This window comes from Carassius gibelio, chromosome B11, assembly GCF_023724105.1.
Source record: "Carassius gibelio isolate Cgi1373 ecotype wild population from Czech Republic chromosome B11, carGib1.2-hapl.c, whole genome shotgun sequence".
Classification (NCBI taxonomy): Eukaryota; Metazoa; Chordata; class Actinopteri; order Cypriniformes; family Cyprinidae; genus Carassius; species Carassius gibelio.
This window is the reverse complement of record NC_068406.1, coordinates 15,191,592-15,479,949: the sequence shown is the minus strand read 5'-3', so window position 1 is coordinate 15,479,949 and position 288,358 is coordinate 15,191,592. Positions and strand designations below refer to the sequence as shown.

At 36.9% G+C, this 288,358-nt stretch overlaps 9 protein-coding genes and 3 long non-coding RNA genes across 22 annotated transcripts; 3 read left to right on the top strand and 9 right to left on the bottom strand.

Moving 5' to 3' along the window:
- Positions 1–38,999: 38,999 nt before the first annotated feature.
- On the bottom strand, positions 39,000–49,230 carry wnt7aa (wingless-type MMTV integration site family, member 7Aa). Its single transcript, XM_052568424.1, has 4 exons — positions 48,111–49,230; positions 47,181–47,407; positions 43,525–43,796; positions 39,000–41,343 (listed from the first exon to the last, which is right to left on the bottom strand). The coding sequence occupies exons 1-4, from the start codon at positions 48,179–48,181 to the stop codon at positions 40,864–40,866; spliced, it is 1,050 nt and encodes a 349-aa protein (XP_052424384.1). The 5' UTR covers positions 48,182–49,230; the 3' UTR covers positions 39,000–40,863.
- A 5,934-nt stretch (positions 49,231–55,164) lies between these two features.
- Positions 55,165–66,513, bottom strand: ptpdc1a (protein tyrosine phosphatase domain containing 1a). Of its 3 annotated transcripts, XM_052569990.1 has the most exons (10): positions 66,360–66,513; positions 63,024–63,122; positions 61,685–61,856; positions 60,933–61,013; positions 60,725–60,843; positions 59,088–59,225; positions 57,837–58,966; positions 57,540–57,725; positions 56,559–56,669; positions 55,165–56,413 (listed from the first exon to the last, which is right to left on the bottom strand). In XM_052569990.1, the coding sequence occupies exons 2-10, from the start codon at positions 63,112–63,114 to the stop codon at positions 56,279–56,281; spliced, it is 2,163 nt and encodes a 720-aa protein (XP_052425950.1). In that variant the 5' UTR covers positions 63,115–63,122; positions 66,360–66,513; the 3' UTR covers positions 55,165–56,278. The 3 variants fall into 3 exon arrangements, with proteins under 3 accessions (XP_052425950.1, XP_052425949.1, XP_052425951.1); XM_052569989.1 differs by lacking the exons at positions 63,024–63,122; positions 66,360–66,513 and adding an exon at positions 61,939–62,993; XM_052569991.1 differs by lacking the exons at positions 60,933–61,013; positions 61,685–61,856; positions 63,024–63,122; positions 66,360–66,513 and adding an exon at positions 60,359–60,539 and having other exon boundaries at positions 60,725–60,835.
- A 3,268-nt stretch (positions 66,514–69,781) lies between these two features.
- barx1 (BARX homeobox 1) lies at positions 69,782–72,472 on the top strand. Its single transcript, XM_052569782.1, has 4 exons — positions 69,782–70,344; positions 71,341–71,632; positions 71,788–71,872; positions 71,970–72,472. The coding sequence occupies exons 1-4, from the start codon at positions 70,143–70,145 to the stop codon at positions 72,135–72,137; spliced, it is 747 nt and encodes a 248-aa protein (XP_052425742.1). The 5' UTR covers positions 69,782–70,142; the 3' UTR covers positions 72,138–72,472.
- Positions 72,473–84,716: 12,244 nt separating this feature from the next.
- Positions 84,717–102,583, bottom strand: LOC127968531 (uncharacterized). 3 transcript variants are annotated; one of them, XR_008155995.1, is made up of 4 exons: positions 101,775–102,583; positions 99,055–99,268; positions 91,308–91,414; positions 84,717–85,262 (listed from the first exon to the last, which is right to left on the bottom strand). It is a non-coding gene; the product is annotated as an uncharacterized LOC127968531 (long non-coding RNA). The 3 variants fall into 3 exon arrangements; XR_008155993.1 differs by lacking the exon at positions 84,717–85,262 and adding an exon at positions 90,713–90,975; XR_008155994.1 differs by lacking the exon at positions 91,308–91,414.
- Positions 102,584–116,207: 13,624 nt separating this feature from the next.
- On the top strand, positions 116,208–132,994 carry LOC127967733 (uncharacterized). The gene is made up of 3 exons (XR_008155807.1): positions 116,208–116,446; positions 124,008–124,159; positions 132,923–132,994. It is a non-coding gene; the product is annotated as an uncharacterized LOC127967733 (long non-coding RNA).
- Positions 126,068–149,489, bottom strand: phf2 (PHD finger protein 2). 2 transcript variants are annotated; one of them, XM_052568374.1, is made up of 22 exons: positions 148,969–149,489; positions 143,149–143,234; positions 141,865–141,979; positions 141,465–141,625; positions 141,210–141,351; positions 140,683–140,869; positions 140,326–140,488; positions 140,143–140,230; positions 139,590–139,696; positions 138,300–138,391; positions 138,123–138,212; positions 137,648–137,977; positions 137,393–137,512; positions 136,529–136,644; positions 136,166–136,344; positions 135,400–135,467; positions 134,681–134,850; positions 131,625–131,923; positions 130,113–130,208; positions 129,920–130,029; positions 128,508–128,802; positions 126,068–128,305 (listed from the first exon to the last, which is right to left on the bottom strand). In XM_052568374.1, the coding sequence occupies exons 1-22, from the start codon at positions 149,064–149,066 to the stop codon at positions 128,217–128,219; spliced, it is 3,201 nt and encodes a 1,066-aa protein (XP_052424334.1). In that variant the 5' UTR covers positions 149,067–149,489; the 3' UTR covers positions 126,068–128,216. The 2 variants fall into 2 exon arrangements, with proteins under 2 accessions (XP_052424334.1, XP_052424336.1); XM_052568376.1 differs by having other exon boundaries at positions 131,625–131,902.
- A 1,616-nt stretch (positions 149,490–151,105) lies between these two features.
- LOC127967730 (constitutive coactivator of PPAR-gamma-like protein 1) lies at positions 151,106–168,642 on the bottom strand. Of its 2 annotated transcripts, XM_052568372.1 has the most exons (17): positions 167,818–168,638; positions 165,877–166,123; positions 165,012–165,094; positions 164,273–164,401; positions 163,354–163,444; positions 162,511–162,575; positions 162,182–162,420; positions 161,949–162,036; positions 161,608–161,829; positions 161,341–161,512; positions 159,785–160,034; positions 159,514–159,628; positions 158,194–158,403; positions 155,392–155,581; positions 153,714–153,852; positions 153,450–153,546; positions 151,106–153,039 (listed from the first exon to the last, which is right to left on the bottom strand). In XM_052568372.1, the coding sequence occupies exons 1-17, from the start codon at positions 168,289–168,291 to the stop codon at positions 152,734–152,736; spliced, it is 3,117 nt and encodes a 1,038-aa protein (XP_052424332.1). In that variant the 5' UTR covers positions 168,292–168,638; the 3' UTR covers positions 151,106–152,733. The 2 variants fall into 2 exon arrangements, with proteins under 2 accessions (XP_052424332.1, XP_052424331.1); XM_052568371.1 differs by having other exon boundaries at positions 161,949–162,033; positions 162,182–162,575; positions 167,818–168,642.
- Positions 168,643–169,240: 598 nt separating this feature from the next.
- LOC127967731 (cas scaffolding protein family member 4) lies at positions 169,241–181,401 on the bottom strand. The gene is made up of 7 exons (XM_052568373.1): positions 181,247–181,401; positions 174,508–174,897; positions 173,334–173,381; positions 172,536–172,622; positions 171,109–172,386; positions 170,664–170,747; positions 169,241–170,565 (listed from the first exon to the last, which is right to left on the bottom strand). Exons 1-7 carry the CDS (start codon positions 181,250–181,252, stop codon positions 170,164–170,166), a joined length of 2,295 nt encoding a protein of 764 aa, XP_052424333.1. The 5' UTR covers positions 181,253–181,401; the 3' UTR covers positions 169,241–170,163.
- Positions 181,402–183,796: 2,395 nt separating this feature from the next.
- cstf1 (cleavage stimulation factor, 3' pre-RNA, subunit 1) lies at positions 183,797–187,816 on the bottom strand. Its single transcript, XM_052569928.1, has 6 exons — positions 187,743–187,816; positions 187,235–187,412; positions 186,248–186,525; positions 185,913–186,110; positions 185,393–185,783; positions 183,797–184,440 (listed from the first exon to the last, which is right to left on the bottom strand). The coding sequence occupies exons 2-6, from the start codon at positions 187,401–187,403 to the stop codon at positions 184,181–184,183; spliced, it is 1,296 nt and encodes a 431-aa protein (XP_052425888.1). The 5' UTR covers positions 187,404–187,412; positions 187,743–187,816; the 3' UTR covers positions 183,797–184,180.
- Positions 187,817–188,890: 1,074 nt separating this feature from the next.
- LOC127968162 (eukaryotic translation initiation factor 4 gamma 3) lies at positions 188,891–259,839 on the bottom strand. 4 transcript variants are annotated; one of them, XM_052569114.1, is made up of 34 exons: positions 259,027–259,839; positions 246,891–246,963; positions 246,014–246,175; positions 245,267–245,359; positions 244,655–244,687; positions 237,964–238,140; positions 237,213–237,324; positions 236,892–236,998; positions 235,803–235,985; positions 234,052–234,148; positions 233,236–233,949; positions 233,078–233,148; positions 232,237–232,468; positions 230,394–230,518; positions 229,056–229,181; positions 228,372–228,521; positions 227,916–228,113; positions 227,636–227,782; positions 227,146–227,382; positions 224,668–224,772; positions 195,607–195,745; positions 195,314–195,417; positions 195,012–195,099; positions 194,808–194,928; positions 194,516–194,718; positions 194,296–194,414; positions 193,372–193,544; positions 193,146–193,271; positions 191,181–191,262; positions 190,881–190,979; positions 190,352–190,498; positions 190,166–190,247; positions 189,929–190,075; positions 188,891–189,847 (listed from the first exon to the last, which is right to left on the bottom strand). In XM_052569114.1, the coding sequence occupies exons 1-34, from the start codon at positions 259,188–259,190 to the stop codon at positions 189,666–189,668; spliced, it is 5,118 nt and encodes a 1,705-aa protein (XP_052425074.1). In that variant the 5' UTR covers positions 259,191–259,839; the 3' UTR covers positions 188,891–189,665. The 4 variants fall into 4 exon arrangements, with proteins under 4 accessions (XP_052425074.1, XP_052425071.1, XP_052425072.1 ...); XM_052569111.1 differs by having other exon boundaries at positions 233,078–233,151; positions 235,803–235,994; positions 259,027–259,663; XM_052569112.1 differs by having other exon boundaries at positions 235,803–235,994; positions 259,027–259,662.
- An 845-nt stretch (positions 259,840–260,684) lies between these two features.
- LOC127968246 (endothelin-converting enzyme 1) lies at positions 260,685–281,267 on the bottom strand. Of its 2 annotated transcripts, none has more exons than XM_052569308.1 (19): positions 281,102–281,267; positions 276,098–276,184; positions 273,583–273,721; positions 272,173–272,385; positions 271,891–272,015; positions 271,602–271,748; positions 271,318–271,383; positions 271,055–271,243; positions 270,046–270,188; positions 269,830–269,944; positions 266,182–266,292; positions 265,998–266,096; positions 265,664–265,741; positions 265,453–265,556; positions 265,054–265,164; positions 264,902–264,969; positions 264,411–264,601; positions 263,807–263,902; positions 260,685–262,765 (listed from the first exon to the last, which is right to left on the bottom strand). In XM_052569308.1, the coding sequence occupies exons 1-19, from the start codon at positions 281,102–281,104 to the stop codon at positions 262,589–262,591; spliced, it is 2,262 nt and encodes a 753-aa protein (XP_052425268.1). In that variant the 5' UTR covers positions 281,105–281,267; the 3' UTR covers positions 260,685–262,588. The 2 variants fall into 2 exon arrangements, with proteins under 2 accessions (XP_052425268.1, XP_052425267.1); XM_052569307.1 differs by having other exon boundaries at positions 276,098–276,616; positions 281,102–281,219.
- A 5,355-nt stretch (positions 281,268–286,622) lies between these two features.
- On the top strand, positions 286,623–288,293 carry LOC127967830 (uncharacterized). Its single transcript, XR_008155836.1, has 4 exons — positions 286,623–286,728; positions 286,879–286,999; positions 287,109–287,171; positions 287,435–288,293. It is a non-coding gene; the product is annotated as an uncharacterized LOC127967830 (long non-coding RNA).
- The last annotated feature ends 65 nt before the right edge of the window (positions 288,294–288,358 follow it).

Sequence of the window (288,358 nt, the reverse complement as noted above, 5' to 3'; positions counted from 1 at the left end):
ATCATTTTTGCATAAGCAGGCACCAAGAGAGGGAAAAAATAACAATAACAGAGAAACATTACTGCTTTCATAATATTTGATAAATGATAAGAGCTTTATGGAATGCATCTCAAAAAGTTTTCCGACAGCAAATCATCTCAACAATTTTCCTTTCATATCTAATGTTTTTCTATGCACAAAACAATTGTGAATAATGATGATCTTTTTCCATGTTTCATAGATCTTCATTATACCCACATTCCATTCCCGTTCTCTCAACTATTCCATCTTTAATTAAGTGAGAAAAATAGATTTTCACTCACATCTTAAAGCTGAAATCATCTATGAGTAAATGCATCACCGCTTATAATTATAGCGAACAGAAATGTAATTTATTTAGTCTGTATTGTTGGTGTGAAATTATAGTAAATTGCAGTGAGATACTGAGAAACTGCTCCATATTACACCATACCTTAAAAAAAAAAAAAAAAAAAAACACACAAAGCTTTTAAGACATTAGTGTCTTATACAACTATTAGTGTCACAATGCAACCGAATAATAATAATAGTGAGGGCTTCATTTTCAAAGATCTCTTTTTAATTCAAGGCCTAATGTAGTTGTACCACTTTAGGAAATGAGTATCATTTAACTTATATAACAGTAGATACTTCATTAGACAAATAAAAATACAGTTTGTTGGGTTCAGTAATTGCAACTTACTTATGCATTATTCATACTACAAGGCACTGTGCTACTGGCTCAACTTAAAAATAATGCTCAGGTATTGGAACTGATTTCTTTATTTGAAGTAGACAGTATGGAAGAGACAAACAAAAGCCCTTCAGCTTTTACTTTTAAAATGTTTGGCCTTAATGCATTTCCTGTGCACTTAAGGTAGTTTTATTAATGAGCTTGTGCTAAGCAGAATGCCCAAGAGTAACTAAGAAGGGCTTTTATATTGCAGAAATGATGCAAACAGCTTCAGCATGGCTCCTTCGAATCCCTATTCAGTGAAATAATTGAAAGTCTGAAGCATGAACTATAAAGGTTGTTTTGGACATTATCCAAGCTAAATAAATTCAAGGGCTTATTTATATAATCACAGACTCATCAGTTTGAATCTGTCACACAAATATTAAGGTAAACAATGTGTCAGCACTCTTCATTTCATAAGTGATGGTTTATGCTTTCAACTAGTGGCATGAAACAAAAAGAATGATACTGCAGTTTACAATTTTTATATTTGTAATGTCAAGAAGTGAGGAGAAGTGTCTTATCGACTTTGTTTTGCGATCTTTATTTGCACTCGGACAGCTGTGAAATTGATTTGCTTTGTCTATGAGCATCCCTCACAGTCAAATACTTGAATAACAATCCCTAGTGTTCTATAAAACATGTGACCCCTGGTCCCTACATATGTATCTGTAAGCAGTGCATCCATGTGTCAGCATATCTGTATGTAAATCAGGCACTGATTTATGAACAAACACAGCCGTGGGAGAAGAACGAGTAGACAAACAGTATTTTGTTTTGTGTTCCCCATGCTATAATGAAATTTTTTCAACCATAAAGTGTCAGATTGATTGATGGGTGGGTGTACATATGTCTCTCTTTGCTTTGGTTCTCTAAAATAAAATTAAATAAATAAAAAGGATAATTAATATGGATAATTAAAAAATACCTATAGTAAACTGATTAAAATGGTAAGGATGAAAAAGCTGTCTATAGTGAAACAGTACATTCAAGGATAATAAAGGGATTCATTGTGTCTCCTGCAATATTATATGCATAGGCCTTTATACGACAGAGCTACTGTACTCTGCCACTAGAGGGAGCTCCAGCAATACCAAGAGCACTAAGAGATGAGGCCAAAGCCAAAAACAGCCCTGATTCCCTGTGTGAACTTCAAGTTCGAGAGATGCAAGATCACTGTATCACTTCAAATAAAAGAAGGTGTGGCCACTCAAATTACGAGTCCATTATGATCAGCATATTATACCAGTTCACTGTAATCTTATTGCAGTCAGATAAGCAGACCAACCTAACTATCAAACAAACTAATTTATCGTCCCGGAGATGACACTTGGTTGACTATTGTTTTTATTACAACTTCTAATTTTTTATTTTTTTATTTTTTATTTTTGTCTTACAATAATAGTTCATTCAAAGGATATCTTATAGCATGCCAGTGTGAATGTGTCCTCCAGCCTTTTGTAGCACAATTAAACGAGGGAAAAGCATTTTAGCGCAAGCGTTTAATAAAAGCGCGCCAATATTTTGTGCCTGCCTTTAAATATGGGCAGTTTTGACATTGTGTTTTTGAAAATAAAACACACATTAACTTACCCCTCACTAGTTTATGTTTTGTCAAATTTTCACCACATCTCAAATTAAGTGTTTACTAATATTCTATGGTAAAAACATATATTTCATAATTTAACCTTTTAAAAATAATAATAATTTAAATTAAGTTTAGTTCAAACACTTTGAGGCAAAATTGTTTATGAAAATTAAATGATTTACATCTGTTTCACATTGTGCTGAACAATGAAAAGGAAATACGATATTTGTTTTCATCAATAAAAAAATAATAATAATAAAATAAAAAAAACAGGGACATAAATGTGTCAAAAGTAGAAGAAACACTGACTCCTTTTCTTGTAAATCCATGAGCAAAGTTGTGTGTGATGCTTGGACTCATCTGTTCAGATCTCTGGGAAAGGTCGGAAGTTGGAGGACGTCCCCAGAGAGCAGTGGTTTTGTTATTTTCCGTAAATTGGGTTGTTCCCAGGAAGTGGTGTTCCAAAGCAGGCCATGGAAAATACACCACCTGTTAGGAGTGGTACCGCTGAAAGCACACAGGACGATGTCCAGGCATTGACCTGCCAATGGGCTATTTTTGGATTCCATATATATTTTGGATATATATATATATATATATATACACAGAGCTGGGTAGATTACTTATGAATTATTACAGATAACATGACAAAATTTGTATTCAGTAATATAATCTCTTAGACTACACATTTTTGGTAACGTAATCTGATTACTTTTGCAATACATTTAGATTACATTTGTGCTAACCCTTATTTGATAGCACATATATTGAATTATCCTAACCTTATACTATTTTGACTTTATAAAGAAAAAATATATTCCACAAAATATATTTAATTCACCAACAAGAGCCACAATTGCTTGGACAATTAATACTTGCAAAATACTAACAATATGCCTTGCTGTTAGTGTTTGCTAGTAACACTGAATAAAACTTATAATTAATTACTTATAATTAAGTAAATTTAGAAAACAGCTACACTACAAAAAACAATATTGAAAAACGTGAAATTCACAGCAATATAACTGCCAGGTTAAATAATATTTAATCTAATAAAACACTAGAAGTGCATATGAATGTATCAATGAAAAAAAAAAAGCTACATTGCAAACATGAATTTTGAAAAATAATGAATTGTGAACAACTTATTACCATTGCGTAAATAAAATGTAATCATGTAATCCATAAAAAAGTAACTGTATTCTGATTACGAGTACAGTATTATAAAAAGTAGTTTACTCTAATTACAAGTACTTGAGTTTTGGAATCTGATTACGTAATCCAGATTACATGTAATCCGTTACTGCCCAGCTCTTCATATATATACATATACATATATATATATATATATATATATATATATATATATATATATATATACACACACACACACACACACACACACACACACACACACAGCAAATTCAAGATCACCCCTGTGATGGTTATGTAATTTTTCTGTCTTCATACTCTGAGGAAATCTGGTAATTATACATAAATTTATTAAGCATAACTGAATCAAACCATCTACAGTAAATAACTGGAGTTGCATTGTTTCAGCTGCGCCGCTGTCTCACCTCAGAAAACACAGGGAATGTGGCTACATGAGACTGTGCTTCTTGCATTTGTTCCTTGCAACTGCCCTTATGTCTTGTGCAATCTCTGGCATTGTGGAGCTGTGCACCCTCCCTATCGCCCTGATCTGTTCGCTTTGAGGGCTCTGATAAGGGGAAGGGTGATTCTCATCTCGCTCAGTCAATGGCCTGCACTGCAGGAGTACAAACACTTTCATTCATACTCTCTTATCTCCACTTAAAGGCCTGAGATGTTGTGAGACACAGGGACTGTGTTCTTTGTTGGATGTGTGGGACAGTTTGGTTTTGCGTCTTTGAGTTATCATTGTACTTGGTTGTATAGAACTGATGTAATGTGTTGATGTCATTTGTCAGCACACACTAAATTATGAGGCAAATGTCAGGACTGAAAATGTCACTGCACATGAAAGGCAAGACATGGCCTGCATTAGAACTGGCATTTTAGTTTAGTTGAGAAATTTCCTTGTTGAAATGTACTGAATTGTATTAATTAGCAATGAGCTCTTGATTAACCCCGGTTGTCTTTGTTGTTCCCCGGAGGCTGGAGAAGAATTGCTGTTCCGTGATGTTTAGAGAAGAGGCAACCTGTGGATTAAGATGCGAGCCGACAGAATTCTGGCTTACACAGTCTGCAAGCTCATTCATCCACCACACCTTAAGAGTTGCTTTTGTCAGGTAAGCAATACCAAAACAAGAAATTCTCTCCTGGGCATATTTTCAAAAAGATGGCAAAACTTCACTGATGCATTACAGTAGCGAGGCACACGTTCATGTTGTGACGTGTACATGAGATGTGGAGACTGCAAACAATTGAGAAGGCAAGTGGGATTCAAAAACATAAAATAGAATGCATCAAATTTTGTACTTTTTTACTAGTTTTAAAGGGGTCATATGATGCGATTTACATTTTTCCTTTCTCTTTGGAGTCTTACAAGCTCTTGGTGCATAAAGAAGATGCAAAGACTAAAGTCTCAAATCCAAGGAAATATTCATTATCCCTTAAACGGCTCTTTTAAACACGCCCCCACATGTCTGTGTCACTATGTGGGAACATTTGCGTAATGCTGTCCAAATGTTCACGCACAGAAGGCATGGTTTCAATAATGGAAAAACACTTTATTTGGCCTTCCGAAAGTAGATGCATTTAGGAATCTTTAAGATTACTTAAGAACAGAACAGCAACGCATTTTATGGACGAATGTTTCATGAACCTAGGAGAGGAGGTAATTCTGACATTGCTATAACAATCTGGGGCTTCTGAATCAGCTACTGTAAGTATTTTTTGTTATAAGTTTAAGTATTTGCTATTGAATGTTCAAATTCAGAGTTTTACGTGGTGCGTGTGGAGTCAGTGGAGTCTAAACCATGACTTGTGTACTGCAAACACATACTAGCTTCATCACTGTGTCTGTCACGTGACTCTGTTCCCCTTTCAAACTTGAACTGATGGTAAAACTACAAACTTTTACATTTATTTTGAAAGATGAAACTCACAATTATGGAAAGCAACATTATATTTCCAACGAGGGCTTGCGGTGTTCAGCCAATCACAATGCACTGGATCATTGGCCAATCAGAGCAGACGGCGCTTGTGGAAAGAGAGACTTTGTAGAAAACTACGCGTTTGAGAGAGGCAGGGCATTGAGGACCTACAATAATGTACAGTATTTGAAAAGAATGTGTTTTTTGAACATCAAAGCATGTCAACATATTCTGTTACACCAAATACACAAAATGATGATCTTTAAAAAAGCATCATATGACCCCTTTAAAGATGAACTCTAGGTTTGCTACCAAACTGCGCTCTGTGTTTTGACATGCAATGTCAAAAGCATTCCTAACATGCATAGTCGCATCAAAGCATAACATGCATAACATTCTATAGGGCTTTATCTTATGTGTGTACGTGTTTAATTTATGTATATAGCAATTAACTGGAGCTCATCCAGAAAGTGGATCATAAATTTTGCAAGTCACAGAAGAACATGTTTCATCCTGATACTAATTATCTAAAAACTTCAAACAGACATCATGTTGATATAAACGCATGTTTTATCTTCTGCAGAATATAAAAGAAAATATTATAAAAGATTACTCCCACACATAATTGACAGAAACACACTGAGTCAGTTTTCTAAATATCATCCTTTTTGTTCCAAAAGAACAGGTTTGGAACAGCATGAGGGTACATGATGACTCTTTTTATTTTTAGGAATAAAAACTAACCCTATTAATCCTTGATTTTGTTTTCAGGCCAAGGATTGTAAGGTGTAACATCTTGAATTTTATTTAATGATGATGACTGATGAAAGTGGTTTGGTGCAATGTCTTTGTCCATCTTTGTTTTGTTTTTTAATACCCTGATTAGTGTGTCTTCATTTGCAGGTGATATGTTAACGAGAGTTCACCAAACCACTAAGGGAATTTCCATCAGCAAAACCTCACAGATACACTCATCTGAGGTTCACATTTTCAACTCTGTCTGATCCAGCGTCTTGTTTATTGTTCCGCAAAGGTTTTTGCGAAATGCTTGCCCAAGGCATGTTATGTGCTCTGAAGACAAAATTCACCTTTTGTGTTAAAAAAAACTCTGCACATCCTCCGTTAGACAGCGCATAATGGTTACTCAACCAATTGAGATCGTAACACACAATTATTTGCGAAGAGGATATGGAAAAACATGTTGTATAATTAGGAAAATGAGTACGACCATGAAAGATTTAAAAGACTTCAAGTTAAAGTTTCATGGCCTTGTCAGTCTTAAAACATCATAGTTCATTTCCCTGCTTACATAAACTAATTCACCAAGAAAGTTTGTGACTACAGACCAGACAAATGTTCTTTGTTAAGTGAACCTGCCAGACATACATAAAACTGATCGTTGCGATAAATGTCGAATGGAAGATAATGGTTGTGTTACACAATCCCTGTTTTCTCCGAGATTGTTGTTTGGCTAATTTCATATATCTCTTGTTGTGCATGGCTTACTCCGCTCAGCTCTGTATCTCTTCTAAGACAGTATGGTTATTCAATTATTCATTCAGTCAAATCCTTACATGAGTTTATTCAACATCACATTCAGACGCATTTACACCCTGCACACAAACCATTGAGGTTGATCATTCAGCTTGTGTGAGCTCAAGTAACACAGCCAATTGCATGCAGATTGTTTAATGAAACCTCAAAGATGTGAATGTATCGCAGAGTTACGCACTCATTGTGCATGGATCGGAATGTATTTTGAAAGGCTTTCACTCAGGCTAATGGTTCAGATTGGGTTTCTCTCTCTCCCCAATACAAGCCTGGCCCAGCAACCACTAATGGTAGCAGTTTAAACCTTAGACTACTCAGTTGCTGCCCACCTCGAAATGACTAAATTGGCTGTGCCTGAAAGACAGCATTGTGTGTTTAAAAGCTACCATGGTGACAGATCGCAGGCCTTCAGTGGACTTGTTTGAAGTAGTTTTGACATAGATTTTGCGCAGTAGTGTTAATTGTTTATGCAATGTTTACCATTATTATCATTTTTTTTTTTCGTTAAATTGTCAGATCATAGCCATTTAATTTAATTTCATGCACTATTAAAACAATAAGCAATAATAATATTATTTAAAATGTCATTTATTTCTGTGATTCTGATTTCATCTTTAGTGCCACTTGATTTTTCAGAAATCATTTTAATATACTGATTTGGTGCTCGAGAATAATTTTGTTATCATTAATATTGAAAATAGTGCCACTGCTTAAAAAAAAAGTGCAAGTGAAGTGACATACAGCCAACTATGGTGACCCATACTCAGAATTCGTGCTCTGCATTTAATCCATCCAAAGTGCACACACACACCGTGAACACACACCTGGAGCAGTGGGCAGTCATTTATGCTGTGGTGCCCAGGGAGCAGTTGGGGTTTCGCTGCCTTGCTCAAGGGCACTTCAGTCATGGTATTGCCGGCCTGAGACTCAAACCCACAACCCCAGGGATGGGAGTCATACTCTTTAACCACTAGGCCACAACTTCGCCAAAGAGTTACTAACCCCAAGCTTTTAACTGGTAGTGCCTATTAATATATTCTATATCTTATATTGTATATTATAAGTGTATATTATTATTATAAAAAATATATGCTTGGTTGTTTTGCTGTTAAAAGATATGTATATGTGTATGTAATATGTAATATATAAACACACTGTAATATATATATATATATATGAACACACTATGACAATACTTTATTATGACAATATATTACTAGCCTGTTATTTATACACATAATCTGAAGTATTCTTTCAGTATTCGTTTGAGAAATGCTGAATGTTTTTCTTGGGGTCCATCTTGCCTCCCAGGATGTCCTGAAAGTCCTCAGTCTGTTTACTATGCGTGAAGCACTGTACCAACCACGTACTGCACAGCCGGTGTGTTCGAAACCAACATGCGGATCATTGAGCCAGCAGTTTCCATGGTTATTTGTGCTTTTGAACCCCAGCCAAATGTGGGAGATGATTTTCAGCTGGGATCATCAATCCTCCAGTTTCTCCTCTCCAAAAACAGTGCTTTGTGCAGAGGAAAGTGCTTTCTCTCAGTGCATGCTTCACACTTTGACAAGGAATTCCACCAGTGTTTCAATCGTAGTTGCAGAGTTATCCAACATTTCTGGGAATCTGTCTTATTTATTAGAATTTATTTTAAATCTACAATATAAAAAGCTACAGCTTTGTGCAATTTTTCAGATTATAAGTGGCCCAATAGTGTATCTTGACATTTAAGCCACATTTAAAATGTATGAATGTCACTGCATTAGTTAACAACATAGATAGCATAAGCATGCTCTAAAAGCACAAAAAAAGAAGTTTATTAGATTTTAGATGATAAAGTAATAGATCTACTTTTCAAATTTTGATATACTGTAGATATACTATTCAACCAGAACTTTGTGGCTGTCGGACATTAGGCCTTTCACACTTAGTTAATGTGATGAACTGCACTTGTGATTACTCTGCTAAGACATCTCTGTGAACTTGACTTAATATTTCAACTAAAATAACCTAGTTTGTTTATAAAACATAAAAATGTTAGTTCTGAGAAAAGCTCATATATTGACTGATGCCTCTTTATTTTCTTTTAATCTAATGCAATAACATTCATACAGTTTAAACACCAAAATAGTTTTTGAAGCCATTGCATATAGTGACTCTCGTGCATCGAAACCAGACTAAAAAACCTAGGAGTCCAAGTCTAAGTCAAGGTTATTGCGTTAGGGGTCATTGCAGAGTGGAATGATGGGTTGCCACCCGACCAGACAACAAAGCCTGCCAATGCTTCCGTTCCATCAGATGTCTTTCGACACGGCCCTAAGACACTCCGCCTCTGCTCCCCTTGAAAAGAAGCTTGAGGATTTTTCCCTCTTTTAACCTGAGTGGCAGGCATCTGCGCTCTTCTGTTTACTAAATAAGCCACGGGAGCTCAAGAATCCATTTCATGTAATAGTCATCATCACATCAGGGGAAGATACTGTTTGTCTGGTGCGAGATGACTCATCTTTCACAGGGGAAAACTGAGAGCTAGTCAGAGCAGGTATAATTAGGGAGGTTTGAATGATAAAGGGATTTTAGGTAGAACTAATAAAGCTTCAGTTTTTTTGATGTGACCTTTGATAATGAAATTACAAGTGCTAAATCAAAACATTCCTGGGAGCTGAACCTAACAGATCATAAAACTCTCAGTGAATGAAAGGTCACGGACCTCCCTCAGCTTGCTGGACAGGTAACAAATCTATCTTCAGCATGATTTAAAGACCAAAAAAGTTAGGATGCAATCTTAACGGTGCCCCTATAAATATTATCATCGTCCTTCTGGAATGTGGATGGAAAATATAGTTCTGTGCATTCACAGCTTCAGTTTTTTTCACCCCCAAATGACAACATACTTGACTTTACCATTATTAGTTACAAGCAGAATATCAGAGACACAATGTTGACCAGCTGCTTTGCGCACACTTGCACTATTTACTCTCGAGTTCTTGGGCAGGTGGAAAAGTGAGTTCGTATTTACTTTGGCTCTGAGCTTATCAGCAAAGATGGGAACTGTGTTATGAAAGAAATATTTGTGGGTGGCCTTTTGCATGTTTGTGGTTTATGTGCTTGCAGACAACTTAAGCCTTTATGTTCAGCAAACTGTGGCCATGTACAAAGAATAAATGAATTTCAAATGTTTTTCGACGATGGGCGATAACATTTTGTGATTGTAATCATTGTGAATATTCTGCACCAGTGTTGGGAAGTCTGATTCATTTAAGTGAATAGTTCATTAAGATGGTTCTTTCAAATGGCTTCAGTTTTTTTTCCTCGCAATTTTCCTCGTAAACAAAATCTTTAGTTCCTTTAGTTGAAAGATCTGCATGTGCAATTCTGATTAAAATTTTCAGTTTGTTAACAAGTCGGACATCACTTTTCTTTACAAGTAGTGTTCAAAGGTTGGGTAATTAGCTATATTTTAATCCACCTATTTCTATGGGCATTTTGGAATATTGCATGTAAAACGCTAGATGGAGACACCCAAGATGCATACATTCTAAAAATGTGCATAAAAACTGAGTAGGATAAACTTTTTATCTGATCATGTTTAACATAAACTACGATGGAAACACATTTACCGAATCAATTCCACCTTGCGCACCAAAACATGTCATGTGACTTTGCACGATGGGACAGGATAACTTGACTAACCCATGGACCAATCTTGATGCACATCACCTGAAACGTTGTTTTTGTCATTCTGAAAGTCTGTCATCAAAGTAGGCCTATTTCTGTATAATTGTCTTACACGACTGCATTCCCAAACAGCAGCGTCCACCTCTGAAAGTGTTGACAGTGTTTATTGTGTTTCGTCTGCTCACTCACTCACTCAAGCGCAAGTAATTTGCCATATATGAAGATTATTATATTAAGTGGTCTCTTTGACTTGTTGGATGGAAATGGTGTTTTATTCACAAATGTTTTATGCGATATTCCAGTTTTGCGTATAAAATTTAAATTGAATTAAAATCTTTGGATCGAAACATAGCTATTGATATTTTTAAAGAAAATAATAATTTGGTAATACTATAGTAATATTGATAAAAAGGTAAGTTGTCCACAGATAGCTGTGACTATATAGAGTATCTGCCATTTGATAGCAAAACTGCTGGCTGCCACATTTTACCATTAAAAAGTATAAGCCATCATACTGTCCAATGATAATCTGTTGTTGATTCTTAAACCCCTGTAGAAGCTTAGCATGTTTAGGAGTGTTTAGAATGTTTCAGAATTAAGAAAATCACATTGAATCTTTCAGGAAATCAATTTCCCTGCAGACTGGCTTTGTCTAAAAGTTGCTCCCATCTCGAGGTTAGTGCTCTTAGATTGTTTAAGTAAAACCGACTGCTTTGTAATTGATACAAAAATATCCTTCACTTTACAGAGCCTCTATAAAAGGGAATTAATTTGGGGATTAAGGAAATCGGAGAAGGGAAGAGAACTACCTCTTGGTGAATGCTCTTTAACCCAGACTTTCAGCACCTGACTGGCTACAACAAAGGGTAATGGTGGTGGTGACGGATGCTGCTCTCTCTCTCTGTGTGGTGCACAGTCTGCGCTCCGCCTGTTTTAGTGTCACGGTTCTCAGAGGCTCAGACTGGCTGCTACATTACCCCCAAATCTCAGTCAAAGCCCACTGTCAGACCCCGGGCAAACATAGCAGTGTTTCATGTGTTTGTAGTGGTCTGAAAAATGAGTCGGTCATTCCAGTGGATACATAGGGTTATGATTACAGGTGTCAGACTCATGTTTTTCTGTAACACTTTAAAGTGCAAATTATATTTCAAATTAAGTTTCACACATAAAATCATAAGTAAAATGCCAAATATCATAATGCGAGAATCCATTAAAATGATTTGATGGGCACATATTATCAATGTTAAAATAGTAAAGAATGTGATTAAAAAAGTTCCACACAACCTTCGTAATTGTTTACTAAATTTGAGTTTACTGAAATCTATTTTTTTTTTATTTCATTTAAATATATATTTAATAAAGTAGAAATATAAAAATGTGGAAATAAACATATTTAATTTATAAAATCTGAAGTATAAAAATGTATACTATTATATATTTTACATATTTATACTGTATATTTCATGTTTTTTATTATATTACCATTAATAATAATAATAACAATTAATTTATTTGATATTTTAGATTTATACTTTATATACTATATTTTCAAAAGTTAAAGGCTTTAGTAAAAAGGCTTCATTTCTTTGTTGAAAAATACAATATTTTAAAATATTATGATTTGTATATAATTATATTTTTATTTATTTATTGTCACTTGAATTGTAATGTAAATTCTAAAAAGTTAAAAAATATATATTTAAAGATTGGAACAATTAAATAAGAGACAATGGTATGAATTAAAACAGTGACAAAAAAGATAGCATGAACTTAAAATATTTCTAAGTTATTTTGTGATTACAAGTATAAATTGCCAAACTATATATATTCTTATATACTGAGCGAATTTCAATAATTTGTTATTGTAAAAAGCTGTTTTCTCCTTTACGATGGAATCTTCCTTGGGTTACAGCCTGTGCTGCAACACGTCCCGTCAGATAGGCACAACTTGCGGCCAGTTACAGGAGGAAGCTTTTAATCTTAGTTTCTTCTGCTAGGTGATTTACGCCATGTGCCCCAAACAGGAAAAATGTAGAATATTGCTCTGTTAAATCAACACTGCAGAGTATTGCAGCCCAGGTGATGAATGTTAAAGCAATTTATTGAGCATTAAGACCAGTTCTTATGCCTACAGCATGCAATTGATACATCCGATGATGGTAATGATGAGACTGCGGTATGCGTTTGCAGGTGTAAACAAAGAGTTTTCCATGCAGAGAGTAACTGTAAGAATCAGGCCTGTCTGTGTGGCTGCAGGGCGGAACACAAAGCGCAGTGGTGGTAGCCATCATCGACTGAGCAACACTCTAAGCAGCTGGTGACAGATCTGTCGGGATGCATGACCACTTTACACCATGCACTGTGTGTGTATGCATGTGTGGGTCACACGCACACACACAGTGTTTTTACTGGAGACTATTGCACAATGCACCTGAGGCATTCCACCAGTGTCCAGTGGTACAAAGCAGCCTTCAAATGTTCGCTCTAAATAACATGCCCAGCTTCATCCATTAACATGAGCTGCGGCACATTCTCTTCGCCCATGTTTGCGATTCATACACCATTAATAAGCACAATGTGTTATTTGATCATATAGAGGTGGCTTGGTATTCCTTTGGATCAGGATGGTCTTCAGGAGTGAGGTATCATATAGGAATGCCCATATTTAGAGTTAAGGGTTAGGAATTGCTTCGAGGTGAAATAATTTGTTTTCACATTAGCTCATCTCCAGGCTTCATTCCGATCCTCTGACCAATAAAGTGTGCTCAGGTGCATTCTTTCATCTTGTGCAGAGGCAGAGAATGTAAAGGTGTTCAGATATCAAAAACGATTAGCCTTTTCATGCTTCACATCAGGTTGGCTCCCAGGTAATGACGCTTTGTGTGATCATTATTTGGAGATGTCTGACTGGAGACTAATTTGATTTGGCTGATGTGTGTTCACAATGATTGCAAATATCCTTTGATGCGCCTTGCTTTGGCAGAGTGAATAAAAGAAATATGACTTCTCTAGTCTGATGTAAGGTATGGAACCAGTTTGTGGTACATACTGACCTGTTTACCCAATTGCTTACCGAGTTTCACCTGCCTGCTTAAATAAGAATGGCTGCTGTTGCTGTTTTGTTAAAGAGGTAGTTCACCAACAATGAAAATTCTGTTATCATTTACTCACGCTCATGTTACTCATGTTATGTTACAGTATGTTACCTGTATGACTTTTTTTCTTGTGTGGAAGGTAAAAGAAGATATTTTTGAAGAATGCTGGTAGCCAAACAGTTTTGGTTGCCATTGACTTACCTTAAATAGACAAGTGATTCAGTGAAAAAGTAAATAGGAAGAGAAACAGTTTGGTTACCACCCTAATTCAAAATATTTGTGTGTGTTCCACAGAAAGAAGAAGAGGCTACAATTTACTTAAAGCCTTTATATATAATGCATAATAAAATATTTTTAATGCAGTAATTATGTCTCGTAATGCACCTCATAAAGCGTTGTACGATCTCATTAATAATTTTAACCCACAGTTAACACATTATAACACTTATCAATGAATTGTTACACACTATGCATTTTAAATTTGGTTATAATTATTTATGATAACATATAATGTATGACAAGGCAAATTGTGAATAATTATAATGCATTATACCCTTTAATAACTATTTACAATGCAGTATACATAAAGTCTTTGAGTAAAGCATTAGCAAAGAAATCTATGCATTTGTAATGACTGTGTGAGACTATTTTTCTGTTCAGTTATTTATTTAATTATGCATTTAATTTTTTTTTTTAAAGGTGCTCTGTACTAGCAGTTTAACACACTTTAATCTAGCACAATTTGGACTGTAGAATCAACATAGAAAAAAAAATTCATATCAATCATTTTAAAATTACAGGTTTAAACAGGTGTGCACATAAAAATGTAAAATGTAATGTAAAAATGTGTAATTTTGCACATCCATATTTCATAGGCTATATGAAGTCCCCGTATGTTAGTTTTATGTATTATTTATCTGGGTTTTATTAATAATATGATATTATGTTTAAATTCTACAAACATAATAAAATAGCAATAGAAAAGGTGATAAAGAAAAAAAGAGGTCAAAATATTTGAATAATAATTCGTTGTCCTTGTTCACAGGGGTTTTTCCATTGATTAATCCACATCAAAGCTGACTGAGTGAGGCAGAAGTCACGGTTCATCACCCCAAGGCACATTCAAAGCCTGAGTCAGAGCATGTCTGAGAAATGGCAGCCAACAAGTGAAATACTTTCATAGCGATAAACGTGATTGGTTGAAGTTTTTATCATACTACCAAAACTGCATGGACATATTTCTGGTCTAAAGATTAAGGGGACGTTTTTTTTCCCCAAATTCCAATCTACTGGCATGAAACCGATGAATCCATTCCTGATCGTGATTTACCCATTCAATACCACCGCTGCTCTAGAGATAAGTCTCTTTATATAGCACGTGGGCAGAACAATCTCCCACCTTGATTAAAAGCTTCATGTAAAAACATATTAGGCAGTGGAAGTATGACCGCCTGGGGGTGGAGAGGTAGAATTCACTGTTTGCTTTGTGAAGACAGGAAGAAAAAGAGAAGGAGAGGGAGAGGTAATGGAAAGTTCACTAGCAGGTGAGACTCACCTGAGAAAGCGAGTGACCTGTAGGCCTGTCTGACTGCAGTTGGGGCTGGGGAAGGGAATCTGTTGACAGACACTCAGATATCCCAGGCACTATGGAAAAGATAAAGGCAACATTGTTGTACGGAAGGGGCTGGTCTTAATCTGGGCGAGCTGAAGATCAGTATCATAGCTAGTGGGAGTATTGGGGTTGGCTGTACAGCGCTAGAGAAAGGAAAATCCCTTTGGTGTGTGAGAGATGGAAACATTTGGCTGTTTTTTTCCCCAGGAACGTTGTTGTAATCATGTGCAATGATGAGGACACTGCTCTTTTATACGTCTTTGTTCACACATCCGGTTTGGTTTCCATATTTGTACTTTAAGAATGACTTTCTTTGTTAATTTGCAAGCGATGAAAACTGATCCTTTTATAGTCGATAGCAGGTGTATCATCACCGGTTGCTCTAGTGATGATGTAAGTGAAAGTATGATGCCTAGAGAAAACAGATCTAGAAATTTTGTTCACTTATTGAATGTACACTACATAGTTAATATAACATATTTTGTAATATAATGAAAGCGTATTTAAAAAAACTATGTGTAAAGTATGTGAGAGAGTGTATCTGGACAATATTGTGTGGTAAGTAAATTTGTCACTTCTGAAATGAAATTGATACTGATATTTATACTTTAAAGGTATACAAAAAAAGTTTGATTATGTTTTTTACCATATTATGGAACTGGTTTTTCCTTGTGTTTCTAAATGAGTTTTCAGGTGTTTTTATGCTGTTTAGACTACAAACGAAAAGAAAAAAAACAACTGCCTGTCTGAACAAGGCACTGAGACTGAGAATGACAAGCATTCAATTAATCAGTTAGTTCAGTTTAAGATATGATGCTGACTAAGCCAACATGCCTGTCTAAAAATGCCTTACAATTATTGTTTATGCTGCTTTTCCCCAGCATATAATTATATACCTGTAGATGCACACTGATTTTGAATTTTTAAGAGTAATTACTAAATCCAGGATGTAAATGAGTTGATGACCATCTGATAAGAGTGAATGAATGAACGTGGTCTAGCAGTGCATCCCTAAGGCCAGGGCATATAGACATTATCCATCTGTCAGGTGATAGTGATCTCGGTTCAAAGAGATGCAGACTGCTCTGTCATTAGCTACGAGGTTATGATCTATAATTAAGGAAATTAAATCAATTAGAATCTCTCTTGAAAGATAGAAAGTTGATGGTGTAATGGCATGTCGATGTGAGATTCGTCACAAGAAGCTGTGAGATGAAGACATGGTAATTGCACACATAATAATAATATGCACACACAAACACAGAGCCAGTGTGGACAGCGTGCTGAAAATGAATGACATAAACCAGGTGTTGAACTTCCTGAATATAGATATTAAGCAGGGGCCTGTCAAACACTGTCATTCCCCCCTCTCATTAAACTCAAAAACCTGCCACCCTCACACATTCAAAAACATTTACTATCTCAGTCTTGTTAGACAACATTAAACTACAGCAGCAATGCATTTTAAAGTCCACATGTGATGTAGTTCGGATATTCAATGGGAAATCATGCACTGTTGGAAGGACCTTGATAGCTTTCAATTTTAAATAAACTCATTAAACTCCTAATTTGCTGCTTATAAATAGTTAGTGAGGTAGTTGTTATGTTTATGTATTTGGGTAGGATTAGGAATGTAGATTATGGACATTGCAGAATATGTGCTTTATAAATAGTAATTAGTTGTTATGTTTATGTATAGGGTAGGATTAGGGATGTAGATTATGGTCATGCAGAATATGTGCTTTATAAATAATAATAAACAGCCAATATGTTAATAATAGGCATGCTAATCAGCAACTAGCTAATAGAGAGAATTAGTCTCTATACTAAAGTGTCAACGCTTTAACTGATACATATAAATTATGCCTGCTAGGTCATTAGTGAATTTTCATTTAAGTTTTATACATGTCCATAGACCTCTGCCTGAAACCGGTCACGTTTTTGGTCCTGTCTTTTTTTTTGCATTATTTCACCTGTTTCTTTCATACTGCTTTTATCCTCCATGATCAGAGGCATCAGAAAGTGACAGTTCTTTCATCACTACCTGCATGAAATGAGTGCCGTCCAGCTCCTAACGGCTGTGTGATGAGCTACTGAGCCAGTGTAGCGCTCACCCATGATGGGTTTAGACTGCTCAGTAATTTTCCTGTTGTCTGGCCCCATCGTGCTTGTGAAGGGATAATTAGCCTCACACTGAGATTACCTGCTGTTTCCACTGAGAAAACCACAACCCCTCGGCTCAGTATTTGTGGCTGAGGTACCTGCTTGCTGGACTCACTTGTCTTTTCAGATCCCCTTTGAATTCCCCTAAATTCCAATGAGAAATTCCATGAGAAAACAGAGCATGATGTAACCTGGGCAGATATAGAAATCAGTGCAAAGCCTTTACGTGCAAAGACCAGATATACTGTCAAGAGTGATCTTTGATCACACCTTTGATATTGGAGGACTGCGTGCAATACGGGCATGTATTTTCTAATATTCATGGGTGGTGCTTCACCGTTTACAGCTCTTTTAAATCTGATTAATGGCCTGAAATGTGTGACTTGTGTCAGTGCAAACGCTTGACTTATCTATGATGAGGGTGGAAAATAAAATTACACGACTATTTATATACAGCCAACAAAATCCTGGTGGAAAATGAAGAGGCTAAATATTTTGCTTCAAGGTGTGTTAAGCTAACATCACAACAACACCTAACCTCCCATTTTCCCCCATGCCTTTCTTTCGAAGGGCGCATCTGGAGATAATTGTTCATTCCATGACTTCACACGTCTTTTTTTGGTAGTGTGTAAATATGTTTTGATTGAGACCTTTGATATTTAAAGAGATCACACGTCTACGGAGAAATTTAGTGTGGTGATTAATCAGCCTTAATATAATGACAAAAAACGTTTGATATATGATATAATGACATATTAAAACTCCATGTTCCAGCAGGTTTGCAACAGCCTTAGGTAACTTGTAAAAAAATACAGCCAGACTGAAAGTGTGAATCATCTAATCAGATGGATTATGCACACTTGATGCAGAAACCGAACTTTGTCACTGCTATTATCCCCACTGAACCAGATCTTTAAAAGGGGGGGGGGGGGTGAAATGCTAGTTTTCACTCAATATCCTGTTAATCGTGAGTACCTATAGAGTAGTACTGCATCCTTCATAACTCCAAAAAGTCTTGAGTTTTATTATATTCATAAGAGAAAGATAGTCTGTACCGATTTTTCCCGGAAAAACACGACCGGCTGGAGGCGTGACATGTGGGCGGAGCTAAAGAATCATGAGCGCGAGTAGGCTTTTGCGTTGAGAGCGTTTGGAAGCTGTGACATTATCGTGAGGACAAAACCATCATCCAAAACAAACCATGGATTACAGTCAGATTCAGCCGTTTATTTATGATCCAGAATCATATCCCGGGGCTGAAACTGAACGAGAGCAGCAGCAGCAACGACTCGCTCCAAGCGGGGCTCGAACCCGGGTCTCCGGCATAGGAGGCGGACGCACTAACAAGGAGGCAGAGATATTTTAAGCAGTTTTACTCACCGCCTGCTGTTCCAACACACAATCGTGACCCTTTTTCGGTGGGATTGCATCATCCTTAAGAAATAAACGATACGCAAATCCGTCGTCAAACTGGGCTTTGTTTGTAAAACAAGCATCTTCGAAATGCAGGGAACAAACACTTGCACAACTCCGTTGATGCTCTGTAAAAATAAACTCCGTCCACTGGTCCCTTAATGCTGTTTTTTCTTTGGTAATCTGTGCAGGGTTGTCTTGCCCTGGCAACCAAAAACACACTCCTTTTGTGACATTTCGCGACGCTCTCGCTCTGATCAGTGAAGTCTGTTGTGCTCTCATTGCTCTGCTATACGGTAGCGCGCGCTCTTCTGGCAGACGTGCCCTCAGGACCCATATAAGGAAATTCCGCTTCATCTAACGTCACACAGAGCCATACTCGAAAAAAACTTTCCGAAACTTGTGACAAACCGGAAGGGGTATTTTTGGAACAGAAATACTCCTTCAAACGTACAACTTAATTTTTGAAACTTTGTCCATGTTTAGCATGGGAATCCAACTCTTTAACATTGTACAAAACTCAGTATGCATGAAATAGCATTTCACCCCCCCTTTAATGTCTTGCTACAGTAGTAGATTGAGTGTAGCTCTCAGGTATCCAGTTTTCAGGCTTTTACCTCTGCTGTTGATGGACAAACCGTACCTGCTGGGTAGTTCAAACTAGTGCCATTAGTCTTTCAACATTTAGGACTATTGCTTCGATGCAGCCTATAGCTGAACGCTGCTCCTGTAGTGCTTCATGTTGACTGCCATGCTTAATTAAGATATCCTTGTCTGTTAGCAAACATTCCATTGTCTGAGGAATCTTCCTCTCACTCTTTACAACACTATCACCATCCATGCACCTCCTTGATGTTATCTTCGGCCATAGATCTGGGTGACTAATTACTGCACAGGATGTAAAGAATAGATTTTATTGATGTCTAGTTTCAGGCCTGTAATTCATACTTCTTGGGATTCCCACTTTCCACATTTAGTTATAACACAAAATGTCAAAACTAACTGAAGAGCAAGCTCAAGTCACATACATGTCCACAAGGCAGAAATATTTTCACTGTCAGCGCAAACATATGTCAGCCATCAGAGCAATATAACTGTAGTCTGCTCACAAATGTCTGCTGTACCTGATAAAGAATTGCCCTTAGGTGAGAGTGCTTTTCCTTGTAAACTTCAGAAGCATTTTGAAATCTTCAATCCGAAGAATTGTCCTAGAGATTTTCAGATGTAAAAGTGCTTTTTTATTCATTGGAATTAACAAAATTGATAAGGAAAAGAAAATATTTTATCTAGATTATAGATAAACTATAAAATATCCCAGGTCCTTTATTAGGTAATGTAAAAAATGAAACGATTTAAAAGACATTTAAAAACTTGGAAATGGTCTTTTACACTGCTGTTGAACTGTACCCTTAATGCTCATAATGTAAGCGCTGAATAACCATTCATGCACTCCAAAGGGATATAATTGCTCCTCTGAGGAGCATAGTCATGTTACAGCATTTGGCAGTGTGTGTGTGTGTGTGTGTGTGTGTACAGAGCAGCCAGGTGACAGTGGAGTGATGACAGGTGTATACACAGCTGTGACAGGTGAGCGTTGGACACTGTACCAGGCGGAAAGCTTTGATTTGGATTGTAAACAACAACCAAAGACCACCAAGTTTAACACATCAAAGACTTCAAAGTAAACTCGAACTGTGATGATATGACAAGCTGCTTTTTGAAAATGTGTGTCAGGTGGTTACATGGACTATTTTAGTTTAGCTTTTTCTAAGCAGATTAACTCAATGTGACCAATGGCAAATTCAAACAAGCCGTCACATTTATTCTGTAGTAAGTGGCTGGGAAGCGGTACAATAGAAACCAGAGAAAACATAACAAATTTGGAAGTACGTCTGGGTGTCTGCCAAAACCTTAATTATATCAGCAGAGTCATGAGATTAATGCACACTTCTGAGTTACCGATGTGAAAGTCCAGTAGTTGAATCAGTCGCTCATGTTCCACGTGTATTCTCTGTGGAAAGGAAACACAATGCAGATTTACAGACTTGTTCATTATGGAAGGGATGCAGTGTAACATGTTGCATGTGCTTTTAGGTGTTTCATTTTAGCAGATTATTCTGTGATTTATGCATTTGTATATGCTAGTGCATTTTATATAAATTGTACAAAAATGAAATTAGTTGCTATATGCTGCAAAAAGACCACAAAAATCACAAAAAAAAAAAAAAAAAAAGGAAGACATTTACGAGTGTCTTAATTCAGGAATAGTGCGAACACCAACTTTACATGACCTTTTATTTTGTTCTGTCAGGTGCGTGCCAAATAATAATTAAGAGCGCATACCCTCTGAAGGACGCTATATCTGTCAGCACCACTGAAGGAGGCATGTCATGTACATTAATTATCATGTTTACGCCTCCAAAGATCTTCCTGTATGGTGCGTTTTAAACTTTAGCTGATATCTTTTGATGTCCCAGCATGTCTTTCAGTTCCTGTCTTGATTACCTGTCTGACACCATGCCTCCACCTGTTGAAAACAGCAGCAGGATAAAATTCAGTCTTTAACACATCAAAAGTTAATTCATAATTAATTTACAACCGTTCCGATCATTTGAGATTCACACATCAAAAAGTCAGTTCATAGTTTTATGACTATTCAGATTGAATGAATTTGACAGATTCTTATGGATGCTCATTAAGTTTCAGAAAACCCCTTATGGTGTCTGGGGAGACACAGCCTGCAGATGGCACTCTTGTTCCTGGACCTTGGATGTTGGGGACACGGGAAAGCAGATCATTAGAACATTAAGACATTTAGAAGCAACAGCCTAATTTTCTAGTCGATGCAGAAAGCTGGGTGCACTAATATTGATCTGTTACACTTGAAATGTTCCTCCGCTCTCTACATCACATATCATGCCTGACTGAATTCCCCACAATCAAATCATTGGCAGAACTAGCAAATCATTTTCAAAGCAAGTACAGTGGTTTAAGTTTAAACTGATATTGATTCAAAATAATTATTTTCTCCCATTTCTACATGTATCTGCCTTAAGATTCGCTCTGGCTTGCTTTCTTTTATCTAAGTTAGATTAGACCAATGGAAGGTTTGGGAAAAGGTTCACCAAGTACACAGCAAGAGCTAAACTTCAAGAACATATAGTAGTTTATGAAAACACATCCTTTTTTGTCTTATAAAAACCCCATGAATGGTGGAACATGCCGTCAGCCAATTACTTTCAAGTGCCTTGTTTAAACCAAGATCTGGTTATTTTCCCAAAAACAAGCCTGGAGATAGTTTTAGAACCAGTCCACACAATTAGTTTATTCACAAAGTGCAATTTATATTTAAAACATTTAAGCCATTATGTGAACTGTGAAAAGAAACGAGGGTAAGTGAGTAGGATTGGATCAATAGGCTCAACTTCATTATAGATTCTAGACTGACGACGAGCCTTTAGAAAGCAGGTCACCATCATTGGCCTCCTGCCATTGGAAACGATGGGAGTCTGACAAATGCAGCAAGCCTTTGCTGTTTGGCTGCAAGCATATTTCTTCTCTCTCTCTCTCTTTCTTTTTGTCTCTCTGACTCTCTCTCTCCCACAGTCACATAGACCGACGGACACACACTCTCACTCTCACCCTTCTCAGGATTCAGGGGGAACTCTGTCGCTCTGACCTAATCCGCTTTACTGCCCAGCTGTGAGGGAAAGTCACCTTTTGATTTGATCACATTTAAATGCAGAGAAGGCCGGAAAGAGGTGACTGTGTGGCACTCTCTGAGATGCTTGACGCAGGCCTGAATGGGAGCTGTTGTAGTTAGGGACAAAAATGTGACAGGCAGCTTTATCACGCTTAGCAAGACTGAGCGTCTAAAAAATTATTGCCTCCTTTACATGCATTAAAAGGGGCTTAACCCAACAGAAGCACACAGGTAGAGATTGAACAGACACTGCTTTTTTGTTCAGCATCTTGACGTTTTTGGGGCTTGGTTGGACTTCTATGATGTTGATTTTGGGAAGATGATGAGCACAAAGTGGCCAGTGAAAAAATTTAAGCAAGGCTTATTTATTATTAAATTAAATTTATTATGCCAGTGTTTTGGATTGGATCAGTCATCCCATAGAGCTATAGACCAATTACTTTGCAATTATTGAATAATTCAGGAAATTTGTTCATAAACGTGAAATTTTAAATTGCATCCAAAAACATAGTCATAAATTGTTCCATAGACATACATACAAACAATAAAGGTTAGCTGTATAATAGTTACCAAGGAAAGCATTGCTTAATTTGGAAATATGCTGATGCGACTGCCAAAAGGCGTAATTGTATCAGCAGAGTGATGAGATCATGAGTTCATTTACACTTTGTTTGAGTTGCAGATGTGAATGTTCAGTAGCTGAATTGGTCAGACAAATAACACCATGTCCCTTTTGGAACACACATTGTGGTCTTGGAGACAGTATCTTCTCTGTTATGAAAGGGGTGCAGTGTGCTATATTACATGTTCTTTCTTTATTTCCTTCTTCATTCTGGTACTTTCCAGTTAAAGCTGGCAGTAACATTTACTTTTTGTTGTGTTTGTACAGCTCTATTGTGAATATTAAGGTGTCTGGATTCAGTTGACCCATCGCACCCATCAGGATTGTAATCCAGAAAGGTCCAAATGACAATCAAAGGTCCAAATGACAACTGAAGATTCACCCATAGTCTAAAGCTAATAACACTAAGTACATTAACATTAACAATTTGAGAACAATGTATAGTAATAATAATTATGTGCACACTTTGATGTGATATGAGCTTAGTGATCGTTAGATTTAAACACTATTCATAGCGTGATTTATTGTAATGCTTTTTTTTCTCAGTTGGTCAGAACAAAAGTGGCAGACCTGTTACTTAAGCCCCTTTCACACTGCACGTCGGACCCGCAATATTCCCGTAACATTGCCTGGTCGCCTTCTGTGTGAAAGCAACCACGTCCCGGAATTGATTACCGAATCGAACCCGGGTCGGGGACATAGTAACATTGCGGTAATCGATCCGGAACGAGCGCTGTGTGAACAAAAGCCAGATCTAATTCCGTATCGAAGTGATGACGCGCGTTATCGTGCGACTCTTTTACCGGCTGTTTTGAAGGAAGATCAACATTCGCGACGAAAACATATGTGCAAACTGTAATGAAGCAGAGATCAGTTAGTTCCTCACTTTCCGCGCTGACTCAGAGATCGTTTGCTTGCTTCAGTTAAACTATAACGTGCCAAGCATTGTCGACTCGTACATTACACGTCACACGCTGATGTCACGTGTCATTACGGGATCTTCAAGGGTTGTGTGTGAAAGCACGCACATATACCGGGTCATCACTGGCAGTGTGAAAGTGCCAAATCTAGCGACCAGGGAACAATTGCAGGAACACTTTACCCCTGTATTTGCCGGAATGGCAGTGTGAAAGGGGCTTTACATGTTCAGATGACATTTTCTTCGGAAAATAATTATTTGGGTCATACTTCCAAGAATTAGAATCTGTGATTCTGAAGTACAGTGAATATCCAGTGACTGACAGCCACGCATACTCTTCAAACCATTCATCTGTCGATGCACAAGCCACATAAAGATGATAAATCCACAAATAACTGCAATTGCATGTTTCAAACAGAGATGGCGACAAAGATGCAAACCAGCTTGAAAGCACAAAATAAACATCAATTAACATCATAAGGTATTTTATTTCAACATCTTTCAAGTTTAAGTCCACCGAAGTTAATCTACTCTCCTGACTTATTTGTTTATTGACAAAATGGTGGAATTATGATTGTTCAGATCACCTATCAGTCAAGCTCCCTGTGGGAGAGTCAATATTTTTTACCAGAAACAGCTAGTCAATGTCAGTCTAGCCATGTAATCCCTTCAACATTTAGACATTTTTTTTTAATATCTTTGTAAAGTGCAGGTTCGTAAGGTTTTAACTGAAACCAGTTTTAACCATTTATATTGACTCGCCAAGATGTTTGTTATAAGAACAAACGTATACCATAACCGGTTGTCACAGCAAAACATAATTAATTCTACAATAATCACAACAAAAGTCAGTGCTGGTCCCTTGCAGAATAAAAATGATGTTCAAAACCACATCATATTTTAGGGTAATCCTAAAGCCATCACCACCCTCACCATCTCTGGCTGGTTGGGATGATAAATGGCTTTAATATGTCTGTAGCTTCAGGATACACTACAGGGAAGTGAAAGTAAAACAGCTTATGTGTGTCCATGTTTTGGAAATTTACAAATAGTGTTTTTTTTTTAATCATGTGTAGACTAGCCCCAAAATCTTAGTGACAGACATACAATGGAAATGATTTCTTCTCATAAATATTTGTGTCACTGAAGTCATGTTCATACGATAACAGAAGGTGCAATGGGATTTATAAATCCCATCCATGTCATATCTGATATTTATTCTATTAATTGCTTCAATCTGAATCTGTCTTCAGGGCATATTCTGTACTCCGTTTTTTTTTTTCTCCTTACACTTCTTCCTCTTTTCCACTTAAAGTATGTGACCATTTTCTACCCTCTTTCTGACCCTCAAATTAAATACGGTGTTTGGTTACTATATTTTTTTATAAACAATCTCTTTATGGATATACTTTTGCAAATAATTTTGATTTTTATTATCTAACCTTGTAGCAGAGGTATTATTATTATTTTTATTATTATGTTTCTTTTTTATTCTCAAAGTTGTTCTTGATAAAATTACAAAACATAATATATAAAATAAACATAATATACAAATTAAAAATAAAATTCAGGTGACATTAAATGCAGTTTGATTCGTTATGAAAAGTTGCTAAATGACATTGATTTAATTGCATAGTGAAGTCATTAAATAACCACAATGCCAAATCGAATCATTGTGTAGAATACACAGTCAAAAATACCTCAAATCACTGGTCATTTCTTAATTAAAATAAAAATTATTGGACATCTCACGAAAAAATTATTTGAAATATGTTCATTTGTTTGTAAAAGTAATGGAAACACAAAACATGTTCAGATATTTTATAATCAGATTTATTTATGTTTTTAATACAACAAAACTATTAAAACTATACACATTCTGAACAATTGTAGTTTTAAGCAGTGTATTGTGGTTAGTTTATATACTTATCAGTTACTGGTACAAGCTAATACTACAATGTGTAGTATTAATAATTATTGTTGAACAACTGCAGCTAGCAACTTAATTCACATATGATGAGTTGGCACTTCTCTTCAACTCTGTCCAAGCTGATGTGTTTCTTGGCTATCTAGCTGTTCAATTGTTTCCTCTTTTTGTGTAATTTACAAGGAAAACATATGCCTTTTTATTGTTTGAGTCACTTTATGCCAAGTTGCCAAATACATTTGTGCTTTAAAAAATAAATAAAAAATGCTAAATCTAGCAGCAAAATTGCTAAGTTGGGAACACTGTACAGACAGGACAGGGCGACTGTGAATAGCTAACAGTAATGTAGCCGTTCCTCCAGTAACTGGAGATCAATGTTCCTGAGGAGCTGCAAATTATTATGGGTTTTGATCGCACAAGTATCGGCTGACAGTGCCATGCCACATTTTATTTCAAAGAGCTCGCTGTGACAATGGCTTCTGGTAATAATAGTATATGTTTCCCCTCCTGGAGAGGCCGTGAATGCTATCTCCCCACACCATCTCATTCCATCTAAGCCTCACACAAACCACTGACATATCACACAAATACCTCCTTTATTAGCTGCCAGTGATTGTTTGCTGAATGGAAGAGTGGCCCCCAGGACCCCAGTAGACATTCCAGCACAGTGTTACACTTACATTGACATAAGATGAAGGTATATTTCTGTGGAACAGGTCTGTACTGGCTGCTCCTGATTTCTCTTGCCACGATGAGATCTGAACAGAGATGCTAACTGAGAGGCAAACTGGTGAATACCATTTTCCTCACTCAATATGTTCGTCTGCAGTGCTGGGTATATTATTTACAAATTGTAGTCCATTACTGATTAAAAACTGATGATGGAAATTATAGTTTGTAAGGTAATCCAGATGACATGTACTCAGTTTCTATCTAGCACTGTTTATCGGATTCTACTCTTCCTTATATTAAGATTAACCAACGCTATCTCACGACCAGTTCGTACGTATTTTACGAGGTGGCTTATTCGTACGAATTTGTACGACCTCACTCGTACGATTTTATACAATTTGTCTAACGGTTAGATTTAGGGGAGGGTTAGGTGTAGGTCATTCGTACAAATTCATACGATTTGTGCAACTCGTAAAATACGTACAATTTGGCAAAAATCGTATGAAATTATACGAATGTGGTCGTACGAATTCGTATGAATAAGCCACCTTGTAAAATATGTACGAATTGCCGTGAGATCGGGTTGGATTAACACGAAAGTCAATGTAACATGACAAACTAACATATTTTAAACTCAAGATATTTTTTTAAACGACCGCATTAGGTTCAACTTGATGCTCTTCACTAGAAACGGTGAGTAGAATGTCATCTTCTCTCACCACTTAATTCCACATTAGTCATCCAGTGCAGGAAGAGTTGTTTAATTAACATCTATCTCCTTGTGTCTCCATCTGACATCAGTACAGGCTGCCCAGCTGTGTTTTTCTGAAGAGAAAAGGACAGTCTCCTCTGACCCAGCGCTGAACTGTGGAGGCAGCCAGTGGAGCTTCATGAAGCTCTGTTACTCAACTAACCTAAACGTGCAGAACTGAAAAGGAAAATCGTATAGCATTATGGGCCAATCATATGGAACACATTCTTGTATTTATAAATAGTGGAATGGAGCAGAATGCAGGAATCTCAGGATACATTTTTAAATGCTTCAAATTTGATGTTGCACCAAAAATGCAGTACTCATGGTGCGAGAGGCTGAAAAATAGTATGAGGTGACGCTGCAACCAAAGGCACCATCACATGCATTTCATTTATTAAAAGTAAGACAATGCACAAACGATCCTGGTGGTAACAGTTAAATGCAGAATCTACAAAAACAATTTATATATTTATTTTATTTTAAAGTTATATTCTAAACACTTTATTTTGTTGATGTTTAATATTTGAAGGCCTCCTCCAAGTGGAGCTCTAACTGTTCCAGCAAATGGTGAATCAAAGGTTTCAATCTAAATATCAACTTTCCATTCTTGAAGAAGCTGACCAAGCTGTCCAAACAATGATAGTGGGGGACAGTAACAAGCAACATGCGGCAACCCTGGGAAAGGGGAATGCGCCACTTGGAATAGGGGTAGAGGGAAACAGTTTTATTTTCCTTTGCCTCAGAAATATGAACTTGCTTCCCACATCTGTTTGCTTAAACTTGCTCCATTGCCAGGTGCACAGATATACCAGGCCAGGACCATCATGATGACTTCACAAAATATCTTTAGAAGAAATCCATGTAGAGGTTAGTTAATTTTTTTTTTTTATTATTTAGCAACAAAATTGTATTTACATTGAGTTAATGCTCACAAATATAAGATAAATATAATGCACAACTAAAATGGTTAAGATCAGCGACTTGATTTTGGGCTAAAATCTGCCCATTCATTGTGTCATAGTATCTCTAGTCTACACAATTACTTTGCCTGTGCAACCTGAGCAATTGTATTATAGGACTTCAAAACTGGGTCTGATCCCTTACACTCTCTTTCTTGATGTGCCAAAGTTGTCAGAACATCAAACAGACAAGTTGAAAGATCATCACCAAGTGTGTCACCTATGCCAAAAATTCAGCTTGTCAGTATTGTTGTTTCCACTCATTTACCTGATATCCACCAAACAATGTTGGAGACCTTGTGATATACATTACTTACATGTCATCTGTCTGTATTCTTGTCTATGGCTGCAATAGTATGAACGCAAAAGCTTGCCACTCCTTGAAATCATGCAGTTGAGCCAAACTCTTTTCCCTGAAGAATCTGCATCTTGTTGCTTGTTCAGACTTGTTTTCTGGAAGGAGCTTGACAGATCTGTGAGTTCATTGAAACAGTACTCAGCTGGTGTTGCCAGTTGAAATTACTAAGCCACGTAGTCAGAGTCATTATGTTATTCACCTCACTTTTCAGTGTCATAAAGGTGACCTCGTATTGAACTGGAAGATGCAAGGCAGTGGTTTTTATCACTGATCCAGAATCCATATTTGACAATCAATAAATGATCCAAGTGTCCTACATAATATGGCAGCTTACTTGGAAAAAATGGGGAAAAGAAATCTTCTGCTAATGGAAAGAACATCCAAACAGTTTGAAGAGTCACAGAAGTATTATGCAACGATGGAATTTGTCATGTGTACTTGTTCTTGTTTCTCGGTAGACATGCATGATGAGACACATTTCAAGCCATAGTTGATGATGCGTTAAGTTCTCAATAAGCCTCGCTCCGAGGTTTTCTTTGTCTTAGTGAGCAAACACTGCAGTCATAAGCATCTTAAGGGATTAAAGGTAGAGACGTTCTTTTGGAAAGCATCATTATTGAATTGTCATCCAAAAATTGTATAACTTAGGTTATGCCGTTGTGGAACGCACAGTATTGAGACCCTTTAGTCACCAAAGTCTAGTATAACCAGAGTCATTACTGTACTATGAAATATGACTTGTCGGAGTTCAGACATATCGAACAAGTAAGCCCCAGAGCCAGGTAGGTCACATAACTCAAAGAGTAAAACATTGTTCAAGTTTCCTGAACGCTCTTAAATCTCTGGGGTGTGGTGGAGGTGGTGCGGTGGGGTGGGGTGGGGTGGGGGGGTGTACCAAAAAGAGGGCAGCAAGTCCCTTGAAGCCCTCTGGGCCCAGAAAGTCTTGGCTTGCCGTACTTATCATGCAGGACTCGGGTGAGACTGGTGCCTTTGGCATTGAAATCAAACACTTGGCCTTGAACTAGGGTGAATTGTAGGTGATTCTTAAATAGCAATTATTGCTTGAATACTTTAAGAGGAATAATTAAGCTTTTTGCTTTGGGGCTTCAAAGTATGCTATAAAGTGATCATCTTTAGCTGAATAATGCTTTTATTGGAGATGCACTAAATCTGAATACTCATTTGAAAAATCTAAATCTTGGAATAAGCCAAGAAATGTTACTTTGGAATTAGTATTATTTTTAAAGCAATGTACAGTAACCTTACAAGCATAAAAAACTTGAAGTACCGTTGTATAGCTATTGGTGTGAATAATTAAGTGATTGCTCTTGCATTTGTCATTGAATACCTTTTACGGCTGACTCAATTGTTATAAGTGATGCAGAGTTCATCTGTCATCAAACGGTTCAAAATACAGGCTTGCAATGCTTTGCGCTGTCTCTACAGTCCTAATGTTTTTATTTCTTCTTTCAAGGAGACCATCAGAGATGATCGACTACATTCCTTTCACTAACTGTGCTCTTGTAGAGGTGATGAAAAAGAGTGAATTAATAATTCTAATTTGACCAGTAACACAAAGCTGAACAATTTTTTATGCTTCACCCTTGGTTTTTCTATCTTACACTTATGTATTCTTATTCTGACACTATCAATATTATTGTAATGCTTATTTAGACTTATAAAGGTTTATGGCAATACTATTGTATGACTCTGATAATGATCTACTATCTCAATTCCAAATATTAAGAAACGAAACAATTGCAACCACCCGTTTATCTATTCATTTCATATACCACAGGCAGCAATCAAACACCTTTAGATCATACAAACATGTAGATGAAAGTGTTTCACACAAACCCCAATAAAAGCAACCAACATCCTCCTCTGTTTAGAACTTGAGGCACGGAAAGAGCAAATGTTCACTTATCCCTGTGCTTTAGGCCACGGACATGGCTGCTTTACCACCATAATCCTGCTATTATTTCTGTTCCTTTCTCTGAAAATTACAGTTTTCACCGCATTAAGTTGGAACTGCTCCTGTGCTGATGTATTCACAGCCTTCTTAGTCGTTTGGCCTCCAGTGCTCAGGTCGTCTTTGACTGGAGTCATTAACACATTCTTTACACATCTAAAGAGATGAAGCAAAGAAGCACACTTCAGCCTTTTAATGTACAAACACCTACCATACCTCCACCTAGGCTGTGCACTTTAAATATCCCACCAATATTTTTGCTCTATATTCCACAAATTGGGTTGAGTTACAAGCTGGAACAGGTCTGGGAAGACATTATACATATAGTGTAATTTTAGACACATGCCACACATGATGAGGAGAGGCCAGCAGGGAGGGAGATCTGTAATTAAGAGCAGTTTGATGGTATTTCCTATAGCAACATGAGCGATCAGCTTCTTTGAAAAGCCTCGCGGGACCTCCTGTGTCGTACGCCTCATTCAAAACTCAACACAACTCTCAACCGTTGGAATGTGTCTTAAGTGAAAGTCCAAATCCCCTCCACCACCCAAACCTCCAAATAAACATACACCAACACACACACTCACACACAAAATAAACAGATTATTTTTTTTATCAAGGATTAGTAATTTCAATGCTGGAATCTTGTTAACCATATTTACAGGTTTGGGTAAGGCAATTCCTTGACACAATTTCTCTTAAATTTTAGCGCACTTCTCATTCACTAAATGAAATGTTTCCTATGTTAAATGGAACAGTTAGCAATAAAAAAAAATGTGATACACAGCTGTGTTTCCCAAATACACGGCTTGTCGCAATTTTAGACATCTGTCAGCCAACACAGTTCAAAGATTTTATTTGGCCGGGTTATCGTTGTTCTAAACACTGCTTTCAACCCCAGATAAAGAAACTTTTCACACCTATAATTTGAAAGCGTTGTTAGCACCGCTTTTTAGCTGGGGTCATGAACCCCTGCTCCGGGGCAGGGTTAGCACAATATTTGTGGTGTTAACCCCGTATTGCGGTGCTAAGGTCGTTCAGTGTGAAAAGGAGCAGTGTTTGCTTGGTGCTGCTGGTCACTTGGCAACAGAAAGCCAATCAGAAATTGAGCTGCAAGGCTCATGTCACATCAGTAACAAGAAACGCATGTCGTGTAAACAGTGGCCAGTAAGAGAAAAGTAAGAAATACGAAAAGTGACAAGTGACTGGAGTGATGAGGAGACAATATCATTCTTACAGTTATTGCAAATATGCAAATAAGAACTTTTACCCGGGGTTTAGGAATGTACAGTGTGAACCGTCTTAATGAACACCCAGGATTAACAGTTAACCCCCCAGACAGCAAGAAGTATCGGCAGAGATCCGGCCTGATTGGATTTCACGCGGGCAAGATGTGGGCCGGATCTGGGCCAACACTATATTGCTGTCTGGGCCCAGGTATATAGTATGAACAACATGATTACGGATAACACAGGATTCTCTTTATCCGGGGTTTAGGATGATCCAGGGTTAACAATTTCAAGTGTGAAAAGCCCTTATTTTTCACAGAACAATCATTTACAAACAAAGTTGGAACTACAGCTCTCAACCTGTGGTTAGAAGCATACTGTAGTTTCTTGTTAGTATGACTTGGATCAGACAACTGGAAAATAAGCAAAACAACAGAAGAAAAAACTGCAAAAGTAGTTCTCAGATACCATGTCCGTTAGTGATGCGCGGGTCGTCTCATAACTCGCGGGTAACCCGCACCCATATGTGCACCAATAACTGTGCTTTGTATCTGCTGATTGCTGATCGTGATTTGCATGCTTGGCTGACTGACCCTGTATACTCTCATTCATTTCATTCACGAAGGAGCTATGTATCAGTTCATTCAACTCGTTCCCGAACGAGAAAATCTTATTCGTTCACTACATTCAACAAGTCACATGCTTGAGTAACTCTTTGACAGGATGAAACAGTCCACAGAGCTGTTCACCGAGCTGCGCATGCGCTGCTAATAGCGCAGAGCTCGCGCGCTGCTGTGGAGGGAGGAACTTCAGTGAACGAGAAATATGAGTCAGTGGATTACGTAAACGAGAGTGATTCGTTCATCTAAAGGATTTGTTCACGAATGAACCATCATAGTGCAATTACCTATAGCCTATATTAAATATCTGGAATATATATTTTCATATTAATTATTAGGTTCTTTGATAAGGTTACAATACGAAGGTCTAAGTTGCAACGTAACTTCCGCGAATTGATGCATTGTATTATTATACATAAACAGCAAGTTATGTTGTTGTACAGGAAATGCACGTTAGGTTTGGAACAACATGAGGGTGATCAAATTATATATAAAAAATTATTAAAGCTGCAAACAGTGTTGAAAGGGCCTTCACACCTGGGCTCACCACCACCTGGTGGCATTAGGATGACAGCGAATAGTAAGCAATATGCATTTAAAGTTGTGAATGTAGATGTCTTCAGGCCAGGACTTATATCAAACATGTGAAGTTTGTTGCAGATTGAACATGCTATGTTTGAGTTAGTGTAAAGTAGTGTTGTCACTTGAGTGGGGTGTTTTGTTAGATTGATGCGTTTCCTCTTCTTGACGTCGACACTGCTTTTATGAAGAGGTTTCCAGGTTTTCACAACAAAACCCAATCACATTTCGTATTGCGTTTCAAAGGGGGTCCCCCGTTAAAAATCGCATTTCAGAGATAAAATACACGTGTTTTGGCAGCGTTCCCCTGGTAAAATTTGCATTCCAGGAGCTAAATATCACATTATTGGGGTTGTTTTTCAATCCGCGGACATGATAAACAACCTGTGGCAACAGTGTTAAAGTAGACCAATTCTGCAGGAAAACCACAGACTTGGCAACACTGGAAGAGGATGGCTTTTGGGATAGAGCGCATCAAGAACCAATTTGACTGGGTACTCAGTACCACTGGTACTTAAAGGTCCCGTTTTACGCGCTTTTTTGAAGCTTTGATTGTGTTTACAGTGTGCAATATAACATGTGTTCATGTTTCGCGTATAAGAAAACACAGTATTTTCCTGTGTTATGATTCGACAGCAGCTGAGCGTGCGCTGCCCTCCTGGAAACGCGATTGTTGGCTAGTTTTGAGAAGCAAGTGGGCAGGAGCATGTGCAGGAGCGTTTTTACTGACGAGATGCGAATGAAAATCGCATTCGTTTTTTTTTGCACAGCCCTAACATCTAGTTAACAAAGCTAAACAGCATTGCCCTTTGTGTAATAAGTTACAGAAACTGTTAAACGCACCAACTTCAACAATAAAATACACTTACCGGTTGTGGTCCATAAACAACGCCTTCTCCAGACAAAGTGGGAACTGCTCCATCTTTCAAGAATAATCTTTGTGCGAATCCGGCAATAAACTGATTGAGAGGAAGTTGTCCTCAGCAAGCTGTCCTCAGCAAAATGTGCTGCACATAGTTTTACATGTGGACTATAATTTTCGAGAACCGAGTTAAACATAAATTGTAACCATTAATCTCCAAGTACAGCGTCCCTGTGAAACCCAAACAAAGATGATTGGACTCCGAGATGAAAATAACAGCGTTTCAACGACATGGCGACAAACACAAATGCAGCTCTTCCTCTTCTCCGTTGGATCGCAACAAGGCCACGCCCCCCTGTGTATTCCTGTGGGCGGAGGTTAGTCAAAAAACTGTTTTAGTGATGTCATTACTGCAGGAACTAGAGGGATGTAGTCCAAACGGGTGGTTTTTTTGTAGGCGAAGTCTGTTAAATAAAATATCTCGCTTGTCATTGAACTTTAAGCTTTAGAATTTTACAGATATTATTTATACTCTAACAACAACATTACACACTAACTAAAGTTTAAAACATGGGATCACGAAGAAGGGGACCTTTAAGCAAACCTGGTACCGTAACGTTTTAATTCCTTTTTTGTACCGACTTGGTACCGAAATACCGGGTCTTTTGACAACATATGACAAAGCATGACATATCCTGTTGCCAACAGGTGACGCTATGATTGTAACTGAATATTGGCCTTTAGATATCTTCGGGCCAGGACTCTTACCAAACATGTGAGGTTTGGTGCAGATTAGACATTGTTTGTTTAAGTTAGTGCAAAACAAGCCATTTCCTGTTACCAGCAGGTGGTGCTATGATTATAACGGAATATTGGGCTTTAGATGTGTTCAGGTCAGGACTCTTATCAAATGTGTGAAGTTTTGAGCAGATCGGACATTGTATGAGTTACAACATCATCTTTTTCCATTGCAAAACAAACGTTAAAAAACACTAAAGAATAGTTTTTTACACTAAATAAACAATTTCTTAATGACAGATCCTGCTCTAATTTGCATATACAAGCGAGTCCTGTTGCATAATACTTTTTTCTCTTTTATCCATGATCACAGGCTCAGCTTTAATCTTCTGTTATTATACCAAACATCTAATGTTGTGGTTCCATAGAGGTGAGATACATAGATTGTAACCATCTTTGTCTCATGTGACATGTAGAAAGAAGTCATACAAAGGACTCTGATACACAGGCACACATAGAGTATGTAAAATAAAGGTCATATTATGTTTGAGGAGCAATCTCGATTCTACACATATATGTTTGCAGTTCTCTTCACAAAGGAAGTCAACAGTAAGACCACTAATCCTTTGTAAAATAATACAACGAGTAGCCTTTGTCCCTCAGGCTCCGATACGAGACATAATTTGAGTAGACTTTTCTATATGTCCTTTTGTCAAGCTCTTCTTGAAATGAAAGGCTATATGGCACCCTAATACTGTTTCCCCCCCTAATTACTATAGAAATGTATGGATGTGCAGCTGTTGAGCAACCATAGATTGTTTCCTATTCTAAATTTTGTGCTGTGCACAAAGAAAAGAATAAAGAATCCTAATGCACAGTGTCAGATCTGTAATAACCACATCAACAGGATTACAGTCACTGAAGGATTAGTTTTATGGTCAAGCACTATATACCAGAAGGCTATCTGTAAGACATTAATTATAGCTGATCAAGAAGTAACTAGAAATTAACTTCTGAGAATTCAAATTCTGACAAGCATCACGCAATAATTTAAAGCATTTTTACTATCACATTTGTAAGTGATTATGGGCCACCTTTATGATACTTTAATGGCGCTTTTGTATATTTTGCTTTGCAGAGCTTTAGTCTTCATTCATTGTAACCACCTCGAATAGAAATACTAGCAGAGTTTTCAAATGTTTATTTTTTGGATGAACTATTCTATCAGTAATTTCATGCAAGTTTTTGTGCTGCGCTATATACATGGTTGCTCCACTGGCACTCACACAAACATAAATGAATGGATGCCACTGGCAAATTATATGTGTGCCAGTGGAAGATTTCGAGTGTTGCTCTTGTGCTGCGTGTATGATTGTGTTGTAAAATATTTTAAAGAAAAGTTATGCACTATGCACTATGCATGACTAATATATTGGGTAAGGGGAGTTTTCAGACTTGTTCCATCTTGTGAAGAGTGGGCAGGCATTTATTTAGGCCCAATAAAAGAATGACACACAGCTATTTAGTAACCTGCACTGAATTAGCAGCTCATCTTAACCAAAAGAGTCATCTCTCATCTCAAGATAATCTCACCTCAATGAAGTCACCAGTGTTTCTCACTGATCCTAAAGTGATTTAACCCCTTAAAACATAATATATAATTAATGGAAATGGAACAGTTTATTAAACCTATAGACAAAAAAAGTTTTCAAATGTGTTTTTTTGAGTATCATACTTGATACATCAGGCTTTGATAGCTTAACACAGGAAAATATGCTAAACTGAAGGAGAAAGAAAACAACTCTCTTATTTAGAAGCCCAAATGGAGCAAAAATATGCAATTTGGAGCAATTGCTTATATTTATGGTCAGAACGTAAGATGATATTCTAATATTTTGAATTGTAAATCTTTGAGATTTTTTTATAATGGTATTGCAGAATGCTTAGATAAATACGCATAAATATCAGTTGTTACACCAAATTATCAGTTGTACCTCCCAATAATATTTCTCAGTAAGATGATATTTAAATGCTAAGTTTTCTGATTAAAGCTCTCTAGTATTTATTGTGGGGCAAAACATATAATGCAATGGAATAGAATGAATAAGATATAAGTAAATATTCTTGAACAGCCTGATGTGTCATATTTTATATATTTTTAACATGATTTTTCTAAAACATGATGCATGGATAATCAAGTAAACCTTAGTTGCTTCGGTCCAGTAAATGTTCATCTTGAAACATTGCTAACAATATAAAATGCATTCTTATATACTTTTTAAGAAATCAGTAGAGATTTCACAGCAAAAAGAAACATGTATAGAATTTGAAATTATTTTCATTGTTAATACTACAAGGCTTTTTAACTGCTAAAAACTATAAACAGATGCAAAAGGCATGTAGCGGATTGTATACAACAGGTTTTTCAGCAAAGTTTTGATGATGTTGATAATTAAGAGGCTTTATCAATTTTCATATTAAATACAGGAAGCTTTAAAGATGAGATGGCACAACGGCCATCATGACATCTGAAGATGAAGTACGTAGTTGCTAAGCCAGGACATTTATTGTCGACATTACCAGTCTTCTGTGGCCCATTCCCTGCATTGCTCCAGCAGTAGGTTCAAGAAGATGAGCAGGCAGCTATAAATCAAAGGCTTCTGTTGAATTCCAGGTGTGCACAGGTGCGCCTAAAGTGGCCAATAAAAGTGCATGTTAGCTGGGGAAGTCTCAGTTCACAACCATCACCCTGCTAGACAGGCGTTTGGCAGGGAAACAGCACAGTTTATAGGAAAACATTGCGGGAATCTTAATTAGCCTTTCAATGATAGCCTCTTGGCATTAACAGTTGCTGGCAGACAGCATGATATTAAACCCAAGTGCAGTCAGATTGAGGGTAGGGTATATAGTCAACCTTCTGCCATCATGCCGAACACCTGGCTTACAGTTTCTCGCAATGCACCCTTAACAGGTGGCTAACATGCTCAGCTGCAGCATGTACGCATTGCGTAAAAGTTGATATTTTGATCCCTGCACATCTGAAATGAAGCAGGCATGATAACATAATGGGGGGCGACACATTGGCGTAACGACAAGAAAACTCACCTCTGAGACAAAAGTTTTCGCAGAGAGTTTCTTTTAATTAAATGGCTTCATTGTGAAGGGAAAGCGAAGGCGTAACGAACGGAGGCAACTAGATGTGGAATTTGTCTCCCTTTAATTGTTCTTCTAACATTTCTTGTCTCCTCCATCTACAAGTGTTAAGCTCTCCGACGTCATGCCATTCAGAATGTGGAAAAGAAGCAGGAGTCTGAGCCAAAGAGAGTAACATCCAAAAGGTTTTTTCAAAACCACACAATATTGTGATTCAGCTCATGGTGACTGGGTGTCGATGTTACTTTAACCAAGGCTGTTTGGCCAGCTGCCTTTTCACACTGCTGCCTATTGATGAGTTTTCAACCGATTCTCAAAGGAGCGTTTTGTGGCGATTATTCAAGGGTGATACTAAGATCTTTTCTAACTTTTGGATTGAAATTCCTCTTGACATCATCCTTCACAATGGCAAAGCCTCTCTTTTTGCCATCCCTATCGCCTTTAGGGGGGACAAAATAAATAGCATCCAAAAGTTAGCTGGATTTTGCATAGTTAACATTTCACTAATGGGCAGGCCTGCTTCTCAGGGAGACTGGGCAGCATTTTTTGGGGCCACAGAGGCGTTGTTGTGGTGACGGCGCTGGGAAGTGAATGAAGCAGATGTCAGTAATCCATCACCCCTCATACCCCCCTTCTATCTGCCCATTGCTCTGACACCCTCCTCACTGCTACTCATCAATTAAAGCTACACCAGCCCTACCATTAACATGCAAGTACTTTCGTTAGCTTCCTCCCTGCCCTGCGGTCATGCATGTAGTAAAAAAAATGTCAGACCATAAGTGCAGTGTATGTTTTGCCAATTGCTATACTGCTTTTTTCTAATTTGAGGGACTGTCAAGCTAGTGATGACTCTGTTTGGTTGTAAGATGTTAGGCTGAGAGATAGTATGGGAAATGTGATGATTTTGACTTACAAGTCATTTAGTTTAGGTCAGTTTTGATTTGACTAACTAGAATTAACCCTGTAAAATAAATAAAAAGTTTGCCTTGGAAACTGTTGCGTCCCCCTTAAAAAAAAAAAAATGGTAGAAGCCAAGAAAATATTTATTAACACTGTTGGAAACATAATGCATAACATCTTTTTTTGATGACACAATAATGAAGTACAATCAATTTGGCAAAACATCTGTTAAAATGACAGATTCTTGAAAAATAATTATTACATCAAGGCCATCTTGCTCTTAAGCTCTTGACAAAGAGCCGAACTCTAATTCAGATGTTCTTTGGTAAAAACCCTCAGTCATGATTTTTTTTCTCAGTACCAGAGAGTTTTGTCCCAGGATTATTTAACTACATTTTCCCTTACTGATCCCACATCCAGGACCTTTGTCATGAAAATGCTATCATGTTCGAATGAAAAGTTTTCATGTTCGAATGCCAGTATGATCGTACTGTAATATGCTATCTTTTTTTTCATTATTACGAACTTGGCAACTACATCGCCATGAGTAATACTTCACTGAGATGTAGATTACAATAACCTGCACAAGCTGGTACCGTGACACAATCGCACTGTTTCTAGCTTATCTCTCTAATTTCTGTCCATCTAAAAGACATCGGTAGTGGGTTTTTCCTTTACACAAAATAAATAAAATATAAAAATAATCTCTTACAAAATATATGTCAACACAGGGACAATCTGTCTGGACAACCACATTTGGTCACAACACACAAAATACTACTAGTACTAACTACAGTTGCAGAACAGAACAAAACTAGCAGCAAAAAGTGTTATATTACCTATTACCTAACATTAATAAAACTGGTTATCTGATCTCAACATTCCACATCAGTAGCAGGTGGGGCATCTGTATTGAGGCTATTCCATTAGAAAAGTGAATTAATTACTGATTCTCTTTCACTGCCAACAGAGCAAATATTAGCCAAAAGAGAGGGAAGCTTGTGGCCAGCCTCATTAGCATAAAGCTTTGTGCAAAACGAGGTCTCAAAGTTTAAGTGGGTAGAATTTAGATAAAATTTAAATTCGCTTATTTAATTGGACTATTCCAATTTGAAGACAAATGTTCTTGTGGACCAATGTTAAAAACAGAGTTATTCACTTTGTAAGGAATGAGCCTTCAAACACAATGCCCAATTCCAGTGTGTAATTGTACATAGGAATATATGTGCAAGGGTTGACACTTAAGGAGACAGGAAAATGGAAGCAAAAAGCCTTGCAATGATACATTAAAGACAGTAGAGTCTCCTCTTTCAGAGACTTGTAATTACACATTGAGTACTGTGCACTTGTTTTTGTATTGTGCATTGTTGTTGGTTCATCCCTAAGCTAAAGCACATGATGTACAGTGTTAAAGTTGGTCAGTTTATTTCTATCCAAAACACACGATATTTAACAAAAGACAAGCTAAATCTAAGCTAGTAAACACAATGAGAAAAATCAGTAGTTTCCTTATTAAATAAATTAACATTAGCCATTGTCTCTAAATAAAACGTTAAATATCACTGTTGTGTCCATTTACAGTTTTTTATGTTGTAAGATTTGTTATATCAATCACTTAGGCCAACAAAGTTCCTCAGAAATACCTTCTGTGCTGTCTACAGAGCAGAACACCCTCAATAATCACACATCACATCTTTCTCACGGTCTACAGATCAAGCCTTTGCAGGCTACTTCTCTGTTGCTCAGTACTGGAACAGAAAGGTGTCTACTAGTACCAACACCAAAGCCCTCAGCAGAACTCTGGAGCAAAGCTGCATGCATTGCACACAATTACTCCGTCTAGACTCCACCAGATCCACTATTTCCAGTGCAAATGGCTCTTTCCTCTCAATACCTGGAACCCATAGCAGTGGCCATCTGGTTGCGTCACTTGTAGACCCTCTACCGCATTAGTCACAGGTGTGTATCAATTCCCCAGCAATAAATATTTCACTTGCACGTGTACACTTCTGTCCGTTCACTACAGGTGTTGCACTTGACATAGCAACACCAAAGAAACTTGCAGTTGCACTGCCACACGCGTGAGTACTGGTGCGTGTTATATCCTCGGCCGCAGCACATGAGGTCACAGCCATTGGCCTGCTGTGCAGTCTTGTTGCAGATCCTGCCCTGGGTTCCCATGCTACCCGTCGTAGGATCTGCCTCGCAATAGTTTGGTGACTTCTCGATGTACACCAAATCCGTGTCCATGGGCTTCCGGTATGAGTAAGGCTTTTTGACCTTCAGAAAGGTAGGTCTCTTGTTCCGACTGGCTCGGACCGGTTCCACATGTACGGCGTGGTTATACTTCTCTTTGAGGATGTAACCCAACTGCCGGAACTTTGGGAGAGTGGTCCAACAAGTCTTGGTGGTGCAGGATCCAGATACACCGTGACATTTACACTCTAAACGCACATTCTTCTCCAAGACCTGAAGTGGGAGGAAAAATCAACAAGTCAATACTTCTGTGATTGTTTAGGCACCTTGGTTGGTTTTAGGAATCTTAGCCTAAGGTAAGTATGAAAGTAGACTTTTTGATGACTCATTGTTGATTTAGTTAGTCCAACTGGTGACAAATTTGAAGTGTGCAATCATCCGTTACAAAAGATAGAATTACTGATGCTAAGCGGGGAATGTATGAGGAAGGAAAAGATGTTGTTTACGAGAAGGTATGTGGTAGTTTTGGTCAAAAAGCATGTTTAAACTTTTTGCACATATTCACGTCATCTACAAGGCATATTCCAGCCAATCAAAATCTGGATAGACTAACAATACAGTGGGGATTAGTGAAATCACCCGCAGTGACATACAGTTTGGTATTTTAAGACACATTTCTGGGAATGGTTTAACAGGTTGAGACAAATGTTTTTTTAACATTCCAATTTGAAGAATGCAAGGATTGTTAAACTTGCAGTGCTAGACTACATTATTCCCCTCGCTGTGTAGAGAGTGGGCTTGCAAAACACAGCTTGTGTTCAAAGGCTCTCTCACTACTTGTAGGAAACCATTTCATTTGTGTACACAACACACGTCACAAATTGTTGCAAGGGGCAAACTATCAGAGGTTGTCTGTAGGAGTCTCTTGTCTTGTATAAGCAATAAAGTGAAATCTGCACAGGATATTATATAAACACTGACTGAACGATGATCGCTGAGTTCCTATAACAATCAGCCTGTGTGTAGTGTACACAGATAAAGCTCAGGAGTCAGGTTTCAGGTGCCTGTGTGACTCCCCTTGTTATACCTACGCACGTAAAACCTCACAGGTAAAAACAAAACATTTTGAGCTGCAGTGTAACTGAGCGATGCTGTTTCATTTCTTGTCCTGTAGTTCAATTCGCATGCAAACTAATATTAAACATTAATGCATTTCACATACCTTAGCTCTAGGCTTATAAATGCACCATAAATGCACAGAAAAAGCATAGGTTAGCTCAGAATAGATGAATGAATGGGCAAATGTAAGCAGAACTCAGTGAAGCAGAGTGCCTGTTTAGATATGGAAGATATCCGAGGGGTCTGATTGGCATCAGTGGATTGCCTGTTCAGGGCGGCGTAATCTTTGGTGTGGTTGGTTAATGTGTCTTTTCTCTTCCTCTCTTTCTCTTCCTTTCACCCTTTTCACTTTTGCTATGGATGGGAGAGGCTTTACCTCACATTTAAAAAAAAACCTCTCAGACTTTCAGGAGTCTTTTTGCAATTGTCTGCAATCTAGGATGCATATCGGGCTTAGTATGTTCATGCTGCTGATTCTTGATAAACAGTAAGTCTCAGGAAAAGTTTACAAAGGAAAGATCCATGTGTCTTATGTGAGGCCACACCCCTTTCATTTTCCCATTAACCAATCACAGTCATGTGTTTGGCATGTTGATGCCATGACCTTAGTTTCATTGAGAACCACTTGTGAATTGTCAATTCACAGGACTGATTATACTTGCTATAAAGAGAGGGCTGGTGCATGTGAGGCACCATACACCAGAAGAGTTTTATGATTTTTTTTTTATAAAAGGTTACTGGTCAGGATTATGGTTTTAAAACCCCCAAAAAATCTCTGTCCAGAGTGCTGAAACATCACACTCTCCAGATTGACACTGAATGACGAATAGCTTAAGAAGGTCAGTCAAACTGCCAAGGAATTCTGGGTATACATTTTAATGTTATTTTTACAAATACACAAGAAATCCCAACCTTGGCCCTTGAGGTCCTCTTTCCTGCAAAAGTGTAGTCCCTACTTTGATCAAACCTGCCTGTCTGTAACTAGTGTTTCTGAAGACCTCGATTAGCTTGTAGCTAAAATCTTCATGAAAATGGACCTCAAGTGCCAGATTTGATAACCCCTGCTGTAGGACTTACAAGAAACACCTGGCAATCCTGCTCCTGGAGGGCAATGTTCCAGCAGAGTTTAGCTCTAGCCCTGATCAAACAACCTGGACCAGCTAACCAATGTCTTGAGGATCAGTAAAAACCTTCCAGGCAGGAGAGTTGGAGCTAAACCCTGCAGAAAAGTTGCCCTCCATGAGCAGTATGGGACAACCCTGGCCAAATGATGTTTTTATGCATGACATGGTACTTCTTAAAAAAAAAAAAAAACATGCAAACTGTGCTACATACCTTGCGTCCCACTTCATTGTTATGGAGGTTCATAAGTGTCCTGGCATTCTGCCTGATCTCCCGTGCATCTATAAACACCTTTGAGAAGCTCAGACCATAGCGAATATCAGCTGAACATCCTCCCCACTTCCAGCCCTCCTCTTGGTTGTAGAAGCCCTGCTTCTCCTTGTCACAACCACAGCCGCTCAGTGTACCCTGAGTGCAGGCCGCTGTGATGGCATGGGCGACCCCGGCAGCGATAATGGCGTAGGTGAAGGCTGCTTCCTTACTTCCTGGATTCAAAGGAACATACTCCATCAGTTCTGCTGACAACAAGATCCAGCAGAGGCAGTTTTAAACCACCCTCCATACCTGACATATCTTGACACTCATAGCAATAATGAAATGTGTTAGTTGAGTCAAGTGTAGTTCATTTATCATGAACACTTCACAATGATTAACAGTATGCAGTCTCTGGTCGATGGTGTGGTTGGTTACTGAGAAAAACATGATAAAGAAATGATCTAGGACCCAACATAGGCAAAACAAACTCAGATCAAATACCTGTGATTACTCAAAACACAAATAATTGTCCTTCAGTTGTCATAGAGAGGAAATAACTGTTTGCACATAGATGAACAAAAGAAGGAACGGTCCATCTCTTTAATAAGCACAAAGGACACGGGTTTATTTCAGAGACAATAGAATGGTAGAGATAGAGGGTATGTGTTTAGACTCTACCCTGGCCACTGTCCCAGCTTCCGTCAGAACGAGGGATCCACCCTGTGGAGATGAACTCCTCAGGCATGCAATGCCTCCCTGGCCAGAGAACTCCTCTAATTGATTGCCACTGTTAAACAGGGCACTTCCAGGTTAATGGTGTACTTCATTTATAAGGACAAAGATAGGTCTGAAGACCTGCGAAGAGTTATTTCAGGGACTTTCTTGTAAGGTGACATCAAGCAACAAATAACTTTTCCAAGAGTTCCAAGTTTCCAATTGTCACACTATGTAAGCTGCCTTGGATAAAAGCATTTGCCAAATATAAAAGCATAAAAAAAAAAAGAGACCAGGCACTGCATGGAAAATCCCTTAATAATATGATGCATTCATTGTTGCTCAGATATGTTCACATTCCCGGAAATGTACATATCCTTTTCTGGATTAATGAGTCATCATCTATTGACTGTCCTAAGAATCATTTACACACCTGAACCGAAGAAACAATTTAAAAAGTTAACCTTTATAGGCCTCATAAAGATTGATGTCATGAGTTATTACAATTAATATATTTTCTATCTTTTGATCATTTTACGGCAAGAAGTGAAAAACACACAGATGTATGTCAGAGTGTTAACAGACCGGCTAAGCAATTCAGGAATTTTCACCTTCAAGCGATTGAGAGCGGCAGCAACGATCTTCAGTGGTTTCCTGAAACTAACATTGGTATGTGTTGACCTGCTGATGATAAACATCTTGGAACTCTGCCCATGCAATTTAACAAAGACCAGTTTGGGGCATCAATTATCTGGAGATTTTTATGAGTTGTTTGGGCTTGTCACCAAAGGAGTAGGGATGTATCCTGAAGAAAGGAAAATGAAGACCGTATTGACGCAAAATCGTAAAAATTCTCGTCAATACTAGAGTAGAATGCTCCTTGTCTTTGTATATCACTCGAGCTGTGTTTACTTAATTCAAGATATTCTGAACACAAACACAGCAGATAAGACTTCCATAAAACATGTGTGTTTTGACATAGGTGTCTTTTTTTTTCAAGAGAAATCTGAATCAGTGGCATTGCATGATTCTGTACAAGGTGTCTCTTGCCAAAACTGTAAATGCAAGAGGTTAATTTATAAACCTCATACAATGTACTTGTCTGGACTTGAGGCATTAATACTGTTGAAGGAAAACTATTTTCGAGCATACCAGAGGGTGGTTAAGTCAGAGAAGATTTAGGAGGGTTGCGCTCAAGCAACATAAAGTAACACAAGCACATAGATGGTACGCCTTTCGCATATCTGTCCAACTGCTGATTTCCAGCAAGCTATATTTCAATCGGAACTTCATTCACATAAAAAGGTGAACGGGTCCATCTGTAGTGGAGATGACAAAATGTGCAAAAGTGCACCTATAAGTGAAATCCATTGCCGTGTGTGCCAAAAGCCGACCTTGGTACCAGGCCCTGAAAATTACTGCACATTACTCAACAACTTGTACGCAAGCCCCTCCCCACAGGATTAACTACCTCTTTTCATCTTCTAACTTCTGCTACTATGAGCATGACTGGTCATACACCCACTGAAACCAATCCCGTTTGAACGGTTGTCCACTTTATTTAATCCCCCTATACCAACCATAGACAAAAAGAGTTGGGGTAAATAAAGCAGTTGGGCTGCTTCAGAAATAGAGACCACGGTCTGTCACTCTAGGTCAGCGTCAGCTCTGAGGTGCTTAGATGAGAGCACACACAACACGAGACCCATTGCAGCTGTCCAAGCAGACAGTATTAAATAATATAATCAGAACCCACAACTCATCCAGGCTGCCATTCACGTGTAAACGGCTAAGTATGTGCAGCTCCAGAATGAGATGGAAAGAGACAAAAACCTGTGCTTTTTTTTAAGGTGGCGCTTGTCTTTGATGCGGAGGGATAAAATACAGCTTCACCTTCAGCGATAGATACAAGTCTATACAGATCTAAGCTTCTCCCCTGGGCCTCAACCACACCATCGCAACACTGACTGGATCCTAAAAGTGTGGGGCTAAAGGAAAGACAAGACATTTCAGATAATATTATCTTGGAGTTTATTTCCAGCAGAGTTTGGATATTTGAGCATTGAAATTCCCTGCAGCCACAGGAAAAACCACACAGTAATGCCACCTCCTATTTGCTATTAGGGTCTGAAACTAAAGCAAAGTCCTTCACACCACCATTCATCAATGTGTCGCAGGCTCAATAGCACTGAAGGACTCCTTAAGTTTGCCTTAGGAAAATGGATAACATTACCCCGAGTGAAAAACTCACTTAATTACTTATGCTTTGTCTCTCTAAGGTGACATATTGTTACATTTCTTCACAATACTGTACTTTCTTTTGGTCTACTATTCAACCACTGTAACTTATACCCGTGGTAAAGTGAAAACCCTGACTGCCAAATCATTCAAATCTACAGATAAGACAGGACGACTAGAAAAAAAGAATTCTTTTAAGAGGGTGGACTGTTGAGAGAGCTATAAATCCAGCCGCATTGGCACTTGCTCAATGAATGCATGCAGCTGAAACCTACATAACATTGTTACTGTGGTGTGTGAGACTCTAAACATTCGCTTGACATCAAATGGCAAATAATTTCAAATGAGATGTCAGGAACAGGACACAATATAGTGTCAATACAAAAAAAAAAATTGTATATTTGCATGAAAGAAACAGTAAAGAGTGTTCTAAGAGGTGTTTAAGAGTGACCTCTGATTTCAGTGTTAAATAGCAAAAAGATTGTCAGTCCCTTAGCAATAAAAAAAAAAAAAGGAAATCTAAATGTCTCCTTGTTCACAAGTTTAATCTAAAAAAGCTTTATTTGGCCTTTGACACTCTCCAGGGCTCGAAAGAAAGTAACTTAGTCGATAGTCATTTCTGAATACTGTAACAGTATAAATGTAATAATTTGGTAACATACCCACTTTCAACTCTTTTCCAAAGACAGTTCTTTCCCCGAGGGCTGAGCAGTTCCACCTTCCATTTTTGAATTGAAACTGACACTCATTGATTCCCATTTGCGCTCCTTCTCCAATGACAATGATAGCGTCAGGCCGGCTTTGACAGATAGTCCTTTGACGAGGGGCCAAACCAGGAATTTTGTTACAGATAACACTTGCTCCCAACGCAACCACGGAGGAAAAGCCCCTGTAAAGTTTCAAACTAAATTGAATATTTATGCAAGAAAATACTGAATGTTTAAAATACAGTTTTAGTGGAATGCGCCATGACTAAAATATAATTCACAGTATACATGAATGTAACAAAACTGAGCACTAAAGCACTGGGAGACAAACCAATATATGAATGTCTTATGTATTATAACTCATAGCATATTTTAACATTGTTCTTAGGGACCTGTCATTAATAAACATCTGAAAAAGAAGAAAAAATAGATAATCTTGTGCCGCAAAGATAGTCCATGAAGAATATACAAGATGATATAAAGGAGTAATCTTTTTTTTAATCTTGTGCAAAGTTTTTATAATTTTGTTTTGTGTGTGTTTACAAAAATATATTTTAACCATCAATTAAAAATGAATACAAATTACTTTATTTAAACTTTGAAAACAAGTCCACACAACTATTGTTTTCTTTAAAATAAAATAAAGAAGAAAATTTTAGACACAAAAAAACAACCACTGGTCATGTAGATCAGAACTGTGTTTTCAATTATTGTTTGATATATATTCACAGCATTTTACTAAATTTGATCAAAATGTCAGAATGGCGGTAAAACTGTTTCCGCAATAATTAAATGCTAATTAATATAATAATCTGTTTACAACTAGGTAACCATAAATGCAGTAGTAAATGAGCAGATAAACAAATCCCATTGTACCCTACTCACCCAATCTTCAGATATATCATCCCCAAACAGAGGAAAATGTGAAAGATCCAGCGGCGTGTTTTCCTGCTCATGTTCAGTCTGTACTTTGTTAATAGACTGTGAAATGATAGTAGTCTCCTGATGGGTAGACTAACCGGTGGACTCGAGGTTTTATCACAAACAAAGCAAGTCCTTGGAGGGATGCAAAACTCCGTGAAAACTTGACGTGAACACCTGAGCTGATATCCTTCGGGACGTGTGGAGATGAATGTTATTCTGCATATGTACAACTTCTGTATCACTTTAACGCGTCTCGTTTTACTGGAACAGACTACAACTACCCGCTTTTACATTCACAGCACACTTTCCAGCAGATCGTCTATCTGTTAAATCTATCAAGGCGTGTTCTGGAGGAAATTAAACTCTCCGATATTCCTTTACACGTCAGTGCGCTCCTGAAGCCGAGTAGCAGGTTGATTACGCGACTAATGACTTCAAAACCCACCGCGAGCACGCGCTCAACCTAACAACACACATGCATAGAAGTAGCCTACGATATGTAGGGAGGTAAAAATCTGATTTGAGATACGACAGCCGAGTAATAAGCAACAGATATGTATCTATACTCTACAACTATAATATCATGATAAATCTAAGAAAGGTATTTTCTCTGTGCGCTCCTTGGCGAAGATCATATCGCAGTAACTCCAGGGTCCAGCTTCTTAAACAGAGCTTTTATCTATTTTCCTGCACCCGTTTGCTCCTCCCATGAGAAAAGTAAGAAGTTGTTCGACTTTAGATTCCCCCCTCACCCACCTCAAGTCTTTAATTGCGAGGCGAGAGATGTGTTCATCTGTCCACCTTCCAAAACACAGATGTCAAAGAACCACGTGTAGTCCGGGACAGCAAATATTAAACCAGGATAAATACAAACTTTTGAACTCTGTAAGGATTATTAATATGAAGAGATGAAATAGAAAGTTAGATGAAATGCTCATAACTAAAAGGTAATTCCAAGAAAAGTGTCTCTTGTTAGAATATTTGTAAGCAATGAATTTAACAGTAACTCGTATTATCTTTACACATCAACAAATCATGCTACCTTAATAATATATCTTTAAAATAACGAACTATTCTTTAGATAACATTTAAATACTTCATGAATTCTTCAGTGCGTCTTTTTTATTATTATAAAATTTTCTTTTTTTTTGACAGACACAATATGAAAATGTAAACTAATTTACCGTGATTTTTGATAATCATAAAAAATGAATATATGTGGGTTAGAAGTCAAATGAGGCATCTCTACTACTAAAGGCATATAGTTATATATATATGCCTTTAGTAAATACTTATACATATATATATATATATATATATATATATATATATATTTAAGTTTAGCTCGAAAAGGACCAACACAATTTATTAATATGAAGACTAAATATTTATACTAATTTGTCTAACAGAAATGAAAATGGTTATTGTTTAGTACAATGACTCTGAAAACTGAAATCATCGTTCCTGGTTATTTTTGTACAGTTTTTGTCTATAATACTGCAATTTAACTTTTGACATACCAGTTCATAATTTTTTTTTTCATTCGATTTATAAAATCAATGGAGCACTGACAGTCTTAGGTTTCAAGACTGATCAAAATCAATCAGTAAGTATATTTGAATTGTGTAACCTTTTAAATATGAAACATTAGACCCACTTAGACCTTTCACCTAAATGGTCAACTCAGATGTAATGCAAGTATATCTCAAACAAGATGAGTTTGACGATTTAAATATTGCAAATTTTACTTCTAGTTGCTAAGCAACAATCCATCCCAAAAAGACCCACACAGCAATTACCTACGGATCCTTCATGCATGCAAAATTTGGTAAGTTGACAGTATAGGGATATTAAAGTATAATGGAATAATAAGCAACCGAAATATGAGAAATCAAGCATATGCTTAATACAAAATTAAAGACACTCTCATAAGTGTCTAACTTGGTGGCCGATCAATCATACAGTGATCCTGTCAACTTCAGCCATGTGTTCAATATATAGACAATACAAGAGCGCCATCTCCAGGATGTATGCATGATGCTGCGGTGATAAGAACAACCTCTTTTTACTTGAGCACCATACAATGTTTCTATTAATCAAAAGGCATTTAACCAGGAAGCCCTTAATACTAATCATAAATATTATTAAAATAAAAGAAAACACAGATAAATTTGCAAATACTTTTATTATACTTGTGAAAGTTACTTTAGACACAAATAAAAATAAAAGCTTGATTTAAATCAAAGAAAAAACGAGAAATCACATTATCTAAGAGAAATAGGATTTCATTTGGTGTGTATTTCTGCCTCTCAGGGAAGGCAATAGATTGTATAGTTATCTTCTACACAGGATAAAATCACTACCCTACAACTATACAATCTACTACCTCACACTGCCAAGCATTGCCATCTCTTTTAACAATCAAAAACATTTCAGCTTTCCAGCACATCCTGTGACAACACGATCACTGATATTAAACATCAGGAAATGTAGGGTGATACTCCGTAGCTCCGTTTTCACTTTGAGAAAGACAGTAGGCTGTATAGTTATCTCCCAGTGTGGGTGTGACCCTAAAACTATACAACCTACTACCTCATCCCACGGTGCACATGTGGCCTTCTTTCCACCTGGAAATGAAGTAATGTAACTGGATAGTAACAGAAGTGACCAAACTGATGTTTTCCGAAGTCCTTTCTGTCCACCATGTTAGGATTCTCGCCTCGGGATCTACAATATTTCCAAATGAACAGTCAGTCTGTGGACAAGAAAAAGGTTATTGAATTAAGTATAGAAATAAAAAACAAACCAGCTGTTCAAAATGCTAAAATTTGCTGCCCTCGTTGCTCATCATCATTAGAAGTTACTGTGAAAGAACGGATTACGATAAAGAGACTCTAACCAGACAGCTATGGGACTACAAAATGCTCCCTCGAACGGAATCAGACAGCAGGGGTAATGCAGCAAAGTGCAGGGGCTGGCCAAATTACTGGCACCCTCTCAGGCACCAGGAAGCCATGTTGACATTGTGTGTGACTTGGCTACATACTAACATCTCAGTAGGGACATTCGGACATGGGCCCAGTTTGGCTCGGGGATAGATGTCGTCAGTAACAGCAGGCAGGCAGGACAAAACCAAAGCACTAAATCCTTGTTTTCAGTCATCTTGTTGGTAGCTTGTAGATGCATGTCATTCTAAATGTAATTTTGTGTTTCGTAACTTAAAGGAAAAGTTCACCAAAACATTTTAATTTGCCTGAAATGTACTTACCCTCACAGGCTATCCAAGATGTAGAGGGGTTTCTTCATTAGAACAGATTTGAAGAAATTTTGCATTAAATCACTTGCTCACCAATGGATCCTCTGCAGTGAATGGGTGCCAATAGATTGAGAGTCCAAACAGCTCATTAAATCATCACAATAATCCTCAACTAATGCAAGTAATCCAAAAACTGCATGTCTGAAATACATCCATCAAGACAGCTTTAACTTCAAACTATAAAATATGAAAAGGTTGAAAATATACATATACCTTAGCATATGTGATCACTGTTAATAAGTGAAGACGGTCCAAAACAGATATGTTTGTGCATTTGATGTGAGAGGACAACAGGGGGTGGGGACCTTTTCACTGGAGGAAGTTTTATTATGCATTATGACCTGATACGTTTACCCAGAAGCGACAGTGTAAAGTTAAAATGCCTTGATAGATTTGTTTCTTACAAACCTGCATCTTTCCGCTTCACAAAGACATTAATTGATGGACTGGAGTTGTGTGGATAACTGATTAACTGTTTGAACTCTCATTCTGACGGCACCCATTCACTACAGAGGATCCATTGGTAATCAAGTAATGTAATGCTACCTTTATCCAAATGTGTTCTGATAATGAAACAAACTCAACTTCCTCTCCTATGAATTGGGTGAAATATTCCTTTCTTTTTTTAATGTTATGTTTATACAAAATGCATTCTGATATACATGCATTAAAAATGCAAACTTAAGTGTTGGAACACAGTACATATGTGCAGTAATAAATATAGTTAAAAATAATAATAATAAAGTGTTCCTTTCCTTTCCTGACCACCAATCTTTTAATAAAAGGTTTGTTACCCAGTTGAGTGATTTGTTCACAAACTGGACAGCATATTGCACTGTACAAATATTTTCAGATGCTGTCAGCAACGATAGCACAATAAGAAGTTTGAATATTATTGTCAATATAATATTGTGCAATGGGCTGCAGATTCAGCTGCGGTGCAGTACATCCCTTAAGTGCAAAAAACACTGACAACAGAGCTGGTTATTGTAATGACAGAAAATCAATTGTGGTTAAAGATCCTTTTCAAAGATCTGGTAGTGAAACCATTAAATTTGCCCACTTGGCATTTTGCAACACACCCATTCTGGCAGTTCTGCAAGTTCTCCAATCATGCTGCATATTCATCTTTGACACACATTTCTGAGGACACCACTGAATGTGATACTAGTTCCTCAATCTGCAGCGGACTCTCAATTAATTGCTCTAAATAATTATAATAAAAATCGGTGATGTATTAGTTGAGCTTTCTATCAACTTTTCAATATGGGAACCTTACTTTGCATTCCTTCTCTAAAAGCTCATCACACGATACAGAAAAGCAGCAGACATACATCTCTATATCTGTAACTGAATGCAGTTTGCATTTGCAGCTGAAACATCACTGCAGTGTCAAATTGACTTTCTTAAGAAATCACATCTCAGACATGGACCAAAGTCTGTAACGTTAAATAACTTACACATCCTGGCTGGTGCAGTACTAAGCAACTCCAGATATCCTGAAATAATCTACACAGATTTCTGTCATCTATCTCCCAGATAGCAGTAAGATTCCTCATCCACATATATTAAGATTCAAAACGTTATTTCAGACAGAGAAAAAGTAAAGACAGTCCGTCATATCAACAGTTTTTCATTATAATGGTGGACTCTTTAGTCTCTTAGTGTGTCCTCTCAAACTCTTTGTATGTTGCTCAAATTTCCCTCGCTTGATTCATAAAAAATGGCGGTCTCCAGTGGCTAGCCTTTGAAAAAAAAACAATATCGCCCAAATATAACGTTCCTCGGAACATGTAGAAACTGCACAACATTTTTTTGACATACACGACACTGTTAAAATCTTCAGAGGACAGCATGTGATATATCTCGGCTCTATTCAGATAGCATGATAGGATAAGTGTCCCTCACAGACTAGCCAGCAAGCTAGTTTACATATCGCTCTTAAATAACGCAGTAAGCGACGGAAACTTCTTGTAAAGTTTATCGGACGTAAGGAAATATACAAAAATGCGCTATAAACCCGAATCGGTATCCTTTGCAATAAGAATGGACTGTTTTGAAACACAAACGTTCCATCATACCTTCACTGTATCCTCAATGGAAGCTGAAGGCTAGACGGCTAATAGCTAATAGCGATGAACACCCGCGGTCAGCGTCTGTGCGGAGACTCCAGGACCCGGATGAGGAGGACCTCCCTCTCTCAGCTTCGGTATGTGAGGGAGTTGGTAATTTAAATTACATTACATTAGCCTTCATAACTAACTAAATTCATGCATAAATAAATATGTATTCTGAAAAAAATATGTAATTATTTGAAGAAATCATTATTTAAATTATCATTTAATTTTACTTTAATCGCCAAAACAATTAGTGCTTTCTTTGTACAGTGTAGAATAACCTTTATGTATATTTATGCAATATTTCATATTAACTGATTGTGTATTTAGGCAACAAAAGTAGCCTATGAAAATTGTTAGAAAATGTAGCACAAACAGGTCCACATGATCCAGGTAGCTATTTACGTTTTCTGTAATTTATTTAATAATTTACTAATTAAAATGTATGTGTGATATACTATATTAAAATATCATTGGTTGTGGTCGATAGTTATTAGAAATATGATTATAAAAGTGAAGTTGCTGTGTATTCACCAACCACCAGATGGGGCTCTTGAATTGGCTATAAAAAGTCTTGTTCGAAGTTAAAAGCTGCTTATGATGGAAGTATAGATTTAAGATTAAAGGTTTCTTTTTTTTTCAAACACTAATATCTAGACCTAGGCTACTCATCTGGATTAAGAACATTCACTGATTCAACCAAATCACCAAACACTGAATTTCGCTGAGCAGAGTCATGAACAAAACTGGAATCAAATAGTATATAAGTGCAATATTAGTGCAAACAGCATGGAAAGCTGAGCTAAGATCTGGTGTAAGAAGGGTGTACAGTCTGCCATGTGTCAATGTAGCTATATAACCATTAAAATAAATGTGAAAAAAGGAGATGCATTAAAATAAAATCATCCGTTCACCTATTTTCCACCTGACATGTCTTGAAAAAATATATAAATACTTCACCCCACAGATAGGCCACTACATGTAGTTGTAAAAATATTTTTCTTTTCTGTAAAAGCATAAAGAGAGTTCTTAAACAAAATAAACCAGAGATGAACTTTTTCATAGACACAGCAGCACTCTAAAAATAAAGTGTTCTGAAATAATCCAAAATTGCACATACCTAAATTCAATTTAATTTCTGGCATACTTTCATTACTTTCATTTAGAATATAAAACACCATTTATCACACTCTTTTGGATTTATGCATGTAAAAAACTCTTTCTGACCTAGTAGGACATGAGGCAGGGAAAAGAGCACCCTTTTAACGCAACTTCAGTTTGTTTGATGCACTTCTGGTAATAATATGGCTGCAAGGCAGCTCCAGAACAGGCCAAATGAAAAGATCCAGACACAAAGGAGAAGACAGGGTCTTATACAGATCGTTCTGCTTTTCAAACATGATACGCACTTTTAAAACCTTGTGTTATCTTGGCTCATTAAAAAACTGCTGGTTGCAGGGCAACACTTGGGTTACTTAAACTACAGCAGGAAACAGAATGATCAGAATTATTATTTGCTGAATCAGATGGCCTCCATCGAATAGATGTTTTCTTTCATGAAATTATGATCCACACACACAAGTAGATTTATTAGTTTAATAAAGAAACTTGCTTAGTGAAGGCAAAGTTGAATTAGGATGTTAATGAGAAAGTGTGCCAAAGGTAACATTCAGAATGTTATTTTTATAGACATTAATAAAATTGTAATAAATACAAATATATGCAGTGCTTTGGAAAATCCACAATGATCTGTCTTAATGAACATTTTAACATTTTACTGTTCTTCTTTAAACATGAATGAATAAACATATTCTGCTGGCTACATGATACTTGCTCAAAAAGACAATGATAACATTTTAGAAGACAAACGAGGTCAGTTTCAACAGTGTTATCTAGTACTAAAACACCACATGACAAACATATTTACACATATTCCTTCATATTTGTTATTTTTAAGTTAAAGAAGCAGCTTAGTTATAAATAATGCCAATAAAAGTCAAAAAGCATCCTGCAAAAGCCTGACTACAGAGCATTATTTTGATTCATTTTAGCAGGAATTGTATTGATACATTCTCAGAGTATGCTGAGGCTATGCTTATAGCTATTCCTAATGTAAACTGCATTGCGTTATGAATGAAAGCATTTAGTTGTCCTCTACTGTACCTTAAATACAAACCTTTTTCAAACCTTAAATGCAAATTGCAAAGGCAAGAATCAGCAAATCTGTCAATTTGCTTCATTTAGTAAAAAAATGAAAGCTGAGATGTTGCACAGTGATATTATTTGGTTTAGTAAATAATAATCTACCATTATACTATTCAAACAGTATAATATGACAAAACATATTTTCATGAGAATCCTCAGTTCGTTAGAGCCAAACAAAAGCATACAAATAAATACATGACTTACTTATTAATAAATAGTTTCCTCAGTTAGCTAATAAATATTGTGTATCAAAAATAAACTATTAAGAAAAGCAAATTAGAAAAATAGCCTAACAAAACCTTGTGGCACATACATGTATGGCAGTAATTATTGTTCCCTCAAAAGACAATAAAATACATTTTGAATGATTAATCAAGCAGAAAAAAAAACTGTAAATCTGTTAGTTTGTGTCTTTGTATTTGTTTTTTGTTTCTTTTTCAACTACAAAATGACAGTAGACTCCAGATCTCGGTTTCCCCTCATCTTCTTGATCAGGGTACATGGGAACAGTGGCAGGTCAGCTCGAGCTCCTCCATTGCTTTCGCTCTCAAATCATGGATGACAGGGATCATGACGTCTTTCAGAGTCTTACAGATGAACTCTCCATTCTCGGAATCTAAGGAAATCTGGATTAGACAAAAGATTAGAATCACATAATTAGGATAAATAATCTAAAAATTACCACAAAACCTTACTAGGAGAAGGAAAAAATAATAATCTTGACTTTTTACTAGTAGTTTGTTGTGAAAATGCTTTATGGCCATGACTTACCCGAGTGAATGCTTTGATTGTGCGTTCAAAAAAGGCATTCTCAACCTCCTCTGGTATTTTAAGCAAATGAGCAACACAGTCAAGAATACACAGAAGGGTTTGTTTTTGTCCCTAAACAACATAAAAAGACACACAGATGTTTAGCGTACACATTATCTATTTCCACGGTGAAAAAAGTCACATTTGCAATAAAATATACTCCAAAGCAGTGGTTCTCAACCAGGGGTCAGGGGCCCACTAGGGGGCATCTGCAAACTTCCAGAGGAGGCCCGATTAGTCTTGTTATTAATAACAGTTATTTATATTAACATTCTTAAAGTCATGATATGGATGATATGGTGGAAGTCTCCAGAAAGAAGTCTGACACTTTCATCAGAAGGTCCAGTTATGCAATTTTGGATATATAAAAATAACATATACACAAATTATATTGTTCACAATAAGATTTATAACATGCTTTTAGAATACAGTGAATTTAGATTTTTTTTCACTATACACATGGTTTTAAAGTAGCTTTATAGAAAATCAGGATGTTTATGTTAATATCTTTATGCCTATATAGTTGCATTTAGCAGATGAGAACTTGGTGATAATACACTTTACATTTTGCAATGATACAAGCAATCAAATAGTTGGGATATGCTAAAGAGTATATATAGCTAGTATATACTATGTATGGAGAAAAAGTTACATATAAAGTCTGGCATACCAACTTTAAATAAAGAGGTGTACGATAACGGTTACATTTTGCAACAACAAGCAGTTGAGGTTTGCTTTATGTGCATGTACTCTATGGAAGCAATAAAAAAGCTGGATATAATATGTATATTCAACTTCATATAATGAGCTGTGTGGTAACACAGTTTACATTTCATTCCAATTTGAATTAAAATGCAAATAGAATGAACAAAGAGGGAGGTCTTTGATTCAAAAAGGTGCAGAACCACTGCTATGAAGATATTTGCTCATGTGGTTTGATACCTTGTCCAGTGAATTCAGAGCATGTTGGGGATTGAATCTGTTTCCAGCCAAAGTCTCCACATCCTCTTTTGTGATGACTGGCTCCTTGAGTTGTTCTAGCCACGACCACATGAGCGTGGAGAGCACCACGGGATCTCTCTCGGTGCACAGCCTCTCCCATGCACCTTCACGGGAGTTCAGCTCTGTCTGAGAGGCAGAAACAACTGAAAGTGAATATCTGAGGTTGTGGTATAGAAGAACAGGATATGGAAGTTTTGAGACCATATTCATCCAAAAATCTTGCTGTATTGCTCCTACCTGCCACATTGAGACTGTGCTCCTGAAGTCATCTCCATCGATGTCCATCGTCAGAACTTTGGCCACAAACAGTCGACGAGTCTCAGGTGGGAGTTCACTCTGAAGAGTCAGTGTAGGAACATCTGTCAGTTGTTGTGTGACTTCAGAGCTTGTGTTTTCATTAGGGCTGGGATGACTTTTGCCACCTTGATGCGTTGAAAACATCCCATCACTGGTCCTCCCTAAAAACCCATAGGACATGCTGCGCTTCGCCTCCTTCAGAGGTACCCGTTTTATGGAGACAGGAGAGCAGGATGCTTGGCCTTCCACTTTTTTGGATTGCACCAAGGAACTACAGGATCCAGTTAAAGAGCCATGTTTGGGACTGTTGCTGATTTCGGATGCCAACGGGGACGGCAGAAGGTCAGGGGTTTGTGTAGCTAATCTGCTCTGCGACACATAAACCTCTGTAAAGTTTAACCCAGATTTGCTGCCAAGAGCATTCTGGGGACTTTGCAGTACCTGCACCCTGGAATCCAGTCTGTGCAAGGCGGAGTCGCTATAGCTAAAACATTTCTTCAAGATGAGCTGAGACTTATAGGTATTGTCTACCGTCGGCCATCTCCAAAGCACATCAAATTCCTGTTCGCTACAGAGCGGCCGGTCATGAGGTGGATCACACTGGCTGGGTTGGTCAGGAGAGCGAGGTAAGGATATGGGAATCCCTTTCCCCCTCATCTCCTTTCCTAATAGCTGAAGCGCTTGCAGCGAGACTGTCTTCTCCACTTCCTCGGTGAGGTCCGGGATGTCCAGCACCTCCTCTTCCACCGTTTGCCGGTTCTCTGCTATGTCCAGTAGAAGCCTGCAGACCAGGTGTACGATCTTCGGCACGTTCTTCATGAGACGTGCTTCATAGCCATGCAGCAGGTGCCGCTGACGAGTCAGGTACTGCGACAATGTGACTGTGTGAGCTTTGGGCTCGGCACACGAGAACACACTCCGCAGTGGCACAAGGAACTGAGCGAACTCTCGCACACACAACAGTTGGCCACGAGTCTGGATGGAATTTGGACGTTTAGCTCTAACAAACAGAATGGCCTGATCTGCACTCATCCGGGATGTGAATACTAAGAAGCATGCAATTAAGACACCTAAGAGAAGACCAATGTGCATTAAGGGTAGGTAATAATCAGATAAATGTATAAGGATTGAAGCAAATCTATTGCAGTCAAATTATCACAACAAACATTACAAGAGAATCAAGATACTGACCTGTTCTGCCGAGTCCCGCATGGCAGTGGACAGCCATTTTTCCCTCTTGCATGGCAAATGACATCACCTTCACCATGTCAAGGATAGTAGTCAAGGATGCCACGCCATAGTCCTTCCAGCCGAAGTTATAAAAATAAACTGGAAAAAAATCAAATGTATGCCTCTTAAGATGAAACACAGAAGCCACTAAAAAGTGCAATTCAAAAAATTCAGTTCAGACAACATACATTTTTTGTGTTAGCTATTTGCTTTTAGCACATTTATGTCCCAAAGGTTGTTAACAGATTTTAAGATACATTTTTTTCTTCAGTGTGCTTTGGCCACAAATTGCTTTATTTAGAGAGTTATTGTCTTACCCTTGTCCAAAACTCAGATTTTCAATCTTAAACTATTAATATTAATCCTAAACATCATGTCTTATTACATGTTTACAAAAATGATAATCAAAGGATGAAATTAACCATTTCAAAATTTGTGTGACAATTATATAAATTATATTTTATTACTACACTGGACAATTAAAAAAAAAAAAAAAAAAAAATATATATATATATATATATATATATATATATATATATATATATATATATATATATATATATATATATATTCAGAATGCACTAGCATTTTTTTTTTTAAAACAACTAAGTTATCTCTTGCAAACTAAATTTTTATTTTGTAAAACTTCCAATCAGACTTTGTTTCCATCCAAAGTTATGAAATAAACTTATGCTCAAAACTGGAATTTCGCATAAAGTACCGTTTCCATCAAGTAGGTTTAATATCATGAAGAAAAACTAAACATGCTGCAGGAGAGGAGAAGATCAGTTATCCTGAGATTGGTACATTACTTTTTTTTTTTTGTATACAACTGTAATGATTGTAATATTAACAATATTATTAATATTACAAGCTATAGAGTGCAGACGAAATGCTTTCATGGTATCTTTCTTTTGGAGCCTGCTCTTTAGGAATGCAGTTCTGGGATTTCATTATAATTTCGGCGAGACTTTGCTAAAGCATTTTAGAATTAGCATTAGAACTAGCATTTCAGATGCTGTGAAACATGATTGGTATGTTGGTTGGTCCAGCTTTATGCTTTCCCATCATTAAGTCTTTTTTGATGCACATTAAGGAATAACTGACTTACTGAAGAAACACCTCTACACTTATGTTTATAGAAACCATACTAAGTAAAACCATACTCTGTCCTTTCTGGATAACTGGGAATATGAATTATATAACACAGAGGATCTCTCATCAGTGCTTACTCTTCCTTAATTTGAGAGACGTTTCATGCATGTTTCAACATGCTTCGCTCTTCAGAAATTGTGCCTTGCATAGTTTCTCAGAAGGGGCTGTCTATATAAGCACGGCACCACTCTCAGGAGATCTTGTTAAGAGCTGCCAATCCCCCTAAGCCTCAAAACCGGAATGGAAGCTGAACAACACCTGCAAGCACAACCACTTCATGTATAGAAAGCAAATAATGTATTAAAGGTTCTTTAGCTTGTCCAACACACAGACAATTGAATATGATAACTGTAAGGATTTATTAAGGATTTATCCCAGCCTGATTCCCCTGACTATTGAGAGAGGAAGAGGTGTATGTTTGTGTGCATGTGTGATCTACTCACTCCCCGCCTCCATGAAAACCTCTGGGCGATAGGTGAAACCGCTCTCTGACTCCAGAGTGCTGCCACAGCTGGCGTGTTCCCCTGGACGCTGCAGGTTGATTATTGTCTTTAAGCCACACCTAGAAGAAATATATAACGCATCAGCAAAGCCTTTCATGGTGCATCTTGGAAATCGGTTATTGGTAGCTTTCCACTGAGTACCACATACGCATGAAACTGTTCGATGACGTTGAATTTTTCAATGATTTCAGTTGAAGGTCTTGCCATGGCTAACAAATTATCAGTTATCCTGTGAACAGAGTATGGATTAGATCTCATCAAAATATCTCACTTCAATAACAGTAATACAAATATAACAAAATAAGACAAAAAGGAAAACAAATGGCTAATGTGCAAATGAGCAGTTTTATTTATTTATTAGCGTATCGGTATTAGGCAATATTCATGAAAATAAAATAATACATAAATAGATATAATTAATTAATTAATTAAATGTTATGGACTGGACATGGATGGACAAGCAGTTTGAAGAATGGATAATATATATATATATATATATATATATATATATATATATATATATATATATATATATATATATATATATAATTTTTATTTTTTTATCAGTATCAAAGGCAATATTTATGGAAAATATGTCCATCTATCCAGGATGGACAAGCGGTTTGGAAGCAGATTAAAAATCATTTCTGTTTGTTTGCCATATTAGTATCATAGGCTATTTTCATGAAACATAAAGTTCAAATAAAAAGTGTTGGACAGACTAGCATTTATTTGAGAATTCCTTTTTTTTTTCTTTTTTTGCTCTTAACTAACAAAATATTTGAGTTTTGAATATTTAGGACTAATACGATGCATCAATGTTGACTCTGCTTAATATTTGACATGTTCTTTTATCAAACAATGCACACTGTTTGAGAAGAGATCAAGAAGACAGCTTACCAGGAGGAGTACAGTCCTTTGATGGCTTGTTCTTTGTCGCTCCAGCGAGAAGGGTTTTCGTATTTGCACGCTCGACCGCCACATGCCATGGAGCACTGCATATGTCCTGGGATGACATGCCTCAACGTCTCGCCCACCTTGGTGTACTTTGCAGTGGGTACTCTGACATTCACTACAGAGACAGATGAAGAAGAATAAGAATTCAGAATTCAGTCCTCAGACTAAATAGCTCCAACTTAAACATGACACATTACATCCACATCCTGTGATGCCAGTCTGTGCCTCGGACATGCTAAGTGCCATAATGATCCTTTCTGAAGAAGAAGTCAAGACTTCCACAGCTGAGCTGCGCCTCCTCCTCAGGATCTTCAGCAAGGTCTCTGAAGCCGAGTGCCGGTGCGTCTTTCGAAAACCCATGAAGATCTCTTCTACAGGGAAGAGCAAGCCTGTCTCCCGTCTAATGTACAGATGACACTACATTTAGCACAGCCTGAACAAACCAAGCGCTGACCCCAGAGCAGTGAATCATCGCTACACAATCACCGCGCTGCACAAAAGAGGCATGAGAGACCGATACAATCCAACTGGTTCATCAGTTGCACTTGAAGGGGATCTCCATGGTGACCAAGTCCGAAATCAGTGGGAGGCTGTGCAGACGCTTGTGTGTGTTCTCACAGGTGGAAGAGAAACAGGATGATGTGTCTTATGGAAATGATAAAGACAGCTCTGGTTGCGTAACCCTGCATGCATTTCAACATAATAAGACTTGAAAAACACCTTTTCAACTAATGTACTCCATCTGCTATGCTGAATACAAAGATTTGATTTAACTCAGAGCACAAAAAGCTGAATGCCATATAGAAGAAAAGTGGTTTCCTCAACATCTGAAGAGGCTTAGAAAAGTTTTTGTTACCGTGGCTATTAGTGTGTCCTTTCTCACCTAACCTAGTTGAATTCAGAGGAAATTAAAAGGAGATACATTATCTCTGTACTCAGAGGGGCTCATTGAAATGGAATGAGTCATTTCAAATAGATTTTGAAAAAAGATTACAAAAGATTTGGAAATGTTTGCACAAGTCTAGATAAGTTAATGTAGTTATATTATTACCCTTAAATGGAAAGTTGATAGTATGTAAATAATAATAATAATAACATATTATTATATTATTTAACTTGTATAACTAATAACTAGGGCATCAGTAATTGTACATAATAAACACACCTGTTGTAAACTATTTCTGTATGTCAAAATCTCAACTTGATTATTTTCAATTATAGACTGTGCATTAACTATTTCAAATATTCCCCAGCCATAATTACTGAAATATCAGTTTATCACCTGGCTCCATGTCAGTGCTGGACTCTCTGCTGTTAGCTGAGCTGCCGGTGGAGTAGGGCAGGTCACTCAACAAACTGACGCCTGCTGCCATGGCCAACACTGAAAGAAGGGAGCAAACATGGTGTCAAAGACAATGGCAGGGTAAACATAAATGAGGAAGTTGTAGGGCTGGTTGCCAGGGAGTTTTCCCTTCTGGGAGAAATATGTACAAAGTGTGGTGCAGTGACACACGGCGAATCTAGTGTCGCTTTACACATTTAAAAGAGATCTTGACTATAGAGGATACCAACAAACAAATAACAGATAAATCCTTATGATTTGGTCTTCGCTGCAGAAAAAACTCACATCATCAGGATTTTTACAGGGGTTAACCTTAAAAATGAGTGAGAAAACTACAGATTTGAAGTCTTAGGAAAAGAGGGATTTTTAAGTGATGGATTCTTTTGTAACCTACTCTATACCAGTATGTACAGAGAAGCAATGGAAACTTCAGTGTGTCGGTTAACCCTACACTCCACTGCATATCAAGTGTAAACAGTTGACTACTCACATTACTATTGTGACTGTAATAGCCATTACTTTAATCACAGGTCAGAGTGACTATGATTGTAACCGTCCTTCTCTAAAACAGAGCTATTACTTCTGGATTCTAAATGTATTATGAAGGCAATAAGAGAAGTTACAGTAAATCCAATGAACTCAGCACAGCCCTACAGCCTGTTCTGACATATTCATATAATTATTAAGATATTTTCAAATAGTATTTATTAATATTTTGTATTCGTTTTTACTTTTAGATTTTCTTTGTCATTTTATAGTAATTTTGCATGTTTTGTCTTTTACGCATCATATGTCTACACAGTTTTCATTGATGTTTATTTAAGTTTTCTTTTTTTAGTATCAAGATAAACTAAATGAAGATGAGACATGTTGCCCTGGCAGCTAGCTGAAATGAAATAGGTTTAGGTATTTTATAATTGATTTTATTTTAGTTAAAGGCAAGTGTGTCAAAATTTTAACAAAAAAACTTTAGCTAACTACAATAAATCTGGTGTAGAAACAATTTTCACTTGGTGGTATCTTCACTAGTAAATTTCACAAATGATTACAGAGAAACAGCAAGTAACACACTGAAGTAAAGATGCAATTTGGATATAAAAATTATACATACTGCAATAATCTTTGCTTTATTTACAAAGACATTTATTTATCTTTACCAATAATGGAAAGTGGATCAGAACAGTGCTGCTTTAAGTAATGACTATTTGCGTTGGGTTTCTGTAGCGATCTTTGGCTCATTCAGGATGATGTTAGCAGTCATTTGATACACCATTATTAATTCATACTGTAAAGTGAGAAGACGCATGACAGCAGAGTGGCATTATGAGACTCATTTGCATTGTAACGTACACTTCTCTTTACACACTGATCCAACAGAGACAAAGTGAATCCCCCCTCGAGCCATCCAAAAACTCAACCTGACACTAGTCAATCAGTGTGTGCTATTCATCTGATTAGGAATGGATTTTTCCTAATCCTGATCAACCCTTCAATATAAAGAGACCACTTATCTAAGATGCTTTAGTCTTGTATTTTAAAGTCATTTTTGTCCCTCTGGCCTTAGGTCCCTGCACGTGACATGAAGAGAGGATCAAGTTGAGTTAAGTTTGTTCTTTAATCCATTCCTATTTTAGTCCTGCAGTTCAGGTGTTTAAAATCGTTGCAATGTATTTGAATAAATTAGCATTATGAACATGCTTACAAACAATATTCCAGCTGTCATCCTCACAAAGGCCGTCAGAGTCCGAGCTTGGGTGAATCCTTGAATGCTGCCCACTGGATTTAATCAAAGGGCGGCGATCACTTTCATCTAAACTTTGAACTGATTTTTCAAAGCCTTTTCAAAACCAACAGAGTTATAAAAAGGACTGTATACTTTATATCAGATTAGTGCTAATGCTAAATTTGCACGTTGATTATTATGCATTCATTTTTAACCAGACTACTGACTGGTTTCCATTACCACTAGCTACTATTCTGATGACGGTGTTTATAAAATGACAACTGTTTATGTAATAAAGCATGAAATTATAATTTAGGGTTAAAGGCTTTAGTTTATTCAGCTTGACTCTTGTTAAGCCACAACCTCTCAGCATACTGTAAATGACAGCTTAAATGTCTTAATGAATGTGTTTGGTTAGGCTTAAATGGCCTTTCAGATACACTGTTACCTCAGCCAATCATAGCACTCGCTGAAGCGTTTAGACAAATCTTGCTGTTGTTGCTGGCTCAGTGTCTGACCCTTCACATGCCCTCTTCCTTAGAAACCACCAAGTACAAATGATATTTCTGTAGCTACTGATCTATGCTGATATCTATCATGGGAAACATTTGGCTTGGAGTTTATTTACGTCAATATAAGACAGCCAGACTAAACTGCATCATGAATTCCAGCCCAAGGTCAAAGGAGAAATTTGGTTTTGTAATGTATGCTTCCCTGATTACGGAGTGAAGTAAATTTTATATGCAACATGCAAAAATTAATTCAGACATTATTATCACTATTATTATTATCATCATCACAATTGTTGTTATGTTGTTTGATGTGTATGACAATGCAATTTTTCTTTCTTTTTTTCTTTTTTTTTAAGTAAATACCTTTTTTTACTAACTAAAGAAAACAAATATATCAATGTTACTTGCTTGACCAGGATGTAAAAATTTGTCCACTTCTTTCTCGTCCATTCTTTTATTGCATTTCTAATATAGTGTAGCTTAAAGATGTCATTGTAGTTATTATATGAATAAATTATATAACATTACTTCTTTTTTTTCTTCACTTTAACACCAAGTGAGCTTGGACAGACACAATAAGAAAATGTATACACACACACACACACACACAGTATAATATTCTGCACACAGATATAACATTGTTATTTAGAGTCTGTGACAGCATGCTTTCAAAGGACTTACCATAAGATAATGTTACATATATTTTCAGTATTTCATCTTTGTTTACTTTTTGCTTTGATCCCAGAAATGAATGTCTATCATTCATTAATTTGCAGTAAGATCCATTACAGCTCACGAGAAGGACAATGCAGCTTTTCTCCTTTTGCTCTGTAGATCAAGCCTTTGCTCTTATGCGCATCGTTTGAAAACAAAAACTAGACGCAAAAACGCCATAAAGGGGTTTAAAGAGCAGATCGCTAGATTAACTAATAGACTGTATGGTTAATCTCTTGCGGTGCATCTCTCAGCTAGCTTACCATTCATGCTATGTGCTAAAAGCAAAGGCTAACATTAGGGTTCATGTGTCCGGTTGTTACATACCTTGGTCCCTGTATCCGGGTTTTGTTAGCTAAAGACCATTGTTTTCATTGGGGTCATGGTGAAATGCAAAATCGTGGATCAACAACAGACAGTTGTCGCGTGCATTTGTATCAATTTCGCTGCTTAACGGGATGTTACATTGTAACAGGTTGGGGGAAACAGAAAAGGCTTGTCATTGGCCGCTCCGTGGTCATGTGATCAAATGAGGGAAATAAAGGACGGATGAAGCGCGGTCACGAATCACGATGAGCGCATGAGAAAATGGGGCTCAGCACTTGAGGAGCAGCACATTTGGACTCTGGCTGAGTTTCATGCTAAGTGTTATTGACACATCTTAATAGTGTACTTGATCTAAGTAAACGAATGAACAGGATTAGCTACTTACAAATACATATCACTGCCATTATAAATGATGAAATCGGTAACACTTTATTTTAAGGTGTCCTAGTTACACTTTACATGTTGTTGCTATTATAATAACAACAATAAGTTATGCATAATTACATGGAAACGTATATACCATATATACATCTTACCACATAGTAAGTGTGCCTACATGTAGCTAGTTAAGAAATATTACTCAGTACTTAAATGTATAATTACACTGTAACAAGGACACCTTAAAATAAAGGGTAACCATGAAATCATATTTCATAAGGTAGTCACGAATCACCATTAATTTATGTATAATAAAGACTGCTATAATACATAATAAAATAATGCCCGTATGTGAAAATGCTTCTATTTTTTCTAATTGTATATTTTTATTATAAATTGCGATAATAACAATTTGAGGAAAACGTTGAAATGGAAGACTGCACTAGTTTTAAAATGTTTTAGTATTTGTTATCATATGCTTTGATGCCAGAGCTGTGTCTCGAGCTGTGGAAACTCCACATCTGTGTAAAGCTTAATGAGCATATTATTATTCCACATGATTTGTCAATAATCCAAATAGCATTTTATGCTTCAATGGAAGCAAAAACAACTGACCTTTAGTAAAAGGAGTTCACGTATACAACAGTCAGGGCATCAAATAAAACGAGGAATAAAAACAAGGCTTTGAGAGATAAAAGTAGCTCCAGTGAATTCAATGGACTGTATTGTTTCTTAACAGATGTCAAAGCGTCCTCCCGAATTAAAACTTTTCATTGACAAAATTTCAGTAGAAAAATAATAATAATAATAAAAAGAAATAAATAAAAACATAAAAATGCTTATACAGTGCAAGCCTTTGTAAAGACCGCGTTACATTCAATATGGCGTCTAATCTAATTAAATTAAGGATTATGCCACCAATTTGCTTTGCTTTTTAAAATACAAGACTAATTGTCTTGTATTTAAATTAAGTTAAATTACATTTGGAATCCCAGATTTTCAGTGTTGTGAACTTAACTGTAAGCATATAATAAGGCATGTCTGATCAGATTAGATGGATGTTGATGATGCTCTGGACTGAGCAGGGGTGTCTTGTAGGAGGCTTGGTGGTGCACATGGTTAAGCACATTGTAGATTAACACACTAAGCCTTTTGCTGAAGTGGTCCCACTTCCAGTACTGCACGGTTAATGGCTATAGCCCTGCTGTTTAATTATGCATTAAAAAAAACACTTCTGAACAGTGACTGCAGTGCACACATTCACCTAGGAAAAGACTACATATAAAAAAAATCGATAATTACATCTGCTTATTGATATACACTGATGCTTTGCAATGCAGCATTCACATGATGTCGCCTAGTGGTTGAAATACAGAAGCGCTTTAGAGGCCACCTTGCCTGCTATAGGTGAACAAGCAGAAGGGCTTGGATGTATAATGACTTCTTTCTTTCTTTCTTTCTTTCTATTTAGGAATTTCAATATCTTTGTTTTCTGTGATTGCAAATATGTAAATTCAGTATTTAAGATATAATAATACACAACTGAATGTAACAATAGTAATTAGCCTATAATAGTGAAAATACAGATATAGATACGCGCTTTATGAAAGTAAAACAACATTATTTCGCATGAAGAGACTAAGAAAAATCGAGTGAGATCAAGAAGAAAAGACTGGAGAGAAAAAGAAAACATGCTGCTGCGTAATTCTGGCGTTAATGTTAAAATTGACGGCGATCGTATTACTAAACAGTTTAAAACAAAGAAAGAAATATAATTTCTGTCAAAAGACTGTAACGTGACACAACTGAGTGGTCTATGTCTAAAGGAGAGACTTTACCACTGACCAGAAGTGTCTCACTTTTCAACATATATTTTGCATTAGCCTATTTGTGAAATTTTTTTATATGAATTGGAATGCTATGCATAAAATAAACAAAACTGAAATATGTAAGCATTTTGATCTAATGCCCTTGCGTAAAAGTATCACCTTACATTGATTTATTTTTTATTTTTTATTATAACACTTGAATTACCATGTTAAAAAAATGAACTAAAATTCAAAACAATTTCCTGACGATGGTGAATAACCTCTAAATGATTCACCACTGTTTTGTCATCGAATCAACATGGCAAAATAACACCTTAAGAAACGTTTCCTATTTTTCAATTTCAACATCACAAGTAAAATTGGAAACGGTGTGCTATGCAATTAAAATGTCAGTTAAAAGTTGTTGAACTACATACTTTCTATGTAGCCACATATATTGTATCAGCAATATTTATGATATTTTTACGTTCCTCCAATTTTTGCAGGACATTTTAGCGGACGTTTTTTTAAGGGCCCCAGCCTCTAAAGATTACATTTTAAATAAAACTGAATATGGACATCTATATATAACCATGATTCATAAACTAACTGATGAAGGAGATGTGCCATTCTGTGATAAGCTCCTATATTTATTTCGGACGTATTCAGATTTATTTTGACAAGACTTTCGTTTATTTTTTATAAGTTTGAATTTAATAAAGTCCCTCTAATGTAATTTAATAATGGGCCTAGAACCTATTTATTTGTTAAGCTGATATAGCCTAGTGTAGACAAGACAGTCGTTGAAACGTAGGCTATGCGATTAATGGGTCAGTAACAAATTAAGTTCGAGACCTTAAAAAAAAAATCTTGTAGAAAAAAAAAAAAACATGTAGACCTATATGGACAAGACCTACAAAACATTTTAGTTCAGAAATGGAAACATCATTAGCATATAGAATACGTGTATCTATTCAAATCACTTTAGTATGAATGGCTTTTTCAAATGTAGCCTATTTTAGAATAATAATTTATCCGTCCAAACAACATCTCTGACCCGTTTTAAAATGAAACTTATTCAAATGACCGAAGACGTTTGAAAACTAGTCGCACCACAAGTGAAATGTTTTGACTATTTGTTTTCCCTTTATTTACAAAGGGTGCCCAAGCATGCTGAGGAGGAGGTGTGGCGTTGTGCTAGACCTCCTTAAACTCAGATGTCTATGTTCCTGATTCAGAGCTCAGTTGGTGCCGTAAGAACAGAAACAGGCTGCCCTTACTGGGCGGATCAGACTTCTCACTCCAGCTGCGTGGACGGGACCACACATTTCGGAACTCGCCAACAGAAAAGCAAATTCACTCATGTTTTGAACGTTTTAAGATCGAGCGTCAATTAGAGACTTCTTTACGTATTTCAAAGGTTCTCCACAACCGTAAGGATGTTTTTTTCTTTTTCTTTTTTTTAAATGATCGCATCTAAAAATCTGAATGGACGACTCGGTGCTTTACAAGGACATCTGAATCCTCAATGTGACCTCAAGGTTTCTACAGGCTTCCAGGAGGTTCGGAGAACATCTGCAACATTTAAACTATAATAATGCAACATCCTTTGGAGATTGGGGCGCACTACTACCCCCCGGATGCCCATCCAGACCAAAGGTCTCACAGGTACAGGAGTTTCATGATTGAAGAGATTCTTACAGACCATCCGGACCACAAGGTATCAAATCCCACTGGAGACCTTCTTAAATTTGGAGTACATGCCCTTTTGTCCGCCAGACCATACCACAACCACTTAGGTAAGTACCATGACCTTTCAGTCAGACGATACTTTGAGATCCGGCATGGGCAATCCTTTAACCTTCTCTTAATACAGGGACATTCAAATTGCACAACCTCTCGATTTGCCTACTCACAGGGAAAATATTCCACATTGTCTCTGCGGACCAATACAAAACAAATCAGATATCTCCGATAGAAATATATTCAATGCATTGGACCGAGCAAGCTTTTAAAAATTGCAAATGCACGCCATTTCAGGCCCTACTGCATGCATTTCATGCTATTTTATTTATACTCTGGGAAAGAGAGTCATTACCAGCCCGTGCATGAAAAAAATAAGTACAATTAAGAAATTCATTAAAATAAAAAAAGTGTTTCATTTGCCGCCTTAACAGCAAAATTAAATAATAGTGGTGCAAAAGTAACAAACTGCATTGATACATTTACTGCACTTTTTCAACAGCTTTGAATTTAAGATGAAGAAAATTCAGATGAAAATGCAAAAATCGAGCCAAAAAAACTGTTAATGTGTTAAAAGTTACTGTGACAAACTGAACGTTTGGAAATAAAGATGTTGTAATGAAAACATTTTTACCCCGAGGAAAGATTATGCAGCTTTCAGTTAACGCTGAATTATTCCAGTATGAAAAATAAGATTTTGGATTTTTTTTCCCATTTTTAAACGACACCACCCGTTATGGATGGAAAGATGTATGCCAGAAATAATCCAAGACATGTACTTTAAATAATCATTAGTCTATTTTGTTGTTCAAGACTTTTTGTATCTTTCGTAAAACTCCTTATAGATTCCAAATTCAGTTATAGCTAATATACTGATCATTGTTATATTATTTTATAAGCCTATAGAAATTTGCACATAAAAAAATCAGTTTTCACTATGATGATCCATTCGAACTTTTTTTTTTTAACTGACATGAAGATGCCACTATAAGTTGCAGTTCCGACTACATTGTAATGACTAATGCACACACATACAATTGTTTTACTTCTAGTCCTGAAAGCAGACCAGACCAGTATCCTGAAGTTTCCAGTGTCTCCTCTGGCCTGCTCGCTCGGGGCGCCGTTGGGCTCTGCGCTTCTGTCCGGCGCCGCGGGTCTGCAGGTGGGCTCCTCATCCCATCATCTCCCGCTGGACCTCCATCTTCGGGGAAAGCTCGACCCTGGAGCTGATGCAGTGAGCAAGACTAAGAAGGGAAGAAGGAGTAGAACTGTGTTTACCGAGCTACAGCTGATGGGCTTGGAAAAGCGATTTGAGAAACAGAAGTATCTCTCAACTCCTGACAGGTAAACACGCTTTTTAATTTCAGTTAGGCTAGTAGCCTTTTTAAAACTAATTGTATTATTTTGTTATGAGCGTAATTATGGAACCACAGCTTATGCAAAGAACAGATTGATGTTGTATAAGAAATGGTTTAGTCGACATCTTTCTCTTTTTACAGAATAGACCTAGCAGAGTCTCTAGGCCTGAGTCAGCTTCAAGTCAAAACATGGTATCAAAACAGAAGAATGAAATGGAAAAAAATCGTAAGTTATAGACCTCATTGGCATAAAAATGACGATTCAACTGTCATAGGCCTACCTGTGAAAATCTAAACTGATGTTTATCGTTGTTGTTTCGAAGGTGTTGCAAGGAGGAGGACTAGAGTCACCGACCAAACCAAAGGGCCGTCCGAAAAAGAACTCCATCCCCAGCAGCGAGCAGCTGTCGGAGCAGGAGAGGACACGAGACGCGGACCGCTTATCCGACGGCGGGGCTTCTTCACTTTCTGATGCAAACCAAGAGGAATAAACGAGAACATCCGTGCGAACATGTTTATCTCCAGGACGCGAACGGGCCTAAAGTTGGCCTCTTTGGATCATGCCTTTATGTTGGCACTTACAGACCTAACCACTCGACCTGATTTTATACTACCTATGTTTTGTCTGTTTGATTAGCCCAACTTTCGCGGGACTTGAAAAGTCATAGTGAACTTTTTCCAGGGACCAGAGCGGTGGTTATAGGCTAGTGACTGGTCTTTTTCTCAGCAATGAAAGCTGTGGTATCATGAACTTTTTATCGGCATATATTGTGCTTTTTTACGCTTATCATTCATTGGTATTTCAAAAATATGAAAAAAAAAAAATTAAAATGTCAATTTTTCGAAGACAGTTTTACGTTGTGGCAATGTGACCTTTTTATTCTTGTAAAATGTGACACCACAAGACACAAATGACAACAGGAAAGTCATCCACAATAGGTTAATAATAATAATAATAATAATAATAATAATAATAAAAGGCTTATAATAACAATAATAACCATAAATAATGTGAAATCCCTTGTTGCTGGTTTTCGTTTTATATTGTGTCCGATTCATGCTCATTATCTCTGAGGCTCATCGATTGCGGGCTGCATGTGTCATTTTACGCGGAACTGGGCGCCATCACACCGCGCATTAGACTTATTTTGGCGTGTTTACGCAGTAAAGGTAAATATGTGGTAACACAATATTTTCGAAGTTGAGGTTATTTATTTTCACAGAAAGATCCTTTTAATCAATGACACTGGTTATGATGCCAAGAAGAAGTGTCTGAAGTAAGCGATTTGCAGTTTGATGATTATGTAGGCCTGTTCAATTTTCCCCACAGTATTTGCAAAATGCTGAAATGACCTTTTTTCTGCTGATCACTTTGGAATTGGGCTATTTAGAAAATACGTCTCTTTTCTCGATTTTCTTTAAGAAGCCTAACATATTTAACACCCAGGACCCTTGCCCCGTGATGCAAGAAAATACTAGATTTTGAAATAAACGGTAGGCTAACATTTTATAAATAGCCTAATTGTATGAAGAAAAATGACGAATAGTAGACTTACAGTATATAAGGCTGTTAATGCATATAATTCAGTTGTAGAACTACATTCAAATCGTTCTATTAGCCAAACCTTTCATATATCTTCATACGGACTACATTTTTAAACACCGGTGAGGCAGCCGCTACTTTGCTTTGCATTTACAAGATGTCAAGTTTTTTGATGATGTGGCCTTGTAAAAGTTACTGTAGCTAAAAAGTAAAAATGCACTTCAGTGAAACAAATTCGCGTATTTTGCCATTTCTGGACAAAATATTGATATCTCCCATCAGCATCATACTCCAGTAGCCTATAATAACATAATCCGGTTACATTAAATTTCATATAATAATATATATAATATCAAATATGTAAACCCTTACGGACTTAGACTCGCGTGCTATAACTTAGGTCGCTCTTCCAGCGGACACACAGGCCTATTTTAATATAATTTTATTGTAACGGAATCACGAACAAGTCATATCTTTTAAAATTTTTATTATTTTTATTTTGTTTAATATAAATCCAGTTCATCAGATCCATTCTATATTTGGCTATACATACATCAAAATATTGAGCTGGGATATTTGTAGCATTTCCATCAAGTCAGTGTTCAGTTTAATACAAAAATAAGAACACAAATATCGTATAGCTGTCAAAGAGCTCATCGGACAACCATCGAACAGTGAAGGAACTAATTATGGGACATTTTTAATACCAAGTCTCTTTAATGTATAGGACTGATATAGTTAAGTCTGGGTGGACGAAATGATACTCTGCCTGGAATACAGACAATATAGTGATTTGGTACAATTAATTTCACATGTTCTTGGTTTCGTTTTACCAATGTGAACTCCAGACAAGGCTATTAATCAAAATCATACATTAATGAAGGAATAACGATGCACTGCAGTGCTCAATTATCTTGGTAAATTAGTTTCTAATATAGGTTCTCTTGGTCCTGTATAAATTCTGGAGGCTGGAGTTATAATGCCCGGACAGGATCATCATTCAAGAACACACATGAAACACCGGCACTCATCAATAGCCCATATGTGGTTACGTACAATAACAGTAAAAGCATTAATTAGGCTGTATTTAGCCGCGTGGCAAAGCACCATTCTTCTTCTTCTTCTTTTTTTCTAATTCTGAAAATAAGCAGCCGCAAGCCAGACCAAAGTCTCCATCCTATATATATATTTTAGGGATATTTGAGCTTGTCTATTTGTGACATTATCAAGCTCACACACATTTGCACTTCTTGTTGCGCCTGGAATTTCACCAGTAAATTAAATACATGTTTTAAAATATTTAAGTGCAAAGTGAATGAACTCCTTTATGTGAAGGCCATATGGAAACAAGTGACAAAGTATATTACAGGCCTATATACATTTACAGATAACGTGTCACGTTCTGTTTTACGACAGATATGAGTAGATAGCTTACTATTGAGAATCGAGTTTTATATAATTTAGGGTTTTATAAGTATACTTTCAAATTAAATAAAAGAGGCCATTATAGAGAGTGTGCGTGTGTGTGTTATAGCAGGTTTAACTGTATTCTTACGTGACGTGAGTTCGTCAAAACAGCACGTTCGTGACTGTAGCTGTCAGATCCAAATGTGTTGAATTAAGGCCAAAGATTTTGCCTCAAGCGCGTGAAACATGAAAATAATTTACGTTACTTTGTCGAGAAATTTTAAGTTACTGAACCTTATTGAGTAGCTATAGTATTGAGTATAGTTAAAAAAGACACGGTTTCAAGATTTTAGTTTTAATATTTTTTTATATAATAAAATAATCTCTTTTTTTATATAATAAAAAAATAATAATCTCAAAATCTATTAATAAAAAAAAAACGTAGTTGCAGTTTTAAAACCTCTTTTTAAAAATCTAAATTTTGCATGCAGTAAGCTTACCTGACATTAATAACTCTACTGATATTCTGAAGAAACACAACATTTATGAAGCTAACATGTAAACACACAATTCTTTGAAATAAAATCCTTGCTATAATATTAGTTTAATAATGGCAGTCACCAAGATATATATAGGGCTACATACAAGACCTGCCTTTGGAGAAAGAAGAGGATGGTGATGAGGAAGAGTGGAAGGCTCTCATTTGAAATCTTCTTTGTAAAGGAAACATGTTTATTTCTGAACTGTGATAGTTATTGCCATTTAGAATTATTGCCATACATATCTTAAGAGAAAATTCTGTTTACGTTACAAATAATGGATTACAATTTAGAAAAAAAAAAAAAAAAAAAAAAAAAAAAAAAAACCTGAGTAACTAATACACTGGACACTTAAAGTAACTTTTTCTTCCTTACATAAAGACCAAATACAAAATGACATATATATCACGAAACTCTTCGAATATCATCACATGACAAAGTAGCTTTATAACAAACAAGCTGCCCTAAACTCAACAGTCTATCCCCTGAATATCCTCTTTGCTGTATTCTTACTTGCCAATATACAGGTCTTTCCACACCATATAATAATCAACTATTATTTCCTTTTGGTGTTTTTGACACTAGTTTAACTGGATTACAAGCAAACAAATGCTGGTGACAGAATCATTAGAGTGAGATGATTCAGAGGATGCTATGGTCTACTGTTACAGACAGATGTTTACTGCTTTATTTACACATTTGTAGCAGTTAAAGAAACTAAAATGTCATGAAAACACGATTACCGTCACTCTGGTGGTGCGGAGACTTTAGGAGACTTAACCACAGGATGGTCATTTTAGTTTAAGTTTTTGTTCCACACGACCCTTATGTGCACAAAGACAACAGTACAAGTTTTAGGAAATAAACCCTGCACAATCCCATAGCACAATCCCATAGAACTCTTCCTTCCTAATGGGACGTTTAATGTTATTTGCAGTCTTTCCAGTGTCATTAGTGTGGATTTCATCTGAACAGAAGAGATGAGTTTACAATGCAGGTGCTGAAATTTCACTCAGAAGTATTTAGCTCAAGAGCTTGTGGAAAATAAATGCACGCATTGTCGTCTGGATTGAAGGGAATCCATTGCGGATGAAGTCATGGGCAGGAATGCCTAATGCACTCAAGTGAACAAAACCTCATCCCAGAAACAGACTCTTAGCCTGGACTTGATAAACTCCAGGTCTATTCAATCAAGATCAAGATTTTAAAATGATTGTGCAAAGCTGAAAATATATTTAGCTCCGTTGTGTGATCCACTTAAAAATGCTTAAAAACACAAAATTCCAAACTCTCCATCAGTGTGCATTATCTTCACTAGTGTTTTTGCTTTAAACGAGTGACTGTGCATGCATATCGCCAGGCCCCACAACTCCTTATGTCGTGGTTAAACGGTTTATCCATTTGTCAGTATTCACCCATGTCATAATTAGGTCTTGCTGCAATCATTATGCAGATTAAGAACAGGTGCACATGCACTTCTAGCAACAGCATGAAAGGCCAGCAGTGATGACCATGGCAACTTTCATTACCTGTAATCATGAGTTGTGAAAGGTTGTGTGTTTACAGACTGCGTGATGCCAACTCCAGACGTTCAGCATACGGCTAAATGCTCCACATGTCTTCTCTTTCCTGTCTGGACCTTGTGAAGGTCGAGCGTTGGACGGCAATGACTTCCGACATAAATTGCAATCAGCAGGAAGAGTCAGCTACGAGGAATCTGGTGATTTGGGACTTCCACGTGAGATGCAATTTAATCATTAAGTGGACCCCGTTGTGGTGGCATGTTCGTGCGCTGATGCAAGAAGCAAGCAAGGGTTGGAGGGTGTGTGGGGTGGAAGACCCCCAGTCTCTGAGATGGGTATTTGTGGAGTCAAAAGGTGCGCACTTAAACAGAACTCAACTTAGGGGCCCACATGTTGAGCGTCTGCCCAGCCACACACAGGAGAATTCTTCACGATTAAAGCTCCTCTGATTAATCTAACTTATGTGCCAAAACTGCACATGCTGCGTATGATCCCAATTACACTGAAACTCGATTCAGCATGGAGCACCTCTACGGTCGCCCTGCCTCCCGTCTGTTTTCCCTGGACTATGTTTGACGGCATGCTTTAATGTGACACTGTTCAAATTTTAAGTGATAACATCAAATGTGTGTTTTCACACTTTGAACTACCTTTTCATTTATTTAAACCAAAAATTGTTTAACCAAACTGGGCACCAAACTGATATGACTTTGTTTCTTTAAAACACACACAAATTATGAATTGTCCAAATCATGAAAGTCAATGGGTCCAAAAAAAATCCAAGCTACAAAAAGACATTCAAATAGCACTTTCTGACTACATTTAATCAGACTGAGTAAACAGTATATAGCCTGAACCTAGATAACATTCCTTTCCCCAAGCTGGATTAAGAATAGATAAGAGTAAGTAGTTGGGGTGGAGGAGGGATGCCATAAAAACTGCCATGGGACAGAGGTAAACTGGCTCTTTATATTTACTGTCATGCTAATTAAAGGGATAGTTTACCCAAAAATGAAAATTCTGCCATTAATTACTCACCCTTATGGCGTTACAAACCCGTAAGTCCTTTATTCATTTCAGAACACAAATTAAGATATTTTTTGATGAAATCCGAGAGCTTTCTGACCCTCCGTAGACAGCAACTCAAATGAAATGTTCCCAGGTCCAGAAACAAAGCAAGGACATTAGTCAAATTGTCCATGTGACATCATTCAACCATCATTTATGACAATATGCTTTTGCGCAGAAAGAAAACAAAAATAACTATATTATTCAACATTTTTTGCATTGTTTCATTTAGAGAAAGCACGTGCATCATGATACTGTCCACAGAAGTGGCACACCAATGCAGACGGGATGAGGAGCAGAATTGTTAAACAAAGTCTTTCTTTTTGTTTCCTTTGTGCAAAAATACTATTCTTGTAACTTTGTAAAATTACGATTGAACCGCTGATGTCACATGGACTTTTTTACCAATGTGCTTGCTAGTATTCTGGACCTGGGAACATTTCAGTTGTGCTGCGATTTATGCAGGGTCAGAAAGCTCTAGGATTTCATGAAAAATATCTATAATACTTGTGGTCCGATAATGAACAAAGGTCTTACACATTTCCAATAAGGCGCCATGAACCTCAAATGCAAATTAACATCAAACCTCACAGGTTCTCACACAAGGTTTGTATCTGCATGCTAAAGGCGATCATGTCACACTTTTTGTTCCTTTGTCTTACAGTCATGCGAATGCCAATTCCAGAAACAAGAAACACAAGCTAATATGAATTTCAATGGAGTCCAAAATTCAAGCTCGGTAAACTCTAACCTGCCAAATTTGCCAATAGATGAAAGATATGTCATTTAGATTATATATATATATATATATATATATATATATATATATATATATATATATATATATATATATATATATATATATATATATTGCTTTTGGTTGTTTCCATGGCAAAATGCACTATGCCCACTGGCAGCATGCTAAATTATAAAAGTCCTATTCACAGAAAATACATTGTGAAACATTAGCAAAATGTGTAAATAACTGCCTATTGCTATGGCACATTTATCAAAGCACATACTAAAACACCATTTCAGAAGAATGGCGAGGTGATGACATTTTTACGAGAGAGGAAAATTCAAATATAGAGTGTATACGGTTTAACGGTCTCTATGCCTCATTACTATACATGCACATTATGACCTATTCATTGGGTTGAATGCTCTGAGCTCCTGGGCGGTGCTGTTCAGATCTCAACTTACCGAGCTCAGTGAGCGAGGTGTGAATAAGGTCTCCACTGTTTCTGTTCTTACATGACCAAACCAGCAAGAGAGCACTCTCTCAGAGCCCAGCTTTAAAATAAACACAATTTGTATGTGTCTCAAAGCTTAACAGCCATAGTTTATAATTCCTAATGACCGAAATGTGCACGCTACTCACAGTAATGCTCAAAAGCAGGCTTTATTCCGTCATTGTACAAACAGTACCAAAACACATGTTGTCTTCGCCTCGTCCACTTTCGACTGGTCATTTTATGCAGTCCTGACCTATACCGTTCACCGCAGCAGTTTCCATGCTGCAAGTCAACAGAAAATATGTTCTGACATAGCATGAGTGAGGAGGAATCATTCAGGAAAATGAAAAAAGAGGGAAAGTACTTTATTTCCCAGTCTTAATGAAACTCTATCAAAAGTAATATTTCTCCATGTAAGTGCTGAGACTTTCCTAAAGTGCAGCAAATGACTTCTCAAAGACATCGGACTAATGGGAGAAGGCATTAGTGCACATAAACAAGGCCATCATTCCAGCTGTTCGGCTGCCAATTTGATGTTCCTTTTTTAGCCGTGACCCCCTTCCTCCCATCCCCAACCCGTCCATTTATCCTATGAGCACAGTTTGCAGGAAATGTCAGCCCCCTGTGATTGATCTGAGATGGGCGATTCCCTGATTTCATGGTAGTATAAAGCAAGACAGCTGTTGGAAGAAATCAAATTCCAGCAGGAGCTGGAAAGACTTATTTTTTTTCATCTTTTTAACGGAGCTATTGGCTCTGACCAGACGAGTAAATAAAAATAAAAAAAACACGGCCACAATGTGGCAGGAGGTGAGCGAAGCGCTCATTATATAGCAATTATTGTACAAAAAAAACTTTCCTCTCAAAATCTAACTTGAAAGTCAATCCTACATTTTAAAGACTTTTGAGAAGACATGACAAGCAGTGAGGATATGTTTTCTCTGGACCCACTCGTCTAGATTTTCTGTAACAAGTTCAAGACGTGCACACAGTACGTATATAGCAGAAGGATCTGACCCAGGGTTCTTTGGCCGGGATCCTTTAATGCTGTTGTTTTACAGTCTGGCTTCAGAAGCATCTTGTACTATGGGGATTTTTCAAATAATGTGTCGTATTCAAAATCAATATACAAATACAGAAAGATAATGACTTTGTAAATACTACAAAAGTGCTAACCAAATTGGGGAAAAAAAAAGAGTGTTTCACAACTTGTCACTTTCAAAAACATACAACAGGAAAAACGGTTTATTTGACTGATTTTAATTGAAATTTGATTATGTCAGCTGAAATGACTTCCATTGTTGATTGAAGACTAATTAGAATATAAATACAAAGTATTTTTTCAGAACATTTAAATCTAGATTTTCTCATTTCTTATTTGGAAACTGATCTGTGATGACTGTAACAATGGATGTTGCCATTGCAATTGCAAGCTGGGCATTACAGAGCTGGGCAATCACACCACTGCTCTATTATATACAACTATTTATCATATTAAATCATTTTTGGACATCATTTTGAGCAGACATGGATAATGGATAATACCTGTGGTTAGTAGTCAACTGTAAAGGTCAGTCAAGTGTATTCACACAAAGTCTGGTCCACACTGTATCTTATATTTTGTAAGTATTAGCTATATAGGTTTAAATGTAGCTTTTAATTTTGAAAAAAAGAAGAAAAAAGATTCTTAATTTGGCCTGATATTAGATAGCTATCATTCAAATCTACAATCGTGTAAAGTAGAAAACAGCTAAAATGGCAGAAAACTAAATTTCTTAGCCTTAATTAATTTAACAATTGTAGGCTCTCTATATAATATCAAAAATAGATCTTAATATAAATTGTATGTCTATGACTAACTCTCTTTTTTATTAAACTGCCAAAAGAACTTTTACAACTATAGAAAGTATGAAGAAACTAAATACCTGTGTGCCATGAGTAAAAAAAAAAGAGCAATCAAAAGTTTTTCCCCAATTATCAGCTTTTTAATATGTCTGGGGGGAAAAGACACAAAGCTAATGGTTTGATTCAACCATTTTGATTCCACTCAGGCATATTAAAAACCCAAGGTGCCCTTCTTTCCGGAAGTTGAATAAACCCAGCTAAACAGAAAGGAACTGTTAAGTTCACTCAACCCTTTTCGAATGCAGTATGCATTATATGGTCAGTGGACGGACTGGACATCCATGGGAATGTGGTCTGAAGCTGAGACTAAGTGGAGTGTAACTGCTACAGGCTATATTAAGGGCTTTCAAATCAATCAATCACAGCCATATAATGACAGACGGACTCCGTACAAACACTCGAAACAATAGAGTTCCACAGAAGAGCCTCCAAACCAGGCTGCTCAGCACGCACACCACACTTCTTTTCACTTTCATCAATTTATAGCCTGAGTATTAGCTATGATTTATGTCTTTTCCTGCCTTTAAAGGTCTGGATCTCATAATATATTACTTAGCTTGCTCTGCTCCTGGTTCATCAAACCACATAAACATTTTGCAGTAAGAAATGGTCATTGAGCGAAGTGTTATTTTAGTTTTTAGCATTCTAAATAAAGTAGTCAGGGACGCCGGGCAGCTGGATGAGAGCATGCTGTGGGGCAGTATGTAACTCTGTGGTTGCGGTCGACAGAACGCCAGTCATTAGGAGGCTGAAATAATGCAATATTGTTTCTCCCTATTCTGCAGTTTCTTGTCAGAGATGCTATCGCACGTCTTTGAATGACTTCAGGACTTCCGGTCATTTTCATTTAGTGAATGCTACGTAATCGTAATGGTCTGGAAAATAGTAGCGAGCCGGTCACACTCGGTTGTTCTTTGTCACTGTTTATGCGGTAAGATGACGGATAGTTTAAGTTGGGAATAGAAAGCCTTTAACACTGTAATCACTTCTTTCTTTCTCTGCAATATGTGTACACAACAATCAGTGGATAAAAATGTGGGTTACAAGTCCATTGTTGTAGACATAAGAAAGAAAATATATATATATTTTTTTTAGCATCCACATGGGCTGCATTTGTACAGAATACAATGGGGACATTGCGACATTGACAACTGAAGTGTACATTGGAGTGTAGTCTTTTAATGTAATTGACATACTAAAAAAATTATACTACATAATGTGAGATCAAATAGTCTAAGTAAAGTCGTGAGAGGAGATAGTGTTGCAAAAGCCCAATGATACATTTATATTTTATTTATTGTTATTTATTTATTTATGCTAAAAATATTCATATTGTGAAATATTACAATTTAAAATAACTGCTTTTATAGATTTTCAGAAGCCATTCTAATGTCCGCTAATTTGCTCCTCAAGAAACATTCTCTGTTGTCAATATTAAAAACAGCTGTGCTGCTTAATATTTTTTTTGTGTGTGTGTGTGTGGAAACTATGATACATTTTTCATAGAATATTTGATTAATAGAGATGCATTTGAAATACAATAATATATGTTCATACTGTCACTTTTTATCAATTTAATGTATTTTTGCTCAATTAAAGTATTAAATTTTTTGCTGGTCATACTGTTTTTTTTTTTTTTCTTTTTTAGATGATGGATGGTTCAAAATTGAAAGACTTTTACATTGTAATCAGTCTTTCTTTTTTTCCCCATAATGTGTACACAGTGATCAGTGGATAAAATAGGTTTTTTCATTGTGGTAGATGTGGAAAGAAATAGTCTATTATAAATAATATAATAATAGGCCTATATAGAAATACAATATACAGAGCACATTGACAGAATAGACTGACCAAACTGGATTTTACTAGCATCAGAAAGAATGTTAGTCTTAAATATGATTTAAATAATAAAAAATATTTTTTTATTATTATTATTATTACAGCCTGATTAACAAGAAGTAATAGTTGATGCTAAGCATAATGTGGTCAATCTTTCTTATTGAGTCACATTCAGACAGCTGTGAGATCCTGCTAATGTGAGCCAAGCCAACAGCTGACTAATTCTGTGAAATTAAATAACATTCAAATTCATTTATGTAATTTGCAAAGGCGTATTAATGTTTATGGAATTATCAATGCAGCCAAATATTCCAGATTGAAAATGCTAATGGATATTGAAACCCTTCTCTCTCTCTCACACACACACACACACCCACACACACATTCAGTTGTGACTGATGAATATTACTCCTTCAAGCAGTGTGTAACAACGCCAAGAGGCTCGGCCAATCGATCTGTCGGTTAGAATGATCAAGGCTGTTTATATGACGAGGCAATGGACAAAAACAGCCAGTTAGACACAGTTTACACCCATAAACAGCTGTTTTGCATCAGGTACGTGGTTTAGTCGGCCGTTAAGGGCGGCTTAAATGACCCCAATCAGGGAATGACAGAATATTTGCCAAAAAAAAACAACGCTTTCAGTTATTGAAACCTCAATTTTAAACTCCTACGTTTTCCGTGAAACTTTACAGTGCACGGCGTGTTTTGCAGGAAGGATGAATGAGAACGATTCCAACGAAAATACCAAACAAGCTTTCAAGTGTGAGTCAAAAATGGAAAAAAGTTGGCAATTTTTTAAAGCCCACCCAGTCCATACTCTTACATTCATCCTTTTAAGACTCATTCAGTGATGGCTAATTGGGTATTAATGTGCCAAAAAAATCTAAACGAAATAACACGGCATTTGCCAAGAAAATCTAAGAGGAACACGTCTCACGATTCAGCACGGAGTGCCGCACTGGAGCTGGCAAGAGATTTATGACATGTTAACGTGGTCGACGACAGGGCAGTTCGCGCCAAGGCATCCCACTGCACGTGCATTAAGGAGCCGGGTCCCTTAAACATGCTGATCAAAATATTAACACTAAGAGTAAACATGGGCCCTTTATCTGACACTGATTTACATTACAAAGAAGTTGAATCCAAGAGTGAGCCAGTGGTTCCCTCATTAGCCGCAACCTTTACCTCACACTTCTCTGCGATGCACACAGGTGGATGCACAACTCTGGGCGACTCTTGTGTTTATGTTATCTTTTCATAAGCTCTACTTGAAATTTGTCAAACTGCATCATTGTTTAAGTATGTGCCAGTCAAACGCAGGCGTGCCAGATGGTTGCCTCTCCCCTAACCTTGCCCTTGGCAGTTTCAGTCATACCGAATTTCAAGAGTGAAGTCAGGTCCATTGACTTGCTTTTTCACACCCTTTTTTCATTTGCTTCAGCCAGAGTCTGCCAGTGGAAAGGGGTAACGCCATTCGCCGAATCTGACAGGACGACTAATATAAAATGGACAGATGGAAAAAAAGCCCTCTCAAGTAGATGCACATAAGTTATGACTGTTAAAAAAGTATAATTGCTGAATTGTTTAACATAGTATTTTCTCATAGGGGTCGAAGTTATGGAAACTGTTAATGACATACTGCACTGAAACCAAGACGATGGAAAGTCAGAGAAATTTGTCACCATTTCATTAAGAGGCATAGAGGACCTACCGCAGATGTACGTGCTTTCAGAAGGGTTGTGATATGTTCCACAAAACGGGGTTAACATAATGCAGCTATATGTTCTAAAAGTTCTTCATTGGCTTTTACACAAAGAGCATTTAACATCCATGGAACATTTCCATTTTACACTAAGAAAAATTGTTCTTTGTACGAAGTGTTCGCTGAAAGATTTTTCAAAATGGTTCTTCTGTGGCATCACTATGACAAGCCTTAATTTTTTAGAGTCTAGGAACAAATTTAGAGCATAAAAGTAGGAATGAAATGCAATTGATAAAAAAAAAAAACTAAAAAAAACCTTTTACTGAAGGCGTTTTACCACATGAGAGTAGGAGTCAAGAATGTGTTAATGTTTTTTAGACAGTCAACTGAAGATTAAGCCTGATAGCAATTGCCTTTTCTTTTTCTTCTTTTTTGAGTGGATCTTTCACCTTGTGCTAGTCAAAAAGTAACAAATGAGGTCTTGGCTGATCCATTTTCTGAGTGGGCTAGCCGTGAACACGGACTGTGGCTGGATGTCATGAGTGAAGGTCCAGATGGTCCTATCAGTGTCTCTGCTTTGAATCTAAACAGGTTGACATTTTGCAGGTGCTGGAAAACACTTGGATCAAGCGCAACTTCCTTTTGAAAGGTCAAGGCCTCCCAACACTATGTCTGATCAGTCCCATCATTCTCTGTAAGTTCTCAGAGCGTGGCATGATACTGAGGACCTGGTGCTTGATAATGTGCAGTTGCAGCTAGAGAGTCTGATTGATCACTGACTTAAAAGAACTTTTGTGTATAATTCAACTCCCACTTCCACATGGCTGGGTATCCCCCCCAAGAAGGTGGTTCCTACAAAAAACAAAGCATAATCATCAGTACCAAAATAAACCAATAAAAGAAACACTCCACTACATTACATATACAAAAATATATAAATGTGTTTAAATATAAAAAACTAGAATACATCTATATATTTAAATATATATATATATTTAAATATATATATATATTTAAATATACATATATATATATATATATATATATATATATAGAGAGAGAGAGAGAGAGAGAGAGAGAGAGATGAAGATAAAGAGATAATAATAGTATGTTGCCTGTTGATAAGTCTTTTAACCATAAATCATCTTCACATCAAATGGAATCAGAGCATGAATCTTAATGAAACCCAAACACAGAGAGAGGACTCCTCTGTGTCCTCTTCAACCTGTCCCACACCAACGCAGCCCCTCCTTTCAGAGGTACAGAGGTGAAGTAACAGCAATTGCATGCGCTGGAGTGCTGAAAGGCTCAACCTCTGCGCCCTTCTTCTGTCACGCTGAAATTAATAACCGTTGATTTGTATTTAATGCTCAATTTCCTCTCTATTATTACAGTCAGTGTAGCGATGGGCTTGCTTTGAGACAGAGTTCACATGACAGCCTTTCTCTTTTCCTCTCTCTTTTCTTTCACCCGCTCTGGCTCTTTTTCTGCAGCATGCCAAATGGCTTGCACAAATGTTGCATGCATGTCAAACAACATCTCATTATAGAGTCGCTTTTGGGGCTGTTAGTGCGTGCATGGAAAAATGGGCGAGTGTGTTTTGGGTTTAGTGTTCAGATTTTAAAACAGGAATGAAATATGCCTCCCTACACTGCTCAAAATGATGTTCAGTTGAGAGAAGTGTGAACATTTGGGATGATATCTTGGGCTTTGTGCCCACGGCGGAAGGGAAGTCATAGGCATTGTGTCTCAGGCCAACAAAACAAAGATAATCACTACAAGAGTCATTTCAAAAGCTGTCTGAAATACAAAGCGATGTTGTTTTATGGACATATTTTTCTTTGTATGTTCACAGAGTTAATGTTTATTCAAATTGGGTGAAACATCACACCTCAGACTATTAAAGGGCCATTCAAGTTTCGTTCTGCATCATGTACTTTAGTTGGATTTTCATGGTGTCATTTGTCAAACTTCGTACCTTTCAGTAACACATTTGTCAAAATTGATCAAAGTCAAAATAAAAACAAGATTTCAAACACATGCAGTCGTATTACCCGCGCTAAAGAAAACAGGGGAAAATGACACACTGTTTAATCAGGCATAACGTATTAAAGTGATGTTGACTGTGATACAGCATTACAAAAATCACAGAGAATTTGGAAAACCCTGTTAGTCATCTTTTAGCCATTATGTAAATTCAAAAGTGTTTATTTTTATTTAGATACATTTAAATAGCCAAGTAGGTAGCCACACTTGAATATCAGAGATCATCTTTGATAATTGCCTTGTCTTACTAATGGTTTCACAGATAGCATTCAGAAGACTATTCACAAGTTCATTCTATTCTCATTGACCTCTGAGTAATCAGTGACTCAGGCCTTTTAAAAACAAGCAGAGCATGAGAAACCAGTCATGACTTATTTGTATTCACAATTTTAAACCACAAAAGGGTTAAGTCATGAGCTACCATCATTTGCCTTTGTGTAAGGCACGTAACCTGAGGTTGCTTCTACAGCAGTGCAAGGCTTCTTTCTACAGAAGTTGTACATCAAGGGTAATCTTGAAAACGTACAAAATATTTTTAGCGCTTTTGAGAATGTTGTTCATATAGACCTTTAGTACTTTAAGTTTGTAGTTTAACACATATACAGTATTTTTGCATGTTCTCATTGCAAAAACATGTCAAATATTTATTTTCTAGTGTAAATTAGCTGACATCATATTTACCATATGGACACCTCTAATAACAAATTAATCTGTAAACTTCAAATTTCTTTACAGCCGCTTTGAAAAGTGCTCAACAAATAAATATGAAGTGAATTACACCGGTTTTACTGGATATTTAAAATAAATGAGCCACATCATGTAAAAAAACTGACTACTTGCTCTTCAAACAACATATTTTCACACTTACTGTAAATCATGCATTTTAAGCAATTGTAAATAATCTACAAGTGTGAAAAGACATACTTTACGCCTCAGTCATCTTTTTGTAGCACACTGCAAGCACTGGTAAACATTATGAATAGCATGAACTGATGTGGTAAATGATATTAGAGTTGCCATTCAAAAGCCTCTGAAAGCTATATGCCCTCTTCCTCAACTCCTGCCCTGACTTTAACAGCCTAATTAAATCCTCTCAAGTGCATTCCTATTCTTTATTCCCTGTACCTGTTAACACCTGACACATTACGGCAATTCCCAACTGTCACTATTATACTCTCATCTTGTAGCCTGGCTGTTTTAATTTACGCCGCAAACAAATGCTTTGTTTGTCTTTCATTAACATCAGATCAGTCATCCGGCCACGATTCGCCCGTAAACCGAAGCACTAAAGCATGTTCCATCTTATCCTTTCCTGTTTGAGAAAATTTCTCTGTGGCATTCCAGAGTGACAGGCCCTGGGATGCAGATGGGGACTTTTCATTATTCCTCTTGTCAGGTTCCCCACCTGTGGCAGTCACAACACAGTCTCTATCCTCCCTCCATCTCCCTGACGAAACGCTCCCTTTTGTTTTGACAGATGATCCTCAAAACAGCTGCTGCGAGCGAATGAGTTAACATCAGTGAGGAAGAAAAACAGACAAGCGAAAGCCATCTCATAAAGACTGTTGAAAAACTGACTGGCACAGTTATAGCATAATCCATTAAGAGCTCCAAAATAAAAGGTGATGCAAGCCAGTTTGTCAACGAGTGTCTAAATGGCTTGTGGTGAACAGTGATGTAATTGTGTAAGCTGCAGAGTATGTGTGAGTGATAGACCTGTGCCTTGACTTGTAGTTCTGGAAAAGTGGTTTGCATTGAGAAATAACTAAATCATTGCATACAAAAAAAAAAAAAAAAAATGAAGATATACAGAAAATACGACCACATTTAACGTAAAAATACACACATATTCTTATGAGATCACGTTGGAAAATACTGTGGTAATGGTACCAACTTTTCTATAAATTTCAGTGCTTTTTGAGGTGGTGGTGGTGTTGGGGGAACTATTTTAAAACTGTAGTTTGTTAAACTACAAGCTAATGAAATAATGTCATTTACAGTCAAACAGCATTATTATTGGTAACTAAAATATTTTTGGTAAATAAAGCAAAAAAAATGCAACTTAAATAATTTTAAGATGTGAACTACTAAAACTACTACTAAAATTACTAAAATAAAAAGAATATACATTTATGAAAATAAAATGACAACAGCAAAAACAAAATTTACATTAAAACTGAAAATAGAAAAAAGCTAGTTCAGAATCTTAATACCACTATTGTATATTAATAATATTAGACACTTAAAGGGATAGTTCACCCACAAATGAAAATTTGATGTTTATCTGCTTACCCCCAGGGCATCCCAGATGTAGGTGACTTTGTTTCTTCAGTAGAACACAAACTGAGATTTTTAACTCAAACCGTTGCAGTCTGTCAGTCTTATAATGGAACTGGATGGGTATCATGGCTAAACATATAATAAAACTAAATAAAACCATATAAAAACAAAACTAAATTAAACCCTGCAGCTCATGAGGATACATTGATGTGTAAAGACACAAAATGATCAGTCTGTGCAAGAAACTGAACAGCATTTATATTTATATATATATATATATATATATATATATATATATATATATATATATATATATATATATACACATACATATATATATATACACACATTTTTTTTTACCTCTGACAGACTGCAACGGTTTGTGTTAAAAATCTTGGTTTGTGTTCTACTGAAGAAACAAAGTCACCTACATCTTGGATGTATTTGGGGTAAGCAGAAAAAAAAAAACCCATCAAACTTAAATTTTTGGGTGAACTATTCCTTTAAGCTAGCTGACTGAATATATATATATATATATATATATATATATATATATATATATATATATATATATATATATATATATTTTTTTTTTTTTTTTTTTTTTTTTAAAGGGGAAGGCTATTTAAAAAAAAACTCAAATGATTATGTATTGTTTTTGCAATTAAAATCAAATCAAAGCAATAACTACTGGCACAAAACAATTTGGGAAATGATGGTTGCACCATTAGTCAGCAATAAAAAAAAAAAAAAAGAAAACCAAAAGAAACTAAAAAACACTGTGATAAACAGTAATTTAACAAAAAAAAAGGGGGGGTGGAGGGGGGACTTGATGAATAACTTGTTTGTTTAAATCTTTCCAATCTAGACTTAAATAACTCTCTGAACGAACCAATAAATTTAACTTCCCAAAGCTATATATGATAGAGAGTAAGTACACATTTTGGGATAGCGTCTTTGATTATTACCTCAGTTTGCTCTGGTTGCAAATCAGTGCATGCAATACAATAACAAATACAGCAATGTAGCATTTATGATACACCACCAGTCATTGGAAAGAGCAGCTTGTTACTAGAAAAGCTATGCTATTTTTAAAAGAACTGAGCTACTCTCAAACTACTGAAAAAAAGAAGCTAGCAGCATTGCTTTTAGTTAGTTACTCGCCGAAGCTGGCGATGTGTGCATTGTGAACTGTATGATGACTTTAATTGCAGGGATGTTGCAATATTACAAGACATCTGGAAAGGGCATTATGCAACAATCTGCTTCCTGCCCAAGAGGACAGGAGCTTTTTTAAATTGAAGCATATACTTGACAGGATATCATGCGGCAAATGACAGTACTTTCCTAAATGATGTGTTCCATTACACAGTGATGGGGCTAAATGCCTCTTGGCAAATGAGAGTGTCGTGTGAGAGTAATTTTAGAAACTGCACTAATAGCTGTTCTTGCCTTTGATAGCTGTTAGGCAAATGCCAATGTCATTCCAAATCCCTCGAGTTTCTAAAATTTGATGATTAGTTTCCTTTTACACAACCCAAGTCATAACCTGCTTGTGTCAGATTAAGGTTAACCAGTAAATGGAATAAATATTACAGAGTGCTTACTGTTAGAGGTGCTCTCTTATAATATCTGAGTTGGTACATCTTTTATAGAAGTATTTACTTACTGATCATTAAAAATATATGTTCTATGTAGTATGAATGTAAAACAGTGTTAGATGCACACAACTTTGCCTGAAATAATAAGTCAACTGGGGACATTTTGCCTACTGTTTTATGAATACTTTGAATTTAGACATAGTAGTTTGTTCACATATATAGTGGAGAAGAATGCCATTTCGGATGTGGTCTAAATGTCCTTTAATACATTTATAAAATAATTGCATGGGTAACTAAAAACGGTAGCTTTAGCACAATGCTGCATTCATGTCGCTATGCATCAGCCTAAAATGATTACCACATTGACTACTGCAACATAAATCATTAATGAGTGCACCCTTAAAACTAATAATAATAAAAAAGTTAAACGTAATGTAGTCCAAAAACATTTCAATCTATTCTCACTCCGTCTGTCAAATCTAAGAATCTCTTAAGTCCTTAAAGCTCTGAAGAGCCACTTCATGTTTGTTTAGTCGCACAGTCACAATGTAGAGTTTCGTCGGGGCTCACAGAGAGGGTGGACTGCAGGGCCACGGAGAGCAGCAACTGAAGGCCATCAGTCACATGCAAAAGTCCATCTAAGAGGAAGTTACCAAGTGCAAAAAACATGAAAGTAGTACGCCAAACCAAAAGGGACTCTCAAGTCAAACCATGTCTGCAATCGCAGTCTTAATTCATGCAATATTCAAACCATGGGCATGTTTTAGGAGGGTTCTCAGTTGAGATGAGCCAAGCTATCAAAACACGTGTAACCACTCCTTTATTAGGTGAGGTCTCTGGCATAGTGTTGTTTGAGTGGTTACGAGGGTACATTGAGCTTTGTTGCTGGAGTGACATGACCTTTTGTTGGCCCTCTCTCACAGAGGATACCGTGATTAAGTAATCACCTGTGTACACAACCTTCCCTCACCTTTCCTTCCAGGAACTCTGTCAGAGCTGAAGGGATGACACACAGCCTGCTTTCACACACCCCCTCGGCCTTCTCCATAGGAAGCGGATTACCACTGCCGACGAATGCTGATGGCAAAAATGTCTTTAGTGCTTTCAGGCAGAGTGCAAGACTAATAATTTCACAACCGTGCGTGCAGGAAATGGTGAAGAGTTAAGCTTTTAATGCACCACGGTACATCATTCCGATTAAAATGAGTGCCTTATTGTACGTCAGCGCTCCTCTGTTTGCCTTGCACACTATTGGTAAGGAAATACCCACATTTAACTGCATGACAACTATTTAGCTGGTTTGTGTGTGTTTAGAAGGCTAGACAGTAGGAAATATTTACTGTCGGTGCCAAAATTCTGTATGTATTCTGTAAGTTATTACACTTTACACTTTCAGTCAGAATTAAACACAGATAGTTCTTTAAAGGTTCTTTACATGTAGTAAGAGTTCTATTTAGAACCATGGCATCCTGAAGAAACCTTTTATGCTGAACTGGTTCTTTGTGTAAGAGTTTAGGTTTTTCATTCCCGCCCCTTTTGTTTTTTTAAATCTGTAACAAAGCTCCTTATTAGAGTTTCTGGAGCTCAGTGATCCAACTACACAGACTGTCAACACACTCTCAACAGGTAAAGATTTCTTTCTTTAATTTAAATACAAATTTAACTTTCAAATTGTAACTGGTTTCCGAACAAACATGTTTGCTTCTCTTTTTAATTTTTTGGTCATGTAAGTGTGAGCAGCTCTGTTCAGCAGATACTTCTCTCCTCTTCTACACAAAGTAACAGAAACATTCAATTTATAATATATATTGTTAGAATTGTTTTTATTTATTTAACACTAGCTCTAATAATAAATATAATTATTCATTTATTTATTATAAAAAATTAATTAATAAAAAAACCTTGCTACTGCGTCAGACTAACCAAGACTTGTCACAACACGTATATATTGTTGCTCTTTTTTATTTTGATTGCTTCTCTTACCCTCATTTGTAAGTCGCTTTGGATAAAAGTGTCTGCTAAATGATTTAATGTAATGTAATTGTTACGTGGGTTAACGCAAAAAAATATTAAAGCTATCCCGTGACTTTATATCTATTTTTTCTTTTAACAGTGTGAAGGGCTGAAGGATTGTGAATATATTTCACTGGAATTTAGTCTTCAAACCTATTTTATGTTTTTATTTTTTATTATGTATTTATTCATGTTCAATGTCAACTGTCAGCTGTTGTAAAGAGCACTGACATTTTTTCTTAGGTTTATAGGTTTACTAATTTTAGCCTTCATAAACATAATTGTTTTTACATAAACCATTGGAAGGAGGCACATTGTAACTCTAAACTCAATTGTGTATTTCAGATGCTGTCACATCCTGCAACCTCATCATCTGCAGAGAGAAACTGCCGAGTTCAGAAATACACATAATGATGGACTTGAAAATACTGTATTTCACTGGAACTTGGTCTTCATTTGTCTCATTTTCTGTTTCTATCTTTGTTTTACTTCTTTAAATATTTATTTACAGTCAGTGTCAGTTGTATTCTGCTAATAACAGTTGTTAGATCACTGTCATATTTCCAACAATTTCACATGTCATTGAATAAAATAAAAATGCTTAACTGACATTGTTGTTTTATGGAAACCTAAGTATACGCTATAAGATATTATAAGACCAGGCAGATAAAGGGGTTAAAAAAAAAAACAATAGTAATAAATCATTTATTTAAATAGTATTAATATACTAATATTAATGAAAATAAACTTTCTTTAAAAAGGTTATTTATAGCACCTTTAAGGTCCTATATAGCACTTTCAAAGCATGGTTCTTTATGAAACCCTAAAAAGGAATCTATTTAGCACCAGAAAGGGTTCTACTATTGTTACAAGCTGAAGAACCCTTTTCTGGTACGGTTTAGAACCATTTTTCTTAACACATACACTTTTTATCATTACTATTTTCCACAGTTTAGAATAAAGTCAACAAAACTATTAAATATCACAAACTAATTTATGGGAAATATGAACTAAACCGAACCAAGCAAAAAAAAAAAGAAAAAAACCTTAAATTTTAGCAACTTTGAAGCCGCCAAACTGAACAACCTTAATGTTTATTTCTAAACACTTGTTGGATGTTTATTCTTCACTTTCTAGGTCAGTTTATTTACCTGTATCTCTATATTTGAATGTGTTTGAAAGTCTCTTGTGAAAATATTACTACAATTCAAAATACCCCTTTTTTCATTTGAATATATTTGAAAATGTAAGTTATTCCTGTAATGGCAATGGTGAATTTTTAGCAGTCATTACTTTACTCTGTCACATGATCCTTCAGTAATCTAATATCCTGATTTGCTGCTCAAAAAATAAACTTATTTTTATTACTTAAAAACAGCTGTGCTGTTCAATATTTTTTGTGAAAGCATTTAGGCTATACATTTATTTAGCGATTCTTTTATTATTATTAAAAGTTCAAAAGTAAATTTATTTGAGGAAAAAAATAACAAAATTATTTGAGATTTTAAAATTATACTGCTGGTTTTGATCAATTTAATGCACCTTTGCTAAAGAGAGAGAGAGAAAGAAAGTATGAATAAAAATAACTCTTCACAACCCTGAACTTTTGAATAGCAGAGTGCATATTCAGTATATACAGAAGTCATTTAAAGCATTTAAGCCTGAAACATAATTTCTGTCAAGTGTGTCCAATTGTTTGACTGATAATGTACATATAGGTATATCATTTAATTATTATTGGTTTGTTTTTTGGTGACTACAAAAATATTTGTGAACAAAATTCGCAAAACATACTGTACATTGCATTAGAAAAAGGCATACTTTCCTTTGGGAAAAATGGTACTGAGGACATATTTTCCACTTATTAGGTAATTTACTGTGCCCAGCTTATTTTTTCACTCCGTGTCCGTTTGGCAGTAAAAACAGTCATAAGGCCAACAGCAAATGACGTGTCCTTGTCGAGGTTACTAACATTATTTGAACTGCGGTGTCTAGGGAGGTCATTACAGTCATGCTCATTTAATTGTGGGCTTTGTATGTCAGTTTTTGCACACTGTAAATCCAACATTACCAGCTTTCTCAAACTCGCTCTGTTACATCAAATTTAAAACCATTTAAGTCCGTTTTTCAATATGCCACGTGCAATTAGGATATTCGACAGATCCAACTGTGTGATTGGCTTCGTCTACCGTTCGTTTTTACAAACTTTTTTTTACCAAAATTTAGGCCTAATAAAAGTCCAGCTGTAACTCCCGTGTGTTGGACCGTGACTCTTTTCATTTCAACAAGCGTTGTGATGGATGCTAGTTTAAATTTCTTTAACGCTGGAAATGAGCTTTCGTTCTTGTTGCGTCAGTCGCAAAGTCACTATTGTGTCGTCTCTGGCCCAAAAGAAAACATTATCACAACGCGCTTGCTGGTTCACCTTTACTGCACCTCTACCTCGCCACCTCCCAACTAGCTGCCAAACTAATACAAAGAGTGCAGCGGTTTGACAGGTCTGCCTCTGTAGCCTGATACGGCACAGGCTTGTCCGAGCTCTCCCAATTGATTCAGTGGCACGCTCCTTGTTTAAAAAGGAGCATGATGCTAGGGGGGTAAGAAGACTTTTAGTTCCTTCATTAATCACAGAAGTAAACAGCCCATCCAGTGACACCTGGTGAGGTTAATGCTCGGGACCCTGGAGTAATCACCACCTCCCCCACGCACCGACTCACAGAGCCACTCACATGAAAGCTTGTGATTATAAAGGAAATGGGAATTAGCAGAAACATTTCGGAAAGGCGGTCTCCAGTCAGTTTGGTAGCAAGGGATGGATCGGCGGGAAAAACGGAGAGGCTGTGGGCTGATTGGAGAGTTCCCTTGAGAGGAGAGGCAGGGGGCCAAAGGTCGAGCCTACACCAAATTAGTAGTGTCTGTTATTCGAAACCAAAATAAAGCAGGAGCAGAAGTAAGCGATTTCCCCCCTCCAATGCTGGAGTGCTTTCTGGGCTCTTTCTTGAAAATTACCAAGAGGCCACATCGCAATTAGTGGTTTGTTTCTTTTAGACTGAAATATGGCCATAATTCATAGCTTTCAAATCATTTCATTGGAAAGATGTATTGGCTTGCTGGGCTGAAGAAGTAATTGAAACACATGATATGGCAATTTGTTACCCAGGCAGCAAGTACACAAGGTATTTGCATAGCGTCGCATAAAATGTGGGAGAGCATATAATTTGTTTCCAGTATGGTGTGTAACAAAAAACGGCCTGCGAAAGTTATTACACCTCTTTCATTAAAGAAGTATGAGGCACTAAACTTTGCTATACAGCTCGGCTTGTAATGGCTCCAGTTAGTGTCTCAAGTGTCAAAATATGCTTGGACTTACAGTACATTTCCAGGTTTTTCCTGTACCTAACCAAACGTGACCACCGGCCAACTGAAAGCCAAGGTCGCCCGATATTTTGCTAGAATATACAAACACGATCTGCTGTTTAGAGCCTGTTTGGGACATCGAGCGTGAAAAATTAGGCTCACGTGTGAGTGATTAATGTTGAAATACACAGCGTGCCAGGGCTTTGTTTAACTGAGATTTTAAGGGCTAATCCTTTTGACAAGAAACATTAAGTTCTCGATGCAATAATTATAGTGTCTACGTAACATTCAAAAAGTGTGTTTCGATTCACAACAGCCTTGCCTTTTGCCAATGAGAATCAAGAGCATCCACTTTTCCAAAGGTTGAATAAGGATTCCTACTCCAATGCTACCTGTTCTTCATTATGGGTTGTAGTGTAACATAGGAATAAAATATAGAGCATGTTTCCATCTCTATTACTTATTAATCTTTACTTTGAGAGCAATCAATCCATTAATTAACAATTTCAAATTTTATTGCAAATGCAGAGGTGTAACCAAACCCTTGTTTCAGGGCAGCACATATGATGCCATTATACTTTACAGCAACAGTCACTAATGTTTTAGTTCACTAAAGCCTAAAACCCAGACTTGGAGTGGAGAAAACTCACCCAATAAATTAATATGTCAACATTAAATACTGATTTAAGTTGAATTTTTACCTGTATAATCTTCACTAAGAAAAACAATCCTTCTATTAATGAGACGAACATTACAACATTACAGTCATTTTTATGCTGAAACCCTCTGATGTGATCTTCACTTCAATTAAAAGCTGCGTCTGTATCAAAGATGTTTTTTTTGATGATGATGATTTTTTTGATGATAGCTTTTAAAAAAGACCTACTGTGAGCTCCAAGGTGGTTAATCGATGGTATATGGTTTTGTTGGAACTAGCATGAGTCTATTTTTTTTTAATGAATGTATTTAATTCAGCAGAATTTCTGGTGAAAAACTACATTACCCATGATTCTGCAAAAAAAAAAAAAAAAAAAAAATCCAGCAATCAAAGAATCAAAACAAGCACATTAAAACGAAATGTCACCTTAATTAACCACCACCTTCTCGTTTGCTAGTCTTCCAACTACAAATAAATGTATATTGCAATAAACAAACTATATTGGTCATATAAATAAAGTCAGTAGATTTATATTATAATGCTTCATGGGAATGCAGTACTTCCCTCAATAAAGCTGCATAAAGTATACAATCTTGTACTTTTGCGTTTTTGCCCAGTTTCACTTTTTGTTTTGCAGTAAATCAAAATTTATAATGTTGTAATTCACTTTGTAGCGGATTGGTATGGTTTACGGCTTATAACTCATTAAAGAAAATGCTTTGGGGAAAAAGGAACATGATAAATATACTTCCGGGACTAAAAATAAAAAGTAAAAAAAAATGGGTAGGAACTGTTGCACTCCGTTAGGACATGTTAGGCCGCTGGATGGCATTAATCAAACAGAATCCAAAGAGCCCTGTAAGCAATGAAATCATCTCTTTGAAAGATTTGGCAGCGTTGCCTAAACTGCACATCTGCCTGGCTGCATCCTGAGCAGTGATAAATAGGAAACTACACTTAACGTACACAACAGAAATTCACTGAGAGTTTTTATGTGAAAGTTTACAAGTGCTCGGCAATAAATGAAGCCGCAGGAGCACTTTAAATGACAGAAGAAGTGGATTTAAACATCTGCTCAGCAATACAGCGGCGGAACGAGGGCTGCTCACTCATCTAACACAGTCCTTTTGGTATGGCTGGATCTGGCCTAGTCAATGAAGACTACACATTCATAAGAGTTACATTACAGGAATTACATTAGCGGCATGTCATCGAAACCAATTTACACTTTAAACCTGCGCTGTGTCTGGCAGCTGTAAGATGTTTGAAGGAAGAATGTTTTGCCAAGAGCTCCTGGCAAAAATGACTGTACTCCGGAATCATTTTAAAATATTTAACAGTTCAGAAAACCCATGCCGTAAATAAACCTGAGGGTTGGTGTGAATGAATACAGCTCAATTAAGACAAAAAGAAAACATTTAAAGTGGTAACACATAACACATTACGTATCATGACAACGGGCAGTGATTTTTTACAGCATTTATTAATCTAGGTTAATATATGAAAATGTTGTTGATTCGTGTTTCTTCATAATACGTCAAAATAATACATATATTATTAGTGTACGCATAAATGAACATTCTGCTAAATAGTTTTCTGTCTAAATAAGTAATTTCAAACCTAAAAAACTGAAATTACGACAAACACTAGGGCTAGGCTTAAATAATTCTTCAGGAATAATCTAATGATTAAAAAAAGCTGAAACCAAATTAAATATCATGCTTAAGATTTGCTGATATGTGTAGATTTGAGTCGTATGACCTGTGGGAAATATTTCATACTAGCCCCGATGCTAATTAAATTCCACAACACCAAGACTGCAAATGACTCTTGTTAAACGTCCCATCTGGATTTAATTTATAGATAAATTTGCCATTGGGTCTCTCTCAGAGAATGTTTCTCAAAGACTGTCCTCTGAACTGTCAAAACTTGTAATTAGAGAAGCTCATATGTCTTTAAAAGACAGATGAAGCTACTCGGTGAGCCTGTTTATCGCCCACGGTTTTAACAGTTTTAATCAAAAGTGAATCACTGTAATAATTATGCCTTAAATAAAATGAATTATAGTGCTTAGTGATACTATGGGAATGGAAATTATCTCTTATGGGTGTTGAAAGGAAATAATAGGAAAAATCTTGTGAAGCATTGCTGTAGAGGAACTGAACTTACTGACAGAACCACAACAGCAAGTACAATGTCACTCACACTTGCTTTATCCACCCTCAAGAACAAGAAACAGCTCTAAAAAGGTGTTGAGATGACGAATCGCAGGTACCACAATAAGTTATGCGCTAAAAAACAAAGCCAAATATATTGCAGGCCAATCATTTTCTACAGCACTGTTAATCCAAATTCATTGTCATTGTTTATTCCATTCCTTAACATGGACCAGATTTCATAACAGGTGATTTATTTCATCTAAAAAGTATGCTAAAGCTGTTTTTCACTTTCTCGATGGGAATGCTGTTAAGGTTTATTTGCTATATTCACATAGGGAAAATATCTGAATCGATGAGAATGTAATTTTGCTTGACTCTTTGTCCTTTTGTGACTCTGAAGGCCGTAACCTTTCCTTGTCCTCCAGTATTTCTCTCTATTCGAGAAAATCACTGATGGCATCGCTACTCACAGATGAGGTTAAAACATTTAGCCAGCTATCTGCCTGGCTCATTGAAGAAAGCATACTAACCTTGTACGCTGAATTAGCAAAGGGTTTCTGCATCGATAATCATCAATCTTCCATGGCAGCGGGTGCCTTCGGTACAGGTCAGAGGCTGCCATGTGCAATCAAGAATGAGCTGGAAGTCTTTGGGGTGCTTGGAGAGACTCTTACCAATCCCAGATGAGAGCTTTACTTTGCCTCGAATTAGCTTGTGAGTGTGTTTCCAGCGCACGGCACGCACCTGCAGGGACAAAGGATAGACCGCAAGTGCGTTTCAAAGCTTTATTAGGAAACAGAGCAGAACTCGTTGATCAGAAAGCAACTATTTTACACAAAGCCTTTTTCAAACACATTTTCTCAACACCATGAAGGTGACACGATGCTTAATCAGCAGCACCACTGACACGTTCTTGTCTAAACTGAGTTAAAGATAAAGTACAAGCCATTGAGCTTCGAAAAGCGGTACAGTGAGGTAATTATTTAGAAAATATATAATGTAACTAATGAGGCAGTTAAAAAGGCAAAGAAAAAAAAAAAACACATTGCACCTCACCTTTTGAAAATCGAAGCTGCTTTTCGCACCATACCTTAAATGGTCTAAAAATGCCATGGAAAGGTTGTAGAAACTTCAGTCATGGTAAATTAAGCATTCTGACAATCACAAAAGACTTCATGTCTGACTTTAAACATCTGCATGCTCCTCAGCTCAAGTTTTCTCACGTGTTTGAAAGGATAAATAAGTTAGAACATGTTAGATGTTAAGGAAAAGTGAACCAAGAAAATAAACTAATTATGTTGTTGTCACAGCAGATAATATGTCGTTGTCTAGGCCTAATTGGTTATTTTTTTATGTTATTAGTGTAGTGTGTCAGTAAGCCCTGATATGATTTTGTTTTGTCAGTTAAATATGTTCCAGACCACAGTGTGTTAATCTGATATAGTAGTTGCATTTTCCGCTTAACTTTTAATTTCTTTTTTTTATATAAAAATAATAATAAAATAAATATATATATATATATATATATATATAATAATGGCAATATAATTTTTACATTTTAATAATACTATCGTAAATTATGTTTAATCACGTTACTACTATTTCACCTAGCTCATACTTTTTAAGGAAATTTAAAGAAATAAAAAAAAAGTAAAAAACACTTTTGAAAGTTCTGTTTCTACAAGTCAAGAGCAACAGAAATAGATCTGTGACCCCCTAACCTCAATAACATTGTACAATAAAGTCATTTTGGTAGGAAATATGTAGCTGAAATGCAATTAGATCCTTATACATCATCTCCAGAGTAGGTTTATCTAAGGGGAGGACAGGGCTTTTGAAACTGCGCTCTTGCTGTGGAAATGTCTTCCAAGGGCTGACACCGTGCAGTCAAATAAAGAAAGATGGTGCTTGTGTGGAGCAAATGGCCCATGACCAAGCTTAAACACCAACTGTGGCATAAAACGAGCTGATAAATGTATCATAAATCTCTCCGACAGAAGACCCAGTGATTTTTCATTCATATTTCACACTTTTCTTCAACCTCGAACACCAAATAGCTGGTTGTTAGCCGACCTGCGCGCCAATTAAAGCAGTTATTGGACATGTTTACTAAAGCCTTTGTGTGCAGCGGCTCCTTCAGAAAGAGTAATTACTCCAGTTCAAGTGTGATCTGGAAAGCATTTGATTAACAAGCTCGATCCCATCCGCTGGAATGAGAGTTACCTTCTGATGCCATGTTCTCCTCGTCGTTCAAAAGCTTTTCTATGGGCTAACCCAAAGGGAATGAAATGCAAACATGCAATTAGAGGGGCAGCGAAGGAATGAGCAACGCAGAATAAAACAACCCACATTAAAAAAAGAAAAAAGAAATGATTGTTGTACGCAGCAATGCCAGAGGTTATGGTTTTCCCAGGCAATACATCATGCTATTTTGATAAACAGTTGACACTGATTTTCAGGGGAAGGGTTTTTGTTGTGGTTTCATACAAGGTTTTATCAGGACTACTATGGACTGTGCTGAATTAATCAACTAGATCAGAGCGCTGGCGATGCCAACAAAAAGGAAAACGCTTCATTATCAAGCGAGGTTGCGCTTCTCATAAAAGTCCAATCACATTCACTGAAACTTCAACTGAGTCACAGCATACAGACTTGCCAAGTCGGCCTTTCTCAGTGGGTGGTCCTTCCTTTGCTTGATGTGGAAACTGAATTAGCACAAAGCCAGCTTCGTCCTCTATCTGGAAACATTTTCTACCTTCCAGAACGCGCTTAATATAGAGACGTAATAAAACACCTTCGGCCTCTGGCGTGTTGTTTTACCAAATAACATCTAACTGGCCATTACTCCCCATTAAGGCTAATGGTTAGACTAATTATGATAATTCCATAAAAGGTGCTGTGTTTAGCCCAAACTGTGGACGAACATTAACTTAATGACTACGGCTGACCCCTCTCGAATGCTGCCGGAGTGCATGTCTCTGATAGGCTATTAGTCACTAGCATTTTGCATTATCCTGTTTATGTAAAACCCCCCAAAGAGCTATACAGTCATAATCGTCTAGAGGGTTATCAGATTGTTGCCAATATCTGTTTCAAAACACAAATGAGGTGGATTTGCCCTCTGAGCTGCAGATCTAGCGATTTCGAGTGATGCTTGAAGAAAGAAAGAAAGGAATATTTACCATGTGTCAACTTGTGTCGTTGTAAATGGACAGACTAAATAGGTGTTAGATAAGACGTTCCAACCTACCTCTTTCACTGGAGATTACGGCGGAAATCCCCTCCACACCCTCAGAGTGGAATCAATACTGGAATGTCAAACACTAAGACGGCCTAGTCATGGATACCTTCATGTGAAAATGACTTGTCTTCCCAAAGAGACAACCGTCAGATTCTGTAGGGTATGTTTTGTCTTATTGCCCAGGCAATGGACACACCACAGCTCATGAAAGAATGCATTAGGGCTGCTTAAATATTTTTCTTTGCCACTTTCCCTGCAAATTCTTTGAGATCCTTTCAGCAATCAGGAAGATTTCTGTAAAAATTTTGTCATACTGCTTCGGCTAAACGCTGGAGTCGTGGCACTCTGCGGTATTCTGTTTTCATAAGAGCCGCAATATCGGCTGTTAAAAGTCAGGGCACAATATTAATTGTATATACGAGCCGCTGGCAGGCATGCATTGCTGCTGATTAACACTGGGTCTGGAACCAAAGCTGTTGTCCCAGGTGCGCTGTGTTTAGAAAGGGACTGTGTCCAAAATGAAATACTTTGCAGAGGAAGTCCATCACAGCCCGTGCACTGGCAAGCCAGACCACATTTAACCACTTTTGGTGTGCCTCCGCTTCCTCAATTGCATTGTTAAAAGAAGATTTTTGGGAGAACGATCAAGGCCAAAAGAAGAATAAGCCAGATATTCAACGAGGGGTTTTCCTGCCCTGATATAATCGTATTGTACAGCCCAAAACACTCAGAATGGCTTTATGCATATATAAGAATTTTAAACGAGTTAGTTTCAGTCTTCTAATCTGATATCTTCAGTTAGTACAACAACCCCAAGATGCTTTACTGTTTGTATCACTTCGATTGCATCTAGACCAGACTATATGAGCAGTGCAGTGTGATTGGGTTGTTATCTATCATTGCTTTCAGCTGCATGTAAAGAATAGGAAATTTAAGGGGGAAAAAACGATCACACTGTTTTTTTTTTTTTTTGCCAGATTTGTTCTTGTTTTAAGCATTAACAAGTTAAAATACAGTGGAAAAAAAATTACGTTCAGTAAGATCGAATATACAGTAGTTCTTTTAAAACAAATCTTAATATCTTTTATTTAGATTTCTAACCAGACAAAGGGCCTGCAATGCTTCATGCTTTGGTTTCCTTTGGAACCATTTTCATTTTAAGAAAAAAATGAAATGTCTAAAATGCAAGGTAATCAATGTTAGCTCATTTAAATGTTGTTTAAAGTCAATATTTCATGCCTAATCACGGTGTTGTTCTGAATATTCAGTACCTCAGCACACTTGTGTGAAATTGCTTCTTTAATATACATCTCAGCTTGGCTCTTTGGTTAATTCAAGGATACATAAAACTTTTAACATAGCTGGCGACCAACCAGGAACTCTAACATAATAAGCATTATTGCTAATGACTGTCTAAGACTTGAGGGCCGCGCCACTGCTCGGTTGCACCATGTGCTGCCTCTGCCTTCAGCAGAGCTGCCAAGATCATGGTAAATGGTGTTGATTAGAACAAGGCTGGTACTCTGAGCCAAAGCAGCTGCTTTGATTCTGACTGATTGCTGGACGTAGGGAATTAAATGAAGTATTCACTTGTCAGGGATTGTTTGTCTGACTACATATGTACTAAATTATTACTTTTTTTTAAAGCTTCACATCATATCCTTACGGATGTCTAAAGTAATTCTGGCTGTCCAAGTCCAACGTGTGGGACTCCCGATGTTGCTCACTTTCTTGATAAGCACTATACTTCGCTGACAACCATAAAGCTAGACCATTCAACAGCTGTCTGGTTGGTTTGGGAAATATATATATATATATATATATATATATATATATATATATATATATATATATATATATATATATATATATATATATATATATATATATATATATATATATATATATATATATGTATGTATGTATATTTATTTATAAATAATTATTTATTTATAAATAAATACATAATTTTAAATGATTTCTTATTATGATATTAAATCTGTATTCAACCTCAGAATGATCTAAAAGTAAAAGGCAGTGCTAATGTCTTGTGGTGCCTGTGCTTTAAAATGAAATCGTTTTAATCTTAATTCAAGTAATGAAGGGTTTTGAAAGTCTGACAATAATCAGTGTTGAGTACTTTTGTTCTCCCTGTCTGGTTTAAATGTTTCAAAATGATTAACAGTTGAAAACATTCATTAGAAATTAAGAAAAGTAATCAAAAAGTAATCAAATGTAATCAGTTACATTACTTTAATAAAGTCATTGAGATAGTTATACTACGTAATCTGTAATCTATTACATATCCAAAGTAACCTTGCCAACACTATATATATTTACACACACACACACAGTATTAACCAAATTACCTTTCTCTCGGATGGAAAAGGAGTACAATATTTGGACATGTGGCGCTGAAAAGTCCAACTTGGATTCCAACTGTTTTTTTTTTTTTTTTGTGTCAATTTTTATATTCTTGTTCATTTTCTCACATTGGTGGCATCTCATATTTAACCTCTCCTCACAGTCCTAGGTTTAAACTAACGTTTGAACTGGTTTGAGGGCACAGGACCGTGACAACCACAACTTGTGGTTAATGAATCTACATGCTTATATCTGACTTCATTAGTCCTTTAAGAGGGCATCTGCAGCTCTTTCCAATCAAATGGGCTGTATATTTAGTGTCAGGTTGCTTGATGAAGTGCCATGGAGCTCTGGCTGTCAGTCTAGGAACTGTAACACATTATTACTTCAGCAGTACCGCACATAGAGTAATTAATGTCCATACATGCTCCCGTTTCCTCCTGTCTCCTGGCCCCACGCTCCACTGCTGACACATGAATGGCTCTCTAAGGGGTCACAGAGCGTGTTTTTACAAACTACCCTTCCTCTCTTGGTACAGTTTCATTTACATATCATCTGCAGAGATGGACACCACCAACACTAAGAATGTCCATTTATATAAGAGGTCTTGATGAGCCAGTAACAATTACATTTGAACATAAAGCTTATACAAGAGAAAACTGAGCAAAGTGTAATTGCATGTGTATGCACACACAAGAGTACAATAATCAGGTTATTTAACAGGAATATAAAGTCTACTTTTGATTTACACGGCCAGACAATTTTGAAATTTTGCCAAAACTCTTTAAAATAATTGCAGTCGCTAATGTGTCATAAAAACGTATAACTTAATAACAAATTATGCTAATTACACAGAGGCCAATGCTACACTCAAAATGCCTAGGCAGAAACAGAAAAATGCTAAAATAAAACTGGAAACAGCTGAAAATGTATAATATGAATTAACATTTTATGTACATAATCAATACAAAACATCCTCAAACGCTAGGCATGTGATATCAGATCATTAAAGGTGAGCCTAGTGTCATCCGACAATGTGAATCTTTCAGTATTTAAAAAAATATATATATTTAAAGTAAAATGCAATTAATTGATTAAAATCTACCCTCATCCAAACTTTAATATTCACAGTTCTGGCAAATAGACTCTGGATTGCTCTAAGTGCCTTTTGAATAGATTAAGTAATTGATTACAATAAAAACTTAAAAATGACAGAAGACCAATTCTACTGCTCGCAACACACACACACACACACACACACACACACATATATATATATATATATATACATATATATATATATATATGCACATTTACATTTCCATGTATCGTCACTGAAACTGTAATTTTGGGAGGAGGTAAAGGATTGAATTTAGTTAAATATACTTTTAATAGATTTTACTTATTCACGTATACATGATGTGCTACAGTATGTTGTATAGAAAGTCTGTAGGCTACAGTAAAAAAGTTATTGTATCCTATTATGTTATGACTTAAAATTACAAGAAACTATGTTCAGTACATGTTCTAGTAAAAACATTTCCTTAAGTAACATAAAGGATGAGTTCCATGTATCATTGTCAACAAATGTGATCAATTTCCCTGCAAAGAGCAAAGTGAAGCTTTTCCTGAAGGGTCAGAGTAGGCTGAGGTTTTAAGAAACAGGGTGCCGTGTGTAGTAACCTGAGCATAGATGTGTATTGCATGCGTGTGTGGGTGTACGCTGAGGGGGAAGGAGCACATCTGAGAGCAATCCTCCCATGTGACAAAATGCAGACATAACAGTCTGCATCGACACTTGTTACCAGCACATAAACACTTGCCTTAGAGAGATTGGGTCGAGAGAGGGCCTGCAGCAGCTGAATGGGGCTAGAGCAGATCTGCTATTTATCAACCCCTAATTAACTGTTAATTTGCCAACCTTTAGGTTCAAGCATGTGACCAATTTATCACACCCAACAAACAGACTCTCCTACTCTCCCAAGGGGTGGTCGACAAGACCCTAGATCCAAGTCTATTAGGTCTTCCTATATATAACGAAAGATGAAAAATGCAGAGTTGCTGAATTGCTGAAAACCACCACTACTGCCAATAAATAAGTAACCTAAAATAAAAAATAATAGATTTGATACAAACTTAAGCACAGAGTATTGTGCATATTAAATGTGCACTGTCCAAAAATAAATAAATAAATAAAAAATATACTTTATACACCTATATATACTATATACCAAGTCTTCTAATAAAGATAAATTTAAGCTGTTATTTATGATAATCAATGACATTTAATATAATATTTCTTTCAAACAAAACCTGCCTCTACAATGAAAAAAAAAAATTTTTTTGATTTAACAAGAGGTTAAATAGTTTTGCCACTTTTACAAAAAAAAAGGTGCTTCACGAAGCCATCGAAGAACCTTTTTGTCTAAATGGCTTCATAAATAACCTTTAACATCTGAAAAACCTTTCTTTTTCATAAACGTTTATTTGTGGCGACAGAAGGTTCTTCAGATTATAAAAATGCAAGAAAGAGATGGTTCTTTAAAGAACCTTTGACTGAAAGGTGCTTTGTGGAACCAAAAAATGGTTCTTCTATGGCATCGCTTAACCTTTTGAAGCACCTTTATTTTTAAGAGTGTAGCAACAACGAGATTTTAGAGACACAAACAAAACAAACCCATTCTCTAGATGTGAATGCGGGTTAAGCACAAGGGTGAGTAAATAATAACAGCATTATATTTGTGGCTGAACATTAAAATGTCATCTGATTGTTTACAAGCGAGATGACTGACAGCAAAATATTTACGCTATTATTGGGCTATAGAACACATTCACCACTGTGCCTATTAAAATATTACTATATACATTAACACAGTACGGTTAGTGTAATTATCATAAAAATGCTAATCTGAAGATACAAAGGATCTTCATCTATTCCATTTGCAGAAGTACATGCTGCCAACTTATAGATTCAATTTGTCACACCCAACAAATGCACTCTCCGCCTTCCCCTGGGGACATTGGAGGTGACTAAAGAAGTGTTAAAGAAGACATCACAGACAGTACACAAGCATATGGAGTTCTTTATAACACACTGGTGACAGCAGCTGTCAATGGAAAGCTGGAAGTGCACACAAAAAACATCTTTGTTGAGAGATGTGTTATTCTATCCTTGAGTTTAGTGGGTCGTGTCTATTAAGGCGAGATCACTAACACCTAACAGACAAATCACGCTATTAGCGTGTTGCATCGAGTGGAATTACTGTTGAAAAACACTGATGGGAATTAATCTGGGACGAGCCATGAATGAAATGAAACTGAGTTTTCATCAAGCAGTGTTTGTGCACATAAACCATTCTGGCAAGGCTAATGAAGGAGAACACGTTCTGGGACGGCTCAAATGTGATGTGAAGACAAAAGAAAGTTTGTTTAGACTGTATGTTCCAGCACATGTTACAGATCTAATCAAATAACTGTAAGACATCTCCACAATTCCACTTGACATTACTGTTTTTTTTTAAAGCACTTTAAATTACCATTGTGTATGAAATGTGATATATAAATAAACTTGGCTTGCCTTTATCTATCTACACACACACACACACACACACACACACACACACATTCACATTAATAAACGTATATTTCAAATATCTTTCTTATTCATGATAATTCAACATAATTTTGTAATCTGAATTATAGTCATTGTTACTTTATCCTGATATAACTTCCCTGTTTAAACAAATGTAACAGATGTATTTCACTTTTAATCAAAGTTTTGGACAGGATATTTGATTTGAGAGACTTCAATAATTATTATCGTATTAAATAATAATGTAATGCGTTTGAAGTGTGCATATTTTTTTGCACTATTACATTTGGATTATTTTGCATTTATTTATTTTTTAGAAACACACCCAAACAGCATCTTGCAAAAATGGTTCAACCTGTACATGTCTACAGGTTAGTCATGTCAACAACAACAAAAAAACAACAACCATAAAATGTGATTTAGTGTTTGCCTGCAGTTGTTGGCAGTACTGGGGGAGGGTGTGACTACAGATAAAGAAATAATAAATGCACAGTCCCACAGCAATTAGGATCACTCAAGCATCCAGCTAGAAGCTCAATGCCAAATTGGGTAGTTCTGCTGCAATTGCACTTCCTAGAGCAATTATCATAGCCACTTTTGAGAAAGGACAGACTGTTTACAAACAGTCAAGGCTTAGTTTGTGGGGTACATCAGTATTCCGCATACACACACACAGTCTTACCAGAGGATGTCAGATTGTTGGGTTTGGCTATTTAAGTCAAGTAATGACATGTTAGAAGCCGATGCGTGCTTCCAGTATAAAAATGGGACTCATGTTATTAAGCCAGTGACAACTGTCCTCTGTGTAAGTGTATTTGACTGCAGTCGTCCTAAACAGCAATTAACAGAAAACATGTAAATGCAAATATACTACTGGCCACTCGTTCTCGGTATGGCTCGCATACGGTGGGATTAAAGGCGAATATTTAAGGTTGATCAGAATCAGAATCAGAATGAGCTTTATTGCCAGGTATGTTTACACATACGAGGAATTTGTTTTCGTGACAGAAGCTCCGCAGTACAACAGAATGACAGCGACAAAACATAAAACACATAATAAAAGAATAAAAAATACAAATATGTAGACAGTGAATGACAATATACAAATGACAATTGTAGGCAGGTATATTACAAAGTGAAGTTATGTATGTACATATATATTGTGTGCAAAATTTAAGTGTATACTAAGTATGTGTGTTAGATAAATAAAGTGTGTGTGTATATAAATATAAAGTGTAGTGTGTTCGCCATTATTGTCAGCTGTTCATAAGATGAATTGCCTGAGGGAAGAAACTGGTCCTGTGTCTGGTTGTTCTAGTGCTCAGTGCTCTGTAGCGTCGACCAGATGGCAACAGTTCAAAGAGGGAGTGTGCTGGATGTGAGGGGTCCAGAGTGATTTTGACAGCCCTTTTTCTCACTCTGGATAAGTACAGTTCTTGAATAGATGGGAGAGTTGAACCGATGATTCGCTCAGCAGTCCGGACTACTCTCTGTAGTCTTCTGAGGTCAGATTTAGAAGCTGAGCTGAACCAGACAGTTACTGAAGTGCAGAGGATGGATTCAATGATGGTGGAGTAGAACTGTTTCAGCAGCTCCTGTGGCAGGTTAAACTTCCTCAGCTGGCGAAGGAAGTACAACCTCTGCTGGGCCTTTTTCACAATGGAGTCAATGTGAATGTCCCACTTCAGGTCCTGAGAGATAGTGGTGCCCAGGAACCTGAATGACTCCACTGCAGTCACAGTGCTGTTCATGATGGTGAGTGGGGGGAGTGCAGGGGGGTTTCTCCTGAAGTCCACGATCATCTCCACTGTTTTGAGCGTGTTAAGCTCCAGGTTGTTGAGAGTGCACCAGACAGCCAGCTCTTTTACCTCCTGTCTGTAAGCAGACTCGTCACCGTCCTGAATGAGGCCGATGAGTGTGGTGTCATCTGCAAACTTCAGGAGCTTGACAGAGGGGTCCTTAGACGTGCAATCGTTGGTGTACAGGGAGAAGAGCAGTGGGGAGAGAACGCAGCCCTGGGGAGCTCCGGTGCTGATTGTACGGGTGCTGGATGTGTATTTTCCCAGCCTCACTAGCTGCTGCCTGTCTGTCAGGAAGCTGTTGATCCACTGACAGACGGAGGTGGGCACGGAGAGCTGAGTTAGTTTGGGCAGGAGGAGGTTTGGGATGATCGTGTTGAAGGCCGAGCTGAAGTCCACAAACAGGATCCTCACATAAGTCCCCGGTCTGTCTAGGTGTTGCAGAACATAATGCAGTCCAATGTTTACTGCATCGTCCACAGACCTGTTTGCTCTGTAGGCAAACTGAAGAGGATCCAGCAAGGGCCCAGTGATGTCCTTCAGGTGGGCCAGCACCAGTTTTTCAAATGACTTCATGACTACAGACGTTAGAGCCACAGGCCTGTAGTCATTTAGTCCTGTAATTTTGGGTTTCTTAGGGATGGGGATGATGGTGGAACGTTTGAGGCATGAAGGGACTTCGCACAGCTCCAGCGATCTGTTGAAGATCTGTGTGAAGATGGGGGCCAGCTGGTCAGCACAGGATTTCAGACAGGCTGGTGTAACACAATCTGGGCCTGGTGCTTTTTTCCTTTTCTGCTTCTGGAAGACCTGGCGCACCGCATCCTCGCTGATCTGAATTGCAGGTGTGGGGGAGAGGGGGGATGCAGGAGGTGAGAATGGTGAGAGTGCTTGATTGGAGAGGTGTTCAGGATGGGTTGCAGGAGCTGTTAATGGTGTGAACAGTTGTTTGGAGAGGCATTCAGGGCTGGTTGCAGGAGTTGTGAAGGGTGTGAATGGTTTTGTGGGGAGGCGTTCAGGGCAGGTGATGGGTGTTCTTTCAAACCTGCAGTAAAACTCGTTCAGGTCGTCTGCCAGTCGTTGATTCTCTACGGTGCTGGGGGGTGGTGTCTTGTAATTGGTGATGTTCTTTAGACTTTTCCACACTGATGCGGAGTCGTTGGAAGTGAACTGAGTCCTTATTTTTTCAGAATAATTCCTCTTTGCCACTTTGATCTCCTTTTCCAATGTGTATTTAGCCTGTTTATACAAGACATTGTCCCCCTTCACGTAAGCATCTTCTTTGGCCTGACGGAGCTGTCTGAGTTTTGCAGTGAACCACGGTTTGTCATTATTGTAAATTAGTTGAGTCTTTGTAGGAATACACATATCCTCACAGAAACTGATATATGATGTTACGGTCTCTGTGAGTTCATCCAGATCAGTGGCAGCAGCTTCAAAAACACTCCAATCAGTGAGGTCAAAACAAGATTGTAAATCCTGCTCTGCTTCATTAGTCCATCTTTTTACAGTCCTTGATACAGGTTTAGCTGATTTTAGTTTCTGCCTGTAGGACGGTATTAGATGAACCAGAAGGTGATCAGAACGTCCCAAAGCTGCTCGTGGAACAGAATGAAATGCATCCTTTATTGTGGTGTAACAGTGATCCAATATATTACTGTCTCTTGTGGGACAAGTAACATGCTGTCTGTATTTTGGTAGTTCACGGGACAGATTGGCTTTATTAAAGTCCCCGAGAATGATTAAAACAGAGTCCGGGTGATGTTGTTCTGTCTCTGTGATCTGATCAGCGAGTTTCTGTAAAGCTGAGCTCACATGCGCTTGAGGATGGATATAAACACTGACCAGAATGAACGAGTGAAACTCCCGCGGCGAATAGAACGGCTTGCAGTTAATGAAGAGTGTTTCGAGATTTGAGCAGCACGTCTTCTTTAACACAGTTACATCTGTACACCACCGTTCATTGATGTAAAAGCATGTCCCGCCACCACGCGATTTCCCCGTTGATTCTGTGTCACGATCCGCTCTAAACAGCTGAAAGCAGAAAATATGCTGATGAAATACTGCTGCAGTGTGTTCTCCGGGCAGCTGCGTTTTCCCCAGGCTGCTCTCGGTCAGTCTAATGCGCTCTGATGGTCCCACCAGAGTATTTCCTTACACACTCGCCTGGCCGGCCAGCTCTTGATCAGAAGCAGAGCTTGGGGTGGTCAGTCATCCACCCCCAGCCCGGCACACGTGCGTCCGTGTGTGGGGCTCCGCGCGTGAGAGCTTTAGTGTAATGACATCCCGCTGAGAAGAAACCTGCGGCTGAAGCGGATCACCGCGTGCAATCAAGCGCTCGAGACCGTGTCATTGCTCTGCTCAGACTGCATGGAAATGACATTTTTTACAGTTCTTCCCAACTTAGGCTGAGCCTGAGTTGTCGTTCGCTCACAACAGAGCGCAGTTTCGCTTGGTGCCACTAGTGGCGCTGTAATATAATGCAGTTTACGTTACAACTAGTTGCTGTAGCTATTTTGATGCGGAATTCTTTACTGTTGATTATCAAATGCTATTGGCGTTTTTATGTGGCCTATGTGTTGAATGCAAGGCACCACAAAGTAGTGAACATCTTTCTTTTCTGTGAACCCCAGTTGAGGCCATGTCAGTTGAAAATATGGCGGATGCAACATCATAATTCATTTAATTTAACTAGCTAAGTGAAATGTAGAAAAAACATTGCACAACTATGATTGAACCAAGGGCGATCCGTGGTAAATTTTAGTAAATTTTATGGCTTCCGGTGTTGTTTGCTTCCTGCTATTTTTAGCATATCAACTGTTGTGCCACTTGATAATGCAAACTGGTGTGTCATACCATATTTTTTTAATGTAGAATTATGAACACACAGGATTGTAGTGCAAAGTTCACTTTAATATTCTTGTTATTTCCCTACAACATCTAAGGAACTGTAAGTCTCACACATTCAAAGAAAACAGTTTATCTCCGTGTTGAAAAATAAGGTGGAGAATTATGACAAAAGCAAGAACACACCCATTCAAAAAATTTATTTAAAAAAAAGTTTTGTCAACTTATATTAAGCTGCACTAAGTAACAACTTAAATATTTAAGTTGACTAAACCTAAAAATTAAAGTCAACATAAACACTTTATAGACTCACTTAACACTTACTGAAACACCAGGTTTTTTTTCACAGGACTATTCAGCCTCACGTTGAACGTATTCTAACTTTATCAACCTCTCCAATAATTAAGTTTTGTATTACTGATATATTTAATAATAAAATGTATCTGTTTCATTCTATAACCATAAATTGACAAAAGATAGACAGTAGGCAAATAGTACTGTTTCCGGCAATCCTGAAATTGTTAATTTTCTTAAATGGAGGACATCTGCGATAGGTTAACTTCATAGGTCACATGACAATACTAATATGGCAGTCATACCATATACTGTACCTGCATATTTTTTAAAACATAGCTACTTTGTTAACAGCTGAGAAGCTTTTCATTAAAACAGTATGTATAATATTCACATTCAGACAAAGTTTATGATTTGCTGGTAAAAGGAAAATCACATTCTAGAGTATTTTATTTTCAATTCAATTGAAAACACAAAGCAACTTTACAGAAAATTACGTTTGTACAATATTTAGCTTATAATTGGTGACTGTCAGTTTGTGCACGTATGACAGGATTTTTCAGAAAAATTAATACAAGACGTAGTCTTGATCCAGTCACACTAGCAATATTTGTTAGTTCTGTTTGCTGATTCAGGGTTAGCATCATCTGGGGTCCTCTGAGGGTCAGCGTTATCTCTTCTCAGGTGTTTATTTTATAAGGATTATAAATATATATATATATATATATATATATATATATATATATATATATATATATATATATATATATATATATATATATATATATATATATATATATATTCTAACTTTGACCCTGTATTGTTAAAGCATACAAAAATGCCACAAAAACATGAAACCTGAACCTGTATGATGATTTCTCATATGAATGAGTTGAAACATAAGCTAGACCTTATCAGAGATATCTACACTATCTAACTTAAACTCAAATAGTTTGACACATCATTGGGCTTTCAAAAAGACCAACAGGCCTACTGTCACGAAGAAAGCTAGAACTCAAATGGTTTGTGCCAGATGCAGGAAAAACACGATTCAATCAAAGCACTTTAAATTGAATGATTCTGGTTTCCTCCGCAGTCTGGAACACACACTTTGAAACCAAAGAAAAACAGAACATAAACATGCTTCCCAGGTAGAAAAATAGCAGTAAGTTTTCCCTCTTTGTCTTCCTGACACCCCACTCGCACACACAAACATGTACACACGCACACTAAAGCTTGTGTGCTCTGCGAGGTGTTGTGTTATGAGCCAGAACACTGGGCTGTGTGAGCGTAACATGGTTCTGGGTACTAGTCTGGACAATGTGCAGGCTCTAGACTGGTCGCTATTATCACAGCTGCAAGTTGCCAGGGAAATTTGTATGCAATTCACCTGAATTAGAATCACTCAGGCGGCTTGCAGCACTAGTTCCCCTCAGAACACAGCCTAATGGTTTGTTTATTTTAAAGGTTTTGCTTCTAGCAAATCATTCCTTATCTGTCATTGCCTTATTGTCCCACTGGGTCACCCAAAGGAAGAGAGCAAAAGAGGTCGGGTGTGAGATGGAGAGATAGGCAGATACCTGTTGCTTCATTTTAAGTAAGCTTCACTTTGATAAATAGTTTCTTGGTTCCAAAAATATATAAACTCATAAAGGCGTTTCAAAAGAATATATTGAGATTTTCCTTATTTTTTGCCATATAAAAGCATTTTTGAATCAAGATGGATTTACTTGAGAAGCCAAAGGAAGATATATATATATATATATATATATATATATATATATATATATATATATATATATATATATATATATATATATATATATATATATATATATATATATTTCAAAAATAAATAAATAAAATAAATAAATAAAAATATGAAAATTAAATTAGTTTATGCTCAAAACAAAAACAAATATCTAATGGTTTAAGAAAAATGAATTTGAAATTAAATATATTTTATTAATAACCAATTATAAAGATGTTTTTTTATTTCTTGTTTTAAGCATATACTCACATAATTTGACACATTTTTTTTTAGGAAACAAGACTTCATATCATATGTCATTTTGATCTAGTAAAGTAAATTTAGGAATATTTAGATGTTTGTACTGGAAAAAAATACTATCTATCTATATATCTACATCTACATCTACATCTATATCTATATCTATATCTATATCTATCTAATTTTTTTTTTTTTTTTTTTTTGTAGTGAACTCAAACAGGCTTTATGACAAACAGAATACAATAAAGGTAAATGTCCATTAACAAAACTATGATCCCAGCCTAAGATTTTTCATTTTGAAACGATTTACATTTCCCTCATAATGAGACATTTGATATTTCCAGTGTCATGGCATTTCCATAAACAATGCAATACAGTTAAACAATGTGGGTATTTACATAAGACACAATGATTTAGTGATTACAGTGGGCTACATAATAGTATATTTTGAAAGTGACTAGTCTATATAACAGCATAGCAAATGGTCCCTGACATCATAATTGTCGGGCGTAATGGCCTCTGCAGATGTCTGTCAACTCACTCTCTGGTGTAAAATGGTAAGGAATTTGAGTGGAGTGGCTGTTTTGTTCTCTGCCGATGTTTCTAAGAGGCATGACCACGCTAAAAGAGCAGAAAGTCCACTCTGAATCTGCCTGTCACGGCCGACTGCTTCTGTGTCCTATCTGCTACCACTTACTCAAACATGTAACAAATTTGCTTTTAATTGCAGGGATTCTGCTCCGCTTGTAAATACTTTTGCTTTGACAGTTCATTTATTTTGTGTGATTGCTGCCATCTATTTATAGTTTTAATTCAGGGGGAATGCATTGCATATGAATTCCTTGTGTCATCTATGCCCTGCTCAAAGACAAAAACGCATGAATTATTATTGCCTGGTGGGAAGTGTTTATTTATTCATAGACCCCAAAATTGTGCTTCATCCACGCTTGGCAAAACAGATGGCATTTCCTACTCCACGGATTTAACAAATGAAATGGTGGAGTGTATTTACTGTGAATTACTGCATATCTCAGACTTTCAGTATTGTGAATTAGACATAAAAGTATAATTTCAGCAACACATTAGAAACAAACAAAAAATACAATAAAAAAAAGTAAAAAAAATTTTAACACACTATTTAACACATTAAATAGGCCTACTATATTTAATCAACTAGCCTACATCAGCTATCCTATTTAATGCATTCGCATTGCCTTTTACATTTTAGCTGCTTCATAAATTGTTTGATAAAGTTTTGCTGTAAAATTTTGAATTTTAATAGTAGCCTAATTTCTACTGTGACAAATAGCCCCCATGTCATGTTTTTTTTAGACGGTGGAAATGTTCAATAGCTGTTTGCAGTCAAGATTCTAAACAACGTAACGTTATCTGTAAATAAATTATTAAAAAATAAACCTACCTTGGGAAATATTTACATAATGTTCAAGTTGTTTGTGAGAGCTCATTGGCCGCCACAGAATCTTATTTTCTGGGCACTAGAGGGCAGATGTTCCGCGGTGTTCCCACAGGTGTTGTTGTCATTCAGTGTTTGTCCACCGCAGACGGTAATTAGCTTAGCGGCTCAGCCCTTCACGCTCAGCGCGATAGCATCAATTGGTGACGATGCGCCCTTATCCATTTTCCCGCCATCAGCTGTCACGGTCCATTTCCGCTGCACAAACGCCCGCGGATGTTTTCCTGATTAAAGCGGCAGATAGAGCGCGTGTGGGCGGGATGAGCCGAGTCAAGTGCAGCCTGTCACTAAGGATGCGGGGTAAGCGTTGAAATGATATTTACACTGCAAAACAGAATGGATTTGTATCCAGTTTACCAGAGCCAAATACTTTACTGAAAGAAATACATAAATTAATAATGCTGACGATATCATATTGAAGTATTAGAAAGTGATTTCGACTCAAGGTGATGTATTAAATTAAGGCACGTTTTTACGTGTTTTCTTACGTTTTATGTTTCAGTTTTTTAAAACGTTTAATAATTCTATATTTGTCTTATTAAAAATAGTCGTTTATATATGTTACTTAGCCTACATAAAATATGTAAATGGTTGTAAAAGAATGCTGTTGTTACACTCTAACGTTAACTTACCTCATCACAAAATTCGGTTGTAACAGAAACACTTGTGCATGTGGTAATCAAATGTATTTGTTCATTTAGTCCATCCTCCATTACCTCAACTAGATTTATTACTTTTCAGTAAAGTATACATGGCACACATTACTAAAAAAAAAAAAAAAAAAAAAAAAGCAGCTTAAAACAAATGCAAAAATAAATAAAACATAGCTACTCTTATAAATTGTTATAGATGAGATATTCTTTTAAACAAGATAACCTTCTTATACAGCCATTTAGCATCCATAAACATGACCAGATCATAATTCACATACAAATTTTATTTAGATTTTATTCAAATTTAGATGTCATATCCCAAGATCATCTTAATTTACCAAGTGTTTATCTAAACACATAATTATGGTTGAATTACAGTGTACTGGACTGGTGACACATTATTCTCACCACAGAATCAGACCCTTTAAAAGCACCTTTTTTAATATATATATATATATATATATAGCACAAACATTTAAATATGATGATAAGTAAATTGTTCTATCAAATCTAATCAAGCAGTTCAAATACATTTTAAGTCTCTCTGGATATTGCCTCTAGTGAATGTAAAGCCTGTAACGAATAAGATGTGTAATGTTGGCTTTGTGTGACTTTGTGAAAGCACTCGAACCAGACACAAGAGTCTAAACCAGCTGCTGTTTCCGCTAAATCTCAATTTTGTTTAAAGAAAAAACTCAGCAATTATTTACACTTCAGAAAGCCAAAGGTCAGGCAAGAGTTTGGAAAATGAGCACCTTGCATGTGCTGCGTGCTCAAAGGTGGAGAATGTGACATGAGTGATTTTGTCCATACACCCTTTTGGTTGTTAATTGAGATCTGACCTGGGCAAGGGTTCACTATTAGCTGCAAAATCAGATATGCAACACACACAGACCTTGGTTGTTCAGATTAGCAACATTTCTGTTTTAAATTAATAACTTTTGAGGCTTTTTTGTTGTTGTTGTTGTCATCCAGCATTAGTGTAATTGCAGTAAAATACCACTGATAAATAAAAATCAGATCTCTCAGAATCAAATTCCTCTAAAACAGATGCCTGTCTTCTTGTAAGAACTTCAAAACTCATCTGAAACAGAACGCCTGTCAGAGCTCTGATAATTATTTAGATATGCTGCATACTTGTGGTAAGCAGGCTGAAATGCTCCCTTTTAAACACTTCACTTTAAACTGACCAAAATTGAGCAAAGAATAATCCCTGTCAGTTGTAGTGGTCTGCCTCACATCAGCTTGGAAAAGCCTTAATATGACCGTGCCACATTTATTCCTGTAACGTAAACGAACTCGATTCATTCTCCCATAGCCTGAAAGTGCAACTTCACCAAATTTAACTGAGGCATTACAGCCGGCAGGCATGAGACCACATAATTTCTCCCTAAAATGCCCCACACTTCCTCTCTGTGTTATCATTATGCCTCTCAATGAGTCACGTGAAAGCCTCGGCCGTTCTGAGGCCAGAGCGCTGAACTCTGGAGCTGTTTGCACTGATTGGGCTTTTTTCAAATGAGGCCATGGTCTATATCAGGCCTGTTTGACGACTTAACAAGCCTCTTAATATTCGAAGGAAATGCTGGGGGTCACAGAGCTCGCAGCCGTTTGACCTTCAGGGTTCAGAGGGCAGAGAACCAAGGGGTGGCACATGGCAGAAAGAGTACCCTAATGATTTAGATATCTGTTACACACTCAGCAGAAAGCAAATCTCTTCTTATTAACTGTCTGCCCTGAGAGAGTCGAGCCTCTGTCCGCTAAATAATAAACCAACTTTGTGGAGAGCGGGGCCAATTTAAAAAAAGTGCATCTGAATCGGCATCACCTAAATAACGGATAATGAAAGACTGTAGACCACCATCGGTGTGTGGTAGTATGAAGATTCATATTCGTTCTCTTTTAAGGCCTATAGTTGGTATACAGTAGGTGGTGGAGGGAATGTCAAATATTATGGAAGATTATAGGACACGTTTGTTTATTTGCCTTGCGCTCAAAGCACTCTTGCACTTCAGAGTTAAGGAGGGTGCTCGGCTTTTGTGGCTTCTGACAGTGAGAGCTGTCATAGAAGCTCTCTGTTCAGCTGGATTATGTGAGCATTTGCTAAAGTTTGTCTTAAAGTGGGCCATCTTACTTGGCGATGCATGGAGTGGTGCTCAGTTCCATCTAAATAATTTTGTGCACATGAGTAGAAAACCGTGTCCTTGGAAAACACTTTCAAAAGCAATTTCCGTCTTTATACTACTGCATGTAAACAGAGTAATTGTATTTGGGGAAACTCCCAGCGCCAGCTGAACGCAATCCTTGCACATTTTTTTATTTTTTGCGGGGGCAGAATGGGATTACAGTTTTAATTTCATGTATGATTATGATGTTGGAAAAGATAAGCAGAATATGTGTTTTATTTCATCTTGGGGCAGACTGTGAAGTATCATCATTGCGTTGAAAATATAAATATGATGCTATGGACTTTTTTTGATAAGTGAAAATGTACGATCCCCTAAATACTAGCTTTTTAAATTAACTCAAGGGTCAAACCGTTGTTATTTGGGGATGCTGACTCTACTCTTAAGTTACAGCCCAAGTGTTTCCTTATGGTCATTGGGGTTGCTTACATAGAAAATGGCTGGTTTCATATGTATGGTAAAAGACCAGATGTTTGTATTTGCGAGCCTCAACCCTAAATTTGTTGCATCTGGCGCTGGGCTTCTCTGTTTATGCCGAACTGAAAGGTTGCGATTATAGATGTTTATTCACGTCACAAGGATTTGATCACACTACAGTGTGAAACACTTCACAACCGCTCATGTGAATGGGGGTCACAGAGAGTTTAAAGACCTGATGGGAAAAGCTTATTGGCTAATGGAGGCGTAGATATGCCCATTCATAAAGTTCTGGCACAAAGTCTGCAACATTTTCCACTTTCTTCAAGTATCTTTTGCAGGTGGAATATTCCACTCTGTGTGACCCACTTATTTAATCAGTTCTGGTACCCACACTTATGAGCTCATAGCTAGTCCAACAGCTTTAAAACATCTCAGTGTGTCAGCTCATTTAGTTTTGTGTCATCAGTGGTTATTGTACAGCAAGGGTCTTCAACCTTTTTCAAGCCAAAGTTTCTTAGTCACTTGTTGGATACGGAGACAGAGCAAGGAATACCTTTATGCATTTCATAAAAGTTGCAGTTTAATCGTGACCTAAAAAACACACACATATAATCACACACACAAACACACACACATATGTAGTTCAAAAGTTTTTTTTTTTTTTTTCTTTTAATGCTAACATGGTCTTGAAGGTAGCATTATTAAATGGCAACATTGTGAAACATATTGGAATTTAATATAAATATTTAAAAATGTAACTTATTCCTGAGATGGCACAGCTGAATTTACAATTTTTTTGTATCACACAATCCTTCAAAGGGCTCAAAGGGAAAACAAACTAAGGCCATACCTGTGCTGTTTCCATTTAAAATTAGAGGCAACTACTGCATTTTAATCACAATCCAAAAAAGATGCTGCGTACATGCAGCATGAGCAGTTTTCAATCTAAATTAGATTATATAATTTTTAAATTGAAAGCAAAAATAGAATGGTTTTACTTTAGTTTTGTGAAACTACACTGAATGAAACATCTCTACACAAAACAAAAACGCCAGACAAGCTGAATGAGAATGCGAATTCACTTCCTGACAGCAGGTGGCACTTATGGAACAGCATCAATATACTGTTTCCTTTGTTGCCACTGTAATCAAAGCAGCATCTCCCTTATGAACTCAACGTTAATATGCATTGTACAGAGGCTAAATGAAAAGAAAATGCCATTTAAGTTTTTCTGAAGACATTCAGATTTGTTAAACTACCTAGTGTGTGTCCAAATGTCTTGCCCTGCTCCAGATGTATTGTAAACATTGGTGTCGTCAATATTGCTTTTCAGTTTGAGCCCGAATGTGATGCAGAGGATATAAGTAAAGAGGATCGCAAAGAACCTGTGAAAGCTTGGCTCTTAATTTTGTTTTATGTTGTCTCATACTTTTAGATATGCTGTTATTTGTAAATGCCACTGCTTATGTTAACTTGTAATATACGGTTTTATCCTGATTAAAGCTTTAATACAGCATGGCAACAGCAGGCGCGTCCATGTTTAACACTTTTCATAGCTATGTGAAAAATCTCTGTCTGTATATACACAAAGTGTGTAATTGTAACAATTTATTGGAGCTGATGATCTGGTGCTTTATTTAGAAAGCATGCGTATGTTCAGATTTGATCTTAGAGTGTGTGTAAGCTTTAATCCACAGCAACGCTCATATTTGTAAAAACCGCCTTTGATGTGGAAAAGTGCTTAGTGTCACCTCAGGGTCTGAGCAGACGTACCCATTTTTCTTGTTCGAGTATTGCAGGTTTTTGAAATTTAAGCTGTTCTTGCAGCTCGCTGTTTTAAGTTTAAGAATATTGATGATTGGTGATCTTTGAGATGTTAATGACATTATTTAGGAGCAGTGTTGGGTATAGTTACTTTGGAAAGTAGTTAGTTAGGTTACAACGTTACCATCAATTAAAAGTAATCAGTTATGATACAGCGTTACCTATTCATAAAAGTAACGCGTTAGAGTACTCATGCGTTACCAAAAATTAAAAGCCGTTTGCAGCGGCTCACACATGACAGACACAGCCCCCTGCCCCTTTAAATGCACCTAGAAGTCGTGACTCCCGACAATGAATAACGTCAGTCATCCGACTAAATTAACACTGCAGGATAACAATAACAGGAAACACAGTCAGCAATAGGCTATTCCACATGGCGTTTTATTTATTTATTATCACAGAACATATTATTAATCAAAATTTGCACCTACCCAGCCCGGGTAGCCTGGGCTACTGTATATTATGAGCACCACAAGATAACTCCTGATTTTTCTTTAACTTTAAATAATGCAGTTATCAAAGTACAAGTATGCTTACTTGTAAACACAACCTTAAACAGGCTTGCAGATTTAAATCCATTTAGAAATGATGAACAATCAGCCAGCCAACGATCTAACAGAAATTAACAGCTGCGTGTCAAACAAAAATGATAACAAACCGAATTAAATCCTTCACTGCCACACAGGCAAATGACAAATCGCTTAATAGCCGAACTAATTATTATTAAAGTGTCACTCACAGTCACAAGCCTAAATTCGCTTTAACACAGTCCTCTTACATTTACTAAGTAGTGATTAAAACGTTAAATTTGAGGTAGAATTTTTGGCGGTAGATGGAAGCTTTTCACCAACGCAGTGTGCATTTTACCATTATGTTCTTTTCTTTTTCGTTGACAAATTGAAAATAATGTGCGTACTTCCATAAACCAAACGCTGTCCTCTCTGCCATCTAGAGGAGTTCGAGAAAAAAAACCACACACACACAGGGTCAGGCGCAGGGCACAGACGCATCACAGCCATTGACTTTACGATCACAGAGCTTCGGCTCCGCTGATACATCCGCAGGTGGCACAGTAGACCTAGGACTACTGTCTGACAAAAAGCAGGCTGCAGTCGGGATTTTCCTTTCCTTAAAATAACGGATTACTTTAAAAAAAAAAAATAACGAAGTTACTGATTACTTACGCACGAAACTAACGCGTTAAGTTACACATTTCAGGGAAAAAGTAATTAGAGTACTCTAACGCGTTACTTTGTAACGCGTTACCCACAACACTGTTTAGGAGTTGTTTACAAAGCAGAGCTGAAACCATTCATTTGCATGAAAGTGTGTGTGTGTTTTTGTGTGTACATTCATTTTATGAATCACATGTACGCATATTTGAGATTTGATCAAAAGATAAATTTTAGGATGGTTTCTGCGCAACATTTTATAAATGAGGCCCATAGTGAGAGAGAGATGCAGATCAGAGCATGTGCAGAGCAGGGGACGGGAGGAACAGGATTAAGAACCGCAGTTTTAGAACATTGATTTTGAAACTTGTGAATCCATTACAGAATGGCAATTCGCAGATGAATAGATTTTATGTGCACCCCTAGTTTTGACAGCATAGTCTCGCCCCTTTGCTGCATGTTCCTGGGGGCGGGGTTTATCAGGGTTTGTGATGTCACAAACCCGTTAAGTACCTCACTGTATTTCCTACAAGCCATTATTGTAGACTTTAAACTGCTATAATTTTAAAACACATCTCCATTTGCATTGAACTTTCAGCGTCGTAACTTTGCAAATATTGTTTATGCTCAAAAATTACACTTTACACACTTACATTAAAAAATTAAAATCGCAATCAACCACCCCTTTACCAATGTTGAAAATGGCTTAATTTTAAAAATTTAAAAAAATTATTTGAGGAATAAAATGATTGAAATAACAATATTTTCATTTAAAATCTTCCATAACATTATAAATGTCTTTCCTGTCACTTTTGATCAATTTAATGCATCCTTGCTGAATGTAAGTATTAATCTTTTTTTTATTATTCTTATTGAATGGTAAGACATTCACATAAAACAAAAAGTCCCTAAAGGATCTCTTCAGGGGCATCAATGGGATCTTGCTCCCCTCTGTACAATCTCCTTGAACCATGAGGAATGTAACTGAGGCTGAAGACCACCAATAATCTACAGCAGTTCCTGCATCACTGTTAGGCCACACAAAGACATGAATTACTCAAACATTCCAATGCAATTAAAGCATCTTCTGCATGGCACGTTTCACTGAACCACTGGGGGCTTGTTAATAAGACCGCAGGGCTTTTACTGAAATCATAGTGAGAGGCAGGCGGCTGGTCACATCTGTGACCACTACGCCGCATATGATCGCCATGAGATAAGCTCAAATATGACACTCAGCAGATTCCACCTGGACTCCCCTGATACTACAATTATGAAACCACTTGCCCTCCTTAAAGGCACTTATAATTAATTCCTAACAGACTCAGAAATGATTTCAAGTCCAGTGACAGTGCTCTAAAACAGGTACAGGAAGGGAAAATAAAATAATAGGACAAAAAGACTGATTCCTAAGGGTTAAGAGTTTTGTACCTAAATAAGCACAGAGCATCATTTAAATAGCATCAAATAATAATTTCAAATTATGACATCAAATAATTATTTGATTACCTGTACGGTTTCATCAGAATCATTACAATATTAACTGACAAACATTGGATTTAAATTCTTTCTTTCATAAATTTGTTTCTTTTTTTTTTCAATGCAGTCAACGTGCCTGTTCGAGTTATTTCTCTGGAATTTTTTTGGCAAGGGGAACGTCCTGCATTACTTAAGCCATCTGCTGTCCACCAGCTGAACAATAACACACTCTGAGGACATCGGACAGATGTCTCTGAGGATGAAGAATACATTTTAAATGTAAGTATTGCCTTCTACAAATTTGCAAATCTAACAGGAATTTGCATAGATTCTGTAATCTTTGCAAAGTTTCACAATTTGATGAAAAAAAAAAAAACATAAAACAAATGAAAAAAAAATGAACAAGTATGTTCGTCCAAACTTTTGCCTGTCACTGTTTTAAGATTTATTGAAATACATTGTAAATAAATCACTGCTTATTTATTAATCGGTTTAAACAGTATTGATATCAACAGTATAAAGATATTTGACCACAGAACCCATGAATGAAAATGTAAGGGTTCGCTGTTAATGTTCTATTTATATAAATTCAGTTATTTTTTTCATATTATATTAAATTAGAGTGTAACCACCCGTCTTCTTCCAAATCAGTCATACTAAATCTTTCTGAAATGGCACTGCTTTTTCTGATGTTAACTAACTGCTAAAACAATGTTTGCTAAACACTGCTGTGCACAGACAAACAAACTGGTGGCAGGAACAAGTTAGGCCTGATATACGGGCCTCTTCTGCAATTCCTCTGAGATAAACATCATTAATACGCTACAAAGTACTTAGGGGGGACATGGGTGCTACTTTGCTGGGGGGTTTGGTTTACCGTGAAGCAATGAGCTGTGGCGTTTTCTGCGCTGCGTGTGATATGTGGCAGATGTCGATGACAAAAATGCATTTTCATGTTGAGAGTGGAACCCTGCCACGTACTCCAGCAATAACAAATACCTACTCCAATATGGTTTTATCCTAAATTATTTGAAATGTATGTCACGCCGTTAAGATTTATGTGGGATCGTGTGTAACGTTGAAGACCAAAGGAAAGAAATAAAGGAAAAAGTAAACATAAAAAATGTGAAATTGGTTGAGGCCACATTTTTACAGTAATTGTTTGCTTATGGACACTTGTTTTTGAACTAGACTAACATTTTTCTGTGTTTCCTCTCCAAATGAGATCCAAAAAGACCCATCAATGACAAACCTGTCTTTTGTTTATACAGCAATTATCGTACTGCACATTCTGGAGCATAAACTCACAGAAATTACATTTATTTTGATCTGTAAAAACCCTAACTGATGTCAGAAGTCGAGCAGATGTACCTGCCAACTCCTTTCTGAAACGGACAAATTTTCTGGGACGTCTATCTCCACCTGGTGGCTCTCTGCATGTTCAATCCTTGTAAATCAGGGTGAGACGAGAACTCTTGAAAACGTGAACAATTGGAAGCCACTACGAAATAAAGAAAAAAAAACAGACAATTTACAAACAGAGCAAAAGACATCATGAGTGTAATATTATTCTACACACGTCCTCTTACATATGCACTGTGTTTCAAATAAATATATTAGAACTACACGATAGAGTCCGGCAACACGAATGGAGTATTAACAGTGTTGACCTTGGCTTGCTTCATGTTAATGATTTGGCCGGAGCCACGGCTGGACTCGCTGGTGTTTTGGCTTTAGCTGTGTATTAATGAACAAGTGAACACAAAAAGTGCAGCTTGGCTCCCAGTGGACAATGTGGTTCTAAATGGGGGGACTGTGTGCGAGTCGAGAGTTTCTCCAGGGCATCAGACCTGAATGGTACAGTAGCATGAGCCCATTTAAAAGTAATTACCACAGCATGTTCCAGAGAACATGTGGAGCCCTGCCATTCCATATGAATGGTGGAAGAACATGTTACCAAAACAGACTTTCGCGTGCCGTTATGGAATAGGAACAGACTTAAATACATAATGAGCGACTCGTCGCATTTAGAAAAACTAATTCTGCATGGGACAATGAAGCCTTATACAAAAGGTTACTAATAAACAGCAAGAAAGAAAGAAATTTGTGGAAACACATGACACATGAGATATATGATCATTTAAAATGCAGTCGGGAAAACAAGTCAAAAAATACAGAGTGCACTACTAACAAATGTATCATTCACTGCCATGAAACAGTGGATGCATTTAATTGTTTGAACATATAAAAATAAACCACAACAAAGCAACACACATTTTGTACAAATTAAAAACCTGAAATAGTTCAAATGACAAAGATTCTGAGTTTCGAATCGGAAAGGTGGATACAAGATTTACATCGGTAACTAAAACACCGCAATTTATGAGCACAGTAAACCTGGTTAAGAATGTACATACTCTATTACCAAAATAAAACTCATGGCATGATGAAAATAGCTGCTTGATAATAATAACAATAGTAATGTGACATTTTGTATTGATGAGCAGTTGCACTTGATTTGATAAAAACAATAAAGACATAGTTTTGCTAAGATGCAAAAAAAGGAACTATTGCCCAATGTTAATGATAAAAGTGTCCTAAGGGGCTCACAAACTGATAAAAATGTGAAACAAAACCTCTTAAGAATTATACAAGTATAAAAGGCTACAAACATTAATAAATTACATCACTGACACAGAAAACACTTCACAAGGTGCTAGTAAAATAACTTTAAACTCCATCAGGGGTATTTTAGCTCAAATGTCAGGCTGGTCGTAGAAGCTTTGTTGATTTTTTTTTTTCTTCTCCCCCATCATAAATGAATCATAATACACATGGTTTTCTGCATGTAAGGCCATATGAGAATAAATGTTAAACTGTTTATTTTGTTCTCCAGGCAACACCTTTTGTCTTATGTAACAGAATGAAATGAAAACAAAACCATGGTTAGAAAAAAGTTCAGCTATTGTGTATCTAACAAAACATTTGTTTAAAGTAATGACTATTTCTATATCTTTTTTTTATATATTTGTCTGTAATTAGCAAAAACTAGTAAAAATGTATAATGAAGTATTAAGGAAAAAAGGATACAAAAAGTAGTCATTTAAAAAGCTATATACAGGCTACATTCTACATACATGTGAAGCAATATAAATGCATATTTTATTCTGGGGTAATTGGTGCTGCCTGTGAAACAAACAGAAGAGAGAAAGTATCCCCATGTAGTGAAATGTCATGGATGAGGCTTATCATCAGAGCTAGAGATTTCATTCATGTAGTGTTACGTTGTTTTTGGCGAGTGTTCTGTAACTGTAATAAGAGCTATGTTAAAAACCCAGTATGACATAAAACCTGACTGTAGTATCTAATGTCTAAAAACAACAGAAATACATAAATAACATTTTTAAAGACGTGCTAACAATTAATTTTATTCCACGGGATACGATGATTTGCCTAACCAACGGGGAAAAAAATAAGGTTTCAAAAATATGGTTTATTATCGATATGCATGTTTAACAAAAACACAAAAACATATATTTTTTTCCTATATTTGTAGAAAAAAAAGCTGTCGTTTTATAATAGCTGTGAAGATATACATTATTACTAAAAATATGAGTTCATATTTGTGCTTCACTGAAGTTCTGAAAGTGCCTCAGGGATTAAAACTACCTATGACATGTACAATTATATTAAGTCAATAAATATTATTTGCGATAGTGCTTAGCAAACAGAAAAGTACTTTTTCAGTTGTCCTGTGTAGGTAATGCGTATAAAAATGCTTTTTTGCTTAATGATTAAGGAAAGTAAATTCCAAATGGGGGATATTAAAATCAGCCGGCAGTTACTGTGAAAATGTCATGTCTTTAGTAATACTTGTTAAAAAAAAAAATAAGCCACATCCAAAAAGCAAAAATTAATTTCTTGTTTGTCAACCTTCCACCACAACCCTTTCCCCTCATCAAAACAATGCATGCAACTGGAATACATGCAAGGGATACTTTCTTTATCTTGGAATGACTGCTATGTACTGGATCTTATTATATATTAGCAACCCCTGATAAACTGATAGCTGTAGTAAAACAAGATCAATTTTTCTTACAAAATATTAATAGCAGGTATTCTGTACATTTTTAATATCCGAAAGTTATAAAGTAAAAGAAGAGGCAAAAACCTATCTGAGCTATGTTCTTCTTAGAAATTGAAAACTTGTGGGATCCTGTTCACATTCCTGTCCGTTTCAGTCCTTATGCTCTCATCCCGGCTTGTCGAGGGAGGGAGGGATCAGTCCACGGGTCCATAAACATCAGGAGAAAGTCTGAGTCATCCACTGTCCGTGTTACAGCAGAAGCTTGCCGTTACGATGTATCTTTAAGATTTTTCCAAGTCTCTGTTTGGCCGTTGCCATTCCTTTCTTTAGCCGCTTGGCTGTGGGCGAGATGAAGCAAAATGGTTAGCATATGCAACAACAACTTTGCCACTCTGTGATCACGGCAATACATTATTAAGCCACAGCTGTGTCAATAAATTATTAAAGATCCCAAAATTGCCAGTGCAGCATAAACAAACCTTTAAACATGAATCAATACTCATCACAGAAAATCTTATTTATGTTTTGGCCTGAAATCACCTTTGGCGTCTGTCGAGTTCCCACGTTCAACTTTTGCCGGCGGGACAGATGAGGTGTTCTGAGATGACGATGATGATGAAGGCCGTCTCTGGCTGAGGAAGACTCCGGGGGCCATGGGTTGCGAGCTGCCGGCGGTCTTGCTCGTTCCAGTGCTGTACTCATGGTCGCCCAGGTTGGTCTCAGAGTCCGGGGTGGGTTCTGGAGAGCTGCTGTCCTGAGAGAGTTTGAGAGGCTCCTCTACAGCCACGGGCTTCTTTTTGGTACTCTTTTTCTTCTTCTTGATCTTCTGCTCCTCCTGTAGCAAGAACTAGTTAGTAGGGCCATTTAGCAAAATCGGTCTTATAGATGTTTCTATTTAAAAAAATGGAAGCTTTTAGAAAGGATTCAGAACTTCTTGGTATTCATCTCTTTTTCTGTAATGAGACTCGAGCTGCATGAACTCCACAAGTGTGTGTAAAACCTGAATATCATGTTCTTCACGAGCTTGTTATGTGCTTAAAGACTCAAAGGAGTACACATGGTCAATGCCACAAATTTGTGACCATAAACAGTGCAAGATGTTAAATATCTCTTCATTGTACATCAAAATTATACAAACTATATGTCCAGAATAAAATGTTCATGTGGTCTCAGGCATTTGAACTGTAAATTAATGGCATGGTGCAATGCAATGATTCCAAATGCAACAACCACAAAATTTTAAATAAATTAATTTCTTTTACACAGTATTTACTATAGGGCTATGCGATTGGGGGGAAAATGCCAATGCAATTTCTCCAACAGATTTAATAAGATTAGGTTTGCTGTGCTTGTTGTAAGGCTGCAGAATTAGGCCCAAATTTAGGGGCTATCAACATTTTTACAAAATAATATTAATAAAATTATATGAATATTAATATGATTTTATTCTGATTATTATATTACTATTATTACTAACTAAAATACAAAAGAATACTATTCTAATATTTTACTGTGATATAAAAAATTAGCATTTCAGAAAAAATATAATAATTTTATTTAACAGTACAACTGTAAAATTGCAATGCTAATACTAGGTGTCTTCATTTTCAAATTTGAATCCAATTTAGCTTTTATTTTAGTGAAAAGCCACAGCTTCTCATTTGCTGATAACAGTCAGTGAATAAACACATTTTATTACAACCTTGAAAAGATGGTAGATATATATTCCCAAATACATGTTATTAGCAGATGAAGAATTGGAGTTTGTGTGGATCATGAGCTGCGTGCAATGAACACAGTGCAGCAATTCACTTTGAAACACAGCACATGTGTTTATGTAATGAATTAAAAAATGTTTTTTTTTTTTTTGCGAATTTAGTTTTATCTATATTAATTGTGCATCCCTAGAATTTACTTTATTTAAAAATAGAAACATAATAAAATGCATTCACCTGATGAGACAATTTAGCTGCCGCAGCTGCCAATCCTGTCTCTATGGACGCCACACGTGCCCCCTCCCGAGCAGGTCTTTCCTGTCGTGGTACAGTGGGCCCAACTCGTGCTGCAACAGTATGAATATAATCCCATGTGATTCAATTTACATTATAGACAGATTCCCACCTGAAACTGTAAACTTTGCACTACCTGTTGGACTGTATGGAGTGTCATCTGTATTTTTCCTTTTTTTCGATCTCGATTTGAAAATGGGACTGTCCTCTTCAGATTCCAGAGATGGATAAACTGAAAGAAAAAAAAAAACAACAAAAAAAACATTTTATTTTGATTTACCGTATTTTTGGACTATAAGTCGCACCTGAGTATAAATCGCATCAGTCCAAAAATCCGTCATGATGAGGAAAAAAAAACATACAAGTCGCACCTGACTATAAGTCGCAGGATCAACCAAACTATGAAAAAAAGTGTGACTTATAGTCCAGAAAATACGGTAATGCCATATCAGAATCAAAGGCTATACATTCATGGCAATTAATATAGAGTAATAAGAGTTATACATTTAAAATAATCATAATAACAACAATACTTCAATAGTTTAGCAATATTATATTTTTAAGCAAACAAAACAAACAAAAATAAATAAATGAAAATGCATGGTAATTCTAACCACTAATTCTAAAGATGCCACCATTTTCATTCCTTTTGGAACGTGTTTTCTTTTTTTTTAATTCCATATGTATGGTTTAAAGTCGCCAGAAAAAGCAATGCAAATGTGCACTGTCGAAGCACATTCGTTTTAAACATATAGCTTTGCACGAGAAAAGACCCTGTTTTTGCACTACATAAACTACAGTGCTAAGTATTTTCTCATTGGACAGGATGTTAGCGTGACACAGATGTACGGCAGCTGTTCGTTGCCCTGCCTCTGCCTGCATGCACCTAGCTTCTTTGAACTCAACTACTCAGGAACACGCAATTTCCAACAATTAAATTATCAAGACAAAGAAAAAAAATGTTTACAGAAAGGAGGAATGCCTGTGTGTTTGATAAAACTCTCTCTTAGTGTGAGTCCGAACGGGAATGTGCGTGCTAGTAATGACTAATTAGGGTATCAGATCAAAAAGCATTTAAAACAACAGTTTAAAACTCATGCTAATGGATTATTAACAGGCTACTAATGGTCTTGCTGTTCTTGGAATGGGTTCACAAAAGCTATAAAAGAGACCACTCAGAAGGGGGGATTGAAAAGTTCTAGCTGAGAGTAAACACGCCTGTCACTTTGCCGTGAATGAGAACCCTTAAGTCAAAATCAAACTCTAATCAGAACACTGATAGAGCAGATTTACAGTTTGGCTTTGCTCTAAGGGCACCTGGGCAATTCCAAGTCATCATGAAACATCCTTGACAAATTGTCTCAGAGGAACTAATTGGTCTTGATAATAGTGCAAACAAGCTATCCAAGAGGAAGGTATGAGAGAATTTCAATCTGTTCTCCAAATGGGTTCTTAAAGGGATAGTTCAGCCAAAAACGAAAATGTGATCATTTACTCACACTCATGCCATTCCAAACCTTCCAACTTAATTGCATGGACAAAAAAACACTTTTTCGAAATATCTTTTGGGTTCCTCAGAAGAAAAAAAGTCAACTTTGTGTGAACTGTAGCTGTAAGCACAGTAAAAGAATAAGTTTGAAGAACTTACCGTAATCAGAATCCTTAAAGCAAGCTTCCAGGTGGTCCTGGTCATCATCAAACATATCCAAGCTGTCCACGCTGCTGCTCTTTTGCGTTTTCTTGGGCAAGCGTTTGGCCGGTCGCTTGCTGTTACCCCCTGCTCCGGCCACGCTGCTCTGCTTCTTGCTGGCTGTGCTGCTGTGCGAGTTGTTCTTTGCTTGGCTATTGCTCCAGGACGTTTGCAGACAAGAGTCTGATGACTGCAGGTTAGCCATGGACAGCATGCCCTGGATGGCCTCCTGTGTGCTGGGGGATGCAGGTGGCTGACTGTAAGTCCATCAATGAGAAATACACAACACACACGTACATTACTCCGAGTGTCAGTGGCAATGAGAAGCGATTCGAATTTTAGGTAGTGAGTTGTGTGATGGAAAGCAATGAGGTTGGAGATGCACACTTAAAGGTGAAGTGTGTAATTTCTGCACCACTAATGAGTCTGACAGATTTCCCAGACAAACTGTCCCAAAAAATTAATCATTTAAAGTCCACTCATGTTATTCTGCTTAAGATGTTTTTTCTTTTGACATGTTATCTTAAGAGTTTTTGCCATTATTTAAATTTTGGTTTTAGTATAACATTATAATACCATTTATATTTGTACTTTTATAATTTAAAGAAGAAACAAATCCGATTTATAGTTGACATTTGAAGCTTAATATCATAGAAAAGCACTAAAGGTTTTTAAGTTCGAGTGTTTTCAGCTTGTTTATTTTCATATAAAAATATGGCATGTAGTTGCATCAAGCAATGGTATAAACATCCTTTAATGTAAATTGTGATAATCGTAATTAATAATCGCAATTACAATTTCAAGGGATTAATCGACAATTATGATTTTTGTCATAATCAAGCAGCCCTAAATATTATACATTATTATAGTATAATATTTTAATACTGAAAATATTACACGCATCACCTTTAAACCACCATAAAAATGTTTGATGTAATTTCCACTGCAGCTGAGGTATGGTTTTGTTGTCTGGATTCAAATCCAAAGTAACCAGTTCGTTGCTAATTACATTTAATGGGTGGGCCTGGTAAACTAACATGAAAACCCAAGTTACGATTCAACACAGGGTATGCCTGCATTATCTACAATGTCTCCACTCCCATTTATACTGAACCGTCATTCAACCAAAACTGAAAGCACAAGCCGCTTACAATCACAACCGCTTAATCTGCACATCTCACTCTTGCTTTTCTAACTTACCTGTCACTAAACGTTCATTTCCTGTTAATCATCATAAATCTCTTCATATACCATAGATCTTTTGGTGTCAGAAGAAGATTCTTCCATGTGAACTGAGAAGACTATTGTGTCCACATCTGCTTTTGAGCTTGAGGTAACCAGCAGAAAATACAGATTTAGCCTGTGCAGATTACCACCTATTAAGTGATTAACCAGTGAAGTGGAACAATGAGTCAAAAGCTTGTTTAATGTGGTCAAAACGGACTGGAGGCATTTCCTCCCCACAATCCTGCAGTCATATGTCAGGTTTAAAAGCACAAAAAAATAATTTGAGAAATTAACATATTTTAGCCATGTTTTCGTTCTCATTTTGTGTTGAGCTGATTTGCAGCTTTCAGCGCAGTGCAAATAGACCATCAAAAATGTGCCCAAAACAGCAAACAGTAAAACGAAGAGGAATGGCCTCAAGCTTTTGCTGTATTTGACAAATTAATAGTGCAGAGGGATTAAACAAATAATGCCAGCACATGTAAACCGCTTATAAAGAACCATTACTTTCACCATGGTTCGACAGATGAAGAAATGCCTGTGCTCGATGTGTTTACAATCAGTGTGAAGTGCAAGAACTAACAGTTAAGCAGAAATATGACGTGTTTCAGTTCTTTAAGGGTCAGGAACATGCTTCATCATAAATTGTATGTTCCCTATAGCCCTCTGCCAAAGACAAAACATATCCATACTCTGTCACATTAACAAAGGATGTGCAAAACTGACCAATCGATGGATTGTCTAAACAACTAGTCGCTTAAGGAAGCCTTGTATAATTACACTAGTTTAGGGTCATGTACATCAGATACTAGTCAAGATTTTTCACACAAGACACATTCTTGTGTTCAAGAACAGTTGGGTGGAGCAAAACAGCATGGAACAGAATGCCATGTATTTTTAAACAGTTTTAACTTGAAACAAACACAGTTGGGTGCAGTGCAAGTGCCAAAGATATCTGTCTACATGTGTATATGCATTTAAAACGTTGAAGGTGCTGTAGGGAACTTTTGTAAAAAAATATTTTTTACATATTTATTAAACCTGTCATTATGTCCTGACAGTAGAATATGAGACCGATAATATGTGAAAAAAATCAAGCTCCTCTGGCTCCTCCCAGTGGTCCTATTGCCATTTGCAGAAAGTCATGCGCTCCCGGTAAAAAATAACCAATCAGAGCTGCGGTCCGTAACTTTGTTTGTGTTCAAAATTTAGAAAAGTTAACATAATAAGCGAGTACACCATGAATCCATTTTCCAAACCGTGTTTTTGGCTTGTCCTGAATCACTAGGGTACACCTATGATAAGTGTTTATATTCAGACTATTTTAGATTGCTTCGGGGGTACCGCGGCGGAGTAACCCAGTACCTTTGTGATTCTTCATAGACATAAACAGAGAGAAGTAGTTCCGGCTACAATGTTCTTCCGCAAGACGCAAACAGTTCTGTTTATTAACCGCCAAAAGTTCCCTACCGCAGCTTTAACAAAAAATAAGCTTAAATGCGAAACACTTTATTGCACAAAATCAACACAATCACTGAAAGCTACGGATTATGAAATGTAATATTAAAGGCAATGCTGTACTATGTAGAGGAAATTAATTTCTCAGAAACTGTGGACCATTCTGATAGCGTCAGCATGTTAAAGTATGCCAAGCTAAAATTCACAGAAGTGACACTCCTTAAAGTTCTGCTGCAAAAAATACCAAAGCAAATCTAAAATAACAATAAATAAGAAAATAAGCTATTACGATCCTTTCACGCACATATGGAAAACAGTCATGTGTGTACCTGTTGTTGCTGTAGTCAATGCCGCCCACTTGTTTGCTGGCCTGCAGGAGATCCAGAATCCCAGCTGAACTGCCTCCTTTATTCTTAGAGACCTTGGAGTTACGACCTTTGACCTCTGACTTGGCCTCTGCGTCTATGTGGAGAGATTCCTCATCTGATGAATCTGGACTCTGAAATAACAAAAAGCTGGTAAATGTTTTGCCTTAGCAAAATACTAATATACCCTGACCTAAGTACACACATTCGGATAGGCATTATCAAAAGTAGACATGATTTTTCTTAGGTTTGTGGTTTTTTTATTGGTATATGCTGTAAGCCCTAAAACAGTTTGCCTGTGGGCCTCTGTCGTGATTTAACTTTCTCACTCTCATTTGAGTCAGTCCACAGCTATTTCCTTCATCAGTTTTGAGGTGATATTTGGCTCAGTCTTGCAGCTTGCTCTCTTTGATTTGTGCCGTGTGTTGGTTTAAGCCAGAACATAATGGGTGAATTATTACAAGCCGAGAACATCGGCGCTACGATGTTTTAAATGCATCCAGAAGGAATTAATCAGCTACTTCACGAAATAAAGATCGGAGATTTAGATTTTGTCCTAATTTCTTCCTGTTTACTGTCAATCAGCCTTTTAATGTTATTACCACTGTCTGATTAAAGAGAAATATGATGGATGTTCTGTTAGATAACACTGGACCAGCTATCTAAATAAAGTTTATCCTCACCTTCATGTCCGACTGCTGTAGCTTTGGCTTTTTCGCTGGCTGAATGGGCTCTTTGATGTTTGATAAAACTGTAAACAACATCAGATGTTCAGCATTATTCTCACATAGCATGAGATGAAAGTTAAAAGACAAGTGTATGTCTTATCGGCAGGCCAACATCGAATCAGTCTCTCACAAATTTCTACAGATGCATCAGTCAAGTAGCTAAATTAACAGTGTCACATACAAAAAAAACTGTAATTAAATTAAATGCGTAGGACAGAAACTGCAACTTCAACTTGAAATTTACCATTTAAGGTTTAACTAATTTATTTATTTTTTACTACATGTGGTAACTTTAAATAATTGTTGCATCTGTATATCTACTAATGCAAGAAAAAGAAATGTAAAAAAAATAAATAATAATAATTCACTGTTACTGGGACAAAATATTAATTCTTTAATACTATTTAATATATTATTAAAACTATGATTTTACTTAATTCACTCGTCATTGGCAGATTTTATTTTGGGCCCTTGCTCTGCCCCATTTGTGTTTGTTTATTAAATCTCCTTTATTATACTTTCAGATACCAATAAGACTATAGTACTGTTTAACACTCATTTCTGTAGACTTTCGCCTAAAATCAGTGTACAAAAATTTAACAGAAGGCTGCAGATTCCATCTGGGCCTGATTATAAAGTCTATAATAATTTTTGCTCTTAAATGATGTTTTATTTAATCAGAAAATCACCCTGGCCCAGATCGCATATCATAAAACCTTACAGGAAAAGTCTCTCTTGACTGCGTTCTTTTTCCTCCTGATTGGGAATTCGTCAATCTTAAGCTCCCCCTCATCAGAGACATACTCATACTCGTCTCTCACAGGCTTGGGTTTTTCTTCCTTTATGTTCTGTATTGAGCCAAAAACACTTGAATTGGTCTGGGTCTTGAGCATCTTTGATCTGAGAAAGCCAGATGATGGAAAAGAACATTAGTTGGATTGTCAGAAGAGACAATCTGGTGCTCAAAATAAGGGCTGTCAACTGAATTCAAATATTTCTAAATTATAAGTATAACGAAATCATTTGTATTAAAATTAATAACTGTATGAAATGTCAGAATTAAGTTTAATACAACTGCACTTACCCCAACAACTTCTTATTCGACAATGAAAATGCAAATTTATTGTCTTTATGGCTCAGTAGACTTTTGTCAAATTTGTGCTCTTCCTCCATTTTCAATAACGAATCGGGTTTGCTATTCTGAAAGATGACAAGAAACACGAAACGACAATCAGTGCTTTGAAACTCTTCCCGTCTCACACATTACACAAGTCTTCAACGTCGGCCATGTCCACTGTGTTCAGACGTCAAAGACTGAAGCCATTGCGGCTGATGACCTTGAAGACTCTCTAGCAGAGACTCCTCTCCATCTGCAAATGTTTGGCAAGCGGCGAAGGAGCACTCGGATCAGGAGACTTGGAGCAACTACAAACATTCCTGGGCTGTCTGGCATTGAATTTTCCTCCTTGAACGAAAGCCCTATAATGCCTTCCGTTCACCAGAATTAAGCTTTTCCTACAAAAGCCGTCCCATGTTATCCGACAATAATGACACAACACACTCATTTTTAGAGTAGAAAGGAAGGCATATGTAAATACTTAGCTGGCATTTCAGGGATATGACATAGCATTATAGCATTAGGTAAACTCTGAGCCTGGGTAGAGAGTTCTGTTGATTTGATGAGCCGAGAACAGAGAAAGTGACTGAGCCGCAGAGTTATTTCTGCTGATTGCTTTGATCTGAAACGTGTAAACCACTTCTGGATGATCCCCAAAGCCCTATGTGCTACTTTTCAGCTTGTCAGGGTTTGATATCATTTGCATGGATTTTCAAAGCTTTGCTTTCTTATCTACGTTCCAGTGGAGGAAATCATTACGCTTGTGTTACACCACAACCCAGATGTATTCATTACAGTTGATTCCTTATATTGTAAACCTAACAAACTTACCTTATATTTCCATTTGGCCTCCGTCTTGTTCTTATTATGCTCTCGAATCATCTTAAACTTATCAACGTCGTTCGGTTTACTCATCTCCCTCTCCATAATACTCATCCCCGTCTTTACCAGCTGTGTAATGTGAGAGACAAGAAAAGTTGGACATTATAAATGGATTAAAGTGCATACAGAGAGTTCTAAAGCAGGGGGATATATTCACAACGATTCTGCTAGTGCAGCATCATTATATATTGTATATATTATTACTTTTTTTGGCTGGTCCATCTTGTTCAGGATGTCCTTTGCATGAGATTCAAGAGCTGCCAGACTGGAGGGCTTTTTCTCAGGTAAAATACTTTCTTTCGCTTTCTTCGCTTTCTTTTTGCCACCTTCTTTTACTTTGGGTTCCTTCGGTGGTTTGGGAGCCTTGGGCATTTTGGGTGGCTTTGTGGCTTTCTTCCTGGCTGGCTTATCTCTCGGAGGGGTGGAGATGTGAGCAGGGGATATGAGCTCTTCTGGTTCTGATGGAGCAGACGGGGGTTCCTCTGCTGGGGGCTTCGGGTTGCTGGGTTCATTCTTTATGGCTTTTGTTGCGTTCTGAGTCAAAGACATTGTGGAGAAGTTGTCAACCATTACTGATTCTGACAAAAGTTGATTCAACACGTACAAAAAATTCTCCATAAGATCATTTCTGAATAAATGAGAGTAAAGACAAGTCTCCAACAACTTTGCAACATCTCACCTCTGAAATCCGAATCTCTTTGGCAAGGTCTTTAATGAGCTGCGCTGGCTTCATGTTTTCTGGAAGCTCGTCCTCATGTTCTAAAAGAGCCTTTGGAAAAAGACAAAAGCAAGAGTCACGGTCAAGTTACATTATTTAAATCAGCAAAACTAGTAAAGCAAAATTATCAAGATGTACCTGTTTTTTAGTCCACGATCTGAATGCTCCGTTGACAATTTTGGCACCGTGTACCAGGTAAGGAGGGGGCTGTTTGTTTGCCTTATGTAAACCTGCAAAATGATCAGGAAATTTTGCATCAGAGTCCCATTATTCCCATCTGGATCCAAACACTCATCCAGTTGCGTATAAGTAACATAGAAAGGGCCGTTTTCTAAATAGGCAAATTGGTGAAAGGTCCAACTTTCCTTAAATCATTAGCAGCAATGCATAAGACTGTGGTCGCCCTGTCAGAAATGCTCAGAGCATGAAACTCACTGAGTTGTGGGGAAACATTACACCAGAAATAAAAATGGACTACATTTTCAACCGAACCCATTACTGTTCAATAACAAAGGCCATTCATATATCAAACTGATTACTTCAATCCAGAGCGGCCCAAAAACAGTCGTACGCCTTTTCGGAGCACCGGCCCTCAACATTGATTACATTGGACTGGATACACAGCCACTACAGGAAATATGTTCCACACTGCATTTAAATTAATAACATAAAGTGAAAGCCGAAACAGTGAAATGAGAAGAGAAGCAATAGAGCTGGCGGTGGCCCAGTCGGCCTGCTGGGCCAGGAGCCAAGGTTTTTTTTTTTTTCTCTCTACCTGAGAGTTGAACCCTTGAAAAGATGACCTTGAAAGCTGAGTCCCTCCTCTGAACATCAGATAGCTTGGAGACCAACTGCGGTCTCTTTTGCAATGTGCGCTCTACAGCAATCTGGCAAAATTAAGTAACGTGACGGGGTAAAATGGTGGAAATATAAACACGCAGTCCAAGGCCAGATGAGGGGAGTTTAAACACCAGGTTGTAATGGAGCAAGTGATTCTGCCTTTTGAAGCTAATCATCTGTGAACTCCACGATGCACCGATCTAATGACTGCAATAATATGCCGCTATCCAGATCCTCGTCATCTGCTCAGCAGACCCCTTCCAGGATCACGCACAAAGCGAAGGGGAAGGAAGCCATTTGACTCTACCTTACGACATTAGATATTTTTATTTCCAGTCCCAAAGTTCACTATTATGGATAAATCTTCTGCTGTGCAGGATGGAAAGGCAATTTTTGAAAGCAGAACCTTTGAAGCCACTTCAGGGGAGTCACACATGGGAGCTTTGCTGTGAATGATTTAAGTTTGCAATAATGTAAATGGTTGCCGTAAAGTTGACACGTTGCACTTTTATACTATTAGTTTGGTGAAACTACAAAACGAACAAAAATAATATCTATTTATTTTTAAATCTTAAATCAATTGCTCACCTTTAAACCTCTCCAGGTAGTATTTCCCCACATACCAACATGCTGTCTCGAAGTTTGGAAATGGAGTGAGGCTGGCAACTTTGAGTCTTTTTTCCACCTCATATGCCCTGAGTGGAGAAGCAAAGAGAGGATTACTGAAAAGTGTGCCTCGAGAGGAAATCGTGGTCTCACACATGTGAAAAATGCACTTCAGAAGGCAAAAGCATATGCTCTTGACTTCCTCTCTTTTTTTTCCCATTGCTACACAGGCGTGGAAGTGCCAAGAATAGAACAGGGAATGTTTAATGCTTGAGCGCTTCAATTGCATCAGTGTTCACCAGTTGTCATTGCATGGCAAACTGCATGGAATAACTTTAAAATGGCAAACATTAGGCCTTTATAATTCCACATAATAATCACAGTACACATCCACCCCACCATACGTAATATATTTACAGTTCTATATATGTATGCATAGTTTAAACAACAACCTGAAACGGAGATATACTTCTAATCTAACAATGCATCAAATGCAACAGTTCTCTTAATTTGATGCATTGAGCAGATCACTGACCTCATTTGCATCTCCACACTCAGACTGTGGACAAAATGCCCAGAGAAGGCTAAGCAGTCTACAGGAGTCAGTATTGCATTAATCCAACCTGCCATTAAATTAAAAAACAACAACAAGGCAATGTTATTATCTAAGAACTTCATGAAGTCATTTAAAAGTAAAAATGATTAAAAATGATCTCACCTGATGGAATGAAAAGAGTTTGCCCTTGTTTCAGTGTGCACTTGTAACACTTGTCCACTTGGTCAGCAAAAAACATCTCGCTGTGGTTGGAGGAGGACCTCCAGCGCTCGTACAGAGAAAGGTTGGCAGAAGTGGGCTTGATCAAAAAGAAGATTTTCTCTCCCTTTACAACACACAGATGAAATACAATGTTCAACATCCACTATGCAACAGTATTCACTGGCTGAATGCAGCACTTCCTTAAGTAAAATCATGGTAAGCATTACGAATAAAAATAAAAAGGTTTCATTATTAAATACAAATTTGAAATACTTTTCATTTTAGCAATAACTTTGAGATATAACATGCAGGAGTCACCTTCAGTACATGATACCACACAGAGGCGCCTCCACACTCAATGTGGAAGTCTGTGTAGCTGTCTTTCACACATATGAGGCAGTATTTAGACACTTTGGGCTTCCCCAACAATGCATCGTCAGGCCAGTAATTTTCCACCCAGGATAACTTCCGAACTATTTGCGGACTCTCAACAATATTGGCCATTCTAGAGACATGAAAGGAAGAATAGTAAATATTCCTGTTACCAAACCAAATTAATGACACACATTAATTTACTGACATCCAGACTGTGTATTGTACTTAATAACTGCTGTAAAATGCAAACATTTTAATTTTTTCATTATTACTTAGAAAAAAAAACTGAAGTACTGTTTAACTGAGAAAGAAAAAAAAAAGCTAAATGCCTTTTAATTTACTAATATTTATGTTAATAATGACCGTGTGCATTAATGTATTTGCTGTATCAAAATTGCTAACAAAAATGTTGCAGCCATTTGTATAGAGCATCTTCACAACCCTATCTGACTCTGTATAGGAATGCTTACCTTGTGTCTGAAAACTCAAGGTTGATCACATTTAATACTTTCTTTCTGTTTGTGCTGTAGTAATAATCAACAAATTCCTTTAACTTCATCTGGCTTTGTGTCTGTTTGGTTACATCGACAACATCCACAAGAACATCAGGTCCTTTGAACGAGAAAAGTTCAAATCAGTTAGAACATAAACATATTGCACATACAGATATACTTCCATACTGATCATCAGAACATTGGTTTTATTATACCTCATAAAACACTTACCGACATAGTTTTCCACATCACTGATGTAGAACGTGGGCGCAGGCATAGCCATCCCCAGCCCATCTTTCTTCTGGATGAGTATTGGCTCATTGAATCCATTCTCCTCAAGGTAGTCCAACGTCATCTGACTTCCAGACAGCTTGACCACGACATCTTCTGAACTGCAGTGGAAAACCAACCGTCAGCATCTTACCTACAGTCACCTACACAGTTTGTCCAGTACATCATACTGGAATTTTCATCAGTCCGCCTGTCTGGTGGAAAAGTTCAGAGCCTGAGCAAAGCTGATCATGGAGCGCCATCTGCTGGACACTAAATCAACTGAAGGACTTGGACTTTATCAGGAGCACTGGCCCTTTAAATTCTTCACTGGCATGATCTTCACAAAGGTGTACTGTACCTGGGGAATGTCCTGCTGCGCAGCTCTTTTATGAACACCTGACTGCCGTTTTGAACCGGTCTGACGTCTCCACTTTGTCCCGTGTCATGCTTATTCCAGCTCTTTTTCTTTTTCACTGTTAAAATTGTAAACAGATGAAACCAACAAAATCTAAATCAGACACCATGAACACAACTTAATGAAGCAAAAATAATAATAAAACCATCTGCAAGCTACAGTAGCAAATGCATGAATGTACTAGTGTGTACAGAAGATAAGAACATTTTAAACATCAACATAATGGTTTGGTTTGTAACCAAAACTTATTTTAAAGTGAATTATTTTCATAAATTTAAATTCAGTTGGAGGTTTTAATGGGCTAAGTCTGCTTTAGTTGTAAATACATTTTAACAATGATCTAAAGCTTGTCTTCATTTATTAAAGTGTTGGATTGATACAATAAATAAAGACCCTCATCTTTTGTTAATACAAAAATATAAATCTGAAAATGATGATTAATTAAAATATGAATTAAATTGCATCCAAACAAAGAAAGTAACATTACAGAACATTATTTATTATAACCGTTTCATATTTTAATATATATTTTAAAATGTAATTTACTCCTGCAATAGCAATGATCCTTCAGAAATCATTCTAATATACTGAATTGGTGATCAAGGAACCTATTATTATCAATGTTGAAAACATTTGTACTGCTTAATATTATATATTTATGGTAGTATGTGTGTGTGTGCATGTGTATACAGTGGTGGCCAAAATTATTACAACACTAGTATTTTCACTAGCTAAAAAATGGTTATTTGGTATAAAAATCTATCTTTCTATCTTTTGCTGTTGTATGTCAATAGGAAATATCATTCATTAATTTTGCCATTACCGTAATTGCCATTAATTCTGTAAGAAACAGTACAAACTGAGACAGACTAAATCCATAAGAACTGTGGCAATGTCTCCAAGATGCTTCAAGAGACCTATATATGAATAATAAATGATATATAAACACTGAATTCACTTGAGCTGAATAGCAACACTTTTGCCTTTTTTACAGAGCTGTTTTTAGCTTAGCTGAACACATTTCATCATTGATGAATCAACACTGAGCTGAATGATAACCTGATTGTTGTTTAAAAATTCGCTTTGTCTCATTTGACTGTTACTGTCTTGTTTATTACTGTAAAGCTGCTTTGAAACAATCCGTATTGCATAAAGCGCTATATAAATAAAGGTGACCTGACTTGAGTAACACCTAATTCATTCACAGTAGAAATGAAAGATACTTGCAGGTGGATTTGCCGTGGGTCTTTTCACAGTTAGGACAGTGATAGATGTCAATATCTGGTGCTTCATCTTCATCCACTCCTACACAGCTGTAACAGAACAAACAGCATATCAGCACTGAGTTACGCCAGATAAAATCTACTTAATCGTGGTTCTGTAAAACATAGCTGCCATATACTGTGCCTACATAAGTACTCAAAAATCTGGTTCTAATAGAATCATACTCCACTGACAGCCATTCTAAATCAGCCATGGATTCTGATGAAATATTCCCAATGGGAATGTTAACAGATGACTTTCTCCAGACATTTTGGCCAAGTCTCTCACACATCTATCCACTGCTGCCCCTTAGAGAGGCCCTAGTGGTCTGCTTTGTTTGGCAGACTCAGGCCACATGTCCTGAAGTTTTGGAGGTCCAGGGATAAGTCCTGGTCAATAATCCCGTCCTGCACAGTGGGGATAGTGAGTTTCCGATGATGCACAGTGTTCACAATAATAATAATATCTGTATTACATGTATATAGCGCTTTTCTGGATCCTCAAAACACTTTACATGGAAGGGAGGAATCTCCTCAAACACCACCAGTGTGCAGCATTCACCTGGATGATGTGACAGCAGCCATAGTGCACCAGAATCCCCATCACACACCAGCTTATTGGTGGAGAGGAGACGAAGCCAATCAGTAGATAAATATGGGGATTGTTAGGAGGCTATGTTGGTCAGAGAACAATTGTTACACCGCTTACTCTTTTTCGGAGGACATCCTGGAATTTTTAATGACCACAGATAGTCAGGAGCTCGGTTTAATGTCACATATGAAGGACGGTGCTTTTTACAGTATAGTGTCCCATCAGTATACTGGGAAATTAGGACCACACAGACTGCAGGGTGAGCACCTCCTGCTGGCCTCATTACCACCTCTTCCAACAGCAACCTAGTATTCCCATCCAGGTACTGACCAGGCTCACCCCTGCTTAGCTTCAGTGGGCAACCAGTCTTGGGCTACAGGGTGATATATTCTGCTGGTATACGCCAAATATGGCATCTAGTCTGATGGCCAACAAGCTCAACTTTCTTCCAGCTGGCTTCAGAGTCTACCACATGCCTTCTGGCAAAACTTCAACTGAGATGTCATGTGACATTTTTAACAGTGGCTTTCTCTTCGCCACTGTCCTATTAAGCTGTGGAAGCACCCAAGCTACAGTGGTTGTATCACAGTCACTTCAGAGTTGTCAGTGGTCACTTATTGGCCCTTGACTTCACACAAGTGATCTTCGTTTAACTTTGTTGTGTCTTGAAAATCCAACCGAGTGCACTAACATGTCATATAAGAGGGACAGTCCACCCAACAATGAAAATTCTGTCACCATTTACTCACCCTCACGTTGTCCCAAACCTATTCTCTCTCCTGTGTAACTCTAAAGAAGATATTGTGAAGAACTAAAACATTGTGGTCATTTTCTCTCATTTTCATATTTGTAATTGTTTCACATCTGTTTTATATTGACATTACAAGTCTGATCAGTAGCAACAAAACATTTCAATGGTGTAAATGAAGCAAACATGAAAAACCTCCAAGAAGCACAAAACTTTATAGGCACTGTATGCATTTACGTCACCCCATCTGCAGAGCAAATGTTCTCCCTATAATAATAATAATATAAACCCTATAACGCATTCCTGCCATTAGGAGGAGCTGTTCACGGGTCATGAGTAAATACTGAATTGGGAGTGTCCATTATGGCTCTCCTCCAGTGTGGTATAATTACTACATGCAGTCGTATGAATATCACACACGCTGTCCACTCAGATGGTGGGTGGTGTCAGCACCCTTGAAAAAAAGCAAAATCTCTACAACAAAGAGTGCATGTGGGTGTGAAGGGTCAAACCGCCCACTCGTGCATCAGGATTAGCAGTCAAATACACTCTAGGTCTTTCCTCAGCTAATCCTTATCATGAGCATCTGCGTGCTGCCATTAAGAGACCAATCCCTTTTCGAATTTAAGGAGCAGTTTCCCCCAAATTTAATATTGTTCAGTTATTTATTCACCATTATGTAATTCCAGCCCCTTAAAAAAAAATCTAATTTTGTATTCACCATTTAAAAAAAAAATTTAATGTACATACGTAACATGTTTTTGATAGTGGTCTCAATTTTTGTATACAATACAGTAAAAGCATAATATTTTGAAATATTTTATACTTTAATGTAGTTTTTAAAAAAAGGCATACTCCTCTGATGGCAAAATGGGATTTGATGGTGAAGCTGAATTTGCCATTTTTACTGATAAAGAACACAAAAGTATAATTTTTGAAGAATGTTCATGCAACAATAATTAATAACAACCACAGTGGTCAGGATCCAAAAACCAATGAAAACATTAGAAAATAATATGCATGTGCTATATTACTTGTGAAGTAAACTGTGAAGGTTCTTCAAAAAATCTCTACAGGAAAAAGGTTTTAACAACAGAAAGGTGAGTCAATGAAAGGTGAGTCAATAATGAGAGAATATTCATTTTTGTGCAAACGGTTCCTTTAAGACTGAACAGACAAACGCATTCTCTCTGTCAAATTACATTCAATACAACATGTCTCTTTGTGCAACCACCTGCAATGGATTCGCAGCAGAGCACATGATGGTGATGCTTATTTACAGGCTCATTTTGTATGTTAAGTGTCAACAGTCCAAAGAGTATGTCTCAAAACCACTTTCCGGAAATAGTTGCGTCTAAGAAAGCATCTTCTCAAAAGCAGCAACGACACCTTCAGTACCTCAATGCAGTTCTTGTACTCTGTTTCATGCCTGAATGACAAGAAAGTAACATAATCAAGAGTTTAATGATAACAACTAGATATCTAGAGTTACATCAGTCAAAAGACGAGAATATTCAGAGGAAAAAAAAAAATTATTGAAAGGCCATTTAACAAAATAAATCAGGCATGAGGCCGTCACTTGAAGAACATGTGACTGGATTTTCACTCTGAGACAATGTAAATACGCACTGTCATGACAGACAAAAAAAAAAAACTATAAAAACATACCAAATACAAGAAAAAAACACCTATTATTAGTTTTGGTTGTTCGCAGTACAGGAGATTTGATCAGTACAACAACAATAAAGCATTAAAGAATGTACCAATGATTATATTTTAGCAACTCTAAATGATTCTCCATGTGAGGTCGTCCTCAAGGCAGGTGCAATTAGCGTTTTATTATAACATATTTAATAAACTTGCACAATACGCCAAAGCTGCTCTGTTACAGACTAGCTATTATCGTTAATGGGACAAATCTCATTTAGGATCTGATGCGCCACTTGTAGCTGGCATCCTGGCCCGTGAAAGACGGGAATGATGTCATTTATTACCACCTGATGATTCGAGAGCATACACCCACGACCACAAACACCAGCATGTGTTTCAGTGTGTGTGTGCGTTTCAGACGGCAGTGTTAAAAGGCGTCTTCATTTCTGTTCGCCTGCCAGTAAGCTTGTAGAAATCATTATATCAACATGTTTATTCTTGATGGATATTTATGCTGATCATAGAGGAACCTTTTGGAACGGATTAAACATTTATGAAACATATATAAATACATACTGTTATAGGATTAATTGAGGCAACAACAGGAAAATGTAATATTGTGGAAGTGGAACTACTTATTAATATCTTAGGGGATGATGCTCATTTGTCATCTGATCAGTTTTTTTAATTTTTTTTATTATTGTTTCTAAAAGTTTTTTTCAAGTCTGGAAAACACAACTTTAGCAAGTTCCAGTTTTTCTGTAATTCTGAGAACCGTGATCCGAAGTTACTTACAGAGGATCTTCCTACAACTGGCCAGCTGGAAGTCACTTTGAATGAAAGAACTGACAATTCCAAAATATTAGCCAGGCCAAAAAAATTTAATAAAAACAGAACAGCTTATCTGTTGAATTCTGTGCAATGCGTTTACAAGAAGTCAAGTGTGTTTAATGGAGTTGAGTGTACACTCCTATCATCATCAAATTAACCAAAATATTTAATAAACTAACACACAAATGGTGAGGGAAGTGTTTGATTGTGAATGACAGGCTTTCCAATACTATGAAATCTGCGGAGCTTTTTGTGCATTTCTGTTTGTCTAACTTTGTCAAGTGTTTTGTTAACTGTGCACTTTCCCACACTTGATAAAGATAGGTTTCACTGTTTGAAGAGTTAAATTGGATTCCACTCAATGATTAGGCCTTGTGAATTTCTTTCATCCATTTACTGGCTTATAGCATTAAGCTATGTAGGTGAAAAACCTTTAAAGATATAAAGATCTATGATATATCTATGAATGCTGCAATCGAAATATTTCACGGTTCAGCAAAGCAGTCAGATCTGTCAAATTAAACTTAAATATTCATACATATCTTTTAGAAGTGTGACCAGTTTAAATTCAAGATGTATGGCACGAGGCTAATTCTTATAAATATCACTAAATTTTCCATAGAGAATCTATTATAAAACACATTAAGTTAGCTAAATAACTAAATGTTATAGATAACATGATACATTTTAAAGCAGTGTGAGTATTTTAAAGCTGGCAAGCATAAAAAGAAGAACCAAACTAATGGCATTATAAGATACTGCACACAAATGTTGCACTAGTGAATGCTTAGTAAAAAGAACTACTATTATTAACATTCGACTGCATTATTACAATGTCAAAGTTACAAACCTACCAAAAAGATTCAAATATTTTCTGATAAGACTTCTGTCATAAACAGCTTAATAGCGAATTTTCTGTTAACATCAACGTGTACACACGTTTAAGCCATACTTAGCCATAACTGGTGTCTCTCCTGATCTGAGGCATACCCTCTTTATAGAGGTTACAGAGGTTTAAAATCACTGAGGGCGGTAAATCTCAGACACTCCAACAGAAACATCCACATCAGTGTGGATTCAAACTATTTCTATACAGTCGAATATGCAGTTAAGAGCATATTCGGTCTGGAAAGTCTGAAGAGTAACGATAACTCGGCTCATTAAAGGGTTAAAATTAAACGCGCGTAAAAGTATCAGTCAGTGAACTGGAACGCTTGTTCTTTGTTTACATTGAAGAAACAGCATTTGAAGCCTTTTCTCGCTTCAGTTTCGCTCTCGCTCAGCAAACAAACCAATCAGCGGGGGAAATTTAAGATGAATTCAGAAAAATGAACAGACTCCAGATTGACTCCCGTTATTGGATCGAGCTAAACTCGTTTGCTCCGATACATGCTGCTGTCAGTGATGCTTCCGAGCAATACACGGGAAATAAATCTGAACTTACTGGTTTTGATTATGATGAATGGTTAGATGTCATACGTGTTAAAAATGTACATAGCAGCTCTGAATCTGCAATGTCTGGCTCATATGCAGTCTATTATTCTTCCAGCAGACACCAGAAAGGATAGTTTTTATACAGTTCAAAGACCATAAAGCACTGATGTAGGAGCAGATCTGGACGAATAGGGCGCATAAAGGAAGGTAAAATGTGTAAAAGAAAAGCCATTCGTGTTCGCAGACACCCACGGCTCACTACTACGACAACGTCCAGTCTGAGACGCAACCAAAGCGTGCGATGCACGCAGATCGAGCACACATCGTGGAAAATATATCGAAATGGCTTTACGATTAAGAAAATCTTTTGTACAGTTCACAAAAATGTGTCAACCGAGCCAGCTAAATATAACTCCGCCTTCTTCTTCAAGCGGCCCTCGCTCTTCAGAGCAATACAAAATGTGCGCACGCGAGCAAAACGCTTCCATCCAAATCCACACTTAAATAGTTGAACGAAATATTGCTGTTACCTGCCGTGAAACCAGTCTTTGCAGGCGTCGCATTCGATCATAAACTGGGTTACGTCGTAAGGTAATCTGCAGATGCAATAGACGGGTACAGTCGCCATGTTAGATCAATTCACAACAACAGCCGGAGAGATGGATGGGGGCAGCAGGAACCTCCCGTAACACAAACTACAGCGATATGAAGAGCCGCGGAGCTGCTCCTGCGTCCATTCGAACGTTCCCCCGATCAGACGTTACAATGTTACGATGTTAAAATGTTTCCCGCGCTGCATTGACGTGTGCATGCCCCCTGGTGACTATACGAGCGACGAGACTTTCATAAAGCCCAAGAAAATGCATCCTTTCATTGTAATATTGTTACGTCAGTCTGTAAGACGGGCAAAATCGCCACGGTCATGCTGGTCCAGTTGAATGGAGTTCATTAAACGCTGCGGCTGCTTCTCAGGGTTTCCCGGGACGATAGAAAGACAAAAATCCACCGCCAGGGATCTCCAGCCAACCGTCGAACCAGCTGCAGCAGAGTCTATGACACGCGACGCGTTAATAATGTCTCACGCAGTTATGGCACAGAAGTGGAAGGATTATAAGAACAGAGGGTTAGCTCAAGTTTTGATAAGCTTCTCATTTAAATTTCTGCTACATATTATTATTATTAATGATTAGTTATTAAACACGCATAAAGTAAAAAAAAAATTACGCATGCACACATCCATAATACACACACACACACACACATACAGTTTAAGTCAAAAGTTTAAATACACCTTGCTACTGTTTTTACATTTCAATTATTTTACCAAAATGAGAGGGATCATACAAAAAGCATGTTGTTTGTATAGTAGCCTACTGACCCGAATAAGATGTTTCACATAAAATAAATTTAAATAGTCCACAGGAGAAAATAAGTTGAATTTTTAAAAATGGCCTCAAATCAAAAGGTTTTCTCCCCCTGGCTCAATGCATTGTTTTTCCTTCTGGAGCATCAGTGAGTATTTGAAACACATTGATTTTGCAAGGTATATGTAAAATCTTGACTTCAACTGTGTGTGTGTGTGAGTGTGTGTGTAATATACATATATATATATAGTGAGGTGAATATTAAAATCAAATTTGGTCAGCTGTGTTCACACAGTTCAGTTACAACACAAAAAAAGCAAATTTGACCTATTGGTGGTGCTAAATGGTTTGGGATAGAGATTTGGTGTAGTGTTCAGACTTCCACCTCTCCGTGTGCTAATGTCAACTTCTTATGGTTCTTAAGGCTTCCACAAAGTCAAACTCAGAAAAAAAGGAAGAAAGTTAAATTTGGCATTTGGTTTGCAGAATACAAAAAAGGTCAGAAATTATAATTCTTTTTTTTTTAAATGATAAAAATATTTAACATTTTATATTTATACAGGGTTTTCTAGGTTTTTCAAAGGTAAGTCTTGATATATTTTAAGACTCTTTAAGACCAAGCAATGTAACACATCGATAGGATCTCTAAATGTATTAGCAGTTCCTCAAAGTTTGAAAATACAACTTCCAACAAAATGTAATCATACTGAAAAAAAGATTTTCCTTCTCAATATTTTTGTTTTCTAGTGCAAATGTCTAAAGATTCTTAAATCAAGATACATACATGTCTTGTTTTATGAGAAATTGATCAAAAAGTGAGTTTATAATTACAACACGAACAAATGTCTGCCAGTGGGCTCAGATAAATCAACTCAATTCAAAGGGAAAACAAGTTTCCATACCCCATTGATAGATGTTGTTCTTGTTTTAACATTAGCTCACATAATTTTATTCAGTTTCTTGAAACCAAGACATCAGATGTTCAATTTGCAATTTTTTCATGCAGAAAAGTAGTGCACTGGCTTTATGAGTTTAGGCTTTAATTTATGGAAGGGTAAATTAAGACTCAAGACCATATTGAAACCTGCAGAAACTCTGTTATCGAACTGTTGTTTTCATGGAGCTTTAACTAAAGATCATGACTTGACAGATTATTCTCCAGCAGGGGGCCCAAAACATCCCCATGCTGTTGCTATAATACTGTGATAGCATGGAAAGAGGCATGTGCAACCTGTAGTAAAAACTTAGGAAAGTTTAAGATGGCAAGCCATCAACCCTTAAAAACACACATATACAAAACGAATTATTCTAAAAGAATAAAGACTTTTATTAAGCATTGTAAGTTGCGTTCAATTTCCTTCAAATACATCACACCACAAACTATCAACAGTCACTCAAACCCAACAGTAGTTCATTCTTTTACAAGCCATAAGTTAGGAAGAAACTCTGCTCAACTTACATCAAGGTAACCTACTTAGACTTGCGGCGGGGACTGAGGGGAATACACCATATTTCTGATCACTAATGTGCAATGAAAAGCATCAGATTTAGATGGAGAAGTAATGACTCTCATTTAGAAGTATGTTTATAAATTCTGAAAACATTAAAGTAAACATCAAAATGATTACAAGTGTACTTGCTTAGTCTAAATTCTCAAATGGGAGGGTTGAATGTTTCGCAAAACTTGTTTCCGAGCTAAGAAAGGGTGTGGGGGCGGGGTTAAGATCGAAGCCATTTTTTTAATTTTTCTTTCAGAGATGGTTTGCTAGTATGACTGGAAAACAGCAACAGAGAACAATAATGTATACAGTGATGAGTACACCAGGATTAACAATATTTCAAGTGGCTAGATAATGTTGGAGAAAATGCAACAGAGGTCAATAAATCACAGAACTAATAAATTTAAGGTTAGCGCAAATCAGTTACTGACTAACCATTAACACCTTTTATAGGACTATTAATGATTATCAGCTCTTAAAAATTTTGCAGATGGGCACGGTATTTGTAATGAAGGAAGAAATAGGATAACATGCATTATAACTATACACCATTATGTTTTTTTTTTTTTGCTTTTTCTGTTAATCGTGAGCCATGCAGAAAGTTTAGCTGAGACAGTTGTACTAATGTGCTACGTTTGATTCAACAAACCACTGGTGCATGGCATTTTCTGACACGGAAAGAGACATTGGTGTTTTTCAAGAGCGAATTTGCAACTTGTGAGATTTGTCTAACCATTTTTTGACATTACCTATAATCGCTAATGTATGACATATTGAAATGATCAGAACTTAAGATGCAGCAGTAATTACTACTTACTCAATGTCAAAACAATCACACGTTTAAAACACAAGTAAACTCACAGTGATGATACGTGAGAAATAAATTCTTGGTTTAGTTTTTTTCAAATCGTGAGTTTTACGTTTTCAATCAATAAAAAAGCATTTACTGTGACAATACAAACTCAATTACAATGGCAAATATATATATATATATATATATATATATATATATATATATATATATATATATATATATATATATATATATGGTACTTGAATCTCAACTTGCTAAAACTTAAAGATTGGCAAATGAAAATCGTTTTTTTCGGTTTCTGCATTTCATCGAGAAAGTAAAATAATTTAATGTAACCAGTTTTGAAAAACGTTGATGCGGGAGCACACCGTCTTTTATCATTAAACTGGTACGACTCTCTATACGACTTGTATATCTATGTTTTACCGAGAGGTTTCCTCATCGTTACTTTGTGGTTTAAACTCGCTGATGTCAAAGAAGGATTTCAAAAATTTGTAAGTCCTCATTTATCGCTTTCAGAGAGGAAAGAATGTACGCCAACTGTAGGTTTTCCAACCTTCCAGATATTCCTTAACACGTAACCGTCCAACAACCTTCACCCTCTCTATAAAAATAGGTTTACTCTTCTGTTTTTAAGACAGCAGTGCCCAGAGCTTCATCTCTGCAGCCCTCGCCATTTTCATTTAGTGCATTTAAATGAAGATTAGTATTGCACATTTTAGATTCGTTGCTAAAGGCACTTTCAGGTTGGTTTGTAGCCCTGCTTTCCCCTTCGTTCCCATTGAGCTGGTCTGCCTCTTTACCCTCCACCAAGCCGTTCTCTGCTGCTGTGGACCCTTCTAAGGGCAGGTGCGGTGTCCCCAACTTCGGCATCTTTCTGTCTTTTATCACTTCATTGGTTGAGGCAACATATGCAGGCTTGCTCTGTTAAAATTAATTTTGCAACATTTTTTACTGTCAGTATCCATCAGTTCGATCCAAAATTATGCCATCACTGATTTTTGAAGAATAACCATACACTGCATTTTAATAACGTAAACATCAGGACATGTGACCCCTGAAACTAATAAACTAATTCAAAAGTTTGTGGTCTTATGGTTTTTTTTATGGTTTTGAAACAAGTCTCTTATGCTCACCAAGGCTGCATTTATTTGATCAAAAATACAGTAATGCTATGAAAAAATTTAAAATAACCAATTTCTATTTCAGTATCTTTTAAAACTATTTATTTCTGTGATGGCATAAATAGAATTTTTTAGCAGCTATTACTCCAAACTTTTGAACCAGCATATGTATTCTTGTTATTTTAAAATGTAGGAAACAATAAGATTCACCTGGTATGTTCCCTGACTCTTGAACCCTCTAGTGTGGTATTTGGTTCCTCGACCAAAGGTCCTTATAACAGGAGTAGAAATCACACCTCTTGGACGACTGTTCAGAGAAAAACACTCAATTTATATTATCAAAAAAAAAGTGAGTGAGCAAGTAAGTCCATTTAGAATACAGTAGGGATAGGAGAAGCATTACTAAGAGTATATATATATAACATGTCAATTTATCTACAAAAACTAAGAATGTACTAAAAATTTAATGCTTACCCTCTGGTTGGTCCACCAACTGACACTAACTGTATGGGAAACGAGGCTCTTCCTCTTCCACGACGACTACCAGACCATTGACCCACCACTGTGCCTGCAATCTCAAGCTTACCACCCTGCGAGGGGATGGCTTGAAGCCCTATTTGAGAAGAATTAAATGAACAACATAACTTTAATAACTCTTTTAAGAAACCCCATCATTAAAAGACCAATCAAACAGGTTTAGCTGCTTCAGCTAATCACATTTAAGAGAGGAATGTAGTTTTGAGCCAGATATTCGCAAAGAATAGGGGTGTGCCATATTGCCAAAAAAAAAAAAAAAATCTCACTATTTACAAGGATTTTATCGATAATGATAATAAGACAATATTTTGCTAAGGGTGTTATTGTGATAGTATCTTAAAGACTACCATGAAAAGCTGACTTATAAAGTTTTTGATATTCTTCATATTCTGTGTGGTGGTAAGTTCAACTTTTATTTTATGGGCATATTTACCTTTATAAATCCTTTTCCCCCCTTTTTTTTAAGTTTATTTTCTTATGAATCAAATTCTTACATTTAATTAGTGAATAATAAAATAAAAAAATATTTATCAACTATATAAAGGGGTATAAATATATAGATTTTCTGCCCACATATCTTGAATTTGTGATATAATTCTAAATGTATTTTTATAAACTGAATCATGCAGTGAAAGAACACACTTAAAATGCGCACTAGTCTTAACGTCACATAATGAGTGAAATACACTGTTTGGGTGTTTAAAAATACCCTTATTATGGGTTATGAAAGGTCATATTTTGGTTTTGGGAGTCTCCAACAACAGGTTGACATGCACACAAGGTAAAAAACACTTTCATTGTCTTATAAAATGCATTTATTTTTACCTTACTCCCAGACGATTCGCTCAACGATTAATTTTTCCACCCCCTCTTTTGCGTGTCGCTAATCTGCAGTGAATGGTTCGATTGGACTCATTTTAATTTCATCTTGCCTGTAATGCCTGATAAAGCAGTTTTTGTGAGCGAAGTGCTGCTTTATGTACAGCCGTTACCATGGAAACAGCTATTTTACCACTCCAAAAGTGGCACCTAGTGGCAAAGAATGAATTTACCTTTTTTATTTAGACCAATGCGAGAAGACCAACAAGGGGTGGGTGGGCAATATACTAATGTTTCATGCTGACATCAACATGAAACGGCTAGGGATTCGTTTTAAAAACGGCTCGCTTCAATGACTCCAAGTTGACTCTTTCTTTTGAGAGACAATAACTTTATACACGGTCCACTTTTAGATTTAAAACTTTGCAGGAGCTGTGTTACACACTGTGTGAAAGGTAATTTTCAAAAATCCAAAATGGGGCACTTTAATGGTTTTTGCAAAATACTTGATAATGTCAAATCGCACATCGTTAAAATAACAATTACGATATTATCGCAGATGATATATATCGCACACCCATAGCAAAGAATGGATTGATCAAGTTCACAAAACCACTCAGTGATTGTTTCTCACTATTACATCCTAGTAGTAAACATGGTATAAACATGTTACTTATAAAAAGCATTATTATTGTTTAAACATTTTCAAAACTAAACTACGAAATCATCAATTACTAACAAAAAGCTGTTTGGTATTTTGCTTACATTTGCCAATTAATCCAACAATCATTCTTACCAGGCATGCCCCTGCCTCTGCCATGCATTGGGGGCAGAGGAGGTGGAGGGTAGAAGGTGCTGTTGGGGGTGTAGAAAGGCATTGCGTGTGGTGGTGGAGGGGGGAATGCGATCGGCTGGGGTGGCCGAGAGAAGTTCAGACCCTCCAGGATACTCTGACGCATCCTCTCCACCTTGGCAACTAGTTCAGTCTGGGGAACACAAGGAGTTACATGTAAATTTTATCTCTGTTAGATTGCAAACCCAGATTTGTAAGTACAATTTCTGTCTTATATATAAAGCTATCAACAAACTCAACGCTGTGGATTAATGGTTAACAGTTGAGTAAATATTACAAGTATATATACTGGGCAAAGCAATAAATTATAATGAGTTACAGCACCATAAACGAAAGTGCACTGAAGACTGAAGGCTCAACAAGTAACATTTCACCTCCAAATACATATTTGTTAAAAATTCTAAAGCAGAACATGTATATTTGTTTTTGCTAAAATAATTAAATATTAATTGTAGATTTAATTTGTATTCTGTTTTTGCTAAAATTAAATATGTGAGAGCACCTCTTGCCAAGGTCTTTTAATATACAATATGCCTATTATAGCTGTATTTTATTTACAAAGTAGTATAAATGTATTTTATATATACACTACAGTCCAAAAGTTTGGGGATGGTAAGACTGAATTTATTTTAAAGAAATCTCTTATTCTTAATATGGCTGCATTTATTTGATCAGAGAAACAGTAAAAACGAATATTGTGAAATTTTATTAGAATACCTGTTTTCTATTTTAAAGAGCCACACAGATGGGAAATCAAAAATTACCTATATTACAGTGCATGATGTAGCTGTCCATCAGTGTAAACAATGTGCAAAGTAATTAAACCAAAAAGTACACGATTTATAAAGTTATTGGCTTCTAAAGTAAGGAGTCGATCCTGAATCGCTGAAACGAGTCGTTAATAGATTTCAAATCTTTTGCCCATCTCTATGTACGTCACTAGGAACACTTTGCATTATAATCTCCGCCTACCGTCTTGAGAGAAACGGAACTCTGACCTGCCCCACCCCCCACACAGATGCTCTGGTTGGTGTGATAGCATCATGTCGAGGAGACAGTGTGTTTTTAATTGTAAAGGCAAGTTTGTTTTATTTTCACTGCCAAAGAATGAAGATCAGAAGAACCAATGGCTAAAATTCATTTTTACCACAATACCAGAGCAGCACAACAAATCCCTTTTGTTGTGTTCACAACATTTCACTGATGACTGCTTTTCTAATCTCGGTGAGTACAAGGCGGGATTTTCAAAGCGTTTGGCCATAAAAGAGGGTTCATTACCAACTTTATTTAGACCAACGAGTATCTCCGAATCACAACGCGAAGTATGATTATGAAGTTATGTGTTTGTTTTCTCCCGAGCGTCTTATCAGTATGTGTGCTGTCTGCAGCCTTTCTCTGCGCTGATCTTCATTTACAAACACGTCATTAAAATGAAGTGTAACGCCGTGAATACTCAACGAAGAGACATGAGAGAGATATCTATAGAAAGCTTGACGTCTTCTTTAAAACTAAATAAGTGCTGCTAACAGATATTCTGTGATAAAGTAATCCATATAAAAGCAACGCGATGTCCGTTTTTCACGTCTCCCTTCATTATATCTAATGTGACCAAGCCCCCGCACTGAACGCTCTATTCAGATTCAAACTGAAGCGCGCAGCTTGAATACGCACACACAGAAGAAAAAGCTGCGAGACTGTTCAAGTTTTTTATTTAACTGTTTGCTTCGCGATGAGAGGAATAAGACATAATTCACCCCAAAAAGATGCTAACGCATTGTTTACCATGAAGTTGTGTGCGGAACAACCAATCCAAAACTGACTATGTCAGTTGACCAATCAGAACACAGTATGCTACCGAAAGGTGTGGTTTAAGGAAACTGAATCTTTTGAACAGCTTCGTGCGAACCGTTTGGGGATCTCTGAGAATTGAGGTAATTATAAAATGATATTTTGACAAAATGACAATGTTTTTTAACCTTGGATGGATTTAAACCTATTGTACAGGACTTATAAACAGTGATAGGAAGCTTAGAATTTTCATCTTACTGGCTCTTTAATATATTTTAAAACATATATTTTTCCTGTGATGCAAAGCTAAATTTTCATTGTTAATACTCCAGTCTTCAAAGACACACACACACACACACACACACACACACACACAGTATAATACATTATAGATTTTATAAATTAAATCTTTACTATCACTTTTGATTAATGTAATGTGTCCTTGATGAATAAAAGTATTAATTTCTTGACGTTAAACATTTGAACAGTAGTAATAGAGGTAGTATAATGATTTGCCAAAAACCAAATTTACAGAGTTTGCTTTTACCGTTTAAAAATAAACTAAATGTATGAAAATGTTACAATAAAAAAAAAATATATATAATTTTATTGACCTGGAATTACTAAACATATTGACAGCCCTGCTTGAATTTCTTCAGCCACCCAAGGTTGTTTATTTGTTGCCTTCGGAATCAGTATCAATAATGAAGTACTAAAGTCTGCTAGCGCACCGAAGCCAAAATTGGTCTCAATCTCAAAAAAAGGACCAGAGGCTGGTAGTGTACTGAAGCCATAATTGGTTTCAATCCACCCCCATCACACAGTTCTATCATCAATCTTTTCTGCTGTAGTACTTCAATCTGGTGTGTCAGTTTGAGGTCAGTGTTAAATCATTCTGTAATGGCTTTGAGACTCTTATGCATGTAAATAAACGCAGTGGTGCTGTGCTGCTTGTACCTGACCATCACAGAGGTCAATGAGTGGGGCCTTGTTCCTGCTGGCCCGGATGAGTTTACTCTGTAGCAGCTTGCCATCAAAATACATCCACGGACAGCAGTGTTCCCAGGGAATGGGCTGCCCACACACGTCATTTGCAAACAGCGCCATATCCACGCCGCTCATAAAAAGAGCAGCCAGCTGAACGCCGCGTGGATCCAGGTTATCAATCTGGCGGCGACAGATGCAGTGACAGTCAAACAAAGCTCTTGAGGTTAAATAAGCAGCTACATGTTACACAACCCAGCAGATAACAGCCCCTCCCCCCTCAGCCAAAGCACAAAGCAAGCATGAACAAATCTATCCATACATGTAGACTAATGCAGGAACAAATCCAGCCAATTCAGCCATTGAGAGCAACCTGCAATGGCAGCAGCGAAGCAAAAAGCGCATACAGACTGACAGACATGGACAGCCACAAAATAGCACAGCCTGCTGTGTGGATGGTCTACATGTTTTTATGAGCTCACAGCCACACTGACTGAAATGCACAGAAAAAAGCAGCTCAGCTAGCTAAGTAAACCATCTACACAAAAAGACTACATTCCTAGCACTCAGGTTGCTCAAAAGCCAAGTCTTTTCCAGCAAAGCCAATCAGATGAAAACATGCTTTTACAAAGCATTAAGGCCAATCAGTCTGGCAGGAGTTCTTACAAAGTAAGAAGTATCCAGAAAAATACCTAAAACCCCACTTTTTGAAACATGAGGCTTATTGTTTTAAATACGTTAATACACAAACATATCTTTATCAGATTATTAAATAAACTGGAAAGAAATGTGGGCCATTCACACCAAATCTGAATTGTGAAACACCATACACAAGATTTAAAACTAATATTATAACTTTTAACTCCTTAACAGAATATTTAATAATTTTAATTTCATATTTTAAATGGCTAAAAAGATTTTTCAGTTTGGATACCAAAAAATTAATTCAGGTATCAAACTTATATAGACATTCTGATTATAGTAAACTTTACTTTTGTTACCGTTATCATACTGGCCAAATAGCTTTGCATACTAATAACTGTTTGCGGATATTAACATTTTTGTTTCATGTTCATTTGACAAAAAAAGAAAATATATATATATATTTTTTTTTTCAGAGAATGACAAATCTGTCAGCATATTTTACTCTGTCAGAGTAATTTTGGGCACAACTTTTTGTAAGTATTTTTGTTCATGATGTTTAGTCACATATGCCTTGATGTGAACGGGAATGTGGGTTTGTGTGTATTCTCTGGACACTCCTCCTCATGCATATTTCTCCACATAAATCACCTTCAGATCCTGCAGCTGGTCAGGCTCATAAAGTTTAGGAGAAAGTGCTTGAGCTAGGAAAGCGTCAAGTTCGTTACGACGCAAAATTCTTACTCCTGGCCATTGTAACATAAACCTGAAGTAAAACACAAAGGAGTGAAAAAACAAGAGCTGAAGAGGCTGATCCTGAAGGCCCTTTCTGCATTGGATTAAACCATCTTTAATTCTGGGAAAGCATTTAACAATGTTCCATAATGTTTTTTATGTCTTACGTAATTGTTTCGATTCTCACCGTAGCACGCAACACAGCACTATAAGAGATGTGGGGACATTGGCAGGGTTCAGCATAGCTGGAGTGTCCGACCTCATGCAGGCCAAGAAAGCCCTCATCCTCCGGTTCTTGTCCTCCACCGCCTTGCCCAGCCAGAGTTTCTTCAGGTTTGGGCAGGTCCACTCCCGGAAAGGAAGAGCTTCCACCAGTTCAGGGGTGTGTGGAGATTTGCCTTTGTAAGCAGCCCATTCTTTGATTATCACTGTTGGATCTACAAAGAGAGATCAAAAAAGCTTAATTGGGGAATTTGTCTAAGACATTTAAAAAAATCATTAAAATATTGAGGGAAAATCGGCAAAAGATGATATTATAATACAATTTTTTTTTTTAAATCTTCAGATTGGTGAATCATGGGTAGTCAAGTTCTTTTTCCACTGTGAATTTGGCAATTAATCTTTTTTGCCTAGTTGTGTAGTAATAGTATATGCTGCTTAACTCCCAAGCTCACAGTAGATCTGCCAGTGTTTAGCTCTTCTACTTTCATATCTTGTATTCTAATTTCCAAAACAAGTATCATTATTCTAATATCAGAAAACAAAAAAGAATGTCAACAGCTAATATTAGTTTTTGAATGATGCTAATTATTGAAATTAATTTGCCCAGCTACAGCCTAGAATAACAAGCTAATGCCAACACTCAAGTGCACTCTCTGAATGATTAAATGAGCCCTCTACAGGCCCCAAGAGAGAATTTAGGCATTAAGAGCAGGTTTGGTAGTTTAGAACCAATTCCAATTATGTCAAAACAACATAAAAAAATCCAGAAATATGCAGGAATCAAATAAAAGTAACATTTAACAGCTGCTTTAGACCGCAAAATTCAGAACAGTCTATATATTATGACTATACAAGCTAGTCTTTTTTACTAATGTAATGCAGATTTATCCCAGGTGTGAGGAATTATTTTTCTTCATATTATTATTATTTTATTTTTTTAACACCAAATCTACATCAAAGGCCATATTCATGGCAAAAATTATTAATAATGATAATAAAAATAATTATTTTTTTCAATATTTAATGCATTTTGCTACATTATAAAATTATTAAATATAATAAAAAATGTAACTTTAACATTTCAATGACAACTACATCATTGTTGTTTATTTTAATAGTGGACAAATAAAAAATTTGGGCAACCTAATATTGAAATTTCTGAATAATACAATTAGGGAAGATGCAAAATCCTGTGATGCTGCTTCATGTAAATAGATTGATTCTGAAATATCTTCAAAATGTTGGCTTTTTTGTAAATTTGGTAAAGGTCTGGCTCATGAATATTGATTACATTAAACAGATGGTCTCTCCATGAAGGTTATGTAACAAAATTGCAATTCATAAAATGGCCAAAATGCCAATAGCTTACCAAATTGCCTTGGTACTCCAAAAAAAAAACAAAAAAAACTGGTATTTCCAAAACATTTTATCAAAACACAGAGAACTGTTAGAGGTTTCCTTATTAGCGATACTTATGATCGTTGGATTGTTCCAACTTAGCTGTGTAGCTCGGTTACTCACAGTCGGGGAGGTGATTTCTCCTCATGGCGAGTCTCTCTGCCTTCTTTTTGGCCTCGGCCAGGCTGAAGAGCACCCCGTAAACATACTGACGTACTGGCCGGTACAGCTGCACCGCAGAGGGTAGTTCTTTGTTAGCTTCATCCTCTATGGTGACAGATAACTTTATCTCACCCTGCAAAAAATACCCATCAAACACTGTCAACCATAACAGTTTAAGAAGGTTTAGTTTCAAAGTTACAGCCGAGTTGCTAGTAACTAAAATCTGACCTTGGTAAGAACATGGTAAATATATGGGTACATGAGGCCCTTTTTGTGTCTGTGCTCAGCGACTCGTAGCACTTCTGGGGCCACCATTGGTAAAGGGGGAGTGGTAATATCCATGTGATTTCTTGTTGGCATAGAAAGGAGGGATGGAATTTGGGCCTTGACCCCTATGTGACCTTTCCCCTCTGGACCTTGGTTTACATGGGAGGTCACAGAAAGATCAGACTGAAAGAGAAATGAAAGAATTCAAATAGATATAACATTATTGTATCAAGCTTGTCTATCAAGTTATATTTTAACCAGCATATAAGATTTTAACACATAGAGCTAAAAAGTCGACCCACTTTATTTTGGTCTCCATGGTCTCCTTCTGGGATGTTGTCCATCTGGTTTCTCTGTTTGTCCCATCCCTTGCGGTCACTTACGTGGCTACTTTTCAGAAAGAAATGGATGCACCAATACTAAAATTCAGCCAGATACCAATAAACCATATTTTTTGATTTTGCCCAATAACAGAAGAAGCCTTTTTTAAAAGTCAGCATATCCTACATACATTCCCTTGTTCTTGGTTACTCACTTGGCAGTGGAGCCTGTGTTTTCTTCATTCTCGGAGGACGAGGATGTGGACGAGGTGATGAAGAAGGCTGGGTCTGTGTGGTTGGAGTTGATGGGGGACAACCTCTCGTAGAGCGGCGTGTGCTGCTTCCCGTTATTAGGAATGTCGCTGTAGCTGTTCTGTTCTAGGAGCCCTTTAGCTGACGGGTCCGCCTCATGGACAGGTTCGGCCAACGGAGGGCCGGAATAGCCATGCTGGACCTGGGAGAATGAAGAGAAACACGTATGTGTCAGTCTGATGGGTAAGCGTGAGTTATTCAGGATGGACCATAATGGTGAAATGGTACTCACCCCAGGTTTGCCTGGAATGTTAAGCATCTGCAGTGCTGCTGGCAATCCCATCTGATTTGGTCTGACTGTGGGCATACAAATGTCGAAAAGAATCTGGATCAATCACAGGAGCAAAAACGGAAAAAAATGTAGAGAAACTTGGAAAGAAAAACAACCATTCCCAGAAAAGACATATTTTTGAATGCTGAAAAAGCCCTAACTGAGATTCTAGTTATACCGCATGTCCACCCACCCTGGAAACTGACCTTGATGCATTCAAAATATGTGTAGGCACAGTGAGAAACAGCCCACATCCATACCATTCGAACAACACCAGAATATTTAAATCATGCAAAATGGCAGTCTGTCTGAATTTGATCGAAGACTATTATAGTTCTACAAACCAACAAATATAATTTGTCAAACATGCTCTCACTGATTGGAAGATGCCGAATTTAATTCTTCTCTCATCTTATAATGTTCACCTGACACCCTTTCAATGAACCTGTTGAAAGTTTTCAGGCGAGCTAAAGAGAGTTCTTCCAGACCGGCAGCTTTCTGTGCGAGAGTCCTTTCTAAAGAAGCCCATTTGTATTCACAGGGCACAGAGGCCATTCCGAGTGCACACAAGGTCTGAGGAAAGTGGGAAAATTTCTCACATTATTGTGAGGGCTGAAACAGAGAGACGGTTAAGAAAGAGACAGAGCGTGCCTCTAAAACCTGGCGTCAAACACAGACAGGAAAATACAGCACCAGGCGAGCATTAGTACACTTGTCCTGCTCCAATAATTTAACCAGAACCAACCAACAGGAACAGATGTCGTTCTGTTAGAGAGGGAAAATCAAAAACATTGACAATCTTACCTAAATACGGGGGAAAGTGAGGGGGCTTGCTGGCGGTGGCGTAATACTCCACTGCTTTTTTGAAACGGACAACTTTTTCATCAGTTCGAGACTAAAATGCAAAGCCACAGAATTAGCACATATTGTCCACAATTCTTGCTAGTTGATAGTTCCCCCAAAAATGAACATTTTGTCATTCATTATAGTTTAAATGTATATGACTTTATATTGTTATCGTGGGAACTTCAAACTACCAGGAATAATTATTTATAAGAAATTATTCAGAATTTTGAATGCACTTTAAGAATACTTTTCCCATCAACTGCTCACAATACACAACACCGCTGTATGCTGCCTTAAGACGCGTGTGTACTCTGATGTAAACAAGCGCGGAGAAGCACATGGCAGAACACGTGAGAGATGCTCTAAACATAATGCAGCTGTTATCCCGGAAACAAAACAGCTTTCAGTTTCATAAAGTGTTTAAATGATTGAAATTGCCATTCAGATTTTTGTATTCACTATGGTGTTCATCACAGTGACAGATACATAAATATTTAGACTTAATAGGCTATTTTTCCCCCTAGATATTGTTTGCTGAGATATATATATATATATAGATATATATATATATATAGATATATATATATATATATACATATCTATATATATATATATATATATATATATATATATATATATATATATATATATATATATATATATATATATATATATATATATATATATATATATAGGGAGAGAGATAGATTAAAATCACAGCCTTTCCGATTTGATGATCACACTAAGCCATAACGTGATTTTGTTTTTATCCTGATTAATTATGCAGCCCTACATGGGGTTGAGTAAATGATGACAGAATTTTCAATTTTGGGGTGATGTATCCTGTTAAACGTCCAACAATGGTGTGTTATCTTACCTGGGAGTGCTTGAATATGTCTTTAGCGATAGCTTCCAGGTCATGGACATCTTGTAGGTTGCGGACATAGTCTGCCACGGCTCTTATGACAACATCACATGGAGGAAGAACGAGTTGGTGGGCACGGACCTGCGTTAGAGAAAACAACCCATCACACCCCCAGCAAAGGCTCCTTCTGCTTAAAATGTGATGGGCATCATAGGAGTACATATCTGACTGGGTACAGTCCGACAAATTTACAAAAAAGCATTAGGTTTATCTGCTTAATTGACAATGCATATCATAAACTGCCACTTAACAGGCTTATTATAAAAGTAATTGCCAACTATAAACACAACCCCAAAGTCTGAGTATTTAAAACCAAAAGGGTACACGTTGAGGACAATGCTGGTGTGATTTTGCATGGTCCTGATTAGTTATTTGCCAGACCCCATTTCAATCTGGTTGTCAGGGAAACTGGTCACAGCGCCTGGTAACTGCGGGTCTTATTTTTACACCCTTTAAACATGTCCTAGTCAATGTAGAAAACCTTGAAATATTTGAATTATTATACAAAACACATTTATTTCCACTGTGTGATGCATATACAAGTAAAAAATAATATTCAACTGGAATACCAGAATGGAGTCAGGCTGAATGCATGTTTGCAAAACAGTTCTTAAATAGCTAACTGGCTATTCAGTGCTAGGTATTATATAAACAGGTAAATGACTTTTATCTTTTTTTTGTGTGGCTTTACCTTCAAGGATGCTAAAGGGTGCTCAGGGCCAAGTAAACTCCAGTGAAAGGCAGCCAAGTCTTCATCAGGCAGTATGTGATTCCCTATAAAAATAGAATTGAGTTATTTAAGCATGTATTGCAGAAGTATTAACTTGCAGCTGGAAAACATTCATCAGATCTGAAATGTAATGATTTGTGACACTATTGATAACATTTGAGCCATTCTTCTACTCTCTACTGAGAGTCAAAAAAGTTGGAATTTCAATTACCTTTAAAAAAAAAAAAAAAAATGTATATAGTCAACATAAATCCATTCACAAATGACTTGCACAGCATTTACTAGCCTTATCTTACATGCATATAGTTTGGGGTCAGTTAGATTAAGTAATGCACCAAGGCTGCATTTATTTGATCCAAAAAAATACATACATAATTCAACAGTTAAAACTGTAACGTTTTTCATTTACTCCTGTAATGGCAAAGCTGAATTTTCAGCAGAAATTACTCCAGTTGTCAGTGTCACATGATCCTTCAGAAATCGTTCTAATAAGCTTGCTGTTCAAGAAACATTCCCTATTATTATTATTAATGTTAAAAACAATAGCATTGCTTAGTATTTTTGTGGGAAAACCATGATTTTTGATTTTTTTTTTCTTTTTGTAACTATATGTACATAACACTTTTAATCAACGTAGAACAACCTTACTGAATAAGACTATTAATTTCCCCAAACTTTGTGTAGGATAAAGGCAAACTATTTTGTCTTCAGAAAAACATGCACAGCTGAATCATTGACAATATGACTAAGAACATGCATTAGGCAAATAGGGCCAATGTAGATGTCCTTTTGACTTGACTACTGACAGGCAATCCTACAAACCTACCTAAAAGTGAAGCAAAGATGACAAAACGATTTGGATTGAGATTAAGTTGCTTGGCTACTTCGTGCATCAGGTATTGGCTGGTGGTGAGGCTTTTTCCATTGCGGCTGAGTTTGAGAGCATGGGCACTGAAGTAGTACGGGATGTTGCAAAGGGCGTAATCAGAATCATAGGCAACCAGGGCATGGAACCCATTTTCTCGAAATAAGGCAATCACTTCCTGGTGATGATCCTCGATGGTCTGGACAACCTGAGTGAAAAAGAAAATTACAGGAAGGCTCGTTAGAAAAACTAATTTACATTTATGAGATTGACTATACTCCAGGCTTTCACAGATTTCCACGAAAGGATGGTTTTTTTTAATTGTATCATATTTTTCAAATGCTTTAATCGATCAGCACAATTTCAACAAATCAATGAAGAGATGATTCTTCTTAAAACTATACATTGAGCAAGAGGATGTTTACTGGGGTTTAACTGATAAATGAACTAAATAAATAAATGCAAATAAAAGCACTCATGGGCAAGAATCTCAAGTGTTATGTGTCTCTCTGGTCAAAACAGGGCCAATAAACTTAGTCACAGCCTGTACGGCTGCTAAACCTCAGCAGAAGTGACGCAGGGAGCATGCAGCCAATCACAGAGCAGTGCTTACTTTTCTTGTGTCACAAGAGTGTGACCTATCAGCCAATCACAGCAGAGCAGAGGAGGCGCTTCTTTTTCCCAGCACAACCTACTACTACATGGCTTCATTTCAGCATTCATACATAAACGCATGTCTTTATTCTATTCTGAGAGATTTGTATTTGGTTGTTGCGGTATAAGGTTATTAATGAGTAGACAGACATTGTCTTTAATTATTGTTTAATAATAATATTTTTTTTAATTATTATTTTTACACTTTACTGCATTGCTTGATTTTGAAATGTTGTCTTTTTGTATTTATTTACTTGTGCTTACTTTTAATCAGTTGCCTTTATTGATTCTTCTGTAATATCATTGTAAAATAAAGGTGTACAAATGTTAAGTATTGTAGATTTGCATGCACTGACAGACACAGTTTTGGATTTGCTTTTAAACTCATTTCTAAAACACCGACTCATAGACTAACATGCCAGTTTCATCCTGTACTGCTGACATCTCCATGTTCCCCAAATGCCTGTGGAAATGAGATCTGATCAGATACCAGCAGCATGTCATACAGATTTGTGCCCAAGACCTGTCACACCCAACCAAAGCATTTATGATCCAATAAGTTGGATCCCTGCTTAAAAAAGCATCTTAAACCAGCCTGAGCTGACTCGCTGGTCTGTATGTTGGTTTGTAAAGAGGTACTGGGCACTTTCAGTCACTCAGTCAGGGAAAAACAAACCAGCTGCTACTGGTTGCTAAAACAAAAAAACAAACCAGCTGCATAATACCACTGTATTATGATTTAAGACCTACACTGGTTTACATATGTATAATGCAGTTTCACTAACAGCCAAGTTTGGTCTACTGGCTGGTTTCAGATGGGTTTGGGGAACTTTTCAGCTTGGTCAGGCTGTGAGACCAGCTTAAACCAGCTGCTGATCTTAGTTTAACCATGTCTGTTTCTAATAATAATGCCAAATCAAAACCAGGTTAGGTCTTGATTAAAATCTGAAGAAAACAGTTTCACAGACAGCTTATTTTGATTAGCTAGTCTGGTCTAACTAACTACTGTCTTCAGATGGCTTTGGGGAACTTTTTGCTTGATCAGGCTGTGAGACTAATTGTACCAACTAAGACCAGCAAACCACCTTAAGTTGTTTTGTTGGTCTAGATACACAACAAGAAAGCAGTCTAGTCCACCTGCTAGCTGACAACCTCCTGTCTTGTAAAACGAGCACTTAACTTGATCTGGTTCTGCTAAGCTAATGGCTGCTTATGTAAAAAACACAGCGAGCATCTGTCGTTACTCACCCCGATGTGGAACCTGAGGAGCGCCAGGCGGATGCAGTGGGCCATACACACGGGGGGCAGGAACCAGACCTTGGGTGGCGGGGTACCCTTGTTTTGGACGTGGCTGACGATCTGCTGGGCAGTCTGTCTCTCGTTCACCTGTCGCTTGACCCACTCGTGGAGACGGCCTTTCTCCAGGGCGCCATTGAAGCACACTAGCAGCTCGATGTTGCCGTTGAAACAGGCTTTGGCGAGGGCGGCGAGGTACCCGAGCATGTGGTTCCACTGGCCCCCGCTCACCCAGTCGGTGTAGAATCCGCCGTAGAGCCGGTGCAGGCAGTTCTCGGCGTCCACTAGCAGCCGGAGCGGAGTTTGAGGGGGTCTCTGTCTGCCGCCGCCGACCATACTCCCGCGGGCGAGTTTCTGGAGCTCCACCGGCACCACGGCATTGGGGCAGTGCTTCTCTATGTATTCCTGGAAACCCTGCACACCCATGACTGTTGTTGGTTAATATGATATCTACTGTTAATTTCGGGTTGAGTAAGAAAGTAAAATTGTCAGAAGAAAATGAAGACAGAGAGAGAGTTGCAAGCAGTCAGCCTCTCCCGAATGCTGAAAACCGGACTGAAGAATATTGCGGCAGATGTGGTAGTTGATCAAATCGACATTCAGTCAAATCGGAGATGCATCTGTAGTTTTTGGTGAGTTGTTTTTTGGTTCATGGCTGCTAGCCGCCATGTGCACCCTTATGGAGCCATGTCTGTGGTCTGGATGAGTCTGGTGTGTAGGGGAAAGAGAGGAGCGCAGAGACGCAGGGCACGCACCGTCACACCGAGGAGGAGTCTGGAGTTCAGTGGGCGCGGTTCGCTGGGAGAACTGTTGCATGTTATGATACTCTCTCTCTCTCTCTCACACTATTATAAAATGTCTCGTAACTGTTTAAAATGTATATATTTCTCAAAACCATTTTAAAGTTAGTAGTTAAACTAGAATTGGCAGCTTCTGTATTCTTCCGTTTAAGTACTGGACATTTTAGTCATGTGTAACTGTGAAATTTCTAAATAACGATTAACTTTTTTTTACTTTCTAAGTAAGGATCAATTGTTATAAGTTAATTATTCAAAAATGAACAGCTTTTTTAATACTTGGGGTCCATCTGTTGGTTTATGGTCTGGTTGGGTACAGCAAAACTAAATGGTTTCTAAGTTTCAGTCCATAGAGGGCGCCAGTTGTTAACTAAATTTGACATTAGAAGCCAGACATTTTTGCACATTCATCTATACAGTGGAAATCCGTAGTAATCAAAACATTATGTTCTTATATCGTCTCTTGTGTTCCACAAAAGACAGACAGTTATACAGTTTTTTTTAAGATGGAATGGACTATCCAATTAACCAATAAACTACCACATAAGACATTAACAGTCAAAAACTTGATAATTAACATTTTATTTGTGTCTAGAAGAAATATTTTTTACAGAAATAATTTTGTAAAAAACAAAAACAAAAAAAAAAACACCAACAACAACAGTGTGTGAATATTGAAAAACAGAACACTGACAAATTATATATAAAAAAATCCATTAATTGTATTGAGGGAATATTAACATTTTGCTCAAACACTGACTTTTCAAAAACATAATATAGTCATCTATATACATTTTGTCAATATATTATGACCAAAAATCTTCATACAGTGTTGAGCATTATAAAAGTGCAATTTTCATTTAAAGTCTGAGGTTTGGCAGAATGACAACATTACAAAGAATACGACTAATAGATGCCAAGATCACCTTTAAGACTGTTGCTGTATTGCTGCTTTTAAAAAGAGCAGTTTATCCAAAAATGTACATTCTATGACGGAATATCCATTTTTGGGTGAACTGTCACTTTAACATCTGCACAACAACTAGCACGTTTTCAGCTTTGTCTTCATGTGTTTACATGCACAGTGTCACAGTGATTGCTTAATAACCCCACAACAACGTACAGGAAGTCCATGCAAACACTTCAAACAATGTTCTTTTAATGGGTTATATAATTTTTTTAACGGTGACAGCCAAACCTGATTGCAACATAATTTTAATATCTATATGTAAACACCTTAACTGGTATTTGAACAAAAGCTTTTATTCTTGCATCAGCATACTGTTGTAATTGAGGTTATAATTAAAAGTTTTTCCTTTGTTACATTTAACACTGCCTCCACATCCAGACTAACAGGTTGAACAAAAAAGGAGCTTGTATTAAGGGTGGCTAGTTTAGACTCATACAAATCACACAAATTGAGATATTTCACAGATACCATGTTGTCTTCACCAGACCACCTCCACACAATAAACTGGGCAAACAGATGGGAAACTGCTGCTCAGATGTCCAGTGACATTCTGAAGTGTTGTGCCCTTTGAGCCAGCTCTTTGGCAATGTCCTGCACCTCCTGGAGAGCTAGTTTGTCGGGGAAGTTCAAAGCTGCCTTCTTGGTCACTATGGCCAGTTGCTTGAGATGGGCACACAGCTGATTGCTCATAGACAACATATCCCTGCTGGCCTCTTGATTTTTAGCTTCATTACACAGAGTGTTCACGAGTCTTTGGCCCACCATGATGACCAGCTTACTGTGGGAGATGAACGTTTCAGGGGGCTGTCCATCATTCAGGCTACTTAGAAACACACTGATGGCCTTCTGAATAGCTCCAAAATACAGCCGGCAGTGGTCAGAGATGGAGGTCGGGAGTGGACTGCAGGGGTTAATGGACTGTGGTTTGGAAACCTTTTGAAGACACAATGAGTAATAACATGATAAGAGAGTCGAAATCAATGAGTTAATGCAATACGTTGAGCTGTACTGGGAGGGTCACAAGTTTTTACCTGTTTCTTCAAGGTATCACCATTCTTCTTTGATTTAAAACTGCTTTTTGCTGGCTTTGGTTGTTGGTCGAACTCTGTCTTTGTCTGTTGAAAAGCAATAGTATTGGTTATCATTTTTAGGTAAACAGTATTATTGTTCATGTCTTGTATAATTTACTCAACATCACACAACCAGTCGAAAGGTTGGTGTTTTTCAAATGGTAATCATAAGAAATGTTTAGATGTTCATATGTTAACAATGTTAATGCTAATTTGGGTTAAAATCTTTAATTGTCTGATGAAGAGCCTGTATGATCGAAACCTATGTGATAGTCTGTTATTAAATTTTTAATATTTTTGGAGCACGGGTGTGCAGACTTTTTTTCTAAATTCATGAACATTTAATATCAACCATTTATCAGTAATAGCTCATAACATGAAAAGAATTATGGTGTGATTTGCCTACCTGAAGTTGTACATAGTCACTTTCATCTATGCCCGAGTCTACCATTGGTTCACTTTTGCTGTGACTTCTTCTTTTAGACGGGCCTATATTCTCCACTACTTCTGGTTCCTTAGCCGGGACTCTGAATAGAAGCTTTCCATTTGCATTCAGGATGGATACCAGCCTCTTCACATCCTCTGGTATGGTTCGAGCCACCATAACAAAGCGCTCCAGGTGGTCAGGCGTCTGTGACTGGCTGTCATCCTGAGCTAGCTTATCTAGCAGCCAGCCCAGATCTCGCAGAGTCTTTGTAGCCTGCTGAAGGATCAAGCCTGAGTCTTCAACAATGGAGAGCTGCTTCAGAAGCCTGGTCCGCAGGTTGGAATCTGTCAGCCGCTGTGCATTACCTTTGACATCCAAGGCGAAGTTCAGAAAGCAGGTGACAGAGTCAGTCACGTTTTCGGTGGCCATGTGGATCTGATGGAGGTGCTGACTCAGATGCTTTTTGGTTCTCCAATGGCTGCTGACGAACAGCATAAGCTTTGGCACAGATTGGCACACTGCTTCTTGCAGCTCAAGCAACCTGTTGCTGGCTTCCTCCTGTGAAAGTGTGACCTCACGCAAGGGCTCAGGTTCAGGAGAACTCAGCATGAAAGAGTCACATGAGCTTCTGGAAGAACTGGAAGCTGTGGAGGAGGTGGACACTGTCGAGCTCCTCTGGTGGTCTTTGTTGTCCTCATCATCCCTTCTTATTGTCTCTTCCACTGGCTGCCTGGACATTGTTCTGCCCCCCAAGGGGCAACGGTCAAACATGGGCCCAGGTTTAGCACTATACTGAAGAGATTCATGGGTCTTTTTAGAGTCTGTTTCAGGAGGTTTTTGCTTTCTGAGTAACACTACAGGGCTCTCTGTTTGTTTAAGGCAAGGTGGGACATCATAGATGTATGAATTTGTTGCATTCCCAGTATCTGTACAAGACTGCACCACTGCTTTGGTCGGTTTAGGGATGTCATAGAGGGGCTGGATAGGGCTGTGCCTGTTTTCAGGCAAGCTGTGATTTGGCAAAGTGTTGTAAAGCAACATGTTTGAATTCATAGTTTTGGGTGGCATGGTGACATAGTTAGACTCACAAGGTTCACATCCTTGTTTTTGGGGGAAAACAGGCACATCATATAGCCATTCAGACTTACAGGGTTTCGGCATGGTACTATAACCACATTTTTGAATACCCTCACTGATAGGGGCTGCTGGGATGTCATAATTGAGGTCTTGGGAAGTCATCGAGGGTAAGGCGTTGACCTAAAAACGAAGCAAATAAATAGCATATTTCACTTAGAAATAGTTCACAAATTGATTTGATTCAGCTTCTGTACTGAACCGGAGCTCCATGAGTGAAGACCGTAATAATGTGTTTGTATGAGTTGCTATACAGACGATATCATGCTTACTTTTTCCTTGGTTGCAGTCATACATCTCACACTTTGCAGCACTTCATATGTATTATGAAAGTCTGTGTTTGACATCACTGTAGATGGCTTTAAAAGACAAGTTACACAATTTATAATGGTTAGTTTGATCAATATCAATCGCAGATTATTTCACAATCTTTTCAGTCTTTTAACTGAATAATCAAACATGACTAGTGCAAGAGTTTTTAAACTTTTCAGTGCCAAGGACCCCCCAAAAAATAATGTTTTCATGTACAAATACTCAGAGAATTTAATGTTATTTCGTAACATACTGTATGTTATTTTAATAATGTTATGTTTCCAAATGTTATGTACTAATGTGAAAGACAAAACAAATAATTTTAATAAAAAAAAAAAAAAAAAATTTTTCCAGACAAATTCAGAACACATTTTTCTGTGTATTAACATTAGATGCATAAACCTGAAGATATTTTCAGTTTACACAATAAATATTATTTATTTAATAATTTTCTATATTATAAAATGATATCTGGATTTGTTTTTTATTTATGCTGTATTGTTTCAACTGACTAAACAATGTCTGTCAATAAAATAAATAGTGCATAAGTAAAAATGTATTCTATAATCATTGATAATTTCTACATTGTGTGTCTTCATTTTAGCTCTTTGTTTTCCTCTCAATTTTTCTGCAGGCCCTCTTGCACACCTCTAGGTGTCCCATGACATCAATTGTAAACGCCTGGGCTACTGAACAACTCAAAAACAAACAAACAAAAACTCAAGAGCATCTACTGTGAGCAAGGCAGGTTTTCTTACCAGGCTTGGAACATCATATATTTCTGTAGCACCTCTGGCTGTTAAAGCCTGAAAAGATAAAAAGTTTAAGTATAGATGCTTCTATACTAAACAAGCAAAAATTTGAATACTCTAGATGACAATATGGCCCACTTCTTAAAGCGACACAGGACCATTTAAAGTGCTGTAAACTTTACTGTGTGCCTTTCCCATTAACCCAGTTTTTTAACTGAAGCCATGCAACACATAAGCTGCTAAGGTAAACATTTCTCCCTGAAGCAGGAGGGGAAATGTACAAAATGTGAACCCAGCCACTTCAGCTATTACACAGCACAGACACTTCCCTCTCTCTTCCGCCATAGATCCTCTGGTTGTAGTTAGTGGTGTGTCTGAATTCTGTCTTTACTACTCTTTTACAAGCTCATAAAGCCCATGTGCTTCATACCTGTCCCCACAGAGAGAGGCTCCTGGTCCCCATCTGTAAACTCTTTGCCAGCAGGGGTTTCTGAGACATTGCTCATTGTTAGCCTCAGTTCAACGTAGTCTACTAAATCATCCACCCATTCAGTTCTCCCTTTTATATTTTAGAATGACTGGCTATTGACATTTCATGGAATATTTACTGAATCACATGTAAAGGTCCAATAACTTTAGCGTCCACACCAATGGACAATAACATAGTTCATTATAAGCACTGTTAATATGTCGCCTGCCACTTTAAATGCTTAAAAGTCAAATGTATTCTGATTGGCTGTCAATGTTTTTTAACAATCAAAATCAAAAATCAAATCCGATTCCAGATTCTGAAAGTTCTGTTTATATGAACCCTAAACATTGCAATCCAATTCATATATATTTTAAATGTATGTAAGCATATGTAGTACAATTCATGGAAGGTATGTTTTAAATCAGAGTATTTTTTTTAAATCAGTTATTTTTGAAACCTGAATCTGAATAATCAGAATATGAATAATCAGAATTCTTTTCCTGTTGATCAGATGAATTGAGGTCTGCACCACCTGTTTCAATCCAATTGAAATTAATTCAGATCAAGCATAGTTTGCTTTATTTAGGTGTTTATATGAAGGAATCTCAGTCTGACTGAGCCATCAATCTGATTCTCAACAGATTATTTGGGTTCATAAAAACATAGTTACTGATGGAAAATGTGCTGTTGCACCAGCGAGAGACTTACTTCATGAGATCTGGTTCCTTCTAGATCCTCTTGTGCCGTGTGCTTATCTTGTGAAGAGGCAGCTTGAGGGGGCACTTTATATATTGTACTCATTTCTTCATAAATCGGAATCACTGCTGGCCTGGTGGCTTTTGGAATCTGATAGATGTTCTGATGGCAGAGGTTGCTCTCTGTGCCCAAGTTCATACAAAGTTTCTCAGCTTCTGCTGGGGAAAGCGGAGCCAGGCGGTTCGCTGGTGCCAGGCCCTGACGTCCATGAAGAGCACACCTCCACCAGCCGAGGATCCCTGCCACGTTCTTCTCCAGCACCACGATGATGTCACCCTTGCGAAAGGGCAGTTCATCCACGGTTTCGGCTGTGTTGTCATAAAGAGCTCTGGCAAACAGCGGCTAAAGAAAACAGAAGACGGAAGATGTGAGAGAAGGGTCTCTAAAGATAGCTACTGGTTAGAAGAAGACACGTAATGGCAATGACACACAATGAAGGACCACCGTGGATGGCAGTGGTGTCTTGGAATTGGATTTGAACAAACAATGGCCTTGTGTGACATGGATAATGGGCCTTAGCCTAACTAAACACAACTTCGAATCCTTGCTGAAAGAATCCCTGTGACCTTGTTTCTTAGATGTCCTATGAGACTTTGTTCAGATATTATAATCTTTTAAAAAACATTGTACCAACCCCAAGAATGCGGCCGCGTGTTTGTGTATAAATAAAACGTGAATGACCAAAAGATTTCCGCGACCTTGTATGAATGCATTCATTTTTGTAATATTTGCATTCGTTTTCGTAATACTGAATACTATAACTGAGAATGTGGATGTCCAAAGACAGGTGAATGGACGAAATGGCTTCCTCTATGTTTGGTTTTCACTTCCTGCAACAGTATTCAACAGAAAAGTCTGGTCTAGAATGTTTAACAGTGGGAAACATTGTGAACAATGAATCCATTCAAATAATTTTGAGCAGAACTCTGTTTGTCTCTGATTTCAACAGTAGTTCCGGAGTTTGACACTCAGGTGCTTCAATTGTCTGTATAGTTATTTATAAACAGGCCCTCAGACACACACAAACACCTGCACCTGAAAATCATACAGTAAACAAGAGATTTGACGTGAGAGCCGCTCACTCAGCATACGTTACCACACACACATTCACACATGCTTCTACTATGTGCACACGTCCCTTTAAACCCATCCCATGTGCTCACAAATTCCTCAGCAGCAACAGTGCACATGCTTCAAATTAAACCGCAATGGAGTATACTAGAAGAATACCTTTCACGAACATGAACTGTTCATTAGCCACTTAGCCTTGTTCCCAGTTAAATAAATAATACATACATACAACATAAAACAAAGAAAAACCAATAAAACTGTCAACATTTATAATCTGTTTTTCATTTTGCATTAAATTTCAAGCCATAAAGATCTGATTATACAATATTGTCCGAATACACTCAGTCTGTCCTCATATTTTTAAACTACAGTATGTGACATTCACTATGCTGCGTGCAAAACCCTTTCTTTTTTTTTTTGGCCACAATATATGCATGAATGTTTTGTTAAAGTTGGTTGCTTCAATTAATAGTTCAGTAAAACATATTATTTGATTTGTCTTAATCATCTCTAAGTCACCTAACCCTGTATATATAATTTATACATATTTAATACATAATATATGTATATTATTTTATATTCTACACACATATATCATTGCAGCACTATATCTTAAGGACTGATTCTGACTATTAACTAGATCCTTATTAGCATGTGTATTACTAGCATACTGGCTTTTATTAGTAACAAATATTTATGACATATACTGAACTACCTTACTAATTATTAATAGGTAGCAAATTACTTTATGGAGGGAAAACTCTGAATTAATGGTGAATATGTTTTCTATTCCAAGGTATAACTATTTATATATACAATGTGGGTGTGTGTGTGTGTGTGTGTGTATATATATATATATATATATATATAGAGAGAGAGAGAGAGAGAGAGAGAGAGAGAGAGAGAGAGAAATATATAGCCAAGTATTGTTCTATTCTAAGAAAATATAAATTGATGGAAAGCTTACTTATATAACTTAATACACACACACGTGTTTGTTTTTGTGAAAAGTGGGGACATCCCATAGGCATAATGGTTTTTATACTGTTTTCTTTTACCAGAATATTCTTTAAAAAAAAGAGGTGGGTTTTGACTGACTCACAACTCACCTAAAGCTTAAATATAAATTCTAAATCGAAGAGCTGTCTGCAAAGATGATCACAAACTCTTCCATGTAATTTACATGTGTGTGCGACGTGTGTATTCATGTGTTTGCAGTAGCCCCCCCTCATATCCTCTCCCCCAACACAGCCTTCCTTCCTCAAAGCTCCACTCCCCGCAGATAAGAGACGGGTGCAAGCGCTACCTTAAATGGCTCATGGACGGATCCTCTGTCACAAAGCCTCTATTCAGCCCACAGAGCATCAGTTCCGCTCACAAGCACTCCACTCGATTGCAACGCAGGCTTTGGTTAATGCACGCTGACCACAATAAACCACAGACCCTCCTACACTAACCCACACAGACCAAAACACAACAGAGCCAGTCCCAGCATGCTTTGTGTGTACATGATAACCTTGAGTGTGCTGCAAACGAGAGCACCAAACCCGAGTTGCACCAATTTACTTTAATAGTAGACATGGCATGGCATACAAAAGAATAAGATATGTATCTCTTGTGGTTATTTCAGTTGTTTGTTTTGCTAACAACAACACAACAACAAGAGTTTTCGGAACGTACAATAATACAATATGCCTGATTTGCATAAAAAGAATCACTGAATTCATACTGAAAAGAGTTCTTGTAATAAATTGATTGAAATGTATTTACTTACTTGGTAATTGAATATGCTTAAAAAAAAACCACGATGTATATTTTTTTACAGTGTACAAGTAAAAAATGTTTTGGTTGGTAGGTCAAAACTCAGTTTGAGACATATATCAACATTGGCTCAACCAATGGCGTGAGCTTGGGGCGGGGTTATACGTTTGCCCCAGCCAATGAAAGAAGGTAAAAGCATTATTTTCGCAATTCTGTTTTGTGATCCTGGTGGCACAGGAATTAGGGTGTTTTCACACTTATTAACATATTTCTGCTAAAAAATAAATGGTTGGAACATTATACACACAGTTCACTATAGATAAACACTCTAATGTTTGCTGAAATGATGTGACTGTAGTGAATTTGCCCCTGGTCTGTACCACCGCACACGTGTCTTTAAAGGAAAGACTGCTGAGTGTGTACATTTCTAAGTTTGCGTTTGGAGTATGAGTGTGTGTACAGTGAGAAAGGAGGTCAAATTGAGCTGGGATTCCAGCACACGCCTGCTTGTGCAGATCAGACTGGGACAGCTGGCCTCAGCTCTCAAGAAGCAGCTGTCTCTCTCCTTCATGTCTCTCTCTCTGCACATACAAGATGAAAACTGGGATATGCCATACTGTGTTTTCACATAATGATCATTTCCAGTTTTTTTTATTGCACGATTCACTAGAATACCTTTGGAGCAATATTTCTTTTAATGAAAAATACATATTTCGGTGACACTATTAGACTTTCAAAAATATTATTATTATTTTTTGAATAAAATTAAGATGAATTTCTTCAGAGAACTACATATATTCCTATGAACAAGTGTAGTCAGAAATGATCCATACATGTACAGTAAGTGTCAGCTTTTATGGTAAAAATGTGTTCACACTTTTAGTGTGTGAAAGAGCTTCCCATTCTGTTTAACCTCCAACCTATGGGTGAAAGTGCAAAACCCCAGTGTCAGCACTCCTCAGCAGAGGATTCTATGTACAATGCAAAAAGGCCTGCTATACAGAGAATGACAAAAAGATTCTCAGATATTTTCATCATTAGCACTTTCTAATGTTATATTAATGGGCCCATTCCAGACAATGAAAGTCAATGGGGTCCAAAACAACCTTGGCCCTCATTGACTTCCACCATATGGACAAAATCACACAGAAACTGCACTTTTTCCACATTTTGTACTCTAAAGAAAGTAAGTAAACTATCCCTTTAATTGTAAAACTGCGCACATATTTGAAATGGTAGAGAAGCTGTTGATTAGACAAAGTGGTCCATATTTCCAAAGGAATAATATTTTTGGAGTGATAGGATTGCTTTGACATAAATATTTATAGCGTGTTCACAGGGTCACTGGCTGCAGGCAATGAGCATCTCTCTTCACAGAGCCAGGAAGCTGCCTTGTTAAGATGATATATTAGACCGTCACACACTGAGTGAATGCATGAGTATGCACCGATGTAGGCCGTCTGAGATATGCTTCGTGCAAATAGTGTACCCAAGCAAAATTTCACTTGCTTTCCAAGCTCATCTCATAGTTTAAAGGCTTTTTTAGAAGTGACAACTTTATCCCACTCTCTCCCATGCATCGGAGAGTAGTTAACAAGAACCAACTTAAATATTTGTTCTTGGCCAAAATACAGACAATATAGCATGTACAGATGATAAAAAAAAAAAAAAAAAAAACTTTTAGCAATCGGGTCTGGTTCACTTTGCAGCTTATTGAATTGAAGAACTGACAGCAAGGGACTTTTTGACCAATATGCAAAACGCATGTTTTTAATGTGATGTGATAGACTGGAAACATTACTGTGATGTTTTAATCAGCTGGTTGAACTCTCGTTCTGATGGCACCCACTCAGGATCCAGTGGTGAACAAGCGTTATAATGCTGAATTTCTCCAAATGGATTCAGATAAAGAAACAAATCTACCCACATCTCGGTTGGCCTGAGGATGAGTACATTTTCACTTTTAGGTGAACTTAAAAGTGTTCACCAAAACTTGAACCAATATGCTAATTAATACCCATTAAATGTGAAAAAGGTCAACAGCCACTAACACCCAGCCGTTATATATAAACTGTTCAACTTAAACTTCTCTGGTATTTCCTGTGTCACAGCAATGATGATATCGTACACAGATCTCTTGTTTCTCAGAGATGACTTCATGGGACCCATCGATTCTTATGGCTCTGTTTGTTTCTTTCTTTCATTTTTCCAGGGAGGATACAGAAGATAATCATGACTGACTGATTTTTAGATATGCTACACGAGTAAATGCAATCATCCCATCACTAGCTACAAGTTCCCCTTTTAGAAATTTGAGTGTTTTGAAATGATACCAGGAAATGTAAAGCATCTACGCAATACAACGATTGAATGTAAAGACAAGCAGCAGAATATGCTAGATGATTATGATATATTGCAAAAAAAGGCTGAGGGAGTATTTTGCAGACTATTTCCTGACCCTTCATGTTTTTCTGCTTTTATGCATACACTGTCACCACATTTTTACATCTTCCTATAGCAGAGGCTTTGTAGATTTTTTCCCCCCTGATTCATCGAGTACGTTTAAGTTGTTAGCTTAGATACATTTAGTTACAAATGTGAACATGCATTACCAGAAGCTTCTATATTTAACATGTAATAAATACAGCGAGGTTTAAGGTATAAAATGTAACCTTATAACATGTTGGCTTTCAGTTTTTTGATCAGTGTCTTTTGATTCGAAGGGAATATAAAATAGAAGTTCTCTAAAGAGAAGTCTACTCCCTATGTCTTGGAAATGTGGGTGAGAGGAACCAGGCCGGTCTGTGGGTGTGATTTTGTCACTAATTTCTGTCACGGCACACCGCAGATGATTAAAATACTTGATACAAGGAAGGCCCCGGAAATGACCAAAAGGTCAAATGTCAAAGAAACCTGTAAGTCGCAAAGATTAAAATAAACTTTCAGAGTCAGTAAGGTTTTTCGTTTTGGTAAATCCAGCGAGGATCCGTTATTATTTTAAAGCGGCATTAAAGAATCCTGAATCCTAAAGTGACCAATTATGTTTCCATTAGGTCACTAGAGAGTATTGAGGCTTATATTTCACCTTTTGTTGGTCTACAGGTGTACAAACCACTCCAATATGTGAAAGCAGATCAGGAGTAAGTACAGCAGATCACTCATTTAGACAAACTTTTCTGCATTCTAACATAAAATCAATTCCTGTACGGACCAGTCTAGTCAACTCAATCCAGCTGGATATAGAAACGGACAAAATATATCCAACTTGATACTAAATGCCTCATAGATAAACACATATATGTTTTATCACATGTGTAACCTTAAACCACAGCCAAGATTTTGGTTGTGACAAAGTTCAGCAGTTCAGTGTTAAGCTCTTCACTAACAGCATCAGATAACCATAGAAATATTTACTCTTATGGAGATGCGACTTGAATAGTACAAGTGCTAATATCCATCTATACTAGTTAAAGTTTCTGTTAAACATCTCCAACCCAACTCGACCCTGGTTTCAAAAGAAGAGAGCATGTTAAAGACCACAATAAAGTGCCATTCTCTTTCTTTCTCTCTCAGGGTTAACGGTATCACATTACAAAGCACCTGCAAATGTAAGAGTCAGTACGAGGCTCAGGCGGTGAGGGCAAGGGTTAGAGCTGACACCACATCTGAATGGTAAGCAAAAATAAAAAATACTATTGTTTTTTTTTTTTTTTTTTTTAAACACTGACAGCTGGCTAGTATGGTTCTTCTGAGAAATCTTTTAATGTTACAAGTTCATTCAGGGTCTGAAGATGCACCTAAAGAAGTGATGTGTCATTTCTGAAGATGTGTAGTTAATTTAGAAGTGAAAAATACCCACCTCCATCGCTGAGATATGAATCCTATGATCAATCAGTTTATAAATCCCATTCAAAAGTCCATGTAGAATTGACAGACACAGTAAAGCATCTGTGCTTCTGTTTGCTATATCTCTATGTTCTCTGGTCCTCTGTCACACACACACACATTGCCTGAATAAACCCAGAGTCCACAAACTTCACAAGAAGGGGTGGGGAGTGCAGCATTCACTCATGACATGTGTCTTGCTCTCATGCACGTCAGCCAATCAGAATCCCCTTTAACAACTGCTGCCGCACCTCCTCCAACTTCTATGAAACTGTTAGAGAATATCTGTGCATCTGATTTTGAAAAAGCAGAAGTAAGTCAGCCTGAATGTAGGTTCTTTTCCAAAAGAAAGACGCGGTCTTTTAAGTATCATTGTTCATTTACTTCCACTGTTTGTTTTACAAATCTGTTTTCATTTTCGCCTGCTCGCACAAGCTGATTTACTGTTTCAACTGGACCGATTCTTTAGTGGTCAAACTTTGTTGTCTGGACAATGGAGAGAGCCCCTGTAAAGAGCCGGTGGGGGTTGGACACCAATGATATACAACAGGGGTTCTCAACTTGTGGGTCGCGACCCAAAAATGGGTCACAGCTCTGTTCCGATTAGGTTGTGGAAAGAACTGAATAAAACATTTTAGAAGCAAATAATACAATTTTATATTAGTAATTTTTGATGTCAAAGCACTCCATCACACTCTACACCATTATGAAGCCAATTCATTCACCTGATACTTAAAAACAACAAAAAGGGTTTACTTTTTTTTTTTTTTGCAGTTTATATAAGCAAAAAATATGTAGCAAAATACTTCATGTGTACAAAATCTGTCTTTCTAGCTATAATTGTAATGCTATAATTTCCAGTTGTGGTCTGGTAGAAGCTGTGGACAAACATTACAACTCTGTAATGACTTGTTACACATATTACGTGCGTAAACATTTCTTTTGTGAAGCCGGTGAGATCATTTTCCCTTCCCTAAATCCAAATGAATAAATACGGACCTGTGGCACAGTAAACAGGCTAGCCACATTTACTGTGAATGTGGCTTTGCACCAGCACTATTAAGAGCCTGACCAGGACAAGCAAAGGAGGATCTTGAAACCGTATGAGGAATTACCCATCTGCATCTAATATTTAGAGAAACTTATAGGCAATTTAGCCTTGAAAAAGCTAACTGCTAATAGCAATTCTTTCCTCAGAGGCAAAACTCCTATTTTTAGATGTTAGAAAATCATGTTTACGTTGACACTTGACATTACTGATGAAACTCCAAAAATACCAGCCCGGGTTCTAAATGCATGCAAGTTATGTTCCACAGTACTGACTACTAACGCAGTGTTCAACTGGGTGTATTGCAGTTTGTGGCGATTGCAGACCAGATTTTAAGCAACTATCCACCACATACATTAACATATGAGGATGTTGCTGGGTCACATGTCTGGATCTCGAGGGAATTCAGCAGAACAGCTCTGCAAGCAGCGGTTGGTTTGCACTGTTGGTAAATGACTAATGTGTTGTTTCGTCTATATGCGGCAGTGCTGTTGGCCACGGTTTCCTTTCAATACATCACTTTTCGTGAGAGCTTTGCTTAAACCATTAGCTGCAATTAAAAAATTAATAAAAATAAAAATGATGAAACAAAACCCACACTGAACGTACAAATGAAGTTGTTGAGAAGCATTGGTCCTGCAAGCTGCAAAACTGATTGCACAATAGATGCTTCTAAACAAACCAAAGACTGCAAATACATGTTTAAAAAGCTCTGAGGAAATCAGCTAAATGAAATGAATAAATGAGGAAGGAAATACTGCTGATTATTTTGATAAATGACATATGGTCACGATGCAAAGGCGTCGAAAAGCCCACTCTCAAATATCTATAGCTAGGTCCTAAATATGGCTCTGGGTGCTCTTTCAGTTGTATAATATTGCTTGAAAATTTGGGGTCAGAATTAAGGAATACTTCATAAGGGATGCATTAAATTGAACAAAAAGAAGATATTTATAATAACACTAAATATTTAAAATAAATGCTGTTCTTCTGAACTTTCTGTTCTGCACAACTCTTTTCAACCCTGATGATAGGAATAGTTTCTTCATATCTGAATGATTTCTGAAGGATCATGTGGCACTGGAGACTGCAGTAATAATGCTGAAAACTCTTAAAATATATTCAGATTCTAAATACTTATTTAAAATGGCAACAATATTTCACAACAAGACTTTTTTAAATGTATTTTATAATCAAACAACTGCAGCCTTGCTGAGCATGAGACTTTCTTCGAAAGAAAAAATCCTTCCCCAACTTTATAATGGCAGTATGAGTCTAGTGGGTTCTACTCTCAGAATTTTCTCATGGTTGAATGGTTTAAACGAGTTACACTAAAAGTTGAATGCTTGGGGTCAGGAGTTTGTTCAAATCCTTAACCCAAAGTTTGCTCAACAGCAAGCTGTTCAATGATTCAATGCCTTTCAAAAACACTTCCGATGTTTAACTACGAAAAAAACTGAATAGCACAAGAACCAGTTTTCCCCAGAGTCTTTTAATATAAAACAAAGGGCACAGTACAAATCGAAATGAAAAAAAAAGAAAAGAAATGACATTCTAGGCACTTGCCAAGACAGAATAGTACTCATCTACTTGTTATCAGATATACAAATAACACAAAAATGTTTCTAGCTGCGAGTGAAATATCAATGCAACTTTACAACTGATAGTTTTGATGTTACTGAAAAGTAAAGTTCTAAAACTCTAAAAACGATGGATCTGATGATTCGTAAAACAGCACCACCCACATGTAATACAAAGGTACTACAGTCATAAGCTCTCTAAAGCTTGCAAAATGGTTTTGTGTTAAAGGATGCACGGGCTTGGCAAACAAGGCTGCAAAGTTATAAACACAAATGTCTCCTAGTCAGTGGTGGTGCGGCGATACCAGAATCGAGCTCTGAAGTCATCGCTGCAGGTCATGAAGCCGGGGTTGGTGGGTGAGTGTACGATACAGCGCACGATGTTATTGTGGCCTAATGAGAGCAGGTTTTTCCTCTCGGCTGTGCGTGAATCCCAGCAGCACAAGCTGATGGTTCGCTCATCCGGCAGCAGCACATAGTCCTCCGTGTGGTTGAAAATACCCTGAGTGCGGTGCGTTTGTCGCCCGCTGAGACCTGCGCCTGCGTGACGGGAAACACCGAGATGGAGTGTGAGGAATCATAATACAGATTATATAATGAATTGTTCCAGTCCTAGATGCTGATAACATTTCAGTCTATTATGCTTACAAATAATATAGATTCTCTCACAATTAATAATGTAAATTATATGAGGCAATGTTAAATTAATTTAAGCCAGTAACCGGTCTTTATAAACTAATTATCAAAAGAGAAGGACTGCATTAGTTATTGAAAAAAAATAAATAATAATGATTAGAGTTCTTTCTTGTGAACTGTGAGCTTGTGTTTTAGAATAAATCAGTTCATAAGAGTCATTTGTCCAGGACTCACTTAATGTTCATGCTGTATGTTTTTTGACAATTCATAAGCAAATCACTCATGATTCAGTTCAGTAGATGTTTTTGATTATCTACAAAGAACTGGTTCATAAGAGTCAGTTGTCTGGGAATCAGAACTCTGTTTATATGCGGTGTTTTTGATGTACTTTAAAGAACTGACAAATTCACTAAAATGAATCGGTTCATAAGAGTCATTTGTCCAGGATCAGAATATACTGGTTGTTGATTCAATATAAAGAACTGACTCGTAGAAGTTATTTTCCTGTGAATCAGACTGCACTGGACAAGCTAGTCAAATAATAATAATAATAAATAAATAAAAATTGTAACATTTGCCCAGAAATCAGACTAATGCATATAGTTTTTCTTGCCATTATGCTGCAGTACACAGACTTTTTTTTTTATTTTACATTTAATACTGGCCGCAAACATTAACATCTTAAGTAAAAAAATTATTTCACAAATGAAGATTCAGCAGCAAAAGAACAGAAAAGATTTTAGGAAGCGATATCGAGACTGCTTAAAAAAATAAATAAATGAACACATTGAATCACAATTCTTCATCTAGCCTGCGTGATCTATAATCTAAACCTACCCATAATTCTCTATTTTACCTGTGTACTTGACTAGAGTCCGGCCTGTAGAAATTTCCCAGAGTTTGGCGACAGAATCCTTCCCGCAGGACAGAACGTACTTGGAGTTCTTGGAGAAAACAGCCGAGCAGACCTCAGCGCCGTCGTGGGCTTTCTCAAAGGTGGTCACGCACCGGTTCGACACTCCGTCCCACAACTTGATGCTGCCGTCTTTGCTACAGGTGACGTAGCTGTTAGCGCTGGGATTATAACAGACTCCGCAGATGGTGTCGGTGTGCTGGTCCAGAGGGTTACAGGACACAAAACACTGGAAAGTGTTAACGTCATAAAGACGCAAGGTTGGGTGTTGCGTGCCGACCAGTAAGAAATCCCCAGATGGATGGAAGGAGATGGAGCGCAACATTTCAGCTTCCTGTAGAAAATAAAAGAGAGAAACATTCCATGCAAACATCTCCAATAAATGAAGGACGACAAATGACCTTTTAAACTCAAATTGAGCTTTTCAAACTAATTAGAGGCATGATTTAGCTTGATTTTATACCTGTATGTGCTTGAAGGCTCTTTTCGCAGACGGCTTTGAATAATCAAAGAGTTTGAGGGTGTAATCACGAGAGCCAGAGGCTAAGATCTGTTCGGTCGGGTGAAAAGCCAGGCATGTGACCTCATCCACATGATCATACAAGGTTCTGATTACAGGGTGGTTCTCCATGTTCTGCTGGGCCGTTTCATTCATCATCACCTAAATCATGATACAAATAAAAAATATTATTATTTTTTTTTAGGGCAGGATCTTGGTTCTGCATCAGACATTGGAGAGGTATGGGTGCAAATGTTGTACAAATTTAAAATACAGCTGGATGAAATGTAAGATCTCACCTCAAGAGGCATGGCGCTTTTGGCCAGCATGCGCTCAGTATCCAGGATCTTAATGGAGGCGTCAGCGGAGCCCGTGGCTATGAGCTGCCCATCGCGGCTGTAGGTGGCCACACGGCACGGACCCTTATGAGACGTCACATAACAGGTCTCATACTCTGATGCTTCTGGGGACATGGTTTGCACGTCTGCATCAAATTCCAGGTCGATGGCCACACCGGGAGCCACGGTGTCCGAGCGGCCAATGGCGTACTGTACCGCGCTGTCATCATTCTCCATTCCTATGAAATCAGATTAAAAGTACTTTTCTGGTTTCTTCGACAAACATTTCTTCAGCCCAACACAGTTTCTTTTAAAATGATTCATACTTGTGAGCTAGTAAATAATAAGCATACAGATTGTTTTTCATTCAATTGCTCTTGTATCCGCGCACATAGGTTAAACATACCATTTACGTATTTGATACTCTACAAAACGGTGCTATAGGGTGACACAGAGAAGACAAATTGTTGTATAAAATCATTATTTTAGGTTTTTCTTGCACACAAAAAGTATTCTCCTAGCATCATAAAATTACCACTGATGTCAGATGGATCATTTTAACGATCTCCTTGATACGTTTCTGAGCCTTAATCGTGGTAGGACCGTTGCTGTCTATGGGAGGGTAAGAGAGATCTCGGAATTCATTAAAAATATCTTAATTTGTGTTCCAAAGATCTTACAGGTTTGATACAACACGAGGGCGAGTAATTAATGACAATTTTCATTTTTGGGTGAACTATCCCTTAAAACTACTTCAGTTGTTAAATTCTTTTATGATGTAATACTTATGTTTCAGCTTCAGGATTTTAAGAGCAAAGAGGAAATGTATTCTTCATTGCAAAGAAAAAAGTAGATGGAAGTAGTTATTAGGCACTTGTTTGGTTCCTTGTTATTTAGCAGTTATACAGTATTGAACACTAAAAGCTTCAGAAAATGCTCGAGTCGTACCTGTCTTGGCCAGCTGCATGAGCTGCTCTGATGGAGACACCACGCTCTGGGGCTTCACCTCATTGATCAGGCTGTTGGCGATGTTGGTGTAGCCGTCATACAGCAGCTGGCTGATGATCAGTCTGTACAGGTGCTGTCTGTCCTTCAGTGTGGGCTTGGGCCGGAACATCTTCGCTATCTGAAAGTGAACGAAGCAAGATGCTCAGACTGCAAGTAACGTTAGTTTTCTGTTTGGAAACCTAGTGAGCCGTCTATCGAGATAACACGTTCTATGATACTCAAAATGTTTTCCAGGTAAGTTAAGTTAGGCCACTTGGACTCAAAACAGACCCTTTGTTATTCATTCTATCTAGAGCGTTGTTATCGCAAAACGTTTCGTGATATAGATTTCGACGAATCATTTTAAAGGTGGTTTGTGTCTGATTTGAAATAAAGGTAAAAGTAAACAACAATTAGTATATAAACGGCACTTCATTTATTTAAAAAGTGCATATGATTAACGACTTACCAGTTCAAGACTTCAGGAGGTGCGTGCACACGCGTTGTACGTCTGACGTCACGACGTACGCATATATGGTGGAGTTGTGGGAATAAATCAGACACATTAAAAGTCTCCGGCTGATTTAAAGTAAAAGTCCCTAACTTGCTGTTTTTGTTTACCTGATATTAATAATAAAAAGCTTACATTACGTAATGCTAAGCAATTTTAGAAGTCAATTAGGAATACAATAAATGAAATGCATGGTCTACTTCTAATAAAAAGCTTACATTACGTAATGCTAAGCAATTTTAGAAGTCAATTAGGAATACAATAAATGAAATGCATGGTCTACTTCTGTGTTCTAATGTTCTTTTTTTGTTCCAAATGACGTTTACGTTAAAGGGTTATGCTACTGGAGATAGCTAGGGAATATATATGGGAATATTTTTTCACTGTGCCTCTCAATATTAATTCTTATAGATGGTATTATGTTTTTACCTTTTTTAAAGTATTTATTTAAATGATTATTTTGCATTTGTTTATTTGTTATCGTTTAGGATTTACTTTTGTAGTCTATTTGATGTACAATTCATGTCACAATATCTTAAAGATTTGCTGTTAACCGATTGTATTTCTGGAAAGAACATTGTACGTTTATCATGTTAATCCTGAATAAATATATCATAAAAAATAAAATAAAGGATAACAAACAAACATAGCAAATAAAATATCTCAAAGAATATATTTAATATCTAACATATTTAAATATATTTGAACTGAACAGATTTTTTTCATTTATTATTATTCTATGTATTCAAGGACACATAATTAGATGCGTTTAGAATTATATAATCGCGAAAGAGAAATAATTGTGTAAATTATAAGTAGTTATGCAGCCTTAGACAATCAAGATCTTAATGAACTATGTTTCTTGACACACTTTTCATATTATATTTGCTTGTTAATAAGAATTACTTAATGTTTGCTTAAATATTAACAGAGTAAAAAGGACAAATACGTTTTTGTTTTAAAACAATTTGTCAAAAATGAGGCAAAAATTTTTTATAATAATTGAATTAAAAAAAACATCAGCAAACTATCGGTTCAAGATGCAGCAGGTGTATTAGCAAAATCCTGTACATTTCCCTCTGAAGACAAACAGCACACCATCACAGTCATTTTTAAATCTTATTTTTCTCTTTAATGTATTTACAAGCTTAACATTTCCTCTGTAGTTCTTCATTACAAGTACACTGAGCAGTTTTCTGACTTGCATTAGTGTTTGCATTTCACCTTTAATGCATACAGGTGAGGTATTTGATGATGATGTCGTAATTTTTATTCCATTCAGGATGCATATTCATTTTTACCATGTTTCCCATGTTATTTGGAAAGTCCCTTGAGCAAAAGGCAAGGCGGAAGAACCAGTGGCAGGTGTTTCTCAAAACAGCCTTAACCTTCAGCAACATCAACCAGCCCCCACCTTGAGCCAAAAATTGTATGCATTTATTCTTTTTGATTTCTGAGGAAACACTTTATTTGTTTTTAAGTGTATCACATGAATCCAGGGAGGCTGCTGACACATTGAAACAAAATTAATATTATTGTTATGATACGTTTATTCTGTTATTTCTATCAATGTTCTTTTTTGCCTGCAAATGTTAAATAGAACTCCATACTTGCAGTCTCTTAAAAAAATAATAAATTAAAGAGTTCAGAAGCTATCTTAAGTCTCTTCTTTTAAAAGTAAAAAAAAAAAAAAAAAAAAGTCAAACTTTAAAAAAAAATATTTTCTATATATATATGATACAAGTATTTAGTGTTCCCTCCGTTTCGAAGAGAGTTCCAGCTCAAGTTGGCCAGCGTTTCAAAGTCAAATTTCCTTTAGTTTGGATGTATTTTTAAGTTTGTGTCAGTAGGGGGCGTCTGGGCGTCGGCCATCTGCTTATGTCAATTATCCTCAGACTCCTCCTCCGCCTCGCGTAACCAGGTGAAGAAAGCAGTGACCGACTTCAGCGCTACACCTTTTCCCAGCTGTTCCGCCGGGTCTTTACTCGTTTCCCATTGATAGAAAGCGTCCTCCGAAATAACGTCCTCATCGTAAAGACAGTCGAAAAACATTCGGAGTAGATCTGTGAAAAGAAGTAGATCAAAATGACAATCCTAGAAGTCATTCGTTTAGTTTGGCATCTTTTTTTGCATCTGCTACATACTGGGTGGTTGATCCAGGGTGACAATCAAAGACTGAAGAGCGTAAAGTGCTTGCAGCTGCCGCTCGGTGTCTGAGTTAAGGTACTTATGTAATATAGGCAGGCGTCTCTGGATGATAGCAGTGTCCACTCTACAGGATGTGCTTTCATCTGGAGAAGAAAAAGGTGAAAGTAATTGGTAAAGGGAAGATGGAGATGAAGCCATTGAATAAAAGGCCCAAGAGCAAGTAGTTTGCTCACCTTTAACTGCTGCTTTACAAACAGCTGTCATTAAAGCTCTCAAAAATGGAGAGGAACTCATTTGAGAGTCGTCCAAATTAGCCTGAAAAGAAAAGCAGCTTTTTTTGAAAAGGTTTCATACACTTGAATTTTGGCTTTGCAGAACTGCTTGATCCATATGATAGAGGTGCATGGAATCGGTCTCACCTCGACCCAGTCGAAAATCTGTTCATCACTAGCTATGTCTTCCTGCAGAAGGTGCTCCAACTGTTTAAAGAGCTCCTCAGGACTGAGGCTGGGTTTAGCTGTGGCCAGAGACACAGGGGAGACGTCTGACACAGTGAACTCTAACTTCTGGAAAAAGAGGAAAAAGGACACGACTGGTTGATTTTTTTTTTAAAGATCAGCATTTATATTAAATATACATCTTGGTAACACTTTACATAAAGCCTTTATGTATAATCCATTATACAAGTAGTTCAAATGCATTGATTATGCCTTGTAATGCATCTTATAAAGCATTGTAATGCAAAGCAACCACTAATACATTACAACACTTCATTGTCACATGATGTATTTTGAATTCAGTTATATTATTTACAACAAGATATAATGTATTACAATGCACATTATGCATAATTACAATGCATTATACCCTTTAAAAACCTTTTATAATGCATCATACATGAAGGTTTTAAGTGTCACTGAAGGGTTTTTGTTTCGGCTACTTACTCACCTGTTGTGAGATGAAGGTAGGAAGATCTTCTCCCTCAGGCAGGAAGTCGGCCCAGTTCAGCCCAGACTCTCTCCACAAATCTCCAACTTTCCTGTGGCTCTATAGCACAACCAGACGCATGTAAACACACAAACCCGCAGAACCAAAAACAATACACAAAGCTACTTCACTGCATACTGCCACACTCATAGAGGTGTCAATGCAAGAAGAGCATCATGCAGAAGCACTAACCCACAGGTGACAACTAGATAAAGATGATGTCACTGCTCTAAACACCATGTCAACAAAAGTTAAGCTTACCATTTGTTTGCATAGTAGGTGCAGTATTTCAGAAAGTAAGATGGCAGCTCTTCCCACAGGGAGTAGCGGTTTACTTAACTCACTGCAGAAACAAAACAAATCTCCATTAGATGCTAAACTGAATCACTATGACAGCTGGAGCCTGCTAGGACCTGGATGACTGCAACTACTGTGCACTGCCTAAAGCCCCAGAAGTCACAGACCCAATACAATGAGATGTTTCCAGAAAGATGGGTTTTTTTTTTTATTATTATTTTTTTATTACTACTGAATTTTGTAGTCCATCTCATTCAGATTAAGGGTCTCAAATAACAATCCAATATCCATATCATTTTTTTTTATTTTACTAAACTAACATTTCTGACTGCAGAACCTGCTTTGGATGCAGCCCACCCTTCGATAACATTCTTTAAACAGATTTTTTTTACATAAATTATTAAAAAAATAAATGGTACAATGTTCTTGTAGCATAATAGTGAAAAGGTAGCTAAGGATGCTTTTTGATAAGATGTTAAAAATCATTCTGCCTGCTTTAAAAATGTCATTTATTTAATTGATTAAGTAAAAAGTGTGTGTGAGAGAGAGAAGTTGAAATATAATGTAGAGATTCAATAGCGAAGCTATTTTATTAATATAAGTTGTAAGATATGGAAGCTTATTGGCCTTCTGCAAGCCCCGCCTTGTTCACGCAGTGATTGACATGGCAGGAGGGGGTGGAGACGTGATCGGCTTGGAATGCATTTTCAATGTGCACATTGAATTTTGCTACATTCATTGCAGGACATTGAATGAAAATGCAATCGTAAGTGTCTTGACTGTGAGTGTTAATGCAATTAAGAAAACTAACATTTAAATGATAATTTTGCCACAATTTTTGCTTGAACATGTTACACATATCTAATCATTTCTGTAATACATTTTTAATTTAATTTTGCAACTTATAAAGCGTTAAAAGTAGTATTAGTTTTACATATTAAAACTAGTGTATGAAATGGCAAATTAAAATTATGTAATTTCATTTTCATTTTGCACAAAGCGTTGCACAAATGTATTGGAAAATGTAAATGTAAATACAGAAATGCATTGCCATTTGACATATTGCATTGTCATTTTGCATATAACATTCTAAATTGAATATTGCTACCCATATGCTTCCATAGTAGGATGGCGTTGTTTTATAATATGAATAATATCTTGACCTTGTACTGGAGAGTTAACAGAACATGCATTTCTTAAATCATCCTTTGAAAGGAGATTCCACCTCAAAAGAACATCCATCTATTAATCAAGGACAACATGTAACAGCTTTTTATGGGTGGAATGTCCTTTTAAAGGGTTACTCCATCCTAAAAAGAAAATATTTGTCATTAATCACTCACCCCCATGTCGTTCCAAACTCGTAAAAGCACTGTTCATCTTCGGAACACAATTTAAGATATTTTTGATGAAAACCTGGAGGCTTGAGACTGTCCCAAAGACTGACAAGTAAATGGTAAATGGTAAATGGACTGCATTTATATAGCGCTTTCAACAGACCACATGGCCATCCAAAGCGCTTTACAATTTGCCTCACTCATTCACACACCCATTCACACACCGACGGCGGTGTCTGCCATACAAGGACAGTGATATGGAGTGACACAGAGGAGACCGTTGACAAAGGAATTACTGAATAAAGTCGGTTTTAGTGTTCCCGTCACTTCATATAACCCAGATTGCATGTCTGATGGGAGTATTCTGACAACGACGTTTCATACCTTTTCTGGACCTTGACACTGTTATTTACTTGCCAGTTTACGGTTAAGTTTTCATCCAAAATATCTTAAATTGTGTTCTGAAGACAAACAGAGCTTTTACAGGTATGCATATTTTCATTTTGGGGTGGAGTAACCCTTTAATCCCAAATTACGCAAAAGCACCAAACAGAACTCATAAGACCTTTCGTTTTCGGTGTGCAATCCTGACCTGAACAACTCTCTCATACTGATTCCTCCCTCTTTCAGCAAAGGACTGAGCAGCTCAGCCAGGTAAAGCCAAATGAAGGGAACATCTATGGCCATATCATCAGCCTGCTCCAGCATCTCTGAAAACCTACAAAGCCAAGAGACGGAGACAAACCACAGTGCTTTACTACCATAATAAGAAAGTACTAATAAATACATTTGATCTTAATGTATGTGTGTGTGCTCACCCTTTGTAGAGTTGGGAATGGGGTATGATGCCCTTCTGAACGAGCTGATAGTACAGCAGTCCCATGTGCTCTCGGGCTTTCTGGCTGCGCTCCAGTGTGCACTCAAGTCCCATGCGCACGAACACAAACAGTAGAGAGGGCTGATCCATCTCCATCACACACTGCACTGCCTCCTGCACACATGAACAGACAAAACACACATTCAGATGGTTTACTGTAAAGTTACTGTACACATCCTTAATCAAACACAATAATGAAAAGCTGTATGATGGCAGGCACACACATATAACAATGAAATTTAGATTTTCTAAATACATCAAGGTGAAGAAATTAAAAAGGCCATACTGACAAAACAAAAATACATTTATGACTGCGCAAGCCTTCTATAATATATTCTTGTCTATGAAAGTAGTGTGTGTTGTTGTAAACTGAATTTTTACAAAAATTAGATTCTATAATAGTTTTTATTACTATTTTAAATGTTAATGCACACCTAGCTGTGGATTATCCCACTTAACATTCCCAAATGAAAGCTGTTATTGATGTTTGCAGTGCAATATAATAATGTTCAACCTATGAATCAAGTTAATACCAAATATTAATACTTCTATTAATACACTGCAGTTCAAAAGTTTGGGATTGGTAAGATTCTGATATTTTTGTCAAAACCATGAAACATCTTTGTTCTTTTCAAAGTTCCAAATGGGCAGCATTTATTTGAAACACAAATTCACTGTAACCTAAATGTATTTACTGCCATTTTAATTAATTTAATGCATCCATGCTAAAAGCTAACTGCTTCTTTCAAAAATAAATAAATACAATTTGTAGTTACCCCAAACCTTTGAACAGTAGTTTGTTTTTCATTGTACATGTTGGGAGTTTTTGTTCCTTGTGGGATAGTGTTAGAGTGCCGTGATGTACCTTGTAGTCATTAATGTGCAGAAACTCATCAATGATGGATTTGGACTTCCGCTCGACCTCCTCTTCAGACAGGATGGGCTTCTCTGAAACTCCAGCGACCTGCAGCGTCTCAGATTTCACTGCAATGAAACAGTGCTCAATATTTTTAATATATGTTTAGTACACAAGTAATGGAAAATGCAGCTTTAATGTATGCGTGTTCACATGTGTCCTTCCTCACTATTGTTCTCTATTTCACATTTGTCCTCTGAGATGCTGGCTTTGCGTGGTGTGTGCTGTGAGTCAGGTCCCTCCCTCCATGTCTCCTGAGGAGCCACGTTGTCTGTTAGCTCCTTTGCGCTGCTACCTCGGCTGAAGGGCCCCGGTCGTGACGGCCCCAAACTCACCGGCTTTTCACTGCGTTCTCGACCGGTGCTGCCTCGACTGGCACAGACATACAAAATAAGATGAATGAAAAGATGGCAAACTTCTATACATTTAAGCTCTACATTTGTATCTCATCTGGTGGGTACCTTCCCAGTGGGCGTCTGGAATCGGAATCAGAGGTCTGGGCCGGAGGTTGGCTGGGCTGAGCCGTGGACGACTGTAGCGCTGAATAACGGTTCAGGGTGCTACTGGCAGAGCGGGTTAACTCTGGAAGTATGAGAATGGATGTGTACATGCACGTTATATGGAAAACAGTAATCTAAACTTTACTGAGCATTCAGATTGCTCACCAGAGTCACTAGCTTTGGCTCCACCACTGCTGCCCTTTATCCAGTTCTGAGCCCGAGGACCCAGCTGGATCTTTTCATCGATTTGAGGCTGTAGTCGGGGATTGGTTGGGGTTCATAGGTCATAGAGGGTACATCACAAATGCTAAAATCACTGATTGTTAAAGCACATGGAAATGTAAACCAACAATTATCATTAATAATCAGCAGGTGGCAGTGTTTACCTCAATCAACTCTACCCTCTGATTCATATTAATAAATGAGGTTTGTGTGTAAAATATGAACAGTGTTTTCCATTTTTTCACCTTGGAGATCTTGGGGATCTTTGTGGGGTCGATGGTCCTGCTGTTCTTAGTAGTGGGCACAGTGTTCCACGTCTCCTCCCTCTGCGAGCGCTGATCTCTCTGATCTAGAACCAAAGACGCAGGACAGGGTTACTTCACAAAAGATCCCCACTAGCCGCCAAACAGTGAAATCAGAAATGGCAAGGGTTTTATTAACTCCAAATGTGTTTTTTCCCTCTGGGTGGCGCTGTAGTTAGTCTGCTGTAGCTAGAGAAACGCACTGAAATGCTGTGAGGAAGTGCTGTGGATCTCACCTGGCCTCCTCTTGATGTCCTTAGACAGAAGCTGCTGATGAACCTTCCTCTGTTCTTCCTGTTCCTCCAGCTTGGCTTCTTTATGGATCTGCTCTATGGTTTTAGGACCCTGGTCTGCTCTCCGGGACACCCAGTTATGCTGGAAAATATAAATGATCATAGAGATATTAGACATCTCTGATTAATGAATCAGTGTCATTCTGGGAAATAGATAACAATTACCACGAAACTATAAAACGACAACCAACTATTCCGATCTCTATTTAAAGCTGGGCACAATAAAGGCTTCACAATGTTGAAAGAAGGATCCCTCCTCTTTTTGTCTATTCTCTCTCATGCATTTTTCTCACTCAAAAGCTAAAAACAAAAACTGAGGAATGCAGGGGAGAGACACCAAGCTGAATTATGCCACTTGCAACCAGATATGAATTTAATGTCATGGCCAAATGCTATGACCTTTCTGATACAGTATTCTGTGCCACTGAGTTCAAGTGTTCCCGTTTCTGATTACTAGTTTAAACGTATATTTTTACATTTATAAAAAACATATCTTAAATTAAAATGATATAAATTAGAATCTATAAATTATTATAAATTAATATGATTATTTCCATTACATACTTTATATTAAAAAGTAAAGATTTGTATACTCATTTTAAAATGATCTAAAATGCTATTATTTGAGATGAATACTTTTTTAATCAAGTACATTAAAATGATAAAAACTGTAATAATTCACCATATTACTGATTTTACTGTACTGTACCACTAGAATATTATTATTTTTTTTTTTAATAAAACGCACTCTTGGTGAGCAAAGGAGAGGTTTTCTTTTAAAAACATCAAAACATTTTACTGGCCACAAAATCACAAATACAATTTGCAAATATAGCTGCAAGCAGCGATGGCGGGCTCAAGCCACCAATGCCATCACCACCCCGGTGGCATCAGGTAAACTGTGTCCAGCGGGCACATGCATTCACAATATCCCTCTGGCAGTGAGGTTTTAAAGAATATGGCGGTTAAAGGGTTAATCCGAATCATCTAAACTTTAAAATCACATTCACAGAACAATATACATATATATTCCCCAAACATATATATATATTTAGTAACACTTTACAATAAGATTTCATTTATAAACATTATGTTAACATGAACAATATTTATATAGCATTAATTTATGTCAGTTAATATTCCAAACTTAAACATTAAAACATTGTTTTATTGTGATTTTTTTCCAAGCACATTTTACCAATTCCAAACCATATCAATCTTAATAACTACCATTATTTTTTATTTAATCATTTATAAGTGCTATACAATAGTCCAGGAAAGCTGGAAGAGAAAAACTCCTTATATTCATGTGTGCAGAATCATTAGGCATGTTTTCTTTTACAGATGAAATGCGCTAAAAAAGAGTTTTAACTCAAACTGTTTTAACTCAAAGTCGAAAATTATGAAATACCCATGAGAAATATCAAACACAAATGCAATACAGAAATGGATAAGTTAAGACTTGACCATTGTACAAAAATGCTGACTGGGTCATGAGGTCAGAAAAGAAGAAGAAAAAAAAAAAACAGGTCAAGAAGAACTGACAAAAATAATTGCAAAATAATTAGGAATTAATGTGAAGATTAATTTTTAGTCAATTCTGCAAGACAGACTTTCAGGAAAGGAGGTGGAATAAAAATGAGCTCCTAAATCTTAATCCCGGATTCTGGAAGATATATTCCTCAAACCATCGGACAAGAGGAGGTGGTGCTGGTCCTTCACGAGTCACTCAAATCTGTTCATAAAGCATATATATAAAGTCTTAATATATAGTATTTCACAATACTTCATGGTATTCTAATTAAATCATTTTTTTGGAATCTTTGATTTCTCAGAACCTGACACATTGTAATTCTGAGACTCCAGGAAAGTGGCAGTTCTGTAAAATGTTGGCACTGGAGACTAAATGCTCCCTGATAGTTTCACACCTAATTCACTTAACACACACACACACACACACACACACACACACAAACACACACACACACACACACACACACACACACACATTACCCACAGTGACAGAGGGACAGAGTGACATCAGATGTATGATAGTTTTTTAATTTTCTATCATCCATATAGTGTTGTATAGTCATGAAACTATGCATATTTCCTCAGAATGACTTGTCTTCTATGTGTACATTTTTTTGAAGTGTTTAGAAGCTGCACTTAAAAAAATAAAAGACATTTACTGGTTACTTTTTTACTGTTATTTCAAAAAATCACCACGACAAAACCATTCAAGCTATTCAAAATTCATCCGCACCTGTACTGTAAGATACATTCTTTAAACAGTGGTAAAAGAGGATGTGGTGCTGATCCTTCAAGAGTCACTCCAAACTTATCTGTCCATAAAGCCTATAAAGAATTATTCTTAAAATACAGTTCACAATACTTCAGCTTGTTATTCTAATAAAGTGAGGGTCATTCTATCAGTAAAATACATAAAATTCATATTATTTTTATTTGAAAGATTTCTATAAATGGTTTAAATCATACTTGTTTCTACAATAATTATTTAAAAGTGATCCTATAGCTCCATCTGGTGGCCGTTATTGGTACTAAGAATTGCAAGCTTGATTTATATGTTATGATAGTTTTAATTTTATGCTGGCTCTTGAAAATGATAAAGCTATGAAACTTACTGTGCTTCCTTCAAATGATGACTTCTAGGTATATAAAAATTTATGAAGAGTTGGAATTAAAAATTTTAAAGATATAGTAAAATAACTATGGTATTTTTTTATGTTACTTTAATAAATCTCTATGGCCACACCATTTAAGGTATCCTAAACCCATTCGCAATTTAACATCTTCAGTATATTAGCTTCATGTTAAAAAAGTTTGGTGTGAACTACTTGTGTCTTCTTGGAGGAGAATGAATTCATTTACAGGCTGAGTTTATTATAAATCCACAATAACATTTCTGAGTTCTGTATCAATCAGTGTTGTTGTTTGTTTATTTTTATTTTTTTTATTTTTCATAGGAAGATAACTGACCCTTCACTCTCCTTTTTAATAAATGAGCTATTTATAGCTGTATTTATAAACTGCTTACTACTGACTATTAATATTGGGACAAGGCTTTATGAAGCATGAACTGACTATTTACTAATGAGTGCAGTTATTATAAAGTGTTATCAATGCATTTGCTAATGTTAACAAATTAGACATTATTTTACAGTGTTATCAAATCCCTTAAATGATTTGTAAGTGTTTTGTAATGATTTTATTGACCTACAAGCATTTGTGAAAGTTCTGCTTGCATTACAGCTTAGTCTTGATCTGTGAGCTGAACAGATTTACTGTTACATCCATGAGATTATGTAAATTCAAATAAATATCATGTCACAGGATGTCAGAGGTCAGTATCAAATTAGTTTGAAATTATTATTTGCAGCACAAATAAGGTTTTTTAGGATTTTTAAAAATCCCTAAAACTGTCAGAAAAGGATAAGGCCTAAGATTTCTATGTGAGTGGCTAAATTTGTTTGTTTTTATAACTATAATGCATAAACTATGAAACTATACAAAATGTATAAAAAAGTACAAGTTATTCTTTTCCAATGTTTTTTATTTATTTACATTTTTTTTTTTTTTTTTTTGGGATTTACATTTTTAAAAATTAGCCTATGGCAATCATTCTAAACAGCTTGAATAAAACCTGTCAATATTTATTATAGACCACTATAACTGTGTATAATCTAACAAACGAGTTTATTATGAAAATAAAGTGTGTACACCAGATAAATTGGACGATAAAGAAATTGCTAACAATAGTATAATAGAGCATGTTTTAGGTTTTTAGGCGTTTAGATGCAGAAATGGACAAATCAAATGTAAAATCAAATGTAATTGATTTAATTAAATATAGATTAAGTCTTGTTAGAGCAAAATAATAAATAAATACGTACACACATTAAAAAAGCAGCCAAAATGAATGAGTTTAATTTTTTATATAGATTAAATTTGAAGACAGAAGCAGCTGGTATATGCGGTCACTTAATATTAAAATCCAGTAGATCCACTTCAGATTTATTTCTCAACAGTTTATGTTCACGTGGCTGTTTTCGTTTATATTAGCCAAGCTATTATGTATTTTGAAATAATCTTGTCCGTGATGTGTTCGTTCTTACGACGAAAGGCAGAATCCTGCAGCTGGAGAGAGAAATGTTATTCTGCCAGTCGCGCTTTCAAATAGTCTTGCACACTTAAACGGGTCACAAACACCTGCATTTAGCTCGTGTAGTGTTATAATGGATGTATTGTGTGCATTTATGGCAATAATTTATTTAAAAAAGCTCTTAAACAAGAATAAATTCGTTAGTTTTGAACTTGTGACACTGTGCGCGCTGATCGGAGGCAGTGATTTCAGATAGGCAGCCGCGAATATTTCATTTTCACACAAACAGTTCAAAAACATCTTAATTTAGCTCTTGGTGTGCTCTAATTGGTGAATTGTGTGATATCGCTGCAATACTTTATTTTTAATAGCTATAAAACAAGAATAAACTCGTTTTTTTCTGAGCTCATCATTCCACACGCTCCTGCTCAGAGCGGTGATTCATCTCTCGTGTTTCTCACGTATCACTGACCACACATCAATTATTAATGAGCCCTGACCTTATAATAATCATATATGTTGGTTTAGCTTGTCAGTGTGAATTAAATCCAAGTATTTATTTGTATTTTAACCGATTTAAAATCGAAACCAAAAGACAGTCTCCTCCCTTTTTTATTCCGGTAACTGCACCTGTAGGGGCGCTATTTCTCTCAGACAATGGAAGTCTGAAGCACATATACTCAAACAGAGGGACAGAGTGATATGAGATGTCTGACAGTTTTTTAATTTTCTGTTATCCATACAGTGTTGTAAAGTCATGAAACTATGCATATTTACTCAGAATAACTTTTTTTCTTTATGAAAAAAGGTTTTGAAGTGTTTGGAATTTAAAAATGCAGGAAAATTAATAATTCCATCTTTATTGTCATTTTAAAAAATCCCCACGACAAAACCATCCAAGCTATCCAAAACCCATTCACAATTTAAGTTCCTCAATGTTTTTTCAACATGTACACCAAGTTTGGTGTGTATAGTGTTACTCTCCTCTGAGCAGTATGCATTAATTCACAGCTAAATGTAAAAAACAATCCACATTCAAATCAAAATAGCCGACTTCCTGTTGGTCGTAGCTGATGACTGTGAATTAGAAAGTTGTCCGTCTTGATAAGAACAATTTTTGTACTGAGTTTGGTGTCTGTAGCTAAAACTAACCCCCCCACTTTTGACAAAAGGTGGCGCTATAGAGTGCCTCTTCCACGCCCTCTTATGAAATTTTGCCAGTGTCTAGCTGTCACTAATACTGATATGTGTTCTGAGTTTGATGAAATTCTAAGCATGTTATATGCCTCAAAATCACCTGAGAAGTATTCCAGTTTGACATGTTGCCACGGCAACAATATTTTTAGATATCAATATCCCCCCAGCAGATTTATATCGGCTGTGTTTTAACATTATTCTGATGAAGTTTGAAGCAAATCGAGTAAAAATAAGATGCTGAATTCAAAGCATTTTGAAAATGACACACTTCCTGCTGCCACTTGGTGGCGCTATAACTTTGACTCCTAATAGTCACATATATGCGATCGACATCATACAATGAATAATCTGATGAAGTTTGATTAAAATCAGGAAATGTATGTGGATGGTATTAGACACTTCCTGTTTCTCAATTCTCACCATAATTTCAAAGCCTCGCCACGAGCAAACCGTTTGAGATATCAAAAATCCCCTGGCAATTTTTCATCCCCAATGTCTTGAGATCATGTTGACCGAGTTTGGCAGCAATCGAGTAAAAAACCTATGACAAGTATTTCAAATTCCAGAGCATGCGCTTTTTACATAACTCTAAATAGCTGACTTCCTGTTGGGCGGAGCCTATGATATGCAATACGAAAGTTGTTCGGCACGATGAGATCTATATGTGTACTGAGTTTCATATTAATACGTGCAAGTATGTGTGAGCTATACATCAACATTTATAACTGTGATCCAGGGGGCGCCGTAGAGCCCCTGTGCCACGCCCAGGTCTCAGCCTCTGCAGGCTCCTTCAGGCCACAGATTCCAAAGTGTGCGCAAATTTTCAAGAGTTTTTGAGTATGTTAAGGACCCCAAAAGCCCCCACAACTTTGACGACAAATATGAATAATAAACCCCAAATAGCCAACTTCCTGTTGGGCGGAGCCTATGATATGCAATACGAAAGTTGTTTGTATTGATGAGTTCTATATGTGTACCGAGTTTCGTATGTCTATGTGCAAGTATGTATGATATATGGCCCTCCATATTCCAGGGGGCGCTGTAGAGCCCCTGTGCCACGCCCGTGTATCAGTCTCTGCCCGGCCCTAATGGCCGCAGGTTCCAATGTGTGTGCCAATTTTCAAGACTTTTTAAGCATGTTAAGGGCCCCAAAAGCCCCCGAAACCTTGAAGAAAAATAATAATAATAAATAATAATAATAAATATAGCTGCAAGCAGCGATGGCGGGCTCAAGCCACCAATGCCATCGCCACCCCGGTGGCATCAGGTAAACTGTGCCCAGCGGGCACATGCATTCACAATATCCCTCTGGCAGTGAGGTTTTAAATGATATGGCAGTTAAAGGGTTAATCCGAATCATCTAGACTTTAAAATCACATTCACAGAACAATATATATATATATATATATATATAACTTTAGTAACACTTTACAATAAGATTTCATTTATAAACATTATGTTAACATGAACAATATTTATATAGCATTCATTCATGTCAGTTAATATTCCAAACTTAAACATCAAAACATTGTTTTGTGATTTTTTTCCAAGCACATTTTACCAATTCCAAACCATATCAATCTTAATAACTACCATTATTTTTTATTTAATCATTTATGAGTGCTATACAATAGTCCAGGAAAGCTGGAAGAGAAAAACAGGTCAAGAAGAACTGACAAAAGAATTGCAAAATAATTAGGAATTAATGTGAAGATTAATTTTTAGTCAATTCTGCAAGACAGACTTTCAGGAAAGGAGGTGGAATAAAAATGAGCTCCTAAATCTTAATCCCAGATTCTGGAAGATATATTCCTCAAACCATCGGACAAGAGGAGGTGGCGCTGGTCCTTCACGAGTCACTCTAATCTGTTCATAAAGCCTATATATAAAGACTTAATATATAGTATTTCACAATACTTCATGGTATTCTAATTAAATCATTTTTTGGAATCTTAGATCTCTCAAAACCTGACACATTATAATTCTGAGACTCCAGGAAAGTGGCAGTTCTGTAAAATGTTGGCGCTGGAGACTAAATGCTCCCTGATAGTTTCACACCTAATTCACTTAACACACACACAAACACACACACACACACACACGCACACATTAACCACAGTGACAGAGGGACAGAGTGACATCAGATGTATGATAGTTTTTTTAATTTTCTATCATCCATATAATGTTGTATAGTCATGAAACTATGCATATTTCCTCAGAATGACTTGTATTCTATGTGTAAATTTTTTTGAAGTGTTTAGAAGCTGCACTTTAAAAAAATAAAAGACATTTACTGGTTACTTTTTTACTATTATTTCAAAAAATCACCACGACAAAACCATTCAAGCTATCCAAAATTCATTCGCACCTGTTCTGTAAGATAAATTCTTTAAACAGTGGTAAAAGAGGATGTGGTGCTGAACCTTCAAGAGTCACTCAAAACGTATCTGTCCATAAAGCTTATAAAGAATTATTCTTAATATACAGTTCACAATACTTCAGCTTGTTATTCTAATTAAGTGAGGGTCATTTTATCAGTAAAATACATAAAATACATATTATTTTTCTTTGAAAGATTTCTATAAATGATTTAAATCATACTTGTTTTACAATAATTATTTAAAAGTAATCCTATAGCTCCATCTGGTGGTCATTATTGGAACTAAGAATTGCAAGCTTGATTTATAAGTTATGATAGTTTTAATTTTATGCTGGCTCTTGAAAATGATAAAGCTATGAAACTTACTGTGCTTCCTTCAAATGATGACTTCTACGTATATAAAAAATTATGAAGAGTTGGAATGAAAAATTTTAAAGATATAGTAAAATAACGATTGTATTTTTTTATGTTACTTTAATAAATCGCTATGGCCACACCATTTAAGGTATCCTAAACCCATTCACAATTTAACATCTTCAGTATATTAGCTTCATGTTAAAAAAGTTTGCTGTGAACTTGTGTCTTCTTGGAGGAGTATGAATTCATTTACAGGCTGATTTTATCATAAATCCACAATAAAATTTCTGAGTTCTGTATCAATCTGTGTTGTTGTTTGTTTTTGTTTTTTTTATTAATTTTCATAGGAAGATAACTGACCCTTTACTCTCCTTTTTAATAAATGTGCTTATAACCCAAGAACAAGCTTTTTATAGCTGTATTTATAAACTGCTTACTACTGACTATTAATATTGGGACAAGGCTTTATAAAGCATGAACTGAATATTTACTGTTTGAGTTTGAAATTATTATTTGCAGCACAAATAAGGTTTTTTAGGATTTTTAAAAATCCCTAAAACTGTCAGAAAAGGATAAGGCCTATAAGATTTTATGTGAGTGGCTAAATTTATTTGTTTTTATAACTATAATGCATAAACTATGAAATTATACAAAATGTATAAAAATGTACAACAGTTATTCTTTTCCAATGTTTTTTATTTATTTATTTATTTAAATTTTTTTTATTTTATTTACATTTCAAAAAATTTGCCTACTGCAATCATTCTAAACAGCTTGAATAAAACCTGTTAATATTTATTATAGACCACTGTAACTGTGTATAATCTAACAAACAAGTTTATTATGAAAATAAAAGTGTGTACACCAAATAAATTGGACGATAAAGAAATTGCTAACAATAGTATAATAGAGCATGTTTTAGGTTTTTAGGCGTTTAGATGCAGAAATGGACAAATCAAATGTAAAATAAAATGTAATTGATTTAATTAAATATAGATTAATTCTTGTTAGAGCAAAATAATAAATAAATAAATAAATAAATAAATAAATAAATAAATAAATAAATAAATACGTACACACATTAAAAAAAAGCAGCCAAGATGAATGAGTTTCATTTTTTATATGGATCAAAATTGAAGACAGAAGCAGCTGGTATATGCGGTCACTTAATATTAAAATCCAGTAGATCCATTTCAGATTTATTTCTCAACAGTTTATGTTCACGTGGCTGTTTTCGTTTATAGTCGCCAAGCTATTATGTATTTTGAAATAATCTTGTCCGTGATGTGTTCGTTCGTACGACGAAAGGCAGAATCCTGCAGCTCGAGAGATATGTTATTCTGCCAGTCGCGCTTTCAAATAGTCTTGCACACTTAAACGGGTCACAAACACCTGCATTTAGCTCTTGTAGTGTTACAATGGGTTTATTGTGTGCATTTGTGGTAATATTTTATTTAAAAAAGCTCTTAAACAAGAATAAATTCGTTTGTTTTGAGCTCGACACTGTACGCGCTGATCGGAGGCGGTGGTTTCAGATAGGCAGCCGCAAATAATTCATTTTCACACAAACAGTTCAAAAACATCTGAATTTAGCTCTTGGTGTGTTCTAATTGGTTGATTGTGTGATATCGCTGTAATAATTTATTTTTAAAAGCTTTAAAACAGGAATAAATTCGTTTTTTCTGAGCTCTTTACTCCAGACTCTCGTGATCACAGCGGTGATTCATCTCTCCTATTTCTCACGTATCTCTGGCCAGAAATAATTTATCCATGAGCCCTGAACCGGTAATAATCAGATATGTTGGTTTAGCTTGTCAGTGTGAATTAAATCTAAGTATTTATTTGTATTTTTAACCGATTTAAAAGTGAAAGTAAAAGTCCGGGAATTGAACCTGTAGGGGCGCTATTTCTCTCAGACAATGGAAGTCTGAAGCACATATACTCAAACAGAGGGACAGAGTGAGATGAGATGTCTGACAGTTTTTTTAATTTTCTGTTATCCATACAGTGTTGTAAAGTCGTGAAACTATCCATATTTACTCAGAATGACTTTTTTTCTGTATGAAAAAAGGTTTTGAAGTGTTTGGAATTTAAAAATGCAGGACAATTAATAATTCCATTTTTACTGTCATTTAAAAAAATCACCACGACAAAACCGTTCAAGCTATCCAAAATCCTTTGGCAATTTAAGTTGTTTAAAATGTTTTGGCATCATGTAGACAAAGTTTGGTGTGTATAGTGTTACTCTCCTCTGAGCAGTATGCATTAATTCACAGCTAAATGTAAAAAAAATCGACATTCAAATCAAAAAAGCTGACTTCCTGTTGATCGTAGCTGATGACTGTGAATTAGAAAGTTGTCCGTCTTGATAAGAACAATTTTTGTACCGAGTTTGGTGTCTGTAGCTAAAACTAACCCCCCCACTTTTGACAAAAGGTGGCGCTATAGAGTGCCTCTTCCACGCCCTCTTATGAACTTTTGCCAGTGTCTAGTTATCATAAATACTGATATGTGTTCTGAGTTTGATGAAATTCTAAGCATGTTATATGCCTCAAAATCACCTGAGAAGTATTCCAGTTTAACATGTTGCCACGGCAACAATATTTTTAGATATCAATATCCCCCCAGCAGATTTATATCGGCTGTGTTTTAACATTATTCTGATGAAGTTTGAAGCAAATCGAGTAAAAATAAGATGCTGAATTCAAATCATTTTGAAAATGACACACTTCCTGCTGCCAGTTGGTGGCGCTATAACTTTGACTCCTAATAGTCACATATATGCGATCGACATCATACAACGAATAATCTGATGCAGTTTGATTAAAATCAGGAAATGTATGTGGATGGTATTAGACACTTCCTGTTTCTCATTTCTCGCCATAATTTCAACACCTCGCCACGAGCAAACCGTTCGAGATATCAAAAATCCCCTGGCAATTTTTCATCCCCAATGTCTTGAGATCATGTTGACCGAATTTGGTGGCAATCGGCAAAAAAACCTATGACAAGTATTTCAAATTCCAGAGCATGCGCTTTTTACATAACTCTAAATAGCTGACTTCCTGTTGGGCGGAGCCGAATGACATGCAGTACGAAAGTTGTTCAGCACGATGAGATCTATATGTGTACTGAGTTTCATATTAATACGAGCAAGTATGTGTGAGCTATACATCAACATTTATGACTGTGTTCCAGGGGGCGCCATAGAGCCCCTGTGCCACGCCCGGGTCCCAGCCTCTGCAGGCTCCTAAAGGCCACAGATTCCAAAGTGTGCGCAAATTTTCAAGAGTTTTTGAGTATGTTAAGGACCCCAAAAGCCCCCACAACTTTGACGAAAAATATGAATACTAAACCCTAAATATCCAACTTCCTGTTGGGCGGAGCCTATGACATGCAGTACAAAAGTTGTTTGGTTTGATGAGATCTACATGTGTACCGAGTTTCGTGTGTCTACGTGCAAGTATGTATGATATATGGCCCTCAGTATTCCAGGGGGCGCTGTAGAGCCCCTGTGCCACGCCCGTGTATCAGTCTCTGCCCGGCCCTAATGGCCGCAGGTTCCAATGTGTGTGCCAATTTTCAAGACTTTTTAAGCATGTTAAGGGCCCCAAAAGCCCCCGAAACCTTGAAGAAAAATAATAATAATAACAAAATATAGCTGCAAGCAGCGATGGCGGGCTCAAGCCACCAATGCCATCGCCACCCCCGGTGGCATCAGGTAAAGTGTGCCCAGCGGGCACATGCATTCATAATATCCCTCTGGCAGTGAGGTTTTAAAGGATATGGCAGTTAAAGGGTTAATCCGAATCATCTAGACTTTAAAATTACATTCACAGAACAATATATATATATATATATATATATATATATATATATATATATATATATATATATATATATATATATATATATATATATATTTATAACTTTAGTAACACTTTACAATAAGATTCCATTTATAAACATTATGTTAACATGAACAATATTTATATAGCATTCATTCATGTCAGTTAATATTCCAAACTTAAACATTAAAACATTGTTTTATTGTGATTTTTTTCCAAGAACATTTTACCAATTCCAAACCATAACAATCTTAATAACTACCATTATTTTTATTTAATCATTTATGAGTGCTATACAATAGTCCAGGAAAGCTGGAAGAGAAAAACACTTTATATTCATGTGTGTAGAATTATTAGGCATGTTTTCTTTTACAGATGGAATGCGCTAAAAAAGAGTTTTAACTCAAACTGTAAAGTCGAAAATTATGAAATACCCATGAGAAATATCAAACACAAATGCAATACAGAAATGGATAAGTTAAGACTTGACCATTGTACAAAAATGCTGACTGGGTCATGAGGTCAGAAAAGAAGAAGAAAAAAACAGGTCAAGAAGAACTGACAAAAAGAATTGCAAAATAATTAGGAATTAATGTGAAGATTAATTTTTAGTCAATTCTGCAAGACAGACTTTCAGGAAAGGAGGTGGAATAAAAATGAGCTCCTAAATCTTAATCCCGGATTCTGGAAGATATATTCCTCAAACCATCGGACAAGAGGAGGTGGTGCTGGTCCTTCACGAGTCACTCCAATCTGTTCATAAAGCCTATATATAAAGTCTTAATATATAGTATTTCACAATACTTCATGGTATTCTAATTAAAAATTTTTTTGGAATCTTAGATCTCTCAGAACCTGACGCATTGTAATTCTGAGACTCCAGGAAAGTGGCAGTTCTGTAAAATGTTGGCACTGGAGACTAAATGCTCACTGATAGTTTCACACCTAATTCACTTAACACACACACACACACACACATTACCCACAGTGACAGTGGGACTGAGTGACATCAGATGTATGATAGTTTTTTAATTTTCTATCATCCATATAGTGTTGTATAGTCATGAAACTATGCATATTTCCTCAGAATGACTTGTCTTCTATGTGTAAATTTTTTTGAAGTGTTTAGAAGCTGCACTTTAAAAAAATAAAAGACATTTACTGGTTACTTTTTTACTGTTATTTCAAAAAATCACCACGACAAAACCATTCAAGCTATCCAAAATTCATTCGCATCTGTTCTGTAAGATAAATTCTTTAAACAGTGGTAAAAGAGGATGTTGTGCTGAACCTTCAAGAGTCACTCAAAACGTATCTGTCCATAAAGCCTATAAAGAATTATTCTTAATATACAGTTCACAATACTTCCGCTTGTTATTCTAATTAAGTGAGGGTCATTTTATCAGTAAAATACATAAAATTCATATTATTTTTCTTTGAAAGATTTCTATAAATGATTTAAATCATACTTGTTTCTACAATAATTATTTAAAAGTAATCCTATAGCTCCATCTGGTGGCCATTATTGGTACTAAGAATTGCAAGCTTGATTTATAAGTTATGATAGTTTTAATTTTATGCTGGCTCTTGAAAATGATAAAGCTTTGAAACTTACTGTGGTTCCTTCAAATGATGACTTCTACGTATATAAAAAAATATGAAGAGTTTGGAATGAAAAAATTTAAAGATATAGTAAAATAACTATTGTATTTTTTTATGTTACTTTAATAAATCGCTATGGCCACACCATTTAAGGTATCCTAAACCCATTCGCAATTTAACATCTTCAGTATATTGGCTTCATGTTAAAAAAAAAGTTTGGTGTGAACTACTTATGTCTTCTTGGAGGAGAATGAATTCATTTACAGGCTGATTTTATCATAAATCCACAATAGAATTTCTGAGTTCTGTATCAATCTGTGTTGTTGTTTGTTTATTTTTATTTTTTTATTTTTCATAGGAAGATAACTGATCCTTTACTCTCCTTTTTAATAAATGTGCTTATAAACCAAAAACAAGCTATTTATAGCTGTATTTATAAACTGCTTACTACTGACTATTAATATTGGGACAAGCCTTTATAAAGCATGAACTGACTATTTACTTTTTGAGTTTGAAATTATTTATTATTAAAAGGTTTTTTACGATTTTTAAAAATTCCTAAAACTGTAAGAAAAGGATAAGGCTTAAGATTTCTATGTGAGTGGCTAAATTTATTTGTTTTTATAACTATAATGCATAAACTATGAAATTATACAAAATATATAAAAAAGTACAACAGTTATTGTTTTCCAATGTTTTTTAGCCTACTGCAATCATTCTAAACAGCTTGAATAACACCTGTTAATATTTATTATAGACCACTGTAACTGTGTATAATCTATAAAACAAGTTTATTATGAAAATAAAAGTGTGTACACCAGATAAATTGGACGATAAAGAAATTGCTAACAATAGTATAATAGAGCATGTTTTATGTTTTTAGGCGTTTAGATGCAGAAATGGACAAATCAAATGTAAAATAAAATGTAATTGATTTAATTAAATATAGATTAATTCTTGTTAGAGCAAAATAATAAATAAATAAATACGTACACACATTAAAAACGCAGCCAAAATGAATGAATTACATTTTTTATATAGATTAAAATTGAAGACAGAAGCAGCTGGTATATGCGGTCACTTAATATTCAAATCCAGTAGATCCACTTCAGATATATTTCTCAACGGTTTATGTTCACGTGGCTGTTTTCGTTTATATTCGGCAAGCTATTTTGAAATAATCTTGTCCGTGATGTGTTCGTTCTTACGACGAAAGGCAGAATCCTGCAGCTCGAGAGATATATGTTATTGTGCCAGTCGCGCTTTCAAATAGTCTTGCACACTTAAACGGGTCACAAACACCTGCATTTACCTCTTGATGTGTTACAATGGGTTTATTGTGTGCATTTGTGGTAATATTTTATTTAAAAAAGCTCTTAAACAAGAATAAATTCGTTTGTTTTGAGCTCGACACTGTACGCGCTGATCGGAGGCGTGATTTCAGATAGGCAGCCGCAAATATTTCATTTTCACACAAACAGTTCAAAAACATCTGAATTTAGCTCTTGGTGTGTTCTAATTGGTGAATTGTGTGATATCGCTGCAATACTTTATTTTTAATAGCTATAAAACAAGAATAAACTCGTTTTTTCTGAGCTCATCATTCCACACGCTCTTGCTCAGAGCAGTGATTCATCTCTCGTGTTTCTCACGTATCACTGACCACACATCAATTATTAATGAGTCCTGACCTGGTAATAATCATATATGTTGGTTTAGCTTGTCAGTGTGAATTAAATCCAAGTATTTATTTGTATTTTAACCGATTTAAAAGAGAAACTAAATCTCCGGTAATTGCACCTGTAGGGGCGCAATTTCTCTCAGACAATGGAAGTCTGAAGCACATATACTCAAACAGAGGGACAGAGTGATATGAGATGTCTGACAGTTTTTTAATTTTCTATTATCCATACAGTGTTGTAAAGTCGTGAAACTATCCATATTTACTCAGAATGACTTTTTGTCTGTATGAAAAAAGGTTTTGAAGTGTTTGGAATTTAAAAATGCAGGAAAATTAATAATTCCAGTTTTACTGTCATTAAAAAAAATCACCACGACAAAACCGTTCAAGCTATCCAAAATCCATTGGCAATTTAAGTTGTTTAAAATGTTTTGGCATCATGTAGACAAAGTTTGGTGTGTATAGTGTTACTCTCCTCTGAGCAGTATGCATTAATTCACAACTAAATGTAAAAAAAAATCCACAATCAAATCAAAATAGCTGACTTCCTGTTGATCGTAGCTGATGACTGTGAATTAGAAAGTTGTCCGTCTTGATAAGAACAATTTTTTTACCGAGTTTGGTGTCTGTAGCTAAAACTAACCCCCCCACTTTTGACAAAAGGTGGCGCTATAGAGTGCCTCTTCCACGCCCTCTTATGAACTTTTGCCAGTGTCTAGTTATCATAAATACTGATATGTGTTCTGAGTTTGATGAAATTCTAAGCATGTTATATGCCTCAAAATTACCTGAGAAGTATTCCAGTTTGACATGTTGCCACGCCAACAATTTTTTAGATATCAATATCCCCCTTGCAGATTTATATCGGCTGTGTTTTAACATTATTCTGATGAAGTTTGAAGCAAATCGAGTAATAATAAGATGCTGAATTCAAAGCATTTTGAAAATGACACACTTCCTTCTGCCAGTTGGTGGCGCTATAACTTTGACTCCTAATAGTCACATATATGCGATCGACATCATACAACGAATAATCTGATGAAGTTTGATTAAAATCAGGAAATGTATGTGGACGGTATTAGACACTTCCTGTTTCTCATTTCTCGCCATAATTTCAATGCCTCGCCACGAGCAAACCGTTCGAGATATCAAAAATCCCCTGGCAATTTTTCATCCCCAGTGTCTTGAGATCATGTTGACCGAGTTTGGCGGCAATCGAGAAAAAAACCTATGACAAGTATTTCAAATTCCAGAGCATGCGCTTTTTACATAACTCTAAATAGCTGACTTCCTGATGGGCGGAGCCTATGACATGCAATACGAAAGTTGTTCAGCACGATGAGATCTATATGTGTACTGAGTTTCATATGAATATGTGCAAGTATGTGTGAGCTATACATCAACATTTCTGACTGTGTTCCAGGGGGCGCCGTAGAGCCCCTGTGCCACGCCCGGGTCCCAGCCTCTGCAGGCTCCTAAAGGCCACAGATTCCAAAGTGTGCGCAAATTTTCAAGAGTTTTTGAGTATGTTAAGGACCCCAAAAGCCCCCACAACTTTGACGAAAAATTTGAATACTAAACCCTAAATAGCCAACTTCCTGTTGGGCGGAGCCTATGATATGCAATACAAAAGTTGTTTGGATTGATGAGATTTATATGTGTACCGAGTTTCATACGTCTACGAGCAAGAATGTATGATATATGGCCCTCCATATTCCAGGGGGCGCTGTAGAGCCCCTGTGCCACGCCCGTGTATCAGTCTCTGCCCGGCCCTAATGGCCGCAGGTTCCAATCTGTGTGCCAATTTTCAAGACTTTTTAAGCACGTTAAGGGCCCCAAAAGCCCCCGAGACGTTGGAAAAAAATAATAATAATAATAATAATAATAAATATAGCTGCAAGCAGCGATGGCGGGCTCAAGCCATCAGTGCAACACCACCCCTGTGGCATCAGGTAAACTGTGCCAAGCGGGCACATGCATTCACAATAGCACTCTGGCAGTCAGGTTTTAAGGGATACGGCAGTTAAAGGGTTAATCCGAATCATCTAGACTTTGAAATCACATTCACAGAACAATATATATAACTTTAGAAACACATTTTTCAATCTGAGTTAAACCTTTTTTTGGGCTTATTTTATCAGTAAAGGAAAAAATGCCTAATAATTCTTCACACCTGAATATAAGGAGTTTTGTTTTTCTCTTCCAGGCTTCATGGTCAACTACATATGTATCACACTCGTTGCTTTCTATAGTGCAGCTCAACCAATTCTCATCCCATTCGTCCATATTTGTGAAATCACAAATCCCGGACAATATTTGTTGTAGTCCAAACAATTTGTTCATTATAGTTTTTAAAAAGTGTTTTTTGTTAAATAAAATATCTCCTTTTGAATTGGACTTTCAGCTTAGTAACTTTGCAGAACTTTTTTTTATGCTGAAACAACAACATTACAGTATAACTAAATTTGAAAAATAATAATAGCACTCCTTTAATAGGCATTATTAAACAGTTCATAAATACAGCTATAAATGTTTTGTTCTTAAGCTATAAAGTTCAATCATTGTATTTTCATACTTTAAGTATTATAACATTATTCTAGTTGTCAGCAGGGGCGCTGCACAAGATCCCGGGCCCTATGCATAGGGAGTCCTAATGGTGACAGTCCTTTGTGAGCTCATCTAAAGCAAAGACTATTTATACATTTAAATCATTCACAAATGAGATTTAAAGGAACATTCATCTACCAAACTAAAAAGTCAAACACAACACAGAGGGATACAGAACACAGAAATATTTTTTCAAGATGGATAAAAAGAAACTGTACAGCTGTACACTTGATAAAAAAAAAAAAAAAAAAAAATATATATATATATATATATATATATATATATATATATATATATATATATATATTCTATCAAGTATATATATATATATATATATATATATATATATATATATATATATATATTTATTTATTATTTTTTTTTTTTCAAATATATACAGGGCTCCAGACTGCGAACAAATGGTCGCATTTTGCGACCAAATTTTGAGAGTGTGCGACTGAATTTTACATCCAGTCGCACATGTGCGACCAGTAGATTTGCACACGCACGCACGCAAACACACACACACACTTGCACACACTCGCGTCTCATTGAGTGATGCCTGTCTGTGAGGCGGCAAATGCGTGTGAGAAGAATAGGGAATGGCCACTGTAAGTGGCTAAAATGTGTGGAGGGGGAGGGGCCTAGAGATAATTGAGCGGGCGTAAACATCTGTGGGAAGGAAACCGAGACAAATATCATCACAACCTGATATGTGCGTGCGTCTGAGCTATGAGCAAGCGAACTATTGATTCGTTCTTCCGACCTGCGGCTAGTGTACCAGTGCCAGAGCCTAGTGTCACCGTCAGATGATGATTCAGAGTCAGAGGTTGGTGTGGCTAAAAAAGTCCGCACCAGGGCCGGCCCGTGGTATAGGCAAATGCTAAGGGCGCCACTCATCCATAGGGGCGCCAGAATGAGTGAACGAGTGATTTTTTTTTTTTTTAATATTTTTTTTTTTATAATAGGCTACTATTTAAAAACCATTAATTCAAAACACTTCCAAATAAAGCAAAAAAAAAAAAAAATCTGGCTCTTCAATCTTCCCCCGCCCATCGAGTGCTTGAAGTGTGTCAGAAACAGAGTGCGCGCACGATCAGTTGTTGGTAATTTGTTGTGTAGCGTGCCCGACGCCGCATCCAATGTATACAGCACTGCTTTTGTTAACACACAGCTCGTAGAAACGGGCCTGGAAGCTCGCGCAAGTTCTAGACACGGTGAAAGTTTCCTGATTGTGACGGAAGACCGAATTTACATGACACATTATAAATGAGCATAGTCTGCGATAGATACAGTGCCAAAAAGAAGAGAAGAGGATAAAGACAGAGGTAAAGAGATGTAGTGAAATAGCAATTTATTGCATAGGAGTAAGAAGATACTATAATTTCATGGCAGTTATTTTTACCTTAAACTTAATGTTAGCAGTTGTTCTGAGATCTGAGTCCCCAGACTGTGATTTTGTACAATCAGTTTTAAGACGCATTTTTTATTATCACTTTTTTTTTTTTTTTTTTTTTTACTCTACAGTTGTGCAGTTTTGGGGGGATACAGTACAGGCCAAAAGTTTGGAAACATTACTATTTTTAATGTTTTTGAAAGAAGTTTCTTCTGCTCATCAAGCCTGCATTTATTTGATCAAAAATACAGAAAAAATGTAATATTGTGTTATATTATTACAACTTAAAATAATTTGTTTTCAATTTATTATACTTTAAATTATCATTTATTTCTGTGATTCAAAGCTGAATTTTCAGCATCATTACTCCATTCTTCAGTGTCACATGTGACATCCAGTCTATCACATGATCCTTTAGAAATCATTCTAATATGATGATTTATTATGAGTGTTGGAAACAGTTCTGCTGTAATGTGTGTGTGTGTGTGTGTGTGTGTGTATATATATATATATATATATATGCATGAGGCGCCAGGTAAAATCTTGCAAATTGGTCAGGGCCGGCCCTGGTCCACACTCACCATTTTCGAGAAGACTGGCTGTAAGAATTCAGATGGCTGAGGTACTATAATTATTAGAACTACTTTTCACCAAATACAAAAGCCAGCTCGACCTTCAAAGGAAGAATGGCTTAAAACTTAACGAAACATACAACAACGATAAAGCATGCACACAAACTTTTTTACTATGCACATTTTTTATTCTGAGTGTATGGAATTTTGTTTACTATTTGTACTGTCATGACAGCGATGGTGCTGTCAGTTTACCTTGTTGCATCTTCAAAAGTGCAGAATAAAATGTGACACTGAATTTGAAACGGCACATTGTAATTTCTGCATCTATTATTAAAGTATTTATTAGTAATACAGTGGAAATTAGTAGATTTGGTTAGCATGTTGATTTACGGTGTGCGCCCCTAAATTTTCTGGTTGTGCCCCTAAAATTTTCAGTTGGGGGCCACTGTGCTCCTAGTGTAAAAAGTTAGTCTGGAGCCCTGATATATATATATATTTATATATACATGTGTCTGTGTGTGTGTATTGGCTTTCCAATGCCGTTGATAATAGGGGTTGGCAAGTTTAAAACACGTACAGAGTCCATGCAGACGGATGTAGATGCATAACAAATGTCTTTCTTTATTACTTGAACTCCATTAAAAATGATCTCAAACGTCTTGTGTCCTCTCCTTGTTCACATGTACACACAAAGCCATACCTTATGGACTGCATACAACCAGAATCCACCTGGAGAGCAAGTCTACAGTGCACTCAAAAACTGTGCTTCCCACATACCAACACACACACATATATATATATATATATATATATATATATATATATATATATATATAATTCAAGTGTACAGTTTCCTTTTATTGCATATTGAAATAAATATTTCTGTATCAATCTGTGTTGTGTTTGTTTATTTTTATTTTTCTTAGGAAGATAACAGACCCTTTACTCTCCTTTTTAAAATATGTCCTTATAAACCAAGAAAAAGTTATTTATAGCTGTATTTATAAGCTGCTTACTAATGACTATTAATGTTGGGACAAGACTTTATAAAGCACGAACTGACTATTTACTAATGAGTGCAGTTATTATAAAGTGTTACCAATGCATTTACTAATGTTAGCAAATAAGACATTATTTTACAGTGTTATCAAATCCTTAAATGATTTATAAGTGTTCTGCTTGCATTACAGCGTAGTCTTCATCTGTGAGCTGAACAGATTTACTGTTACATCCATGACATTATGTAAATTCAAATAAATAGCATGTCAGAGGATGTCATAGGTCAGTATCAAATGAGTTTGAAATTATTATTTGCAGCACAAATAAGGTTTTTTAGGATTTTTTAAAATCCCTAAAACTGTCAGAAAAGGATAAGGCCTAAGATATTTCTATGTGAGTGGCTAAATTTATTTTTGTTTTTATAATTGTAATACATAAACTATGAAATTATACAAATGTATAAAAAAGTAAATAAATAAATACGCTACATTAAAAAAGCAGCCAAGACAAATGAGTCTCCTTTTTTATATATATAGATTAAAATTGAAGACAGAAGCAGCTGGTATATGCGGTCACTTAATATTCAAATCCAGTAGATCCACTTCAGATTTATTTCTCAACAGTTTATGTTCACGTGGCTGTTTTCGTTTATATTCGCCAAGCTATTATGTATTTTGAAATAATCTTGTCCGTGATGTGTTCGTTCGTACGACGAAAGGCAGAATGCAGCTCGAGAGATATATGTTATTGAGCCAGTCGCGCTTTCAAATAGTCTTGCACACTTAAACGGGTCACAAACACCTGTATTTAGCTCTTGTTGTGTTATAATGTGTGTATTGTGTGCATTTATGGCAATATTTTATTTTAAAAAGCTCTTAAACAATACATTTGTTAGTTTTGAACTTGTGGCACTGTGCGCGCTGATCGGAGCGGTGATTTCAGATAGGCAGCCACAAATATTTAATTTTCACACAAACAGTTCAAAAACATCTTAATTTAGCTCTTGGTGTGTTCCAATTTGTGAATTGTGTGATATCGCTGCAATACTTTATTCTTAATAGCTATGAAACAAGAATAAACTCGTTTTTTCTGAGCTCGTCATTCCACACGCTCCTGCTCAGAGCGGTGATTAATTTCTCGTGTTTCTCACTTATCACTGACCACACATCAATTATTAATGAGCCCTGACCCGGTAATAATCATATATGTTGGTTTAGCTTGTCAGTGTGAATTAAATCTAAGTATTTATTTGTATTTTAACCGATTTAAAAGAGAAACTAAAACTCCGTTAATTGCACCTGTAGGGGCGCAATTTCTCTCAGACAATGGAAGTCTAAGCACATACACTCAAACAGAGGGACAGAAGTGAGATGAGATGTCTGACAGTTTTTTAATTTTCTGTTACCCATACAGTGTTGTAAAGTCGTGAAACTATCCATATTTACTCAGAATGACTTTTTGTCTGTATGAAAAAAGGTTTTGAAGTGTTTGGAATTAAAAAATGCAGGAAAATTAATAATTCCATTTTTAATGTCATTTAAAAAAAATCACAGAGACAAAACCGTTCAAGCTATCCAAAATCTATTGGCAATTTAAGTTGTTTAAAATGTTTTGGCATCATGTAGACAAAATTTGGTGTGTATAGTGTTACTCTCCTCTGAGCAGTATGCATTAATTCACAGCTAAATGTAAAAAAAAATCCACATTCAAATCAAAATAGCTGACTTCCTGTTGATCGTAGCTGATGACTGTGAATTAGAAAGTTGTCCGTCTTGATGAGAACAATTTTTGTACCGAGTTTGGTGTCTGTAGCTAAAACTAACCCCCCCACTTTTGACAAAAGGTGGCGCTATAGAGTGCCTCTTCCACGCCCTCTTATGAACTTTTGCCAGTGTCTAGTTATCATAAATACTGATATGTGTTCTGAGTTTGATGAAATTCTAAGCATGTTATATGCCTCAAAATCACCTGAGAAGTATTCCAGTTTAACATGTTGCCACGGCAACAATATTTTTAGATATCAATATCCCCCCAGCAGATTTATATAGGCTGTGTTTTAACATTATTCTGATGAAGTTTGAAGCAAATTGAGTAATAATAAGATGCTGAATTCAAAGCATTTTGAAAATGACACACTTCCTGCTGCCAGTTGGTGGCGCTATAACTTTGACTCCTAATAGTCACATATATGCGATCGACATCATACAAAGAATAATCTGATGAAGTTTGATTAAAATCAGGAAATGTATGTGGATGGTATTAGACACTTCCTGTTTCTCATTTCTCGCCATAATTTCAACACCTCGCCACGAGCAAACCGTTAGAGATATCAAAAATCCCCTGGCAATTTTTCATCCCCAATGTCTTGAGATCATGTTGACCGAATTTGGTGGCAATCTGCAAAAAAACCTATGACAAGTATTTCAAATTCCAGAGCATGCGCTTTTTACATAACTCTAAATAGCTGACTTCCTGTTGGGCGGAGCCTATGACATGCAATACGAAAGTTGTTCGGCACGATGAGATCTATATGTGTACTGAGTTTCATATGCATATGTGTGAGTATGTGTGAGCTATACATCAACATTTCTGACTGTGATCCAGGGGGCGCCGTAGAGCCCTTGTGCCATGCCCGGGTCCCAGCCTCTGCAGGCTCCTAAAGGCCACAGATTCCAAAGTGTGCGCAAATTTTCAAGAGTTTTTGAGTATGTTAAGGACCCCAAAAGCCCCCACAACTTTGACGAAAAATATGAATACTAAACCCTAAATAACCAACTTCCTGTTGGGCGGAGCCTATGACATGCAGTACGAAAGTTGTTTGGTTTGATGAGATCTACATGTGTACCGAGTTTCGTGTGTCTACGTGCAAGTATGTATGATATATGGCCCTCAGTATTCCAGGGGGCGCTGTAGAGCCCCTGTGCCACGCCCGTATATCTGTCTCTGCCCAGCCCTAATGGCCGCAGGTTCCAAGGTGTGTGCCAATTTTCAAGAGTTTTCGAGCATGTTAAGGACCCCAAAAGCCCCCGTAACGTTGGAAAAAAATAATAATAATAATAAAATATAGCTGCAAGCAGCGATGGCGGGCTCAAGCCATCAGTGCAACGCCACCCCGGTGGCACCGGGAAAACTGTGCCCAGCGGGCATAAGCATTTACAGTAACCCTCTGGCAATCAAATTTTAAGGGAAATGGCAGTTAAAGGGTTAATCCGACCCATCTAGACTTTGAAATCACATACGCAGAACAATATATATAACTTTAGTAACACTTTATTTTAATATATATAAAAAATGTATAAGGTGTGCATTGTAGCTGACACCTAAATGAACACATTACAATTGTTTTATGACTGCAAGTCTTTTTCCTCAAATGCTATTGAGCTTCAAATTTGCGTTTGAGCCCATGTGAAAAAGTAGCATAATTTACATATGACTTACAGTTTGTTTTAATAAATATCAAACATTCAATTTAATTGTGCATTATAGCTGTCACCTAGATGGACAATTACAGTTGTTTTATGACTGTAAGTCATTCTCTTCAAATACTACTGACGTTAGAAAAGTGTATAACAATATCACATGTAACTTTAGAGAAGGTCCCTAAATTTGAGACTCTCGAATGTCCAATGTCAAGCCAACTTTATGCCTGTTTTTGTTTTGTTTTTTACTTTATTTTTCTTTTCTCTGTGCCGGATTGCTGATGTCTTTTACCCGGGCATAGATGTCCATCCATCAATTACGAACATTCATCCGCAAATGTCCGAGCGGTCGCGAGCGCGGATGGGAGAATGGCGCATGTTTTATTTTTTTTTGAGCTACTGGGATGGTGCCCCCTCTGGGAGTTGGTGCCCTACGAAGACTGCGTATTCTGCATATAGGGAGCGGCGGTACTATCTGGAAGATATATTCCTCAAGCCGTCGTACAAGAGGAGGTGATGCTAGTACTTCAAGAATCTCTCAAAACCTATCTGTTCATAAAGCCTATATATAAAGTCTTAATATAGTATTCCACAATATGTTGTGCTATTCTAATATTATTGCGTTTTTTTATTGACATTGTTATTTGCTGTTATTTTTGACTTGATAAAAAAAAAATTAAATATAAACTTATATATATATAGTGTATATAGTGTTATATATATATAGTGTACAGTTTTCTTTTATTATATATATAGTGTTATATATATATAGTGTACAGTTTTCTTTTATTGCATCTAGAAATAAGTGTTTCTGAGTTCTGTGTTTGTTTGTTTTTTTTTTTGTTTTTTTTTGGAAGATTACAGCATCTCCTCAAAATAAATGTGCATATAAACCATGAACAATTTAATTATAGCTGTATTTATAAAATGCTTACTAATGACTATTAATTTTGGGAGAAGGCTATATGAAGCAGCAACAGTTGATGTTGAGGCCTAAGATATTTCTTAAGCTGTAATGATGAAAAAACAACAACAACAACAACACAAAATTGCTTATTTTTTTCTGCTGGTGATTAAAGAGATGGTTAAGTCTCCCTCCCTCTCTCTCTCTCTCTCTCTCTCTCTCTCTGACACCAAGCCCATCCCCTCTCTCACACATTCACACAAACTCAGCACACACACTTAACACACTCACACTTAACACACAAACACAAACACACACACACACACACACACACATTACCCACAGTGACAGAGGGACAGAGTGACATCAGATGTATGGTAGTTTTTTAATTTTCTCTCATCCATATAGTGTTGTATAGTCATGAAACTATGCATATTTCCTCAGCATGACTTGTCTTCTATGTGTACATTTTGTTGAAGTGTTTAGAAGCTGCACTTAAAAAAATAAAAGACATTTACTGGTTCCTTTTTTACTGTTATTTCAAAAAATCACCATGACAAAACCATTCAAGCTATCCAAAATTCATTCGCACCTGTTCTGTAAGATACATTCTTTAAACAGTGGTAAAAGAGGATGTGGTGCTGATCCTTCAAGAGTCACTCCAAACTTATCTGTCCTTAAAGCCTATAAAGAATTATTCTTAATACACAGTATTTTACAAAACTTCAGCATATTATTCTAATTAAGTGAGGGTCATTTTATCAGTAAAATACATATTTTTCTTTGAAAGATTTCTATAAATGATTTAAATCATATTCGTTTCTACAATAATTATTTAAAAGTAATCCTATAGCTCCATCTGGTGGCCATTATTGGTACTAAGAATTGCAAGCTTGATTTATATGTTATGATAGTTTTAATTTTAAGCTGGCTCTTGAAAATGATAAAGCTATGAAACTTACTGTGCTTCCTTCAAATGATGACTTCTACGTATATAAAAAATTATGAAGAGTTGGAATGAAGAATGTTAAAGATATGGTAAAATAACTATTGTATTTTTTTATGTTACTTTAATAAATCGGTATGGCCACACCATTTAAGGTATCTTAAACCCATTCGCAATTTAACATCTTCAGTATATTGGCATCATGTTGAAAAAGTTTGGTGTGAACTACTTGTGTCTTCTTGGAGGAGTATGATTCATTTACAGGCTGATTTGATCATAAATCCACAATAAAATTTCTGAGTTCTGTATCAATCTGTGTTGTTGTTTGTTTATTTTCATTTTTTTATTTTTCATAGGAAGATAACTGACCATTTACTCTCCTTTTTAATAAATGTGCTTATAAACCAAGATCAAGCTATTTATAGCTGTATTTATAAGCTGCTTATTAATGACTATTAAGTTGGGACAAGACTTTATAAAGCATGAACTGACTATTTACTAATGAGTGCAGTTATTATAAAGTGTTACCAATGCATTTACTAATGTTAACAAATTAGACATTATTTTACAGTGTTATAAAATCCTTTAATGACTTATAAGCATTTGTGAAAGTTCTGCTTGCATTACAGCTTAGTCTTCATCTGTGAGCTGAACAGTTTTACTGTTACATCCATGAGATTATGTAAATTAAGATAAATGTCATGTCACAGGATGGAATAGGTCAGTATCAAATGAGTTTGAAATTATTATTTGCAGCACAAATAAGTATTTTTAGAATTTTGTTTTTAATTCCTGAAACTGTCAGAAAAGGATAAGGCCTAAGAGATTTCTTAAGCTGTAATGAAAACAGCAATGTTAGCGACAGCAACAAAAAATAACAATTTAAAATACATTTTTTTTCTGGTGATTAAAGAGATGATTAAGTCTCTCTCTCTCTCTCTTTCTCTCTCTCTCTCTTTCTGTCTCTCATTGTGTCTGCCACTCAGCTCATGCCCATCCCCCACTCACAGACACACACACACACACACACACTCAGTCAGCACACATACATTCCTCAAACAGAGGGACAGAGTGAGTTGAGATGTCTGACAGTTTTTTAATTTTCTTTTAATCATACAATGTTGTAAAGTCATGAAACTATGCATATGTCCTCAGAATGATTTGATCTCTGTATGAATTTTTTTTTAAGTGTTTGGAAGCTGCAATTTAAAAATACAAGACAATTAATGATTCCCTTTTTACTGTCATTTCAAAAAATCACCACGACAAAACCGTTCAAGCTAACCAAAATCCATTCGCAATTTAAGTTCCTCAATGTTTTTTCAACATGTAGACAAAGTTTGGTGAGTATAGTGAACATTTCCTGTGAGGAGTATGCATTAAATCAGAGCTCAATTTAAATATTCAAATCAAAATAGCCGACTTCCTGTTGGTCGTAGCTGATGACTGTGAATTAGAAAGTTGTCCGTCTTTAAAAGAACAATTTATGTACCAAGTTTGGTGTCTGTAGCTAAAACTAACCCCCCCACTTTTGACAAAAGGTGGCGCTATAGAGTGCCTCCTTCACGCCCTTTTAAAAGCTTTTGCCATTGTCTAGCTGTCACTAATACTGATATGTGTTTTGAGTTTCATGTAAATCTGAGCTTGTTGTCTGCCTCAAACTCACCATAACAGAACATTCAAGTTTGACACGTTGCCATGGCAACACTATATCAGATATCAATATCCCCACAACAGATTTACATCGGCCGTGTTTTGTCATTATTCTGATGAAGTTTTAAGTAAATAGAGTAAAAATAAGATGCTGAATTCAAAGCATTTGGAAAATGACTCACTTCCTGCTGCCAGTTGGTGGCGCTATAATGTTGACTCTTAATAGTCACATATATACGATCGGTATCGTACAACGAACAAATAAATGAAGTTTGATCAAACTCAGGAAATGTATGTGGATGTTATTAGACATTTCCTGTTTCTCATTTCTCGCCATAATTTCCACGCCTCGTCACGGGCAAACCGTTCGAGATATCAAAAATCCCCTCGCAATTTTTCATCCCCAATGTCTTGAGATCATGTTCACCGAGTTTCGTGGCGAACGGGTTGAAAACCTCAGAGGAGTATTTCAAATTCCAGAGCATGCTTTTTTTAAACAGCCCTGAATAGCTGACTTCCTGTTGGGCGGAGCCTATGACATAAAGTGTGAAAGTTGTTCGGCTCAATGACATCTATAAGTGTACTGAGTTTCATATAAATACATGCTAGTGTGTGTGAGCTATGGTTCAAGATTTCTGACTGTGTTCCAGGGGGCGCTGTAGAGCCCCTGTGCCACGCCCGGGTCCAAGTCTCTGTGGCGTCCTGATGGCCGCAGATTCCAATGTGTGTGCCAATTTTCAAGAGTTTTTGAGCATGTTAAGGCCCCCAAAAACCCCCGGAAGGTTTAATAAAAAATAAAAAAAATAATAATAAGAAGAATAATCCTTAGAAGAACAATAGGGCTCTTCGCCCCTTCGGGCTTGAGCCCTAAAAATAATCCTAAGGAAAACAATAGGGCTCTCGCCCTCCAGGCTTGAGCCCTAATAATAAAAAATAATCCTAAGGAAAACAATAGGCCTCTCGCCCTTTGGGCTTGAGCCCTAATAATCCTAAGGAAAACAATAGGGCTCTCGCCCTCCAGGCTTGAGCCCTAATAATAATAACAAATAATCCTAAGGAAAACAATAGGGCTCTCGCCCTCCAGGCTTGAGCCCTAATAATTATAAAAGAAACCCCAAGTAAGTACATTTTTGTGCATGTTAAGCCATTATATATTATATAGATTATGAAGTTTTTAATTACATAAAAAATAAGAGTGTAAAAACACCACACAGATGTTTTTGCTTTCCCTGTTACTTGTATCAAAGCCAGGCCTTCCTGTACGCTCTCAACACACACACACAAACAAACACACTCACAATCCCCCATGGCACTTACCAGTCTCAAATCTATCACATCCTGTAGCATGAACCGTATCCGTGACGATGTCTTGCGCTCTTTGACAATTTTCTCCATCTGGTTGAAGTACTGGTCCATACGGGGCTATTCAAGGACACAGAGCAGCAACATATCAGTCGAATATAAAACACTAAGTTCATGTGTCCATGTCGATAACAACATCTCTGCAAAATGACTGATTATAAATGAAGACAGACAGCGATGTGTGATCATGTGGCACAGATCTTCCTGTGCCCATCCATTATGGGAGCCATCGTAAATCTAAAAGTAATATTTGAGGTAAAGAACTGCTCCTAAATCAGTAAGGTCAATAAATGCAGAACCTATTTCCCAACCTGACTCCCTGCGGGCTGAAAAACGCCTGAAGTTGGTGCCGCAAGGTCAGCAAGAAAGAAAGGAAGGATACAGAAAACATCTACCCTCTTGCCTAATACTTTGCTCCAGGGTTTATGGGCGTCTGTTGGGTCCAGCTGGAACACATTTAGACTGCGTGTGTACAGTGCTCAAATTATATTTACCCCCATGCCTGAATATCCCTCATTCTTTTTGCTTTGCATTGCAGCATATTTAAATGGCATTTTCCCAGCTCAGTCCATTGTTCAGCTACAATGCCATTTCACTGAAGGACTTCAAATGACAAAGGCATTTCAACATCTTTAGGATCAGATTAAAGATGAAAATCTCAAAGCTACCACAGTCATGCTATGACGAGAAGGAGCTCCGCTGGGAAACTGCTCCAGTCAAAGCTCAAAGCCCAAAGCCCACTGTAAAAACAACATAAACAGGCTATGTTGAGAAGAATAGCATACTTGCACTAGTGCTGCAGTACATACTACTGTACTATGTGTGTAATGTTCCCAGAATGATGCTTAAATAAGCAAGGTAAGCTACCTGTACAGTACACAACAGAACACGCAGGGTGGAATTCCATTTCCCACAATGCAGATGTGTTCAATGCAATATGATCTTCCATTTAATTTACAGTATCCAGTAATTGCATTAAAATATTTCTATATTCAATTCTAATGTTATTTTATTTACTGCATGCTATTTAGAATATGCAGACTGCCACGTAATGCAGTCTCAATACAGAAGGCATACACAAACAAAACGATTAGAACCTGCCCTTCCTCTTTGAGCATCACAGTTAACACCTTACAGCATGAGCTCTGGCGGCCTGCTGAGCGCTGTCTTTCCAAAGTACTGGACTGATTTATTAGTAGCCTGTTTTATCAGACAAACAAACAGCAGAGGCGTGCTGAAGGAATGCCAAGTAAACAACAGTGATTATGTGATTAGTTAAGAATTCATCGAAAGATTCAGCTTTTAAGAATTCTTTTGTGCTAAATAAAGCTCTAGTCCTTATATACTGCAGTCTCAGCCTCACACAGACTGCATGTCTGATGCATATCGCACACAAAAAAGGCGAAAAGCTTTCTGATAATGTCAAGCTCTACTCCGATTGGCTGGATTTGTGCAACTGTCCTATTAAAAAATAAATAAATAAATAAATGTATTAGTCCCGTTTGAAACAAAACATCGCCACACTGTGCACTTCGAAGGTGAAACCAATTGCAGGATTTGCCAATATTTGCAAGGTTCCGGCATTTGAATTGTTCCAGGATATCCAATAATTTTCTTTGAGGAACTTAACTTTGAGGAAGCACATCTCTACTTGATTTACATTTACATTTAATCATTAAGCAGAAACTTTTATCCAAAGCGACTTACAAATGAGAATAGCAATCAGACCAACAAGTGAACAACAACAGTATACAAGTGCCATGACAAGTCTCAGTTAGACTAGCACAGAACCCGTAGCAATTGTTTTTATTATTTTTTTCTTTTTTCAAAGAATAGGATAGACAAGAAAATGTATGTATGATTTATGATATACCTTCCTGTTAAAAAAATAAATAAACAGTACAAAATCGACGTTTTGCCAAACTTTGACCAATATTTACCGGCCATACTGTGAATAGATAAGTTGCAATTTTTCCCACTAAGGTTTAAGTCATTGCAAGATTCTGCAGGTCTTGAAAATGTTTTTCTTTAGTAGATGGTTTGTATGTCTTTAATTCAAACTGATTCGTCACTTACATCATGGAGGGTTACATTATTACTCTAACAATTTGACTTAAACCATTCATTATGCTGCAATTCCTCACAAATCAACCCTATGTCATGGCAAAAAAGAATTTTTAATCTTAGTTCCCTTCCTGTCTCAGAGGGAAGTTCTTCGGCTGTTTGCTAAGTGAACCATACTTTTTCCATTAGTGAGATGAGGTTTTACAATGGTTCTAGTTTCTGTAATGGTCATATTAGATGATTTAAATAAAAAGCTAAATATTCTATGCCTTTCAAATTTCCCTTTCCAAGGGAGTTTCACCACTGATCTTGTGAAATACGATCAGTGCGGCTCCAGAATGTATAATGGTGAACTGTTGGGCAAGTTACCTTGGCTTTCTCGAAGTCCAGGTCTTTGCCGATGGTAGTGAGGAGTCTGCAGAGGCACTCTAAGCTCTCGTCGTCATGGTTTTTTAGTAGTTTCACAACACAGTCATGCATGATGGGCTCTGTCAGCATCTTGAGCTTGAACAGCTCACCGATGAATTTGATATTTCCCGTGGAGCGACGCCGAGCCTTGTCCTTCGCCTCCTCTAGCTCCTCCTGCAGTTTTTCCTTTTCTGTGGGCTAAAAAAAAAGGGTTGCACATAAATCCCATAATTCTTTCAATAATGCCTTTTAAAGGGGTAATGAACTGAGAAATCCAAATTCCCTTGATCTCTGAACATATAACAGGTCAATATTGTTAATAAATATTGCTTCTATTGTCATCATTTGGATAAAGCATCTGCTAAATGACGAAATGTAAATGGCCATTACAGACAGAATGTCTAAAAGACTACTAAGATGAGATTCTTGATAATCATTATTAAATAATTACTGATGTGGCAGAGTCCAGCTCCTTTTGTTTTCTCTCAAGTACGACGTCGTCCACTTTGTCCCTCTCGAATTCCTTCTGACAGCGGTTCAATAGCAGCTTCCGGAAGTTTACCGTGGTATTAGGTTTATCTGCCGTGGGCACTTTGAGCTACAATTGGATCACAAGAGGAAGAAATACCCACGACATACTTAAGAATGAATAATATGAGGCAAATTAACGCAAACGTGGAAATTTCACAATCGCGCAATGCACAGTTAACTCCAAAGTGTACGAAACGTACCGTAGCCAGACAGCGACACATGTTGGCGTAGGCCACAGAGAAGCTGGGCTCATCTATGGCCTTCTCAAACACAAGGTCAATGACTCCCTTCAGCCTCTCCTCTGTGTTGATGGTGAGATCCGTCACCTGCTTCATCAGCTGATTGAACATCTGAGGCGTGAGCTTGTTCAAAATACTACGAACCCTTCGGAACAACTCCTGAAATGCCAGAAAAGCAACAGATTGCCGACACACTGGAGTTCAAAATCGACAATACAACCTTCGGATAAAATAAACATGCTTTTGCTTAATGTGACAAATCAAGATGTGAGAACGCCAAATAAAACTCTTGTGCCTGACAAACGCCACCATACGTGACAACCGTCTAATTCAATCTCAAGTGTGTATCTGTTGCCGTCTTGAGTGCTTCTTTTACTGTGAATGTTTCAAACACTTATGCATGACAGAAATCCACACCTGGGTTCTCAGGGCCTCTGGGTCATCCATCACACTCTCTCTCTTCAGCCCAGGTTTCCAGGCATTCTCTGCCTTCTTGAGCTGAACGTCATCAATAACAGAAACGTTGACAATGATTTTGCGTGGTGGAAGTCGCCGCACGTTTATAAGCTTCGGATAAAGAACACAGATAGAAAAGAAGAGTTATATGATGCACATTTTACCACCAAATTGACATTAAAGTAATATTTGTCGATGTTTGACTTTGAGTCATTTTATGTTTTCTACTATGAAATCATATTAGAAAATAGGGGAGAAACTGTTTTTTTTTAAACAAATTAAAAGCAGTAATATTAAAATGTAAAGTTTTGACAATATTTTTTCATAGCAATGATTTTTGCATTAATGCAGTAATGATAATTTAGAGGGAAATGTTTAAGGTTATGAAAATAATTTCATAAGGCAAAAAAAAAAAAAATCTTCATTTACTTTGTGCAAAACACAATTACTTCTATCTCACCCCAAAAATCTAAAGAAAGGACCCAGGTATTATTTTTAGTGTTTTTATAATGGATACATTTATCTACCAAAACTGCTTAATCATACTTGCATGGGTTGATAGATCAAGATGTTTTTGTGTGGGCATACCTTAAGCTATTTTGGTATTCTCGTCTGTAATTGAGTATATGATTTATTAAAACTCACTGGAGCACCATGTCCTCCTGGCATCTGCCTGCTGAAGTCAGCAAAAGCGGGAGTGAAATCCTGGGGAGTACCCCTGGAAATCAACCTGGGGTCCACAGACCTCAGCGGCAGCTTGTTTTGGTTAATCTGAAACAGATGAGATCATTTCCAAGAGTTATCCAGCAGGAGGCGCGGTGAGAAATAGAGCTGTGACATGAATGAAACACCAGATCTCCCTCCCCTCCTGCTTTATGCTGATCTTGGACTAGCTGTACCCATTTGTATCTTTATCAAAACCAGTATGAGAGAAGCTGGTTTGAGACCAGCCTTCCCTTGCCCTACAGAACTGAGGGGAAACAGTATCTGCCATGGAGACCAGCTCCATTTGTTATTTATATGTCAACAACATGCTCAACGATTTACACTCCGGTCAGCTTGTGACGGAGGGAACCAGAACAGCCAGAAACAGATGTGAGCGAGCACACATGTAAAGTAAAATCTAGGAACTGAAATGGGAAACTGAAAGTACAGCGTGTACGTTCGAAACAACAGAAACCAATGTTGTCAAAAACAGTAACTGAGCAAATATATATCACTGACAATGACAAACTCACTGTAAACTCTCTTTTATCAACACATTAGACTGAAGTTTAAGACTATGCATCGAACAGGGGCAGGGCATTTCTTTTCTAACGTCTTTAGGCTAAATGATGCCTACTGCCAAGTATGACATAACCGTAATGCAATTTTAATGGAAACAGGACGTCAAGGGAGAGTGCAACTCAGTTGAAGTTTAAAGAGTCAGGGGAACATACTTGTATTACTGTACATGTTTTAAGCAGCATTAGACTAAAATGTTAAGTCCCTTTTTTCTTTTTTTAGGGAAGTAGGCAAAGAATTAGTTTTTGGCTCTGAAAAAGTTCGGATCACCCTGTTAACCTCTGGTTACGGGATTTCACATTGTACAAAATGGGTTAAGATTTACCTTGCATATTTATGAGGTTAATAACCATGATTAGACATGTATGGCATTTTTTCAAAAGTCTTATGCTCACCAAAGCTGCATTTATTGGATCAAAAATACAGTAAAACACCATTATAAAAATGTAAAATAACTATTTTCTATTTTCTTATATATTTTAAAATGCAATATATTCCTGTGATTGCAAAGCTGAATTTTCACCAGCCATTACTCAGTGCCACATGATCCTTCGATATGTTTCATAAATGACACAGTAATACTATTATTTATCAAATGCACATTGTGTGTGTCTACAAAATGAAACAGTCAGACAGCTGAATTTCCAGAAGGAATCCCACTCTTCTGACAACATAAGGAATAACAACAACAAAACCCACCTTGTCTAGCACCACATCGCTGATTTGAGGCAGTCCCTCTGGCTTCAGCACACAGGCCGGCATAAACTGAAAACCCAACAGGAAGTCCCGGTCATACTGTCTCTTTCCATTAGACTGCACAAGACCTGGTGTGGAAAAAGCACAGCAATGGTAGGCCAGATATATTATGCAATTTATCAACAAAAACACAGTATATGATTGTAAAGTGCTTTTGGTGATGCAAACAAGAAGAAAACTCTTAAAGGGATAGTTCACTCAAAAATGTAAATTCTGTCACTCAATTCCTCATGCTCTGAAAGACCTTCGTTGATCTTTGGATCATGAATAAAGATATTTTTGATGCATAGCTCTCTGACCCTCCCAATGATCCTTACACGATCAAGGCTCAGAACCGTAGCAAGGATATAATCCATGTGACATCAGTGGTTCAACCTTAATTTTACGAAACTATGAAAATACTTTCTGTGCACAAAGAAAACAAAAATAGCTTAATTCAACAATTTGTCTCCTCTGCGTCACTTTGGCACCATTTTGGAGAGTATCACATACGTACACAACATATGCTTTTCTGTGTCAGTAACACTGTATACGGATACGCGATTTACGTTGTTTCTACTTTGATCTGAATGTAAACAACATATCCGTGTACATACGTTGCTTACGTATGTGATACTCTCCGAAATGGCGCCAGGGTGACACGGAGGAGACAAATTGTTGAATAAAGTCATTCTTTTTATTTAATAAAAAATATCTTAATTTGTGCTCCAAAAATTAACGAAGGTCTTAAGTAATTGGAACAACATGAAGGTGAGTAATAAATCAGATAATTCACCTAAAAATGACATTTCTGTGCTGTAAACCAAAGTCTAATGGCTATTTAACAAACAGGATGAATTTGATCTCCAGTGAACGAAAGAAATACGTATCTACACTAGGGGTGTAATGATACATAAACATAACGGTTTGGATTGTACCTCAGTTTTTATTTCGGTTCAGTATGATTTCGGTACAGCAGGGAGGAAACTATACATAAAATAGCTTTTTTATTATTATTATAATTAAACAATGGTTTACTGAGGGTTACAATTACAATTACTAGGGTTACAATTAACGTCAGAGCCCAAACCTTTAAATATAATAATCAACACTCAACTTAAAAAATAAAATAAAAAAAATCAAGTAAATTGTACATAATGGAGTTTTTAAATTAACTTCTAAATTAGAAAATTTCTAGCCTATTTGTTGTTGAAATATATTAATTTACACAGTGGCTATTTCAACTTGTTTCATAACAGATTTAATTAAACATGCATTAAATAATTAAGACATCACCAAAAAGTAAATTAAAATATAATGAGTAAGTAGCCCAATATTTAGCAAAATGCTTTTCTCTAGACATAATCTCTCTAGCGAACAAACAAGCTGTCGACACTGATGACTCGCCAGAGGTAAATGAAATGCTGTGATGTACGAGCGTTTTACTGACGTCTTCCCATGGTTAAAACAATGATTGAGTCAAGAGACATTCATTCACGTTTATTTCACATTAAAAGGTGTTTATATAGCGATCTGTCTTGCCACATCAAAGAGCACCAAAACAGCATGCATTGTTTGGATTTCCTGAAAAAATGGTCAGAATTTGAAAGATGAGATTTCATAAAAGTAACAATAAATTAAACTGGAAGTTTCTAATCAAGTTCCAGTCATGCAGTGGTTAAGACAATGCTGTAGCCTATTTGTTCGGTAAACACATCTTTGGTACAAATACATGTATTGTTACACTCCGAATCTTCACTAAAGTTAAAAGATCAGAACTTAATTTAGTTCCTGTTGGAAGTCTTACCTTCCGGTATGAGTGGAGTAGGTGAACACATGGAGCCCCTGCTGTCCCCAAGTGTAACGCCACTGTCAGTGCTCTCTGTCTCCACCCCATTCCTGAAAGGCTCTGTTTCAGTCTCACCATTCTCCTCTGAGAGCTTCTCCTGGAGCTCAGGCACTGTAAATGAGCTGCTGTAGGTCCCTAAGGTTGGTTCTAAGACCTCATCACCAGCAGAGCTGTCCTTTGAGGTCTCTTCCTAATGTGACGCGAAGAAAAGCAGCATTACACAAGGGCCTGGAGCTGTTATGTGAGATGAATGACTGCATAGAGGTTTGTGCAATGATAACAATGTCATTAATCTCTTATGCTATGTGAAGGGATTTTGCAATTCTCCCTTTTCCAACATCCCAATATCCCTTTTCCACCAACAGGGTAACCGTTATTATAATGTTACAATAACATTAAGACTGAAAAAAAATCAGTCTGTTCATTTAGGTTTTATTTTACAGGTTTTATTATTTAATAATTTAATATTATAAAAAAACATTACATTTATCAACACATTTCACATTTTCATGTTTAATCCAGAAGGACTGTAAAGGTTTATTTAGGTTTGTTTTTTGTAGGCCTTATTCTATGAACCCAAAAATCTAAATAAATAAATAATTAATAAATAATTAATAATAATAAAATAAAAAGTAATTTGAAAAATACAAAAATAATTTAGATTTTTTTTGAGCAATGAAAATCCAAAACAAAACAAATTTTTTTTTTATTTGAGTTTTCCCAGGTACTGCATGTTATTTTTATTTAAATAATACAAAATTTTCATTTACTTCTCTTTTTGTTAAGAATAATATCTCACCTCATTTTCTTTCGTTTCCGCCATCAGAACATCTTCATTTGGTTTCTTCCAAGACTTTGGTACAACAGAAACTGCTTGAGATATGACAAAAAGGACAATGCAATTAGCAACTTTTAATTTTGCCTGATTTATAACACAATCATGTCAATAACAATTACCTGAGGGTATGAACTTTCTAGAGTTGTTCTGAGTTTGTGATTCTGAAGCATCCTGAACCTTTATTTGGACATTGTCTGAGGACTTGCTTTGCTCTGGCACCTCAAGGACAACTGGTTGCAGAAGTGGTGCCAAACCAGGTGGTGGTCCAAGGACAGTAGTGGTGCAGGAGGTGCTTGAAGAGGCCTGTACGGTTGGGATCAAGGGCACATGTACAGCTAGAGAAGGGAGGTGCTTTGTCTGGAGCTCCTCCAAGGCCACTGGAACTTCCTGACTGGACTCCTCCGTGGATGACGTACCCTGGGTTGGCAGCTGAACCTCGCAGGACAATGATATCTTTAGGGCTTCCTGGACCTCAGGTTCTTCGTAGCTTGATAAAGGAGATGGAGACTCTGCAAGGCCATTTACCACTTTGAGGGACGTTGAGGGCGAAGCAGAAAGTCTGAGAGAAGCTTCAGGAATAGAGTCCCCACCAGAATTAACCAGATGTGTTTGAGCCTTGGTAGCTGACGGAGAAATCAATTCCAGTTCTCCCGAAGCAGTTAGTTTAATGCATCCACTTGAAGGATGAGTGGGAAAATCAGAGGCCATCTCTGGAGAAGAAGAGGCTAATAATGGAAGACTTGGGGCATCTCCTTTCTCTAAAGTGGAATCTGAAGGCCTAGGCCCAGGAGATACAGGCTTTATAGGACCAGACTCCATTTTTGGCCTGTCATCTATAAAGGTCAAGAGCAAAGACAGAGTCAAAACATTAATAAAAGGTATGACCTTAAGAGACAAATGTTATCAATAAAAGTGGGTTGGGTCTGGAGTTTTACCCAAACTAGGTTTGCCATCCACTGGCGGAGGGCTTTCTGAGAGTCTCTGAGGTGGGTTGACACATGTTGTTTGTTCAGGGGTCTGACAGTTGCTTGGCTGTTTTAGGGTGAAAAAGAGAGAAAGAAAAATGCAGGCACATCAGTCACCCATTGCATAGCCTGAACTTTGACTATCAGCATAAAGCCTAGCCCACAGCCTAGCTTATTGTGGCCCAGAAAAAGTATGGGAAGATATGATAAATGATAAATTACTATGCATAGTAATGGCAATACAATGTTTTGGGACATCTATCATAGAAATCATTTTTTGCATGAATCATAGTAATACCATGTTTTTTGAACATGGTACCATGGTCACTGCAAGATAAGCATGTTTCTTTGGCCAGATACAACGATATTACCATGTTTTTGGACATGATAAGGGTGCATTTTTTTGAACAGGTACCATGTTAATACATTGTCTTAACAGAACTCAATACAATAAACAGGGTAAAATCAGATGTTTTACATGGATGGGTACCATAATAATACCATGCTTTTTGGACATGGTAATTTCAGATTTTTTTTGACGGGTATCATGGCAATATCATTTTTTTATTTTTATTTTATTTTGACATAAACCTTGGTACTACCATTGCATTTTTTTAAAAGTACTTTGGCTTATCATATGAATATCATGGTATATGTGACCCTGGACCACAAAACCGGTCATACGGGTCAATTTTTGATATTGAAGATAGGACTATTTTTGGCCGAGATTATTACTATTTGAAAATCTGGAATATGAGGGTGCAAAAAAAATCTAAATATTGAGAAAATCACCTTTAAAGATTACTAATTACTTTTACAAAAATATAATATGGCAGTCACATATGATGTCAGATGCTAACACCTTTAAATGAAGTCCTTAGCACTGTATATTGCTAAAAAAAAAATTATATATTTACGGTAGGAAATTTACTAAATATCTTCATGGAATTTTTGGCTATTGCTACAAATATACCTGTGCTACTTATGACTGGTTTTGTGGTCTAGTGTCACATATATGGTAATCCTTCAATGCCACGGTGTATACATTAAAGGTGTTAGCATCTGACATCATATGTGACTGCCATATTATATTTTTGTAAAATTAATTAGTGCTGGTTAAGGTCGAGAGGAACTGCATTGTGGTAGTCACTGTCATTCACACTTCTGCTGAAAAATTTTGCTGCTTGTTGACACACTTTATTGATTCACTTTTTGTGGATTGTCCATAGCCCAAAATATACATAAACATATAATGGTGCAGCCTACAGCCTAACGCTCTCAGTGTGTTCATAAGGATTAGATTGGGGGCAGACTGTGTGAGCTAGAACTAATCCATGAACACCCTGTGTGCCAGAGAGAGAGGGGGGGGGGGGGTGTAGTGGGTGGCTATACATGTCTGGAAAATAGCATTAGACAGGTAAGCTTAAAACAGCTGAGCCAAGGACCCAATGGTAATGAGTAGTGAGAGCTTAAAATGGTGCTAATTATTAAAGACGTGTTAAACACTCACATGACGCATGAACTTGTGTTAAATGCATTAAGCACTGCACTCCATTGAAGTGAATAATTACTTCAAGTATAAATAACTGAGAAAGAACAAATTCTGGCACCTGATAAATCACTTTCCTAATAAATTACTTGTAATTTTAGCTCAGACTACACCTGCCCCTGTTTGAAGTGATGCCATTTTGTGGAGGTAATGGACAATATGTATTTCTTGCCTGTGGAGGGGTGGGTGTGGAGGACAGGAGTCCCGTGGGTGGGGTTGGTGTTGAGGAGGGCCGTCCTACAGGTGGGGTTAAGGTGGAGGCCGGGTGCCCTGCAGGAGGAGTAGGATTTCGGCTTCCAAACATTATTTCCTCTGTGATGTCTTTTCCACCCTGGTTGGGGTCTCGGATCCGAATCTGGGAGAACAATTGCGCAAAACAACAAATAACTCACTAAAGCATCCGGGGTCAATCGCAGTTCCCTAGAGGGTTGTCAGAAGTACCAGTACTTCAGTACCAACTATATTTTAAGTCATCGTTCGCTGAAAACATTCCCCCTTTACATTCCTTTATTAAACCACCAATCAAAAGTTTGAGGTCAGTAAAAAAAAAAGAGATTTGATTTGATGCTTTTTTTTTTCGTAAGCATCAAATCAGTGTGATTAAGAATAATTTCTGAAGAATCATGTGATTTTAGAAATAGTAAATGGAAAACAGTTTCTTTAAATTGTAGTAATATTTCAAACATTAATGTTTTACTGCATTTTTGATAATTTTTTAAACTTCTTTCAAAAATATTAAAACATGTTACCCAACTCCAACCTTTTAAATGTGTCTACTGGGTTCCATTTTTCTATATCCCATCAGTAAACCCCAATACTAAAGAGTTACTTCCCATGATGCATTTTAAAATGTATGTGGCGTTTTACAGGAGGCTGGATGATTTCTAACTGGCTTAATTCTCACTTTGGCATGGGATAAAACACTTCGGCTATGCCAACCTCCCAGCATGCAACAAAACCACCATATCAAACAGTCTGTTCCAAATATGTCAGCAGTTGCATGGCACATACATTGACTACATTCCTGGAAAAAAAATCAATACTTACTCTTCATCTTAAATTCTGGAAATTTAATAGACTAGGATGACATAATTACACAAAAAGCCAAGGCCATACCAGGCTAAAACTAATACTTGATGAATATCACTGTTAATCGTGGGTCTTCCAGCCTTGGGATTAAATCCAAGCCTTATCAGTCTAAAATGAATTGAAAACTAAGTGGATCCCTCTGCGTTTCTAAAACGAGGCTTCAGGTACTCACTGGTTTCTTTTCACGCTTGCTTGGTGGAGGTGGCAGTGGTGCAGGCACTATGATGGGTGGAGAGGGAGGGTACACTGTCTGGCCCGTGTAATATGGCGGCCCGGCAGCTGTTGTTGGAAAAGAAATCAAAAAAGTGAGTCACGTCGCTGTGTGAGCTGCTTTCACATGAGATCTAAACAGCCTGAGTCAATCGCTTTCTGTAAACGGGGTCATTTCTCAGTTAGTTAATCAGAGACACACTAAACTACCTGGAGCTAACACAAAGCAGCTGGGTGTGATGCAAGCACCCTCACACTGAAGTGTAGAGAGGCCTGTACTTGCCATAAGGAGCAGGGTATTCCCCAGGGCCGGGTCCTGGGTAGAAGGTTCCAGACCCTGGCGGCTGGATGGCATATTGCTGCGGGGGTCCCACATAAGGTGCACTATGACGAAACTGAGTGAAGAGGTGGAGAATTTCATTGAAATTTATACGTGTATGATTGCATGAAAATATATTTATTACTATTCTCAGAGCTTTGATTCTATTCAATTCTACTATACAAAATACTAATGCTAAAAAAAACTTAATGTTGGTATATAAACATTAAATATAAATATATTTAATGGATATTTCATTAATTAAACATTTAAACATTTGTTGCATTAATTATGTTGCATATTAAAAAATTTCATATTTACTATAAAATATTTTATACACAATAATTGTATATATGTAATATATATTACAAAAATAATTATGAACCATACAAATTCTAGTATACAAATCTAAATAAATCACAATACCATAGCTAAACTTTAATTCATTTATGCCATAAAAAGACAGCAAGTGATCAGTTGTGTTAAACATCCCATTCAGGTTATATTTATAAATAAATTAAATAATGAAACGGATATAATGGCAAATTGGGTAAAATTGCGTTAAAACATTGAATAAATCTCTTCCAAAAATTCATGATATTTTGGGGGGGGGGGGGGGGGGGTGTTCTCCATCACTGTGGGAACCCTGAATATATTGTGTACATACAATCCATATTTGGTGATTTCACAGTTATCAGGTTTACTGACTCTTTACCTGAGGAATGTAGTATTGGTGTGTCTGGGTAGGAAAGGGCATATGCGTCATAGTCATCATGATGGCCTGGTTGGGGGGATAGACTGTAGCTGTTGGGTTCTGTGAGCCCGGCCGAATGGAGGGGTTGTTGGTAGGAAGGGCAGGCCGTGCTGGCTGTAACTGAGTCCTGTGGAGGAACTGAGGAGGAAGTCAAAGAAATGAGAGTTAAGCAGAAATAGAGAGAGAGAAGAAACCAGTGAGTGTTGACACAAGTCAGTTCACCTCAGGACATTCTCCTGTGTCTGTCAGGCAGTGTATTCAAATCATGAGGCATTTGAATTTGCAGTTAATTGACAATCTGATATTCAGACACTGGAACAGCAGTGATCATACATGCTAGATGAATTATATCAATTCTGTTCATCAAATAGACACAATGAAACAAACATAAGCGCGCACACACACACACACACAGCAGCCTGGAGAAATGAGCAGTATTCTCATTCTCCGCTGTAACAGGGTGGTGGCACAGCTTTGGCACAACGGTTTATTCATCGGGAGAATACTGCATGCCTGCTGGAGGAGTCGTCCCCTCCCCCATCCCTTCCTCCCCCGCTTTCTCTCTATTTCTCTTTCTCTCTCTCACTCCGCACAGCAAATATTACCTCAGTAAACCCAGTCAGTGGGCGCTAGCAGCCGGGCAGCACTGGAGCAAGAGGTGACCTCCCTCTTCCTTTCTCTCTCTCTCTTTCTCCCTCTCTCTACCAGATCCTACACATACTAAAAACACACACCATATGCAGTTTTTTCTCATAGATGGGATTAATAAAATCTGAATATCTGTCGTTCTGTGTGGTTGACTCTTCCATTAGGAGAAATTTTCAATCCCTTAAAATGTTTGTAAGAAAAAAACATTATAGTTGTAAAGGACAGATTGTAATATATTTAGACATTTTATTGTGCCTATTTACTTGTTGTTTTTTGTTTGTGGAATGAATACATTTTTTGACATTTGACAATTATTTTTGGCTTATTCAGACTTTAATATAATTATTATGTTTTGCTTTAGTAAAAGGCTCTCTGAGAAATGCCATTTCTTACTTCCTTCTATTTAAAACCAAATCCATCGATGCAGCATAAATGTACAAATTCAGCACCTTTAACAATAAATGTCATTGCATCTACTGTTGAAACTTCAGGTTGCCTGTTGTGAACAATGTTCAAGTTTATTTGAAAGCCCTAGTGGAGAAATTAAAGGACATTATTTTCTATTGTCTACTGCAGATTATTGGTGCGCTATTCATTCGTGGATGTCTGTCACAACAGACAGATGATTGCTTTAGTAAATAGTTCCAGTAGAAAACAGGTTCAACAAAATGCTGGATTCCAATTAAATAAAAAATCCATCAGACTAAAACCTTGATTATTTCAGCCATGCTTAGAAGATTATTCCATCCAATTCCATTCCTCTTTTTTCAGGATTTTAAATAAAAAATAATATTAAGTGCTAGTATTGTAGTAAAAAATAATTGTTTTCTATCTGAATATATTTTCTATATATTTCTGAATATACAGTCATGGCCAAAAGTTTTGGCAGTGACATAAATGTTGTGTTTTGTAAAGTTTGCAGCCTAAGCTGTTGTGGTGTTCATTCACATTGCAGCACGTGTTTAAGTGTGATTTAGTACTAGTCAGGTAAAATCACTAACATACTAATTAGATTGTAAGAGCAGACTGATTGCTATAATAGGAAGGAAGAAGCGCTTCGGATCATTGTATTCTTGTTAGCAATGGTTACTTCCAAACAAACACATGCAGCCACAATCACTTTGTATTAAATTGGCCTCACATGCAAAGAAATTGCTACAAAGAATATTGCATCTGAAAGAACCATTTCCTGGATCAGCAAGAACTTCAAGGAGAGAGGTTTGACTGCAGTGAAGAAGTCTTCAGGATGTCCCAGATTATCCATCAAGCACCAGGACCATCTCCTCCTGAGGAGTCAGCTACAGAATCGAGTCTCCAGCAGTGCAGAGCTTGCTCAGGAATGGCAGCAGGTTGGTGTGAGAGCATCTGCACGCACATTGAGGCCAAGACTTTTGGACAACAGCCTGTTGTCAAGAAGAGTAGCAAAGAAGCTACATCTCTCCAAGAAAAATCTCAAGGACAGACTGAAATTCTTCAGGAAGTACGAGGATTGGACAGCAGAAGACTGGTGCAAAGTTATTTTCTCTGATGAAACTTCCTTTCGACTGTTTGAGACATCTGAAAAATCAGTTGTTCAGAGAAGAAAAGGTGAACGCTACCATGAGTCCTGTGATGTGCCAACAATAATGCATCCTGAGACCATCCATGTGTGGGGTTGCTTTTCAACCAAGGGAGTGGGCTCTCATAATTCTGCACGAAAACACTGCCATGAATAAAGAATGATATCAAAACGTCCTGTAAGAGCGACTTGATCGGTGCATTTTCACACAGCAAGAGTGATAAAGAAGTGTCTCGAAGATCATTACATTGACATTTTGGATGCGTGGCCAGGCAACTCCCCGGATCTCAATCACATAGAGAACCTGTGGTCAGTCCTCAAAAAGGCGGGTGGACAAGCCGAAGCCCACAAATTGTGATCAACACAGAGAACTAATTAGGCAAGAATGGATCGCCATCAGCCAGGATTTGGCCCAGAAGCTAATATCCAGCAGGCCAGAGCAAATTGCAGAGGTTATGAAGAACAAGGGTCAACAATGTAAATATTGACTCATTATTTAATTTTTTTGCCAATAAAAGCCTTAAGATATGCTTATTATTGTTTTTCAGAATACCATAGAAATGTGGAAACTTAATCGACAAATACGCAGCAAACTTTGCAAAACAAATTGATGTCACGGCCCAACATTTTGGCCATGGCTATATGTTTTAATATATTTACATTTTTTGTCATTTTAAATTTAAGTGTCATTTATTCTTCTGATTGTGAAGTAGAATTTTCAGTAGCCATTACTCCAGTCTTTTGTTTCACATCCGTCCTTTAGAAATCTTTCTAATATGCTTATCTGATGGTCAACAAACATTTCCTATCAGAGTTGAAAACAATCCTGCTGTCTAATAATTTTGTGGATACTCAGGCTCAGGTACACCCATAAACAGCCAACATTATGGTTCAGAATAATCTAAGTCTATCATTAAACAAACCTCTGAGAGATTTCCCAAAGCCACAAGTGTGTGTAGAGACAAGAACAATAAACGCAGCGGATGCTCCTTGATGGGAGGCTGAAAAGTGATTTAACACCACAGAACAGATCCGCTCATGTCTGAGAGCAGAACGGAGACTACATGTTACTGTCTGTGCTCACTCTGTCAGACTGTCAGTCCTCCAATAAAAATGATTTTGAGAGTCTTGAGTTGTGTTCATTATCTGACTATCAAAAAGCTCAAGAAGAACTGGATTAGTTGATTTCGTTAAATACACAGAAAATAAAAGACTGACCCAAGCTGGGTTTCACTTTGTACCCTACAAAACGATGTGGTTAAGGGACTGGACTGGCATGCTTCACTGTCAATGGACGCACTATGTGTGAGATCATGTAATATTCGTGTGGCATGTTGGGGCAACTCACACAGCTCTGACACTAAAACAACTTGCTGAGAGAAACAGCTCTCTAATTAAATCTACGGCATATGAGGACAGTACGCTCTGTTTGCAAAAGGACAAAGGGAAACAACAGATTCAGCGAAAAATTAGCAGAGAGAGAAGCCAAGTAAAGATGGTTAATGGCTGAACAAATGCTCAGAAAAAGATGTGGGAAAGTTCAATTACAATCATCCCAAAAGTTTATTTTTTTATGACTTTTAAAACCAAAAATTTACTTTATTTTTTTATATACAGAACCTGTCCCACAAAACCTAGAATAAATCACATTTTGCTACTAAAATTACTATTTAACTCACTGTGAGGTTGGGTATTTATCCAGTATTTAATACTTCATAAAATATACATTTTTTAAACTGTCATAAAAATTGGTTCATAGACCTTCGGGTGAAAGGTGTAAACAGAGACCTGACAAAGGAAACAAGAAAGAAAAGAAACAGAAGACCACCACTGGAGAACAAACATTGCTTGTGTGTGTGTGTAATGAGTGACTTCCTCTCACTGTGACTCATTCAGGCCGAGGGGATCGAGCGCAGACTGGGGCAAAGACCACTCTGTGCTAAACTACTGTCGCAATGCCATTCAAGTGTGTGTGGTAAAGAGAGATAGTGTGTGAGTGTGGAAATGCCAGGGAGGGATGGAAGCAGAGACTTGGTGTCTGTGTGTTTGTAAGGGATGGAGATAAGAATGAATGCATGTATCTGAATGGCAGAAAGAGAGAGAAAAAGAGCAAGAGTGCCTGAAAAAAAGGGCATGAGAGACTGTAGAAACAGTCCATGCAGAATCAGTGGTTCAACTGTAATTTTATGAAGTAATTATGGCATAATAATTGCGTTGCTATCTATATAGGGTCAGAAAGCTCTCGGATTTCGTACAAAATATGTTCATTTGTGTTCTGAAAATGAATGAAAGTCTTGGGTTTTGAACAGCATGGGGGTGAGTAATTAATGACATAATTATCATTTTGCGGTGAACTATCCCTTTAATGAGGCCAAGGGTGGATTATTTGAGCAAAAACACAGTAAAACAGAAATACTGAGAAATATTGTTATAATTTAAAATAACCGTTCTATGTGAATATATTTTAGCTGAATTTTCAGCATCATTTCTCCTGTTTCCAGAAATCACTCTGATATGCTGGTTGGTTTGCCACTCAAGAAACAGTTATTATTATCAGTGATTTAAACAGTTGTGCTGCTCAAATTTTAGTTATTCTTTTATTTTTTGATAAATAGAAAGTTTGAAAAGAAAAGCATTAATTTAGAACACTTTATTCTTTATTGTAACTTTTGATCAATTTAATGCAGCCTTACTGAACTAAAGTATTTATTTCTTTAAAACAAGTCACTGAATTAAAATATATTCAATATATATCTATCTATCTATATATTAAAATTAATATATAAATATATTTTATCGCAAGTGCTAGAATCTTTCATCATGCACCACAGAGGCTCTGACCTATATGTTCTTCATTTCTCTTCCTCTGACCAACATTCGACACTGGCCAACTATTCCAACCTCTGCTCTCTGTGTGTGTGTCACTCCCTTTCCACTCTCTCCTATTTCTGTTTGTTTTCTAATGGCCGGTAGGCATCAGTTTTACCCAGTCTGCACTGGAAGCGAGCTGGGACTTGCCACAGCCACAGGGGGAAAATGAAACCTTAACTCAGCTCTATTAACATCAGCACAGATGTCAAAGCTTCTTTCACTGCTGCACATTACATAGACAAGTACTGTTCCATAAGTTGAATCCCTCACAGACTGCTGTAAATTATTAAGTTTTTTTTTTTTACAAAAGTATTAAGGCACAAAAAGTCCACTGTATATTGTCCATAATGTAGCAATACATGAAACATCACACACATAAGTAATTTTTCTGATTCTGAACCCACTGCAAAATACGTATGCATGGGAAAATTCCTGATAGTGGCTGGTTTTGTCTGCCAAAATTCACCGATTGACAGCACCTTAACACTCAAGGAGTGGTGGCATTTTCACAACTGCTCGGCAAAATTTCACAGACGAAATCCAGTCATCTCAATAGGAATCCACATTATCAGGAGTTTTGTGTGATCGCGAAAAAGTTTGGTCACATGAATCCGTCATATTCACTAATAGAAATCTGCTTGATTTGAAAGTGACTTCATTAATTGCTACACTTGACAATGAACAAAAGAGCTCTTGCAGCAATCCCGCCAAAGGTTTGCTAATGTGACCGCACCTTAAGGCTTTCCTTATAGTTTGCGTCAGTATCGTACTGCAAATCTTGTTTTTTCCTGTGATTTTAATTCTGGTGCAAATAAATTTAAGCCACTGGAAAGAGAGAGAGATGTGTGGCAGGTTGGGGCAGAAAGTCACAAAACTTTCCTTACAGGTCAGATGCGTTCTGATGCAAAACGCATAAACAAATCATAAGCAACAAATGACAAACAAGTTTCTCCTTGTAATGAAACACCAAAGCACAGCAGAAGGAATATCTGGAACACACACTCTCATGCATGTACAGACAAGTGTAAAGCTGCCCAAAGCAACTTCCATTCTAATGATCTTAATGTCCTCTGAATGCATTCAGTTACGAATTAAGCCCAGTTCTTCTAAACAGGTACAACAATATTTCTACTCCGGAAAGTAACACACTGAAGTATTTCATCTTATGAAAGGTGACAAGCATTAGCAATCAGCATCAGTCTTCATCGCACATCTGCTCATCAGATAACATGAATACAAAACACCATCATTTAGACGCTCCTCCAGAAAAGACAAGAAACGGATGAGTCAGAGGAGATACTTCTAGTGTCTGCTTCTCAAGGACGGGGAGCTTGTTACACAGTCGAGCTAACACATGAATATGTAATATGAATACATCTCTAGTCATAATGGTTCATAAAACTGAAGATTTCTGCACCACACTGCATCACCAAACTCAATGGTTGAGCTATTACTTTATGAGGATTTGTAGTAAACTGAATACAGTAGGTGTATTGTAAGTATTTATATTACACATACAATAATATCATAAATTATAAATGGCAAAAAAAAAAAAGAATTGTCTGTGGGATTTACCTGATGGTGGGTCGGCCGAGGCCCCGTCACGAACTAATAGAGATGGCAGCATCAGGAGCAAGAAAGGAAGAGAAAGAATGGCGAGACAGTGAGGATAAGAGATGATTCACCTTGGATAACTTTGCATTTCCATTACAAATGAAACAAGAACAGCAAGAGCAAATCCAGACACTTAAAGGATAAGCCCACTTATCAGGAACAATCTCACGGTAACACTCCTAATTTTAACTTTTTTTAATATATTAATGAAGCAAGCCAAATTATGTGTGGTATCTTTCAAAAGTCTGGTGTAAGAGTGAAATTTTAAAGGAATGAATACTTTATAATGTTGCAAACAATTTCAATTTCAAATAAGAGCTTTTCTTTTAAACGTTATATTCGTCAAAGAATGATGAACAAAAATGTACCACGGTTTCCGAGTACCAAAAAATTATAAAAAAAATAGTGTTTCTTGAGCAGCAAATCAGCATATTAAAATGATTTGAGGAACGATTTATGACCCTGTATATACATCAGTGCAACTGCATGTTCAAGGCCATGCAGAAACGTAGTAAGGACATTGTTATAAAATTATTTAGGTTTTCTTTGCGCCAAAAAAAGTGCAGTGCTTACCGGCCGAGTTTGCGGCTGTACGTTCATTGGCTGCGTCTGTGGCGAGTACACCAGAGGGGCGGAGCCTGCATTCTGAGCTGGGTTGTACGGAGGCTAAGAAGTGAATCATAGACAGCGGAAAGGTTACGCAATTTCCTTTTGAAGCATGATATATAGTTTCCATTCACGGCACAGGATTCAAAATAGTAAGAACTCATCATTATCTGAGTGTGTGCATACTGACTTCATTTCTTTGTCAGACAAAACCCAGGTGAATGCATTAACCTCCAATCAATCCCCAGCTAAATAGTTTATATAATAGTGTCTGTGGAGTGTGTATATATCTGCCCAGTGTGTGCGTGTGTGTGTGAAAGTGGTGGGATCATTACAGCACCTGTGTCGGCTGGAAACACTATTTATAAAATAGCGACAGTGTTCCTTCAGGCTGGTGGTAACCATGGTGAGGAGAGCAGAGCAAAAATCACTCATAACACAAAACCACAGCACTCTGTATTGCGAGTGTGTGTGTGTGTGTGTGTGTGTGTGCCAAAACATCAGCTGTCTAAATGTAGTACACAAGTCTAAATGTCACAGTTAATTCAGACCCCACTAAAGCAAAGCACATAACTCATTTCTGGTACAAAATAAGGTGACCCAAAAAAACATGGCTACACCAAAATGTAATGAGTTCCCCTATTTCTTAAAAGATAAAATATCAGGTGAATAAGCCTAAAATTGTAGACTGTTGTGTAGGGTGTTGGTACTCACCCCTCCACCTGTCTCCCAGCCCTTTAGGATGCGGTACGAGGCGGCGGCAGGGACCGATACCTGAGAGAGGGCTGGAGAATGGCCGGGAGGGGTGCCTGCCAAATTAGGGTGAGTTTTGCTGAGGTCGTGACCTGGGTATGGAGGACCAGGGTGTCTGGATACCTGTGGAAGGACAGCAAACAACATTTACACAACATTTACAAGCTCCTTTCAGTTATACATAACAATGTTGTATATTCCCCTGGTCTGCAGTTTATTCTTTATTGTTTCCATTTGCATATTTTATATTGTTTTATTTAAATAACACATTTCTTGAAAAAATTAAAAGAATAATTAAGAATGCATCAATTTAAAAAGTAACATTTATGTTACAAAAAATATATATATTTCAAATAAATGGCACAGTTTCTAATTTAGTTCACAATAAAGCAGCCTTTGCTCTATTTTTTAAATATATGCAGCCTTAGCAGGAAAAAAATATTTTTTTCAAAAACGCTACAAAAATTCTTGCCAAGCCTAGACTTCTGAATGACAGTGGGCATATAAATAAACAGGTATAATATATTAATTTATATAACAAATATTTCAATTTTGGAATGTGAGCGATGTTAAATATATTGATAAATGGTCTATTTTAGGTCAACAGCAGTCTGAGGAAAATCTTGCTAATGCAAATTATTCAAAACTAGTTAAACTGTCAACATGTATATATCTAGTATATATCTAGCTCAGACAGACATATATATATCAACTGCTTATATTAATAATGACAAAAGAACCTATGTACAATAGGACCACACATATTCACTAAAAGTATGTTTCTGGCCTCAGGACTTGTCTATGTATATACACATTACATGTGTGTGAGATCACTCACACTGTAGACCGCCGTCAACCCAGAGTGGGTGGGAAACATGCGCTCCTCTAGTGATAGCGCTGCTCGAGGGATTCTGGAGAGGGTAAAGTTAGAGAAAATCTTGCTAATGGGTTTGAAATGTCAATTTTAGAAGCCAAGAAGGTCAAAAAAACAAAATATTAGCCACCAGCAAAACATACAGCGTTGTGTCTCCTAATACCAAGCATTCAGTTCATTCAGCGATAATGGTGCAAACTCTTTCACACCAATTAATATTACTGTCAATCCCCTTCAGCGACTTCAAGAAAGTTAACACAAACACATTTTCTCCCTCCCTTCTTCAAAATGTCCAATTCAGTTTTTCAGTAGACCCCGTACCTCCACAGGCCAGGAAGATGCCAGACCGAAATCCTGACATGGAATTTCAAATATGTGAGAAGCGGATCAGCACCCTCTTGGATACAGTGTGTTTTCTAACACATGAAGCAAATGGCAAATGTTAAAATAATTCCAGAAAGGCAAAATCCAAATACTGTTACTGAACCACCAAAACGGTCCCATCTGAAGCTTATGCACATCTTTACATATGTTGTTCCATTCCAAGAAACTTATAGCAGATACGTTCAGGTTGCAGGTGGTGAGAAAGACATGGGAACCTACAATCTGTATGATATCATCATGGTTTTACCACCAATTATATGTTGAGCAACATATACTCATCACTCATCTGGTCTTGCTTAAAAGAAGTCTTCCAGCAAGGTGAAAGAGTTCATAATGAACTCTGCGCTGTCATACCTCCCTGAGGTGTTCTGTGACACGAATGACAGGGTCGCGCAGATATACAGTCATAGCCACGGATAGCTACGAAGATGGATGGATGTGACAGAAGAAGAGAAAGAAAATATCAGGAACCGGCTCCGGCGGTTACAATATCGGTGTCTATAAGTGAGAGATGAGCAGATCACATGGTTTCGGGGAAAGGGGAGGAGGTCTGGCTTTCCTCCTCCGTGCGCTTCATGCACTCATGGACACTTTCTAGTCTTTCGGTGAAAACCTGCCTTCCGATTTGCGCTCTCTTTCCCATTCCTCCCCCCTTCTACCTCTTTGGCCTTCTGCCAAACTAAACTCTGAGGGGAAAAAGGGGGGATGGGGGAAAGTAAGAGTTGAGAAAAAAACAGGCAGGAAGAGAGGTATAATGTGTGACAAGAGGTTTTCCTTCATTTGGAACAACCCAAAATGAGTATGTGAATGCAGGCTTGCATGTAGGGAATCTGACTTCGGAAACCTTTGTTCCAGGTCATCCTCCTAACCCAAGTTCAGAGAGGTGCACCTGAGGAATGCGGCTTGGGAGACGACCCACAAGGCTATTTGATCAGGTTAAAACTGACAGCTGACACTCGTGAAGCTCTGGCAGGAAACAAGGCATGCCTTACTGGAATTACAGGCTGATCTGATTCATGTGTTCGCAGTTCGGCACTCCATTGAATAACCAAATCCCTTTGCATGGTCATGGAAGTGTTTTGATAGCACGACACGCAAGTGTGTGCACACAGGTGTGAAGAAGTGAAGAAGGAATTTCCCCATTTTCCAAAAGCAAACGGTTAGATAAAACATCGTGTACAGAACAAATGTTATGTTTCCAATCTATTCAGTACAGCTCCATTTTGCTTATAAACCAAAATGGGAATGTCAACTCAATTTAGGAAATTTGGGAGGCAAGTCCATTTAGGTGAAATACGGTTGTACATTGGACTTCCAAAAAGAGCAGCCCACTAAAAACAAGTAACATTGCCAGGACACCCATTTTCAAAGAGTAAACTGGGTTTTTGAAACACTGAGACAGTTGTTATTAAGCATCACTAAAATATCCTATTAGAGGTAAATTCTCTGGAGAGTGATGGTCCTTTACTCTCTAAACATTAGCTCTTTAATTATTACTGACAGTTGAATGAATACATAGGAAAGCAAAGGATGAGATGGCAAAATGTGTAGCCTTAAACTTTCATGGTAGCTTACTGCAAATCCAATTAAGCACCATATGGAGTGACAGATAGAAGGGAACTGTGGAAGGAATGAACAAACGAAAGAAAGAACTAAAAAAATAAAGAAACTGAGGAAAAGGAAGGAATGGAGGAAGGAATCGACGAAGAAACAACCTTAAAGAAGGAAGGAAGGAAAAAAGGAAGGACAAGGGAAAAAAGAAAGAAAAGTTAGATATACCAGAAGTAGATTGTCTACGTGGCAGACAGAGGGTCTACAGCTGAGGGAGGGAGAGAAAAAGAGAGAGAAAGCTCAAGAGATTTATTGCTTGAACCTCAGGCCAGAATGTGCTAGAAGCACAGCATGATTTTCAGGACTGTGTTCTATGACCACATCTCATGTTATGATCAATATACACACATACACATGCATTCATATATGTATGCAATGTATGTAATGCACTCTTAGAGGAATATGGTCACTGGGCATATATGACCCTGGACCACAAAACCAGTCGTAAGTCGCTGGGGTATATTTGTAGCAGTAGCCAACAATACACTGTATGGGACAAAATGATTGATTTTTCTTTTATGCCAAAAATCATTAGGATATTAATTAAAGATCATGTTCCATGAAGATATTATGTACATTTCCTAGTAATATGCATAGCTAAGGACTTAATTTGGACAACTTTAAAGGCAAATTTCTCAGTATTTGATCTTTATGGTTTTGTGGTCCAGGGTCACATATGTAAAAATCATTAAATGCAGTTCATGTTGTGTTATTGCCAATACAACAACTCTTACCGTTGAGAAACAGAAACCTTAAGGTAAAGTGTCATTGCTTGTTGCTTATTTTGCAGACAACTATACATAAGAGTTTATTAGTTCTCCCCAAAATTAGAAACACTGCAATTTTGTGTTTGACTATCCTGACCAGCAACGATGGCTTGACCAATGGCGTGAGTTTGGGGCGGGGTTATCCATTTGCCCGACCAATAGCATATGGAGTGTTTGACAAACCTGTGTGAAACAGAATTTTTTTTTTTTTTTTCTGTGTGGTAACATCAGTTTAGTGCACAAACAAACACTGCACCTTACTGTTAACATGAAATCAAAATGAAACATTCTTAAGGTCTTAAGGCCTGTTCACACAGGTGGAAAAAGGTCTTAAATTGATTCCAACAAAATTGTTCTCCTGTGTCATTATTATCATTATATTTGTGGTGTAAACTCCACCAAAGACTATAGAAATACCCAAGAAACTCTTATAGTTTTGAATGCGGAAAAATGCACCGATCAATATGTCTGCTCTATTGAACGAAGCACCGCCTCTAAGTAAAAGAGTTGGTTAACCTAAATAAGTCAGTGCATCACTGCAGCTGCCGTTATTAGTCCCGGTTGCTATAGAAAAAGTCAGTGTTCTTGAGATGTGCGCTCAGGACTGCACATGTGCAGTAGGCTGATCTAGCCTGAGAAATAAGCTAATGGTCATTGAGCAAAATAAACAACATTTATGATACAGTTCTTGTCAGATTTCATTGGTGATTTTAAATATGGAATTTAATCTTAAGCTTGGTGAGCAGTTTTTGAGAATTTGATGTTTCCCGATTCGAAGGGACATACTTGCATGCCCGAGAGGAAATTCAAAGATGGCTGCTGAGTGATACGACTTGCCTTAAATGGACTTTGACTCCACTTTTATCATAGAATTAGAACAGTTGTTAATGCTTTAAGTATCATTCTTAGGTTGAGTGGGCCTTTTCTGTGAATGACTGAAGAAAGTTTTATCTTCATAATCTTACACTAAAATAATTACCTGAGGCGCAGTAAGAAAATAATTATTTGTATTTTTATTTTTTATAAACGAATACCGGTACTTTTATACAGAAATGATACATTAAATTGGTTAAAAGTTTAAAACTTAAAAAAAAATATATATATAAAATATATATATATATATTTATTTTTTTTATAAATAAATGCTGTTCTTTTGAACTTTTCCACAAAACTATTAAGCTGCACAACTGTTTTCAGCATTGATAGTAATAAATGTTTTTTGAGGACCAAATCATTTCTGAAGGATCATGTGACATTGATAACTATAAATTTATTAAAAATGTATTAAAATAGAAAATACGATATTTCACAATATTACTGATTTGACTTATCTGATAAAAAAAATGAATAAAAATGCAGCCTTGCTAAGCATATGGAACTTCTTAAAAAAATATAAACAAAAATCTGACTAAGCCCAAACAATTGACCAGTTCCACATTTAATTTCGACATCAAGTGGAAATGCAAAAAATGTGTTGAAACAGGTTTCTCGGTAGTCCCGCCCCCAAACTCATGCCACTGGCTGAGCCAGAAGCTAACACGTCAAATTGCACACTACAAACAGCTTACTTGTGGTCATCTCTACGCATAAAACTGAGATCAGATAAATGAAAATCACCTATTTCACTTTCAAGAATGAGAGTTCCTTATTCCTCCTTGTTAAGCATCTACCTTTTAGGCATTCAGGGCTGATTGTGTGTGAGGGAGATGAAAAGGGGAAAAGCAGGTGACAAGATGTGCTGGAACTAAGAAAGAGGCTACGTTGAGAGGTTTGGGTTCGCGGCAGGCGGTGTGTGTGTGTGTGAGAGACTCTCTGTGACCTAGGCGATTGTTGGCAGGCGGTGGGAAGTCTCACACTCTGAATGCTAAGCAGCGCTGCCATTGTCTGAGGGGTGTAGCGCCAGTCGCATATGTTACCCGTCGCTCTGGCAACCACTCCCTCCAACACCCCATCCCCCCTCCGCCTTACACACAAGCTCTCGACGCAGCATCATCACCAAAGGCACATCCCACGAGTAGGAATCCCATCCACTAGGTCGATTTTCTCGGTTAGATGAAGCAATATAGTGACTCTTTCGCATAGGAGGGGGCTGTAATTGCGATTTAAGCAATCATAAAATCTCTACAATTGGAAGACAGTGATATGCATTAAGTGATGTAATCACTTCCATCCAACATAAGTGTAACCATGTGTGCACACAATGGTTCATTTTTATGCCCACGTGTGGTTTGTGGTCGATGTTGATCACTGCTGAACAGCCTGAGCTGATATAATACGATTTCCAATTACAAAGCAATAATGACTCTTTGTGGGAGATATAAAAGCTTTGTCATAGAGAACTACAGTCTGAAACTGATTGGGAAGATCTCAACAAAGCTGAGATCACCGGGTGATACACATGGCACGATATGCCAATGTAATCAATGAAAAATTAGAAGTTTGAAAAACACAGTTAAAACAGTCTGGACTTTCTACATGGTAGGGAAACAAAAGCAATTAAAACAATCAGTTTAAAAGAAAACCAGTTCCTAAATGTTTTAAGTAAATTGGTAAAAATGCATTTATGTTTAATATAATTATGGCTGGGATATATACTGAATATTCGCAATATTATCTCGATACCTTTGGGCGATATATCGTATGCGATGATCACGCGCATCTCGTCAGTAAAGCTGGTTCCCTGATTAACGGTAAATCAGTGTTAATTTCGTTGACTAAATATTTTCGTCATTATTTTCGTCACGAATATATTTTTGCGGACGAAAACGAAACGAAAACTAAAAAAGAAGGCACTGATGGAGACTAAAACTATGACTAAATTGATTGACATTATCGTCAACGAATAAAGGACGAGACGAAAATAGACTGTGACGAAAATCAAGCAGACGGGAGAGATGCGAGGAATGAACAAAAGAACCGGCAAAACAGAACAGACTGCATGAGAGAAGAGAACCAATCAGAGCCTGACTTATTGAGACGTGAAGCGAAGGTTTTCAGTTTTTAAATGAGCTCCCGGGAAGAGAGCATTCGAAGAGGTGATGTCTAAAAGAGCGACAAAATGTCCACAGCTCACTTCACGTTTGATGACGAACAAAGCATGCAGATCGCTCATTCGTGGCAACACAACCAATTTGAAAAGACATTTACAGACGAGCCACCCGGACATTTTCTCAAATGTAATTTCACAACGTTGTTCTTTTGTTTATTGAGCTAAGCAAAATTGGAAGACTGCAGTGCATAGATGTTGTAGCATTAAATATTACGAACTGAAAAGTACTGTAAAATAGCCCCTTCCTCAAGTTAGATGAGAGCACAATACTAATACGTAATATTATGATACATACATTTGATTAATACTAATGTTTATTATATTTTATAATGTTCTACTTGTTGACAATATCACAAATATTTCTACATTAGTCATGTGAAACGTGAATGTTCACATCTTATCATTATACATACTAATCTAGCAATATTGTAGTATTTAAAACATACAATATTGCTAGACAAATGAATACCTTATAAAATCTTGTTACTTTTTTTATCCATCCAACTTATTAAATGTTTACTTTAAATGTATGCACTCCTTGTTCAGCTCAGCTGTAAGCTTTAAGGTCCTGGACCTAACTTTATTTTTCTTTTATTGATTGGCAGCTAGTTATTGTTTACATTATCATGACAGTGTTTGTTGCTGCATAAAAGCTTTTGAATCGAAATAAAGACACAGTTGTGTTGAAATAAAGTTGAATTTGTGTTTTATATATTTTGATTAAGTTTGTTTCCTATACCAGCTGTAAAAAAATTGTCTAGTAAATCTGTTATTGATTTTAGTCTTATTTTATACCAAGCAATTTTAGTCGACTAAAATACCAAGCAATTTTAGTCGACTAAAATAAGACTAAAATTAAAACAAATCAGATGACTAAAACTTGACTAAAACTAAAAAGAATTATAGTCAAAAGACTAAGACTAAAACTAAACTAAAATATTGTGTCAAAATTAACACTGCGGTAAATCTTCATCACCTGTTTTCAGATGGAGCGGCATTTAATAGACAGAGCCGTAATGCCGCTCCCTCTGAAAGCAGGTGATGGAGATTTAGCAGTAATCACAGAACCGCTTTACTGACGAGATGCGCGTGATCATCGCATGCGATATATCGCCCAGCCCTAGAAGACCGTAAGGAAAGTTTACACCTTTCTCATTTTACGAGTATAACACGCACATGTGTATATTTGGGTGCACACTCTGTGAAGATCATCAAAGGTTTATATTTACAGCTAGTTTTTGAAGCGGCATGCATTTTAGCCAATCACAAATACATCTGTCGAGTGCATGAACACAATGGCCAATCAGAGATAAGTTAGACATAATTTGTTCTTGTTTCAGCTTTTTTTCAATATAAGCTCTGTATGCTTGCAAATACTTTTTTTTATAAACAACAAAGTGAGAACACAACGCAAAAAAAAAAATATTCATTGAAAAATATGATGATATATATTGAATATGTCTAAATTTGGGGAAAAAATTATGAGAAATATAGTTTATTATCGTATTTTTTTATATATTTTTGCTATTATATTTTTATTATATCATTAGTATGACAATCTGAGAATACATTTTTAATTTCAGAAATAAAGTTTCTGATGTTTTTCATAGCATTAGGCAATGACTCAACCTGACATGACAAAACTTAAAGATTATATTATCCAGCATGATTTTAGAGCATTTTCTCTGATTAATGCCAGAATTTTGCTTATTTGATTAGTAAGACTTCATTTTAAATAGATCTGGGGAATCAAAAATAAAGATTTTTCGAATAATGTTTTTTTAAATGATGTTGATTCGATATCGATTTTCAAAAGCTGAGAATCAAACTTTTCCAGTATTTATTTCAACACACATTTAAAACAAGATCTGATTAAAAGGGGTCATATGATGCTTTTTTAAAGATCATTATTTGGTGTATTTGGTGTTATAGAATATGTTGACATGCTTCAGTGTTCAAAAAACACATTATTGTCCAAATACTGTACATTATTGTAGGTCCTCTATGCCCGCTTCTCTCAAACGCAACGTTTTCTTTCAGAAGTCCCTCCTTCTTCTAACAAGAGCAGTCTGCTCTGATTGGCCAACTAACCAAGTGGTTATTGATTGGCCGAACACCGCAAGCACTCGTCGGAAATGTAATCCACCTTTCCATAATCGCGAGCTTCAACTTTCAAAATAAATGGAAAGACGGTTAATAATGTCCTCAATTTTACTATCAGTTCAAGCCTGAAAGGGGAACAGAGTCGCGTGATAGACACCGTGATGAAGCTTGTTTGTGTTTCCAGAACACAAGCCACGGACGTTTAAGACAGCTGACTCTAGTGTGTGACCATCTCTCTCACTCGCACGCAGGCACAAACATACAGATGCCATGCGCAAAACTCCGCATTTGAACAATCAATTGCAAATACTTAAACTTATAACAAATCATACTTAAAGTAGCTAATTCAGAATCGCCAGATTGTCAAAGCAAAGTCAGAATAACCTCCTGTCCTAGGTTCACGAAACGGTCATCCATAAAATGCATTGCTGTTCTGTTGCAAGTAATCTTAAAGATTCCTAAATGCAACTACTTTCGGAAGGCCAGTGCTTTTGCTTTCACCTAGATCTACACACAGCATCTCCCTGACATGACTGCTTCAACATTAACTGTGGTTACGGAAACCATGCCTTCTTTCTTTGCATGAACATTTGGGCGGCATTACGCAAATATTTCCAAATAGTGACGTAGACATGTGGGGGCATTTTAGAACAAGCCGTTTTAGGGGGCGTGGCACATTTGATAAAGAATATCTCTTTTGATTTGAGACTTTAGTTTTTCCAACTTTACAGAACTTATTTACGCACCAAGAGCTTTTAACACTTCAAAGAGAAAGGCAAATTTTAAAATCGCATAATATGTCCCCTTTAACGTGAATCTTATCATTACTCTTCCCCACTCACCCTTTTTTTTTTTACCTTGCGCAATGTTACAACTAAAAGCCTGTCATTCATTCAGCGCTTATCATAGTGGAGATATTGTTGATGAGAACCAAGAACAAAGCCATATGCGTGATAGGCAATGCTCAGGTGAAATGCTTTAGGAATACAATAAATCTGCAGAAGCATTTGATATGGCGCAATGATTTCCGCAAACAGTGAATGAAAGGCAGATGGCACGGAGCACTGTTTTACTAATGTACATGCATACTCAATCGCGGACAACGCTCACAGTGTCTTCTCACTATATGATAATTTTGAATATAATCTCCAGCTGCTCTGGGAGTCACTTCATTAGCATTTTACCGTTTCAATTTGAGAAAACCACCGTCATATCACATACACAATAGCTGCAAGTTCTTCATGGCAACCCATCAAAATAAAAGTTTAGTTTAACGCTAAGAAACGTCAAAATATATTACTATTTAGCAGTTTTAAGACTCAATGCTACTTTTGCTAATAAACATTAATAAATCTTTATTTTTAAAGGAATAATCACATTCGTTTCTTTTTTAATTTTAACCATTAACCTCTGTTGTGCAGCACTTTGTTTGACAAAAAAGGGTTTAATTTTCATTTGATTAGGATAAATTAAATTAATTTTTTATTCCTTTATCTGATTATCAGAAAAATTAAGAAGAACATTTTATAGTCCCCTGTTATTGTTTAAAAAAAGTTTACAAATATACCATATAAAAACGAATAGGTTTAAAATACAGGACGGTGGTTCTTAATATATTTTTATTAATTCACCAATTGTAAACTGATGTTTACTGTTAATTTTTTTTAAATATCAATAGAATTTGTATTAAAAATTTATTCACTGAATGTAATGGAAACAAATTGTTCAAATTGAATCGGGACATCTGAATCGATATACAACCCTAATTTTAAACATTTCAACTTCTATTTTATCGAACTTATTTGTTTTTAAAATTAATTATAATTTCGAAAACTTTATTCTCAGGTTTAAATTTGATTGTTGTCTCAAGACTTTTGGACCCCACTGCAAGTCTTTACCATTAAATGATTAAGGCACATGAAAAAGAGCCAAAGGAGTCACTATGCCACATTATGCTGCTGAGGAAGAGCTAAATCAGTGTCAAACCAGTGCATGCAAAAGACAAACAAATGATGACATCCTGAGCAGTGCACATCCAGAGTTACAAAAATAATCAAAGATAGATATAGTGAGTGAAGAGTGGTAGATTTCCCTATTGATTGATTGATATGCTAAGAAAACAGGATGTCACCCGTGCTTTGAATGAGGCATTCAATTTTCAGAAAACAAATAGTCTGAGGAGTATAAAGTTTCATTTTCACTCTACTAAAAACTGCCGGATTTGACAGATGTGCATTTGTTAATTTCAAACAGTGACAGTTGTTAATTTCAAAATAACAAAAACTGTTGAATAATATATACGTGTTTGGCAGAATACATAAAGTCATACAGGTGTATTGACATAAGGCTGAGTAAACAATGACAGAATGTTAATTTTTGGGTGAACTCTCTCTTAAAGCTGCGGTAGGTAACTTTTGACGCTCTAGCGGTTAATAAACAGAACTGCCTGCGTCTTGCAGAAGAACATTGTAGCCGGAGCTACTTCTCTCTGTTTATGTCTATGAAGAATCACAAAGGTACTGGGTTACTCTGCCGCGGTACCCCCGAAGCAATCTAAAATAGTCCGAATATAAACACTTATTATAGGTGTAGCCTAGTGATTCAAGACAAGGTAAAAACACAGTTTGGAAAATGGATTCATGGTGTACTCGCTTATTATATACATTTTTCTATATTTTGAACACAAACAAAGTTACGGACCGCAGCTCTGATTGGTTGTTTTTTACCGGGAGCGGATGACTTTCTGCAAATGGCAATAGGACCACTGGGAGGAGCCAGAGGAGCTTGATTTTTTTCACAGATTATCTGTCTCATATTCTACTGTCAGGACATAATGACAGGTTTAATAAATATGTAAAAAATATTTTTTGACAAAAGTTACATACTGCAGCTTTAAACCTGTTTGAAAACCTTCATTATTTGTGCATTTCTGTTTGGGCTACACTTAGTTGCGCAAAAACGCCACACTTCACCTTTTATGTACCACAGCAAATCATGCTCAGACTTGCAGAATGACAAAAATTGTCAAAGAGCTCAAGAGGGTGGCCCAGATTTGCAGTATGCCTATTGCTCAATAACTTAACTTGACTGTGTCTAAACAGCCTTTACTTGACTGATTACCTCACGTCAAATCATGCATTGATTCCTATCATACATTTAGCCTGACCCACACTAATGAGCAATGCTTTCAATATGTGAGGTGATTCTATTCCAAAAGCAGACTAGAATGACGTAGCATCATATTATTTTGTATGAAAAATGTCTTAAAAGGTGATGACAGCAAATCAGCTTCAAATACAAGCAGTTATATCCAAATCTTGTACTCATTTCTAGACATATTTAATGTATGAATGGCTTAGGCTAGATAATAAGATCAGCATGTGTAAACAATATAACGCTAAACTTTCTCTAAACGAACCTCTTTTCTGAGCAATTATTTGCAACTAGTTTTAACCAGCTCGTCCCTAAGTTATAGTAGCACGCACATATATGAACTCAATGTCCCTCAAGTTCACACAGGTGCTCTAACATAACCACAGGTGTAGCGGTTTGCCTGTCGGATGGATAAACAGACAAAAAAAATCTCATAAACTCACACTCAAGATGGATCATATCTCTAGAAAATAATATTTTATGAACTTGCAGTTGAGCGTATTTGGCTCAAGCCAACATGTAGCAATTCATACCACCAGTGCAATGTCCTATTTTTGCCCCTAGCAACCAGAAACAACACCCAAGCAACTGTATAAATGCCATTCATGGGTCTTTCAAAGGCCATATCTCACAAGTTCCTTAGAAAAAGCCTTTGATCATAAACCTACGAAATGCAGCAGGTAACTAATACAAACATGCACAGATTGTAAGTGATCTGAAACTGTAACAGACCCTGAGCACAGAGCTGGGATTGTGGAGTTCTATTAACAAAGCAAATACAAGGAGGACCAGCAAACAACAACAGACACTAAAGAATCCCTTTGATGTAATCAATGCACACCCCCTTACCACCCTGGTCACGTTTTTTATATTAATATTAGTAGTAATAGTAATGCCATCTTATATTAGTACGTTCATTTCATTATCATAATCAGGTAAACATGCAAGGTGATGTGATCACAAAGCAAAATCCCCATTCGTTTCCCCATTGATCTGTGCTGTGGGACACAAGGGGCTTTGTTATGAAGGATACTGGGTAGGCTGCACGGCTGACGGCGGAGGAGCGCTCTGGGCTCCCGGTGGTAACGACACGGAGGTCAGCGCTGCGCGGAGTTGCGTTGGCGGTGCCGGTCCGGTTACGTGTCCACTAACAGCGACGGCGGCCGGTTTCGGGACCACTTTCGGTGGCAAACTCATTGCAGAAATTTAAACCAAAACAAACAATACGCAGCTGAAAACGATCGCACGTTCCAACAATATCTGGCCGTTTCTTCTCTTTACGAAGGCCGGAACGTGTGTATAACCTTATGCCATGGATTTCATTCAGATCTGGCTGTTAGTACCAAAAATGTCATTTTATCTTTGAAGTCGGCGGCTGTAGCTGCTCTATGCATGGGGACGGTAGGGGGTTTGTATCCCCCTCCAGCCACCCTGGATCTCTCCGGTCGAATTGTTCTTCTCCGCCTCCTCAGATGACCGTCTCGCGGTTTGTTTGCTCCGCTTTGCGTAGTAGCATCACATCAGCGAGTCGCATTATATGAATTTCTCATAAAGATGGGAGACTTCGTTCAACATGGCGTTGTTGCGGCTGCTTCCAGCAGTCCGGCTGGACGGACGGCTCGGTAAACCTCGGGTGAGTTCGGCGATGCTCGGGTTCACCTTACGCCACTTCGTATCGATGAGAAGTCCGACACACTTCCAGGAATCGGTTCTTTCGAACAACTCTCTTTAAAGATGCGGTTCGTAAAATGATTCAGTGGCTATTTAACGTCGTGACGTACTAGACACCTCACGTCGTCCCTGACAGAGCGCTTAAAAGTTTATTTGAGCTTTTACACCCGATTTTATTCTTTAATAATTTTTATATTCTTGTATATTATTATTATTAATAAGAACGGAAATGCACCGTGCATTTACACAGTACAGTACTTGGACCTTGGGCATGTGGCCACCATAGGTGGAAAAAAACGAATTCTTCCCTCATGCAATCCATCTCATGTTCACTTGACAATAAACGTTGAACACAAAACACATTTATTTAACACACATATTTATTTACATTTAAAATGTGTACCTAACATACCCGTAAATACTAAATTGTCTATTATCTATATTGTGCTTTTGATATTTTGCACATTGTTGTATATTTGTATATTTAAATTTAAATTATCTCGTCTCGTCACTGTCATTCTTTTGCACTGTGGGGCTTCTGTCAAAAAAAAAAAATTATGTGTAAACATACCTGGCAATAAATTCTGATTCTGTTTTTTTTTTAAGTATGGTTTGTTAGGATCGGACAATATTTGGCTGAGATACAACTGTTTGAATATCTGGAATCTGAGGGTGCAAAATATATCTACATTTTGAGAAAATCGCCTTTAAAGTTGTTCAATTGAAGTTCTTAAAAATGCAGATGACTAAACCAAAAATAAAGTTTTATATATTTACAGTAGGAAATTTACAAAATATTGGCTATTATGGAACATCTTAACTTACCCTAATGATTCTTGGCATAAACAAATCGATAATTTCGACGCATTCAATGTATTGTTGGCTACTGCTACAAATATAGGCTACCTGTGCTCTTGATGGTTTTGTGGTCCAAGGTCAAATATCTAGAATGAAAAACAAATATGCAACTATTTGTTTGTAAAAAAGAACATTATATTTATTATGTAGGCATGTTGCTAAAACTGTGAAACCGTCAAGCCATAAACATATTTCCAGTATGTTTTATCTGTTATTTCAGTTCTTAAGAGTCGGTGAGTTGTTGACTCGAGAATCACGATTCAGTTCGATCTGTGATCGAATTGTTCAGGCCGGTTTTGTGAACCGGTTCATTGACAAGATCCAAAAGAACGATTCGTTTACACATCGCAATATGCCAGTGAAAGTGACGTCATAAAGGCAGTCGCCACATGCCTGCACTGTTTCACACAATGAATGGCATCTCCGTTACATTCCAAGCCATTCATAATCAGTGTAAGAAACGAACTAGTCATAATACACAATGTATTACGACTAAATATAAAACTGCAGTTTCACCTTTTCAAAAGCTGTCGCGCCCAAATGTTGGTTGCAGTAGAAATATTACTTCAAATGTTACTCGCGTTTGAGAAAGGCTCAAATAAAATAGAATATATATACGTTTGCCTATGTTGTGAAGTATGTATTTTTGGGGTTAGATGGTAGGAGCATAATAAATAATAAGAACATTAGCTTGCTTTTTTATTTGGTATTTCTGATGCCATTAATATATGTGAATGTGGCGACATCTGTCGGTTATATTTCCAGTAGACGGAGAGAAATTATAAACCACAAAATAACTTTTGAATCAATAGATCAATGAAAATTACACCGATCAGTTAATGAATTACAATTAGCGATTTAAAAATTAACTCTTGTGCTGTGCTGAAAAAAGTATACATATTTTAACATTCCCAGTCAAAAATGACCAGCTTTTTAATATTGCTCGTAAATTTGTCATATTTTTTTTTACAACTTGCTTTCAGTTAGCACAGGGTTTATATTTCTTTTTGGAACTGACTTATCATCGGCCTCGGTGTTCTGCACATCAGTTTTTGAATGAAAAAAAAAACAAACAAACATTATTTGTGGATAAATGTGGGTAATATTAATGTGACAGATGAATAAGATCTCAGTCAAGGAGGCTGAGAAATAAAAAAAATACCTACATGAAAAAACCTGAAAAACCTGTGATAATAGAAAGAAAATGTTGATAAAACGATTTAATTCAATATTTGGCAATGTAATAGCATTATGAGAAATTTACACACAATTTATTTTGTAGGCTGGCCATTTTTGACTGAGAATACCAAACGTTTAACAAGGTGGCATTAACATTAATAGTTTATTTATGTTAACAAATGAAACCTTATTGTGAATTGTTACCTATAATTCCTATTTATTTTGAGGGAAGAAGGACAGTTGGAATCAGTGTGTAATAAAAATGCAATTTGCATAGTTTTAAAGGCACTTTCTACATATTCAATACTATACCCATTTTTCTTTTGACATTAAGTGACATTGTGAGATTGATTAAAATCAAATTGTTTGCCTGAGTTCAAGTTCATATTGTACAGGCAAATTCAACAAATAAGATATGATGGAACAGTCTTATAAAACTTCTCAATCTATGTATTAAAGTTATCTTACAATGTTGCACAATGTGTTGTGCAAGAATTTGCAAACATCACAGACAAAATGTCCCACCAACAATGTAATACAGAGAACATAAATATCATTTCCAATTAGAAAAATAAAAGCATTTTCTCAAAAGGCACATATTCAAAGAAAACATATTTGCAGAAAGGAGAAGTCCTTCTCTCGTTATATTTAACCACTAACTTCCAGTGTTTTGAATGTTTGTAAGAACACAACTCCATTATATAGACTTCCTTGGAGTCCCTATTTACACCATTTCCCCAATAAGAGGCAAGTGAGAGCTGGAAAATATGTAGTCCACTATAAATTCACCAGCTTTTTGGCAGTCTAGATTAGGCAACCTGAGATGGATGTTTGGGATTTTTGAGCGATAAGAGCTCCAGGTTCGGCCCCCCATGTAAGAGTCCCTGTCACCACAGCTCACACTTCCGTTTGGGGTTCATGGGTGAGTCTGCCTTGCAGCCAAAGTGTGTAGAGAACTCATGGGAATTGGAGATGGTCCCAATGACCCGGAAACGTGATGGACTGTGGGGGTCAGTAATAACGCCCTCATGAGAGCTTTCAGGTGTCCGAACTGAGCACCAAACCTACAAAAAAAAAAAATGGGTTTCGTTAGACGACAATAGAACAAAACTAGATTATTACATTTTCCAAGAAGTGGTGAGTGGTGCTTGTCTGTGCAAAAGTCATTATCCTGATTCTGTGGTTTTGTGGGAATTAGTAGTTTTCATTTGTTTTCTTTTTAATTTTTTCTAGTTTCAGAATTTTTTTGTTTTAGTATTTTAGAGCTGGAAAGGTTATTGACTGGTATCAGTTAAAAATGTTTAACGCTGGTAAATTTCTCAGTACAGTTTAGTTATTGCCATCTCGTTGCATTTCTTTTAACACGGGTAGATTAGTAAAGGTTTGAAGTATTATAATATACACAATATAAATAAATGAATACTTTTTTCTTTCTTTATAGATAGTTTAAGTAATGAAATAGCATTTTAGTTTAAATATAATAAAACATTTTCCAGTTATGTTTTGCTATTTATCTTTTTTTTTTTTTTTGCAGTTAAGTCAGTGCAATCGAAATGTATTTTTGCTATACAGTGTATCAAAAAATTAAATAAATTATATTTTAAAGAATGTATACAAAAGTTTTAGCCCCCCACCCAAGCTTTTTATTAATTTGTTATACAGATAACAGTCTAGTTATTTCAATCTAGTTGCAATTTTATCTTTATCACAGGTCTGAAATATTATAACACACACAATGTATCAAAAACTACAATTAAAGATTTTAGAATTTTTTTTCTTTTAGATAGTTTAAGTCATGAAAATGTATTTTAGTTTGAAAGTATTTTAGAGTATTTGATGTTTTCATTAATAAAACTCACTCTTAAGTCAAAATGAAAATCTGGTTCCTATAGTAGGGGTACCAATTTTACAATATATCGGGATTTATATTATTGCAATATTATTTTTTTCCAAGTAATATCATAAACACACCTGTCTTCAACAATCCACATCCAAGGTTAATAATAAAATCAATACTGATTCTCGCCTCAGCAAACAGACAAATAACTGGTGACCAGTTAAATCCTTTAAAACAAGTCAAAAACAAGTGTAACATTGGCACAAACCTGAGCAAATCCCACAAAAAACAGCTGATGATTGGTCATTCCCAGGGCAGGCAGAGTGGCCTCCTCACCATTCTTCTCGATCCAGTTTATATAAGCCTGCAAAGCAAGTGTGAAAACATTAGTCCGGTAATAATTCTGCATGCTACAGCGCTCGCTGGGATCCTAAATCAACAGAACCCTTGTGTCAATGGTTATTTTCCTCTCCATCAGAGAGGTTAACACAAGGTCTTCTCCGGCCATATGCTTCGCGCATCTGCTCTGTAACCTATGACTTTTCAACCAACGGAAAGAATCCGAGCCACTGGAGGTAGAGCGGCCCATTCCGAGCCACCTGTTGCACTGCGAGGCTTTCCAGCGAGATGGGATCACGACGGCTCCAAAGCGATCAAAGCCGCCAATGAGTAAAATATCGAGATCGTTATGGCTTTCGTATCAGATTCTCACACGTCATTCGCCGTAGCTGTTTTCATGTTATGGAAAGTAACCACTGGTGTCTCATCTCTTTATAACTCGCTGATGAGAGAAACAATTCTGTTGATTGAATTAGATGCATTTAAATTCTAATTCCAGCCAAGTCTTGTTCCACAACAGGATCTTCACAAACCTTATAAGCTGCCCTTAGGCCTCCGTTGTCCGCGATATTTTCTCCCAAAGTGTGTTTCCCGTTTAAAGGTTCTTTATTTATACTGTAGTTGCTGTACTGCTCCACCATGCACTGGGTCTGCTGTTTGAAAGCCTCCACTGAAGAATTTTGCCACCACTGACGCAAATTCCCTTCCTTATCATACTCTCTTCCTGTAGGACATATTTAAAACAGTTTTAAAACACATATATATAAACAATGGTAAATGTTCACATACACAGTTTTCAAATACACAATACAAGCTGATGTGTTAATTAACATATTCATATTGTTACAAATGATAAAGGATAAATTATTAAAGTATTAAAATATAAAGGTAAATTAATTATTGAATCAGTGGCAGTGTGGGACAAATGGGATTTTTTTGTTTTGTTTTTAAAGCAGCTGAATAAATCTTATATAACAGTCTGAAATAATATGGAGTAATAATTTAGAGAGAAGTACTTTGTTACCTTGATCGTCAAAGGCATGGGTGAGCTCATGCCCCATAACCACACCTATACCACCGAAATTCATTGCTCTAGAAAACAACAAAGACACAATATGATGAGCTCAGTGATATAACACTATTTCAGGACAGGTTTTGTTAGTGGGAGCCTCTTACTTTGGCCACGCATGGTTGTAAAATGGAGCCTGGAGAATGCCTGCCGGAAGTACCATCTCATTCTTTGTGGGGTTGTAGTAGGCATTAACTGTAGGTGGAGTCATACTCCATCTGTACACAGACAGGAGAACTCTGATCACTGGTGTACACGCGAACTGATATTGGGGGAGTTTGAAAGAAGTACGTTCTTTCATCATTTATTCACCCTCAGACCTGTATGACTTTCTGTATGACACTTTGGAAAATGACTCTGGGTCTGACGTGCTTTTGTGTTCTTTTGTATTCCACAGAAAAACTAAGTCAAACAGGTTTGGAGTGACATGAGGGTGGGTGAGTAAATGACAGTGACTACAACACAAAACAAAAATCATCTTGTGCGTGAGCTGAGCTGATACTCACTGATCTCGGTTGGGGACTTTTCTCAGCTGGTTAGCAGTCACTCGTGCAGAGAAGTTGTAATAATTCATGACGTTTTGAAAGTAAAGATCTGAAACAACATCAAACTGAAATACAGTTTAGATGCAAGATGTCAGTACGGGCTCTCTGCAACATCAAACCACATTATTTTCCATGAACCAAAAGCAAACTAATTAAGAAAATGTATACATACGTCATTAAACACCTTGTCCAGCTCTTTGGGGTTCATAATAAACTTTGGATAACCAACCATGTTGTATAATGCATCTGCCTAGACAAGAATAAGAAAATGAACACTTCATTACTTTAACACCAGGTGGCATTAAAGAGCATAAAGAAGCAGAAAACCTTTATATATTTCTCCTGCTTAATGGGATCTCTTTTTTGCCAGTTTTTAAATAAACAACAATAAAGCTAATACAAATTAGGACAAGTCTGAGATTTTAGCAAGGTGTTGATTTCAGCAAGATCCATCCCTGCAGGCGACAGCGGTGAAGAACATCTTGTGGGATTGTGTTGGTTCTCACCTTTTCTTTGGCTGCTTTTTTTGTCTCGGGATCCATCCAGCTGACAGTCTTCAGGCTGTCTTCAAAGGCCCATTTGATCTCGGAAACCATATCTTCAACCTGACAAACATATCAGTTGAGAATATAGTGTATAGGCCCGGAGGAAAAGACGGGGATGGTGTGCAAAACATCACAAGACACTCACAAAAGCTTTGCTGTCTTCGGAAAAAGTAGCTTTGACGAAGAGCGCCCCGAGAGCAAAGCCCAGAGCGCTATCCGTGTCGCTGGCGCAAAGTTTCCAGCGTGGCATGCAGCTCTGGAAAACACAAAGCTGATATATCAACAACAAACATCCTCATTTGCACCCAAGTCTAATTAAGGTGACATTTCGCAAACAATTTACAGGTCTGAACTTCGGCAGTCTAGTTTCCATCTGTACACCACATGAATTATTAGCGCTTGAGGAAATGATCACAAATAACTTTTTAAACGCATACATTTGCCAGTAAAATCCTAAACCGAAGGGTTTTTCCCTCTTTATCAGCCAAACAAGACATTTCATTGTTCTCTTGAAGGCTGCTTGAATATGACGCCCAGAGACGGGCAGCAACAGGACTCGTCACCCATTCCACTTCCCATCTCAGAAAATGAGGCGCTACAGATAAGAGCTAATAGCTCCTAATGCAAGACCATGACGATAAAACAAAGCGAGTCATTCATTGAAAATGAAAATTCTGTCATCACTTACGGTACTCACATTTATTAAACCTGACTTTTAACTTTTGAACAGTAGTGTAAATATTTTCAACGCAAGACCACAAAAAGAAACGAGATGTTCTGTTTTCTATGCATTGGAAGTCAATGGTGGCTCTCTCTCTCTCTCTCTAGTCTTCCAAATTCATATTATAGTAATTTAAAGAGACAGTATACCCAAAAAAGAAAATCCTGTCATAATTCTTCTTTTGTGTTATGTAGAAGAAAGTAAGTCATACAGGTCTGGAATGACTAGAGTAAATAAATGATGGCAAAAGATGCGAAGAGAAAGCAGAGTCAACGTTCTGCCTAACATTTATGTTCCTCAGAAGAAATTCATATAGGTTTTGAACAACATGAGGGTGTTTAAATGTTTCATTCTTGGACTATCACTTTCAATGCAATAATAAACCACAATAACATACCAAACTATGCTGAAGGTGACCGTCGTTAAGGTTTCCTCTCTCTATCTCTTATCATTACCCATCACACATACACACATGGTCCAAGGCTCTTTGGTTTGTTATTTCAGCCTGACCCCAGCGGAAAGTGAGGTCGGGGCGACAGGATCTCCTCCTGATAAGAGTCTAAATAACCTGGCTCCCTGCAGAACAACACACTCCCTCTCCATACACACCAACACTAACACCCCTTCATCTGAATGAAGTCAAAGAGAGGGAGGAGGAGAAGAAAGAAGATGAAGGCAACAAATTGCACTGACCATTTTAACAACTGGGTCATTTTGTTTTCACATAAAATGATTTCTGCACCAAATGATCCTCGTAAGAGGTAGAATCAGTTTAGATTAGTAGTTCACCTCTAAAAATTGAAACCATTTAGTCATCATCATTTATTTAGCCCAAATATTTCTAATCCTGTATTATCTTTTAGACACAAAATCCACAATATTCCAGCGCTTGGATTCCAAGTCAAACCTGACATAGATGACATAAGATTTTTTTTTAACTGAACAGCTTCATAATACGGAAGACTTTGAAGATAGTACACAAGTCATATGGAGCACTTATAAGATACTTTTATGGCACTTTTTGTAACTTGGCAGTATTACTCTGCATAAAGTCAAAAGTCAATTTATCAAAGAAACAGGTTAAACACATACACACATATACATATTAGGGCCGGGACTTTAACGCGTTAATTGAGATTAATCAATTACACAAAAAATAACGTGTTAACTAAGATTAATTAATTACAGAAAAAAAAAATCCCGCATTTTTAATAACTTATTTTTGCACCGCGGAACGTTTCTCACTGGATTTGTTTCGGTGGACCGATTATACTGGAGCACAAACTAGCGTTCGCACCAAGGGGCAAGGAACTCGACCGGAAGTTGAAGTCGGGTGGGGGCTGCCATCTTGTAGCAGAACTTCACTTGCGTTAGCATTCCCATTGACTCCCATTCATTTTGGCGTCACTTTGACAGCGAATAACTTTACATCTGAGGCGTTTAAAGACTCTGTTTGTCCATTATTTATTTCTAAAGATACACCACAATGTATAAAGGGCTCCATTACCTTCTATGTTACATTATGGCCCCGTATAAACAGTTTTTGTAAAAAATAGGCTAACGATTGCGTCATAACCACTCGGCTCTCTGTCGCATTACCGTACAGACAGGAGGAGAAGCTCGCAGGCAATTAACTTAATATGGTTTACTGGCGTTACATTTTAAAATACTATACAAAATAATTAATCAGAATACTTACTCCTGCTCACTCACAACAAAGAACTCCCCGCTCAAGCTCGCCGTCTCTGCAAGATTAACGATGGCAGTTTGCACGCACAGCTACTAGAAGATTTACATCTGTCAGACAGGTTGCTGACGTCGTCAAGCTTCGTTTGAGTCTGCGCGTCAGAAACGGAAGTGCTAAAAAACGGGCTTCACTTGTCTCAATTGAGTTCCAATGGGGTCGCTGTGTCCATTTCTTTTACTGTCTATGGTTCGCACATCACCGCAGCAGCACATCGAGCTTCAAGTATCACCTCAACGCAAAACATATAGCAGCTAGCGTGGACTTTACACTTTATGTTGAACTATATATTATTTTGTTGGTGCAACAGTTTATGTTGAACTCTTTATTGTTTTGGCCAAGGTTATTGAGAGTTGGACTTAGTATGTTATGGCCTCTGAAGCAACAGAGAGATGTTTTCTAATAGTCAGTGTTTCCAATGTTCTGAATGTAATTGACAGTATTGTGTTTTACTTAAAAAACTCTTTACAGAAGGTTCCAGCACCTATAAGCTACCTGAATTTCTGAAATGTACTATTTCTAAATTTTTTCTAAATATGCTATTGCTACACTTGATTGCAAAAATTGCACTGGTCTGCTAGACTTGGTTGAACAAAAATAAACAATATTTTGTTGCTTAAGCTTATGTATTCAGTCATTATTTAATGGTATACTATAAATTCATGTGAAAAAAAAATTACTTCTCACTGTTCTCAGGTCAAATATAGCGCTTGTTCACTGAACCCAGGTCGAGGACCTAGTAACATTGCCGGGTTCAATCCCGGGACGAGCGCTGTGTGAACAAAAGCCAGATCTAATGCCGTGTCAAAGTGATGACGCACGTTACCCCGCGACTCTTTTACCGGCTGTTTTGAACGAAGATCAATGTTCGCGACGAAAAAATATGTGCAAACTGTAATGAAGCACAGATCAGTTAGTTCCTCAATTTCCACACTGACGCTGAGATCGATTACTAGCTTCAGTGAAAGTATAACGTGCCTAACGTTTTCGACTCGTACATTACACGTCACGGCCTGATGTCACGTGTCGTTACGGGATCTTTACGGGTTGTGTGTGAAAGCACGCACATATCCCGGGTAATCACTGGCAGTGTGAAAGTGCAAAATCTAGCGACCCGGTAACAATTGCCAGAACACTTTACCCGTGTATTTGCTGGAATGGCAGTGTGAAAGGGGCTAGATACAGATAGATAGATAGACGAGGGAGGGGGTGAGCTAGTTCTTTGACTGTGCAAATTTTATGTTGCCAATAAAGACTAAAAATATGACTCGTTCAGCAGCAGCAGAGCCTTGGACTGACAGACAGCAGCTTTGATCTTCATTTCTCACCTTCTTGGTGCCATACATGACTTCAAGGAAGCGCTGCTCTGCATCTTGGAACCTCTGGTCTAAGATGGACACCATTTTCCGCACCACTTTCATGATCATGTAGTTATTCAAAATGCTGGGGAAGACACATTAGCTTTGATCTTAGCTATCAGACAATACAGGTCAGTAACAGACTGGCCTAAAAAACCAACAAAATTCTAGCTAAGGTTGGCTTACCTCTTGTTGGTGTTGCTGATGAGTTCTGAGACTCTCTGGAGGTATTCTGTAGCATACACAACCACGGGTTCAGAGTCATTTAGAGCAACAGGGGCAAACACTGCAGAGAGGAAAGGCATCCAATCTACTGCAGGAGCCAATGTCTACAGCACAGACACAAACACATGACTGAAATCTCACATTAAATGCAACATAACAGTTACTGAGAGAATGCTTTTTATGCATCCAGCAAAGAAAACATAACTGCATGATCTGACAGCTGTATTCACTTTTAACTAAATCACAATATAGGAGATGTATCTCTCATTGAAGCATTTAAACATTTAAGTTAGTGCTTCTCAACTGGTTTTGTTTTAAGCCCCAGTCGGAGTCTGTATGATTTTAATTTAAAGAAAAAAAGAAATTAATACTTCATTCAGCCATGATGCATTAAACTGATCAAAAATGACAGCAAATACTTTAAATAACAGCATATTAGAATCATTTCTGAATGATGTGACACTGAAGACTGGAGTTATAACTGAAATTCCTGAAAATTCAGCTTTGCAATCACAGGAATAGATTACATTTAAGAATAAATTACAATAAAAAAACTTGCAATAATATTTCAGAAAATTACAGTTTTTACTGTATTTTTAATCAAACAAATACAGCACTGCTTGTTTTAAGACATGAAAAAAAATCTTATGAATGGTAGTATAGATTAAACAGAAAAACTGCAAAACTGACAATAATTTTTCTATACAAAACATTTGTAGTTGGCACAAATGTTTATCCATTGTCAAGCAATCCGCCCATGTTAATATCTAGATAATTTGCAAGTGTTCAACCAAGTGCCCAAGTACAGTTGGATCTACTATTGCACGATTGTCTTATTTTGCCATAACTATGATTTTCCATTAATTGCATTTCGCATTTCTATCTATGTAACAATTTTTGGGTCATGACCAACCAGTGTAGAATCATAGATTTCAATCCAACAGTAGCACAGTAAGCAGGCAGTACTCACAGCTAACTCTTTGGCTTGAATTTTATGGTAAATTGTCATCTCGTCACGTCGCTCTTCCTGAGGGACCGTGATGTTTGCCAGGGCCGTTTCAAAGTCTATGATCTCCTGCATCATCTTCTGAGAGGTCTCCTCTGAGCCGCCCAAAAGCATTCCAAGCTCCACCAAGAAGTTCAAGTATGCTTTCAAATACTGACAAAAGAATAAGAACACAAGCTTTAGACCACAGCAGAACATTTGCCACGTTCATAAACAACACATTTTACCTTTTCATTGGCTGTCTTATTGAGATAGTATTCCCTAGAGGGAAGTCCCAATCCTGACTGATCCACCTGTGGAAGAAGAGGAATCAGAGCATCAGCTGCGTTTCCATTATCACTCAACCAGCTAAGCTACAGTGACATGCAAGATATAAAAGACTGTTAAAATATATTCTGACAGCCATCATAAAACAAAATATGATATCTAAAACAGTGCAGCAGAGGTTCCCCTAGACATTTAAGAATTGATATTATTGTGATCAAAATAATACAACTATAAGTGTTCCCACCTGGATGATGTTGCTGTTGGAGCTTTTGGAGTCTGTGCTGACAAAAACAGTGAAAAAGGGGGAGGTCCGGAAGTTGGCTGACACTGTCCTTAAAACCTCCTGGAAGTTATCTTTCTCCCACGGGCCTTTCAAGCCCCAACCTCCTGTCTAGAAAAACAATCTTCCATTATCAAGAATTATATCCCAGAATAAGAGTAAAAGCAGGTTTTCATTAGAGCCAATATATTAAGAACAGATCTTTGGAGTTTCATGTTGTTAAATAAGGGTTTGTGCGTGCATCTCAGGTCACCTGATTGATGAGATCCTGAAGTGGTTTTGCTCCGAGTGCTTCAATTTTAATCTCGTTCATACAAGCCTGGTAATACCACTGGGCCTTTTGTTCTGCTTTGCTCAGGCTCTTCATGCTGGTATTCTCTGAATTTGACAAATGAAGAAAAGTTCAATAACAATTTACTGAATGGGTAACACATGAAAAATATACGTAAAAAAGATTCTATATATTAAATAAGTTAACAAAACAAAAAATTTTTTTAAAAATAATTGAGAATGTTAAATAATTATACATTTTTACCTAATAAGTTCTTCATGACAGCCATGTTGTGTTCCCACAGGTTGCTGAAAGGACCCCAGCGGGACTTGCCTTCAGGTAATGGGTTTTTCCTCATCCATCCCCCGCATGCAAAGTTGTAGAAATCCTGGCAGGGGTCCACTGATCGATCAAGAGCCCCCAAGACCGTACTCGCAACACTTACACAAGGCTCTGACAGGCACATTCCCGGATGTGCTGTTAAAACAATAGATGTATATAAAAATACTGCTGCATCCATTACACTACATGCTTTTAGATCACATATAACTGCCAAAACAAATAAGAAAGTCTTCTCGATGTCTTTTTCACTCAGCGTAATTTACACTATAGGGTAATCATAAATGGGATTTTGGTGCACTGTACCTCATACTGCATTCAAGCTGCACCTCATAAATATGCTCTGAACCTCTCTTTGAGGAAGATCCCGGGACATGAACCCATCTGGAACTATTCACTTATCAAGGGTTCATGCCAAAATCTGGTTTCTGAGAAAATAACTATTTTTTTTTTTTCAAAATCCAGATCAAATGAAGTGACCACAGAGAGTCTCTCACAGTGACCCGTGGAGAGCCATCGATTAAACCCAAGAGAATGTGTTTCCTCTTCATTGAATACTAATGGTCAAAAAATATCTAGGTGATAGGTGAGCTGTTAAGGCAAATATTTGTTGCTGCATAACAACATTAGTCATTTGAGCCACCTGTATCCTTATCTTCGAAAATATATTCTCAGACATGTTAAGAAAACCTAATTTACAGGCACGCATGTCTTTGTGTTCATTTTGGCCTGGAGCCTTTGAGGTTAGGCATGATTCCCCTGATTGAGGCCATGCGAGTATTATATTTAATATTGGAAATAATTGGGGTTAAAGGACACTGTTTTTATTCAGCTTGTGGATGCAGAGAGAATGCAGCTACAATAGATTCACTGTAAGCTCTTCTAAAAAAAACATTTGGCCCAAAAGATGTATCCATAGCTCCTAATCTGAAGAGATAAGGCCAAGAAATTAGAGGCCTCAGGGAGGCTAAGGAAACTGGAGGTAAACAGTCTGACACAAAGTCGTTGTTCTTTCATACAGCAATTTGTCATGGTTGAGCAACACTGGATGGCTGAATAGCAGGAAGTGGCATTCAGTTCACTCTGCAATAACTTTGAGCTGCAATAAAAGTGAGTAAAAGGACGTCCAGAGCATATACAGTCTTAACTTATGTACTATGATAAATATAACAGGAAGGACTATGAGAAAATCCTGAGAAAATTTAATTCAGAAATTTAAACTTAAACTTGAAACCTCAAAGAAGGCAGGTTAGTAAAAAAGTATTTTTTTTCCCCAAATAATAAATGTTATATGTTATGTTACGCATCTATGTAATATTTGCACCATCAACTCACATTTTTTATAGTGCAGACCCAAAGTCATGATGCAAATGAAGAGAGCCACAGACAGAGCGCACACGACGACCACTAGCTTCCTCTCAACGTGGGTCTTCTCTGCCCAGCACCGGAGTCCCAGACCACGCTGGAGCCTCACCTGATAATCACATTATGAGAAGATAAGGGTTATCACAAAATAAGGGTTAAGACTGAAATCAATATCCCTGCAGATGAGCAATGTACCATAGATGACGCAAATGACACTGAAGCGTACTCCAAAGGCAAAGAACTGGCCTTTGAGGCTATAAGGTTTATTTTGTGTTTTCTTAATAAGAGTGATATCTTTGACATTTTGTATAACACTGTGCAGGTTTTATATTATATTGCATGGGAAAATGATACATGATCGTGTCCAACAACAATATGAAACTTTGGTGGGAGCCAACACTATTGTCTTTCTGCTCCAGTTTTTACATGTCAAATTCCCACTTCAAATGAAGAATGAAAGGATGATCCCAAATAATAATAATAATTCAAAAAAAAAAAAGATTTTTGATACTTCATTTCATTTAACAAATCTATGAGCTTAACATTTCTGTTTGTTACTGTAAGCACAATTGTTTTCTTTGGTAATCGACAGCATATCGCAAATGCAGTCTACAGAAATGAACTGGTATTGAATATATGGGCATCAAATTAACTATTACATCCTTAGAAAAGATGATTACACAAAACAACACAGTAATAAACTTCCTACTTTCTAGGAAAGGCTCTCTTCTAGGTAACACTGGCAATGCTCAAGTCTGTTCTGCCAAACACGTTGCTATTCAAACCTAACCGCTGTAAAAGAAAAATTCTAAATGAGATACCTCCTATGCAAATAGCTCCCATGCAGAATTTTCTGGACCATCAAATGATATCCACATACACATTCAAAATTTTGGGGTAAGTAAGATTTTTTTTTTTAAGTTGCTCACCAAGGCTGCATTCATTTGTTCAAAAACTACAGAAAAAAAGCAGTGGACTATTATCGTGAAAACTACTTTTTTCTCTACTGTAATATATGTTAAAATGCAATTCATTCCTGTGATAAATGTATTACCATCACAACAGTCTTGTCACATGATACTTCAGATATCTTACTTGGTTCTTAAGAAACATTTATTACTATGCCTGCACTATTATTCTAAATCTTGAAAACCGCAGTATTGCTTAATATTTTTGTGGAAACTGTGGTAAATTGAAAATAACATTTATTTGAAATATAAATCTTTTGTAAATCCCTTTACTGTCACTTTTATTTAATTTAATGAATTACAAAAACTCTTACTAACCACAAACTTTTAATAATTGTGTATATATACAGTATGTCCCTATGATAACAGCGGCCTCCTTTCTTTGTATTTTTCTTTTAGACACTTGATCCCTAAATGAAACTGAGAACTCAGTTGAAATGAGAACTCCATAAAAACTCCAAACAAAGTCTGAGCTTGAAACTTTTTCCTCAGATTGATTCTTTTTTGGTCTAGATTTTGTAATAAGGCTTGTGGATTTCGTAACTGATCAGCTCTTCACAGAAGAGGTGCATGAGAAACTAAGTAAGTCATCTCAAATCAAGAGACTGCACACTAATATGGAGAGAGAACAAGAACATAGCTGAACATTTTGGTTGCCTTCAAAATGAACAAGATAAATATTCAGTAATAATTATTGCAAGGTAAGGCAGAGCAGCTTCATACATTAGTGTTGCAATTTTTTTTTAAATGGCATCCATATACATGAGCTTACTGAATATACATATAGCAGATATTGATGAATAGTCATTTGTGAGCTTTTGATGCAAAACACTGTTGGTTTTATAACCGCAACAGAAAGACAGTCAAAAATGTTGATTCAGGTAAACTAAAATTATGTCATGTGGTAACATCTAAATTAAAGGTAGAGTAGGTGATTTCAAAGATGCTAGCAATAGCAAGCTAGCTTTGAAAGCATAAGATCCTACCTTCTCTACAAATCAATCTTCAAAACCATGCCTCCTCCAAAACACATATTCAACAAATATTCAGCCCGTTTAATTTCCTCAATTGCAATTTATTATTTGTAAATCTTCATGCACATTATTTTACTTGTGCTTTAAAACTCATTAGGATCTAACAAACAAAAACATCAGCATCTGGTGATACAAAAAATACAGCTAGCATTTGTTTTTTACAAATACACAAATTAAAAAAAATCTATTATGTTCTAATCAGATCATAAGTAAACGGAAGTGTCAGGCATATTTACATGACACAAATAGAACAAACACATCTGGGTAAAAAAAAAAAAAAGCTTCAACAGAATGAGGAAAGGGTTAGGCTACATTCAGTAGTGCTAACATACAGTGGATGTATGACAGGAAAACCACGAGGACGTAACCTGAGACACTTTTCTAGTCTTCCACTGAAAAACGATCACTATCTCAATGGATAGTCTTATACGTCAGTACACATACATCAAGTATGATAAAAAATAGCTTAACAAATGAACTCACCTGCATGGTAGAGGTGTGGTAGACCCCATCGGAGCCAGTGTCCAGCAGCTCCTCTTCATCCAGTGTGGCTCGTTTGTATGTTGACATCTGGTATGTTAAATGAAGAACAGATTCCCTCAGTGATTCCATAATTAAACAAAAACTTCTAAAAGTGTTTCAGCAGCTTCTGGGAACCCTGGGAATGTTTGTCCTCCTGAGTTCCATCAGGAGAAGACTGTGAAGCTAGTTTTTTCCCAAGGACTAGAGAAAACTTTCGGCTCAGTGTGTCTTGTGCTGGGTGATCTCTGTGTGAATGGGGTTTCCTCTTCCACCCCCCTTCACTTCATCCCAAGGCAAATTTCCAACCCCCCAACGTCAGCTACACATAGGTAATAAACTCCAAAGCATGGTCAGCTCGATCTTCACAACAAACATGTGTTGGGAGATTTCAAAGCGCTCTCTTTAGTCCAGCCCTCCTAGTTAGGAATCCTAAACAAGGGATTCCTGGGAAGCTTGAACTCCTTCCAGTCTGCGACAATACTAGAATCAGTAAAAAGGCAGGAACTTGTGAAAAACAGGAAGGAGAGAGGACCTGATGAACATACGTGAGGGAGAGTGAGGGTGTGTGAGTATACGGATGTAAGAGAGAGAATGTGTGCATTCCACAATGGGCTTTCATTTAGAACTGGGAGGGAACAGTTAGAGGTGAGTTTCCACCCTCTCATTCCTACCAATAGGACATTACAGGGCAGAGGGCGGGGCTTGTACAAGGCCACTCCCAAAATATGTTCTTCAGTTGCCAGATTAGAATAGCCACAATACAGTACAACAGTCAGTATTGCTAAACAAATATACACATGCATTTTTTTAAATTAATTTCACATTAATATTTGATAAATTTGCAAATGAAGATTTGACAAATCACACACATAAAATATTTTTATATTAATGATATAAACTAATATAAATTATAAAAACATTAATATAGTCATAATAATGAAACTAGTATTTTATATGAAAATATTTTATATATATATTTGAATGTTTGTATATACATTTTTAAATATGCAATAATGTCTTTGCTTCCTCTTCTTCATTACAGTGACATTTTCTCTTTATTTTGAGGCTTTTTGTATTATTAATTTATAAAGATTTCACCAAAAAATGTAATAAAAAGAGAGAGATATTTAGCAGCCCCCAAAATATAATTAGTGTTTTTGTCAAAGTTAAATGTAATTTATTTTTGTCATCTGGCTGCAAGAAAGACAAATTGTCTTGAGTCTTGTCAAAGCCAGGCATCTATCATAAGGCCTCTGTGGCATCTGAACAGCAGACAAATATGTTCACTTTATGCCAAACCCCATCTCAGCCAAGCACGTAAAACACAATTCAGACACGCCAAAATGTTTTAACCACAAAATGACCGGTCCAAACATATTCACACCCAGAGCTGCACAGCTAGCATATTGAATAGAATGCTTTGGCCAGACTCACTTCTCACGACCTCAGAGGGGTAAAGCCCTGTCATTTGATGACCCTGATTGGGCGGGAGAGTAACACATGAGGGTACTGACAGAAAGAGCTGAATTTCTTCCAACTTGGAATGCACAAGTCACTTCGGCATTTACTAAAAATATACTATGAGCCTAATTTATAGTCATTTGGAAAGGATGAGGATAATAATTATTTTATAAGTATGATAATGTTACGTGAAACAATCATTTCTTTTAAACACACACACAGTATCTATACACCCAACAAATAACATATCAAAAAACAATATAAACATACAATAAAAAAATAATTGTGCTATTTTATGGCAAGAAAGAAAAAAAGAGAAATAAAAGAAATGTAACCAATATAAGGTAACAAATTTTGCTTAAGCACAGGACTAATTAGTTTGATTTTTCTTACAATAAAGTTGGTAAAAATGGTTGAGCTGGGTAAAAACAGTCAATGCTAGAATTTTACAGAAATAGAGAGAATAAACTTAAATTATAGATTATATTTTTCTTCCACTTTGTTGTGCAGTGAAAATGATCCACATGATGTCAAGTCCTGGGATTTGTGGATTGTCCCATAAGTTTAATATGGGGAAAATCATGTGGTAACAGGTAAGGAATGGGACACAAATTTATGAAAAGTGGCTCAAATATTTATACACATTCTTCATATTCATAGTAAATGTCCTTACGGTCTTCAGGCATAATTCTACTGAAGCCGGACTCACAGACACTTTCCTGGCAGGTCTGCCCCAGCAGGTGTGCAGTCGAGTAGCTGCCAACACCATGTCAGCAACCGGCAATGACAATGGACTCTTCCCTTTACGTCGCTTTCCAGTGTCATGACTCATTGAAAGTTTGGCTGGAGGCTCAGAGACCTGCCTGTATCCGGTCTAGGGCTTTAGCTTGAGGGCCATCTCAACCATCTGTCTATCCCAGATTGAAGCAAGGCGCAGGTGTACAGCACCAGAGCACTGATTCTATCAATAGTGAGGGTGGATTCATTGCCTCTTTCCCATAGCCTATACCTGCTTTAGTATTTACTAAAAGCTAATCTGGGATCATTTCTAGCGTTTTCCATGCTCATAAAGAAAAAGGAAGTTGGTCCAAGCACAATGTGAAAGACACAGTACAAAATATGCCAACATTCCTAGACCATGTCTCAAATGCTGTCTTTCAGCAAGGCAGTAAACGCCACTGATCCTGTGAACCGACCAATTGTTTGAGGCACGAAAGCATTTCCCTGGTATGACTAAAGCATTTGGTTGCCACTGTGCTAATATGTGAAAGTGAATGCACACTATTTGCGGGTATGTGTGTGTGACAGAGAAAGCACATTTCATTCCACACCTGAGTCAGAGACTCTGTGACTTGGATATGGCCTAATTCCTGTTCACGTGCCACTTTTTAACAAATATTTTTGGTCCAAGTCATTCAATGTCAATCTGAGTATTAAAGATCAGGTTTTGATCTTTATGCAAGGCAGAAGAAGCACCTAAATAAAGAAGCACATTTGATACTTGGTAACTCTGACACATGATCTTCCTGTTTCGTCACGCATTTCTTGAGGGTCATTCCCTGGTGGTAAGAGTAATATTATCATACATCCCCCATTAATACTTTCAGTAGTTTGGGAGCAAGGGTTTCATTTACATGCTGAGATTACACACAGATCAGACAATAAAAGTGTTTTTTTCACAGCCAAGTTAAGGTTGCTTCATGCCTGCTCAAAATTCAGTCTCAAAAGACATGATGCTATACAAAAGCCAGACTAAATTATGCCTGCTCTGACCAACTTTAGCCCCCAGTTATACAGTATATAGTTTTGATTGTTGTAAATGCATTTCAGCCACCTCTGAGCAGAAATGTGAGTACACATAAATATATGATAGGAAATTATGTAAAGCAGGTTAAGAGTTTTTGTTGTCAGCTGAAACTTTGACCTCTTTAACAATACATTTATGTTCAGCGTTCTCTGATACTTTTTTTTTTTTCATAAAGTGGGAGTCAACAAGAAATAAAACTGGTAACCAACATTCTTCAAAGTATCTTCTTCCAGGACATGTTAGGACATGACATGAGGGGTGGCAAACATAGACATAATTTTCATTTTTAGGTAAACTATCTCTTAAGAGTCTGGCGCCAGTTCCCCTATGCTTCTGTCATCTCTATAACTGTTAATAATAAAAATTAAAATCACATAATATAGAAAATGGTTGTAAATCATTAAATCAAAGATCAAATTAAAAATGTAGAAGGGAAGTGGCAAAAATATCAGTTAAAAGTGGTGTTTACCCAGTTAAAAAAGAAGCTAAATTATGCATTTCTGTAAAAAAAAATAATCACTCTGAGCTTTCCCACATCTGGCGATGAAGAGTCAACGTTAAGTCCACAGATATCTCTTAACTAAACAAACCAGTATATCACCCATGAACACGTAAACTGTCATCCAAACAGAAACACTTCAGATGTCTGGGTTTCTACATTTCATAACACATCCTCGTCAGAAATAAGAAGATGGAAATCCACAGAGGAGACAACGAACAACAACATGCTGATCTCCTCTCTGGAACATATGACAATGAAGTCTTATGATAAAGACAGAGGTCACAACTTCTCGCGTCAGAGATTCCCCGGCGCAGTCTTCCTCTCTAGGATTACACTAAAGATAAAAACTGAAACAGTCGGACAACTTAAACTCTTGAGGAAATTGTGCAAGACATGCCTTATCATGATGTCAATAAACATTTTGTACTCAGTGTCTGGTTAAGGCCAAAAAGCTTTCTGGAAACCATGCTTGCTGTCACTTGATTAACAGTAAATATATTTAATATAAACACATAAAGGTCTATTATACATAACAAAATAAGCTCCATTTAATAAATAATAAAATACAAATTTATTTGACAAAAAAGTATATACTAAACGCATGTCTATCCTTGATACAAACATTAGCTAAGGCTCAGAAGCATTCTTGGCAATATAAACATTAAGGCTACATAAACATTAAACGTAATATTTCTATTTGAAGCACAAGACTGAAGGAGTCACAAGCCAGCCTATGTTTACAGCCTTGCTGTTGGTCAGCGTCTACAGCTGTGACTTTGTTGCCTTAGTAAAAGACTCTCATGATGAATTCTAGGTAATAAGTAACCTCTGGTCAAACTAATGCAGCACACGAATCTAACTAAATGAGTTCAGTTCACTGATCTATATCAGTGGTTCAGTTCCATTTTCACAGTAACATGGACTGAAATATTAGAACGAATATAAGTGATAACCATAACAAACAGGGAGTGTTTATTTAAGAGCAGTTAAATAAACAGGTTTAAGTTCCACCAGAAGAATTTACGCGAATTTAAGCACGTTGTCTGAAACTACTAATGTAGAGACAGAAATCCGAAACTGTGTACTGATATATTAAATTACAGTTATACAGCTTTATCTGTAAATTATAGGCTACAACACACCGTGAGCCATCAATTGCTATTTTGACAAACAAGGAAAAGTTTCGTGTCCTTACCATATGTTTTAGACACTCTCTCTCTCTCTTCTAGGAAGCAGTCCACTTTCCTTTAATAATCTTGATTTTGCAAACTAGTATCCCCTCCTTACTCGATACAACGTGCACACGAGCGAACACAGTTTAACTTGCGAGGAACCCGTCGGAATTATAATAGTAACTTCAGTCAACCAATCATATTCCAAAGCAGTTTCCCACTTTCAACTTCTGACCAATTGTATTTCAACTGTGGGCGGGACGTTGGTGACAGCTCAGTACTGATACAGAAAGAAATTGTATGATTTATGAACTTCGTGTCATAAAGCGCCGCAACTGCATACCCAATATTTTGTTTAAATTATAGCCTAAAAATAGTTTGATTACGACCATGAATTGCTATTGCAGATTATGTTCTCGTTAGAAATTGTGTATTAAAAGTAATTTTAAACAGGTGTTGTTGTTAATAGAACGTGGAAAATTAACAGCTTTAATAGTAGCCTAGCCTACCTTCTTTTAGAGCAGGGGTGTGGAACGTTGATCCTGGAGGGTCACTGTCCTGCAGAGTTTAGCTCCAAGTTCTCCAACTCTGAAAATAATTAAATACATAAGTAAGCTACTTGTATCCCTAAGACTTTGATTATCTTGTTGTTTGATTAGGGGTGGAGCTAAACTCGGCTACAGGATCATTTTTTCCCACCCCTGTTTTAGAGTAGCCTATAGACGGATTCAACTCAGTGATACGAATCTTTTGAATCGGTTCACTCCAAAGATTCAATGGGTGAAAAATGAACCACTGAATATTCCAAAACATTGAGTCACAAAAAAGTTGAATTTTCCCTCATTAAAACTTAAACCGGTATGTCTAATAGGCTCTATGACGAATGTTACATCTTATTTTTTTCCATCTATGGCAATTTCGATACCTGCACTTTATCAATCTATAAAACAAAACAGCCTAGGATTGGTTCAGTTCGTGATGTGAATAAATCTCATTCACAAAAGGGGGGAAACGGACTGGAGAAAATGTGCCCCTATCGTTCAGTATGGGTTTATTAATGTGATATTTCTGTCAGTGGCAAGCGGTTCAAGACCCGTTCAATGAAGCATTCTTTTAGCAGGTCCAACCAATGAAATGCTCCTTCACGGCTCGGGCTCGAATGCTATGGTTCCCGCAATAATAATATCGTGAATGTCATAAAGCTGCCTGCGCAGTAATTTTGTCACACTGTACAACAATAATTACTGTTTTTGCATTATTGTAAGGGGTAGTTTTATGGTTGAGGTATGGGTAGACGTTAATAAAACACAGTCTAATAGGTAAAATGCCTATTTTATTGTTATAATTTCAGAAATATGAGTATTTTTCAAAAATATGAGTTAAGGCTGCATTGGAATTACACAGAACATTGTATCACTTAAATTATTCATTCACGAAGCAGATGCCAATAGAGATTACTTGGGGGAATGCAGCTTCTACATGCGTTCTTACTTAGCGATTAGTCTACTACAGTCTATTATTAGTAAACATTAATTTTACGCAAAACTTGTCATTCTTCACGTGAAAACATGATGTCATCCTTTAAGAAGGCTATGTATCGCTAAAATGCTATGTGAAAGGTATTAGGAGGTTTATGTGGATTATTGCGTGCGCAAGGCTTTTCACAGCTGGAAATCACCGCGAGGCAAATGCCCACAGCAGGTCAATGGGCGATTATCAGTCTTTAGACTTTAATGACCAGTGTTTAGACTTTTAACTTTAAATGAGCCTCACTACTCTCTGATGGGCAATCAAGCGCATTGTTGCGTTCTTAGTGACATCTTGTGTTAGTCTATCAGAATGTAGATGAAGTAGATTCAAGTCCGAGAAGGGTCCGTACGTTTTGATTGTTTGTTTTCCAATTGGAAATGAAATAAGCAGAAACTAGAAAACGACCCCTTTATTCGATTTTTTTTTAACGAAAAAACGAGATTTCGGCTTGATTTTCGGTTTCGTAAAAAAACAAAACATTGCGAGCAAATGCCGAATTGTGTTTTGAAATTTAAATCAACAACTTAAGAGGCTTCAGGCTGTCTGATGAACTCTGTATGAACAAACACTTTGCAGTATAGGTGACACAGAAACAGCATCTGACCTGGCATTTAGATGTACTTTACACACTGTCTATTGCAGCTCAAAAGGAGGCACTGTGAATTTACATAGCAATTTCATTCTAAGAAGCTATTAATTTTGTGAAGTGACAACATGAAACACTACTTTCAATATATAAAAAACACCAGCAGTTGGTGGCAAGTCACCCTGATAATGATTAAAAACCAATTATCTAATTTAGGCTCAAAATAAGCAGATTACATAATTATACCATGAAAAAAAAAATAATAATATATATATATATATATGTGTGTGTGTGTGTGTGTGTGTGTACTTGTTTTTCTATTCTGGTGGGGACTGAATACACACAGACTCATGGGGACTTGTGTCACAGTGGGGACCTAAATTGAGGTCCCCACGGGTAAACAAGCTAATAAATTACACAGAATGAAGTTTCTTGAAAATCTAAAAATGCAGAAAGTTTCCTGCGAGGGTTAGGTTTAGGGGTAGGGTTGGTGTAGGGCGATAGAAAATACGGTCTGTACAGTATAAAAACCATTACGCCTATGGAGAGTCCCCACAAGGATAGCTGACCAGACATTTTGTGTGTGTGTGTGTAAAAGCAGGAAGTCCAGTCCTGGCTGTATAATCAAACAATAAAACAAGAAACAATGAATGCCATCGAGATCATTTTTTATTCCACAGGAACTTGATCCAGTTCACTTGTTAAAGGATACTCCAATTTAAAATACATTCTGTCATCATATACTCACCCTCATGTTTTTTCAATCCTTTATGAATTTCTTTCTTCTGCTGAATAGATATATAATATTATTAATAATAAAAATCATGATTTTTTTTTTCAGGAAAAAAATTCTCATGTTGGTTTTATTATTTTTCAAAGCACTGATCAGTACAGCAAAACCAATTTCCCCCTTTTCAAATTATTTGGAAGAATGTTCGTAATCAAATATTTGCAGTTTCTGGTCTCATTGACTTCCATTGTAAAAACTAAAGGTGCCTTAGGTATCCTTTTGAGTACTCCAGGAACCTTAAAATGTATTTTAAGTGCCTCAAAGCTCTTTTTCTCATAATATGGTTCCTGGAGGAACCATTATAGTCTTTGCAGTTCGTACAGGAACTCATGGGATCCTTGAAGCACTTTGTTCCCAGTCCTGAGGTTCTGGAGTCACCCTTTCATTACACTGAGACCTCAAAGTGCTCTGAAGGTTCCTGGAGGAACTCACATTTTAAAAAAAGGGTTACTGCAAGCTCTGTTAACATTAAAATGGCTCCTGGAAGATCTCACTTGTAAAAGCCAGCATCTGGAAGAACCAAGAGATTCATGTGACAAAAATGAAATTTGACTGATTATTATTATTAATAATAACGTTTTAGGAATGTGTTGGAACAATGACTTTTGTGGCACTTTCCATGTGAAAAAAAAACTAAAAAAACTAAATGTGTTCTGTCAAAACATAAATAAATAAATAAATAAATAAAATAACTTAATAACTTAAAATGGTTTAATTGAATTAGGCTAAATGTTAAATCATTTGAAGGTGGATAGTTTACCTTGAAACTTTAAAGCAAACATTAAACATATGATTGAACTAATTATGACTCATTACGCATTACTTTAATAAAAAAAATATTCTAATTATAACAATCGGTACAATGGTAATATTTAGAGTTTTTTTTTAATTTGCCTAATAAAATAAGTTTAAATTATTCAGAAATAATTGTTCAGCTGTTGTCAAGAAGAAAATGCATGAGGTTTGGACGCGTCCTCGCGCTCCTACTGTTTGCTCACGCACGCGTGCGTGGAAGAGCGATTTCAAATACAAAGAAGTAACGGCTCCATTCCTCAAAGAGAGTAAGAAACAACCGCTGCGCAAGGTGAGTAAAGACTCCGAAATAAATAAACAGATTTATTATTTGTATACTAATTCCTAAACTGACACATTAGACTGTATGTTTTTTTTGTTTTTTTTTGTATGTTTGTTTTAACCATTAATTTAATAGCCGCGATGCTTACGAGTCTAATGCACTTTGTGGGATGAAATGGAGACCACAAACACAAGGTCACGAACAATAATTATTAGTTTGGTGTACCCATGATAGTTACGTTTATTCATTGTATCTCTTTCGTTTAGGTTTGTTAAAGGGGGGGTGAAAAGCTATTTCATGCATACTGAGTTTTTTACACTGTTAAAGAGTTGGATTCCCATGCTAAACATGGACAAAGTTTCAAAAATTAAGTTGTACGTTTGAAGGAGTATTTATTTTCCAAAAAAAAACTCTTCTGGTTTGTCACAAGTTTCAAAAGTTTTTTTAGAGTATGGCTCTGTGCAACGTTAGATGGAGCGGAATTTCCTTATATGGGTCCTGAGGCACGTCTGCCGGAAGAGCACGCACTCCCGTATTCAAGTAGAGGTCTCTGCAGAAAAGTAATGGGAGTTACGAGATCAAGGTGTTTTCACACCATGATACCTGATTAGTTAATGTAATAGTGACGTTAGGTTTAGGGGTGGGGTTGGGTAAGGGGGATCATTTAGATTGCATGATTCAGAAACATCCAGCAGTTTCAAAACACCCACATGGTGATAAACACCCACTTTTGCTCTGCAGAGACCTAAGAGCACTGAGAGCACAACAGACTTCACTGATCAGAGCGAGAGCGTCGCGAAATGTCACAAAAGGAGTGTGTTTTTGGTTGCCAGGGCAAGACAACCCTGCACAGATTACCAAAAAAAAAAACAGCATTAAGGGACCAGTGGATGGAGTTTATTTTTACAGAGCATCAACAGAGTTGTGCAAGTGTTTTTGTTTGTTCCCTGCATTTCGAAGATGCTTGTTTTACAAACAAGGCCCAGTTTGACGCCGGATTTGCACATCGTTTATTTCTTAAGGATGATGCAATCCCAACGAAAAAGGGTCACGATCGTGTGTTGGAACCGCAGGCGGTGAGTAAAACTACTTCAAATATCTCTGCCTCCTTGTTAGTGCGTCCGCCTCCCATCGGAGACCCGGGTTCGAGCCCCGCTCGGAGCGAGTCGTTGTTGCTGCTGCTCTCGTTCAGTTTCAGCCTCGGGATCTGATTCTGGATCATAAATATACGCTGAATCTGACTGTTAGCCATGGTTTGTTTGGGACAATGTTTTTTTCCTCAGGGTAATGTCACAGCTTCTTAACGCTCTCAAGGCAAAAGCCTACTGTCGCTCGTGATTCTTTAGCTCCGCCCACACGTCACGCCTCCAGTCGGTCGTGTTTTTCCGGGAAAAAACGGTACAGACTATCTTTCTCTTATGAATATAATAAAACTAAAGACTTTTTGGATTTATGAAGGATGCAGTACTACTCTATATGTACTCAAGATTAACAGGATATTGAGTGAAAACTTGCATTTCTACATGTAACATTAAATAGTTACACATCCATGTTAACGTACGTTACATTTGCACATAACGTACTTAAACTGGTTTTGATAATTTTCTCTCCTCAGAAAATCCAGTATGACTTCTCTGAAAGTCTCAAAAGCTTCACAGAGCAGCAATATGTAAGTTAAATATTTAATTATTTATTTGACATTGAAATAACTGAAATAGTGTTTCAGCTTGGCCTAATCCAAAATTATATATGACTATACACTGTTACACTGAACTGAATTAAACAATAAAAAACTACCCATATGTTATTTTTTATTCAGCAGTTAATGAAGAAATGTGGCTCTGTAGTGGACACCTGTGAGGCAGTGGACAGACAGCTGCTGAAGTCTGATGCTGGCTGACAATAAACAGACCTCTCTGGTTGTACCTTATATTTTGCAGGTGTGTAAATAAGTGAACGGTTGCAGACACACCCCAGAAACCCTTCTAAAACATTCAATTATTTCAATTATTATATTAACAGTTCTTTTTAATTTTTTTTATTTTCGAGAAATTATACCATTGCCCTTCCTGTTACATGATGATCCTGCTGTCCTGGACTGTATATGATGAGGTAAGTATGAGTTTGTCCATGTGTGTAGACATATGTAGTGTACACACACACACATTATAGACACATTGTGTACTTAATTAGTCTACAACCATTAAACAATGCAATAATATGACATAAATAATTCCTGTGGTGTTCCTCATTTTTAAGATAATAAAAAATACCTGTGCTAAATGAATGAATGTAAATATTTTTTTTAATTTTATTTAATTTTAATTTTCCTATTATTTAATTTTATGTAAATCACTCTTTTTTTCAATGAACAGCCTACACATAATCTCAGAACAGCTGTGGTAATAACAGGAGACCCATTAGATGAGAGCAGCACTGCAGTCTTTCCTGATGGTGAGGAGCTTCTTGCTGATGAACCTGCAGACATGAGTTCACCTTTCTATGAGTAACTGTGTTCTGTTCAACATTATACAGAAAAGCAATTAAAAGTTCACTAAAGCACACTATTTTTCTGGTGTATCTGTTGGACATTCAGGAGGAGATCATGGATAATTTTCACAATACTGATGATGTGTTTCAGCAGTGTTTGTATCGTGAATCCTCACAATGTTTGTATATTTTGATTTTTTTTTTATTATGTGCATTTATAACACTATACTTTGTATTATATCACATTCATAACAAATTACATAAAAAAATAGTTAATGCTAATGCAAGGGTGTTTCTAATCCAGAGTCTTTGAGAGGAATGCTAAATTTGACATTGTTCTCTTGTCTGACTGCTGTTTAACTATAACCACTTACGCTGCTGAGAAACTGGTTTATTAAGCTAAATACAGCTATCTTGAGGCTTATCAATTTCTTGATATGTCCTGTGTGAATTCTCCCAATCAGTCACCACTATTTAGAACAGGAAAGAACATGTTACTATAATTGCATTGTGTCTAAAATTTAAATCATTGTTTTAGGTACATAAAATGTTTTTTAAAGTTCTAAGATTATTGAGTCACATTTATTTGTTTCTAATTTTACCAAGGTGTAAATGCTTTTTTTTGTTGTTGTTGTTGTTGTTTATAGCAGTATTAACACTGATGTTGCCATGAATGGGATTGTGATGTGCAGTATTGTGATTATGGATATTGTTGTTGTTTATCAATAAACTGTTTTATACGCATCTGTTTTATTTTTAATAATTAAAAAGGTCAATAGCAGGACAAATAAACCAGTAAGGGGGGGGGG

Excerpts from the sequence above, each read along its gene's own strand:
- wnt7aa (XM_052568424.1), bottom strand. The coding sequence starts at position 48,181 with ATGAGCAGGAAAACACGCCGCTGGATCTTTCACATTTTCCTCTGTTTG. Across the intron at positions 47,408-48,110 it reads ATGATATATCTGAAGATTGG|GGGCTTTTCCTCCGTGGTTG; the intron begins GTGAGTAGGGTA and ends GAAACTTTACAG. Across the intron at positions 43,797-47,180 it reads TGGAAAAGAGTTGAAAGTGG|GAAGTAAGGAAGCAGCCTTC; the intron begins GTATGTTACCAA and ends CTTTGAATCCAG.
- ptpdc1a (XM_052569989.1), bottom strand. The coding sequence starts at position 62,101 with ATGGGTTTTCGAAAGACGCACCGGCACTCGGCTTCAGAGACCTTGCTG. Across the intron at positions 58,967-59,087 it reads TGCGGGACTCGGCAGAACAG|GTGTCTTAATTGCATGCTTC; the intron begins GTCAGTATCTTG and ends GTCTTCTCTTAG. Across the intron at positions 56,670-57,539 it reads CTCTGAATTCACTGGACAAG|GGACAAAAACAAACCCTTCT; the intron begins GTATCAAACCAC and ends TATGTTGTTTAG.
- barx1 (XM_052569782.1), top strand. The coding sequence starts at position 70,143 with ATGCAACATCCTTTGGAGATTGGGGCGCACTACTACCCCCCGGATGCC. Across the intron at positions 71,633-71,787 it reads TATCTCTCAACTCCTGACAG|AATAGACCTAGCAGAGTCTC; the intron begins GTAAACACGCTT and ends CTCTTTTTACAG. Across the intron at positions 71,873-71,969 it reads GAATGAAATGGAAAAAAATC|GTGTTGCAAGGAGGAGGACT; the intron begins GTAAGTTATAGA and ends GTTGTTTCGAAG.
- phf2 (XM_052568374.1), bottom strand. The coding sequence starts at position 149,066 with ATGGCGACTGTACCCGTCTATTGCATCTGCAGATTACCTTACGACGTA. Across the intron at positions 140,489-140,682 it reads TGTGGTATCATGTACTGAAG|GGAGAGAAAATCTTCTTTTT; the intron begins GTGACTCCTGCA and ends TGTGTTGTAAAG. Across the intron at positions 134,851-135,399 it reads TACAGCAGTCGGACATGAAG|AGTCCAGATTCATCAGATGA; the intron begins GTGAGGATAAAC and ends TTGTTATTTCAG.
- LOC127967730 (XM_052568371.1), bottom strand. The coding sequence starts at position 168,291 with ATGGGTGTGCAGGGTTTCCAGGAATACATAGAGAAGCACTGCCCCAAT. Across the intron at positions 163,445-164,272 it reads ACATATTCAAGCACTCCCAG|TCTCGAACTGATGAAAAAGT; the intron begins GTAAGATAACAC and ends TTTGCATTTTAG. Across the intron at positions 162,576-163,353 it reads TCACTTTCCCCCGTATTTAG|TCAGACCAAATCAGATGGGA; the intron begins GTAAGATTGTCA and ends GTATGCCCACAG.
- LOC127967731 (XM_052568373.1), bottom strand. Across the intron at positions 172,623-173,333 it reads TATATGATGTTCCAAGCCTG|CCATCTACAGTGATGTCAAA; the intron begins GTAAGAAAACCT and ends TGTCTTTTAAAG. Across the intron at positions 172,387-172,535 it reads TGACTGCAACCAAGGAAAAA|GTCAACGCCTTACCCTCGAT; the intron begins GTAAGCATGATA and ends CTTCGTTTTTAG.
- cstf1 (XM_052569928.1), bottom strand. The coding sequence starts at position 187,403 with ATGTTCCGGCCCAAGCCCACACTGAAGGACAGACAGCACCTGTACAGA. Across the intron at positions 186,111-186,247 it reads AAAGCGCCATGCCTCTTGAG|GTGATGATGAATGAAACGGC; the intron begins GTGAGATCTTAC and ends ATCATGATTTAG. Across the intron at positions 184,441-185,392 it reads GACTCTAGTCAAGTACACAG|GCGCAGGTCTCAGCGGGCGA; the intron begins GTAAAATAGAGA and ends CCCGTCACGCAG.
- LOC127968162 (XM_052569111.1), bottom strand. The coding sequence starts at position 259,190 with ATGAGTTTGCCACCGAAAGTGGTCCCGAAACCGGCCGCCGTCGCTGTT. Across the intron at positions 244,688-245,266 it reads TACAGCCGCAAACTCGGCCG|TTCGTGACGGGGCCTCGGCC; the intron begins GTAAGCACTGCA and ends CATCTCTATTAG. Across the intron at positions 193,272-193,371 it reads CATTCCCAACTCTACAAAGG|GTTTTCAGAGATGCTGGAGC; the intron begins GTGAGCACACAC and ends TTGGCTTTGTAG.
- LOC127968246 (XM_052569307.1), bottom strand. The coding sequence starts at position 276,226 with ATGGAATCACTGAGGGAATCTGTTCTTCATTTAACATACCAGATGTCA. Across the intron at positions 272,386-273,582 it reads GGGTCTGCACTATAAAAAAT|CACATCCGGGAATGTGCCTG; the intron begins GTGAGTTGATGG and ends TTGTTTTAACAG. Across the intron at positions 262,766-263,806 it reads TTTTTGTGGGATTTGCTCAG|GTTTGGTGCTCAGTTCGGAC; the intron begins GTTTGTGCCAAT and ends TTTTTTTTGTAG.